The sequence below is a fragment of the Mixophyes fleayi genome, chromosome 2 (genome assembly GCF_038048845.1).
Source record: "Mixophyes fleayi isolate aMixFle1 chromosome 2, aMixFle1.hap1, whole genome shotgun sequence".
Taxonomy (NCBI): domain Eukaryota; kingdom Metazoa; phylum Chordata; class Amphibia; order Anura; family Limnodynastidae; genus Mixophyes; species Mixophyes fleayi.
In genome coordinates, this window is record NC_134403.1 from 283,066,665 (window position 1) to 283,327,293 (window position 260,629).

Genomic DNA, 260,629 nt, shown 5'->3' on the forward strand with positions numbered 1-260,629 from the left:
GCTGGGGGGGTACCTTCCCTGCAATCTTCACCAGCTGTCCTCTGTGTTGTGGGACCAGAAGGGGGCCGGAAGGACAACCTACAAACAGTCACTGTGGGTGACAAGGTAACTGTGGGGTTAAGAGACACTGGTGCGGATGTTACGTTAGTTCATTCAGAACTGTTAGGGTTAGAGGACTTCATTCCAGGAAAATGTATTTCTGTGAAAGGGGTGGGTGGAATTCACCTAACTGTACCTGTAGCCAAAGTTTACCTTGATTGGGGTGCTGGAAGAGGTATAAGGGATGTCGGGGTCTCAGATAATATGCCTATAGATGTGTTACTGGGGACAGATTTAGGAAGAATGTTGTCTCAGTATGTCTGTAATGACGATGTCAATGCCACCCCTGTTACTGTGTCAGAATCAACTGAAAGTACCAAAGTTTGTTCCCAGGTAGCAGGAGGTGACAAGGAAAAGGTCTGTTCAATTGCACCTGAAATGTGTAAACCAGGATGTGACAGGGACAGGGAGTGTCTTATTATATCTGATGTAGGTAATGATGCTAATGTCACTGTGTTAGAATCAGCTGAGAATACCAACGTTTGATCCCAGGCACCAGGAGGTGACAAGGAAAGAGAATGTATTATTGTACCTAATGCGAATAATGAGGATAATGCCAATAACAGTATTGTGTTAGAATCTAAACCTGTTTTTACACTGACATCTTGTCATGGGATGGGGAAAGCGGATACTGTGATAGCAGATATGGGCATTAATACTGGTATAGATAATGTGCTTTCTAGAAAAGGGACAGATGACCATGTGATTAATTCTGTTGTGCTAGAGAAAGACAATGTTTCTACCCAGGTAATATGCTCAGAAGATGTTGTACCAGGTAACTGGCAGGGAGGGCAGAGGGAAGATGTATATTCTGTGCCTGAACCAGCTGCACACAGAGCGGGTGAGCATGTGGGGGAGACACATAGTCCTGACCAACGGGAAGTAGCGAGGGACAGCAATCCTTACATTGCTGCTGGGACCTGTAGTTCGAATGTTCACCACTTAGATCTACATCTGAGTTCTGACCATTCCTCTGAGTTGCCTATAGAGACAGGGGAGTCAGTTGCTAGCCCACACTTACTTAGCCAGCCGTCTAACGGCTTAGAGGAGATAGATGAGGGGCCCAAACTCCCTGTTACACTACACCCCCAGATAGATGAGTCTAAGGGGGAGCGGAGTGTCCTGTTCCTTAGACCCTCAGATCAGAATCACATAGTGTATCCCACAGACGGGGAATTGTGTAACTGGGAAGCAGGGCAGAGTGGACGTAGGTATTCCGCTGTGCCAGGATTGAGGGGTTGCCATTTACAGGAGTTCTTGTGGGAGGGAGACGTTCTCTCAAGCAGCACCCACAAAGACACACAGTCAGTGAAAGGTGCAGAGAGCGTAGGTAAGAATACAGAGGTTAGCCCACAGCTATTGCAGGACCAGAAGTTCCAGCTGTCTGAGATAGTTAAGCCCTTCTTAACCCCTCCCCCCAGAGAACCTATTTAGGCCCAGCTATCAGCTATTCCATTTGAACCTGGTGGGATCTGTGGGAGATGGCTTGGGCAATGACCTGTCAGTCAATTCCCATGCCATCTCTTAAAAAGGAAAGGTAACGTGAACATAGAGAACTTGCAGTTATTTATAAGGGATAATTCATAACTGCAGTGTAACTAGGTTGTATCAAATGAATCCATTGATAAGTTAGTGTGACATGGTTCTCTTAGAAGCTGTTAGATCAAGGGGTTTTGTGTATGTTAAACCACCCAGGGGGGCTGGTAGATAAGGGTAGCACCTTATGTCATTTATGGCAGGACGCAAATGGGAAAGCCTTTGAAGAAATCTCTTGCAAGACAATGAAATCTCACACATGTTTGGGAGGCCCCAGACATGCCGACTGCAGAGACTGGGTTGTATGTAAATGACAGATTCAAGCTAAATAAGGTCACAGGAAGGGAAGGGGGCTGTGGGCCCTGTAGCTGGGTTTTAAAACTGTACTGAAAATGTAACTCCTGGTTCTTCTTCTGAGGGATATTAATTGAAGAGGTTCCATTTTTTCCTGCTCCTCCCGGCACCACAAACTTGATTCTAAGTGAGGTATCAATTCTGTGTTTTATCCTTTTTATTTTATAAGAAACAATTGCACTATATTTGTATGTCATTTTATTATCTTTTTATCTTAAGCATTGTGGATGTGTCTTCCATATTAAATTACACTTAATAAGTTCTAGTCTCTGTGTTCTTATGAATTCACGTGACAGTTTGGTCCAGACACTACCTAATTGAAACTGTGCAGACCTTGTGGTTTAAGTGAACTCTGATTAAAGTAAATTGTGTTGGATTAATGCTAGGAAGAACCGAAGGCTTCCTAAATAAGAGTGTCAGCTCTTATCCGAAAAAACCTTGGTGGTGGTAATAAGTATCGCAAAGCTAGTGGGTGGCATAGATAGGGAAGGATTTAATCATTTTAGACAGACCAGGTGGTTGTCTTTGTGGTTGACCCTGTGTCACATAAGCGTCACGCAGACTCAGGTGAGTGCTGTTCATGACAAACACAGAGGAAAAAAAACAAAGAAAAAGAAAGAGAAAATTAAAGAAATATATAGAAGAAAGTCAGAGGGACAAAAATAATTGCAAAAAAATAGAAATAGGGCACAGCAAAACACTATCCAGTATACTTACCAACAGGCCCAGTCAGGCTATACTCACAAGAACTTTATAGAAGTCAAGAGAAAGTCAACAGACAGTTACAGCCCTTATAAGCCTTCCAAAGCATAGTCCCTCCCTTACCCCCTATACACATCGGATAATAACTCATAACCCATAATGCTAAGTTAACTCTTGCTACGCTTAATTCCTTTTCTTCAATATTTAGTAACCTTGAAGTTCATGTTACTTTGGGGCAATTCCTGCACTATGTTATCTTATCTGTGGAAGACTTTAAGGCTTCCTGTCTACATTGCGCATTTCAAGGTGCAAGTCCACTTCACAGTAGCTGATAAAACAACTTGCACCTAGTTTTGCAGATCTAAATTTAAGGCCACTCTTTATTAACGTTTTCTGTTTTTCTTCTAAAATAATGCTCAGTTTATACTCAAACAGTTATATGCAAAAGTTTGGGCTTTCCTGGTCAAATTGCATGACTCACTAAATCTCTAAGTGAAAATAAGTTGGTATTCAGCAGTTCAATTACCGATCAGGGCCATTTCGGTATGGAGTTTGCATATTCTCCCTGTGCTTGTGTGGGTTTCCTCTGGTTGGTCCGGTTTCCTCCCACTCTCCAAAAATATACAGTCATGGCCAAAGGTTTTGAGAATTACACAAATATTGTTTTTCACAAAGTTTGCTGCCTCCGTTTTTATGATGGCAATTTGCATATACTCCAGAATGTCATGAAGAGTGATCAGATGAATTGCAATTAAATTCAAAGCCCCTCTTTGCCATGACAATGAACCTTATCCCAAAAACAACATTGCCACAGGATTTCAGCCCTGCCACAAAAGGACCAGCTGACCAGGGCTGTGCGTTAGGGGCGACCGCCCAAGGCACAAAGCTGCAGGGGGGCGCAGTTTAGGAATATTTTAGGTTCATTTGGTTAAAATTTAGGGCTAGGGGGGCAGCATTTGTCTTTCTCGCACTGGGCACTAGAATTCTAAGTTACAGCTTTGCAGCTGACATCAGGTCAGTGATTCTCTCGTTAACATGAGTGTTGATGAGGACAGGGCTGGAGATCACTCTGTTATGCTGATTGAGTTAGAATAACAGACTGGAAGCTTTAAAAGGAGGGTGGTGCTTGAAATCATTGTTCTTCCTCTGTTATCTGCAAGGAAACACATGCAGTCATCATTGCTTTGCACAAAAAGGGCTTCACAGGCAAGTATATTGCCTTTAGTAAGATTGCACCTAAATCAACCATTTATCAGATCATCAGGAACTTCGAGCCAGCAAACAAGCCACTTTTCTCCAGGAAAAACATCAGGGACAGACTGATATTCTGCAAAAGTACATAGATTGGACTGCTAAGGACTGGGGTGAAGTCATTTTCTCTGATGAATCCCCTTTCAGATTGTTTGGGGCATCTGGAAAAAATGCTTGTCCGGAGAAGGAAAAGTGAACGCTACCATCAGTCCTGTGTTATGCCAACAGTAAAGCATCCTGAGATCATTCATGTGTGGGGTTGCTTCTCAGCCAAGGAAGTGGGCTCACTCACAATTTTGTCTAAGAACACAGCCTTGAATAAAGAATGGTACCAAAACATCCTCCAAGAGAAACTTCTCCCGACTATCCAACCAGTTTGGTGACGAACAATGTCTTTACCAGCATGATGGAGCACGTTGCCATAAGGAAAAAAAGTGATAACTAAGTGGCTTGGGGATCAAAACATCGACATTTTGGGTCCATGGTCAGGAAACGCCCTAGACCTTAATCCCATTGAGAACTTGTGGTCAATCCTCAAGAGGCGGGTGGTCAAACAAAAACCCACAAATTCTGACAAACTCCAAGCATTGATTAGGCAAGAATGGGCGGCCAGCAGTCAGTATGTAGTCCACAAGTTCATTGACAGCATGCCAGGGCGATTGCAGAGGTCTTCAAAAAAGAAGGATAACACTGCAAATATTGACTCTTTGCATAAACTTAATGTAATTGTCAATAAAAGCCTTTTACACTTATGAAATGCTTGTAATTTTACTTTAGTATAATATAGCAACATCTGACAAAAAGGTCTAAGCAGCAAACTTCGTGAAAATCAATATTTGTGTCATTCTCAAAACTTTTGGCCATGACTGTACTGGTAAGTTAATTGGCTGCTGACAAAAGTAACCTTAGTGTGTGTTTGTGTGTGTATTTGGTAATTTCGACTGTGAGCCCCAATGCTCAGGGACTGATGTAAATGACAAATATTCTATGTAGAATGCTGCATATTAAGTGTCGTTATATGAATAAAACCCTAATAATAATAATAATAAACACAATCACTTGTGCAGAAATGTAAATAATTGTACACATTTTCTGAATTTAGAGAAAAAAAATTACAATTGTTTATGTAATATGCAAAACTGACATAGGCACCCTGTCAGTCAGTACTTTGTGACACCTCATTTGGCAGAAATCTCCAAATTCCAAACATTGTTTGTAGTCAACTTGGAGTCTATGTATTTTAGCTTTAGCATATATTTAAGATCTTCCCCTCCGGCTATGTTGCTATGAGGGCTGGCTCCATCTTAGATTTCTTGGGCATACCCATTCGATATATAATATTTGGTTCTGTTCTGTTGGACTCTGGCTTCCCGTCCCCTATTGCCTCCATAGTAATTAAGGTACCATTTTTAGCAAAATGGTGCCCTAAGATTAAGTCTTGTTATGATGTTTGACTCCTTGCTACCTCCAATGCCTCCCTGGATACTCCATCACCATGCCTTTCTGTGTTTCTGGTTATATCATTCATGCTAGCGTGTTCCTGGTCCTTCCATCCATGCCAGTGGATTGTTAGGGATATGCTTTAATTTTGTGTTGTGTTATACCTGAATGATTTCCTAATTTACGCTAAAGAGGAGGTACTCCTTCAGAAACACTAGCTATTGTGAAAGCAAAGAAGTGCCTTTTTGAATGTGATCAGATGTCCTTCCTGGGGTACATTGTTTCTGGATCAGGTCTTCCAATGGACCCAGAAAAGTGCAAGCAGTATTAGACTGGTCACAATCATCTGAATTTAAAGCCATTCGGGTTTGACGTTTATTATTTGCAATTTGTTTAAAGAAATGTTTCCCTCACTCGAAAGGGTGCTAAAGTCAGTGATTGGCCATCTTCTCTATCCAAGGCATTCCATGTCCTCCAACAAGCCTATTCCTCTGCTCCAGTGCTCAAGCAACCCAACATTTCTCAACCGTTTTTTCTAGAGACAGATCTGCTATTAGAGTCAAAGCAATTGTTTCTCAAATGGCTTTTACTGAGAAGTTGCATCCTTGCCCCTTCTCTCTCAGTTTTCTTCCATCACAAAAAATGCAATCAGAGATAAGGAGCTTATAACTATGCAAATCTCTCTGGAAGAATGGACTGATAAAGGATTCCTTTTTCCATTAATAGTCTTCATGGATGATATATTTATTATATATTCAATCAACTCAATCCTTGACAAGATTGGTGGTCTTTATTTTTTGTGAAATTAAGAACTGAAGGTTGAATTAAACAAGAAGGATAATAAAAGCTGTAGGGTGTGTTTCTAGGCTTTAGTTAGTACTCTTGGGTCAAAAGTTTAACTTGGGGGAGTAAGCCCATCTGATGTCACAAGGGAGGGGAGATAGTTATAAATAGGATGGGCGGAGAGAGAGTCACTCTCTGGAGTTCCTGGTGTTGGAGTATCATTGCTCTCCCTGCCTATCTCTATTGTATTGTGTCATTGTTTTTTCTGCAAACTGGGAATTTTCTTCTTTCTATCCCTTTGCTTTGTGGCCTTTCTGTCACTGTTCCTCCGTGTTTTGTTTTCCTTCTCTATGGCAGGGTTTTACTTTGTCCTGTAGTTTAGCTGTACCCCTTTGCTTTAGTTGTTGCTTGTCACCAGCCCCCCACTTCCGCTGGCTGTCATAGTTATATAGCACTTGTATTCCAGGACTGTATTTCCTGCAGCTAATGTTTATAACACCTTTTCTAGTCTTCACTTATTTCCTCTGTGCTTTTTCACTTCCCTCTGCCAGCAATTTGATGGTATGTGGGTCTGTGGTTAAAGAATACATGTGTAGTATTTTCAGGCTAATTAAGAATTTTATGTGATATCAATCTTTTCACTCATCATGTAGCAAGGTATCTCCAACTCCTGACTCTTCTTTAACCACTTATGATTCTGTTCAAAAACAATTTCCTTAAAATTACAGCCACGGAGCCAGAAATTTGATACAAACATTGAATTGTTTATCGCAGCAAAAACACAGTACAGGTGAAGCAAAATAAAGAGACGTTCAAGTTTGATAAATTAACGGACTTCCAGGTATAGCAAAATAGCAGGTAAATGATCATGGAAATACAGCAGGTAAATTAGCTGAAGCCAGATCACAGCTATTGTCAGGAGTTTTCAGGAAATATAAAAGTTAGTAGTGTGTCTAGGTATGAGATAGTCATCAGGTAGGTTTCCAGGAGATAAGGTACAGATGAGTAGCAGGAGCTGGCTAAAACAAGGATATTCACAGGAACAGCAATTAACAAAGCAGGTAGTCCAGGATTAATGACCAGCACAGGAACCTGGGAGAAGCTGGTATAAGTAATGAGTGATACAGGTGTGCAATAACGAGGAGCAGAGATTAACTCCTGCCAGTGAGTAAAAAATGTCCATAGGAGGAGAGCAGCACCTCTGGCAGCATGGAGGTACTGCATCCAGGAACTGGACAATGGCAGAGACCAACACAGAGTCCTAACATTAACCCCCCCCCCCTTAAATAAGCCGATTCCAGGCGCTTCCACAAGGGTTCCATTCAGGCTCTTTTCTTCTGTTTTTTCTTCTTCTGGGATCTTCTAGACAAAAATCATTGAGCCCTTCTCCACAGGGGTGCAGACAAGACCAAATTCTTCAAAGTCACAAGAAGAATGGGCAAGCTCATCAAAGTCTCTACGAACATCAAATTCGGTTCCAGAGTCTAAGTTCCAACCTAAAGTCGGAACTGGATATTTTATTTTATTACCAGATGATGATACGCACATGAAGCCGGCAAGCAAAATTGGTGTATGTTGTGGCTGATGCAGACTAGGAAGGACTTTCCCCTTCTGGTTAATTTTACTCTTTGTAGACATAAACAGACGGATTGAGGCCATGTGCACCGATGATTTATGAATTAACTCGCTGATTTGATGGAAGATAGAGAATATTTTTGACAAACTGCATTAACAAAATATGTAGTGTTATGGATAATGGGATAATCGAAACTAAGAATGGAGAAGGCCCAAGTTTGTGATTATTGAACCCATTTGGTTAAACTGGGCGGCCAAGTAACCTGAAGATTCTTGAAACTGTTGAAGTACTGTAAGAAACGGTTTGATGTCAAAGAAGAGAGGAGGATCTGATGACTCAGAAGAGGCTTCTGGCTCAATAACAGATTCTGGGCGCTCTGGCTTAGTAGCAGTCTCTGGAGAGTCCTTGACTTGTGCAGCAGTATCTGGAGAGTCCCGGACTGGGACGGCAGAGCAGGAGTCCCCGACTGGGACAACAAGCTGGACACACCTGACGGAAAGTTTGGACTGAGCACACAACTGGACAGCACCATGAGAAGCCTCAGAGCAGACAGCATTGTGAGAAGCCTCAAAGCAGACAGCACCTAGTGGCAACTGCAGCTTAACTGCATAGTGTGGCAACTCAGTCTGAACCGCATAGAATGGCAATGTCAATGGAGCAGGCTGGAGGGACAGGGCCCCCCTCTCGAGCGGGCTGGAGGGACAGGGCCCCCCTCTCGAGCGGGCTGGAGGGACAGGGCCCCCCTCTCGAGCGGGCTGGAGGGACAGGGCCCCCCTCTTGAGCGGGCTGGAGGGACAGGGCCCCCCTCTCGAGCGGGCTGGAGGGACAGGGCTCCCTCGGAGACAAACAATGTCTCTGGAACAGAGACAGAAGCTTGCAACTCAGAACAAGAGACATAGGCTGAATACTTGGGAGCAGAACAGGTTGAAAGGTGGAAACGGGAAGTGAAGTGCAAACAAATCTGGAATGATGAGGAGAGTTAATAGAAGATGGTTCTGTATGTTGTCTTGGTCTGCAGAGTGGACAGTCTTCTAAAAAGTGTACATCACTGGCACAGTAAAGACATAATTTGTTAGTCCTCCTGCGCCACCGCTCCTCTTCAGTCAGATGGAGGCGCAGACCACCTGCTACCTTGGCGTTTGTTACATAGTATGTCTTAGTTAACTGCAAATTTGTAATTCAGAGGTGCTGTTTGCACTGATTCAGCAGCAGACAAAGTTGGGTTGCAACAAATTAACAGCATTTGAATTGTGAGAAACAAAGTCTGTCAGTTTCCTGAGTGGGTACGAAAGTAAAGTAGAAAACTGAGCCAGCGGTCAGCGTAACAAAATTATATCTTTTGTAGAATATGTAGCAGAGACAATTCAGCAATTGTAAGGCAACATTGTTGCAAGAGAAAACAAATGGAAACATTTGTAGTAAGAGTCCCAGAAATAAAAAATAAAAACTGATGCAGAATCTTTCACATAGCTCCAAAGCGGTTTTTAGGCTGGTCATTCTGTTAGGATTCTGTTTAAAAACTAATTCCTTATAATTATAGCCCCAGAGCCAGAAATGTGATACAAACATTAAACTGTTTATTGTAGCAAAAACATATTCCAGGGGAAGCAAAATAAAGAAAGACCAGTTCAGGCTTGATAAATCAACAAACTTCCAGGTATAGCAAAATAGCAGGTAAATGATAATGAAAACAGCAGGTAAATTAGCTGAAGCCAGATCACAATTGCCAGGAGTTCTCAGGAACTATAAGTTAGTAGTGTGTCCAGGCACACTAGACAGACATCAGGTAGTTTTCCAGGAGATAAGGTACAGATGAGTAGCAGGAGCTGGCTAAAACAAGGATATCCACAGAAACAGCAAATAACAAAGCCATTAGTCCAGGGACAAACTAACATTAATGACCAGCAGAGGAACCTGGGAGAAGCTGGTATAAGTAATGAGTGACACAGGTGTGCAATAACGAGGAGCAGAGATTAATTGTTACCAGTGAGTAGAAAATGTCCATAGGAGGAGAGCAGCACCTCTGGCATCATGGAGGTACTGCATCTAGGATGATCATGCATGTCCCAGGCATATGTAGCATACAAAGCAGTTTCTTTTGCACATGTACTTAATTTTTATTACTTGCTACATCTTTTTTGTCCATCTATGCAGACACATAGCTCATAGCAATAAAGAGACTTGTGGACTGTCTTATGTGGTTACTTCAAGTGTCAATTTATAAAAAAATAAAATAAAATGGGTGTTTATTTACACTGACCTGTGCTTTTAATGTGCTGCCTTATAGCTTGCATACATAGGGATGCTCCTTAATTGCTGTCCCCACCTATTGTATTTCAATGGGGATACTGATTTAAAACTACTTAATAAAGTTGTGCCCCCCCCCTCCCTTGCAGCAGCGCCCACAGTTATAAGTGTGCCCACTACCCACACATGGGTAAATTGCTGTTTTTCTGCCAGCAGCCCCCCATGCAACAGGTGTAAATTTCTTATGATGCTATACCCCTGCTTTGGTGTCAGTGACCCTGATGTGTAGCCTCTACTATTACTATAGCTTCCACATGCAGGGCCCGTCACAGTTTATCTGCCAGCAGCCCCCCATGCAACAGGTGTAAATTTCTTGTGAGGCAATACCCCTGCTTTGGTGTCAGGGCCCTTGATGTGAAGACTATACTATTCTCATTACCATATATCAATTTACACGAGCCAATTGCTTATTTAACATTAGGGATTGTACCAATAGACTGCTCATTACTGTCTTGGGGACAGGATTTGCGAGTTGTGTAGTAGAATCCCTGCTGAACTTATATGGAAGTGTAAGTGATGGTTAACGGTTTGACTGTCCATAATATAATTGTAATGTATATATTTTTATCTGGCACATCCCCATATAATATAAGTATATCAGTATGTGTGTGCATGTTTTCTTTATTTTGTTCCGGTAACAGGCGAAGTTCATACAGATGGGGTCTGCTAGAGGGATGGGCTGCGAGTACAATTGATGTTATGGAGGAGCTGCTATCTATGCGACATAGCTTACAGGTTTCGAGTGGGGTGTGTCCTCAGTAAATTTCCTCTATTCTCGCAGTTGACAAGGTGCGTGCAGACTTATTAGGTACACAGGATTTAGAGGCATACTTCTTCCTGGGTATAGCAGTTATTTCATTATGTTTTTACATATAGCATTCGTGTCACTCACCAGACTCTCAGGTTCTGTCACTAATCTCTTCACTCCCCTTCCAAGTTGTCCCTATGGTCCTCAGGCTCTGCTGGCTTCAGACCTCTCTGTAAGATGCTGTCCATTCTGCTTCCACTCCAGAGATCCCTCCAGAATCAGATTATGGACGTGGCCATCTTGGATTCAGTCACATGATTCCTCTCAGCTAATCAGGTGATAACAGCCTCCATTTCATATTCCCTCCAAAACCAGTTCATGGGAGCTGCCATCTTGGATATAGTCATCTGATCCATCTCAGCAACTCAGAGTGCTGTTCTGCTCCGCTGATTGCAGTCTTCAATCAGGACTGAACAACATCTATAAAAAGACTTCCTGGAGCATTTACCTGTTGCCAGTGCAACGTTGTATTCCAGACGCCAACCTGGTTCCCAGCAGTTTGCAGTCTCACTATTTTGCTACAGTCTTGCTAGTATCCCAACTCTGACAGTGAAGTGCGCATTCTAGGTCCAGTTTGATTCCAGCACTCTGGTTTCTTCCAGCATTCCGGTTGCAGCATTCCAGTTCCATTCTGGTTACAGCAATCCTTTTCCATCATTCCAGTCACAGCATTCCAGTTGCATTCTGGTTACAGCAATCCTCTTCCAGCATTCCGGTTACAACATTTCGTTTTCAGTCTGGTCTAGCATTACGGTTCCAGTCCGGTCCAGCAATTCAGTTCCTGTTTGCTCCCCCTGTTAGTGTAACCACCATCTGCACCAGTCCATTCACTACATGCAGAGGGACATTATCAGGCCACCCAGCTTTGTCTATGTAGTCACCAGTCCAGCTCCAGAGACACAACCCAGTCTGGGTAACAGACAGATCTTCAGGCGTGACAATTCAGTTGATTGTGGGTGATGCCATCCCGGCTTCTCCTTGTTCACTTATTAAGATATGTGTGATTGTTCTTGCATGTGCATAGGTATTACACTATTCTGTATTACTGTACCTGCAGGGGCCATAGTGGTTTACTGTACCAATGAGGGACATTTTTATTTGAGGGACTTTTTGTGGACGATCAGGTCTCCATCTGTTGTAGATACAGATCTGCAATTTACCTATGTTACTCCCATGAAGCTCTGTTTGAGGGAGTGGATAATGAAACGATTTTGCACACTGATGACCAATTAATAACGTGATACGCCAATGAACGGGAGTAAGACGGGACCAATTTGTGTCATCTGTGTTGATGAAAGAGGCAGATAATCTTTGTAAGACATTCCCAGTACTTCTCTGGGGATTTACTATATTTACTAGTTGTCCTCTGATACACGGGGAAACAGGTTATCCTTTTCTTAAATGTAGTACCCTCCAACAAATAGCCTAATGTTCTCTGGATCAAGGTTTTTCTTCAACTACACTGGACAAGGATTCTCAGGACATGTGAAGGACACTATAGCATATTAACTTTATTTGCCAGCCGGCTTGTGCAGGCTGATTACACTACAAAGTCGGTGGAACAAACCTGTGTTAGTTACGATGTGAAGGGGCAACATCACTCTGCTTTCTATTACAGAAAAGTCTGTATCTGCTGATCTATCTGCCTGTGTCTGGGACAGGTTTTTTTCTATTGTATTCTAAGTGAATATTTTGTATATTGGTGTTGATACAGATACATGTAGGGTATGCATGTATGTTCCAGTGCTGGTTTCAAGCAATGCTCCTAGTAAGTGGCTAATGGATTTGTAGAATTTCTTGGACAGAATTTGTTAAATTTTAGACTTATTATACAAAGGTAAAGGGCATGTAGATATGGTAATATACAGAGAACTATTCACTAGCAATAACGTAGGTGTACAAGTTATAAAAACAAGGAGGCTGTACTTTAATAGTATTACCTTTCGTGTGGTAATATGCGTTCCTGGGACAGGCAGTGGAGATGGACAGTCTTTCAATTGGATTGGGTCCTCTTGAGCTGACAATATCTGGGAAGTGATAGCAAAGAGAGTATAACCGCACTAGGTGGTATAACCGCATATCTGGGAAGTGGTCTCCTCTGTTAAAGACTCTGGTGCCTTTCCCCTCCTACAGGGGAGATCTTTAAAGGGGCCTATGACTCGGTGTCCCAAACCTAAATCTTCCCTGGTTTACTTCCCAATGCTAAACAGTAACATATTTTCAGGGGAGAGTCATGCAGACCCATTTTATCATTAATATCCCCAGTATGAATTTACCTGTCTACAGTTATTGAGCAGGGATAGCGCAAGTGGATGAATTGGGCTGATACGCAGTTCCTCTCATGCTTTGTGGGACAGACAGTATGCCTCACAGAATGGTAGGCCCTTCCTTCTCCTAGTTATGAATATGGGTTGGATCACTAGTTATATTGATGGGAAGTGGTATTTTGGAGCTGAAATATTATTGTCTATATAAATTTAGCAAGCCACCCTGTGATCGGTTGTAGTCTCGTCAGGTGCTAATGATCACTCCAGTACCAGGATGTAGCCCACCCTCAGGGGACCTTTGATTCTGCTCATTTCACCCTATGGGTGACAATATTATGTTGTAGTCATTCGGTCTGCAGAGACACGGTATAAACGCAGTCCGGTATTTCTGGCCTCACATTTTCACCTTGGGTAAAGACATTAACCCTGTGAGAGCGGGCTTTGCTTGAATAATTGGAACTGCACCCTAGCCTGCGCATTTAATTCATTTGATATACATTATTTGCAATGCCACTGCAGTTGCTTATCTTTATTCTTTGTTCATTACATTATAATTTGGTGCGCAGTACTTACACTGAGGTCCCTTATGGTTATGTTTTATTCACTGCAGTCAAGTTAGGGGTTACTAATGTTTACAAGTGTTATGTCCGGTTTTCTTTTATTACTTGACTTCTCTCCTTGCCTTACTCTCTCTGCTGTGGTGACACAGGTTTATGGCTGCTTGTTGCCTTTGGAGGCAGGGCGCAAAGAGATTTGCCCATTTTTTCCTCTAAAAAGTGGGTTTCAGGCGCCGTCCCCGCACTGTCAGGTAGTGTCGTGGATGAGCACCTTCATGTTCTGCCCCTTCGCATCCTGTTGCTAAGCAACGGGACGCGTCTATACCTGGAATGCGCAGAGTCACTGCATCATCGTTGCTAGGTAACGTGATGCTTGGCTCTGCTTCCTGTCGGCGGTCAGCTGATTCTGACCGCCGATCCCGCTGCCACCAATGAGAAACCATCATTCACTATATAAAGGAGGCTCTGGCACCAGAAAGGTGCCAGAGTATCAAGGTTCTCCCTGATTCTGCCCTTGGAATCTCCTCCTGTACTGCTCCATTGGCTCTCCTCTTTCTGCACGGTTCTGACTCGGATTGTTCGACCACTCATTACTCTCTCTCTCTACGATTCCAGGAACACTCCCTCGAAAGAGCTTCTGCCAGATGTTTTTCTCATCTTGCTCTACACTTCTCAAATCCAGCTCCCCCAGGTGAACCTATAAAGATAGGTCACTCCCGTCTCTCTCCTGAGGAAAGAGAGAGACGTTTCAAGCAAAACTTGTGTCTCTACTGTGGAGAATCCGGACATTTGCTAGCCATCTGTACTAAGAGGCCGGGAAAAGCCCCCTCCTAATCGGTGATAGGGAGGCCGGTTTATGAGTGAATTTTACTACTCTTTACATCTCCGTTAATCCAGACTTCTTGATGACCATCTCGTTGGATACTCCTGCCGGCCCTCATGTAACATCCGCCTCTGTGGACTTCAGCCCCTGCTGGTAATTTCATCTCCGTCACGGTTCACCACTCCATGGGGTAAATGTATCAAGCTGAGAGTTTTCTGGCGGGTTTGAAAAGTAGAGATATTGCCTATAGCAACCAATCAGATTCTAGCTATCATTTTGCAGAATGTACTAAATAAATGATAGTTAGAATCTGATTAGTTTCTCAAACCCGCCGGAAAACTCTCAGCTTGATACATTTACCCCCATATCTCCACCCGAGATTTGCCTCAGCTGCTTTTCCTCACCACCGTGGATAGGAATCATGTTTCTAATGGTTCTGTTTCCCGGATTACTTCCCCGGTTTGGCTGAATTTAGGTGTGCTTCATACGGAGAATATTAAATTTATGGTTCTTCCTCAGTCCATTAATTCTATCATTCTGGGTCTTTCGTGGTTAATTCGACTGGAGATTGGCTCAAGTTACCTCATGGGGGTCCCGGTGTTTCAAGAAGTGTCTCACTATGGTCAAGCCTGTTGACTCTGTTCCCTGTTGTATTCTTTCATCCCAGCCTGAGCTCCCTGCTTCTTATGCCCCATTCCAGGATTTCTTTTGTAAAGTCGCTTTGGAGATACTCCCTCCTCATCACCCTTGGGATTGCCCAATAGATTTAGTACCTGTTAAGCCCATTCCAAAAGGAAAAATCTACCCTCTCTCTACATCACTGAGAACCTAAAACGTGGCTTTATTAGAAAATCTTCGTCCCCGGCAAGAGCTGGTTTCTTTTTTGTCAAAAATAAAGATGGGACTTCCCTGCATCAATTATCGGCAGTTGAACGACATAACCATTAAGAACCGGTACCTCCACTTATCACAGAACTGTTCGTTCTGATCAGTGGCTCCAAAATCTTCTCCAAACTGGATCTCAGGGGAGCTTATAATCTAATCCGCATTTGCGAAGATGATGATCGGAAGAGTACCTTTAATACTCAGGAAGGACATTTTGAGTATCTTGTTATGCCCTACTTGTAATTCCCCTGCAGTCTTTCAGTCCTTCATCAACAATTTCTTCCAGCATCTTCTTTACAGCTCTGTGGTGGTTTACATGGATGATATTCTGATTTTTTTTCTCCGGATCGCATTTCTCACTGCACTCATGTTAAGGAAGTCCTTACTGCCTCCGAGCTAACCGATTGTTCTGCAAAATTGAAAAGTGTGTGTTTGAGGTTTCTTGGATTCCATTCGTGGGATACATTGTCTCTGGCTCTGGCTTGCATATGGATCCTGAGAAGTTGTCTGTGATTGTTAACTGAAAGCGGTGTAACAACTTTTTGGTCAGATTTTGCATTAGTGTGTACTCTTCCATGATCATGTTTTATCATACCAAAGGCCATTGTGTCATTGGAATTGGTTTTATAAACTTCCTAAAACTAACGATCGATGGTGGAAGGATGTCTGGCAAATGTGGAAGTGTGTATGCACTCACGAACAGTAGTATAGGCAGATCTTTATAGTGTGCAGAAGTCACAATATTTTCAGCAGATGGTCATAAGAGACCATTGCTCAATCTATCTTATCTAATCTTCAGCAAGGCTCACGATCAGTTTTAGGCTGGGTACTCACTCAGGGCCGCCGAGAGGGGGGGGGGAGTGGGTACTAATTACCCGGGCATGTCAGGGGGCCCGGTCCGGGCCCTAGCGCCGACAAAAACTGTCGTTCAACGATGGAACGATGTCGCTCCAGTTCAGCAGTGTGCATGCTCTTACCAGGGGCGGGATGGACTGGGGGGTAGGAGGGCAGCGGGCAATTTTTTATATTACAGGCAGCGATGTCACGCGATGTGGCCGCGTCAGCGCACAGGCTGCCGCATCACATGACAAACGATGCGGCCGCTTCATTAGACGCGCCCGCATAGCGTGTCATGTGATGCGGCCGTCTGTGCACCCCTCGGGCTGATACCTCCAAGACCGCGCCTGGCTCTTACTACCAGCAGTGTCCATAGATCTCTATGAAGTGTATAGAGTCATGATTTTTTCAGCAGATGGTTATGACAGATGAAGAGCACAGGTCTGAAGGTAAATCATGTAGGTGTGTACACATAAATCTGCATTTTCATCTTTCAGTCGTTGATAAAATCATTAAAGAAATCACATCTGCAGTAGTTTTCTGTAGTGTGTACCCAGTTTTAGTTTGTTATTATGGACAAACATTGTTGGTTCCATTATTTCTATTTGCTTTACTGTTTATAATATGTTTATAACTTATTTTTCTTTCTTCAATAAAAATGTCAACATGAGCAGTGTACTTGATATGATATGCTGATCTGAGGTTACACATACTCTGTAGTGCCAGTCCTTTCATCTGAGCAGTCTTAACACAGACTGTAGTCAAGTATATTGATCATGCAGATTACAGCTAGTTTCATTTTCTATTACTGGAAAGAGAAACTAATTTTCAAAACCTGTAACAGCCAATTTAAGATTTGCCAAAACAAAACTGAAACAGTGATTTATCAGTGATTTGCAGTGATATATCATAGAAACCAACACTTGGTAATAAAGCACAGACATTTTCTAAGCTTCCAACCAGACCATGTATTTCCTACCACACACTAAGGTTAATTTGCTTCTGACAGTATGAACCAATCAGTATGTCTTTGGATCAGGTCCCAATCTGTGTGGTGTTTGTACGTTCTACCCATTTGTGTGGGCTTTCTCCAACAGTCCGAAGTCACCTGACTGTTGGTCTTAGAAATGGTTATATGCACTAAGCAGTCAGTAGCTGTATTTAACACACTGCACACTGCACGGCAGACTAAAACAAAACAAACACCAGCGCGGCGGCTCTCAGCAGTCTTCTCTCCTCGTATCCTCCTCTCCAACTGAATGCTCACTGAAAATGATGATGTCAAGCCCGACGTCATTTTCAGTGAGGATTCGGCGAGGAGCAGAGGCAGCGCGACGTAGAAGAAAGCAGAAAACAAGACAAGAAGGAGAAAAAAGAAGGGAAGAAAAGAAAAAAACGCAATAGAAAGGTAAGTAAAAAAAATATGTTATATTATGTATACTGTATATTGTGTGTGTGTGTGGGACCAGTGTATATATAATATATGTGTGTGAGGGGCCAGTGTATATATATTATGTCTGTGTGAGGGGCCAGTGTATATATATATATATATATATATATATATATATATATATATATATTACGTGTGTGTGTGAGAGGCCAGGGTATATATATTACGCGTGTGTGTGTGTGAGGGGCCAGTGTATATATATTACGCATATGTGAGGGGCCAGTGTATATATATTATGTGTGTGTGAGAGGCCAGTGTATATATATTATGTGTGTGTGAGGGGCCAGTGTATATATATATATTACGTATGTGTGTGAGGGGCCAGTGTATATATTACGTGTGTGTGTCATAGTTGCCTACTCTCCCAGAATGTCCGGGAGACTCCCGAATTTCTGGGAGTTCTCCCAGACTCCCGGGAGAGCAAGCAATTCTCCCTGATCCTGGCCTGCTGTGTAAACTAAACAGAGGGGGTGGGGCCTAGTGACGTCATGAACCCAGCATCATGGCACCACCCCCTGTTTTTATTGGTTCAGAGTAGTGATGTCCGTTTTGGGGGCTGGGCTAATGACGTGATTTTTCAAGCCCCGTCCCCACACTGCACCCCAGACCTCCCGAATCATCGGCAAGTATGGTGTGTGTGTGTGTGTGCGTGTGTGTGGGTGAGGGGCCAGTGTATATATACTGCATGTGTGTGAGGGGCCAGTGTATATATATTACGTGTGTGTGTGTGTGAGGGGACAGTGTATATATATTACATGTGTGTTTGTGAGGGGCCAGTGTATATAAATTATGTGTGTGTGTGTGAGGGGCCAGTGTATATATATTACATGTGTGTGTGAGGAGCCAGTGTATATATACTGCGTGTGTGTGTGTGTGTGTGAGGGGCCAGTATATATATATTACGTGTGTGTGTGTGTGAGGGGCCTGTGCATATATATATATTACGTGTGTGTGTGAGGGGCCGGTGTATATAAATTGCGTGTGTGTGTGGGGGTGTCTCCGTTGAAGACCCCCGCCAGCGCTGTGTCCCTGGAGGGACAGAAGATGCTGGAGCCGGTGCCCATGAAGAGGGCGAAGATGGCCGCCAGCGCTGTGCCCCTGGAGGGGCTGAAGAGGTCCCCGATGGTGCCCAGCAGGAAGAAAGAAGAGAAGAAGTACTCACCCGTCCAGCGATCCAGCAGTGAGTATCGTGGCTTCTTTCTTGCAGGTCCTGTGCGCGGGGGAAGGATGAGCCAATCAGGGCTCATCTTTCCCCGCTGGCCAATCAGCGGCCGGATGCGCGAGCCAATCGCGGCTCGCGCCCGGCCATTCAAAAGATTGGCGCCGACGCGAGCCAATCAGCGCTCGCGCCGGCTAATGACGTCACGCCGGCGACTATATAAGTCGCCGGGTGGCGCCATTTTGTCAGAAGTCCGTTGGCGGAGAAGAAGGAGGACGTCTCTGCAAGACGTCCAGCAACAAGACCAGCGGCAGCGGCGGCAGGGGGCCCTTGTAAGGGCCGTGAGCTACCCTGCCGCCCGAAGACTCCAATCAAGTAGTGATCGCCGGCGGGGAGCCCTTGTCAGGGCTGAGAGCGCCCCCGCCAAGCAGCCCTCAACAGCGCCGAAGAGGAGAAGAGGCGCCGCCGGCTGGAGGGTCTGGAAGACCCGGAGAAAGAAGCAGAAGACAGCGTGGCAAGTTGAGTATCCTGCGCAGAGCAGGTAAGTATACTCAGCGTTAAATTCGGGTACTAGGCCCGGGGCCACGGTCGGGCACAAGGCCCGTGGGCACGCTAAATTAGGGGCACAAGGCCCAGGGACCTGGGCACTAGGCCCCAACGAAGTTAGTGGGCCAGTAGGCCATTAGTAAATATGATAAAGGGGACAAGCCCCTATTAGTTAGACAGGGGCGTGAGAGCCCAGGTACAAGGGCACAAGGCCCTTAGGTAGTTAGTGGCCTAGAGGCCATAGGAAGGCCAGAGGGCCTGGTTAGGGGCTAGTAGCCTGTAGGCTATCAAGGGCACAAGGCCCTAGTAGATAGCTAGGGAGGCCACAGGCCTCGGTAGGCAGGGGCTAGGACCCCTAGGTAGTAGGGCACAAGGCCCTAGTTAGTGGGCTCAGAGCCCTGAGTTAGAGAGGGGGCTGAGGCCCATGAAACAGAGCAGAAGGCTCTGTGTGTAGCTGGGCAGAGACCCATGGTGTGTAGGGCATAAGGCCCTGGTGGTGTGTGGTAGAGGCGTGGGAGCCTCGTGAGTGTAGGCGCGGTCCTGTGTGAGGTGAGCACACGTGGTTAGGAGGTACAGTAGAGCGTAGGCTCCTGTGGTGCTGTAGCAACCTGCTGGTTGGCTAGCAGCGGTGTGCTCGGGTAAGTAGCGTGCAAAGTACTGTATACTGTATTTATTCTGTCTGTGCGGCGAGTATAGTTTACATTACGGTATTTTGGGTGTGCTACATAACTGTGTCCAGGGGCAAGACGTCAGGCCCCCATTAAAGGTAGGCTCTTGTTCCTGTGGTTTTCCTGTGCTAACCCGTGTTGTGGGGACAAGTGTAGTTACCAGCATACACATAGTCAGGGGAGAACACACGTAGTTTCCCTGTCCCTTAGGTCCCCGGGGTCACACTGGTACCCAGAGGGGGTGGCTGAGTGAGTCGGTGGCAGTGCAGCACACCTTGAGGCAGTTCCAGGGGCGGCCGTGGTTCTGATCAAGGGTCCTCAAGGCCGGTTCCGTGCAGGTGGACCTGTGGTTCCGGACGTAGGGACACGTGTGAGATACCCGAGTACAGGCAGTCGGGCGGTTCAGTTCGATCGGCTGTTCCGTGCGGCAGTCGGCCCGCGGGTTAGTGTGCTGTTCTACGGAGCCTCAGCCGGGCTTAAAGAACCGGTCCTTAGGGTCCGTGGGTGACCCCATAGCAAGAAGGCAGCTTCTTGGTACGACCTGGGTGAGGGGGTTAGGAACCGCCCTCCGGTTTAGGCTGTGAACACCGGCTGGTGTTCCCCGTAGCGTGTAAGTGAGCAGTTCTGTTAGTGCACCACACCTAGTTAGTCCTAGTGTTTTGACTTAGTTGCGTTGCCGACCATTAGAACGTTGTTAGGGTCGGGTCGCTGTTGCAGTCAGTCCAGTTTGGTGGGTGCCATCTTAGTCTCACGGAGAGCGTAGAGGGAGGCTGTGTGTTCTTGTCATCCGCAGGAGTCGGGAAGGTGCAGGAGAACCGGATCGGAAGTGGGAGTGTCCCGGTGAGTATCACGCTCGATTCCTCCTTTCGATTAGGCCCTCACCGGCAGGTGTGTGAGGTACTTGAGGCGGGATTAGTCCTCGGACTAGTCTTGGCCTTCAGTGCCTGTAGTCCCCCGCGTCTTGGCAAGAACAAAGTGAGGAGGCGGCAAGTGAGCTTGGACTGACCGTGTCCTTGTTCTTTGCCGTAGTCTCGGACAGCCCTTACCTGGTAGGCACGGCCGTAATCCCTGTCTCTATCTTAGAGGGACGTGATTGGAGGTGACTGTGGCTGCGGATCTGCTGGGGTTGGATCGCAGCTGGGAAATCGGAAGCGGACTGGAGGTGACCATCGTTTTCAAGGTGAGTTCTTTTGTGTTGCGTCTGTCCCTGTCTTTCCCCGCAGGGGGCGTTACATGTGTGTGTGAGGGGCCAGTGTATATATATTGCGTGTGTGTGTGTGCGTGTGAGGGGCCAGTGTATATACATTATGTATGTGTGTGAGGGGCCAGTGTATAGTGCTATGGATTGCTTCAGGGAGGGGGCCCAAACCAGTATCTTTTCTAGGGCCCCATGAGGTCTAAATCCGGCTCTGCATCCAGGCACATAAATGTCAATATGAGCAATGTACTGACCTGAACTTACACATACTCTGTAGTTGTTTCACCATAGGGTTGGGGTCTGAGCAGTCTTAACACAGACTGTGGATACTTAGCAGTACAGAGTCACGTTTTTGAGGAGCGTATGTGCACATTTTAAGCAAAACAGGCGTACCTTTCAGAAAATGCTCCAAATTGTAGTCACGTATGTTGATTATGCAGATTACATCTAGTTTCATTTTCTATTACTGGAAAAAGAAGCTCAATTTCAAAACCTGTAACAGGAAATTTAAGATTTGCCAAAACAGAAACTGAAACTGCAGTGATATATTATAAACATCAACACTTGGTAATAAAACACTTAAATTTTCTGAGCTTCCAGCCAGCTGTTTGATAAGAGAAGTCATACACATTAAAAGGTAAGAAGGTAATTACTTTTACTTTAAAAAAGCATATTGTTGTTATTATTATTATTATTATTAATAATAATAATAATAATAATAATAATAATAATATTGATAATAATAAACAAACTGTAGCTCAAGCATTGGAGCTGTAAAAATATTACATTATTCCAATTAAAAAAGGACTGGAAATCAGAAAGTTATTTTAAAAAAGTATTCTTGTCAAGGACAACTGCAAACACTTAGAAAGGTAAGAAATGTATAGTTATTGTCAAAGCCGATGTGCTTCTTTCCAAAGTTTGGCAGCTATTTAGTTTTTAGTAGTAGTTTAATAGTAGTTATTAAGTATTTCCTTTAATTAGGAGTTGTAAGGAAATGTAACTAAAGTTATTAATCGATAGAGCACATGGATCAAGTTGGTTGGATGACCAATACTGAGACTCTCTTTTCCTGAAGACACTTACAGAGATTAGGCTATATCCATAATTTAAGTCTTGGCACAGTAAAAATATATCCTAATATTGCATTACTCAGCAGCTGATGTGTGAAAACAAAGACTTTTTAAAACAAATATTTTTTTAACTTATCTACCACATTATGTTAAAGTTGCACTTGTTCATTTATTCAGGAATGACTGAATAATGTCCTAAAGAATAATGTGATAAGATTAATTGCATTGCCTGATTTTTGTCTCAGTTCATACCTGCCTACTCTACTTGCACACAATGAAAGCAGACATTTTGTCGTCTCAATCAATATTCATGAGAATGCAGCCTATCCATTCACTACAAACCAGTGATATCACTGAGGCTCTTCATGTCCTGTATTACTGAGGAATAACAATTATTCCTGGAAACATAGGCTGCCCATTTTTTACCATATGAAAACCTCAAACCGTGTTATTTGTAAGGATATCCTTATGTCTATCCCAAGCATGTTTAAATTGCTCTACTGTATTAGCCTCTACCACCTTTGATGTGAGGCTATATTCATAAAGTACAGGTTCCTTGAAAATCAATATGTTGCATTTTGTTGAATATTGGTTTAGCTCACTGAATGGTTCTCTTACTTTGTGTGTAGGTGACTGGTTCACTTAGAAAAGGGGTCAGGGAACTTTTTTACCTTTTACCCCAAAATATTTTTAGATACAGCGACGTTACCCCCTTGATTTGAAAGGAAAGAAATCATATATGTGCCTCCATAGTTTTGTTCTCCCCTAACTTACTTCCCTCACCCTATGTGCCTCTGTTATTTTACTTACTTTTCTATTGACTTTTTCTCTTCTTTTTTCTTCTTCTCTGATCTTCTTCTCTTGTTTTCTTCTGCCGCTGCTCCTCTCTGCTCCTCACTGAAAATGTCGTCGGGTGTGATGATGTCACGCCCAACATTCAGTGGGAGAGAGGAGGAGAGGAGACTGCTGGGAGTCGCTAGGTGGTCATGTGATTGAAAAAAAATCACATGACCGCCGGCGGTGTGTCTCGGCAGCATTAACCCCAGGAAATTCATTTTACCCCATTTGGGGTAATTTACCCCGGTTCTCCAGCCATTGACTTAGAAAAAGTTATATGCACTAAGCAGTCAGTTGCTGTATTTAACACACTGCACAGCAGACTAAAACAAGACAAAGCAAAAAAACACCAGCAAACTGTTCTTGTTCTATGCTAATTAGAAAAGCAGCATATTGGATCGACTTGAGCAAGCATAAACATTATGCAACTAAGTTTACTAAGATATTTACAAAGATATTTTCATACCCAAAAGTTGGTTTGTTCTCTCTTGAAGAAATATTAGGACCATAACTCCCAACTGTCCCAGTATAGGGGGGACAATCCTGATTTGAAGGCTCTGTTCCTCTCTCCTGGGCAGGGACATCTTTGTCCTGTTATGGGAAAGTATGTCCTGTTCATTGCAACTCTACATAGAACGGGTGCCTGAGTATCCACCACTGCTGTGGGTGGCATTGAAGGAGTGTTTTGAACAGGCCTGTAAATGACCTAGCACTTAGAAATGCTAGATATGCCCCCAGTTGTGACATGGCCATGCCCACTTCTTGTGCCAACAGAGTGAAAAAAGTGTACTATTACAAATATGTAAAAAAAATAACACATATACAACAAGAACAGCACAAAAAGGAAAATGTAGGTGTTGAATTACCAGATTTTTAAAGATATTGTGGAATCTTTCTCTGGACTAGTCAATTGGTGCCATAATTTCTCCCATAAAATTTAGATGGGAACGAAACTACATGTTTAGGCCCTTTCCATAAATATACTTCCTTTGACACCAAATAATAGCATTCCAAACCTTATGCACCACCCAAGAATTGACCCTATACTTATTTGCAGAAATATGTTTAAAAAGTTTCCTTCTCTACCTGTCTCTCTCACTTATATCCCATCCAGTGTAATCCTGTTTGTACCCTAAGACTTTGAAACACTACTTTTAAAAGATTGGAAATGTGCTGTATTTTGTCATATAAGACAGGATGGCTACGTTTCTTCTGTGAAAGATGTAGATATCAGCACAATAAAAAAACAAAGATGCTTGAAGGTACCAAGAAATCAAACATTCTCTAAATAAACTGACAAATAGGTGCTACAAAGAGACTTAACCTCCTTTGTAGTTTTATGCACCGAAATTGGTTCCAACCCACAAGGTCTATCTTAAGCTTTCATCAGTCTCAATTACTCAAACACAAAAAAAATTGAGAAAACAGATACAGGGGGTATATGTATTAATATAATGTGGTGCCAGTAAATATGCACCGTTGCAAATACATTTTGCGATTGTCATTTTACAGAGAAAACTGCTATTTTCTTCGTTTTAATGGCTGATCCCAGTTTAATACATAGATCCCTTAAACTGTACCTTTACAGATAAACAAATGAGTTAAATAACTCACAAATTTTCTGTTAGCAATAACTAAAGAGGCATATAAATGCTTCTTTTGAGATGGCCCAGAACATTAAAATGTTTCCCACAGCATACCTCCCAAATGCCCTGATTTTGGCATAACATCCTGATTCGCTGGCTGCAAAAAGGATGTGGGCTTAACCAAAAGTGGGTGGAGTTTTACCTAAATTTGTACATTTGTTGGCAGAGTTTGGGTGGAACATGGGTAAGGCTGATTTTGTCATGATTTTGTGATTCTAAATGTTGGCAAGTATGCTAAAGCATCATATCAATTCTGGGGGTGCCATGTGAGGACAGGAGAAATCGTCCATATCTTTAGGTATTGTTGTCGTGAATATAGGGAACTTACAGTTATTTATAAGGGATGAATAATAACTACAGTGTAAATATGTTATATCAAATGAATCCATTGATAAGTTCAGCTACGAAAGTGTAAAATGTGAAGGCAGAAAGTCTGTTGTAAATGTATTTGATGGCTTTGCACATCCCAGTGTGAGAAGATAGGAGTGTCACCTGTGGCAGCTTCAAAGAGCTCTTGCTGTGAGATATATCCTGACACAAGATAGTTTTTGGACTCCTGAATAGACTTTGTGGGGCCGGTCACAGCTTGAAATCCTTGCAGCCCAAGGCAGCATTTTGAAGGCCTATACAGGTATATAGAAATATGTGCTTCAAAGGAAAATGTCTTCATAGTTCATATTTTGGGGAATCCGGGTGTCACTCTATACTGAGGAGCAGAAATCACACCAGGATTGTCAATGACAGGTACGGGGGGTATCCGGAAACAGCTAAAATCACATATCTTTGGAGTGTCTTTAAAAGGCTGAGACCAGGTATAGCAAATTGTCAGACTTTTTGGGAAATCAGTTCACATTGATAAGTTGTCCATCTTCCAAGTCAATTTCCCTTGGCCAGAATGCTATTCATGTAAGTGCTGATTTGAATGTAACCCCTTTTATTTTAAACTGTTTGCTTGTGTATGTTGTTGTTCATTAAATATTTTTCTTTATATCTGAATGCCCTGTACTTTTATATATTAAATCTATAATTTAATATGTTGCTTCCTTGATACTCTAACGAATTCATTAGTCTGTTAAGAAGAAATAGCTCGACCAAGATAACTCAGTGTGTGATTTGTGGATACATTTGATTAACAAGCTGTGTGTGCTTGCATTTACATTTGTGTAACAGTCTGGAAGTATGAAGAGTTAACCCTGTGCATGCTGGTGTGGGTCTTGTTAGTCTGTGGATAGCTAGAAACCTTGTGTGCCAACTTGGGACAGTGTCAGACGTCGTCCACGTTCCTCCCTGCTAGCCAGGGACGGACGTCTTCCGCTGACAGAGCTGTCATACGCCGGTCCCGTGCTAGGTGCTGGCGTTGTGACTTGCCCTTTAAGAACTATGTTGGTGCTTGCTTTCGCTTCAGAGTCTCTACCTGTCCGTAAGTGTTTCTCGTTATGTTGATTGGGACCTCCTTCTGAAGCCTATTGGTCCTAGAGGACTATTTCAAGCTCCCGTAATCATGGACTTATTGCCTGATCTTCGTGTTACTCACACTGCCGTGGGTTCTGGCTGCATATCTGATCTTTTGACTATTTTCTGGATACTATCGGCTGCCGAAGTTACCTGTCATCATTGCTCTCCATCGGCTCCGCTGTATGCCAGTTCGTGGTTCATCTACAAGCTGAAGTTACGTGTTGTTGTTCATCTGCACACAGAACTATTCGTGAGTTGTCTGCTACACATGCGCTCATGTTGATTGGCTTAAGTACTATTCTACTCGGCTGTCTATGTTGCGGTATTCTATGTTGAACTACAATCAAGTTCTCTTGTCATCTGTGGTTCTATGTCTGGCACGGATATTATTATTCTGCTGATTATTATTGCTGGACTGTTAATATGAATATACTGCTAAGCCGGGAGCCTCTACTTCAATTTAAGTTGTGTGCATTACCAGCTGTTGTCTAATTGTGATGAACTCTCGCTTACCTGTTAACCGGATCTTCTGGGACCTGTAGTTCTACGCTCAGTTTGGATTTCGCTATCACGCTGTTACTTCTAGGCAACACCTTCCTGCATGTTACTAGTTATACCCAAGTTCCTGGATAGCATATAACGTTCTTTGTTCCGCTATATGAACTATTGTGATACCTATAACCACCTGCTAAAGTGAATCATATTGTACGTTTGGATCAACCAAGTCTACATACTATTCTCATCGAACTTCTAGCTGTGTCAGTGGTTCACCTTCATCTGCTGTGTGTTTCGTGTGGGATCCAAGTGTTCTAATTACCATCTAGCGTTCAACTGTTATATTGTCTATTTCACATGCTGTTGCCATTGGTTACCAACTGAAGTACATCTGTGATTACGATTGTATTTTATTATTAACTGCTGTTGTATCTTCTATCAATATATCAACTTGCAACACTACTACCATCATTTGTGTTATTGTTCCCTGTGATGCTCTCAAGTTAAGAACTTTAATTACACTGTGTCCTGTCTCCACCACCCTCTACTATCACCATCTAAGTAGAGGCTGGGGATCCATAATTATTCATAGCCGTGACAAGAGCGCTCCGTTGCTAGGCAACGGAGACACTCCTTCCGGGGTTCTCCAGGCAAAGGGACACGCTGCGGGACTCCCTGTTCATTGGTGGACAGTGAGCGGCGGTCAGACGCGCTGACCGCCGCTCACTGTCCACCAATGAACGCTGTCTCCTCCCTATTTAAAGATGGCTCTGACACCCTTAGGGTGCCAGAGCAACTAGTTTACCTAGCCTACAGCATTCCATGTCCCAGTGTATCCTGTTTGATTTCCTGTGTACCGACCCGGCTCCCATTGATCTCGTTTTGGATTACTCTTCTGTCTTATACCACACTCTTATACCACACTCTCTGGATTGACCCTTGGCTTGCTGACTACTCTTTGGCTGATTCTGTACCTTGTTTGCCCGCACGTTGCCAGACCACAGCCTGTACGACCACAGGCCTCGCGGATAGCTTCCTGGGAGGGTCGCGACCTGCACGTCACTTGCCGTGAAATCCAAACTTCCTTACGGGGGTACCTTGTGAAGACCGGCGGCATGTTAGACTCCGCGCCTCCTAGTGTTGCAGTGCTAATATCCGCAGGTAGCTGTATTCTCATCGTGACAGACAGTATATTGGTGTCCTATTGCCTGTATTCAATAGGTGGTGGCAAACCTGAAGTGTCTGGGGGTGTGAGCGCTGTTTGGGGGCGATTCAGTAGGTCTATAACCTGTGTGATAGGTAGAGAGAGACTGCGGGCTTGAATCATGTGCAACCTCATATAGCAAACACCCCAAAGTCACGGCAGCTGGGAGCGTGTTCCTGACAATTGTGATAACAACTTTTTGCAAGAGGTTGCTAATCTAATATACAGGTTTATGGAGGTCTCCCCAAATCAGGACCCAGCTTTTTTTTTTCTTCATTACAACCAAAGTAGACACCTAAAACTAGTGTTCACTGTTAATACAGTTGTTATATTTCAACCAAATCTGTAATCCTGATACTATTAGATCAACCAAACCAGCTCTACCCACTATCAAACTTTGACTTGTGAATCATTTCACACTACTAAAGTAGCATTCTAGGGACAGGACATGGTCATGGAGAGAGATCTGGATGTTGACAGATATGCTTGTCCTTTCTGGACACCATTTCCTGCTGGCTTGCTGGAAGCACTAAGGGACCTATTTATTAACCCTGGAAGAAGTATTAAACACGGTAAATCCCCTTAAAACTACAGTTTTGGGGGGATTACAGGATTTTAAAATAACAAGGCTATTTATTATTAGAGGATTGCAACAGATATTGGAAAATGCCCTATTTATCAAACAGTGAAATTTGGAGCTTCACCTCTACAGCCGTTGTATCCTATGGGGAGAGCATCACAAGAAAGGCTTCTTAAAAGCCATAGGAACCTTTAGATAAAGTGATTGCTTTGTCGGAAAGTGTATGAAAATAATAATGTGACCTGTGAGGTGATTAAAATTGACTGAAAACGTCATTGAGTGTTATTGAGGTTAATAATAATGTAGGATCAGAATAAGAGCAAAATTATGTGATTTTAGCATATTTTAGCAATTTTTCTAAAAAAAATACAAAACCAAAACCAAATCACACAAGGGTGGTTTTGCCAAAACCAAAACACAAAGCTAATCCAGATCCAAAACCAAATCCACTTCATGGGGGTCAGTGAGCATCTCTAGTTTATAGTGATTTTATTCAACAAATATTGCAGAAAAATTTATGAGGGTGTAAAGTCAGGTCTTTTTTTACAATTGTTTGGCAGTCTGTTTTTTTGTAAGTTAACAAATTAGGAATGCCATGTAATTGCAGGAAAAGTGTGTGGGTTGAAATTCAGATCTTGTACACAAACATACATATACAGGCTAAACAGACCTTGGGGCACTGAGCGAGAAATAGGTCTAAATAGCTTGAGTTTACCTGTCTCTAGACAACTTCAAAAACACATCCCCTCCACGAATATGCTAACTTAGGACTTCTATAGAAAAGTTGCAAAACACCAAACAAGACATTATCATACAAAACACATCCCAATGTAACACAATAAGTTAATTTGTAATTATATACATTAGTGCCTGCACCACTAATGGAAATATATTTCTACAATAAATTATTTCTACATGATCCGGCCAGAAATAAGTTATTTATAAGTGTCCAGCCACACCATCCCTCCGGCATTTCTCCTTTCTCAAAAACTTGACTTTGAGTGATAACTGGTGCAGAAAACACGAGTCCTGACATGAACCAGGATATCCAGCTACAACACTCATTATATGCCTGGTTGCATCACAGACCATCACATTCATATAGTGATAGTGGGGTCAGTTGGTGTACATCTCTAAGTTATCTTGAGAAAATGGTCTTGAAAATGTCAGCTCTGTAATGCCTACAACTTGTAAACAAATTGGAATGAACCTGTAGCCATAAAGTGTATAGCACATAATAGTTTATTCAGCCTAGACACCGCAATGGGGCGTAATGTTAATGACTCCAAGAGGTATATTTACTAAACTGCGGGTTTGAAAAAGTGGAGATGTAGTCACAACCAATCAGATTCTAGCTGTCATTTTGTAGAATATACTAAATAACTGATAACTAGCATCTGATTTGTTGCTATAGGCAGCATCTCCACTTTTTCAAACCCACAGTTTAGTAAATAAACCCCCAAGTCATCACCAGCATACCAAGGCGCAGGTTTGTTCAGTTGAGTTGAAACATTTGCACAACATCCTGATCTGAGAGTCAGTCCAGGGCCAAGTACACTCTAAAAACTATGAATCTGCCGGCCCTGATGCTAATGCGCCTGCTCTCCTCCAAACACACAAAACAAACTAGTAGTCCATCCACCAAGTTTACTATGAAAGCCATTTTGCCACACCCACAATTGCAAAGAGATTTGGGGCCCTTTTTTTCTAGGCATCATAGGCCACTATTAAGAGTTATCTGACTTCAGCTTAGAATATGTAAAAAAAACCTCCTTTTAAACTTCCAGTGGAAAGCAGATTCAATAAAGTATTTTTATATTAACATAACTAAATCATACAACCATTTATATAAAGCTTAATAATATATATTTTGGATAGGTAAAATTAATGTAAAAAAAATGTACATTCTCCAAAGAATCCTCTACTTTACCAATTAGTGTACTGAATCAGATAATCAATTACAAACAACATGCATAAGAAAGTTGTTGACTCCCTCTATTCCATAGGTGTTGGGAGAAGTCCTAGTACTTTCAGCATGGGACTGTTTTCTTTTAAGGGTTTTTATGTCATGATTCTCCGAGAGAATACAGCCCTGTGTTGAACAAGCTAGGTCAGAGTTACATTATGACCCCACGCTGCAAGTTTCCCTTTTATAGTGTCACCAACCCAGGCTGTCTAAGCCTAGTGCTGGTTGCAGCTTTTTCGGTGGGGATCTAATGTGTCCAACTTTAAATGAGGTCCAACTGTACATGATTACCCATCCCTGTCTTAGAGTCACCACTGGCAGGAGGGTGGCAATGAGCCTTATCAAACTTTATCCAGCATCAATGGGCTTGAAACACTTACTATTTAAATTTCTACATTTTGTAGAATGTACTAAATAAATTGACAGCTAGAACCTGATTGGTTGTTATAGGCAACATCTCCACATTTTCAAACCCGCAATTTAATAAATATACCCCCAGGGGTATGGGAAGAACCCTAGTGCTATCTACATGGGGGATAATTTGTCCTAGGGCACTTTGGAATTATAGCAGGGGAGGGGCATGCTATGAGTTTCCTTGCTATTGTGCTACAAACCAGGGCCGCCGAGAAGGGGGGGCAGTTACCAATTACTTTGCTGGTGGGGGGAGCAGGGTACTCAGAAAAAAATCTACAAATACTCACATGATCGCAGCGTCGGCATCGCTCTTCCCTCCTCCCTGCTCCGCTCGCACTGAATGTCGGGCAAGACGTGATGACATTCAGTGAGGAGCAGCGTAGAGAGGACCCAGCAAGAAGACAGAAGACAAAAGAGTAGAAAAGAAAAGAGATGAAAGAAGCTAATACAAAGGTAAGTAATGAAACGGAGGCAAGGGGAGGATAGCAGATAGGCACTGAGTGATGAAGAAGGGGAGGGTAGAGAATGGCACCAAGTGATGATGAAGAAGGGGGGCTGGAGAAAGGCACTGAGTGATGAAGAAGGGATGGGAAAGGCACAGTGTGATGAAGAAGGGGGGAGAGAAAAAGGCACAGGGTGATGAAGAAGAGGGGTGGGACACAGGGTTATGAAGGAGAGGGGGGAAGCAGCATGGCACAGTGTGATGAAGAGGGGGGAGCAGCATGGCACAGTGTGATGAAGAAGAGGAGGTGGGAGCAGCATGGCACAGTGTGATGAAGAAGAGGAGGTGGGAGCAGCATGGCACAGTGTGATGAAGGAGAGGAGGGGGAAGCAGCATGGCACAGTGTGATGAAGGAGAGGAGGGGGAAGCAGCATGGCACAGTGTGATGAAGGAGAGGGGGGGAGCAGCATGGCACAGTGTGATGAAGGGGGGGAGATGCATGGCACAGTGATGAAGGGGAGTGGGGGGAAGCATGGCATAGAGTGATGAAGGAGAGGGGGGAGCAGCATGGCACAGAGTGATGAAGGGGGACCAGGTGAAGGGGGGAAAAGCATCATTGAGGGCGTAATGTGCTCATAAGGGGGCACAGCGTGGTTGTAATGAAGGGGGACAGTGTGATCATATGGAGACACAGCGTGGTGATGATAAAGGGGCAAAGTAATGTGTGTGATGGCACAGAGGGCTTGTGGCAATGTGTGTGTGATGGAACAGGGGGCTTGTGGCAATGTATTGTGTGTGAGGTAGGTAGTGGCTAATTAATGGGTGCTTTTTTGTTTGTGAGGTGATGGTAGGGCAATTTAATAGTGGGGACTATTAATTTAAGATGAGGTGGTTTGGGGGCTATTGAATGTGGGGTTGAGTTTGGGGAGAATAAGGTCTCTTTATTAAATGTGACTGTGAATTATTTAATGGCAGTGATGGTTGTGGGAAATAGGTATATTTATGAAATGTAAATACTATTAATTTATTGTTGGGGCTGTTTGGAGGGAAGGGAATAGGTTTATTTATTAAATGAGAATACTATTATTTTATTGTTGGGGCTGGAGGAAGGCCTAATCGTGGGTGCTATTGATTTAACACTGGGGCTGGTTGGAATTTTCTAAATGTACCCATTTTTTTCCCAAATAAGGCCCCCAAAATTCCAGGACCCAAACTGCAGCCACATATGTCATTCTCCGGCGAGCGGCCAATGCACACTTCTGCCAATGGTGTACACAACAATGCAGGGTTTTTTCTGTAGGAGGGTGGCCTAGAGCTTTTCAGCTGCTAGACATGCCCCAATGATGCATAGCCACGCCCCCAACTGTATGACCAGTCTCATGCTCAACTATAAGGGGGGCCCCATGAAGCTGCTGTACCGGGCCCAGAATTACTTTTGGCAGCCCTGAGCAGCGTAGCCTAGTGTTGGTTTTGGCAAGCACAAGAACTTACTTGGCATTTTTAGGGGGGTCCGCTTGCTCTTTTTCTTTTATTTATTTATTTATTTATTTATTTCTCGAGCTTATGGCCCATTATATATGATGCACACTAAGTACATCTTACTGAAATTCATGCATTTTTCGTACTATGCAAGAGACACACTGGGTAAATTATGTCTTTTAACATGTGCTTACATTTTCAATGTAAATTGCATCCAACTTTACATAAAGGCCCAAACAACAATTATTATAGCTCTTAGCAGGCTAACTGAAAATCTTAAAGCAACTGGAGTCTTAGTGAAGTCTTGTTCCACAGTTTGTAGGGCATAATGCTCAATATAAACTTGCATACATTTTACCTTGTATGAAAATGCAGTTCATTTAGGCTATTTGCCATCTATTACTCTGTAAAGCAATAAACAAATCATGTCTTTTTTTTTCCCTTCTTAGATCTTTGTTTGCTAACTCAAGGTTGAGAATGAGTCTTCTTCCAAACACCCCTATTGCTGTGGATTATTGGAGTATTCGGCGATGCAGCCACACCCGGCTCTTCTTTCTGTCTCATATGCACAGTGACCATACTAAGGGTCTATCTTCTACATGGAAACATCCATTGTATTGTTCACCAATCACAGCCAAGATCCTTAAACACAAGTTGCAGGTACGATATGAAATAGTGTAAAAGTAGTTGGAGTTGACAAAAGAAGAAAAAAATTAGTTAAGGCATGTACTGTCACGGGCACTAGGAGTCTTTACCCAGGGATCACCAGGTGGTAGGCTTACCAGAGCAATGTAGATGGTAATAGGGTACTCTGGTAGCTGGGTGATCACGGAACAGGAAACAGCAGATGATGAGATGCTCAGGAAAGTCTATGACTAGCAGCACTGGTAATATGGAGGTAATAGTACACGAGGAACTGTAGGACAAGGACACGTGAAGGTAGTCAGTGGTCTGCGATAGCAAGTTGTACCACTGCTATAGTGAGGAGGAATGTCCAACAGAAACGAGGAGGTGATGAGAGTCAGCGGTCTGCGGATAGCAAGTGGTACCGCTGTCTGAGTGAAGGAATGGAATCCAAGTGGAGGTATCCGGGGAGTCAGTGGTCTGCGATAGCAAGTTGTACCACTGCTATGTGAGAGGATACTGGAACAGGTGATACTGGAAACAGGGATCAGTGGTCTGCTACTAGCAAGTTGTACCACTGAATAAATATGTGAGGAGGTGCACGGGGAGAGACTGCAACACAGGATATACACAGGCACCTTATACACGATCCACAGTAACATGCACAATATATATAAATGACTGAACAGGTCTGCAAATATAGAAAGTCTCTTGAAGTAGTCCAGCACAAGTTAACACAGTCAATGATGGCAATAGACTCAGCTGATAGCAGACTCCAGAGGAGAACCAACACAGTCCAGCAAGATATGCAATACACCAGCACAGTCAATGAGAAGTATGCATACCGTGGTTCAGAAGCAGGCAGTCAGATAGGAGTGCAGCGATACCTGAGCGGCAGGAGGCCGGCTGGATGAGAAGTCCCAGGATAGATGAGGCAGCGGTCTAGTAGGTGCAGCGCACAGATAAGTAGACCAACAGGAACACGAATCCACAGGAATCAGTAACACGTGGAACTGGACTCAAGGAGGACCCAGGAGAGTGGAGATGATCCAGCAGAGGAGTAGTTGATGAGATATAAATCCAATGCTGACAGGAGGGTAGACCAGCGGAACACGTGAAGGTGTGGAGAGCGGGTCAGCAGTAGATGGATGATAGCGCGGTCAGCAGCAGCAGGACTCTGCGGTACACGGAGGTAACCAGTAGCAACCAATAGGTGTCAGTAGCGATGGAACACGGGAGAGCAGAGTAGACCAGGAGCTGTTGATCACGGAGAGTAGCGAATGGCAATGAGAGCAGCAGTCTCGAGGAAACACAGGAGAGCTGAGAAGAGACTGCAGTGCACAGGGGCAGCGGATAGGAATCAGCTAACTTGTCACGATGATGAACACAGGCGAGTTGTAGGCTGGAGGCTGTAGTGCACGGAGGCAGCGGATAGGAATCAGCTAACAGTCACGATGATGAACACAGGCGAGTTGTAGGCTGGAGGCTGTAGTGCACGGAGGCAGCGGATAGGAATCAGCTCACAGACTTGATGAGGAACAGGTGAGTGGATGTAAGGTAAAGGTTGGAGTGCACGGAGGCAGCGGGTAGGAACCAGCAAACAGTCACAGTGAAATATAATAGCGTGATGTGGATTAGAGGACTGTAGTGCACGGAGGCAGCGGATAGGAATCAGCAAACAGTCACAATGATATGTAATAGCGTTGAAGTGGTTTGGGAGACTGTAGTGCACGGAGGCAGCGGATAGGAATCAGCAAACAGTCACGATGATACAGTTGATGGTAGAAGTGGTATGGGAACCACAGTAGTAGAAGTGGTTTGGAAACCACAGAGGTAGAAGTGGTTTGGAAACCACAGGAATCAGCAGCGCTGAAAACACGAGGAATACAGGAACACCTTCAGAGACTCATAGGGAATGAGACTCCAAGATCAGGCAACGTGGTGTTGACCACAGGTGCTTAATATAGGGAGTGTTGCCTGATCTGCCAATTGAGTTAAAGGGACATACACTGAAGTATAGAAAAGGGCTGCGCATGCGCAGACCCTCAGGATGGAGGACGGCCACGGTTCCTAAATGTCCGGGAAGAGGCACTCACGGTCCGGTGAGTGACATGTACTCTCATTATTAAATCACATTAAAGCTTAATATAAAATTCTAAGGAAAACCCGATCCCAACAGGATACTTACCTGGGTATTAGCTTTCAGGCTATACAGCAGATTGCCCAACATCATTCCTGTTGGCAGTGTGCTGTCTAAAAAAGACAATGTTGGCAGATGTAAATTGGATGGGCTTCATCTAAAACCTCATCTCAAAATACTCGCCCTCTTGAATCTACCTCTAAACTGTGCTTCGCCTTCCCTCTTATAATTAACTCTCCTGCTTGCAAGACTTCACCCGTTCCTTTGTGCAGCTATGGAATTTCTTACCACACTTGATCAAACTCTCCCCAGCTTCCAAGTTTTAATTTCTTCTATTAAAACCCACCACTTTATTAGAGAATACCTTCTCCTACCTCAGGGGCTGGCTGGCAGACTTTAGCCTGGGGGGCAAGCTCACAGCACTGGCCCATAAGTAGCAGCCCATCCTTAAAAGGTGGTTTTCGGTACAATATATATTTATCAATATAAAAAGAGCCTATTTTAATGTTTCTTAAGTCTGCGATACTTTATTATTATAAATGTTAAATCTTAAATAATAAAAATAAATAATGCAACAAAAAAACAAACCTCACTTTATATTGCATTTTATATGTTCCTTTTCCCTACAGCACTTTTTTATTTTATTTACATACCTGGCTGATTATAATGGGATTTATCAAAATGCTAAAAGCCTGTTTGACAGGTATGCAATGACTCCTGCTCACCACAGTTGAAGACGTAATGACAATATGCTCTCCAGAGCTATTTGGCTATGGTCTGCTAATTCTGGTCTCACAGTGTGTTATTTCCTCTTGTTTTAAGACCCTGGCATGACCCCAACTGATAAAACAATCTCTGGTTCTGTTTGTTTTGAAAATATAAATGTAATTGCTGATTAACTTAGTGTTCTGACCAGAACTGATGTTTGCACTATTTTTGTATATCTTTTGTTTTAATACATGTGTGGTGGTCGAGTACTGATGGGAAATCCTTCCCTTACCTTGTTTCCCAGATACGAGTCAGGTTCTTTTCTCTTTTGGATATCCGGTGGTCAGGAGATAAATACTTCAATGAAAGGGACAAAGATTGGTCAAACAACTTGATTTTATTGAGAATGCGGTAAGGATAGTTTTGGTAAGCCACCGCACCACTGACCCCTTCAGCTCAATAGTAATGACAAAATAATGCGTCTGATCAGCATAGAGCACAATAGCATTTAACATATAACATACACCTGGTTAGTATAAGGCAGAATAATGATAACATCTTCAATACACATTGTCTAATAAGGCACACTGGTAATCACAGTTACTACTTTCACGTTAACAATATCTGACTGGTGATGATGCAATAACCATCAATAATAACCCATCAAGACCTACCGCGCCCACTAGAGGGCTACTTCTTATTCAGGTGTTTGGGGTACCGTGCTATTCCCTATGGGTCAGGCACCCCACTTTTAGCATCTACTGCTGAGTTAACTTGAATTGCAGCGGTACCACTAACACTGAATGTCACACCTTCAATATTAATAAATCAATTCTTAGGTAAATCACATAACATTAACATCATCTAAAACATTTGGTGCACCAATATTATCCCCGGTAACGTTACCATATTTTCCACTCAGTCCTGGGCTGACCTGTGCACAGGAATTTGGGTAGTGTTCCAATGTCCTGCAGAGGTTTCCATCAAGGGTTAAGTATTATAGTGGAAAGGAGAGCTGTTGCTCATTTCAGCCACAAGATGGCACTGTTCTCTGAACAGTCAATAAATCTCTATCAGCACATGTACTCTGCAGCAGGGTATAATGTCCAGATATCAGCACACACACACACACACAGGATATAGCTGGAACGACCGTCTTAATTATTCCCTGCAGCCTGTGTATAGGTATGATCTGGTTGAAAAGCTCTCACAATCCTTCCTTGTACAAGAATGCAATGTCAGTTTTGGATATATTCTCTCATCACTCTTCCCTCTGACACTGGGGTGTGTGCAATACACTGCAGGCTAGGGTTTTACCTGGAGACGGTTCTGCAGTTAGTGGAGATTGTCTTTGGCGCCCCGCTGCGTGTCCCCAGCTGTTCTCCGTCCGCTTTGCTGGTAATGTCACAGTTCTGGCAGCAGCTTATCTTCTCTCTGCTCGGCTGCACATCCTCCCCCTTGTTCCTTCTACCATGCTGCTCTCTCTCACCTCCTTCCTGCACAACCTCTTCCTGTTACTCCCCCAGCCAATCAGGGCCTTCATCCTCCTCCTGTCAATCACTCCTGGGCACAAGTTTTCAGGAGCACAATTAACCTCCTGTAGCCCTGCATTTTAAAAGCATTTATGCACTCCTCTGTGCTGTTCAACAGGGCTTTGGGGTACCACACATGTGTCATATAAAGTTTTGGCTGGCAAGTCTTTCCTTTTGAATACCATATGTTTTTTTTAAAAAATTATGATTGAAGTCTCTCATCTTGTACATTTACACTCCAGACATTGCACCCTGGGTCATATAGATTATAAGTTAATACTCAGAAGACTACTTATTAGTGCAGACTTCAGCACGTGCACTTTGGTAAAGTAAATAGACCGATTTTATTATTATTATTATTATTATTATTAACCAAGCAGCTACAGCCCCTTTAGGATGTGGTGGAAGATTTGCAGCATGAATGTGCAGTCGACAAGTCTGCAGTTATTGCGTGATGCTAGCATGTCAACATGAACCAGAATCTCTAAGGAATGTTCCCAGCAACTTGTTGAATCAAAGTTACAAATAATTCAGGATGTTCTGGTGGAAAAGGGGGTCCTACAGAGTATTATAAAGATGTACCTAATAAAGTGACCACGGAGTGTATATATAAACAACTAAAATTAGTAGTCAGTATTTGTAGCGCACTGTAAAAAAAAAAAATATCCCCTAGGGATCAGACTTAGCTGTATGAATTTATCAGAGCTGGAGTACCTGCTGAAATAGGAAAATATTAAACTTGCAAATATTTGTAACAATAACAGTATCATTCTCTATAACACTAACAGTATAGAAAAGCGTTTGTTCGGGTAATAACTAAATTTCTTTAGATATGCATCTACGCAGTACTGTATTCATGAATTTAAGAATGTAAAGTCATTAAGGAGTAAGCTCTTTAATTTAAATAGGACATACAGTAGTACCATATGTCTGCCACAAACCTCTAGATCAGGGATCGGCAACCCCCAGCATGAGTGCCAGACGTGGCATGCTAACTACTTTTGTCTGGCACGCCGACACTGAAGCTGCTTCAGTAAAGCAGCTGATGATGGCCGAAGCCAGAAGCTCCGTTTCAGCCATCACCGGCTGTTTTATTGAAGCAGCTCCCGGGTTTCTGGATTAAGACGAGTCTCCAAAGGTAAGTAATTTCTGAATTTCTTGGGGCAACTGTGGCATACTATGAATTTCTGGGGGAAATTGTGGCATACTATGAATTTCTGGGGGAAATTTTGGCATACTATGAATTTCTGGGGGAAATTGTGGCATACTATGGATTTTTGGGGGCAATTGTGGCATACTATGAATTTCTGGGGACAACAGTGGCATACTATGAATTTCTGGGGGAAATTGTGGCATACTATGAATTTCTGGGGGAAATTGTGGCATACTATGAATTTCTGGGGACAACAGTGGCATACTATGAATTTCTGGGGACAACAGTGGCATACTATGAATTTCTGGGTGCAACAGTGGCATACTATGAATTTCTGGGTGCAACAGTGGCATACTATGTATTTCTCGAGGCAACAGTGGCATACTATGAATTTCTCGGGGCAACAGTGGCATACTATGAATTTCTGGGTGCAACAGTGACATACTATGAATTTCTGGGTGCAACTGTGGCATGCTATGAATTGGGGGCACAACTATAAGGCATGATATGAATTGAGGGCACAACTATGTGGCACGATATGAATTATGGGCACAACTATGTGGCATAAGATGAATTGGGGGCACAATTATGAGGCATGATGTGAACTGGGGCACTTCTGTGCGGCATGTTTTTTTCTGGTCCTGTTACTGTTACTATGATATTAGCCTCATAAAATGAGACGTAATTTTATATATAAATATATGGCCACCAAGAGGGAGGCGGCTACAAATGGCCTGCTTGGGGGGCCCAGGGCCTAACTGGAGACCTATCTTTTTTAAAAAAAAACAATGCATTTTAAAAGTACTTTTTTTTTTTTTTGTTCGTGGGTGTTGCTCATTCGCGCACCCACGAGTGCAAGGTCGCCAGGTCATGTGACTGCAGCGGTCACATGGTACTCAGTGCAGGCGGACTGCTGGATATCTTCCCGTCCTGTGTGCTGTGCAGTGGAGAATAAGGTAAGAAGAAGGTGTGCTGGAGAGGTGGCATTTGTGACTTAAGGTGCTAGAGAGAGGGCATGTGTGCCTAAAGGTGCTGGAGAGGGGGCATGTGTGACTAAAGGTGCTGGAGAGAGGGCATGTGTGCCTAAAGGTACTGGGCAGAGAGGGGGCAAGTGTGATTAAAGCATGTGGGCAGAGGGAGGCACGTGTGATTAAAGCATGTGGGCAGAGGGGACATATGTGAGCAAAGCTGCTGGGCAGAGGGGGCATGTGTGAGTAATGCATTTTTCTGCAAGGAAGTGGCCTAGTGCTTTTCACCTGCTAGACACGCCCCCAATGATATATATATATATGCATATATATATATATATATATATATATATATATGCATATATATATATATATATATATATATACACCCAACTTGCACACCTGGGCTTGACAAGATTTCGGGGCTAAGAATCAAACTACCATTATTATGTTCAGCTGGCTGTGGGTCTTGTGATTGGTCAGGCACAAATTCAGTGGTGCCACTTTGCTCCTGCTGAATATTTTTTCTAGTGTATCGCTTCTTATGTGCATCTTTATGGATACATCATATTGTGGCCCTTCTTGATAGATGTTTCGCATGTCAAATAAGTACAGGCTAGGCTGGTATAATCAGCAGGTTCAGTGGACAGGATGCTGTGCATGTAGATCTTACAGAAACATGTCTCCAAGTTATCTCCAATAGTCCTTTCATAATATAAAATAGGACTAACTGACACTTCCCAAGAAGTAGAAATATATAAATATATATACAGTGGTTGAAGTGGGCCGGTATACAGCAGTATGCCACACCGTCACTTCTACCACTGCTTTGTTGAACCAAAGCAAAAATGATTTTGGCCCTTGATAGTAACATAGTAACATAGTTGATGAGGTTGAAAAAAGATACCAGTCCATCAAGTTCAACCTATTTTGGATCTCCTGCGATCCTGCACTTATATTTGAAATTGATCCAGAGTAAGCAACCGCCAATCTGTTTCAATTGTGAAAATCCCCCCAGACTCAATATTGCAGTCCTATTTTTACCCTATATCCACTACCATCCTTCATTTTAATTAACGGTCGTATCCCTGGATACACTTTTCCGCTAAAAATGTGTCTAACCCTTTCTTAAACATATCTATTGAATCTGCCATCACAAGCTTCCCTGGCAATGAATTCCATATATTGACTGCCCTTACTGTAAATAACCCCTTCCTTTGCTGGTTGTGAAATTTCCTCTCCTCTAACCTTAGGGGGTGACCACGTGTCCTGTGTATAGTCCTTGGGGTAAAAAGTTCCCATGAAAGTTCTCTGTAATGACCCTTGATGTATTTGTACATTATAATCATATCTCCTCTTAGATGCCTCTTTTCTAAAGTAAACATGCCTAAACTGGCTAACCTTTCCTCATAACTTAATGACTCCATATCCTTTTTCAATTTTGTCGCCCTTCTCTGAACCCTTTCTAATTCCAGAATATCTTTTTTATAGAGTGGTGCCCAGAACTGTACTGCATATTCAAGATGAGGTCTTACCAACGATTTATACAGTGGCAAAATTATACTATCTTCCCTTGCATCTAAGCCCCTTTTTATGCATGCCAATACTTTGTTTGCTCTTGCAGCTGCTGCTTGACATTGAGCACTATTGCTAAGTCTACTGTCTACAAGCACTCCCAAATCTTTTTCCATTATAGATTCTCCTAAAATTCCATTTAATTTATAGATTGCATTCTTGTTATTGATCCCTAAATGCATAACCTTACATTTATCTATGTTAAACCTCATATTCCATTTGGCCACCCAATCCTCCAGTTTATTTAAGTCCCTCTGTAGAGAGCTACATCTTGCTCTGATTTTATTACCTTACAGAGTTTAGTGTCAATACCAAAAATAGAAACTTTACTCTCTAAACCATCACCAAGGTCATTAATAAATATATTAAAAAGGAGTGGACCCAGCACAGAACCTTGAGGTACTCCACTTGAAACTTTTGACCAATTAGAAAATGTTCCATTTATCACAACTCTCTGTTCCCTATTCTCTAACCAGTTTTCGATCCAAGTACAAATGTTTATTCCTAGACCCAGTTCCCTTATTTTGTAAACCAACCTCTTATGTGGCACTGTTTCAAAGGCCTTTGCAAAATCTAAGTAGACCACATCTACTGTGTTGCCCTGGTCTAAGTTCCCACTGACTTTCTCATAGAAACTAATTAGATTAGTTTGACATGACCTATCCCTCACAAATCCATGTTGATTCCCACTAATAATTTTATTGCGCACCAAGTAATCCTGAATACTATCCCTTAAAATACCTTCCAGTAGTTTCCCCACTATTGATGTCAGGCTTACAGGTCTATAATTCCCTGGTTGTGATCTCGTCCCCTTTTTAAACAATGGCACCACATCTGCTATTTGCCAATCCCTTGGTACTTACTGAGCCTGATGAGATTGAATCTCTGAAAATTAAGGCTAGCGGTCTAGCTATTTCCGAGTTTAACTCCATAAGAACCCTTGGGTGTATGCCATCCGGACCTGGAGCTATTTTTATCTTAATATTCTTCAGTCGCCTTTGGACTTCTTCCTCTGACAACCAAGTATTAATTAATGGTATGGTTTCATTTCCATTTTTATGTATTACTCCTACCATTTGTTCCTCTCTAGTAAATACTGAAGAAAAGAAAGTGTTTAATACCTCTGCTTTTTCCTTAGTATCCTTTATCAATTCACCCATCTCACTTCTTAGGGGTCCTATATTATCTTTTTTAATCCTTTTGCCATTTATATACTTAAAAAACTTTTTGAGGTTTGTCTTACTTTCTTTTGCAACGTGCCTTTCATTTTCTAATTTAGCCAATCTAATTTCCTTTTTGCATGTTTTATTACATTCCTTGTACCCACGGAAGGACTCCTCTGACCCTTCAGATTTAAACAATTTAAATGCACGCTTCTTCCTTTGCATTTCTTCCCTTACCTTTTTATTTAGCCACATTGGTTTACTTAATTCTTAGAACTAGGCATTAGATATATTTTAGTTCGTTTTTCTTTGAACAAAGAGGATTCCAACCAATCCATCCTGAATATGTAAAACAACTTTGTTCTAAATATTGCCAAGGATGGTGGAGACTCCTGAATCCACATCTGTAATATACTTTTTCTTGCAACCGCAGAGATGATCATTAGCATTTTCCCATTTCACTTTGTCATCCTAAATAAATTAGGGGTATATCCCAAGATTGCCAGCTCTGGGGACAAAGGGGGTATATTGCTCTACAGAATATCCATGGTGTAATGATATACCTGTCTCCAAAACATTTAATAAAAGGACAGCCCCATATACAATGGTAAAAAGTAGCCAGATGATCATGACATTTAGGGCAGCTACTTGAGTCAAATAGGCCCATGTTATATCTGCGGTGAGGATATAAATACCCTCAATGGAAAATATTATAATACATTTCTCTATAAGTAATAGCAGAAAGAGTGTAAAGTGAGTAAAGTAATGTCTTACGAATTTGATCCTCTGAAATATGAGGAAAAACATTTGCCCAATGGGATAAACCCGATGATGTTTTAACCATATCAAATGAACTTCTCAATAATTTATAATTTAATGAAATAGCTTTCCTACCACTAAATGGTCTATCCAGCAACTGATCTAATTAGTTGCTCCAATCCACAGAATGCAGGATCTTTAATACAGTATTTACATAGTGTCTGGCCTGAAATATCGCAAAAACCTGTAAATGCGGAATCTGAAACCTGTCCATAATTTGAGTTATAGTCAGAGAATCCTGTATGGAAACATTAACCAATGATTTCACACACTTAATACCCCTCATATACCATTGATTAAAAGGATGCGAAGCATGACCAGATTGAAAATCCGGGTTTTGAAAAAAGGTAAATACAATGTATAATTGCTATTCATATGGAACTTGCTTCTTTTAAAATGCCAGGCCTTCCAGACTGTCATCGATAATGGATTAGCCGAGATGTCCCTTGGGATCTTTTGTTTATTATAATATAGAAAAACAGGCAAACCTGCTCCAGACAGGAATGATTGTTCCAAATCATTATTTGCAAAGAAATTATCAGCATGCAGCCAATCTCTGATAAACCTTAAGATTCCTGCGTAACTATATAATTTTAAATTGGGAAAATTTATATCGCCCTCTGTCATGCTTTGCTGAAGCTTGAATAAACTTATTCTTGACCGCTTGGATTTCCATATTCAATTTCTAAATTTTCTATTCAGCCTCTTTTCCTCATATGGTGAGATTAATATAGGCAACATTTGTAAGGGGTACAAGATCTTTGGAAATTTTAATTAAATTAGCTCGGCCCAAATAAGAGAGCATGAAATGTTTCCAACTAGCCGTTACATCCACTACAGATTTAACCACCCTACCCATGTTAAGACTATACAGATCATGAATATACTTAGGCAATTGATTGCCTATATATTTAATTGCTCTATTAGCCCAGGTCAAAGAATAGTCCTTGCTCCATATTGGCCTATTCTCTAATCCCTGTGACATCGCAACTGACTTGGACTGATTATTCTGAAAACCTGAGACCTTTCCATACTCATTAATTATTTCAATAATGCAGGAACGGTTAAATGAGGGTTGGATAGAAATAACAATAAATCGTCAGCGAATGCAACCAATCTAATTTCCTGAATTCCCACCCTTATCCCAGAAATTTTGGGATGGGTTTCTATAATGCGGAAGAGAGGGTCAAGTGCCAGATTAAACAAAAGTGGCGAAAGCAGGCAACCTTGTCTAGTACACCGTGTTATCATTGTAGGAGAACTAAATTGCCCATTAATAGAAACGTTTTTTGGTTGGTATAAAGAAATCTAATAATTTGGAAAAATTCATGTCCAAAAGCCCTTGTTTCCATTACTAGAAGAAGATGTTGCCAAGAGACCGTATCAAAGGCCTTTTTGGCATCAAGGTTTAAGATGATATCTGAATTTTTCTTTGCCTTGCGGACCCCGCTATTATGGCTGCTATTGCAATCCTAACCCCTTTTACTGAGTGTCTATTTTGGGTAAAATCCATTTGATGTGGAGTAAGCAAATCCGACATTATAGATTGTAATCTGTTTGCTAAGACTTTTGTCAAGATTTTAAAATCTAGGTTTAACAAAGTAATGGGCCTATACGAGGAAACTAAATCTGGTCTCTTGCCAGGCTTAGAAATAAAAATAGTATGAGCCTCATTAAATCTTGAGTAAGGTAAAGGATCCTTAAATATTTTTTATATAAAGTGTTTAAAACGGGAACCAGTCTATGTCAAAGCAATTTGTAATAGTCTCCATTACAGACATCTGGTCCCGGGGATTTATTAGATGCTAAATTCTTGATTACCACTTCAACCTCCTAATATCTGAATTCAGTTTTTCCCGCTGGATACTATTAAGTTTAGGGAGCTTAGCCTCATCAATTAATTTTTGTGGTATTTTTGGATCAGCTGGACAAGCTTTATAAAGCTCTTCATAATATGATTGAAACTGAGATTATTTTTGATGTATCAGAAACACGATACCCCATGTTTGAGTCTTTAATAACAAGAACTCGATTTCGACCCTTTGGTGGCTTGGTCATATTAGCCAATAATTTACCTGCTTTATTCCCCCATCTGTAATATTTATTTCTGATAAAATCAACACTGGATTGAGCATTAGATAATAAAAAACTGACTCATATATTTCTAAGTTAACTGTAGTAGGGTGTAAGGTGTAAATATCAAATGCCTGTTTCATAGACATATATAAAGAATTATATTTCATTTTGGTTGCTTTTTTTATTAGCCAGATATGCAATAATATATCCTCTCATAACTACTTTCGAGATTTCACAAAAAAGAATTGAATCTTCCCAATATTCTAAATTGTCATCTACAAATTCCGTCCATTCATTATTTAAATATTCCATAAATTGTTCTGATTAACTAAGATAAGAGGGGAACCTACATATTCTATGTGAGACATAAGGAGCCCTAGAATTAACTTGAATTGAAATTGGAGCATGATCTGAAACTACAATACCATGAAGATGTGGTTTGATTACACGTCAAAAAATCTGATATAAAATATATGACTAAAATATAACCAATCCTTGACATGGTATTATGAACTGAGAATGAAAAGTAAAAGATTTTTCCAATGGGTTATGTAGTCTCCAAGGGTCCGATAGCACATGATGGGTTTTCAGTAAATGTATATTATTCCAAAGGGAACCAGAGAGGGCAGATGGACGATCTGATTTATTTATCGATTTTGGGTTATCCATTGTATTAAAATCTCCCCCGATTATCAATTTAGAAATATTATTATCTGTCAATTAATTGAGAGATATGAGAGAACAAATAATGGTTAGGAGCAGATAGAGCATAAATATTTAACAGAGTGAATTTTTCACCCTCTATAATAACCTGTAATAATAAGTATCTACCCTCTGAATCCTGAACCATACTTTCAATAGTGTAAGTTAACCATTTATGAAACACTATTGCTACTCCCCTCTTCTTCGAGATAAAAGAAGCTGTATAACAATCCCTTATCCATGACGCCCTTAGTGACAAACTCTGTGCAAGATTCCAGTGGCTTTCCTGGAGAAAGGCTATATCTGGAGACAAAGATTTTATATGTTTTGCAACCTTTTTATGTTTTATTGGCGAATTCCAACCAGCTACATTTCAAGGGTATATTTATTAAAACTGCGGGTTTGAAAAAGTGGAGATGTTGCCTATAGCAACCAATCGGATTCTAGCCGTCATTTTGTAGAATGTATTAAATAAATGATAACTAGAATTTGATTGGTTGCTGTATGCAACATCTCCACTTTTTGTAACCCGCAGTTTAGGAAATCTAGCAATAAGTTCTGAAATTTTGGTAATCCCTTGCAGTAACATCCAAATCACGGACACTGGGAGTGCATGACAAAGGTCCACAGTTTAATGTGATACGTTTTATAGATTATAGTTTTGTATTAAAAATTTTGTCGTAAAAGTCACATTGCACCAAACTTTGTAAATGTGTAGCTCATCTTTGGCCAAGGGTGTACCAATAGCCAAAAAGATGATTTAAAATTGTATTTCAGATTTTCTGCCAATTTTCAAGAATAGCAAATTCTTATCTAAAATAATTGCCTTTTCCATGTTTCAAAGTAGCATCAATTTATTCCTAGAACAGCATCAATAATGACGTTTCTCTCTTAGGTTAAGAGTAAATTGATCAATCCTTTGGAGGTTGGAGTATGCCACCAGCTACAGTTGGATGACTGTGGAATCGAGACAATGTCAGTCACTCTGATAGATGCCAACCATTGCCCTGGTTCTGTTATGTTCTTGTTTGAAGGATACTTTGGTACTGTCCTACACACAGGTAAATATGATGTGATTACTTTTTATAGCCAGATTTTCAAGATTGTATACATGTTTTACCAATTTGTTCCAACCACTTTTCTGCAACTTTTTTCAAATTTGAAATGGTCACATCAGCAAATATAAATGTATTGTTGCAGCGTTTGAAATATGACATTTTAAAACTAAGGTTTCGTCCTCATTTAGACTTGAATGCAAAAATAAGCCTTGAACATGCAACAATGCATCTGCCCATTTGTATCTTTAAATCTTCAGCTGCACATACTGTATGTTAAGATACATCCAATTTAAAATCACGGGTTTATATGCACCCGACACAAAGATACAATAGTCATCAGCATCGACTTCTGTTGACAATGATGATTGTTGTAGCGTTAAAATTATATATATATATATACACATGTATATATATATATGCCTGTGTGTGTATATATGTGTGTGTGTGTATATATATATATATATATATATATATATATATATTAGAGATGTGCGGTTCAAAAAACTTAATATCTGACTTTGGGAATCTGAGGGACACAGTGTCTTGAGACTCGATCTTTCCCACCAAAATCGGATTTCAAAACAAGGCAAAACGTCACTTCATTTGTAAAACTAATTTTGGATCGCCATCTTTTGTGTATATAATCTTCCCTTGTTCTCTCAAGTGCCATTTTGGAACAGACATCATGTAGGGAGGAGGTTAGCCGCTGTGCTCTACTCATTAAATAGCGTTAAGGGTGAACCAGGGACATAGCAAAGCTATAGAATCTTGTCATTGTAAAGTTCTGTAAAGAATAGTCAGCTACAATAGTTTGCTGATCAATTGCTTTCAATTTCAAGGACAATTCCATCTTGCACTATTTTACATTTTGGCTTTGGTCTATCAACTTGTGTAACAGTCGACAATTCAGGTGTCAACAGTATTATTAGGTCACCAATTCACATAGTGGACAGTATCATTAGGTAGACAATTCAAATGTCAACAGTATTATTATAGGAGTAGAGGGACAGTGATAGGGACAGGTTTAAGGGTAGGAATAGGGACAGGGTTAGGGATAGGGATAGAGTTATGCATAATACTGTCTATATTTGAATTGTCATCCTAATAAATACTGTCTACATATTACGACTTACCTATCCCAGCTCCAGCGCTGTCTCCTGTCTCGCTTGAGCGGCTGCCCGGCACTTCCGGATATCAGCTCAGGTGATGGCTGGCCAGGGCAGGTTTTTCAAATCTGCTCTTGTATTTAAACAGTGCTCTGACACTCGTTCAGTGTCAGAGCAACTTTGTTGCCAGCCCCTCTGTCACGGGCACTAGGAGTCTTTGCCCAGGATATCACCAGATGTAGTCTTACCAGAGTAGTGTATGCACACAGTGGTCTTCTGGTAGCAGGGTGACTAGCGGAACAGGAGAATCAGCAGATGGTGAGAGGATGCTAGAGGAAAGTCTATGACTAGCAGCAACAGGTTATGAGTTAAACAATATGAAAACGAGGATCTTGATGGACGTGAAGACGTGAGGAAAGTCAGTGGTCTTCGTACAGCAAGTTGTACCACTGCTATAGTGAGAGGAATGTCCAGGGATAGATAGGAGGTAGTGAAGTCAGTGGTCTGCGTACAGCAAGTTTTACCACTGCTTGTAATGATGGGACAGGTTTCAGGTGCAAGTAGGTAACGGGGAAGTCAGTGGTCTGCGTATAGCAAGTTGTACCACTGCTTATAGTGAGGAAACTTGTAACTGGTGCCAATAGGAAACAGGGAGTCAGTGGTCTGCGTTCAGCAAGTTGTACCACTGCATATATAGGTGAGGATAGGCACTAGGGTAGATGAATGGAGCATCAAAGGTAACACGGAGAGCACAAGGAACTTGATTCCAATGGTATATATAATACAATAGCAAATGACTAGCGCTGCTTGGAGATACAAAGTCACTACAGAGATCCAGGACATATGAGACAAAGTCAATAGCATCTATAACTTCGTGAGATAGAGGACTCCGTAGATGAGCAGAACACAGTCCAAGCGGATATGCAATAAACTGGTAAAGTCAATAAAAGATAATCATACCGCGGTTCAGTTGAGCAGGCTGTCACGAGAGAAACACAGGGATAGCTGAGCGGCTGAACGCCGACACGAGTAGAGACCACAGGAGAGTGGTAGCGGTAATCCGTGTCTGTGAAGCACACAGACAGAGAACATAACACGAAAGGAGCAATGATGATTCTTGCGGAAGTCAGCAGGAATAGTAGACACGATGAAACACAGCAGAGTTGAAGCGGTCAGGCAACCGGCAATGCAGTAGTCAGGAATCAGCTAGGACTGAAGACACGATGAACACAGGAGAGTTGAAGCGGTCTGGAAACCGGTAGTGCAGTAGCGAGGAATCAGCTGGGACTGAAGACACAATGAAACACAGGAGAGTTGAAGAGGTCTGGAAACCGGTAATGCCGTAGCGAGGAATCAGCTGGAACTGAAGACACGATGAAACACAGGAGAGTTGAAGCGGTCTGGAAACCGGTAATGCCGTAGCGAGGAATCAGCTGTAACTGAAGACACGATGAAACACAGGAGAGTTGAAGCGGTCTGGAAACCGGTAATGCCGTAGCGAGGAATCAGCTGGAACTGAAGACACGATGAAACACAGGAGAGTTGAAGCAGTCTGGAAACCGGTAATGCCGTAGCGAGGAATCAGCTGGAACTGAAGACACGATGAAACACAGGAGAGTTGAAGCGGTCTGGAAACCGGCAATGCAGTAGCGAGGAATCAGCTGGAGTTGAAGACACGATGAAACACAAGAGAGTTGAAGCGGTCTGGAAACCGGCAATGCAGTAGCGAGGAATCAGCTGGAGCTGAAGACACGAGGAAACACAGGAACACCTTCAGAGACTCACAGGGAATGAGACTCCAAGATCAGGCAATGAGGTATTGACCACAGGTGCTTTAAATAGGGAGTGTTGCCTGATCAGCCAATTAACTAAAAGCAACAGGTCTGAAGAGTTCATAGAGGCTGGGCATGCGCAGACCATCAGGATGGCGGGCGGCCACGGTTCCTGACAACGGGAGAAGAGGCACTCACATTCCGGTGAGTGACAGTACCCAGCCTTTTAAAGGTGGGCACAGAACACATGGAACCGGGTTTGCCCGGAAATTTGGAATAGAACTTTTTTAGAAGAGCTGGGGCGTTGAGATCCTCAGCCCTAATCCATGAACGCTCTTCAGGGCCAAAGCCCTTCCAATGAACGAGGAAACGAAGAACACCTCGCGAAATTTTTGCATCCAATATATGTGTGATTTCAAAGTCCTCCTCTTGAAGAGCTTGAACTGGCCGAGGTGCTGAAGGAGGAGCAGAGAAACGGTTGATAATGAGAGGTTTGAGCAATGACACATGGAAGGCATTGGAAATACGAAGGTTCTTGGGAAGTAAAAGTTTGAAACAAACTGGGTTTAACACTTGAATGATCCTATATGGACCAATAAAACGAGGAGCGAACTTCATAGATGGGACCTTCAAACGAATATTTTTGGTTGATAACCATACACGATCTCCAATTTTAAGTGGTGGAATAGCCCGCCTCTTTTTATCTGCAAAGGACTTATATCTGGCAGATGTCTTCTTTAAACAGGTTTTGACCTGAGACCAAATATTTTTGAAGGTCTGACAAACAGTCTCTACAGCAGGAACTTGGGTGGGCAGGAGGGCAGGAAATTCCGGAAAAGACGGATGGTGACCGTAAACCACAAAAAACTGAGTTTTAGAAGATGACTCATGATACATGTTGTTATGGGCGAATTCAGCCCATGGAAGCAAATCGACCCAGTTATCTTGGTTGGCTGAAGAGAACATCCTTATGAAAGTCTCAAGATCTTGATTGACCCTCTCGGTCTGTCCGTTTGATTGAGGATGGTAGGAGGATGAGAGTGATAATCGAATACCCAAGGTCTTACAAAGGGCTCGCCAGAATCTGGAAACGAACAGCACCCCTCTATCTGAAACGATCTCTGAAGGACATCCATGAATATGGAAAATCTCTTTAATGAAATGATCAGCCAGGGTAGATGAAGAAGGTAAACCGGTCAAAGGAAAAAAATGTGCCATCTTCGAAAATCTATCTACCACTACCCAAATTGTATTACACTTTTTACTAGGAGGAAGATCAGTAACAAAGTCCATACTAATATGGGTCCAAGGCTTGAAAGGAATGGGTAGTGGTTGAAGTAGACCCGCCGGTGTTCTGCGGGAGGTCTTGAACTGGGAACACAATTCGCAGGCAGCCACAAAATCTTTGACATCTTTCCTCATGGAAGGCCACCAGTAACTACGAGAAAGAATTTCGAAAGTCTTGCGTTCACCAGCATGTCCAGAAAAACGTGAAGAATGAAACCACGACAGGATTCTTTTCCTAAGGGATGGAGGCACGAGAGTTCTCCCAAACGGTAGCACCTTAGTGGATGAAGCAGCCAGAGAAACACATTTGGGATCTAATATTGAGTGGTTAGGACCATCTTCAACGTCTGAGGACGTCACAAATGCCCGAGATAGGGCGTCTGCTTTTTTATTTTTAGCAGCTGGTTTGAAGGTTATAATAAGTTCAAAACGAGAAAAGAAAAGAGACCATCTTGCTTGACGAGGATTCAAACATTGAGCAGACTGTAAATATGATAAATTTTTATGATCTGTAAAAATTGTCACAGGATGGCAAGCTCCCTCCAGTTAATATCTCCACTCCTCTAATGCTGCTTTTATAGCCAGCAACTCCTTGTCCCCAATGGTATAATTTTTCTCTGCAGGTAGAAGACCCCGAGAATAAAAGGCACAAGGATGGAATTTTTGTTGCTCCGATCTTTGGGATAGAATGGCTCCTATGCCAACATTAGAGGCGTCTACCTCTAGGAAGAAGGGAAGCGTCACATCAGGCTGTCGAAGAACAGGAGCGGAGGAGAAGGACTCTTTGAGAAACTGGAAAGCTTGAAGGGCCTCCGAGGACCATTGTTTCGTATTAGCCCCTTTACTGGTTAGGGCCACAATAGGAGATACAATCGAGGAAAAATCTTGGACGAAGCGTCTGTAATAATTAGCAAAACCTAAAAAACGCTGAATTGCACGAAGAGTAGTTGGCTGAGGCCAATGTAATACAGCATTCACCTTGTCTGGATCCATCTGAAGACCGACTCCGGGGACAATATATCCCAGAAATGGAATCTGGGGCAACTCAAATGAACATTTTTCTAACTTGCAGAATAACAAATTTTTTCGGAGTCTGGAAAGGACTTCTGCCACGTGTTGATTATGAGAAGGCAGGTCCTGGGAAAAGATTAATATGTCGTCCAGATAGACGACGACACAAACATATAACAAGTCCCGGAAGATCTCATTAACGAAACCCTGGAAAACAGCGGGGGCGTTACACAACCCGAAGGGCATAACTAAATATTCATAGTGCCCATCTCTGGTGTTGAAAGCTGTCTTCCATTCGTCACCGGACCTGATTCGAATTAAATTATAAGCACCACGGAGATCCAACTTGGTAAAGATCCGGGCTCCTTTGATGCGATCAAAAAGCTCAGTAATTAATGGAATGGGATACCAATTTTTGATGGTAATGGCGTTGAGTCCACGATAATCTATACAAGGACGTAATGACCCATCCTTCTTTTTCACAAAGAAGAATCCTGCTCCAGCGGGAGAGGAAGAAGGTCGAATAAATCCTCGCTGGAGATTCTCTTTGATATACTCCGATGTAGCTTGAGTCTCCGGTAAAGAAAGTGGATACACACGACCCCTAGGAGGAGTCTTGCCAGGTTGAAGATCAATCGGACAGTCCCAAGAACGGTGAGGAAGAAGACGTTCAGACTGAAGCTTATCAAATACATCGGCAAAGGAAGCATACTGAGGAGGAAGACCCGGTGAACACGGTGAAATAGAGGATTGCTGTATCTTGAGTGGAACAACTTGAGTAAGGCAATGATGATGACATTCAGGGCCACAAGACGTAACTTGAGGAGTGTTCCAGTCAATCTGAGGAGAATGCAGTTGAAGCCATGGAAGGCCTAGAACAATAGGACTGATAGTAACAGGAAGAATTAGAAAATAAATTTTTTCTTGGTGTAAGGCTCCAATTTGAAGAGTTACTGGAGACGTACTCTGAGTAATGAGACCATTAATAATACGTGATCCATCGATTGCAGTAACGGTAATAGGTACCTTTAAAGAAACCACTGGTAGGAACCATTGATTCACAAGGGATTTAGAAATAAAGTTTCCTGCAGCTCAAGAATCAATAAATGCTTGGGACACAAAGGATTTGGTAGCTAAGGAAATGGTAACATCAAAAGCACAAACTTTTAATTTCGTGGAACTTGGAGAGGACTCCAAAGACCCTAACTTCACCTCTCCAGAATTAGTTAGGGTCTGGCATTTCCCGACTTTTTAGTACATGAGTTGAGCATGTGAGTAGAATCAGCACAATAGATACAGAGTCTATTTTTTACTCTTCGGTCTCTTTCCTCTGAAGTTAATTTGGAGCGACCTATCTCCATAGGTATTACCGGAGATGGAGCTTGACGAACTTGAGGTCCTGAGCGAAGAGGTGCCTTATGGGAAGTTGTTTTTTCTGAATCTCTCTCACGAAATCTCATGTCCACACGATGGCAAAGAGAAATCAAATCCTCCAAGGAAGAGGGTAATTCTTGTGAGGTCAGTGCATCTTTAATTTTATCAGAAAGCCCCTGCCAGAAGGCGGCAATCAAAGCCTCAGTGTTCCACTGAAGTTCAGAGGCTAGTATCCGAAATTGGATGACGTACTGAGCTACAGTGCGAGATCCTTGGCGTAGTCTGGAAACCGGTAATGCCGTAGCGAGGAATCAGCTGGAACTGAAGACACGATGAAACACAGGAGAGTTGAAGCAGTCTGGAAACCAGTAATGCCGTAGCGAGGAATCAGCTGGAACTGAAGACACGATGAAACACAGGAGAGTTGAAGCGGTCTGGAAACCGGCAATGCAGTAGCTTGGAATCAGCTGGAGCTGAAGACATGAGGAAACACAGGAACACCTTCAGAGACTCACAGGGAATGAGACTCCAAGATCAGGCAACGAGGTATTGACCACAGGTGCTTTAAATAGGGAGTGTTGCCTGATCAGCCAATTAACTAAAAGCAACAGGTCTGAAGAGTTCATAGAGGCTGGGCATGCGCAGACCATCAGGATGGCGGGCGGCCACGGTTCCTAACAACGGGACAAGAGGCACTCACAGTCCGGTGAGTGACACCCCCACTCCTTGACCTAATCCCTGTGTTTGCTCCGGACTCCCCCCTTCTGGGTGTTTTCCTGATTGATTCCTGTGTACCGAACCTCTGCCTGCTGACTAGTCTCCTGATTGATCCCTGTGTACCGAACCTCTGCCTGCTGACAACTCTCCTGATTGATTCCTGTGTACCGATCTTGGCTTCCATTATGACTCTGCTTCTGCCTTCTGCTTGTGCCCTGCCTTACCTGCATGTGTAACATTTAGGCTTGTGTGACCATTCTTCTATCTCACCGTACCACTGTGTACATCAGTGCTTGTCCGGTTACCTTATCTTCGCAGTACTATGCCCTGGGGCAACCCAGAGGACCGTGACCTACGAGTTCTCTGTAGCAAAGTCCATCCTGCCCTGCAGCGGCTCTTGGTGAATACCGGGGAACTTATTAGACTCCGCACCACTGGGCCAGCCAGCGTCAACCAGGGTTAGTACCGGATTTCCAAATTTTCCGTGACAGTTTGCTCTGACCAAGAATGGACCCTGCTGAGAACCCCTCACATAAGGATTTACTTGAACATTTGGTTGGAAGAGTGTAAAAACAGAAATCCAACCAGGAACAGCAGCTGAAGTTTCTCCAAGGTATGTCTGCTCGCATTGATACCCTTCAGAATTTCCTGCTGGCATCTGGTTCCTCAGCATCACCTTCAGTATCTGCCTCTATTCCAACTCCAGCACCCAGTTCTCAATTCTGCAAACCCAATCCTCCTAAGTTTGATGGGGATCCTAAGCTCAGCAGGGGATTTTTAAATCAATGTGCGATACAATTCGACCTTCTTCCTGGGAATTTCCGTTCAGAGAAAGCCAAAGTCGCCTACATTATCTCCCTTCTTTCAGGGCAAGCTCTCGCCTGGGCATCCCCTTTGTGGGAGAGGAATGATCAGTTGCTTCATAATTGCTCTTAATTTCTGTCCACCTTTAAGAAGATTATCGATGAGCCCGGAAAAGTCTCCAATGCAGTCACTGGTATTCTTCATTTGCATCAGGGTTCTCAGTCGGTGGGCCAATACGCTGAAGGTCATCCAATGCTTTCTGGGTTTCTCTAACTATTAAAGGCAGTTTATTAAAGGTAATTCTTCGATCAATGCCCCCATTACAGCTTTAACTAAGAACAAATAAAAACAATACCTTATGGCGCTTGACAGGCTGTGATGGGTCTGCAGTTCCCCTAAAAAAATGTGTAACAAGAAATAAAGTTTGCAGCAATGAACCTTGAATCACACAAAAGATAAATAAGGTTTCATAGGAGTACCAGTAGAAGGGGTAAACACATGATTGTCACAATCTGCCTCCTGCAGCTCCTGTTTACCAGGAGCTATGCAGTACCACCATGCCACCAAAGGGGCCACTGTGGCGCTTGAACTGTTTCCCTTCCTGTTGAGCTAATGTTGTTTTCTCAGCATGATTTACACCTGCCGCTACTCCTTTATAGATAGCCTCGCCTAGCAGTCTAGGCCAGATCATCAGGTCACTCTACATGATAGGAAGCATCCTTTGACTCCTGTTGCTGGTTATACTTACCTGTGTACTTGACCTTGTGGTTTTGCTGTTCATTCCACTGCTGCAGACACAGCTCATCATCTATTCGGTTCCTGAGTTATACACCAGTGTGGATTTCTGTGCTTCTGCTCTCTACAGCTCATTGATTCTCAGTGTAACCTGTTCAGCTTACTTCCTCTGTTACCTGCTGTCTGTTCTCAAGTGTTTCAGCATTACCTGGCTTCTGAGTCTCAGCACCTTTCTAGAGGTATCTGACCCTGCAACCCGAACTGACTGTGTGGAATTTTATGTTCTCCAAGTGGTTTTTTTGGTTATTTTTTGGTTTCCTCCGAATGCTCCAATTTCGTCACACTCCAAAAAATATACTGGTTGGTTAATTTGGTTTAAATAAACAAGTAGCGTTATTTTGTATTTTAAAATATTATGGTACTGGCTTAACCATGAATTACTGCATAAAATGCAACAGATTGTATATTGGGGGGAAGTATATTTCTTAATATTCACTTCCCTTACATGGTGCACGAACCAGTTAGTGGTACGCACATCATATACACTTTTAGGCAAGGGTCACACACTCATTAGCAATGTGGCACTGCTTGCAAAAGGTCCTTCATCATTTTCAGCTCCAGGCCCATGTGGTCCTTAAAATGGCACTAGCTCCTATAAGACTAATGTGGGAAGATTGTGGTGCCAAACGTCCAACTTGTTAAATGCCTCTTTTGCTTTCATGCACTACACTGCTAAATATAGATTGTTTTATATAAGGAAGCTAATTTTCCACTCTTTTTACCTGCCCACCTCCACCTTGTTAGCTAAGAGAGGTCCTGGTACCGTAACATTACAATTTCATGTGCAAAATTTTCGGGAACATTTTAGATTCTTGGAAACAATGGGTTGTATGCTCCTCAATATTTAGTTTTTTTGACTTTAAGAAAAATATATCAAACAAAGTGTAATGATTATAAGAGAATAAAGGTCACACTACATACAATTTCAAGATTTTTTTTAAGATAATAGAGGCTCTATCAAAACGTATAAGAGGGCGCAAAATAGGTGTGCTACATATAAAAAGAGAGGAGGGTGTATTGAATCAATAATCTGAAAATCATGCCAAGGGTAAACTAACTATAGCCCCTTTGGAAAATAAGGCAGCATTGCTCCCAGCATGAGAGGTATATTGAATCAGTAGTCTCAGACTTATACCACGGGTTAAATGTTTATAGCTCTTTCAAGTTAAAACTTAACCTGTGGTATAAGTCTGGTTAAATGCTATGCCATAGTAAGTAAATATGCATTTCCAAAAAATTCTTACTTGTACAACAAAAATGTATTTGCCTAATCAACAAGCATACACATTTGATGCTGTCATGAATTACTGATCACACATCTTCAGCAATTTTGTATTATTCATCTTAGGTGATTTTCGCTACAGCCCATGTATGCTAGACAACCCACCGCTAAGGAACAAGAAGGTTGATGTTCTTTACTTGGATAATACAAACTGCGACCCTGAACACAAAATACCCTCTCGCCAAGAAGCAACAAAACAAATAAAGGAAATAATTGCTACCCACCCATGCCATGACATCGTAATTGGTAAGTGAGTGGATAAACAAATTAAGGAAGATTTGAGTTGTTTTTTTTCTTCTTTCACTTTACAGGACACACCCAATATTTTGCTAGGAAACCCGCTTCTTCCTCAAATGTTAAAATGGCAGGGAATCAATGCCTAAGACCCCTGTCATTTGGAAGACAGCGTTCTTGCTGTCCCACAGCTGATACTCCTGCGACCGATGGCAGAATTTTGAAACTCCGCTTTAAAGAGATGAACCAATTGATTCTCTAGCCACATTACATGCCAAAATGTGTTTAAAAAGTAGAGTTTCAAAACTCTGTTGCCATCAGTGACAGGAGAATCATACAATGGACATCAAAGGACATGAACGTCCCCCTGCCAATTTTGACGTCTTGAGGAGATATCCTTCTAGTTTTTTTAACAACATATACATTGCATTACAAATGTTTTCTTTGAAGTGAAGACAATAAGGTTTCATGTGTACATCTGTTTGTGAATTACCTGACAATTTCCTCATTGATGACAGTGAATCACACAACTTGTAAGGATGTGTGCTTATGTATACTGGTGTGTGTCTGTCTATCTATCTTTATATGTGTATATCTATATATATATATATATATATATATATATATATATATATATATATATATATATATTATACTGTGTATATATAATCACAAATATATTTCCGAAAGCTTTCAAACTTCCCTTTTAACTTGCAGGCCTCTACAGTATTGGAAAGGAATTACTTCTGGTTGACTTGGCAAAGACTTTTAAGTCTTGGGTTGTTGTAAATCCACAGAGACTGAAATTACTCACCATGTCAGAAATTGAAGATGTTTTTGATACACAGGATGGAGCAGGAAGAATCCGTGTGGTGGAGCAGTCTGAAGTTAATTATGCTAACATGGTTAAGTGGAATTATATGCATCCAACCATAGCTATTCTTCCCACCAGTCGTAAAGTGAAGGTCTGGCACAAAGATACCTATGTGGTTCCATATTCAGACCATTCTTCATTTGATGAACTAATTCAGTTTGTTTCACAATTAAAGCCTTGTTCCATTATTCCTGTGGTGAAAACACAAGCATGCATGTCTCATTTAAATCAATACTTAAGTTCTGAGGCAGCAATAAATTGCATAAAGGTTCCTAATTCAGTTAAAATGTTTATGAAGAGACAAGATATATCAAGTAAAGTGTGCAACAGAAAACTTAAGGTTGTGAGAAAGAGACCACCTCAAGGGCTTGAGTTCCTGTCTGATGAAAGGTGTTTAAGCCCATCAAAGTCAACATGGCATTGTAGACTTATGTGTAATTCTATTAGGAAAAAAAAGAAAAAAAGAAAGAAAAAAATGCTTTTAGGTTAAGGAACTTCTTGTAGAAGCAATGACATATGAGACTGTTATCAAAAACAAACTAAAAATCTAATTTTAGCTAGCTATCCGTCTACTTCTAAGAAAAGAGGGAAGTGAATATATTATTATATCAGTTATATTTTTTGTGTAATTTGTACTTACATTATTGGCAGAACTACCTGTTTATTAAATGTGATTGGTCACTAATCATGTTGTATTTTATCTATATAAGATAGAGCCTGAGCTTTTTTGATGCTCTAACATTCAGGTTTGTATTTTGTACTCTATAATAAAATCAGGATTTTAATCACTATATATCGTTTCTTTGGAACTCTTTTTGCAATAAACATATTCAGCATAAACTTGGTGACATAAGTGGAAATTACTGGAGCAAAGCACATTAAGGGACAATTAGCAAGCTGCTACACATCTGGACAACAGTACCAAAATGGCACAAGGCAAGACCATTTAACTTACATATTTGGGTTATTTGTCCAGATGTTGTAGATCCCGTGTTGTGTCTTATCATGGTATCAGAACGAGAGGGAAGATAATTATGTTGGTGGTCTTGGCTTGGTAATTGTCATTGGAGTTGTCCATTACAGTATTTGGTTTCTTTGCCATGGTTGTCAACAAATTCTGTTATTGTAATGTAATTATGCTGAAGTATGCTGCATAGTGTGAAAATACAGCAGGTGTGCAGCTACAAGTACTTGTGATTTACCAGTGGTTCTTCTCTTTGCTTTTTCCCATAGAATAAATTTCAAGCTACAAAGCTGTGTAACTGCTCGATACACAATTCTCATTACTAACCCTTCTCACTTTTCCTGTATGTCCAACTTCATTAGTAGTATATGGCTGTACACTGTTGATAATTATTGTTGTGTGTGTGTATATGTATATATGTATATATGTATATGTGTGTATATATATATATATATATATATATATATATATATATATATATGTATATATATATATATATATATATATATATATATATATAGTAAAATAGAGCAATTGGTTGGGGGGCAAAGTAATTCTACTTCGACCACAATATTTTGAACGCAACTCCTCAGAGAAGGGTTAGAGATAGACATGGCAATAAAACGTGCAGATTTGCTGATGAGTTGCACTTCTACACCAATGACAATCCTTCTATTTTCCTAAAGATGATTAATTTGCTTTAGAAAAGTCAGACTATTTGAAAGGTAACTGAGAGAAAAACTAAACCCGCAGAACTGTTTTTTTTACATGGTCGAAAGAAGGTACTTAGTGGGTAACAGAACGACAATTAAGACACACAGATACCTGGGAAAAACAGTTAAAGCAATTAAAAATCTCTAATGAAGGTCAAATTGTGGACATAAAAGAGAAATTAAAAGTTTTGAAACACAGGACTTTTAAAACACCATTCACTCGGCACCTCCTGCTTCTATTTCCGCATTGTGGACCTTATACATTAAGGAACGTAAATGCCGATACGTGCTGTATTTTGCACAAAATGGTTCTGTGTATGCCCAGAACACGACCATACACCAATGAATGCAGCAATGTCCAATTCATCTTCTAGCGTAAATGACATTTACTACAGACTACAATTTGAGGGGCGGAACACTAAGCAGAGCTGGATTCAAGCGTCAGGCATCTCAAAGGTACGTGTTTATATCGTATCATTTGTACCAGCTACAAGTCAAGGTGTAAGTGCTGATTACTAGTGATGACAGTCGTGTATGCATGCTAGAACATGTGTTTGCAATCCTGCGCACATGTAAAAATGCACTTTATATACAATAGACATTTATAACATTCTAATAAATATATTTTATGGAAAAAAAAGGAAGAAATAACTTTGTTTTTTTAAAAATATTATGTCATTAAAGACTATATTATTATTTTTTTCTGTGCGTTCTTTTGGGACTTTATATTCCACATATGTATTGGACGTATCCTGCAGTGTATCGTCTGGTAGAGCAGAGCACACCTAGACCCGTAATCAACAACAGACGTATCTTCAGATCCACTCCTAGCTGAATACGGACATGTATATGCCCAATTTCTGTGCATGTTTGAAAAAACGCAATTCAGGTTTGTTTTGCGTGCCTTAATAAATTGGGCTATGTGTCTACAAATTATTAAACCTAATAGAAAGGCAGCAATAAGGGGTGCTGAGGACAGGGAAGATATATTGGATATTATAGACCTGATGTCTAGACCGGTGGTTCCCAAACTGTGCGCCGCGGCTCCCAGGGGTGCCGCGGCGCTGTCACTGGGGTGCCGCGGGCCAGCCATAAAAAAAAAAAGAACACAAACTTACCAATCCGTCGGGCGCCGGGACCCAGCAGCCTCCTCTCTCCCGCAGCTTGTTACTGACCTTCGATATTCAGTGACAGCTGCGGGAGAGAGGAGGCTGCTGGGTCCCGGCGCCCGACGGATTGGTAAGTTTCTGTGTTCTTTTTTTTTATGGCTGGCGCCTGGCACGGGGCAGAGTGAGAGGGATCGTGACAGCGGGGCAGAGGAGGGGGACAGAGAGCAGAGGATGGTGACAGCGGGGCCGAGGAGGGGGACAGAGAGCAGAGGATGGTGACAGAGAGCAGAGGATGGTGACAGCGGGGCAGAGGAGGGAGACAGAGAGCAGAGGATGGTGACAGCGGGGCAGAGGAGGGAGACAGAGAGCAGAGGAGGGGGACAGAGTGCAGAGGAGGGGGACAGAGAGCAGAGGATGGGGACAGAGAGCAGAGGAGGGGGACAGAGAGCAGAGGATGGTGACAGCGGGCCGAGGAGGGGGACAGAGAGCAGAGGATGGTGACAGAGAGCAGAGGATGGTGACAACGGGGCAGAGGATGGGGACAGAGAGCAGAGGAGGACAGAGAGCAGAGGAGGACAGAGAGCAGAGGATGGTGACAGCGGGGCAGAGGAGGGGGACAGAGAGCAGAGGATGGGGACAGAGAGCAGAGGATGGGACAGAGAACAGAGGATGGTGACAGCGGGGCAGAGGAGGGGGACAGAGAGCAGAGGATGGTGACAGCGGGGCAGAGGAGGGGGACAGAGAGCAGAGGATGGGGACAGAGAGCAGAGGATGGGGACAGAGAGCAGAGGATGGTGACAGCGGGGCAGAGGAGGGGGACAGAGAGCAGAGGAGGGTCACAGCAGGGCAGAGGAGGGGCACAGCGGGGCAGAGGAGGGGGACACAGCGTGAGAGGGGCAGTGGAGGGGGACACAGCGTGAGAGGGGCAGTGGAGGGGGACACAGTGTGAGAGAAGGCAGTGGAGGGCGACACAGCGTGAGAGAGGGCAGTGGAGGGGGACACAGCGTGAGAGGTACAGTGGAGGGGGATACAGCGTGAGAGGGGTAGTGGAGGGGGACAGCGTGAGAGAGGGCAGTGAAGGGGGACACAGCGTGAGAGGGGGCAGTGGAGGGGGACACAGCGTGAGAGGGGGCAGTGGAGGGGGACACATGCCGCGAACTGCAAAAGTTTGGGAACCACTGGTCTAGACACAGACCATATACCGATACAGAATCTATTATTACCTCTATTTTCTCCTCCCCATGTTCCACTTCTAATGATACTTCTACTCTTGTCAGCCTTGCTTCTGCTCCTATCTCTATCTGCTCTCTCCAGTTATATGCACCCTGACAGAGAGCTGTAGGGTAACACAGAGAACACAGAGGGTTTTCAAGTGGAATTAGACCCAAATAACGCCAAAGAAGCCTTGCGTAGGAAATTGCAGAGCCTTAAAGTTGAACTGTGGAGGGCAGTTAGAAGAGCAGAATGTGTGGAGGTTTATGTACAAAAATGTGAAGTATCACAAGATTACCCACACGTCAACAAAAGGAAGCAGGCAAATCGATCCATGTCTGTCAAGTGCACTCTTTCAGAACTACAGTATAACAGTGGCAGAATAACTGCAGATTGTCAATGTTTCATAGTCTGCAAATGATTTTTTAGCTATAGCTAAAAGGCTCCCAAATTGGAGCAGGACCCTAAACACAGGGCTGGAGGACCTTGTAATGAGAATAAGCTGTGACAACCTTACTTATGCAGATTTTTATCAATTGTTCAGATCTGACCTGCCTAGAGAAGAATGCAGAAAATATTTGTGTGTATGGTAGGGTGCAAATGTTACACAGTGCACCTCCTTCTCAAGCCCTGGCTAGCTGATGAGCATGGGTGTAAATGATTAGGGGGTATCTGCACATGCAGGTGTTTCTTTGTAAGTAGTGGGACACATGATGTCACTTTGTGGTGCAGTGCAATAAAAGTCACAATAATTTAGGTGCCAGACCATCTCTATGACAAACTGAACTCTTTATTTACATTCCTCTTCCTCCAGCACGATAATCTTAATGGTTGCATCAATAAATATATATACAGCTCCTTACTCTCTCCAGCACAGTTCTTAATGAGTAATATGGTTACAAATATATCTCCTTACTCTTCTTGCACAGATCTTATTGTTATCTAGTTGCAATATAACATAGTTCGCATGTCTTACACTCCAGTACTCCATGCTTCACTGCAGTTCATCCCTTCTCTGCAGGGGCATTCACATGGATGCTAACAGGCAGGGAGCTTCTCAATGCAGTTCTGACACATGCTGTGTAACTCTCAACTGCAGCTCACCCATCCTCTGCAGGGATGATTTTTCCTTTGGGCTCTGACACTTCTCTCTGTGTACTCTCAGCCCCTGGCTCTGACACTTCAGCTACCATGTCTCTTATAGCAACCCTCACTCCAGGGTCTCTCCCATGCAAAATGTCCCCCTCTCTCTTGGGGTTCTTTTTAGTGACATGGAGTTCTTCCCCACACTGGGATTAGGGACTCCTCCCCTCTTTTCTGCAGTCACACTGCTGGTTTTATCACAGTACATAACCAGGGTTCTCCTGGTCACAGCAGTTCCACAGCTACTCACAGTTCAGCCAGAATCACAGTGTAGCTTATCTCCAACACATATGCAGCTCCTACATGCAGGCACTTGCAGCAATTCCTCCCTTCTCTCCAGGGATCTCTGCTCTGGGGACTCTCCCCCTTTTCAGGCACACAGTACTTGCACTAGCGCAGTCACCGCGCTCACACTCCCAGGGAATACCGGGGGAGCCTGAGAGCTTCCACCCCACTCTCCCAGCTACATCTCTTCTCTGTCTCTAGTGATGGGTAGTTCACGAATGATTAGTTCAAAATGAAGTAATCTTCAAAGTGAACTAACTCATTTAGTTCACAGCTGTGGCAAAGATTAGTTCACCAGGAACTAAAACAAGTGGAATGAGTTAGAGATATAGCAGAGCAGCTCCAGCAGCCTCACTCACTGCCTCATTCACAATGGCTCTTTAGTTTCTAACTGTAAAAGTAAAGTAGAAAGCACAACAGAGTCCATGAAATACAAATCAAATTAAAAAAAAAAATATCTGAAATTGCACTGACTAGCTAAAGCCTATGTGTGAGTGTCTGTATGTTCATGCTACTCACCTTTTTAGTGATAAAATCACTGTGCTATTAGTCTGAATTCTGGCGTTGATACTGGGTCCTGAAATCCCCTCTCCCTACACTTATCTTTGCTAAATATGCTACTGGGTTTGTAGGTGCTAATACAGCAGCACTGCTATTCAGTTCTCTCATATAATACTCATGAGTTAGTACCTCTAAACTACCAAATGTGACACTGCTGTGCTCAGACATTGTGTGAGACTGTGGAGCTGATCACTGAACTATGATTCATGAGTCATTCTCCTGGCTCAGGAGTTTAATAGTTCTAGTTCTTTTCACTCTTCTGACTCATGAGTCTTTTCACTCCTTTGAATCATTTACATAATTTAGCTCATAAGTAACAGGATACATTCCCTTCCCTGTCAGCTCAAGACACACTGCTCTGCTGAGTGCTGCATGCTATATACTGTAGTTCTGCTAGATAAATGACAGAAGCTGAATAGTCATAATTGGCAGCATAATAGTCAGAATTGCAAACATTATGTTGGTTAAGTCTGGGAGTTCCTGAAGCGGGGTATGGGCATAGGGGGCGTGGCTTCATGAATTGCACCATTTTGGCCCCGTCCCCAGTTATGTGATGCCTGTTTTGGGTCTTTTTACAGCTGTAAAAAATTTGTATAAGTGATTGCCTTTTAAAATATTAAAAATGGTCTGACATATTAAACTTATCTGATCATTTTGACAGGACTATAACTCATCTAATGAGTAGTAGATATGCCTACAGTATGTGTAATAGACTAGATCTATGTCTCCAATAACTTCTCTCAGCAGTGTTCCAGAGCTAGCGATCTAACTGAACTGAGCTAAATGAGCCAAATGAACTACTGAGTCAAATGAGTGAAATGAACCAAATGGAACTAAATGAGCCAAATGAACTACTGAGTCAAATGAGCCAAATGAACCACTGAGTCAAATGAACTACTGAGTCAAATGAGCCAAATGAACTACTGAGTCAAATGAGCCAAATGAACTAGTCTTTTGTGTGAACTAGATCAGAATGAAATAATCTTCAAAATGAACTAGATTTCCCATCACTATAATATATGTTTTACAATTAGAATCATAAATCTTGTGTGCAGTTTTTCGTGAAAATATAAGCTTAAATTTATTACATATAAATTAATCCTGTGGATTTAAGAGAAATAAAAATTATATTTCTTAGGTTAAATCAGAACTAACTTTGCAAGGGGTTGGTTGATGGTATTAATCATAAATAATGGTATTAAATGGTCTCAACTCATATGCCAGACTATTAGGACCCATATCACCAAAATACCTACCTTTTTACACGGTCACATTCACATATGCACTGAAGGTTTTATGGATAACACTGATTTTGCTAGCTCAGTTTTTGTTATACGCATGTACACTACATTACAGTATCTAGCACATGGTCAATTGTTTTGAAGTTGTTCAGTAAAGTTTTGTCTTTTACACTTGGGAGCAAATGTAGCAATGGGGGGTTAATCAATCTGCACTTCTGCTTCTGTAACTGGAAAGGTTAAAAGCACAATTTACAGTATATGTTGAGCAATAATTTATCAGATGACTGGACCTTCTCCTGGCAGTTTCCCTTTTCTCCTCTTTAGCCACATTTACTGCTATTCTGCATAACATAATATATATTTTATCCTACATTTGTATTGTGCAAACATATGAAAATAAATATGTATAATACAATTATATGTTGACTTGTTTTTTAATGTTTGTTTTCAAAAACAATTACACATGTTTGCTGACAAAACTTTATTGCATAAATGGGGATCCATTATCATCAACACAGTTTATATTGGAGTATGGCTTGGATGCCTCTTGCAATTTTACATCTAAGCTTGAGAATGGCATGTGTCTTCAGCCCTTTCTATCCCTCCATTTCATCTGCAGCACTCAATATGGAGGTGTTTGAATATCATTATCCACACAAATCTGCAGACTATTGTTTTAAGTTCATTGCCCAGATTTTCATCTCCAGACTCAATTATCCAATCTTAACACTTGACCAGGAGGTACAGCTCTTTTTGTTTGAAGTTTCTGAACCTGTTTGCTGTTAAACAGTACTTCCTGTCTTCAATAATGCGATTGGATAGCATGCATTACAAAGGTCTGCATTATTGCACAGCAAATGCACCCATTTGGCGCAAAATTAGAAAAAAAAGAGAAGGGCAACATTTAATCTTGAGTCAAATAATGTTTGGGTGTGTACCAGTGCTATTCAGGAAATATCAAAAATGCATCACAGACCATAACAGTGTACTTGGGTAAAGGGATAAATACTGTAATGTTGTACAACACTATTATAAATGCTGGCATATGGCTGTCTCAGGGCAAAGATGTGTAATACATGAAACATAACACTACTTTTAGGTATTATTCATTCAATTATGCACCCGTAAAGAACAGTGTATATCTTTTGTGGTTTTTTTTTAATTTTGCATCATGGATGAAGATTTTCTATGGACTACTCTTCAGGAAGATTCTCTTCGAATTTAGCTGTTTAATAAAAGGGCTCTGGGTTGTTTTTGTTTTTTTTTAATAAAACTGCTTTGAAAGTCGGTGTATGTTTTCTGTTCTATTACTTTTGTGGAACTACATGTTACAGCAGGCCCTGGCTACCGAGGCATTTTAGTTCTGCAAGTACCAGTATGCTCTGGCAGGCCCAGGCATGCTGGCACATGTAGTTCTACAAGCACCAACATGCTCAATGAGCTATTGGCTGCCAGTTCTTGATGTGTCGTTCAAACTAAATGTTTAAATATGTTTTACCCATTACCCTGGTCACCGAAAATATCCCGGTGGGGTTGGGAAGAGTGTTTTTTGCAGACAAGATTCCTGTAGGTAATTCTGGACTGGTACACATTATCACAAAGGGACCAAACACTGAGGCTCCCCCTGTTATAGTGTGACCAGTCCAGTCTGGCATTAGCTTGGTACTGGTGGTCACTTATGCAGGGGGAACCCTAACTTTTTGCCCCTCTGCATTAGACTATCGGCACTGGTGGTGATTAATTATTTAGGGGGGAGAAGGGGTAGGGAGGTACATGTCAGTTTCACTCATTTATATAAGTGGGGAATTGGATTTGATGAATTAATGACTTTAGTGTTCTGTCAACCAGCCACTCCAGGACTACCAATAAGAAACCCAGGAATTGCATGACTCGTTACCATCATTACATGACAGGTGTCATGTTAACGCTTGCTTTATTTGTATATGTGTACACACATATTTGCGAGTGTTATTATACCTGTTTTACACAAGTTTGTACTTCAGGTATAATTTTTCAAACTTAAAGGAATCTATGAAGCGAGAAAAATCTGTATCAGCAGATATGGGAAGAATAGAAGGTGGAACAGCTTTTTTTATTTTTAATTTTTCATAGTGGCCAAAATTATATTATAGATAGATATATATATATATATATATATATATATATATATGTATATATATATATATATATATATATATATATATATATATAAATGTGTTATCAGAAGCCCTGCACTCAAGCTACATAACTATACTTGCCCCGTTGCCTTCCAACCTATGACCATGCACTCAGTGTCATGCTGGCCCCCCTGGAAGCATGCAAGCAATTCACTTCCACCCAAGCTGTCAGTATTTTTCAAATGGCTCTGATATATGTGAGACTCTTGCATGTTGCTGAGGTTAGTGTAGAGTTTTCAGAAAATAATGCACATCCCCTTGGAGCAGGGATTATACTATCATTCAGGTCTGAAGGATCTGTGGATATACTATCGTTGGAGTAAGGATTATATTACAAAGTTCATGATAATGAACAGATAAATAAAATATATACAAATCCTGTGTAGATAAAATGTATGTTTTAGTGTATGTATGTTTCACAGTGTGTATTTCAGTGTATACCTCTATTCTATACATCTGTGAGCAGTGACCAGCTTAATATTTCTGTGTGTCTTTTTTTACATTTATTTTTTAAATGTGTGTATTGTAAAATAATACCCCCTGCAGTAAAATATTACGAATAAGAGAAGCCATCACATGGTTCCCTGACTTATAAAAGCATGAAACTCCTTAGTGACTTATATTATTCTTAGAATTTACAATAAGTACATTATCCCAAATGTATTATACATACTCATCCAACTTTGGAATGCTGCAAATAATCAGCTACAACAGATAACTCAATTACACTAATGAATAATGTTTAAAGGAGAACTCAATAGGTATATTTTTAAAACAAATCCCTGGACCAGTTGGTTAAAATGAAGATTAAAACCTTGGAGACCCACCAATCTATGGGTACTCATCCTCATTTTCACTGCTGTAATTAATGCCTGGAGACCAATGATTCTAGATGTGTTTGCAGTGAATGTGTTGTCCAATCCGTTTTACAGGAACACTGACCACAGATCCATTTAGTTAAGCAACATTTTCTAGATTCTGCTGCCAGTAGAACAAGGGTGGATTAGGTAGGTAACCCAGGGCACATCTTTGTTCAATTACTTTACAGACTAAAAAATGCTATACAATATTAATGACAAAACAGGGTAAACTGCAGCTTCTGATTGGTCCCCATGGTCACACTGTCCTAGGCCATATGCACAGCACTGATGTAGAGCCCATGGGGGGTGGTCCCAATTTATATTACTTTGGTGCAGTGTAGAACAGTGGTAGCAGTATTATTACTCAGTCATTTTGCCAGCTTATTAGGATGCATGACTAACAAAAAACACAATTATCCTGAAGCTATCCTTATTTTTCGTTATAAAACTTCATCAAAATGTTAATCATGGGGGTAAAAGTAATAAACTACAGTTTTCTCAAGTCGCCAATTTTCAGCGATTTAATGGCCATATTTACATCTCACCGGGATTTGCTTTGAATAAAATTGACATTTTAAATATGGACGTCAAAATAGCCGTTTAATATATTTATCTCATGAGGTTCACTTATGTTATTTAAAGGATAAGAATACCGAGATAAATCAATAGTTTCTGCAATGTTTACTCAAACTGAAGTGTCTTAACAACTAGTGCATGTACTGAAGTGTTGCCATTTGGTTTTCTTTTACATCATACTTTTGGTAATAGCAGGGAGTGTCTATATAATATAGCAATTTCGTACAGTACCAAAAAGCTTATCCATCTATAAAACAATTAGACCACACAGCATAAATATAATACTGCATTGTGCATATTCCCCAAGATTCTGTTACCCGCACCTTCTCTCGGGAGGAAAGTAGTGATCACTGGAGATTCTGAGGGATGGAAATACTCAAGCTTTAGCTCTATGTTCACCTGGACAGTTCCAACACTGTTGATATTGTACTTTTCAAAAGTGATACAAAGTTGTTCAGTCTATCTTTACTGTCTCTGCCCTGTTTCACTGTAGTCTTTAGGGAAGAAGAATCTACACATAACATTAACTCTACAAGAAACATATTTTCTTCACTGTCCTGTGCATAAAGATAAGATTTCCATGGCTGTGTACCAGCTTTGCTCTTAGCAATAGTGTAAATGTTCAGCACATGAAGGGAACTTTGTAGGAGATCTGGGTCTACAGCTTTCTTCCATTCGATATCCAAGCAATGCTCTGTAGCTGAATTGATCCATTTTTTCTCAAACAGCTCTGGGGTTATTGCAATGTCACTAATTAGACTGATAGGCGCAGGAGGTTCTTGTGATACTTCTGAATCCACTGGTGAATTAAGTTCTATTGTGAGACAGAGCACATGAAAATAAGTGACATACTTTTGCTCCACAACATACTGTAGCAAAGATATCTGCGATACAATGACACAGATAAATCTGTCATCTTAGGAATAGCTCTCATTTCATGTTCCATATAGTATATAAAGGACTAGAAAAGAAAATGTAGTGGATTTCGCATACAAAATTATCTATTTTAAACATATTGCAAGGATTACCAAAAACCTCTTTAGAGGTCTGTTTTAATGACTGCTAGGCTAGATTGTATGCTGGCGAGCAGGGCCCTCTTACGTCTTTGCCTGCCTGTTAATGCTCAGCCTTGTTTTATTAATGTGTTTTCTCAAATTGTAAAGCGCTGTAGAATATGCTGGCGCTATATAAATGGTAATAAATAAATAATTTTGTGCCTAGCTTAGGTACCATAAGTAAATAAATAAAATGGCTTTAGTAACATATATTCTTTTTTGTTTTAAGTGTTTTGGTGATTTCCTCATGCACAGGGCAATTCATCTATTTGTTCCCTCAGAAGGAAATCTTTAAATCATGACTTGTTGGGGAATTAGACAATTCAGACCTATAGAAGCTGAAAAATCTTCCATCTTATAGAGCATACATTGGGGAGTTCTAATTTACAAAGTCCAAAGAGGTTACAAAGAAAATATAAGATATATATCTAAGCCGTAATGAAAAAGATTTTGATAAAATTAAACCTACCTGCAACAAGCTGTTTAGTAACAAAGGTTAGTTCACATTTGACCGAGTTGGCAGTGATGGATTTGCAAAGCTTGTTTTCATATAAAGGAGCCAATGTGTTAAAATCCATTACCCAGCCATTAATTGGCTGTTCTGTTTGGTCTACCAAGACTCCCAATGATGGGTCAGACTTTGGACCATTGAGCACTTTCTGCACATCCTTAATTCCAGTGGATAAGAGTCTGTAGTATAAGAGACCCCGATCTCGTACAGCCATGTTCATTTCTTCTTCTATGAAAGATAGTACATAAGTAATATTGATAAAAAAAAATACAATGTAATTTATAAAGTGAAAGAAACATGCTTTAAAAAGTTAACTACAGATGTATCTGTGTATCATTTTATGATAGCATAGAAAATAGTAGAAGACAGGGCTCAACATCAATAAAACATAAAAATCAGTTGTCATGTGTCATTTTCTTGATTGAACTAGATATAGACTATTGGAAGAGAAAATGTACTTTATTCTAAACTAGAGTAATAAAATATTGCGAATATAAAACAAAATTCTTTACTACTTTAATAAAGAATTTTGTTTTAGATTTGCAATAATCAGTAATCATAGAGCGCCCCTGATTTTCATCTTTCTCTTTTCCTTTGTCTTAATTATACAATTACCATACATGGTTAGGAAGCGCAGCCTGTGACTTGATATGGCTGTATATTGAATAATCAGCCACATAGATTATCAGGATTTTGATTGACCTGGGAATTAATGATTCCTAGGCCAATCCACATCAATCATTCACACGCTATGTATCTCCTCTCCTGGAATAATTTTTGGAGTGCTTCTAGTGGCCATGTCTTTAATGTCAACATGGGAGGTACAGAGAAGACAAGAATCAAAGATCATTAGGCCACCAAGCACTTTACAGCTTCAGAGAAGCCTTCTGGGCATCATGACCACACTGCTTTTGAGCTCAAAATCTGAATGGTTCAAAGCGAGTTAAAGCATTTCTTTTTTTAAATCATGCCATAAAAATGTTGGGCAAAACTTCTACATGGATGACAAGTAAAAAAAAAATAATGGAGGACCACACCTATACATGCAAGAAAACTAGACACGCATTATAAAGATGCAGTGTCTCTGCATTTTTCCCCACTTTATAAATGAGCCTTATTGTAAGATTTAAAAGGTAACAAGAGGAAAACACAAGTTAGTGCTGAAATGTACATAATCTCTACAATAAACTGAAGCTTGAAGGGCCTTGTGATATAATGGACAACCCTGTCATCTATTAGCATGACAGTACTTACCTATACAATAATGAATAAGACGCCCCAGCATGTCCTGACATTCTGCTGGCCGAGAGAGGAACAGTCGTACAAGAGCAGTGAGCAGCTCCATCTTTACTATTGGGGAAGTCTCTGTCTTAACATTATCGACATAATCCTCCAAGACATAAGGGGCATTGGGAATAAGCTCTCCGTGCATCCCCAGAAGCCATATAAAGGCCTGCTTTCCCTAGGGATAAAATAAAGCTGTTAACATTATATAATTGAGTCATCATCAATATGACCAGAAAAAAAAAATTAAGAACCTGCTTATGAATGGCATTGTTGTTACCTGTTAAGATGAGGGAATGATTACAGCTATTGAAATATAAATAATTATGATTTATTTATTGTCTTTTTCTGGGTTCTTGAACAGACAATAACATTATACATTACCTCATTATCCTGAATTTTCTCTTCACAACCAGGAAGGCACTGGCATACTGACGTAGTGCACTGAGGACATAGCCAAACAAGGTCCCGAAAAGTCTGTATGACAGCTGTAAAGCACATACAAGAACTTGACTTATTCACAAGCAACTCAGGTTTCAGTTTTTCTCTTAAATCAATGTACAAGATTAAAGTAATTTTAAATTAACCTGTTTGCTTCAAATCTATTGCAAAAGCTTAAAGGCCAAGTCAAATTTTGCTAGTTTTGTACTATATAATTTCCCATAGCCAAACTAGTATATATTTTAATATAACCCTCACCTACATTAATTTGTTTTTCCGTTACATGCACCCTGCCTGACAAGGCTTCAAGTCCCATACACCTGTGCTAGGCCCACCATGCTACGTCATCATTTGCATTAGTGGCTTAAAGTTGCCCAATCCACTGCATCGTTCACCTGGTGTCAGGGATTTCATCCTGCCAGTGCAAACAGTGATTCAAGCGAACAGTTACAAGAAAATCAATGCACAGTAATGTAAGTAGTATTAAAAGGACAGCTAAAACACTACAACTGCATAAACAGATCTAAGTTTGCACCAATTTTTTTTAACTATGTTTAGAGGTATGGTTAAATATTAAAAGTGAGGTAGATAATACCTCACAGAAAGAATCCACAAAGTCGCTATTTTAACACTGTCACCAAAGTTAAGAACATACCTGATGTAATATGTTCTTGTTTAAACTCAAGTAACCCAGCTAATATTTTCACACACTTCTCACTGTATGTTCTCGCAATGCGGCCTAAAAAAAAGAAATGGAAACATGCATTGCAGAAACAAGTACAGCAATTAACCACATTCATGATCAGACTGACGTTCTTCTATTTGCCAAGTATCTTTTGCAACTTAAATTTCTCAGTCTATCCTATTGAATTTAAACATTTTATCTGTGAGGGTGTGTGGGGGAAAGGGTTTACGGTTTTCTTTTGGTAGCACAATGAGATGGTTCTTTTTTAATTTGAAAATTATATATACACATACATGCATACACCAATCAGCCTCAACATTAAAACCACTTGCCTAATATTGTGTAAGCACTTTTCGTGCTGCTTAAACAGCTCAGACTCGTCGAGGCATGAACTCTACAAGACCTCTGATGGTGTCCTGTGATACCTGGCACCAAGAAGTTAGCAGCAGATCCTTTAAGTCCTGTAAGTTGCGAAGTGGGGCCTCCATGGCTCGGACTTGTTTTTCCAGCACATCCCATAGATGCTAGATCAATTGAGATCTGGGAAATTTGGAGGCCAAGTTAACACCTTGAACTCATTGTTATGTTCCTCAAACCATTTCTGCACAATTTTTGCAGTGTGGCAGGGCGCATTATTCTACTAAAAGAGGCCACTGCCATCAGGGAATACCATGGGGTGTACTTGGTTTGCAACAATGTTTAGGTAGGTGGTACATGTCAAAGTAACGTCCACATGACTGCCAGGACTCAAGATGTCCAAGCAGAACATTGCCCAGAGCATCACACTGCCTCCGCTGGCTTAGCTTCTTCCCATAGTGCATCCTGGTGCCATCTCTTTCCCAGGTAAATTACACACACCCAACCGTCCACATGATGTAAAAGAAAATGTGATTCATCAGACCAGGCCTTCTTCCATAGCTCCATGGTCCACTTCTGGCGCTCATGTGCCCATTGTAGTAGGCGTTTTTGGAGGTAGACTGGGATTAGCATGATGGCTGCTATAGACGGTTAAGACCCTTCTCGGGTCTACATTTCATGTTGGTGGGTGAAGAAACATACGAAGTGTGGAAAGACACAACCGTGTTGTATTTGGAGAAGTGGCAAAAAGACAGAGAGTCATGGAGAGCTTGAGAGGCCCAGTCAAGGAAATTGTACAAGCCGCCAGGCGGAGTTTGCCCCAAGCCACCGCGCCCAAGACTATGTATCGGCTTTGGAAAGAGAGTTTGTGACATCTGATGATACTACTGACCTGTTATATAAGCTGAGAAACACTTGCCAGGAGTCAGTGGAGAGATTGTCTAAATATCTATATCGATTAGACAAACTGATATATCGCATTGTAGACAAAAAGGGAATGACCCTTGCTGAAGTGGATGAGAGTCGCATAAGACGGTTATTAAAGAGGAGCATTATCCTTAGATCCAGTTGCTTCAAAACTAAGAAATAGCTGTGTCGGGAGAACTGCGCCTACGTTCAATAAGTTGATACACGAAGTGAAGCAGAAAGAAGCTTTAGTTGATTTCAGAGATCGGGTGATCAAGAAAGCCAAAGCTGTAAGTATAAAATCTGAACCCAATGAAAAAGAGGAGATGTTACTACAGATTCTCCATGCCCAAATAGAACAAATAGATTGGCTGATGGCTATTTAACTGGCTAGGGACGACACAGGATTCTTGCCTTCACTATTTTACAGTCGATCAGGAAAGGAGGGGGATCCCAGGAAGAGCTTTGAATGTGGCCTGATGTGACATATAGCCAGGAGGTGCCGCAGCAGGTGGGATCCAAGAGCGCCACCGTGAAAGACACGTCACCCTGAACCACAGTTGGGAAACGAGGGTTGGGGAGGGACCCTCGCAGGTGCTATGAATGTGATAGAGTGGGGAACATTGCTCAACAGTGTCCAAGAAGGTGGAACAACGCTCCCCTCGCCAAGATGAGCAGTCGAGAAATACAGAGTGAGAACAAAGTTTTTGAGGAACTCTTGTGCCAAGAGATCATTACCACCTGGTCTAGTGGGTACAACACCACATGTGCTTGCTTTTATTAATGGAAAGAAATGTACTGCTCTAGTGGATAGTGGTTCACAAGTAAACATTATATTTGAGAAGTGGTAATGTGAGAATCTGTCTAATGAGAAGTTGCACCTGCTGACCGGATTGATTATCTGCGGTTTTACTGAACGAAGTTATTCATATTTGGGATATGTAACAGTTGGCCTCAAACTTTTAAGAGAAGTGGCTGGCATCAAAAGGGACGTGCAAGTAGTAGTACTAGTGTGTCCAGACCCAGAAGAAGAAGAAGACAGAGATGAGCAGGTCATTGTAGGGACAAATGTCTATGGGTTTGATGCACTAAAATTCTCACCTGGAGAAGGAAAATATGAACGTGCAAATTGCTGGAGGAGAGAGCCACATGAAGTGGTGTCCGATATACAGGTGACCTGTATATCGAGTGAAGCCCGAAGGGCAGAAAAGACCTGTGAAAACCTACCATAGACAACACCTATTGCCCATCGGTAGGGATGGAAGGTTCCAGAGTGAGGAGATTGAAGATGTTTCACATAATCAGCCGAGACGATCCAGTAGGAAAGGAGTTCAACAGCGTGATGAAACCTATCAAAGGAATAACCCTGAATCTAAAGAAGAAAGTGGGGATACGACCCTCTTTTTAGAGAGACAGAGAAAGTTGTTACTACATGGAGACATGCTGGGTTACTAAAGTCTACTGAGAGGGCTTTGGAGAAGCCAAGAAGAGAGACAGTGTGAAGACTGAAAAAATTCAGACCAGACATCGTCTGTACAACCTCGGCCAATCAGACGAACACCAAACCTTCAAAGTTAAACACATTTATAAAAGTTTTACAATTTTCTAAATACCATGGTATTTTATCCCTTAGTCAAATACATAATACCATTCTCTATCTCATTAACCTGTCCTCAAGTATTGTAATCTTTAGGTGTGGGTTTCCTTGGCACCAAACTCACATCTAATGAGAACCCACAAGTCCTCCACCAATATCTACTTCTCAATGCAGTATTTTTATGCAGAAAAACTAGCTGGGTACCTAGTTCATACAGTATGATTTAGCACTTGACAAAGTTTGTGATATATACATTGTTTAGACCAAGGACTTCTAGCTTGTTTCAATTTTCTGCGCAATGTAAGTCCTAGCAAGCAGGGCTCTCATCTTTAGTTTTTAATAGTGCTGCAGAATATTATAGCACTATATAGAAAACTGATTATTTCAAGTATTATATTCTGTATTTGACACAGTATTTATTACAAACATGCACCAAACAATTTAAAAATTATTGTTAAACACATAATAATGTCAATACAATTACCAATTGCAAAAATTGCAGTGTGGGCAGGTTGTGTTGATACATCTGTGCAGCACACTCGGAGTTCCTCTAGTACATTATAGACATTTTCATCATTGACCAGTTCACACAGGATGTCAATCTTCTGGTTCTTAATATAGTGAGGATCGTTGTAGGAACAGAAAAACTTTTTGTAATAGCTGCTAAAATGCCCTTGCAAGCTGCGGAGGATCTCTCGAACATGGCACAATGCCGCAAAGCACATCTCTCTACTTTCAGAAGTGCAACCTGCAAGCAGTGGACTTTTCAGTCGAACAAGGACATCTGTCTGCACGTGAGGAAACTCTTTTGCTAGAACTAAGAACAGTTTGGTGGCTGCCATGACTACGCTGATGTGAGTGCTCTTCAGATAGCTATCCAGTATATTAAGAATGTCAAATATTTCCTCTTCACTTTGTGGCTTGTAACGTAGAAGAAATGTTAGGACTTCAGTTTGCCCCCACTGATCCAAATCAGCCAACCTAAAAATACAGTTTAATTAATTTCGCAAGGAATGGAAAGCTACAGGGGGTTGTCCTGTAATATTTTTTTTTAAAACAAACTATTTTTGTCCTGTAGTATTTCTTAAAACCACATTCACATAGCTTAAACATAACTTTCACCAAGCTAACATATTCAATGGAAAAAGAACCGGTATAATAAAGATGCAGTTAACAACACATACCATGGTACACCATAACCTCCACCAAATGGTTAACTGTGGTGTGAAATATGCAAAGTCCAGCAACATCAAATTCTGTGAACACATTTTCCATCACTGAAAGAGACCCTGAGAACCTCTGATTGGCTGATTTACTTACCAAATCAATGATGCCCTTCACTGATCAGCCCCTATATTAACTTTTACCTACATTTTAAATATTTGGAATTATTATTGTGTACAATTATTGTTATGGCTGAAATCTACATTAAATCCAACTATTGAGATATGGAAACAAATGTGTCCCCGGCTTAAAGATGGAAAAAACTCTTGAAGCAAAAGCAGTTCAGAGCTAGAGAGTTTAGAACTGGGTGTAATATGAGTTTTCAGAAAACATCAGTTTAATTAAGAAATAATATTATGCTGCTATTTGCAGGCAATGTCCAAAAGAACATTTTCACATCCTAGAAACAAATTAGGAAATCCAAAACCTAAAAGGACTATTAAACAAAAAAGACAGCTTTATACAGAGGAGAATATATTCATAAATACATATGTATTAACTTTAGAGCTTATCAGAACAATAATATTTAAGAAAAGTGTGTAATAATAGCAGAGTCACTTTATCAAAATCCACACCATGCTTCCTGTCAGCCGACCAACTGTGTTACACCTTCCAGGTTTGGTGTTCTCCCCAGCACCTATTTCCTGGGTGCTTCACCCGGGTGTTTTCACTTGACACCTGGCTCTTGGAGCCTAACAAAAGTCCTATTATAATATAATAAACCATTGTTTCTCCTATTATAACAGGCACTATGTGAGCACTACAGCCAGCAGTGTGTTGGACCACTGACCACCAGTCCTATCAGGTGTGGGCAATAACCTCCAACATTTTTCATTATTATTGCAAAGTATTACAACTGCTCCCACCTGGCTGCTTCTTAATGCCACCCAGCTAGCAACATTTTCTGGGGAGAAGACAGAGACCTGTCATTTCATGACAACATCGGAGGGTAATTTCATGACATATGTACAAAGAATGTCAAACGTTCAGTTGCTGCCAGGTTTTTGAAATTAAGGTGTATTTGTGAAAATATGTGTCTCTTTACGTTTTCTATTTTCAGTTTGTTGGCTCTTTTAATTGCTATTAGAGTTCTTGGCAATATACCCACCCTTCAACCAAAAAATAAAATGATTTGAAACAAATAAAATTTTAGCAAAATAAGAATCGTTATATTTAGGACATATTTATGAAAAATTAGAATGTAGCTCTGCAAATTTATTAGAATATATTTTAGAAAAAAGGAGTGAATAGCCATTCAGACTTGACAGCAATAACTGATTACCATATTCCAATGGGTCTTTCTAGAGACCTAATTACACTGTATTTCTAGCAATGTGATTAGTATTATAGGAAAGTGAACCTGTTGAGCAGATGATGAGCGATGGGCTTGTTGATCACAACTCCACCTTCTCCTTTCAGTATTTCTTCTAAAGCCCGTAAACAGTTCACTAAAACAATAGGGTCGGGGTCTCGCAGTAGACTGTACAACTCATTAACAATGACTCCATCTGAATAGAAAAAGACAAACATATGAATACATTTAAGATGCAGAAGTTTAAAATCTCATTTCATTTGACCATTTCTTTGTGATCTCTGCAATCCCATCTACGGGAATGTATTATTTTCATTGGTATACATAAAAACTTAATAAATAAATCCATGTTACAGGGAAAGAATTATAACAGGAATGGGTTCAGCTAAGAAAAGAATTTGATTAACCCCACACACCAAAAAATAATGGAAGACACACTTTGGTTGCCTTTCTTAATTCTGTTCTTCACAACACAGGTTTGTGAAGCTCAATATGATTTGATCAAGAGATTTCTAAAAAGGCCTCAGAGTTGTACATAATGGGACTAGAAAGGGGTTAAAAACAATTTGGCAAAGGCTTTGGCAGATACTGTTCAAATTAAGAAAATTCAACGCTAGTGTTAGGGGAAGTATCATGGGCAGTTGTGCCACTAAGCATGGTGAATTTGATTTGTGTTCACTGGAAGGGGTAATCAGCATGAACAGACCTTAATAGATCACTATGAGGACAGCACAGTATCTGCTCTTAGTACTGACTTGAAATGCCTCAAGACACCACATTTAGGATGTAACTGTCATTCAAAGTCAGTATCGTGAGTGAGCAATTCTCATAGTGATCTATTAATCACATAGTTATATTTCAACAAGAATTACCAAGGGAAACGAATGCAAGCTATTTACTTTGCCATTAGCCATTATAGGCTAACTGTATTGCCCTTTAACAGATATAAAGTCCCTTGTGTGTATGTTACAAATACCTATTTTAGAGAGTTAACCAACGTCACCACCAAGCCACACAATACTTTGAGACGTGTGCAAACATTGAAGCTCTCTGTACATCATCCAATCCTGGCCACCACCATATGTCAGCAACAAGCATTTCACCACCCACTGTATCATTTAACAGAGATAATCAGATTCATTAGAAATCAAATGACAACAGCTAAAGTGCCTTTACCTGTTCATTTGTGTCCTAATCACTAGCCTTCTTATTTATCCAAGAGGGATACATATTTATGAAGGAACAGCGCTGTTTTCCTTGATGATAGCAAGAATGGGAGAACAACATATCACAATCTCCATATTTCAGTTCTAAACATGCAAAAATAATGCAGAAATGTTGTTATTGCCATATCTGGTAGAATGCTTGGAGCACATCCCAGTGGTTTGTGATAACTTAAATTTGAGTCACATTATTCTGTCAATTTACTACATGTATTATTATTTTTGTGGCAGATAACCACATTCTGAAGCATTGTGTTTACAGTAATTCTCTCGAATTGCATTTTGGAATGAGTGCCAAGGTTGTTTTTTTAATAACTGAAGTTCTCCACAGCCCCTCCAACATAAGTCAGAAGTGGACCCATAGATTTTATTCAGCCGGGTAGGAACCAGATACCAGCATTTTGTAGACATTTTCCTTAACAAGAGATGAAATGAAAGTCTTGGAGACCCTCTCTCTAATTGTTTCCCATGTGTCCTCATCTGGCGGTCTACCCAGGTCAGCCTCCCATTGAAGTTCGTGGATAGGGGTATGGGGTTGTTTGGAGGAGATTAGAAGGTTATATAAAGTGGAAATTATTCCCCTTTGCAATGGTGATTGATACATAAGGATTACAGGGGAGTAAGGGGTCTCGCTATATCAGATCTAGAAAGAGAGTCGACATAGCCCATTTGCTTACCTTCAACTAAGACACTAACAGCAGGGAAATCAAATCTCTCTTGTAGCAGCGGTAATGAGATGCATTGGTCTGCTGTCAGAACATCTCTCACCAACCTGATATCACTCTCCTGCCATGACTTAAATCGAGAATGACATTGCCCTGGGGGAAACGCTGGGTTGTCCCAGAGAGGCCCTATATTGGAGTGGGTTTAGGTGGTTTCAAAATGAAGCTTACAGTAGTCCCATATCTGACAGGTGAATAAAGTAACTGGATGAGATCGCAGTGAGAGACTTCTATCGCCCATTGTGATTTCAAATGCTGAGTCCGGGGATGTCACCCGGCAGCAGGAAGACTCCAAATCAATCCACCTAGGACCTTGACTTTTGGTAAACCACATCACCCGCTTGACTCAAGTGAGTAGCAGTGTAGTATAAGCAGATGTCCGGGAAGCTCCTGCCCCTGATAGCCGCCACCCTACGTAGAGTGGAAAAACTAGTATGCTGCCACACGAACTGAGAGAACTAGCAATGTAGTTGAATTAGGGTGGACCTGGGCACCTGCACGGTCTGGAAAAGATAAAGCAAGCAGGGCAGGATATTCATTTTAAGGGCGACTATTCTGCTCATCTAGGAGATGAGTTTTTGCCACCTGAGCAGATCCACCTTAATTGTTTTGATTATGGCAGGGAAATTTTCTGCATACCGGGAATCGTAATGGGAGGTGATAAAGACACCTAGGTATTTTAACTTAGACTGACGCCAGGAGAAGCTAAAGTTGCTTTTAAGGAGACCCAGGGTTGAGGGAGGTATGTGGAGAGCTAGGGATTCAGTTTTGGAAGGGTTTATTTTATATCCTGAAATGGAACCATAAGCCGAGAGTGTGGCAAACAGATTTGACAGTGAAGTATGGGGGGAGGTTAATGTGAGGAGGATGTCATCTGCGAATAGGCTGAGTTTATATTCATTGGAACCCACAGTGACATCTTTGATATGCGGGGAGGAGCGAATTTTGGCTGACAGGGGCTCAATTACAAGGGAAAAATTCAGGGGGAGAGAGGACACCCTGTCGGGTACCGTTAGCGATCAGGAAGGAAAGCACCACATTTACAGAAACCCTAGCAGAGGGATTAGAATATAAGGCCTGACTACCTTGGATACCTAAATTTCTGAAGGGTTTTCGGCATAAAGGGCGATCATAAAATTTTTGAACAGTTAGTAGTAGTAGTAATTGGAAAACCTAAATCTCCCCACCATACAAATCCAATAAACCCACAAAAGACAAAACATATTGATCCTGGTGCTGGACAAGATCCCTTAATACCTAAAGAAATATCCAGTATTTCAAAAGATACCTGAAGAACATAGTGGTGGCCATTTTTAAAGCACAAAATATCTGCGGCTCATGAAAAATAATCATTCTATTACAAGATATACTTATCTTAATGCAATACTATTGTCAGGAAGTGAAGCTTATTATGGTTGTATGAACATAACATAAAAGTCTAAGAAGAAGCATGTATAATGCATTTATATTGTTGAAGTCATTTTCATATGCTGAGATTGTTTGGATCCATACTGAGCCAAGTAACAGCCAGAACCAGAAATCAGATCATATGTTGTATTTTTAACTATACAAAGTTAATAATAATTTGAGAAATTTAAACCAATATGTTTTATGCTATTAATTATCTACACCAATAAGTAGTCACTAAGGACCCAGTCAATTTCCCTTGAGGTATCCCTGCAATGAGGATTACATGATTTCTAAAAGTATTAATTACATTTAAATTTATCCCTATCAGGAAGACTGTTTATTCGCCCAAGGTTATAGAAAAACAGAAACCATCTGGTTTCATAATTCTTGGTACTGTATGAAAATATACACTCATGTGATATACTAATGCACACGCCTCATGCAGACTTAAAAAGATTTAAAAATTGGAAAGTGTTACTCCAAGCTTCTATTTAAAGTGGTACAGGAGCTCCTTTATAATGACAAAAACTGTAGCAGTTTAGCGAAAAATTGAGTTCCTATATTGTAATGGAATGCACATTTTATTTGACTGAACTGTACACAAAGATTAGGGTATGTAAATATTTGCTCAGGAAAATGGACAGACCTGGAAGGAATTTGGCAGTTCTTATGGAATGTGGATATCCACAATAAAACAATCTGCCAAAATTAGATTTCATCGTGTGGAATGGGATAGATTTTAAAAAGGTGCCAATGTCCTCATTATTGTCATGTGTTATATAATACATAAATAGGGTGAAAAGAGAAGTACAATGGTATAAAAAAGGAAATTAAAACTACTAAAGGGAAGTAAAAACATGTGCATTGCTGCAAAGTGTTTGTCCAATTTGACCATAGTCTTATATATGTGCAGTGCATTAGTTTGTACAATTCCCATAAATAAAACGTAAAGTCCAAATTAATTATTCTAGCTGTTATAACATCCCAAACCAAAACATTATTTATTTTAAGAGCCATATTTACTTACTGTGATAAAGATGTTTTGTTGCTTATGTAAATTAAGCATTCAGTCATGGTTTTATGTTAATTTGCTAAATATGGTATAATTTCACTTTCACAGCTTTTTATTTAGTCCATTTAGTAACATTAAATGTGCCGTAAACCACACAGAGGAATTCATCATTATGGAAAATGCAAGCTAATAGTAAATACAGTTTATACTGAATCTAATTGTGCTCTGGTCCATCAAGTGTTTTAGGGCAAAAAAATATTATATAAGTTATGGAAGTGTGTATTTTACATATTACCCTATACTATGCATACAAAGCTATTTCCTCCAATACAATATTGCATGAAAATAAAAGAAACCCTATCTTCCCCACTTAAAAATATGTTACTTTGGTAAAATAGGTACGAATACAAATTTTGATGAATCTAAAAAATATGAAAATTGGAAAACTAAACATCTCCACAAATAAAGGGGTTAATAGCAAACAATAGTACAATATATAGTAACATAACATTTAACACAATTAAAGTAATAATTTAGTATGTTCAGAACAAATTTGTACTGTTTTACTGTGCACTGTTCATAAAGAACTCACCAACTTCTCCTTCCCCCTGTTGCCTGTGCATTTTGGCACATCCCAGCACTGCTACTCTCCTCACGTAGGAAGCTTTGTCTCGTAATCCATTTTGGACAGGCTGTTGTATGTATTCCTGGATGCCTGGCATTCTGTGAAAGAATACATGATCACTGAAGCAAAATGAGCAGGAATTACATTTACTTGCACTACTAAGGTACTACATATCAATACAGTAACTCCATTAGAAGAGAAAGTTGTCTAGCATGACATGAATTATAAACTAATTTTTCTGATTATCGACCCAATCCTCAAATTTAAACTCTGGTTTTGTATGATCCCTGACTAACTCTAGGGTTGTCTGGTCTGTGTGTTTATTAAACAAGGATTTATTTTTTATTTTTCATGTTTACAGGGAAGCTCTTTTCCTGAACAAAGTGGAGATGTCATCTGGGCCATACTGGAGGATGTATTTAAGCCAACAATAAAGAAGTTTCATAAGAGGTGCAATAGGCACTTCAGTGATCATAAATTGAACTTCAATGAGAATTATAATATCACACTTAATAGTGAACTCTTTAATGCTAATTTGAAAACAGTGCATTTATGTGCAAACTTTACACTAAACAGTTTTTATTGTTTGCACTAGAAAGATGTATGCTTAATGCAGATGGGGCGATTTAGTAAAGTGTAAATTTTGCATCTAAATGTAAGGTTAGTGATTAAGCCCTGTTGCCTTTGTTTAGTGTCCAAATTGTCGCCTGTGTGGAAAACGGAGGGGCTGCCTTCATAACGGAAAATATGCTTATTCATGGACGTTCTAGAGTGTCACTAGTTGTAACAACTACAGTGGTTAAGGATTAGAGCTTTATTTTATCCTAAAATACTGCTTAGTTTACCTTTAATTTAATTATCAGTAAGGAAAGATCATAACAGTCTTATGGCTAACTTTGTGGGTTTGAAGGGTTTTATTAATTTGGTTGTAGTGTGTCTAGAAATGAACTTTTCCCAAAAGGGTCAAATTTGTCCCAATATAAATATAGGACAGGACTCATTCTTCTCCACTTCCAAGGAAATTAAAACATTTTAAAAAAAATAAAAAATCATATTGTGGGGAGAAAAAGCCTGTGTGCCCTTATGAAAAACAGGTATATTCCACGTAAATGTATGTTCTATGCTCTGTTATCTGAATTAATAATTGTGTGTTGCATGTCTGTGGAAAATAGCTGCATTGACGTAACCCTCTGTAAGGAAAGCACCTTATCGGCCCAAATCCTCCCAGCAGAAGCTGCAACCCCAGCTTGTTTTTATCTGTAAAAACAGGTGCAATTGCACAAAAGTGACCTCACAAAAAGACTTTTGCACTCTAGTAAATGGACATTTCTGAATTGTTTAACCAATTCAACTTGTAACTAAGAAATGTTATGGAACTTTGCTCTGGCTTGCCAAGACACTGCCCAAAACATAACATAAACATGTGAACATGTAAATACACTTTCAGTGTTATTGGAAGATGTAGCTTAGCCGTTAAAAGCACTCACTGTCTATATTAAAGACACAAATGTGCCGGAGACTGTGGTTCGACACAGTGTCAGCTCTTTGCAATCTTAGACAAGTCACTTTGTCTCACTGTGTTCAAGACACAGAAAAGTAGAGAGAAAGCTTGAATGGGCACTCTTCCTGAAAATTAGGTGTATGGCTCTACTTAAAAATTGTATGCGCTACATAAAAAAGAAAAAACAATAAGGTGAAATCCCATTATTTTGCCAATGATTTCCTGTTGTGTGTTAAGTGAGCATGAGCAGTTTTTGACCTCTATAGTGTATACTGACCTGAGGTTACACATACTCCGAAGTGCCAGTCCTCTCACCATGGGGTTGGGGTCTGAACAATCTTTACACAGAGTGTTGATAGTTAGCAGTGCCAAGTCTGGTTTTTGAGGAGCGTAAGTGCACATGTACAAATAAACCAGCTTCTTCTGCACAATATCTACAGTAGCACTGGCCTTAACCATCTCCATGAAGACACTGGATACATCCACTCCTTGAGTCATGTGTCTTCAATAGAAAGAAAATGCATTATGGTTTAATGATAAAACAGTGACTGATGTCAATCTGCACTCAAGTATGTAAGATGTGCAGATTACAAATTAATTTAATTTAATTTTATTGAAAATAAAACCAAATATACAAAACCTGAAACCTCACAATGAACTTAAAGTTTCATAAAGCTGTACACACATTTTTTTTATTAACAGTTGAAATTTTTATTGAAATTTTGGGGATAGAAGCAAACAGCAATAGAGGAAGTAAGGGGAGGAAAAACAGGGGGGTACATTAAGTCACATTAAACAAGTACTTCAGACAATAGCAAAAATTATCCATCAAAAACTGGTAGTGCTGCTTTGCTTTTACAAAGAGCAGGATACCTGTGGTGGGGCTAGATGCTCTGAATAATAAGTACTCCAATTGAGCCATTTAGTCAAGGGGGAAGAAGCTGACGAGGAATATGGGAGGGCCAGAGTCTCCATAACATAGCTCCTCTGGATTTTGGCCATAACAATTGAAAGGGGTGGGCCGAGGGAGACTTCCAGGATTGTGCAATATCTGCTCTAATAGAAATTGATTATTATTTTAAGTTATTGCAAGTAAAAAGGTTTCTCAAAAATGGCTGAAATAATGTCATATTTCTTTAAGTATTATTGGTTGTTTTTAATGACAATTATACATGATGTACTGATTCCTTGTAAATTGATATGTTGCATTCTGTTGAATATTGATTTAGCTCACAGAATGGTTGCCTGAACTGAATGTAAGCGACTGGTGCTTTTTAAAAGGGTTCTACCACTCCTCACGATCCAAGCAATCAATCACTTTATTTAATATGATCAGCTCTAACACACTGAACAGACTTAAGAAAGCATAAACAGAGCTGTTATATCTGAAGCAATATGTACTACAACATATGCAAAGATATATTTACATTTCCAAAAGCTGATTTGCTTTCTCTTTAAAAAAAATATTATGACTCTTGTCAAGGAGGGTAAAACAATTTTGCACATGAGCAACTCTGGTGCAGGTGTCTAGTTTACTGCGGAGAATCATAGGTATAGAAATGGTTTGTGGCAGTGCATTTGTAAAGTAAATAAAAGTAGCACCTATCCTCACATGTCTTGATATGCCCATATTTTGGCTTATTTCAATATTGGCATAATTATAGCCTAATCAGAATAGCTAGAAAAATATATTCATGTGAACACGATCTATCCTAAAATTCGAAATTACTTCAGATAACATGTTTCCAGCAAATCACTGTGTGTAAGCAAACAAGGGGAAAAAATATATTGATGAAGGACAGCAAAATACTTCAGGGTCTGTTGCCTGTGATCTCACTTTAATGATTTATGCCAATCATCCCTTTTTTATTGCACAGTTTAAAGTACTAAGGACCATGAAAACGTGGGTACAATTCCTTTGGCTACAAAAGACCACACTCTAAGTTCAGTGTATAGTCCTTATGGGAAATCTATGCAGTGTGGAATTAATGCCATATTTTTGCTATGCTGCAGAAAAGTTATAATATATCTGTAGAAACCAATTAGAACTCTTCTTGGCCAAAAAGGCAACTAAAGGGTTGTAAAACAAATTAGCATATCAGCACACCTCTTCCTGAGATGTCACAGAGGAGAGAGGTTTGTGCAAGGAATAAAGTTTAAAAAAACAGTGAAATGATTTTATAAATTGACAGTTTTTGGGGATCAATCTTCTGCTGCTGAATTGTCCACAGCTTCTAGCCTTACCAAAAAGGCAGATTGCGCAAGATTATGCAAGTGTAATTATTTTGTTTCTGTGTTTAGTTCTGTTTTACTCTAAAGAAACCATTTTGTATTTATAATTTTTCATGTCAAATTGTTATCACCATTTATATTCAGTAAGCATTGTCACTTTTTGTTATATTAAACTCTACATAATAATGTTTAGTCATATTGTTTGCTTGGTTTCAATTACACTATATTTATACAGGGAACTGTTTGAATTACAGTAACTCTTGATTTAATTTCGGCTGTGAATATATTTTGGAATAAGTGCGGGAGTAACTGAAGACTTCCTAAGAGTGTCAGCTCATCTTAGTGGTGGTAACATGTTGTATTTGTTGTGAGTGTGAGATATAGGTTTGAGGGTATTTTAGTCATTTTTTAGACAGAGCAGGTGGTTTTGCCTTTATTAGCGTATCACACCCACATGTCCTGCATGTCAAGGTGGGTCTGGGCATGATAAATATGTACTCAGAACTTATCTGCCACAATGTATCCAGCCTGTCTTTTAAATGTAATTAGATAAAATCGACAACTGGGCTAAAAAAACCAGTACTGTGCAACAACTGAGAAAGGCTAGTGTAAGTCCATGAATGTTTTCTTACCTGATCACCTTGTGGATGACATTCCTGTATCTCAGCCTGTCTGCCTGGATGTGAGGATTTGACAGTGCTCTTTTAAGCTCTTTAACAGCATCTTCTGATCCCAGGTACGGCATTGTGAACACTGTTGACTCACAGCATGGAGTAAACCTTGACCAGAATCTAGAAGTCAACAGAGTATTTGCAGTTTCTTAAGACTAAAAAGTTAAACAAAAAGTGTTTGAAATAAAAGGCAATATTACAAATATATAAAGAGCATAACACATACATAACTTTACAATACAGCACAAAAATGGAGGTGGATTACTAGATGCTAAGAGTTATTATGAAAACTCATCTAGAAAAGGTAATTTCTGTCATCATTTGGGCCATAAACTTTTGATAGAAGTCAAACAAATTTTTTTTAGCATTTACTCTAAATACACAATCTTGGACATTAGATTACATCTTTCCAAACTTCAGACACCAAACACTAATTGGCACTACAGTTAAAATAATGGAAAAGGGCTGCAGGTCCATCACAGCATAAGGAAGGGTGGTTGGGTTCCTTTTGGAGAAAGCTGTAGATGTCAGCACTAGAATAAAAGATGCCTGGAGAAACTCAAATCAAGCATTTCCCAAACAGGCGAGCGTGACAAAGGGTGCCTCTAACATTTTTATGTCCCTGTAAATCTCTACACCAAAATAAATATCAAGGTGTCTAATATATGGCCCTTGGTTCTTCAGAATAAAACACATCACCACCCAATCAAGGATTCCCATGGCTTAAGGATCACTAAATAAAGAGAGTGCGAAGAAATAATGAGGATGGCAACCGTTGAACCTCATGATAATCATGCATGGTCAGTCTGTTGTCTCACATTGAAAACATTGCCAAGAGGAAACGTCCAACCACTAATCAGGCAGCTATAGACAAGAAAATGCATTTATACTTTAATATATACATCATGATCACTTTCACCCATCTGTAGCAGGCTACCATACTAGGTGGGAGTTGCTTCTTTGAAGAAATGTCCAATGCAGATTATTCAGTCATTCACAGAGGCAGTCTCAGACCTACATCAGATCCCATTAGGACACCATCCTAGATGTGGAAAGTGGCTGTAGTTGTATATATTGGAGTAGAACGTTAATACTTTATAACAGAGCTACAAATAAATGTCAGGTTAATACCTAACAATGCACCTTTCTACTGTATATCATATTTGGAAATGTAAAGATTGGAGCTTAGCAGACCTATACTACACTGTTTGCGGCCAACTCACACACTCATCCTTCTTTAGCGAGTACTTGATATCAAGTACCACGACAATACTGAAGTGGATCCCAGAGGAGGAACTTCCATTATTCAGTTAAGGAAGGGCTAAGTTGGTTTCTTTTTCAAATGTTCACAGTGAAACATGGCATGGCAATTGTCCTTAACTACAAATTCTCAAGTAACTGGTCATTATTATTGGAGAAGTCATGCTAACTTGTCCATCAAAGATATTTTTGACCAAAAACTCCTACCTCTCCTTTAGTAGCTGAAAAATGGGATTCTCTCAAAATTATATTCAGATAGTCCATAGTGGATAGGAACTTTTTTTTTTTTTTACTTCAATAAATTTTTATTGGGTTTTTCAAAGTTAAATGGGGTACAGAAAAAAGAAGGGTAACAAGCACAGTTGAAGGAACAAACAAAGGGAAACTAAAGGGGGGGGGAAACCCCCACGCAGGGGGGGGGGAGTCACTCAATTGAAACAGCGATCTTATAACATGCACGTTACTTTAAGAAGCAGAAATAAAATATACACATTGGTCTTTCTCATAATACAGCACATGGGGACATATTAGTACTTAGGTAGCTCAAATGACACACAGGCAGAACCTATTCATTAGGCTGGGGTTCTTCTATGAGGGCTGTTGGGGAGGGAGGGGGTGAAATATTTGAAGCTACTCGTGCTCTACCGGAGCCCTCTGTAACATATTCGTGCCAGCTAAACCATTTGAAAATTGGATTGGAGGCGGATGACGTATAGGGCACATCCGTTGTTTCCATTTCGAAACTATACTGGATCTTAGACACGATAGGAACTTTTTTGTACCCATTCCCATTCAAACTATCCCTCATTTGATTCTCCAGCATAGAAAAAATCCTTAACTCGTATGGATCCCAAATTTATCAGAGTATTTACAAAATAGTAAGCAACATACAGGACTGCACTGGTATTGCTTGGTCCCACAAGGTGGTCCCGCATTAAATGTAACGCAAAACATCACCAGTGAGTACAGATCAGTAGCATAGACAGTTAAAGCTGCACTAATACCTATTGTAAAATATTACTAACATCACTCTCCATACAGCTATTTTTCCTGCAACTATAATGGCGCTGTAACACAAAACCAGCAAATCTCAGCTGTTAGCCAACTTAAAATGGCAGCGAAGGAGGTGGTGGTAGTAGTGGGGGGTGAGCAGGAGAACAATCACAAGCCACAGTCTCTTGATTTCATTTTCAGCTGGCCTGTGAGGGCGTCAGGAAAGAAGGTAAGTAAAGGAGAGTGAAGGGGGGCACAGAGAAACACGCTGAAGGGGGACAGAGAGACACGCTGAAGGGGGACAGAGAGACACACTGAAGGGGGACAGAGAGACACGCTGAAGGGGGACAGAGAGACACGCTAAAGGGGGACAGAGAGACAAGCTGAAAGGGGCAGAGAAACACGCTGAAGGGGGACAGAGAGACGCTGAAGGGGGACAGAGAGACGCTGAAGGGGGCAGAGAGACACACTGAAGGGGGACAGAGAGACACGCTGAAGGGGGAAGAGAGACACGCTGAAGGGGGACAGAGAGACACGCTGAAGGGGGGCAGAGAGAGACGCTGAAGGGGGACAGAGAGAGACACGCTGAAGGGGGACAGAGAGACACGCTGAAGGGGGACAGAGAGACGCTGAAGGGGGCAGAGAGACACACTGAAGGGGGACAGAGAGACACGCTGAAGGGGGAAGAGAGACACGCTGAAGGGGGACAGAGAGACACACTGAAGTGGGGCAGAGAGAGACGCTGAAGGGGGGCAGAGAGAGACGCTGAAGGGGGACAGAGAGAGACACGCTGAAGGGGGGCAGAGAGAAACGCTGAAGGGGGACAGAGAGACACGCTGAAGGGGGACAGAGAGAGACACGCTGAAGGGGACAGAGAGAGACACGCTGAAGGGGACAGAGAGACACGCTGAAGGGGGCAGAGAGACACGCTGATGGGGGACAGAGAGACACGCTGAAGGGGGACAGAGAGACACGCTGAAGGGGACAGAGAGACACGCTGAAGGGGCAGAGAGACACGCTAAAGGGGGGCAGAGAGACATGCTGAAGTGGGACAGAGACATACACGCTGAAGGGGGACAGAGACAGACATGCTGAAGGGGGACAGAGACAGACACACTAAAGGGGGCAGAGAGAGACGCTGAAGGAGGGGGACAGAGAGAGACGCTGAAGGAGGGGGACAGAGAGACGCTGAAGGAGGGGGACAGAGAGACGCTGAAGGAGGAGGACAGAGAGAGACGCTGAAGGAGGGGGACAGAGAGAGACGCTGAAGGAGGGGGACAGAGAGAGACTCTGAAGGAGGGGGACAGAGAGAGACGCTGAAGGAGGTGGACAGAGAGAGACGCTGAAGGAGGGGGACAGAGAGAGACTCTGAAGGAGGGGGACAGAGAGAGACGCTGAAGGAGGGGGACAGAGAGAGACGCTGAAGGAGGGGGACAGAGAGAGACTCTGAAGGAGGGGGACAGAGAGAGAGACACGCTGAAGTAGGGGGACAGAGAGAGACGCTGAAGGAGGGGGACAGAGAGAGACTCTAAAGGAGGGGGACAGAGAGAGACACTGAAGGAGGGGGACAGAGAGAGACTCTGAAGGAGGGGGACAGAGAGAGACACGCTGAAGGAGGGGGACAGAGAGAGACGCTGAAGGAGGGGGACAGAGAGAGACGCTGAAGGAGGGGGACAGAGAGGGACGCTGAAGGAGGGGGACAGAGAGAGGTGGTGAAGAAGGGGACAGAGTAATATGGTGAAGGGGCGCAGTGATATGATGAAGGGGCACAATGTGATGGTGAAGGGGCCTTAATACATCTTACGTCATTTTGACCCAACTACTTAAAAAACAGGACTACCCGGTAATTATTTTGGCTTAGGGGTGCCTTGGAAAGATTACAGTGACCCTAAGGGTGCCTCGAACTGAGATTAGACCCATGTGTACCCTATGTATACATGGGTCTAATTATTAGACCCATGTGTACATAGCATTGGTCTGACTGGATGGTGATGTCTTCTCAGATCAGTATGCAAAGGACCAAAAGAGAAAAAATTACTCCTAGTCAAGAGGACCCAGTTGCCTCCCTGTGCTGTAGATTATTAGGTATTTAACGTACTTGTAGTGTTTATACCTATGCCTTAATACACATTCTTATACTACTTATTATAGTAATTGGTAAGATAAAGTTAACTATGTACTTTATTACAATCATTTGAACTGTCTTAAGATATGTCCATATTTAAAGTTGGTTAAAAGAAGTGAAGCACACTACAGAATTACCAATGTCATCATCATCTATTTATTTATTTATATAGCGCCACTAATTCCGCAGCGCTGTACAGAGGACTCGCTCACAATATATCAAGGTAGGGTGTGCTGGCATTTACAGCAGCTTGGAATACCCAGGGCGGCTCCTGCTCCGTTCTAAAGTGATCATCACCTCCTTGTCAGGAAACATTATAATACAGACCACCCTTTCCTCTCCACATCTCTGACACCGAACATACACTACGCCTCTGCAACACATGCGCCGCCAGTGAGAGGGTTAACCATTTTGGCGGGAACGACAAACAGGCTCCACCCTGTTCCGGCCCAACTATTCGTCCACACACACACAGCACGGAACCGGTTACTCGGTGGAGCAATAGTATCTTACCGAGACCGCTGATATACCTGCAGTTTCCGTGCTTCCGGGATGGTAAGACAAAAGCAGCCGAGTGCTGCGCTCACTGATCTCCCGGCGTACAGCGCATGCGTGAGATGTGTTGCGAGTGTCGGCGCCCACTGTTTATAACTTGTTATTATAAAGAGTTCACTATGTCAGGGTTAAACTCAGGGGGTTCTCATTCGTCTATATTTCTTTTTACAGGATATAAACCTGCAATGATCCAGCTCAGCTATGTTCTTTACTACTTCTAGGCAAGTAGTGTTTATGTGATTTCCCTGTTCACCTGTAAGCTGCTGAGATCCAGTACACAGAGCAGCGGCCCATTGAGGGCTTCTGGGGGAATAGAGTGACAGGACAATAAGTAAAACTCCTGATCTGTACCCAACCATAGTTCATTCTACACAATACTAACTTTTAAGGTTGAGTTGAGTTTCTCTTTTACCTCCTTCCCATTTATTAATATCAATACTTGAGATACTGTAATTCAAAATGAGAGGTTATAAACGTGCAACACAAGGGCCCAGCTTTTTGATGGAGGACTGTGGGTTCTGTCTTGGGCCAGAAACTATGCTGGCGTACGTCTATACAGTGCCTGGAAAATGTTATATCTCAAAGTCTAACTAATAAAGTTCAGTTTATAACAATAATTGTATTATGTTTTGAGATGGGTAAAGCAAACAACCAGTTGGTCAGAATGTAGCACCCATTATCAAAAGTTTTCCTAATGTAAGCTTTTTGCAATAAGGGTTTATTATTTATTTGGGCTTCCATAAATGTACAGTATTTATGTAGAATAATTAATTAAAAAAATATTCACAGATAACCCAGCATATTGTTTTTAATAATATTATGGTTTATTTTGTATGGCACCACCTTATTATGCAGTGGTTTACAGAGATATTGAATCATTCTCATCAGATGGTACAAGTCCTCGTCCAATTAACCTACCAGTATGGCCTGTGGGAGAAAGCTGGAGGAAATCCGCACAACACAGAGAGAACTTACAAACGCCACACATTTTCACGTATGCGAAAAGTTGTTGGGTGATTTAAAAAGTAAAATGTTTCTGGTCCAAAGTGAACTGACATAGAATGAACTAGACACTTCAAAAGTAGGGATGTTCACTGACTACTGTGTTTTGGTTTTGGATGTATGAACTTTGGGTTTTTATTTTGGCAATATCGCCCTCGTGTGTTTTGGATCTGTATTTTTTTTTTTTTTTAAATTGCTAAAATCACATATTTTGGCTCTTCTTTTTTTCTTTTTTTTTGTACCTGCATTATTAACTTCAATAACATTAATTTCCAGTTAGTTTTTGTCAAGTGACAAGAACACTGCAACCCCTGTTTCTGTGTGAACAATGGTGCTGGATCTCCTGGGGAGGGAGGTACTTATGGAATCCAAAACCTGCGAGATCAGACGATGTAACAATGAAGTTTTGCCTCGCTTCAGATCCGAGGAAGCGGGAAAGTACTGAGCCGGCTCTGCTCGCTACTCGGTTTGGCGATGTTAGGGGGGTTTTTGGTTTACGGAATACCGAGCCTGATCATTTCTATTCAAAAGCAATTGCCTACAAAACCAGCAGGGGCAGTGCCATGGGGCCCATGGAGATAATAGGGCCCTGGTTTCCTCATCCCCACCTACCTGCATCAGGGACCACAGCTCGCTAGTTCTGTCTCTGGAAGAATGAGATAATTTAGATGTAGATGGAACATTTAAATTGCTTCACTGCAGTTCTGCTAACCAGGGTGTGTCAAAATTCCACTGGAAAAAATATCCTGTTTGATAGTTTATCAGTAAATGTATTGTTTACAGCAGGTGTTTTCAATCCTTTACATATTTATCTTGTAACAGTGTAGCAGGGATTTGTGTGACAAGCACATGGCGTTTTCTGGGTGAAAAAAAATCTGTTTTCCCATATTTAAACCACCACAATTCGGTTGACTGATTGACATTCTGAAATGGTTCCTTAAGAATAGTAGCCTGAGAAGCGTCAACTCTTACACAATATATTGAGGTATCGCATGCACTGTATGAGGGCTTTAGTGACATCATCAATATTTATTTATAAGGTTCCACAGCACCATGCATCAATCCAAAACACATAGATGCAGTAATAATACGTACATACAATAGCATTAGCAATAAAACATATACCGTAATACACATTGCTTACCTAGTAATTAGCATAATACATCATACCATATACAGCACACAATTTAACAGGGACATACAAACAGGACCAAGAGACAAAGGGTAGAGAGGATGACAGATGTGAGAGATGAGGAGCAGATAACCAAGAATAGATGGATTTTGAAGGAGCGATTCAAGATTCTGTAGAGCGAGGTTGGTGGCAGCTTGGGAGAAGGCTTGAAGCCTGAAGTGGGAGGAGGAGTTGATAAACAGGGAAGAGAGGCGAGGAGCAAAGGGGTCGAGCAGCTTTATATTTTACAATAAGATCATTGATTTAGGGAGGGGAAGCATTATGGAGGGCATTATAGGTGATGGAAAGGAGCTTCAACTGGATTTGCAATGTATTGGGGATCCAGTGAATTGATTTGCATAGAGGCTCAGAGCATAAGGTGCTGGAAAGGAAGATTAGTCTGGCTGCAACGTACGTGATGGACTGAAGGGGGGTAAGGCGAGGTCAGTAGAACAAGGTTTTACATTAATTCCACAACTAAGTAATAGGATTTGAAAAAAACACAGGCCCTATTTTGTTTTAATTTTGATCCAGAGCAAAACATCCAGTGCAACAGCTGCGAAATTTGGCTTAATTGGTTCAAAATATTGTTTATTGTCCCCAAAAATAGCAAATGGATAATTCCCTCCTCAATTACCCCATAAGGTGCTCGAATAAATGTAGTTGCGTATATATCATCTCCTGTAACATAATAAGTTTGCTTGCTTTTTACCAAAGGCAAGCAAACTTAGTTTTTCTAACCTCTATAATTTAATTATTTCCCTTTTCTAACAAGTTTTTTTTCTCCTATGTGTCACGAACGCCCAGCCTGTCCCAGATATAGCAATCTGAACAGCTGTATCATGAGCCTCCCAAGGCTTCATAATTTCACAAAGAATCACGGAGAATACACTAGATTAAATTTATTTAATCTGAAAAATGTTTCTAGGGCTTAGTTACAAAAAAGTTAATGACAAGACGTACAATAAATTGCACAAGTAAGTTTCAAAAAATAAAACTGGAAATAAAACCAGAGTCACTACTTACTAGTTAAGACATGGCGTGTGTGAGGGAACACAATTGAGAAAGTTGGGACATTTCTGTCTTGATAGACCCCCTCATGAAAATGCACACGATATTGCCTAAGGCAGAAGATTTTAAACCTTTTTTCCACATAGCTCTCACCCCCCACCTTTTGGAGTTTAGTGGTCAATAAGGATAGATTGATCTCCCAAATCTTTCTTAGTGAGCTAGGGATGTCCTGAGATCTGGAAAGTTCACAGGACCTGAGTTCTCACCTCTGCTCGTTCGGTTTGGCTGGTCAGGTCCACGTCCTCTGCATACCAAAAAACTACTCAGCGATGCTTATATATCTCTTTCTGACAAATTTCAAAAGATTATTGACACTTGCATAGGTTCAGACTCATGTCATCTAGCAAAGCACACGTTGAGATTACATTTCAAGGTTACATACAATATACATTGTCATACCTGATTATTAAGGGAAAATAACAATAATACATAATTGTCACACTATGTCCTTACAGTTTACAGTGCCCATAACTATCCCACATACAAGATGTGGTCTAACCAGGGATTTATACAATTGTAATACTATGTTTGCTTTACATGCATTTATACCACTTTTTATGCCTCCCGGGATTTTATTTGTATTTGCAGCTGCTGCATCACTCTGCTACTTGGCTTTCTGTCTACTAGAATTTGAATCTTTTTCCAGCTCCTTTTGCCAAATTGTATTCCATTAAATGTGTAAATAGCATGGTAATTACCTTGGCTTAGATGCCTAACCTACATTTTATCTACCTTTCTGCAGAAAGTTACTATCCTGTTTAGTTAATAACCCTACATAGTTTTTCATCAGGAAACATGGACACTTTACTTTATAGTGTCCATATTTGTGTTACCTTTGTTGGGCTGAAATGTCTTACAGTATGAGAATTTTTTTTTTTATTTGCACTGGAATTGGTCATTTCTAAGCAATATATTGTAATATGGATGTGGTGCATATTTTCTGAAAATCTGTGGTAATTACACAATAAATTGTTAACTTACATGAAGAATTTGTACAGTAGCCTAACTGGAATCTTAGTGAAGAAATCTTGTTACAGCTTCTGTGTGCATAAAGCACAATACGCAAGATTTTATCTTGTATAAATATTTAGTTAATTTCTGTTTTGTCATCTATTGCTCTCCTAAGCATAACAAACAATTCACAAAATCATAATTTTTTCTTCTTCCCCTTCTTAGATCTTTGTTTGCTAACTGGAGGTTGAGAATGAATGGGGCTTTTATTCCAAACACCCCTATTGCTGTGGATTTTTGGCAGATCCGTCGATGTAGCCACATCCGACTCTTCTTTCTGTCCCATATGCACAGTGACCATACTGTGGGTTTATCTTCTACATGGAAACATCCATTGTATTGTTCACCGGTCACAGCCAAGATCCTTAAACACAAGTTGCAGGTACAGTATGAAATAATGTAGAGATAATTGTTGTTGACTGGTCATTCCGTCATACCTGTCACACTTTCAGCAAATTTGTTTGTGCAGTTACCATCTGCCATTTCATAAAATAAGGTTGGAATTACTACATTACCTCCGAATTTGGGCTTCAGGGAAGATACGTTCCAACGATAACTTGTGAACTGTCCCAGATACTAAAAGTGGAGAACATTCTCAATAAACAAGCACTGGGTTCTATGTTAACTAGAATTCCCATATTTTATAATTTTCAAAACTAAACATACAAACAAAATAGCTTCATAATAGAAAAAAAAACACAGAATCATGATGCATGTTAACTGTATGTGCTGCTCTCATCTGCTGCATCAGCCCAAACATAGAGGACGCTGAAAGGCTAATCAGGCTGGGACTCCAATGTGAGAGCAAGAAGGGCATTAAGAACTGGATCACATAAAGAGAGTGCACCGTTTCTTTGAAAGGGGCAGAGCCAGTGCCAGCATCCTTGGCAACACAGCAGATCCTGCCAGTAGCAGCAGATGTGTCGTGGGCTTCTCCAGAGCATAAAAAAGATGGGAAAAGCTGAACCTCTGCATAGAAATATCCCTGTAGCTTATAGGGGTGAGTGGTTGATGTGAATATAACTGCTCATGTTACATATCATACATTTGTTTCAATGATAATGGAGCAGAGAGTGCGTCCCCAAAAGAAAGTAGATAAGTTGCATTTGTTTAAGAAAAAAAGATTCTCTTAATTAGGGGGCACACTAAAATTCACCCAAATTCTTTACGATCAGTTATTAAAATCACATTCCTTTATTTTTATCTTTTAAAAGTGTAGTATACATAAATCTATCATTGGCAAAAATATTATTAAATATAAATAAGTGAAAAGAGGAATAGGGGATTAAAATGTTGTGAGAAATCACAACAATAAGGAGCTGTTACTCAAGAGAGGTTCTGTGCATGCCCTAAGGCTAGTGTAGCCTATATGTTTTTCAAACATAATCAGTACCACACATTAGAGTATGCAATTCTGTCTGAGGAGGTAATTGTTTACTATTTAAGTACTAGTAGGTTGCAATAAATAATGCAAATTGTGAATACTACTGCAGTGAACCAAGAGGAACTACAGCTATAAAGATTAACCAATAACCTAACTGGGGGGATAAGGCCTAATCATAACTGCAGTGTAAATATGGTATATCAAATGAAGCCATTGATAAATTGAGCTACTAAGGTGTAAAATGTGAAGTCAGAGGGTCTGATGTGTGCTTACTTGGTGGCTCTGCCCACCTCAGTGTTAACAACACCACTTTCAGGTGAAGCTGAGCTGCTTTAAATTCCCCATGGGTGAGCTACGTCCTGACATAGGAGAGACACTTTTAGAGACTTTGAACAGATGGGAGAGAGCCATAATCTTACACAAGGAGACCACGTAAGGAATTGCTATATTTTGTGTAGGCAAATATATTTTAGTCCATAATACCACTTAAAATCCATAAAAGTAGTGATCAACCACATATTCATCAATAGCATGATGAAGGGCAGCCCATACATCAAATAAAGCATTCTGTCACACAGAGAAGTTGAAGAAATGTGTATAAGCTCAACTGAAACACTGGACCTACCTGTTTGGTATCAATAAATTGATAAATTCATAGTGAATCTATTCATAATAAAATTGGATATGCATGGCACTCCACAGGAATGTTGGGTCATAGAGTATAATTGGGTATTAAATCAGGGAACATGCAAATTATGGTTGTAAACAGTGTCACTGATAGCAACCACCTGGAGGTGGGTAAAGGTCAAAGTGTCTTTAAAAAACTGAGACCAGCTACAAGAAATTGTCAGCTCTTGGGGTTCAATCTAATTGAAGGACTGTCCTTCTCTTCTGCCTGCCCAAGGTATACAGATTATTATTTATTTATAAGTTATGCTCTGTACTTTTATACCATTTGTTTTTTATAACTGTTGAGCAATTTTGTTATTGTTTTTTGTTTTCTTAAAAACATATTTTATTAGGGAGTTTTTTCAAATTTTTACCAGTATACAGACTAGGTTTCAAAGAACAATTAGTCAATTAAAAATGATTTACAGCATGGGTATGAAAAAAAACAACAATGAAGGTAGAGGTAAAGAGAAGAAAAAGAAAGAAAAAAAAAAAGGGTATAAGTAAGATAAGACAGGTAAGGGAAAGGTGCTGGGGGAAGAAGAAAAAGAAAAGGGTGTTGGCAAAGGAAAAAGAGGAAGGGGAAGGGAGCCCGGTCTGGCATCTTGGTGGATAATTACTCCAATTTTGTCAGTTGTTAATTGTTTTCATAACCTGTAAGCATTGTACTTTTTCTATATTTAATATAAAACTTAATAAGTGCTGTCCTTATTGCTTTAAACAAATTTACACCCTTTTATGAAGTAGATTGCTTGACCATGCTAACCCTTAAAATGATGAGATGTGTATTGTGAATACATTTGTATACCAAGTCTAGTGTGTGTCTGCATGTACATTTGTGTCATAGAGCCTTGAGGAGTTAAGTGTTAACCCCTTTGATTGCTGGTGTGTGCCTATTGCCCTTATTCAACAGGTGATTGCAAAACTGAAGTGGGTGTAGTTGTGGGAGCCCATTCTGGGGGCGATTCGGCAAATCTGTAACCTGTGCTATAGGTGAGAGGAAGATTGAGTGCTGTAATCTTGTGTAGCCCCATACAGTAAACACTTCCAAGACACGAGTGCAGATTGCGGTTTGTGACTGGTAAGGGCAGGTATGAGAGGTCTCCTGACAAAATAGAGGCGATATATATGGTTTTATTTTATACTATATTATGAGATATTAAATCAGGGAGTGGCTGGTGATGGATATTTATATATATATATAATATATTATGTGCGTCTAGTCACTATCCAATAACGATTGTCCACTTCTAGTGATGTGGTTCCAAAGCACACTGATTTAATAGCAAAAAGTAGCAGAGTAACAATCCAAATAAAATAAGTACAGCTGTTACTTAGTAGGCACCCTGGATCCAGTGTACAGTCATTCAGTCCTAAAGTCTGCGGTCAATGTGACTGAACACTGGTCCCAGAGCCCCTGTTTATATACAGTCAGTGATACAGTGAAAACAATACAGATGATTTGGCATGGTTTCCATAGGTTCAGGCTTTAGGAAAGGACCAGTGTAATGCATGTCATTGGCCAGTTTAAACGATGCCATCCAAGGGTGGGGGTCAGCTCTCCAGAAGATGCATACTTATCTTCCCACCAAGAACTAGTTCAAGCTGGTCTATTTACATTACACAGACAATACCATTTCAGATCATTTATTCCCTAGCATCCATAACTAGCATACGCAAGGTGCAATCCTTTTTGTGAATGAATCGGACATCTGCGAATAAATAAGGGAATTGGAATGATGCCAGACATGACATGTGTCCTGTGACCTGAACCTTGGATCTCACTAACGTGTACATAAACTTATAATATGTAACCATAACCTCTGCTACATTTCATTACAGATAGCTATGTGTTGCAACTAATTTTAATATGAGCTAATTACAAAAGTATGTGTTCGTGCAAATGTGTGTATAAGTGTTTGCACGTGTTGCGGTTGATTACACTCCTCCACGCCGTAGCGTGCTATTCGCATAATTTCGGACATAGACAATCGGATTGATAGATATTAATTTGAAATGACTATATCCAATTATCTGACATATATATATTTATTTTGTGTTGCCCAGTAAAAGTCACGTTGTGGCAAACTTTGTAAATGTGTGGCCTAGGGTGTACCACTATCCGAAAAGATGCCTTGATATATGTATATTAGATCAGCTTTATTTAAGATTTAGTGTCTCTTCACAAAGTATTTATTATTTGTGTTGGTGAGAATGTTGAAAATTTATATGTAAGAGCCTTGGGTTTTTTTCATGCGTCAAAAATCTGTTTATTTTGAGACCAGCACCAATAATGACTTTCCTCTCCTAGGTTAATAGTAAATGGATCAACCCATTGGAAGTTGGAGAATGCCACATGCTGCCATTGGATGACTGTGGAATCGAGACCGTGTCGGTCACTCTGATAGATGCCAACCATTGCCCTGGTTCTGTTATGTTTCTGTTTGAGGGGTACTTTGGTACTATCCTATATACAGGTAAATATGATGTGGTGATTCCTTGTATACATATCTTGTCATTTCAATCCAACCACTTTTTGTGCCCATTTTCAAACTTGTAATGGTTACAAAAGCAAATAGTGATGGATGTTTGCCATATTGACATTTGAGATTATAACATTAAAAATATTTGGCATCATTTACAGTTGAACACAAAAATATCACTTAACTGTATGAATTTGATTTGCATGTATATTAACATACATCAAACTTAAAATCTTCTGTATAGATGTGTCCAGAGCAAAGATACTCCAGTCAACATTATCAGCTTATAGATGCGTCCCTTCTCCGCTTCAAAAATCCTTAACTAGTACCAGTGCTATTCAGCGCGGCCTGATTTCCACTGAGACAGGGACAACAAGCATTTGGTTCCCCTGATAGAGTTGACACCAGCACCAAGCTTCACAAGCTGGGCTAGTTCAGTGACTTTGTCCTCAATTTATTGGGAGGGTCAATAGTCTCTCAGCCAACCACAAGCGGTTTTCCACACTGACAGCTTATAATTGGCTGCACAGATACTTTTTACTCTAAATAGGGTGCATATCTAAGGAGTGTGTTTAACTTGTTTTTTCATACCTTTCCTGTATTGCACTTGCATGACGTTATTCGCCCGCTTCCGCATGCAACTCTACAGGTTCCGTGGCTGCAAGTGTAAGATACGGTTAACTCTAAATACGAACGGCACAGCTTGGTAGTTTTGTGCATTGTAAATGAGGCCCGCTGTATCTGTTGTTCTAATAAATGCATTATTCCAACTCCATGCCAGCTATATGCCTAGATGCATTTTTACAATGTGAAATGAGCCCATTTATCATATATAGGTGTACATATGCAGGACTAGATTGCAATGCGTTTTTTTGCTTTTTCTATGCAGACTTTTAAGTCCTTTCTATCGTAACCATGGAACTACCCTTTCTATTCACTTCTGTTTTTACATTTTTGTAGAGCCCCGCGCAACTTACACTCCAATGAGCGAATTTAAATATTTCATGATGCAACACAGTATTTCTTGGGGTTTGTTTTCCTTGGTTTTTTGTTTTTTTTTTGCATGTGGGCCCAATATGAGGCACATGAGTACACCTAGCCTGCATTTAACTGAGCTTCTCCCATCAGAAATAGACAACCTTGGACTAGCCAATATCTTGATGCTCAAATCCAGATGGTCCCTGTAGAGAAATATTCAGTAACATAAGTCTCATGACATCACAGAATGGCAATGGAAATGCTGCAGGGTTGCACTTTTGAAAACATTTGTTTGTTTTAATGTGTGGGCAAAGGAGAGGGAGGAGTCAAGGATGACACCAGGCAACAGACTTGAGAAAGAGAGGTAATGCTGGTATTCTCAACTGTGTTGGAGAAGTGCAGAGAAAACTCTCGAGGAAAGACAAGAAGTTCAGTTTTGGCCATGTTGAGTTTATGAAATTGCTGGGACATCCAGGCGGATATAGTAGAAAGGCAGCAAGACACCCAATAGAGGAGACAAGGGGAATGGTGAAGAGATGATGGGTAGATTTGGGTGTTGAGGTGATACTGGAGGTTGAAGGAGCTGATAAGCTCGCTCAGAGAGGTGGTGTACAAAGAAAAGCATAGATGGCCGAGCCCCGAGGGACTATCCAGAAGACCCAGAGGAGGAAACAGAGCGATTAGAGTAGTAGGAGGTGAAACCAGAGAGGACTGTGTCTGAAAGGCCAATTAGGTGAAGGGTTTGCAGCCGGAGAGGGTGTTCTACTGTGTCAAAGGCCGCAAAGAGGTCCAGGAGTATAAGTAGGGAGAAGTGTCATTTGGACTCTGCAAATGGAGATCTTTCATGAATTTGGTCAGGGCAGTTTTTGTGGAGGGGAGCCAGATTGGAGAGGATAGAGTAGGGAGTTGTCCAAGAGGTAGCTGGTGAGGTGGTCTTAAACGAGCTGTTCAGGTATACTGGAGGCAAGCGAGATGGGACAGTAATTACAGGGCAGTGGAGTCAATATTTTTTTACTTTACTTTTTATGGGTTTTTTTTTAAGAATGGGTGAGACGAGCATGTTTTGAAGTATGAGTTGAAGATACTAGTGAGAGATGAAATGAAGAGGTGGGCAAGGTGGGGGAGGATGACATCCAGGGGTCAGATTAAGGTGGATAGGACAATAGAAGAGAATGGTATTGGTAACCGTATTTTCCAAATCATGTCCAAGAAGCTTCTATATCTCAGTACAATTATTGCTAAAATGCAGTTTTGTTGCCATATGGAAACCCACTCTTTCTGTTCTCCCCATCACAAGCCTAAAAGGAAAAAAAAATGGGACCTCTGGACTAGAAAATACAGTTCTTTTTGTTTTCTATGTTATAATATACTGTACATTGAAGGGGTGTTGTGGCCTGACTGCCGACTAGCACAGACACACATCTCCGGAGCACCTCTGGATGAGGGCAGGAACACTGTTTATTTGAGGTTTTATGGGCTCCCCGTGGACATATAAAGTATATATACCTGCTACAAGGCATCGCAGGCTCTTCAGCTGGCTCTGAAAGCCTCCGAGAGCGGTGACAGTGATCCGACGGCGCCTGGGCATATCGGCAAGCTACCGCTGCCTCCCTCCCAGCCTCCGTGACCAGCTCCTGTTGCAACGGCTATAGTGTGTTACCTGGCGGAGGTCTGACCTTCGGGGGGGGGGGGGGAGACTGCATCACTGTGGGCGGCGGTGGAGTGATGAGGTCGGGACTCTGTGGACTTGCCTGAGGGAGTGGAGACCTGCTGAGTGAGTCCTCTCTCTAAATTTTCTGGCGGTCGGTCTCCGGCTGGGGGCCTCCTCTATCCCCCTCTGCCCATAGGGCTTTGGCTGTTCCTGGCCGGAAGTAGTAATCTCCATTACCACCTTCTTTTCCGGTGGAGGGCTCGGGGTAGTGTCTGCTGGGAGTTAAGTATGGTCACCAGGGTAACCTGCCTGCCGTCCTGTAAGCTAGGACTGGAATTGCTTACTGCAGCTATCCGATATACTTGGGCAACACTGCCACCTAGTGGTCATTCAAATATAACACACCTTGTACCTTTTGTGATATATAGGTCATTTAAGGGAGCTATCTGGAGGCATATGTGCCAACTTAAGTGTTCCTGAGCGCTACATATTTCCGCACTTTGTATACTTCAGAACACTCTCATCTCCTTCAATTGAAGCCAAGCAGATTTGGGGTGGTTTAGGATTGTATCCCCTATCGTTTCTACTACTCTGCAGCAGGAATTATCCTACAGATGGTGTATTGAATCTTCGATAGGCTCATGGAGTTTTCTAACCTAAAGATGTCTGATATCTGATGTCCTTGGCTTGCACCCCATTCATGTCTATTTATGCTAACATGCCTAATAATTGAATTTTTACTTTTACTCCATCCATGGCTACCAAACAGCATACTACCTCGGCAACCAGACACAGTCGTGCCACACCTGTATTTCAACTGACCGTGCCTTACTTTCCATTTTTGGATTCTTCAACATGACTCTGAAAAAATCAAAGCCTAATAAGCCTATTCCTACTGTCAACTACTTTAAGCCTCTGGCATAAAGCAAAGGCAAAAAGGCCTCCATTCCACCACTTTCTCCAGGCGCTGGAACCGACTCCCTATCTGGTCTAGCAACACCTCATACTCCCTCAGCAGTACTGTATGATTGTGATCCCAATGCTCTTATCACGGTTGGCATGATGCAGCAAATGCTTTCCACTTTCAGTACACAACTAACCTCAACTATACAAACATCCATCTTCAAGCTTAAAGGTGGAATAGAGGAGGTTGGAGATTGTACTATAAACACCTGGATCAGAAAATGGGAGAGGTGGTGGCCTCACACAATGCCTTGATGGACGCCCACAAAGCTATGTGTCATGAGTTTGAATCCTTTAAAGATTAAATGGCAGATATTGAAGACCGCTCTCTGCACAATAATATAAAACTTAGAGGCATTCTGGAATCTATAACGAACGCAGACCTACAAGCTTATGTTATCGCAAGATCTCCTCATCGACATGGTTCATCGCCTACCCAAACCAAGAGCGTTCACTGGATCATCGCCCAGAGACACACTTCTCCAGATGCATTTCTTTCATGTTAAAGAACAGCTGTTGAGATAGCTAGAGTTACCGATCACGCAGATACTGACACATCTGCAACTGTTTCCAGACTTCTCTCCCACAATTATACTTAAGAGACGCTCCTTTCATGTGGTCACAACAGCACTCCGTGATAATCGTATTCTCTACCGCTGGGGATTCCTGGTAAAGCTCATGGTTCAGAGGAATAACGCTATGCACATCATCGGCAATCCTGAAGAGGGAGTCCAATTGCTGAAAACCTGGGGCATCACTTGTTCCTCTAACCCAATGTTTCCCAACTCCAGTCCTCAGGGATCCCCAACCGTGCAGATTTTCCAGGTCACAAGTGAAATAATTAGTACCACCTGTGGATCTTTCAAAATGTGTCAGTTAATAATGAATACACCTGTGCTCCAGAAAAGAGATATGGAAAACATGTACTGTTAGGGGTCCCTGAGGACTGGAGTTGGGAACTAGTGCTCTAACCCCACTGAAGGACCTCTAGAGAGGTGTGAGCGGTTATTAAAAACCTGCCAAAAGGAAAAGCCCTTGGTCCGGACGGTTACATTAATGACTTTTACATCACTTTTCAGAAAGACCTTGTTCCCGTATTAGTCACTCTATTCAATGAGGGCATGGGCTGTGGTGGGTTTCCTGAAGAAATGTTTGAGGCTTGAATTATAACTATATCGAAGCCAGGGAAGGATGCGACCCTGGGTGTATGAGAGTCCTCGCTTGACTCGTTACACCTCATACTTAATAGACCTACTCGGGCTTCATAATACAAACGTAGTGCTACAAAGACTGAAGCATTGCCATTCCATGTATCCCCAGATTCTTTAAGCCATTTGAAGTCGAGATTTAAATATATATGGAAGGAAAAAGCGATCTCGTACTCATACTTTGATGCTTCCATACATTTGGAGAGGTCGTCCATCTAGGCTATCTTTTGCCCGTATGACTTTGTCAGACAAAGGGGGATTAGCTTTACCTGATCTCACCAGGTATCAGGGCTCTATTTAATATGTGCCCAATTGCAAATTTGATCTGGCTCCCCAAACATTTGAGGCCCCATCCATCTGACCCATTAGCGTCTTTAGAGGATGCTTTGAGAGTTTGGGACAGAACCGTGGGGTCATCTACAAAATTTATACTTCCGACTAGTAATGTTTCTCTAATCGCGGTGTCTACGTTTCTTCCTGATTTTGATATATCTGGCTGGATCCGAGCGGGACTCTCATCCCTAGCCCATCGGTTTGGCTCTGGGGGCCTCTTTTCTTTTCCCAGCTGCAAGACACATTTGACCTTCCATCTAAGGACTTTTATAAATACTTGCGGCTGAGGCATTGGATAGGACACCTTCACCGGCAGAACGGTCCACTTCACCCACCCCCTTCTCTTCTGTGCACCAAATTGACCAAGGGTAACAATAAGGGTGGAATCACCTTTTGGTATAGGCACTTGTCCTCCTTATCTACCATTCCCAAACACATCTCCCAAATTAAATGGGAGTTGGATCTCAACACCTCACTTTCCTCGGCTCGGTGGGACATTATATATAGTAATTTGTCTACTATATCTAAATGCACCAACCATGTGGAAATGTTATATAAATTTTTATATCGTACTTGCCTTACCCCAGCCCGTCTCCAGAAGATATGGCCTAACCATTCTAAATAATGTTGGCGCAATTGTGGAGCTGTAGGGGACCTTATGCATGTGTTTTGGTCGTGCCCGGTTATACAGCCCTTGTGGCAGAAGGTGTTTGACCTTGCGTGGATAGTTACCTCTATATCTTTAGCTCCGACACCACTTGCTGCCCTCCTTCATCTATATCCTGAACAATTGCCCGAACATTAGATATATTTGGGGGCATATCTTAGCCACTAGAGTGGCACTTTGGAAACAAAAAAAATAAAAAAAAATAAGCTGGAACATCAGGTTTATTTACTTGGAGATAAGATTGAAGACGTTTGTGCCCCCCATTTCACCAGCTACTATCCTGTTCCACCTGGCTCGACTTGTTCACTAGTAATAATGTGCTACCTCTCTCATGAACCCCTCTCCCTAAGTGCGGACTGTCTTATATATAAAACTAAGTTTATACGTCCACCTTGTTAAATGACCCTTAGGATAGGTACACACTGGCCTGATGATTGTACGAAAACCTCCAATCAGCCGACATCCGACCGTGTGGTTGGCTATCGTGAGAGTCTGTATACCTACACAATAATCTAAAGTTGTCCCAAACTGCTGATCATCGTTTCATTTGGTTGGTCGTACTGTCTAATATTTTCTGACCAATCACCTTCCAATTATGCCGTATGTATGCACTTACACAACTGTGGCTAATGTGGATCTCTGTGTGACAGGTCTCATTTCAATATGTGTCCGTTGTCCTTTTCCTGCAGCTGTTACTTCCCTGTCTGCACTGTTTGTACCCAGAAGAGACTCTCATTATTACAGGCTGATTTCCTGAGGGACCGGAATTAGGACTTAACCCCTTCCAGAGCCTCCTTTAGTAGCATTTCATTGTCCTTACTGTACAGAAATACTGATGACGGCACTTAAACCACCTAACAGATCAGCGTAGTTCTTCTGATTGCAGCGTCTTGTATCATCAAATACTCTAAGACAGCCGTCATCTGGACACTGACATCACAGACCCCCTGACGGCACAGTCACAGCAGCACTCAGATACACATATCTCTAACAGTTCCGCTCACTTGCCGACAAGTGTCAAATCACATGACGGATGAAGAGCACATATCGTTATAAAATCATTATAGTGTGTACATGGGAAGCTGCATGCTGATTGGGACTTTTTTGTTTTTGTCGTTGCTAAAATTGGTGAAACTATTGCATTGGGAGAATTTTCTTTACCGTGTGTACCTGATGTACTTATCTTGGCATTATATTTGTATGTGCAAAGGTTTCTGAATTACCCTTTTTAAACATAAAGGGTTTGTACGCTCAACTGTAACCTGTGTTAATGAGTGTTTATTTTTGTTACGTGTTACTGAAACTATTTATATAATGTTAACACTAATATAGAAAAGCAGTGTTGAGATTAGAAATTGGTGTGCATAAGAAATGTGTTGCGATAAAGAGCAGGAAGCAGTATGATTAGAAACAAGACAAGATAAGGGTCAGGTGACTGGGAGCACAAGAACGTCAGACAGTCCAGTGGAGGAAGTAGAGAAGGGGTAGGACATTTTGTGAGGCGAGGAAGCGGAACAGTGAGGATAATTTAGCAATATAGTAAAGTATATGAAATGAGTATTGTGACAGACTGAGATTAATGTATCTAATTTGTCAACAATATTGGAAGTGGAAACCCTCTATTTACTGTGTTTTTTTCCAATATTTCAAGACCTATTGGTCAGTGATTAAAATATAAAAATTGCACAAGGATATTCATTATTGATTATAGTGGACGCCTCAGCACTGCAACAGTTAAATATCTCAACTGTCAATACATGCAATACAGCCATTCAAGGGAGTGTGTGTGTGTGTGTGTGTGTGTGTGTGTGTGTGTGTGTGTGTGTGTGTGTGTGTGTGTGTGTGTATGTATTTGTGGAATGTGCTGTATAACCACGTGCACCATTTGTAGAAGTGATGCACGTGGTTGAGGCCCATAAATTAATTTTTTTATTCCGTTGGACTTTATAGTCATTTTATTAAGTGGTTATTTTGCTTTTAAAGTACAGACAAATATATTGCTTTCCCTTCTTTCAGCTTTCTAGCCACTAAGAGCTGCGGAATAAGTCATTTACTGTTTTTGATGGCAGGGAAAAAAAATTCACACATCTTTAGTGATTTGTATTCTTCACGTTAGGTGATTTCCGCTACAGCCCCTTTATGCTAAAACATCCACCACTAAAGAACAAGATGATTGATGTCCTTTACTTGGATAATACAAACTGCGACCCTGAACAGAAGCTACCGTCTCGCCAAGAGGCGACTAAACAAATTAAGGAAATAATTGATGACCACCCATACCATGACATAGTGATTGGTGAGTCGACCAATAAACCAAGGAAAACTTGGGTTTTATTTTCTTCTCTCTCTTTAAAGGAGGTGTCTATATTTTGCTAGTGAAACCCCTTACTCTGCAGATGTTAGAACATCAGCGGTCCAATTCCTCAAAACCATGCCATTTGGGAGATACCCTTCTTGCTATCCTGCCACCGTTAGCAGGAGAGGTTTGGAATTGTTTTTGATGTAATGTGTACTGTCTAATTGTGCTCTGGACACATTAGAAGCAGTAGGTGTCAGAAGAGTGGAATTGCTAAAACTACTGTGCCATCTGTGGCAGGACAATTAGACTTTGGACAACCAAGAACATGAGTCTCCCAAATGCCTGGAACCCTGTCATTCTGATGTCTGGAGGGTTTACATCAGTGAAAAGACAGCCGCCTCTTTTTTTTTTTCTTTTTTTTTATTAATCGCTTGTTTGTTGCATTACAAGTGTCTACAGCGAGGTTTCATGTAAAGTTTATTTGCAAATTATTTTACAATCTCCTCACTGATTGAACTGATTCCAAGAATGTGTGTGCATTTATATGCATAATATTTGTCACTTGATGGAGAGATTAAAGGAGTAGCATGATTAATTCCCTTTCTTAAAAGCATATTCATGTGAATACTTCTTATATATTTTTTTTCTTTATCTATGCACATTACATTACTTACCATGTTTACCAATTATTAATGGCTATTGCATTAAGCTGTAAATATTTGAAAAAAATTACCAAACTTCCCTTTTAACTTGCAGGTCTCTATAGTCTTGGAAAAGAATCTCTTCTGGTTGACTTGGCGAAGACTTTTAAGTCTTGGGTTGTTGTAAGCCCACAGAGACTGGAATTACTCACCATGTTAGAAATGGAAGATGTTTTTGCAACACAGGATGGAGCAGGAAGAATCCGTGTGGTGGAGCAGTCCGAAATTAATTATGCTAACATGGTTAAATGGAATTATATGCATCCAACCATAGCTATTCTTCCCACCAGTCGTAAAGTGAAGGTCTGGCACAAAGATGTCTATGTGGTTCCATATTCAGACCATTCTTCATACGATGAACTTATTGAGTTTGTTTCACAATTAAAGCCTTGTTCCATTATTCCTGTAGTAAAAACACAAAAATGCATGTCTCTTTTAAATCAATACTTAAGTTCTGAGGCATCAAAAAATTGTGCACTTCCCATTTCAGTTAAAGCGTTTATGAAAAGACAAGATTTATCAAGTGAAGTGTGTACTAAAAATCCCAAGGTTTTGAGAAAGAGTTTGGCTCGAGGGGTTGAATTTGAGTCTCCTGATAAGGGTTTAAGCCTATCCCAGACAATAGTGCATTGTAGAGGTAAACAGGAGAGAACACCAAAGTATGCAGACAATGAGCTTCACTGGGGGAAAGAGCACAACATGGACAATTCTTACTTGGGTTCAGAATATGGACAATTGCCAATACCTTTGACTGAGTCAACTGTGCTTGTATCAAGCAAAGACAGGACTCCATTTGAATCTTCTCCTTCTGACAAAATTCTACAATCATCTGAGATTAAGTTTGAGATGCCTTCTGCAATACGGTCCCCCAAAGACATGGATTTGAGTGTTCTCTCAGACTCTTCTTTGTTATATAAAGAGAATGCAACGCTTATTAGCCCCAATTTCACTTTTTCTCCTTTAAAGTCTCCACAAACACTTTTTTGCTTTACCCGGGCAGATGGGCTTTCAATATTGCCCTACATGAAACGGAAGAAATTTGATGCAAGGCATTTTCATCATCAAGTTGAGAGATATTTGGAGAACTGTATTCACAGAAGGAGCCAAGGTAATACTTAACACTTAAAAAATACAGTTTTTTAAAGTTTTCGTGTGAAACAAACTGACAAAAAATATATTAAGGGCCTAAGAACTAAGGTGATTTTATAATGTAACCCTAAAATAAAAGCATGGCAACATGATAAGCTCTTATTTACTTGGGAGAACTGTAGCAAGAATTTTTTTTTTTTAAATTATCCTATGTAGAAACAGAATTTGACAGCATAACAGAACAGACTGGTCTACCTTAGCTGCCCATTTAAAGGCCATGTTCACTATTTTATGTACTTATTCAAAACCTAAAGTGTATTTTTTGACAAAAGAAGAATTTGGGTAGTCCTTGTTCCACCTGTTCCTGGACAGTTTTTTTTTTTGCAGTGGCTTTCATAGGAGATTGGCATGGGCCGTGTGCCCTTAGCTTTTTGTGTAATGCAGTGCTAAGACTGAGAGACAGCCAGAGATGTTGTTTGGGGCATAGCAGTGGTTACTCAGTGCACCTCCAGGACACTCATCAGTGACAGCAGTTGGGCAAGTAGGTGGACTTAAAATGGTTGCAGCACCTGCAACTTCCTAGTTCCCCTGGCACTGTGGGTACCAGTGACCTAGAAACTCATTTGAGAGAAACCCATGTTTGCAAGCCGGGAAGCGGATAACCGACCATAATGAACCACAGTGCATTCCAATAGGGATTTCAGTATCCCACATTAACAACATGGCAGATTCTGTTGTAGCTTATGAAAGCAGTAGAGCATTCTCAAGGTGTGCATTTCGCTGGTGACCTATGCTAAGTTTCTATAAGACCAATTTGTTCCAAACGATGTGACTGCTTTTACTACTTCTCCAAGAAGCATTTTGTCACAGCCTGCTGCCAGGGGTCTAAGTTCTTCAAGAGCTGGTGTCCACTAGCCCCTGCTCCTCCATAGAAGTACCTTTTTTTTTTTTTCTCTTTTTCATCCCTTTCACTACTCTTTCTAGTCAGATAAGTGATAGTTTCATGGAGTCCAGTCTCCAGTTATTTGGATTCTTACCACACTACAGGGCAACACAAGTACCCCAGTTTATTTTTCTTTTATATGTAAAAGTCTTGGCTGTTTCCAAAGAAGCCTTGCCTCTGGCAAATGGGCCAAAACCCCACTTTGATGGTGTAGAGCTATGTTTGTGTGTAAGGGTCGGGCAAAATTATTTACAGACTATCCTGGTCCACTCTGTACACTTTATCTGTCATCTGCAAGTCCCTATCATTGCTGTCAGAGCCTGTTTGGTCCTGATCCCTTGCATTCTTTCCTGATTTACAATCCTTGATGGAGACCAGCTAATCAGTTTGTTCTTGTGCCCTCCTAAGCCAGAGCCTTGGTTTAGTCTTTTCCAATTGTGTCTAAGGTGAGAGAGGGCTTACTTACACTTCAAAGATTATTTATTTCCTTCTCTACACATTAGTCCTTTAGAAATGTATTAAACATACCATTGGTGGACACATTCTTGAGCAAAACAGGTGAAGATAGTTTAGCCATCCTAAAAGGTATTTGACCCATGAGTTCTCAAATTTGGAAACTTGGAACATTTTTTTTTTCTGTTCTGGACCACAGAACAGAGCTCACATTTTGGATTAGTTTCCAGACACTCCTAGATTAAAATCATCTGTCTGGACTTTGGCTGTCAGAGAGTCAGTGGTTCTACAGTTTTTGTTTGTTCCCAAGAGGGACTGATCCTTTCTTTGCCATTTTGGATATCAAGCTCTTAAGACATTTCTCTCACTTGAGAGATTGAAAATGGATTCGCACTGGTTATCTATCATTTGCCAAGAGGGTAATTTTGGTTTTCCTGGACATTGGGGACGCATACCTACATATCCCCTTTTGGGATGACACCTGGGGGTAAATGTATGAATGTGCGGGTTCTTCAACACCCGCGTGTTCAGCGATTAAATTTCAAGCGGTGCTGCATTGTAATGGGAAGTTTCCCTTCACAGTCTGTCCTATCCCTTTTAGCCACCATCAACATGCTGCATTAGTGTTCCTTCTCCAAGACCAGATTAACCTTTTAAAGCAAGTGAATTCCCTCTCTCTTTACCAAGCTGCATGCTACTATCCAGTTACTACTTACTGCATGGGAGTGGTGGAGACTATGATCTTTATTCTGGAGACACGCAATTGTTTGTGTCCCTTGCAGAATGCTATCCTACATTCCTGGAACAAGTCTCTCGGACAGCTCTCTTGCACCATCCATCTTTCTCCCTGTGTTGATGGATGAAGTTGTCTCTCCCAATCGTAAGGTGACCATTTTCTATTTTGTTTTGGGCATTGGTCACAACAATGTCAGCCTGGAGAATGAAACCTCACCATTACATTCAGCTGGGTTTCACCGCTCAGGGCCATTTATCTGACCAGGCGCTTCTGGACTGCTGCTGTCCTTGGCCAAGCAATTAGGGTTCAGACAGACAATACCATTACCATAAGGTGGTACGCTCACCCTCCCAAGACATGGGACAGTTTATTTGGATTTGGTTGTTTGTTTGCCTCAATCACAAACTGTGAAATATCTGATGCGCTTATGGTTTCTTAATCCTTCTATTTAATTTACCTGTCCCCTGCACCTCTCCCCTCCCTGCCAATTTAATTGAACCTCCTCGTTCTTTAGAAAATCAAGTTAGAGGAGATGAAGTCCTAATACACCAATCTCATATGGTTTGCCTTTGAGAAGTGGTCTCTAGTTTTAATATTAATTGGAAGCTGATTGTGCCATCCTTATGCTCCTGGTCTAAAACTGAGGGGGCGCATCATACACTGGATATGGTTCGCTACTTTATGGATGTACATCTGGGATCCAGGAAATCTGTCAGGCAGATTATTTTCTATTGCTCTTTGATGCACATTATTAAAAGCTGGGCAACTCCATAATGAAGATCCAATAGTCCTACTTGTCTGTGGAGGAACCAAGGCTTTTGATTCCATTGAAATTAAAACTTGACACTTTTTTAGCAGTGCATCATGGGGCTTCAGCAGACCAGGCTTGTAGAGTGGCCAGTTGGTCGTCCTGCACTCTGCCTTTTTTACCTTAGACATTCCTCTCCTTGTTTAAGGGTGGGTTTGGCACATCCCAGCATTTATGTCACTTTACCACAGAAGAAGAGAAAAAGTTTTCTTTATTTTGCACAGACCAGCCCACCCAAAAATTCTTTGTGCTGCACTCTGTAACTGTTCTTTTTTGTATTATTCCAGGCTTGGCTACTGGTAAACTGGTGAACACGAAGAACGGGGGTGAGGCTTATAGAGAGAACTTGTTCTTAGACTACAAAATAGTGGAAACTACTCATTGCCTGTGACCACTTATAAGTGCTGGTCAAAGGGATTTAACAATAAGTGACAACTTTACGCAATTCTAAATTGTTACAAATTAATTGAATTTGGATTTCAATCATCTCACTACTCCCAACAAGCAGAATGATGGGGTATCCATGCAGTTCAAGGGAAATCTTCTCTGCCAGCGCTGTATCATTTTTATTTTTATTTTTCAAAGCTTTGACATCCCAAGATAAGTTAAAAGTGGTGTGCTATTTTCTAACGGGAGTGCTGAGTGGACCGAGGCATAGCTTGAAACCAACAGCAATAGTTGCACTGTCCATTATGACAGCTGTCAGGGTACTAGAACCATTTACAGCTTGTAGAGGAGTGCGTAAACTGTAGAGGTCACCACTGTGGGACCCCCATAGAGCTGCTAGTTGGGTGAATGTAAGTTTAAAAATAAATTTTACAGCGGAATTAGCCTTTAAATTACAATTGGAGATCTCAGTTGTTTGGATGGATCGCTACATTGCAGATAATATTTTGTATTTGTGTGTTTTACTTATCGAATTCCACCCAGCAGTGAATTTTCTGTTTGGGTAATATTAGATTTTTTAGCGTGCTCCTAAAAGGTAAAATAAATTGATCTGTATCTAAGTAGCTGCAGCACTCTGTTTGGCTGGCACATGTGATAAATAACAGTTGGTAAGAAGAGCTTTTGATTATTCAACGTAATAATGCAAAATGTAATTCCCTAGCTTCAGCAGGTTTGTAATATGAGTTATCTTAAAACAAAAAGTAGTAAAACCTCCAACCCTGACTCCCCCCTTTCTCCATATGTTGTATGCCGAAGACCGGAAGGACTGAACACAAGCAAAACAATTGGTTAATTACATATAGTGTGTGCAATAATTTTGTTGTACACCGAAGATATCTATTTTTTTGTGGAAGACATTACAAAACATTTTTGGGAGAAAAGGGGACATTGTACAAAGCCTTGTACCTAACAGATACAAAATACGTTCAAGTGGCAGTTTTAGCTTAAGCATACTTAACCTTGACCTTATGCCTCTGACAAAGCCGGAAACTATAGCATTGATGTGCCATTAGTGAGATCACTTTGGTGCTAGAAGCAGACTGCTTGCTATTTTCATGTGCCGTTGTTGTTAACCTGTCTAAGTTGCCTATGTGTATGTTTTAGTTTAATAAACAATGTTGAGCCCAATTGGTGTTTTTAGCTATCCCGGACTGCTGAAACAAGGGTTTGACTGCTTTTCCTATTGGATTCTGTACTTATGGACCATTTCTATTTGAGCTTCACCCAACGGGTGGGTCTGGTGAGTTACCTGTTATGTTTTTATCAAGGGAATTACTTTTTGGTCCATTACATATTCCATTGGGAGCTCTTCTTTTATTTCAAAAGCCGACTCTTATTTGTTACAATGTATCAAATGCTACTGTATACCCTTATCTAGCATTAGATCACCCTTATAAATTACATTGCTAAGTAGCAGAGAAAACATAGATAAAGTCCATGCTACACCTCTGTGCCCGCCCTCCCCTAAGCAAAGTTTAAAAAAAAAAAAAAAGTTGATGGGTTGTAGGGCCATTTTTTAGCTTTGAATCTAAATTGTTTCTCAGCCCATTTAAACTGCATCAATGCATTCTTGATGAATTTTCCATGGGTGTCAAACACAGATACTATTCATTTACGCATTACTACATATTATTCCAAACCCCACAAAAAAGAATCTCCATTTTCAGCCAATTTTTGAGAGTCCAGCCTTGGCTCAGATTGCATTGGTTTGTTTCAAACTAAAATAGGTACTTTTGTTCTTGAGTCCTGTAACCACACTTTGGAAAAAGTACCCAGATTTGGTATGTACTCAACAGATTTAGCAATTAAATTGATGGGTACATTAGAATAATTTAAGGATACAGCATGCAAACGTCTGTTTTTTTCGTTGGTGTCTACTTTTCCCTAATCCTTATAAAATATTTGTTCCATATTGCTGCCAAAAGAATTTATATCTGTCCCCTAAGAATATTCACTCATTTGGGTAGACTTTTTCCCTAACATCATTAGTGTTTGAAAAGGTAAATTTCAAACTGGATCTTGGTATGATGTATTTTTATTATGCAGAGGAGCTTGATACTGCTCCACATAAGTTTAGTACATTAGATGAGAGTGAGCACTAGATTGAAGGACAGAAGGCAATAGTAGTTTTAAGTGGAATAATTCAAACCACTCTAAAGTTAATAATGGTACCACAAGGGACAGGGCTCTGCCATTTTCAGTAATTTTATTGATGACCTACAAAGTAAGGTGCCTATATTTGTTGATGACTAAGTTAATTCATCATCATCATCACCATTTATTTATATAGCGCTACTAATTCCGCAGCGCTGTACAGAGAACTTGCTCACATCAGTCCCTGCCGCATTGAGGCTTACAGTCTAAATTCCCTAACACACACTGACTAGGGTCAATTTGTTAGCAGCCAGTTAACCTACCAGTATGTTTTTGGAGTGTGGGAGGAAATCAGAGCATCCAGAGGAAACCCACACAAACACAGGGAGAACATACAAACTACACACGGATAAGGCAATGATCGGGAATTGAACTCATGACACCAGTGTGCTGTAAGGCAGAAGTGCTAACCACTAAGTCAGGATATTAAGTTGCTACAGAAAGATTTAGACAAAATGGTAAACTTTTTAATGTGAAATGGCAGATGAAATTTAGATACATATAGGATTATGCACCTAGGACATTGTAGTTATGTTACTTACACGTTATAAAGGATACAATTGGGGAAAAATTAGAAAAGCACTTAAGCAATCTAGTTAAATCAAGGTGGGGATAGAGATGAGCAATCCCAAGTAGATAAAGTGTTGTTAAAGTGGTATTATGTAAAACTCAAAATTGCACTCTTATCGAAAGCCATAAGCATATAAATGGGATCATTTTGATTAGATGGACCTATAAGCATAGAAGCTCCTCACTACAGCAGTGCAGACCTGATCATTCAGGCAATAGTCTCCTCAGTTACACCTTTCAATGTGATCTTCTACGTCAGACATGTGACATTTCCTAAAAGGGAAACTTGGTCTGCCCATGAAAGGATTAAAAACCTCCAAGTGGATATGTATTTTGAGATCATATTTCTCAGATTTTTCCACTAGGGCAAACCACATAATGTGAGAATAAGCCCTTAAGACGATTGTCCCAGAACTTTGTTTGTTTGTTTTCATTTTTCTTAGCAAATTGAGGATAAGCCCCATCATTCCTGAAATTCAGCTACCTGAAAATTATATTCTATTATTGGGGGGGGGGGGGGGGGGGGAGTTGATTATCTCTCTTAGACCAGCTAAAATTGAGTTGTGTTAACCACTGAATGGCTTTAACCCTTTAGTGCAATCGACTCCACTTAATTAACATTATGGAGGAGATTTAAAGTTGACAGTGCATTTGTGCTCAGTAAATATGCATCTTGCGTAAAATTTGTCACACAGTGCAAGTGTACAACTTGTGGCAGTATTCTGAGCTGCAAGTATCTGACAATTGCAGATCCTTGCAGTTCGATAGGCGGAAAGGTGTGCAAGTGGATTACCTTAAGCGTGTGCAGATGCAAGTTAAGCTGTCCATTTGAGATGCCTCTTATTTTGGGTTACACACACAAACACACACGCCCAGCTTATTTTTACATTTAACGCTAACTTACCTTGTCTATAATAGCTGGAGTTCTAACATCAAAAAAAAAAAAAAAGACTTAAGGCGGTCACACACAGGCTGATCCTGCATTTGTATTGACATGTGTTCTTAAAAGACAAATTTCTTTAAATGTTTACAATTAACAATAGCGCCCAACAGGAATTAAGATATGTAACCAGTAGTTTAAATGCTTTTTCTTTTAAAGGTGCTGCAATTAAGAAACTCAAGTGTCCATCTCGAGGTTCTGCGGAGGAAATGGAGGTGTTCCCTATATTTAAAATGCAAAGAAATCGTTTATGGTTTTAGTCACATTTAATTTTAGATCATTGTACAGTGGTATTTTAATTTTATGTATTTTTTTTAATAATTGCACATTTTAATTAAAATGTAAATGTTAAATTTTTCATCTGTCTTTATGGATTTGCACATTTTCTATCTAATTGTTTTTGTATTGTGTAATTTGTAAATATATAGTATTTTTTTGTTTTGAATACTAAACTAGTCTTCATCAAGAGACTTGTGACTGTCATTTTGTCTGTAGTGTGTGGTGATATTATTTTTTTTAATATAGTGTATTCATATTCACCATATACATACACATCCTATAACATACTAACAGATCAAAGGAAGCACACAGCACAAATAGGGAAATCCAGTAATAAAAACCTACTAGGAAGAGTAACAAAATATTAGTTACAAAAACATAGCTTATGATGTTGATGAAAATCTAGCTCCCATCTTGTTAGTTTTTCAGCAAAAAGAAGAAAATGGGATTTTTGCACTTACCGTAAAATCTTTCTCTGAACATGAGTTGGGGACACTACTCACCTTGGTATATAGAGGGCGCTGTGGGAGTAAAGGCACTAAAAACTTGTCTAGCATGCTCCCCTCTATGCCCCCTACACCAAAATAACTTGAGAGGGAGAAACGCAACCAACAGATCACACAACAGAAGTGTCAGAACAAAGGGTGGGAACGCAGTGTCCCCCAACTTGTGTTCGGAGAGAGATTTTACGGTAAGTACAAAAATCCCATTTTCTCTTTCACACTACTTGGAGAACACTGCTCACCTTGGGGACGTTCCAAAGCTGCCCTTATGGGTGGGAATGTTCAGAATGAGTGGCGTAAAACTTCTGGAAGCAAAAACGTGTGAATGGTAGAACCTGGTGAATGTGTGAACAGAGAAGACCAAGTAGCTGCCCTACACAACTGCTCAGCCGAGGCCCCATGCCGAACCGCCCAGGAAACACTAACCGACATTGTGGAATGAGAGATCCCTCCATAATGTACGCCTGAATAGTAGCAGTGATGCATCTGGCCACCGTCTGTTTCGTGGCTGGCCAGCCACCTTATGATAGTCTTTCAAAACTAAGATAGTCAGTCTTCTGAACAGAAGATCTACGGTCCAAATAAATTTTCAAAGCTCTGACCACATCTAAGAGTGAGGTTTGACCAGGAGCCAGTGAATCCTGAGGTAGTACCGGCAGAAATATATCCCGATTTATGTGAGACCTCGAGACCACCTTCGGTTGAAATGAAGACTTGGCTCTAAACACTGCACGATTGTCATTTAAAATCTGAAGGGAGGCCGACAGGACAGAGCTGCCAACTCCGAAAACCCGTCTAACCGAAACAATGGCAAGCAAGAAAGTCACATTTCAAGAAAAATGATTTTAGGGAGACAGACTCCAAAGGTTCAAAGAGTGACTTTTGAAGGACCAATTTTAGGTCAACAGAGCCACTTGTAGAACTGCGGTTGTACATGAAGTAACCCCTGTAGAAACGTCTGCACTCCTGGCAACAGAGCTATACATTTCTGGAAATACACCCACAAAGCCGCTACCTGGACTTTAAGGGACGACAGCTGCTATCCCTTGTCCAGTGTCAAGACCATTCTGAAGAAATGCCAACACTCTGGCTAAGCAAAAGGAACTAGGATATCATCTCAAACCGACCTATGTATGCTTTCCAAATGCGTTGATAGATGCTGGACGATGACTGTTTTCTCGCCTGGATCATGACATTAACCACTGGAGGAAAACCCCTTTTTCTTGAGACTCAAGGATTCAACCTCCAAGCCGTCAAAGCCAATCGATGTAGATCCTGATAAATGAATGAGCCTTGACCAAGAAGGTCTTTTCTGAGAAACCAAGGACGATTCACCGAAATGTCGAAGGTCTGTGTACTACGCACTTCTCGGCCAGTTTGGAGCCAGTAGAATCACTGGAACTCTTTTGCATCTCACCTTCTGTAATATCTGAGGTAGCATTGGAAGTGGAGGAAAAATGTACACCAACCTGAAGTTCGAGTGGACCGTCATAGCCTCCACTAAGAATGCCTGACGGTCCCTTGACCTGGCATGATACTTTTCCACCTTGCCGTTGTGCCAGGAGGCCATCATGTCTATTTCTGGCTGACCCCACTGAAGGAGTATTTGAGTAAACACTTCCCCCATTTGCCTGAGGGAAGGGCATGCCAACTTAAGTAGTCCGCTTCCCCGTTGTCCACCCCCAGAATAAACATCGCTGAAATGGCAGGTACCTGTTGTTCTGCCCATTTCATGATCTTTGACACTTCTTTCAAGGCAAGAGGACTCCTTGTTCCTCCTTGATGATTTATGTAAGCTACCACCGTACCATTGATCGTGCTTCCCCCAGCGTCCAAGTCCCTTTAAACCTGAGATGAAGGGTGACTGTACCCCACCCCAACAGGCTGTCACCACGGTCCAGTCCCAAACAAAGATGAAGCACCTGATTTAGGGTGTCTTTCCTCAGCCAGCAGAGAAGAGACAGGCGTGTTGTCTGTGACAACCAAAAGACCTGATCATCTAAGTGGGGATCCGACCTCGACCACTTAGCCAGAATTTCCTGCTGGAACTTGCATGAATGGAAGCAAGCAAATTGCAGTGCCTCGAACGAGAAAAATTTATCCCAGTAACTTCATACACTGAAGTACTGAGATGTGATTAAGATAGAAAACCTGAATCGCTCGAATCCTGTCTGGAGGGAGAAAAACCCTCTGCCAATTTTTGTCAAAAACAAACCCCATGAACACCATACGTTGAGTTGGTGCCCACCTGCATTTTTTTTAAGTTGATCCGTGTGCATTCAGAATGGCCCTGGTCAGCTGCAAGTGTGACTGGAGACAAGATACCAACTCACCTTTTGTAAACACTCGCGGTGCGGTGGCCAAACCGAATGGTAGGGCCCTGAACTGAAAATGATCCTGACCCACCGCAAATCGCAAGAGATTCTAGTGACCTGTCCATATCGGAATTTGTAGGTAAGCATCCTTGATATCCAAGGATGCCAAGTACTCGCCTTTCATCATGCAGTTTATCATAAATATGATGTACTCCATCTGAAAACTGGGTACCCATAAGCAGGTGTTGAGGTCCTTAAGGTTTAGAATTGGTCTGAAGGACCAATCTGTTTTTTGCACCAGAAAAAGATGAGTAAAAGCCTGGACTTCTCTGCCTCGGAACTGGATCAATCACTCCGTAATCACGAAGTGACTGTAATGCTCCCTGCAGAGCTTGTCTTTTTACTGATTCCCTGGGAAAAGGTATAGCCATGAAGCGCCGTGGAGACGTCCCCACTAGGTTCAGGATGTATCCCCTGGACACTATACTTTTCAGCCAGGCGGCTGTGGTGGAACTGTGACACTGCTCCTGAAAGCAGTAGGTGTGGTCCCACCTCCAGAGCCACAATGTGGAGGATGCAAGTCATGCTACTTGTTTGTTGGTTTAGGTGCAGGATGATGTCCTGTCCGAGGCTGTGCCTCCCCCAACTCGTATCCCGGCCCCACTGCCTGCATTACATTATACAGGCGGTATTTGCACTCAGTCTATTAAAAATTACGTCATTTCTTTAGATCTTTCTCACAGTCGCATTTTAGAGTTGTAGATCATTACAGCTGCCAGACAGAATGACTGCCTGCTATATGGTAAGTCTAAAATCTCATATTATCGATGTTATTGCTTTTGGGGTTAATTTGTAGTGCTTAAGTGTGTCGGCTTTGTCAGAGCCGATAATTCGTACAACACCCTCACAGCCAAGGATATTACTGCGAGTAAGATTGCACCTAAATCAACCATTTATTGGATAATCAAGAACTTCAAGGTTCAATAGTTGTGAAGAAAGCTTCAGGCCGCCCAAGAACGTCCAGCAAGCGCCAGGACCATCTCCTAAAGTTGATTCAGCTGCGGGATTGGGGCTCCAACAGTGCAGAGCTTGCTCAGGAATGGCAGCAGACAGGTGTGAGTGCATCTGCACACAGTGAGGCAAAGCCTTTTGGAGGTTGGCCTGGTATCAAAAAGGTCAGCAAAGAAGCCACTTCTCTCCAGGAAAAACATCAGGGACAGACTGATATTCTGCAAAAGATACAGGGATTGGACTGCTGAGGACTGGGGTAAAGTCATTTTCTCTGATGAATCCCCTTTCAAATTGTTTGGAGCATTTGGAAAAATGCTTGTCCGGAGATGGAAAGGTGAGCACTACCATCTGTCCTGTGTCATGCCAACAGTAAAGCATCCTGAGAGCATTCATGTGTGGGGGTTGCTTCTCAGTCTAGGGAGTGGGCTCACTCACAATTTTGCCTAAGAACACAGCCATGAATAAAGAATGGTACCAAAACATCCTGTAAGAGCAACTCCTCCTAACAATACCAAGAACAGTTTGGTGACTAAAAATGCCTTTTCCAGAATGATAGTTATCACCTTATGGCATGGTGCTCCAAATTGTTCGGGGATCAAAACATCGAAATTTTGGGTCCTTGGCCGGGAAACTCCCCAGATCTTAATCCCATTGAGAACTTGTGGTCAATCCTCAAGAGGTGGGTGGACAAACACAAACCCACAAATTCTGACAAACTCCATGCCTTGATTAGGCAAGAATGGGCGGCCATTAGTCAGTATGTAGCTGATTGACGGCATGCAAGGGCGATTGCAGAGGTCTTCAAAAAAGAAGGGTCAACACTGCAAATATTGACTCTTTGCATAAACTTAATGCAATTGTCAATAAAAGCTTTTGAAACTTTGGAATGCTTGTAATTTTACTTCAGATGCATATATACAACACCGAAAATACACATCGGACCCTGGTGGGGACTGCACTGTAGCGACACCCCCTCCCCCACCACCACCACTATAATATGTCCCACTACATGCCAGGTGACGCTTTTCCTTACAGCCCAACATTTTTCAGGGAGCGCTACATGAAAGAGCCATGGTCGCTTGTCCCCGAAGGAGCCGTGGCAGTCACGGGGTGACCGCCACGGCTACTTAAGGAAATTGCAAAAAACTGTTAAGACTAAACTACCAGTGACCTATGCCGTAGGCACTATGAAAAAAAACTGAGGTCTTCTGGTGGAGGGGGCATAGAGGGGAGGGGCGAGGCTAGACAAGTTCTTAGTGCCTATACTCCCACAGTGCCCTTTATACCTCAAGGTGAGCACTGTTGCCCAACTAGTGAGAAAGACAAATATACTTAAAGAAGAATCACATAGCTTGACTAAAACTGAAAAAATAAATCTGTTGCCTATAAAAGACCATTCTTAGTTACATATGTATGTATGCAATTATAGGCATCAAGGAACTTTCTCCAGGGGGTGGGTTATAAAACCATGAAAACCAGTGGCACGGGAAATATTGTTCAAAGTAATGGAAGAATAGGTTTAAGTAATTATCAACAAATCCTAGAAGTTAAAGGAAGACCGTGAAGAAATTGAGGCTGAAAATGGATTTGGACATTATAATAATATATAATTATATCTATATCCCTCTCTTCCTCTTCTCTAAAAGAGTAGTTAGGTCGTCAGCTGACAGTCTGCAGAGCGAACCGTAGAGTATAGAGTGTGATTTAACTTGCTTCTTTTGAAGTGGTTTAGAGGCATCTTTCCACAGCTAACAGCAGGGGGTGTCTGCAGTGGGATTAATCAAGCAGAGCACCTGCAGAGAACTCCCCTATAAAGACTAGGTGGGTGTGTCATCGGTCCATCAGGTTTGGGCTGTGGGAGGACTGTAAAGTATTTAAGCATGAGTTGTTAATAATGCAGTGTGACTGATGCCGAATACGTTGGCTGGTGAAATGGTTTCAGTTAACTTGCCATTATGGCCACAGGAAAGTGTGGAACTTTGTTATGAGCTACTTTGACACCCTGACAATAAAAGCAAAGTACAAGCAACAAGCTGTCATGTGTGCATCACCAGAAGGGTGCTTGTGTCACCGTATACATATTTTTATTATTATGTACGTAACCACATTGTTTTTAACCCTTTGTGGTATGTTCAGACTTGGCTGCCATCAGCCATTTGTTGAATGTAGTTTACATTAGATTTAATATAAGGATCATTGATTGGTGTGGAGAAATGCAAATTGCATTCATTTGTTCGTTTGTGGTTTCCAGACCACTTCAACTCCCCTGTGTTTCATCGTGACTGTGCCAGCTGATTCCTATCCGCTGCCTCTGTGCTACTACAGTTTCCAGTCCACTTTAACTCTCCTGTGTTTCATCGTGACTGTACCAGCTGATTCCTATCCGCTGCCTCTGTGCTACTACAGTTTCCAGTCCACTTTAACTCTCCTGTGTTTCATCGTGACTGTACCAGCTGATTCCTATCCGCTGCCTCTGTGCTACTACAGTTTCCAGTCCACTTCAACTCTCCTGTGTTTCATCGTGACTGCACCAGCTGATTCCTATCCGCTGCCTCCGTGTATCTACAGTATCCTGCTCACCTCAACTCTCCCGTGTTTCATCGTGACTGCACCAGCGGATTCCTATCTGCTGCCTCCGTGTTCTGCAGTATCCTGCTCACCTCAACTCTCCCGTGTTTCATCGTGACTGCTCCAGCTGATTCCTATCCGCTGCCTCCGTGTATCTGCAGTACCCTGCTCATCGCAACCCTCCAGTACTCCTCGTGTCTGCAGCCAGCTGATCCGCTCTCCGTGCTTCTACAGTGTCTCCGCTTGTGTCAACTCGCCTGTCTGCATTGGATCAACGCTCCGCTGCTTCCATCTCGTCTAGACCATCTCTACTCTTCAGCGTTCTCCAGGTGTCCAGTTCGATATACTACTGCTTCCTGAGTATTGTTTCCATCCCTGCTGGTCTACCTACCTGTGCGCTGCACCTACTTGATTACCGCTTCTACTCTCCTGGGACTTCGTATCCTGCCGGCCTCCAGCCGTTCAGGTATCCCTGCACTTCTGTCTGACAGCCTGCTCTCCTGAACCTCGGTATGCATACTTCTCATTGACTGTGCTGGTGTATTGCATACCTTGCTGGACTGAGTTGTTCTCCTCTGGAGTTTCCTATCCGCTGAGACTATTGCCATCATTTGACTGTGTTACCTTTTTGCCTGGATAGTTCTTGTGACTTTGTATTATTGTGCAGTGCTGTTCAGTTATTACTATTTGTGCATATCATCATGGGATCAAGTTCAGTGTGCCCGTGTATACTCTGCATTGCATTTATCTCCCCGTGCTCTTCCTCACATATATATATTCAGTGGTACAACTTGCTAGAGGCAGACCACTGTTCCCTGTTTCCTGAGTCACCTGTTTCCAGCATCCTTTCACATAGCATTGGTACAACTTGCTAACGCAGACCACTGACTTCCCGGATACCTTCACCTGGATTCCATTCCCTCACCTAGACAGCGGTATCACTTGCTGTACGCAGACCGCTGACTACCCTCACGTCTCCTTGTCCATCCAGTTCCTCGTGTCAATTATCTATATATTACCAGTGCTGCTAGTCATAGACTTTCACGAGCATTCTCTTACCATCTGCTGTCTCCTGTTCCGTGATCACCCCACTACCAGAGTATCATATTACCACCTATACTGCTCTGGTAAGTCCATCATCTGGTGATACCTGGGTAAAGACTCCTAGTGCCCGTGACAGTAAGATCAGGCCATGACAAACCCAGAATCGGAACCAACAGCTATAGAGATGCTGCGGTATCTGGTTACCCGTATGGAACAACAAGATGTTCGTCAACAACAGTTGCTGCAATGTTATCAGACTTTAGTCGCCCAAGTAACTTCTGTGCAAAATGTAGCAGCCACTGTTGATCCTCCCGTGTCGTCATCTTCTTCCCCTGTGCCATCCCAGGTGTCTACTGCTTCCGCGCTACAGCTGCCTACTCCGTCAAAATATGATAGAGACCCCAAAACCTGTAGGGGCTTTCTTACTCAATGCTCAGTTCATTTTGAGCTCCAACCTCAAAATTTCTCTACTTATCTTTCCAGAGTGGCCTATCTCATTTCCTTGTTTTCCGGACAAGCTCTCGCATGGGCATCCCCTCTGTGGGAAAGAAATGACCCATTATTACAGGATAGTGCCAAATTTATTTCCACGTTCCGAAGTGTATTCGATGAACCAGGTCGTGTTATTTCCGCTGCATCCAGCATTCTCCGTCTTCGCCAAGGATCTCGCACTGTAGCTCAGTACGTCATTCAATTTCGGATACTAGCCTCTGAACTTCAGTGGAACGCTGAGGCACTGATCGCCGCCTTCTGGCAGGGGCTTTCCGATAAAATTAAAAACGCACTGACCTCACAAGAAGTACCCTCCTCTTTGGATGATTTGATTTCCCTTTGCCTTCGTGTAGACATGAGGTTTCGTGAGAATGCTTCCGAAAAAGTAACTTCCTTCAAAGCGCCTCTTCGCTCGGTACCTCAATTTCGCCCAGCTCCATCTCCGGTGATACCCATGGAGATAGGTCGCTCCAAATTAACTTCAGAGGAGAGGGACCGAAGAGTAAAAAAAAGACTTTGTATCTATTGTGCTGATTCCACGCATATGCTCAATTCTTGTCCCAGGAAATGCCGGGCTCTAACCAATACTGGGGAGATAAGGTTAGGGTTCCTGGAGTCCTCTCTTTGTTCTACGAAATTAAAAGTCTGTGCTTTTGATGTTTCAATTTCCTTCGCTACCAAATCCTTTGAGTCCCAAGCACTTATTGATTCTGGAGCTGCGGGAAATTTTATTTCTAAATCCCTCGTGAATCAATGGTCCCTACCAGTGATTACCCTGAAGACACCTATTACTGTGACTGCTATTGATGGATCACGTCTTATCAATGGTCTCATCACCCAGAGTACATCTCCAGTAACTCTTCAGATTGGTGTGCTACACCAAGAAGAAATTTTGTTTTTAATTCTTCCTGTTACTACAAGTCCGATTGTTTTAGGCCTTCCATGGCTTCAATGTCACTCTCCCCAGATTGACTGGCGCACTCCTCAAGTTACGTCTTGGGGAGCTGAATGTCATCATCGTTGTCTCTCTCAAGTTGTTCCATTCAAAATACAGCAGTCGTCTATTTCACCGGGTCCACCAGGTCTCCCTCCACAGGATCCTTCATCTACGGATCTGTGCGATAAGGTTCAGTCTGAACGCCTTCCTCCTCATCGGGCGTTCGTGACATCCTCGGACGTTGAAGATGGACCTCAGGAGTCATCTTCAAAAAGTCAAGTGCTTGTGGTTTACGGTCACCATCCGTCTTTTACGGAATCTCCTGCCCTCCCTCCCACCCAAGTTCCTGCTGTAGAGATTGTTTGTCAAACTTTCAAAAATATTTGGTCTCAGGTCAAAACCTGTTTAAAGAAGACATCTGCCAGATATAAGTCTTTTGCAGATAAGAAGAGGCGGGCTATTCCACCACTGAAAATTGGAGATCGTGTCTGGTTATCTACCAAAAATATTCGTTTGAAGGTCCCATCTATGAAATTCGCTCCTCGTTTTATTGGTCCGTATACAATTATTCAAGTGATCAATCCAGTTTGTTTCAAACTTCTACTTCCTAAGAATCTTCGTATTTCCAACGCCTTCCATGTGTCCTTGCTCAAACCTCTCATCATCAACCGTTTCTCGGTCCCTCCTTCAGCACCTCGGTCAGTTCAAATTCATCAGGAGGAAGACTTTGAGATTACTCATATATTGGATGCAAAAATTTTGCGAGGAGTTCTTCGTTTCCTCGTTCATTGGAAGGGCTTTGGTCCTGAGGAGCGTTCATGGATCAAAGCTGAAGATCTCAACGCTCCAGCTCTTCTTAAGAAGTTTTATTCCAAATTTCCGGACAAACCCGGTTCCAGGTGTTCTGTGCCCACCTTTAAAGGGGGAGGGTACTGTCACTCACCGGATTGTGAGTGCTACTTCTCGTGTGTTTAGGAACCGTGGCCGTCCACCATCCTGAGGGTCTGCGCATGTGCAGCCCTTTCAAACCTTCAGTACATGTTCCTTTTAGTTAATTGGCTGATCAGGCAACACTCCCTATTTAAAGCACCTGAGGTCAATACCTCGTTGCCTGATCTTGGAGTCTCATTCCCCATGAGCCTCTGAAGGTGTTCCTGTGTTTCCTCGTGTGTTCAGCTCCTGCTGATTCCTGTTGTTCGTTTGTGGTTTCCAGACCACTTCAACTCCCCTGTGTTTCATCGTGACTGTGCCAGCTGATTCCTATCCGCTGCCTCTGTGCTACTACAGTTTCCAGTCCACTTTAACTCTCCTGTGTTTCATCGTGACTGTACCAGCTGATTCCTATTCGCTGCCTCTGTGCTACTACAGTTTCCAGTCCACTAACTCTCCTGTGTTTCATCGTGACTGTACCAGCTGATTCCTATCCGCTGCCTCTGTGCTTCTACAGTGTCCAGTCCACTTCAACTCTCCTGTGTTTCATTGTGACTGCACCAGCTGATTCCTATCCGCTGCCTTCGTGTATCTACAGTTTCCAGTCCACTTCAACTCTCCTGTGTTTCATCGTGACTGCACCAGCTGATTCCTATCCGCTGCCTTCGTGTATCTACAGTATCCTGCTCACCTCAACTCTCCCGTGTTTCATCGTGACTGCACCAGCGGATTCCTATCCGCTGCCTCCGTGTTCTGCAGTATCCTGCTCACCTCAACTCTCCCGTGTTTCATTGTGACTGCTCCAGCTGATTCCTATCCGCTGCCTCCGTGTATCTGCAGTACCCTGCTCATCGCAACCCTCCAGTACTCCTCGTGTCTGCAGCCAGCTGATCCGCTCTCCGTGCTTCTACAGTGTCTCCGCTTGTGTCAACTCGCCTGTCTGCATTGGATCAACGCTCCGCTGCTTCCATCTCGTCTAGACCATCTCTACTCTTCAGCGTTCTCCAGGTGTCCAGTTCGATATACTACTGCCTCCTGAGTATTGTTTCCATCCCTGCTGGTCTACCTACCTGTGCGCTGCACCTACTTGATTACCGCTTCTACTCTCCTGGGACTTCGTATCCTGCCGGCCTCCAGCCGTTCAGGTATCCCTGCACTTCTGTCTGACAGCCTGCTCTCCTGAACCACGGTATGCATACTTCTCATTGACTGTGCTGGTGTATTGCATACCTTGCTGGACTGAGTTGTTCTCCTCTGGAGTTTCCTATCCGCTGAGACTATTGCCATCATTTGACTGTGTTACCTTTTGCCTGGATAGTTCTTGTGACTTTGTATTATTGTGCAGTGCTGTTCAGTTATTACTATTTGTGCATATCATCGTGGGATCAAGTTCAGTGTGCCCGTGTATATTCTGCATTGCATTTATCTCCCCGTGCTCTTCCTCACATATATATATTCAGTGGTACAACTTGCTAGAGGCAGACCACTGTTCCCTGTTTCCTGAGTCACCTGTTTCCAGTATCCTTTCACATAGCAGTGGTACAACTTGCTAACGCAGACCACTGACTTCCCGGATACCTTCACCTGGATTCCATTCCCTCACCTAGACAGCGGTACCACTTGCTATACGCAGACCGCTGACTCTCATCACCTCCTCGTTATTTCTGGACATTCCTCCTCACTATAGCAGTGGTACAACTTGCTATCCGCAGACCACTGACTACCCTCACGTTTCCTTGTCCATCCAGTTCCTCGTGTCAATTATCTATATATTACCAGTGCTGCTAGTCATAGACTTTCACGAGCATTCTCTTACCATCTGCTGTCTCCTGTTCCGTGATCACTCCACTACCAGAGTATCATATTACCACCTATACTGCTCTGGTAAGTCCATCATGTGGTGATAGGTAGGTAAAGACTCCTAGTGCCCGTGACACATACCTTCAGAAATTTGATGTCCCGTAAGGTTTTTGAGATAATTAGAAAAATTGAAATTCGGAAACTATTTAATCATAATAAGTGCTTGGCAAGACTCCCTTCAGCAATATGTACGTGCGCTGATGTTTAATGATTGAGTTTTGTGTTCAGCACACAATACAAGTGAGTGGCGACTGTTTATTGATTCCTCAAAGAGTAATTTTAAAGCAATGCTACTCCATAATGGGAACAAACTCCCTTCAGTGCCTCTGGCCTACGCATTGGACATAAAAGAAATGTTGGAGGGAATAAAGTATGAGGATCATGGATGGAATCTTTATTGTGACTTAAAGGTAGTTGCACTGCTGTTATGTATGCAAGGTGGATTCACAAAGTACTGCTGTTTTCTGTGCTTATAAGACAGCAGCGACACTAAATATCACAAAGAAGTGGCCAGAGAGAGAAACCTATGTTGTTGCAGAGAAAAACACATCAAATACACTCCATTAGTTGAGCCGTATAAAATCATTTTACCTCCGCTTCACATTAAGTTGTACCTAATGTAGAATTTTGTGAAAGCTCTGGATAAAGAATGCCAGGCTTTCAGTTATCTGTAGGAACAGTTTCCGAAGTTAAGTGAAGCTAAAAGAAGGCATATTTGTAGGCTTCCAAATAGGAAAACTGCTTACGGATGGAATACTTAATGCTAAATTTATGGAAATTGAGTCTGCTAATTGGTCCTCCTTCAAGGCTGCTGTGCATGGATACTTAAGGAACAGAAAAGACGCCAACTACGTGTCCATCGTGAATGAACTATTGAACAACTACAAGAATATAAGTTGTAGAATGTCACTTAAAATTCACTTTTTACACTCCTATCTAGAATATTTCCCTGATATCCTGGGTAGTGTAGTGATCAGGTGGAACATTTCACCAAGACATTCTGACAATGCAGCATCACTACCAAGGACGCTGGGACTCTGCAATGATGGGGACTACTGGTTCGTTTTTAGAGAAACCAATGACACTGTCACGGGCACTAGGAGTCTTTGCCCAGGATATCACCAGATGATGGACTTACCAGAGTAATATAGCTGGTACTATGGTTCTCTGGTAGCAGGGTAACAACGGAACAGGAGAATCAGCAGATGGTGAGAGAATGCTCAAGGAAAGTATGACTAGCAGCAACTGGTAATGAGTAGATATATATACACGAGGAACCAGATGGACAAGTAAACGTGAGGAAAGTCAGTGGTCTGCGTATAGCAAGTTGTACCACTGCTATAGTGAGGAGGTAGTGAGAGTCAGCGGTCTGCGTATAGCAAGTTGTACCGCTGTCTATAGTGAAGGAATGGAATCCAGGTGAAAGTAGGTAACTGGGAAGTCAGTGGTCTGCGTATAGCAAGTTGTACCACTGCTTATGTGAGAGGATACTTGAAAGCTGGTGTCACAGGGAACAGGAGTCAGTGGTCTGCGTCAGCAAGTTGTACCACTGCTATATATATGTGAGGAGGGGCACGAGGAGATGAATGTAAAGCAGAGTATACACGGGGCACACAGAACTTGATCCCACGATGATATCCACAATACAACAATAACGGAGCAGCGCTGCTTGAAGTATACAAAATCACAATAGCTATCCAGGCAATAGGGAACAAAGTCAATGGTAACAATAGCTTCAGTGAATAGGAGGCTCCGGAGAAGAACACAACTCAGTCCAGATGGATATGCAATACAAAAGCAAAGTCAATGGAAAGTATGCATACCGCGGTTCAGGAGAGCAGGCTGTCAGAGAGACGTGCAGGGATACCTGAACGGCTGAAGGCCGGCAGGCGGTGAGACCACTGGAGGGAGGAAGCGGTAATCAGGTTGGTGCAGCGCACGGCAGGTAATCCAGAATCAACGAAGCAATACTCAGGAAGCAGTAGTAAGTGAAACTGGAAACATGATGAACACAGGAGAGTTGAGACGATCTGGAACTCGGTAGTAGTAACGGAGGCAGCGGAGAGCAGACACGCTGAACACAGGAGAGTTGAGACGAACTGGAGTCCGGTCGTAGTAGCAGATAGGAATCAGCTGAGTGCAGGCACGATGAACACAGGAGAGTTGAAACGAACTGGAGTCCGGTAGTAGTAGCAGATAGGAATCAGCTGAGTGCAGGCACGATGAACACAGGAGAGTTGAAGTGAACAGGAATCAGCAGGAGCTGAATACACGAGGAACACAGGAACACCTTCAGAGGCTCATGGGGAATGAGACTCCAAGATCAGGCAACCAGGTAATGATCACAGGTGGTTTAAATAGGGAGGGTTGCCTGATCATCCAATCAATTAAAAGCAACAGGCACGAAGGCTTGATAAGGGCTGCACATGCGCAGACCCTCAGGATGGCGGACGGCCACGGTTCCTGAACACACGGGAAATGGCACTCACAGTCCGGTGAGTGACCGACACACTGTACAAACGGAAAGTGACTCTACATTTTATCTTTTATTAACAATTACATTACAGCTCATTTGGATTGTTATGAGCTTCTGAAGTTTAGTTTCTGCAGTTTTTAAGTGTTTCTGTAGTTTAATTAGTATTTTAGAAATTAATGCAATAACAATATTTCAATTCTATAGAAATTAATTAAAAATTTCACTTATCTTACTTTTTCCACACATAGCTATTACTGCTTTTGTTAATTGTGTGTTTCTAATAAATGTGACATAGAGAATTGATTTTTCCACTGAATTCAACATCCCTAAATTGGGTGAAAATACATATTCACATGCCTAATGCAGAGAAGATTTAAAAATTTGTTGAGTAGTGTAATTTGAAAACTGAACTATCAGGCCAGAAGCAAAATAAAATAGGGAATTTTGTGTCTTTAGTAATTAGGAAAACAAGCAAGTAGGTGTATTAATTCATTTATGTTTCTGAAGAATCGGCATTTAAGTAACAAACTAGGTAGCGGCTGCCTAGAGATGAGGAAATTTGTGGTGACCATTCATGTCAATAAAGTTTTACAGTGGAATAGGCCATTTCATAGAAGTGTGAAGTTCCAGATTGTGGCAGGTCTAACAAAATGACTGCTGAAATACCATTTTGTTTTGTACTTTTCATGTGCATATTACTTTAAAGGCTAATATAATCAAGGTATTTTGCAATGCTTATATAACCAAGGACATGTCTACGTATTTTGCTAGGGTGATATCCCTGTACCTACTGCACATGTGCAAACTTCTTATTAGTAAAGTACCAATATTAAGTCCGGAAAATCATGGTTATACCTTATATGTATGTGATTTTCGGGACCCTTGTTTTCTGGTTAATAAAAGTTAAGTAACCGATATAACCTCACTTCAGCTCAGGCCACTGCAGGGGTGCTGAGAACCTCTTTGTTGTTTCCAGTTTGTTACTTCTATGTCTCAAACTTAGAAAGACAGGGCCCTGGAAGGAACAGTGATTGAATATATATTTACTGTGGCATCTTAATCGCAGCTAAATAACATTTTTATTTCACTTTTTATATTTAATCTTTATCATACTCTCCACAAAATAAACCATACACTTGTTTGACAGCCTTAGTGTCATTAATCCACTGTAACCCGAACCTGCAAATTCCACTGGGTACACAGATATACAATCATTGAGTTTTACTTTACTGTGCTGCCATTCTGCACTATATTTGTAAATTAGCATTTTGACAAACTTATACTCTACGTATAGAACTGGAATGATGACGGTCATTTCATTCTGATGTGTGCTGTAGTTATGGTTGGACTGTGAACATTTAAGGCCCTATTTCACAGTCAAAATGGTTAAAGTTGCACTATCAAATGTGGAATATGTTGAAAGTATTGCTCATCTCTATTTCTGTCAAGATCTGTGTGCTAGTATTCATCCAATTATCTTACAAATTAAATTCCAATAGTCTACACTCCCAATCAAAGGTCCTTGAGTAAGAAATAGATGTTGGATGCCAAGATACAGATCATAAGTTATAAATTTACCTTCCCCGCGCTGATGACAGCTGCACTGTTTTGTTTTCTTTTCTGGGGCTCTCCAGCAATCATTGTTCCTAAAAGGAACCCTAGAGGTAAATTTATCAAGCTGTAGGTTTGAAAAAGTGAAGATGTTGCCTATAGCAACCAATCAGATTTTAGTTATCATTTATTTAGTACATTATACACAATGACAGCTAGAATCCGGTTGCTATAGGCAACATCTCCACTTTTTCAGACTCGCAGCTTGATAAATATACCCCCTAGAGTTGAATGGCCAGGCTCTCTTCACTTTTTCAGAAGCTAAAAATTAAATCTTTCCTACGTACCCTGCCATGCAACTTCTTTTTGCTGCTGGTATAAAAATCCTAATTGTATGTACCCCCTCTTTTACTCCTAGCTACCACAATAGATAACAAACTCCCTCCTTTCACCACATACTTTTCTTAGCCCTAGTTTTTGGATCCTGCTATTGCTGTTGCATGTTTTGTTTACTTTCTGTGTACTTTACAATAATATAGTTTTCCACAAGATGGCAGCATTGATTAAAAACAAAATTGCTTACTGCTTTTTAGGAATATTTTGTATTGCAGACTGTAATCGACAATGTACAATCTACAGAGTGCATACAGGACAATGCAGCTTGTTTATACAGTAAATGGGAATATTTATATATTTGCAAATAATTTATAGTGTTCTTTATTTTAGTCTAAAATATAATGCTTGCCTGCTCCAAGATTTGTTCCTTTTGTAAAATTTACCCCCTAGACTTTTATCCTAGTTTTGTTCTAGGAAGTAAGGTGTGTTTCCCAGTGTTAAAAGAGCCTATATTGTAGTAACATGTTCACCTATGACAGATAATGACTCAGAAAGGATTATGATGGATATCTGCATTTAAAGCTATATATTAATCTGTAAAACATATGTCAACTGTGACATATACTTCAGTCTTCTTATTGTAATGTGAGTAGCTTGGTGAGTTTAAAATCTGTATTAACATGAGTTGTCTTAAATGTACGGAATATACAAGATACACAATAATTACAAAAGTACACAACTGGTATGACAATGTTGTTTGAAACTGATGTTAATTTGTCCTAATAAATAGTGTTAAAGACAATTGGTCATATAAAATAAAGTTAATTAATGTATGTTTATATGTTGCATAGAGGATATGTTCTATAATAACATATCCCTACTATTAACTTTTTAATGTTTGTTATATACTCCTCGTTTATGGGATAAAAATGGTTGTTGTTGTTTTTTGTTTTTTTTTTTTACTTCATGAGACTGACTACATTATTTAACACATTCCTTTCTGAAAAAGCTGAAAATTGCACATCAGGCGATGTGATGCTCTCTTGTGATTAAATTAGTTTTTCCAGTCTAGCAATGTTAAATTTTAAGATTCTGACCCCAAAATACTCCACATTACCTGCAATCATAAAAGAAGACTTGTTTAAATGACCACTATATAAATCAATTATGTCACATGCTTTTCACTTTCTATAACAATACCAGTTGATTTCAATTTCATTCTTTAGTATATGTACAGGGATGGACAGCTTTAGACAAACAAAGAGTAGTAAATACAGTATGTGTTTAATTACCTCCCTGAAAATCAATACTAGTGTCTGGCTAAGCAAACACAGGCATTTATAAGAAATAGATATTAATACATTGGGGCAGGGAGGAACCGGCAACATTGAAGTAGAATGCCATTGTGAATGGTTTTAATTGTAGCAACTATTCTTAATGCTTTTCCACTATTCTTAACATATAACAAGATTTTTAAATACTGCAAAGACAAGAATGATTACATTGAGGCTGTTGGAAAAAATGACTATGCACTTGACAATATGGAATGGGAGAGATGGGGAAGCTGCAGTTTTCACATTCCGACTTGTAGGGAGCGCTGAATCACCATCCGTTCTATGACATATGAAGTTTGGAAACTTGGATGTTAAAAGAAAAAGAAAGAACACTAAACAAACTATAGTGTGTGTAATGGAATAACAACAATTGGAAAGATGATGTTATACAATTAAAGAAGATAGCGATTAAAGATTTTAATGAACATAGCAGACAAAGCTGCTATCACTACACTTTTTTAATGGGATTAATTATTCAGTTCATTCTTCTCTGCTTACATGCAGATGTGTTTCTCTACAGTAGATAAAATGTTATACTCAGTGGACGTCTGGCTACACCCCGGAGGTAAGCAACAGTTGGCCCATTTTACAACTGCATCGCAAATTAATTTTATTAACAGGCTGGTTTGGGTAAGAATGCAGGGATGTCACTTGTGACTTTTGTCCTCTTACTGAGTAATCATGGTTAGAACTTCTCTGCCTTTTGGCTAAGATCAGGTGTAGATGGGCAGCGGTGCTTGAAGGCACTGTAGGCAATGGGCTGTCACCTGGTCTTCTGGCCGAGAGGATGATAGCTAGCAGACTGAGGTGCAGTGTGCCCCCTGAGAGAGAAGTGCTCAAACATGCATTGGTGGATGGGAACACCTTTGCAGTAGTAAGGCTCTTTGCACAACACCTTTTTTTTTTCTAGCAAGACATTTACTTATTGACCTCATGACTGGGTAGGACGTTTTTTACGCGCACAGGCCATAAGGCTGGGGCATTTGGGCACTTTTATTTTGTATATATTTAACATTGACATTGGCACTTTTTTATGTGAGTGTGTCACGTTGTTTTTAAGTGTTTGGGCGAGCCCCTATGGGTAGCCCTCTCTCCAAGTTATTGGACGCTTCCTGGGGGAGCAGCTGAAAACCCCGTTTCCCAAGGGAAGCTTCAGCCCAATAATTCAAGCTTCGGGCCGAAGCATCCCTTGTGGAGAAAGAGGCCCATGTAAGCTTCACAGCGGAGGTGGTGTGAGCCTGAAGAGTCTTGCCCACTAAGTGGTCGTACAGCTCCGGGTTACGGGAAAGTCAAGGGACCCACTTAGCTTTGACAGGAGGGGGTCTGAAGACCAGTATCTGTCTAAGGAGGCTTTTTGGATCCAGATGATGGAGAAAACAGGGCCCTTTTAATTTAGGGACGGTTCCAAAGACCCAAACCCCTAGCACAATCACTGCACTGGGTGACTGGAGCAAACACCTCGGGCTCCAATTTAAAAAATAATAATCATGGTTAGAACTATTTCTGCATCTAAAATCTTTTTTTTAACCTATTACGTGACTGGTGATATAGGCAAGTGCTATCAAGTAAAAGCCACATGAGTTCTATTTACAATTATTATTATTATTATTTATTTGTTGGGCGCCACAGGGTTTTCGCAGTGCCTTACATAATACCAACAGTAGACCATACAGGGTAAAACATCACAGAACAATAAACACTAAGTACCAATGCTTTGGAAACTCCGGGCAGACATATGGAGTGAGGGCGGAGCAGAAGAGTCGGTATGAAGACAGGGGGGGAGAGGGGCCCTGCTCATACAAGCTTACATCCTAAGGGAGGGTGGACAAAACAGGCACGAAGGGAGGCAGTGATGCAATGGAGAAAAAGGGACATGGGGAGAGGAGGGAGAACAAGCTGAGTGGATGAGGGGTTAAGTGGATGGTTGGTAGCCTTTCAGGAACAGGTGAGTTTTGAGTGCCCGTTTGAAGGAGCACAGATTGGGAGCGAGACGGATGGAGCGAGGGAGGTCATTCCAGTGCAGGGGGGCAGCTCGGGAAAAGTCTTGGACTCGGGAGTGGGAAGAGGTAATGAGAGTGGAGGAGAGGCGACGGTCGTTTGCCGAGCGCAGGGAGCGAGCGGGAGTATGAATGGTAAGGAGGTTAGAGATGTAGGGAGCAGTAGACTGGGAGAGAGCTTTGTAAGTGGTAGTAAGGAGTTTAAAAAGGATTCTGTAAGGGAAAGGCAGCCAGTGTAAGGCCTGATAGAGAGGGGAGGCAGAGGAGGAGTGACGTGAGAGAAAGATAAGTCTGGCAGCTGCATTGAGTACAGATCGGAGCGGGGAGAGAGGGAGGCCAGTGAGGAGGAGGTTGCAGTAGTCCAGGCGGGACTATACAATGACTATACTGTTGATTGCACTTACTATAGAATATGTCAATAACCTGTCAAAAAATACTACAATATGGAAACAGCCTTTGATGCAGATTGAGTCTGTTGTACAAAACAAATGTTGCACTAAACATTCTGGTCAAGAGAGATGTCCACCACTCATGTAGGCTGATTTATCAAAGGGCAAAAGCTGTACTGAAGGCTAAAACATGTGTTTTTGACAGTGATATGGTTTTGTCTCCCTTTGCCCTATGCATGCAAGGGTTAAGATCAGTTACAACACTTCTACAGCCTGCAGTAACCCCATTGGCAATATGATTTCACAGCCTTCAAAAATGTTATAATATTGGTGGTACTGAAAGTCCAAATATGGGATTTCAGTTTCACTGCGCATGTGTAAGCTGCCTAGCTTGCCTAAATTTTACACCTCTTAAGTAAAGAGAAACAAGACAGGTGAACCATTTGTAAAGAGCAGGAGGCAACGTGTCTTTTTTTTTTTTTAGTACGCTCACTCATCCTGCCGTTATAACCGCAGTCAGATGTTTACTTAATACCTACGTACTCTATTGCTATTAGTAGTGTTAGGGAGTGTGGTCACCCAAACCGTCTGCCACTGGGATGCTATGATTTTTAATATTCAGATTTATTTGCTTAGTACCAGTATACTGTACAATGCTTTATGATTGAGAAAAAGACAGTAATAAAACAAGATTGGGTATTAACAGACAGCCAAAAAAACGTATAGAATTGTATGGCACTAGTACAATCGGCACTTATATATTACGTGCCCCGATACAAGTCTCTGGGCACTATTAAATAGTGAGCTATATTTCCACAGGGATGCAGAGGTGAATTCACTCCCTCTTTCCATAGGGTGGCTGCTATGTAAACCTGTTAGCCAGTTATTAAACAGTAGAGAAACAAATAAAGAATGCAATATCGACTTAGTGCTCAACACTTAAATAGCTGTATGGTCTTGTGGAATAAACATATAGAAAAGATTTATCTGGAAAATCTAGATTATTATTACTTGATCCTTTTTGTCTCAGACTTATTCCCAAACTAACATAGGAAGTATGACAGTGAGAAGTCTACACCATCATTAATCCAGGCATGGCACATAGAAAGACACGTGGGAGAGGTGTATGGAATAGTTGTATGCCATAGGCCATTTGTGAAAGACTATTCCCATGGATGTGAACAAACCTGAGACTATTGGATGAAAAGAACCTTCCAGAATGTCCATATAAGCCTTTTCTATAAATTTATAATATTTTCATGTGAACTGTGCACACTGGCAGCAATAGGGTATAATATTTTAAGAAGTTTAAAAAGGAGGCACGACGCGTGTTTTCAACGAATGGTTGAAAGTTTGGACGAAAAGAAAAATTACAGTGCTTTGCCATATATAGGATCAGGGCCAACATTACGGGTTTTGCCCCTGGTGACCTGACTGACCCTTTGTGAACTTGCCATCCACTTCACAATTACCTTCACCATCCATGTCACCCTTAACAGTCTGACAATTTTCAGGCTTACTATTATTCCCTGAAAAGGGAAATTTCTTAGATCTTGTTTTTAAAGTTATAGGTGATGGAGAGCTAGCAACCATGGCACTGTCATCAGTTTCACTTAGCCTATGACAAAATACACTTTTTTTAATAGTATAATTTTATTGGTGAAATGGGAGAGTTGTGCTTCTCAAATGCAGTTTTTGACTAAGCCAATCTATCCAATAACCATGGCCGTTTTCTCTTCATCATCACCACTTGATACAACTTCTTCATTTAGTGATTGTGTGAGGGTATGTCACCAGAATCGGCATTGCATTGCCCACAACTGACATTTTGCTTTATTTTTAAAAAAGTTGAATGAGCAACATGATTTGTCAGCACTTTTCTTTGCTCCCTTACCACTGGCTGCTTTATTTCTCTTTCAATGTACTTAGTTGAGGTTGTCTGATCACATTTAGGGTATTGTGAGGTTGTCCGAGCACATTTGGGGTAATGTGAGGCTGTCCGAGCACATATGTTGTAATGTGAGGCTGTGCGAGCACATATGTTGTATTGTGAGGCTGTGCGAGCACATTTGGGGTATTGTGAGGCTGTTCGAGCACATTTGGGGTAATGTGAGGCTGTGCAAGCACATTTGGGATAGTGTGAGGCTGTGTCGAGCACATTTGGGGTAATGTGAGACTGTTCGAGCACATTTGGGGTAATGTGAGACTGTTCGAGCATATTTGCCCTTTTGTGCCTGCGCTATATTTAGGCTTATTACTTGGTTGTAAATTTTCATCCTCATTCGCTCACCTTTCGAGCATGTGACCATAGTAAATGTCCATCCTCATCATCGGCCTGGGAATGATTATTAAAGTGCTACTGTCTGATCATGGTCATCCACAAACTGCTGTGAATAGTCATTGTGTCTTAACTGTAATTACAGATGTACTTTGCTTTCACTACTGTGAGGACATATTGCGGCTGATGCAGAGTGACTACTATGCCAGTTTGCGTTGCTTATCTTACGGGAAATCGCTGTACACATGCCAAGAAGGTGAGCACACGCATATGCGTCCGTGCATATTTGTGCGACTGGAGAGACGAGGTGGGATTGGGGATGTTCTAGCGTAGACTGAATACAGTAAGGGTGTGTTAGCGCAATTGTGAGCAGATGCAAACCATGAAAGACCACGAAAAAATATGCATGTATACGCCTGAGAAATCAGTATTATTTATGGATGGTCAGATGCATGTGCAAATAGCAGATTATTATGAAGATGGTTTCCACCACTTGTGATTAGCTGCTTGCAATTGCACCTCTGTAGCTGATTTGTGGTTTCTTAGTTACTGTGGCATATATTATGCTTTCATGTGAGTGTTTAAGCAAAAAAAAAAAATTGTATATGAGATGGGGAGTTTCAGCGTTAATAGTGAGGTGTTTTTTTAAGTTTTATTGATTCCTAGTAGGTGAATTAGTTTGTTGCACATGAAACAAATGGATAAAGACTTGATGTAAGTCTGTGACGTGTGGCTGGAGTATATTGGTTGCATATACTACTGATGCTGACCTGCCCGTGCGTAAATATGGTAGTTTTACACATGACTTTATTTTTCGCATAAATGACGTCCATTTTGGGGTTCATCACTCTATCTGGCTCATTGTCCTCAAATTATGCAAAGATGTGACTAAATTAACAACAATTGATAAAGAAGATGAAAAAGATTCATGTTTTAAGATCATCTCAACCGCCAACATGGCTAGCCTTTAACTTCATGTGTTTAACTCCTAGCTACAAAACCATTGCTTTCACTTAAGTGAAGTTTGTCACTTTTTGGGGGAATAGTCCTCTTCATACAAGTCATCATTCTTTATAAGCTAATTGACAGTCAATAAAATAAACCTAATATTGGGTCTTCCGAAAACAAATATGGCACCAGTCGGTGCATTGAAAGAAATATGCCAGTTCAGCTTGCAAGAATTGCCTAGGTATCTGGACACCTCACATCACAAGTTCCGACCACAAATAATGACATTCACAGGCGTTTTCCCCTAGAACAATCCATTATTATTATTTTAATTCCAAAGTGCCAACATATTATGTAGCACAGTACATTGAGGGGATCATGATGCATATAAATAACATACAATGATATGGAACAGAAGGTAAAGATGGCCCTGCTCAAATGAGCTTCCAATCTAGGAGGAATTGGGGATAAATAAATACATAGGGTAGAGAAATGACTATAAGTGCCAGAAGGGTAAGGCTGGGTGCACACTACAGAAAGTTTCTCTGGATGCCATAGCAGTAACAATTTTACATATTGCTAAAAAAAAAAGTCCCGACCAGCATGCCAATATATGGTGTGAGAGGAATGTGGGCTATGGAAGCGGAATGAATATATCTGAGGCTAAAGTAATGGTTAGAAACAATATTTTATATTGTACTCTTATTCAAATGTACTGCAGATACGATGAACTTATGAACAATGAACCACTGATCTACCTCAAAGATGCTCTATGTATAAGCCATATTCATTTGAATAAGTTAGCATTATAGGAAGTTCATGGTAATATTTACATAATCTATAGATATGATGTTTAGAATAGTTAACAGTTGTTCTGTGTCGGGGGATATGAATTTATGAATAGGCAATAAAAGTCAAACAATTTGTTATCATAGGATTAATGTGTCACGGGCACAAGTTCACAATATTGTACTAATGTATGTTTTGTTCACTGTAGAAATTGATTATAACTAGTAAAGCTTGGATAAGTGCAGCCAATGGGCTATATAAACCGAAGGCACACTCCTAGTTGTATGTCTATTCCTGTATGAACTAGACATCCATGTATATACGCAATAAAAGAAGCATATGCTTTTCATCTGACTGCATCTAGAGATATTATTTTTTTATATCATTGTGTACACTTTACACATGTTTTAAAATATTTACTCTCAGATCTGTGTTCTTCATCTGTCATAACCATCTGCTGAAAAGATCACGAATCTGTAAACTCTGGATATCCTGATTGTGAGTGCATACACACTGCAGCATTCAAAGGACATTGTTCCATCATTGAACAATATTTTTAGCCTGGTTTAAAAATCAAATGAAACGATACAATGAGCTTTGGATCAACTGTTGTTCATTGTTTCAGTGTACACACTCATACACTATCAGCCTGAACAGTCGTTTATCCTGTGATTGGCATGATAATCAGCTGAAATGCCTGTAGTGTGTACCCAGCCTTAGACCATAGTTACATTAGTTGATACTTGCTGACTGGCTTTTCAATGTTCCAATCACTGGGACTTTTGGATGAATTTGGACTCATTCATGAATTGATTTTTGAATAGCTGAAATTTGTTTGAAGTTCAGAATTGGACAAACTGATTCACCCAAAATCTGTAGTTATAGTTGTCCAAGCAAATGTGCACATACCTGGATCAATCATAATTTTAAACATTAGTCAAGTAAACCTGACTATATTTAATATTTGTTGGCCAAGATTTCAGACATGTTACCTACTATTTTCTTACATAACATTTCAAAGATCTATGGGATCTGTTATCCAAAATGCTAGGGATTTTAGGGAGCACTATGCCTATACTAAATTAAATTTAAAAATCCCCTGTCTTTTCCCAAACTACCACTGACATTTCCGGGTTCATTAAATTATACAGCACAGCTCCTCACAGTACCTGAAAGATGAAACATTCAGTGATCATGTCTGTTTTGTGTGAGATTATCATTGACAAGCAGCAATTTTCTGTTTTGCTTTTTTCCTTTCAAACTTTTGGAAACCTTCTGGATAAGAGGTCGCATAACTATACACAAATGTGCACGCTTAATTCAATGGATCTGGAATATACATAACACTAAGTTATGCTTTATTTCAGCAACATTAATGAATTGAGTGGTTATAGGTGTTGTATTCCCCCACAGGAATACTTTTATGTGTTACTTGGGAATAACAACCACATTTGTTGATAGGAATGCTCTTTTGGAAATCTCATCCTACACTCCCCTTTCTATGAAGAAGTTGTCTAATATTCCCAGTTACTGAAGCAAAACGCAAACAGTGAATCACCTGGAGCCACAAGAGATCACTTATCAATCCTCCACATTGTGTTACAGATAAAAGGGGCTTTTCTATTGTTAATGGCTGATGAGCTACAGCAGACAGAAACTAAATTCCACTTGGAGATTTTCTACAAGAGTGTTAATTAAAGGAACACTTAACTTTCAAATATAATGTTAAGCACAATGGCTACATCCAAGGGTGTAACCATGGCCAACGCAGTCTATTTGACAGCTATGAGGCCCTGCAGCACAGATGGCAGTCCCACAGGAACAAATGTTCCTCACAGTACAAATTTAATGTTGCTTCAGAACAAATGTGTACAGGCACTTATACGATTTTGATAATAATGTGGATAAAATTACTGTATATAAGTCAGACTCGTATGTCAAACAATTAGCACTCTGCCCTATTAGATACTGTTTGTGATACAGTATATGGTGGTGGGTATGACTTGTTAATGGTGTGTAGAGAGAACCCCATCACAATTTTGCTATGGAGACCAGGAAGAAGCACTGCAACCAGGCACCCTCTCCTTCTAATATCCATAATTCCACAATCTATCCTATTCCCCACCTCCAGTAACTATGTTCTGTTGCATATTGCAGTATACATGGCACCAAACAAATGTCATGTCTGATAATAATCTGCTAAAAATCAATATTAAAATCAATAGGATCATTATTGGGTGTGTTGGAAAGTGTGGTCTGAAAATGACCATTATTGTAGTGTGCAATTACCTTCCAACTTCTCTAACAAGCCCCAGTGTAGGCCGAACAGCTGGATCTTGTACAATTTGCCTATCCAACTGCCTGTAATAATCAACTGCCCAGAGCCAGGAACTAGTGTTTACCTGTGGTCATCAACTGCCTGGGGGCATGGACTAGTGCTTACCTGTGGTCATCATCTGCCCAGAGCCAGGAACTAGTGCTTACCTGTGGTCATCAACTGCCCAGAGCCAGGAACTAGTGCTTACCTGTGGTCATCAACTGCCTGGGGGCATGGACTAGTGCTTACCTGTGGTCATCATCTGCCCAGAGCCAGGAACTAGTGCTTACCTGTGGTCATCAACTGCCCAGAGCCAGGAACTAGTGCTTACCTGTGGTCATCAACTGCCTGGGGGCAGGAACTAGCACAATACCTGTATCCATGAACATGTAACTCCAACAACAAACACAATTGTCATTCTGCTACTTGTATATCAAGTGTACCCCACACCTCTTAGATTGTAAACGTTTTTGGACAGGGCTATATTTACCTTCTGTTTCATGTCATTATATGTCATATGTTTGTATTACAATTCCTCAATATGTAACCCTATGAAATATGTTGGTGCTTTATATGTAAAAGATAATGATATCCATGTGTGACAGTGTACTTGGCACAGTATCTGTTTGCATCTTTCTAGCTTAATATGACTTTGAATATGCTTTAAAGATGGTGGCTTTCACCAGCCTTCTTCTCAGCTGTAGCTGGAACTAGACCAGCTTCTGGTTCAGTTCTTGGTCAACAACTAACCAAGAATATAACATGTTATATGAACAATGCTCACAATACAGAAAAGGGAAGGTCACCATACTCCTAACATTGGTCCCGGTCCCAAGGTGCTGACCGGCGAGATAGTAGGACAATGTCCTCACATCAAGACTATCCCACCTAGATTGGGACAGTTGGGAGGTAGACATCATTGTAAGGGGAACTGCCTCCAGAGTATGATGGACATATAAAAAGCAATTCAAGTCTTCCAGCATTAGATCATTTTATAACAGAAAAGTGTAACTCACAGCGCTAGAAGGATCACATGCAATGGAATGCCAGCATACATGGATAGCTGTAACACATAAAATAATACACACATAGAGCAGTACAGTCCCAACAGATAGATAAATGTCAGAAATATCTTCCAGTGAAAAAACCCCTCTTCCAATGGTGATCTATGTGGCCAACTAATATAAATAACCACGTGGAGGGGTCCCCCGCAGGGTGTAAGCTTACAAGATACCTGCTGATTGAGAGCTGATGGACATCGGGTAAACCCACTCCTATTCTCACTCTAAGACGCTATTTGAATCCTATATTGGGGTACGCTCCTAGAAGCACATTAGAACTTGTTGGTTGTTTTATAATATTTTTAATAAAAATGGCATTATACTATGATCTTTTCTTTGTACATATATCTCACATCATTGGAGTTCTGTATGGAAGATAATGTTGGAGTCACCGTCAGATGGTTGTTTGATGTGCTGTACCCAAAGAAAGTATCTTGTAAGCTTACACCCTGTGGGGGACCCCTCCACGTGGTTATTTATATTAGTTGGCCACATAGATCACCATTGGAAGAGGGGTTTTTTCACTGGAAGATATTTCTGACATTTATCCATCTGTTGGGACTGTACTGCTCTATGTGTGTATTATTTTATGTGTTACAGCTATCCATGTATGCTGGCATTCCATTGCATGTGATCCTTCTAGCGCTGTGAGTTACACTTTTCTGTTATAAATTGTCTATTTTTGGGAGTCGGTGGCTCCCTTTGTGTACCTCGGGCTGCTGTTGGGAGATACATCAGCGCTCATTCTTGATTTTGTATCTATAAGCATTAGATCATTGTTAACAGTGGTTGTTCAATGCTGAGGTGCAGAAAAGAGTTGGATTATCTGACTTCTGTCCTCAGGGCCGTAACTAGGGGTGCGCATTTTACAAATATTTTAGGTTCATTTGGTTAAAATTAAGGGCTAGGGGGCCGGCATTTGTCTTTCTCGCCCCAGGCTCTAGAATTCTAAGTTACGGCTCTGTCTGTCCTATATGGTTACCTGACCCCAGAGGCACAGAGGCAATTATCTGGTCTCCTGCTACAAATAGATAATAAACTAATACATTAAATAAATATATGTTTGAAGGCAGTATGTGAAGATGCATAGTTTTCCAATTTTCCAATTTACCCTATATAATATGTATAAGTATAAAATATGTTTATTGCAATATTGTACTAAAAGAAAGCTCTATCTGCATTGGAAAAGAGGAATAATAAATATTGACTTGGTAGATTAAAAGTTACCCCTCTATCAATGAAAGAGTTATAAGAAAAACAAATAGGTTGCTCTTGCCACGTGCCACTTCCTCTCTAGCACTTGACTGAAGTGAGACGGATGATAAGTATATGTCATTTCCATCACAAATTCCATCCTATGAGCATCACCTTTTAAAGCAGCATTTCTGTCCCACTGATGTTATTGCTCCTTTAAGAGTAATATTTAATGTGACATAGCACACTCCCATACAAGTGAATGAGAAAATGGCACTTTGGATTGCTAAATGGAAAAAGTATATCTGCTGAATTTTCTTTGGCAGAAATGAAGAGGTGCAGAAAGACTGACTGGTACATTGGCTTCACATTGTGGTAACAGGTGATAATGTTTTACTTTGTGGAAAATTAGAAAAGCAATATGGGACCTCTACTAATATCTACTTTTTTGAATAATGTTTCTGCTACTTAGTTTGTAGGTAAAGCTGGTTTAAATTGTAAGCTCTTCAAGACATAAGCATCTTTGTCAGGTTTGTGTATTTCTTGGCAGTGTTCTTGTTTTTTTTTATTATTGACTGTAATGTAACTTATTCCCTGTATTTTATACAAATATGCTTTATAAATAAACGATCATATACTAGATGATAGTAATAGTAATGTTTGTGAATCTCGCTTATTTTCCCATAATTCAGAATAATGCACCCAAATTAAAAGGATAAGTGTGTTGAGTTAAACTAAGACTCATGGGAGCCCCATGAAGTACTCAACTATGTGAATGATAATTTAACCAATAGGATTTTTTTTTTGAATAGACATTTTATTAGGTTTTTCAAATAAATAACAGAGAGAGGGGACCACCAGGATTTTAATGTTGACATCTTTGTCTATTAATTAATTTTGCCTTTGGAGAGTAATCAATGTGATCTCTCCCACTAAAATAAATATAAAGTTAGAGTCTTTCCATTTAGAATAATTTATTTTGGGCATTTACAAAGATTTCAAATTAACAAAAAACAGATACATAAAGTATACTTTCCCCTAAAACATATACAGATTTACAGTAACTTTATATTTTCAGAACTCTATAGTTTGTTACCTTAATATTATATTACTGTTTGTTATTGTGTAGTGATATCTATTTTACTTTTTTCCTATATCTTTTTTTATTGGCCACTACTGCCCAAAGTCTGTAGTATTACATGAGTACATTATAAAGACATTTCATACCCTAAATAGTTGATCCTATATGAAAAGACTTCTTGGGGTAAATTTATTAGTAGGCATTTATTTAAAACTGCAATTTGCTGTCTGTATTTAAAATGGCAACATCTACCAATAACTGCAGATTGATACATTTAACGCCTTGTAACATTCACAAATATACTTGGGCAGCACGGTTGGCTAAGTGGTTAGCACTTCTGCCTCACAGCACTGGGGTCATGAGTTCATTTCCCGACCATGGCTTTATCTGTGTGGAGTTTGTATGTTCTCCCCATGTTTGCATGGGTTTCCTCCGGGTGCTCCGGTTTCCTCCCACACTCCAAAAACATACTAGTAGGTTAATTGGCTGCTCTCAAATTGACCCTAGTGTCTCTGTCTCTGTCTGAGTGTGTGTTTGGAAATTTAGACTGTAAGCTCCAATGGGGCAGGGACAGATGTGAACGAGTTCTCTGTACAGCGCTGCGGAATTAGTGGCGCTATATAAATAAATGATGATGATGATGATGATAATATGACAGAAATTATCTGTACATTTGTCTGCAGAAGTATAGGCACCCTTTACCAAGTCCTATGTGCCATCTAACTGAACAGCCGCTCACACAAGCTGTAAATACATAACTCAACATACAGTATTACTGCAAATGTTAATGTAATATTATTGTTGCTAATTATTAGATTGAAAATAATAAAATGGAAATATGGCATTTTCAAAAGGCACTATCTTATACATTCCAATGTGATCCATGTGACCTGGGATTCTGCTCTATTTTTCACACTAATCTCCCAACTGAATTAACATTGACTGAAGAGAATAATTGATGCTAAATGCGTTTTAGCATTGATTACTCATAGAGGACCTGTCACCTTTGAGACAGATCCTCTTTTGTTTACTAGAGGATATTCAAACTAATGTTCCTTCCACTTCTTAGTTCATTCTGGAGATACTCTGAAAAATTGGGCCATTAGCATTTTATTCAGCATGCTAATTGAAAATGCGGTTCTTCACTGTCGTCTACCTGCTCTACGTCACAAAAGGTGAAGCATTTGAAATGAATAATTCCTTGCCAACCATTAAGTATAAAAATTTGCAGTTTAATGTCACATATAATCTATTTTTGCAGAATATTTTTTTTTCCCACAACAATGTAATGTATAATAGTACAGTACATGTTTACATAACTTCCTTATTGTTTCAGTGAATCTTGTATGCAGATAGGGTAAATTTAGGGAATATCTATTTTTGATTGATTAGCATAACTGGTTTACAGCTGCATTGAACACATGTTCAGATAATACACTACAAAATGGTTAAGAAAGCATTACACTGTAGATGCTCCCTTTCTGTCTTACTAAAATAGATGTACACAGGTGTACTACTTTCTTATGGCGAGGTAAACGACCAAGGATTCATAACACTAAACTTATACAAAATAGACAAAGGGGTGGAGTTGGTTTTCCAGATGTGACAGCATTTATGCTCTCTGCTCTTTTTCACTATGCTGTGGGTTGGCTGTTAAGACAAGAATATTTTGTTAATCTATCTTTAGAAACCGAATTAGTGTACCCATGCTCATTGGCGGCACTTCTTCATCTTACGAAAAAAACTGATTCCAGAAGTAATAATGCAAAACATTTTGCTTTCAGACACTTAGAAGGCCTGGAATATTATAATGAAACGCTTGAAACACCCCCGAGCTACTACACATTATATCACTATATGGGGTAACCCTGCATTTTCCCCAGGTCTAGAAAATATTTGCTTCTCCACCTGGAGAACTAAAGGTATTGCTTCGATAAAAGATGTATTTTATCCTGGAGGCACCCTGCTCACTTTCCAACAACTTAAAGAAACGTTTAACCTGCATAACGTCCACTTCTTTATGTATTTACAGTTGCATCATTACATCATGGCGTACACGGATAACAAATTGTCTCTCCCTACAGCTAGTACTGTGGATGACCTATTGCACTTTTCCAAGAATCAAAAGTTTCAAATTAGATTCCTTTACCAGGATTTACTTCCATCAGACATGCCTAAATTTTGGGCTACTACATGTGGATCCTGGTCAAGAGACTCTCTTGGTCTTAATTCTGCAGTAGATTTGTTTAAATATAATGACACAATTTTAAAATGGCTTCATTCTACCAGACTACAAGAGACCCATATAAGATTTCTTAACCGTGCCTGTGTATCGTAATATCAAAGGAGGTGTTATGTCCCGGAGGATCCGGGGTTTTGCCCCAAATGTAAGCACACATATGCATCTTTCTATCATAACATGGCAATGTAGAAAAATTCAGAAATTCTGGAATAAAGTCCTAAACTTCTTATCTTTAGTCTTGGGTGCTCCTCTTTAAAGTGATAAACTTGCCATTTTATCTGTGTCATTTTGATTACTGGTCCTCCCTTATCCCAACTAGAGAATCTCAAGATGTCAAACCGTTCATTACAGTCACTATCACAATCGCTAAATTAGTTATTTTTTAATATTGGATTAAAGCATCTCCTCCCTTTTTATCAGAATTTAAATACAAACTCTTCAATACATAATATTTAGAAGAGCCACTTTACCAGATATTGAGAAAGGGGTTGAAAGATTTTATAAGAAGTGGGGCCCTTTTATTGATTCCCTCTGATCCAACACACAAGAAGAAATACTGAAGATGTTTGAAAATACGATGTGGTCTCTCCACCGCGTTCTAGAAATAAGCTGATAGTTTTCTGTTTAGGTTGTCTATTGAGGTGAGGTGGTATGAGAAATGTGATGAACATTGATGATGTGGGGGTGCTGTCTCCTGGACACCCCCCCCCCTCCTCCCTCTCGTGACCCCCACCCCCCACCCCCACTCACTTATGCCTGATTTCTGAAATCGCGTTGTGTAGGAGGGGTGGAGGGGTGTGATCACTTTTGACCGCCTCACTATAATCTCAGATGATGCCCACAGTCACTTTCCTGCATTTATTTTATTTGGTTTACTTTGTCTTAATTAAATTTCATTTAATTCTCTTTTGTTAATTGTTAATTTTCTTTTATTGCTCTCATTCTCACTTTTACCTGTTGATTGGGTAATTTGCACAATTTAAAACTTGCTATGCTAATATTCACTGATCTTATCCCCACTCTACCAAGCCCTTCACTGGCTCCCCTTCCCCTACAGAATCCTTTTCAAGCTCCTCACTCTGACTTAAAAGGCCCTCGCCAACTCCACTGCTCCCTACATCTCTAACCTTATCTCTATTCACACTCCCTCCCGCTCACTGCAATCGTCCAACGATCGTCGCCTCTCTTCCCCTCTGATTACCTTTTCTCGCGCACGTATCCAAGACTTCTCCCGCGCCGCTCCCCTCCATTGGAATAAGCTCCCCCGCTCCATCAGAACTTCCCCTAATCTGTCCTCTTTCAAACGATCATTAAAAACCCACCTTTTCCTTAAAGCCTTCCAGTCTCATGCCTAAACTCCCACCGGTCGGCTACCTCTCTTTCTCATCCCTTCTTCCCTTCTCCGCTTTCCTCCCGTCTCTCCGTCTCATCCATGTGTCTGTCTGTCTTCCCCTCCCTTTAGATTGTTCACTCCTTTGAGCAGGGCTCTCCTACCTTCTGTTTCCATCACTTTTAACTGCGCTCTCCAGCTACTCAGCTCACCTCCTCTCAGTCCCTCTGCCCTCTGTCTCCTCTCGCTTCTCTCCGCTCCCCTCAGTGACTCTCAACCTGTCATCCGTGCCCACCCTCTTGGGCCATAGTTACCTGCCTGTACTCACTTTTCCCCTCCCTCCCTCTCTTTCATGCTGTGCCTGAGCCCCCAGAGTTTTAGTGCTTACTGTTACTTGTACTGTGCTGTTTCACCTTGTACTGTGCCATTGTTTGTCCTTGTACGGCGCTACGGATACTTTGTGGCGCCCTATAAATAAAAATTAATAATAATAATAATAATAATAATAATCAAGATTTAAAAGATACAAAGTGAGTAAATGTTTTATATTACTGTGAGCAAGATATTGATCAGCTATATGCGATGCATTTTGATCATGTGTAATTTCTTTATGGTATGATGTTTATCCGATGTTATTGTAATTTAAAAATTTCTAATAAAAATGTTTTAAAAAAAATAGAAAGCATCACAATGGCACAATTTGATCATTCTGGCCACAGATCAAGTCACTTCTGTTGATTTTCCAAGGATCACAATCAAGAGGAAGTATATTTAGCTATACTTCCACTATTTTCTGTCTTGCCATTTTTCCTCTTGTAGGATTTTAATAAATCGACTGGTTGATAGCATACTGAATTGCCTGTGTATTCCTATACCTAATTAGGTAATGGTGCAGAACAAAAGTGCTTTGTGCTAGTCTAAATAAATACACTGATTGATATCACAGTGAATTGCCAGGGTATTTGTACACCTACATAGCTAATATTGCTAATCACAAGTGCCAAAAACTAGTGGGTATATAACAGTTAAAGTAAATCTTCCCAACGGTGAATTACCTTGTACCACACATAAGCAGTAAAATGCAGCTGGGTACTGTCATTATATAAATCACATCCAATAGGCAGAGCTTCACATATTACTAACACAATAAGGTGAAACCATTTGTAACACATAGTTAACACTTACACCAATATCCATTAATTATGATAATGCTAGGCTAGCTGTACATGACAACCAGTATCTCACCATTTTGAATAGGCCCTTTGTGATGAGTACTTCTCTAATCCTTGGCTTGCAGCTGCGAATCTCTCTGTCCTGTGTCTGATTTGTGCTAAAGATGCTGGTATTTTCATGCAAATTATATATGGAGATTAGGTGCCTGTTTGCTGCGAATGTTAATATTATATCCTAGGCGGGTTATATCCAGATATTCTGCAAGTAGACATCCATGTATGAAATTCTGAGTAGAGTAGAATATATATATCTATGTAAAAAAATAACAGGTATACTTTATAAGTGCACAAAAATAAGGAAGAAACATACATTAATATGTAATATTGTTCATTTCTGGGGAGCAAATATAGATTGAAAATATAGGTGATAATAAATTGCTTTATAACATTACCATATTAAATTATATGCATATTTACTGTTACCACTCACTTAACTGATATATCATTTATTTTACAATTATTAAAACACTTCTGTTCAGATGAGTTATGGAACTTAAAATTATGTTATCAATTACAATTTTGTGGGAATGTGCTGAACAAATTTGTACATTTTGTGTTATATAAATGACCATACTCCCAACCCAGCATGAGCCTCATTGTGTTGAAGTATGAATTTGATGTGCCCGTAGATATGTAGCAAAACAGGAAGTTATCCTGTTCAAGCTAAATGCACATGTAAATATATGCGTGAATGGTTTTTAACCGCATATCATTGTGTTTACAATGCACTTCCATTAAGATTAATGTAAGCTTTTAAGCGTGTTGATGCACGTCAGATGCAGTGAAATGTAATAAGAAGCATTCCAAAAAATATGCACTGCAACGCAACACAAGTTAAATGCACTTCAAAATGCAAGATGTTCTGTCTTGTTTGGTACAATGCTGTTTATTTGCACAGTTTACTATCACTTAACTTGAATTACAAACGCACCTTAAAGGTGGAATTTTAATGCCAGTGTAAATGAAACTTAAATCCTAGTTTCATATATATATAAATTGCAGACTAAAAACTGTCCATCTCTTTCGTTACCTGTCATTTATCATTATGTGCCTATGAATCATGCCTTACAGAGAGATGAGATTAGAAAGCGAATTATGTTAGGGAATGCATTGATTCAAAATACTATGCAACTCCTAAGTGGCAACATGCATTGGCATTTAGCCTGTTGTCCAGTGGCGGTAGAGAAAACAGAGCATGAGCTGGGAACCAGCTGCCTGGTGCTGGGTGTTGCATCAGCCATCAGCGCCAGCATGTTTTATAACTCAGCTGTAACCTTGATAACGTGCCTTACAGTCAAATTTCTTCTGGATAATATAGTTAGCAGAGATGTCAGGGAGTTTGTACCGCATAAACAGTGGAGATCCTATTAATGGGTCCCCTACATATTTAGATGCTACAGGTTTGGGTTTTAGAAAAAACTATCATGGTTAGAGTTCTTTAACCAAGAGATTCAATGGAGATAGTTGAGTCCCAAAATCTGTCTTAGGAGAATGGTTGGTTTTATGAAATTTAGACACATTGTATCGTTGAGGGTTTTGATGTGTTTGGATAAAAATGTTCATAAGTATACCTATCACTGATATCTTCTTTTGATGTACATCTTCCATAGTCCTTGATATTCTTCCAGATTGTCACTGTTTTGGTATCTATTCAGTGATGGACCTACAGGAGGTATGGGGAGTACAACTGGGTACAGGAGTGAGGGGAGCCTGGCAATGTAGGGCAGAGCCGTAACTTAGAATTCTAGCGCCTGGGGCGAGAAAGACAAATGCCGCTCCCCTAGCCCTCAATTTTAACCAAATGAACCTAAAATATTCCTAAATTGCGCCCCCCTTCAGCGCTGCACCCTGGGCGGTCCCCCCGGTCGCACAGCCCTAGTTACGGCCCTAATGTAGGGTCGCCCACACTCCTCCAAGGTCCCTTGTTCCTTCCTGAAGCCCCTGTTTTGCTATCAAAACATATTCTCAATGAGCAGCTCTTAGGGCTTTGGGGAGTGAAAGGAATAGGAGGTAATGCAGCATTCAAATGTATACTTCATGACAATTTACTTTTAGTTGAGAATTAATCATTCCATTATTCATGTGTATGAGAATAATGGTCACCCACCTCCCCCATTTTAAAATCTCCAGATATTTCTGGGGCATCACGGTGTCTTAGTGGTTAGCACTTCTGCCTCACAGCAGTGGGGTCATGGATTTGATTCCTGACCATGGCCTTATCTGTGTGGAGTTTGTATGTTCTACCCGTGTTTGCGTGGATTTCCTCCGGGTGCTCCGATTTCCTCCCACACTCCAAAAACAAACTGGTAGGGTAACTGGCTGCTATTAGTCTCTCTTGGTATGTGTATGTGTATGTTTGGGGATTTAGAGTAGTGATAATAAGAAACTATTGCTGTTTACAGCATTTGGGTGCCAAGAAAAGATAAAGAAGTAGCTTTAATTAACTATGCAAATTCCACGTATCATTGATGTCCCAGTTTTCTGTCTCAAAAACATGGGAGCCGAGGGCTAGGGCGTAATAACCGGATTAGGCTACTGCACTTGTTCTCTTGTTGTAGCCATCTAGTTGACTGCCAGTTCTCTTGTAGAGATGCAAACCTCATAAAATTAAGTTTGGGAAATGATTTTTCATGTTTGTTCAGGACAATTATTTCTCCATCTAGGCTCATTACCTTTGTAGAGAAATATCAGAGGACATAAAATCAAAGAACAGCATGATGTTCATACAGTCAAAATATTGTGTTTAGATTTTAACATCTCACGAGACCACACTAAGCAGACAGACCATGTCCGCACTTCAAGAAAGAAAAATCACTGGAGCATCGCGACAGAAGAAGATCAGTCCGAAAGCCAACAAGGTAAGTTACAGTGAAATAAGGGGGGATGGGGGCATCGTTATCATTCTCTGTGAGAGGGCCAGGGAGAGATCATGACTGGGTGGGGGGGGGAGGGTATAAATTGCAAGGGCATAATTATTATTCCCTATATGGGGACCAGAGGAGATTATGACTCAGGGGGGAGGGGGAATAAGCTGCAGGGGGCATCAAAATTATTTATTGGCTAAGGGCTGGGGGGTTAATTAACTGACTGTCAGGAGTTGGTAGATGTTAGTATATGATTATAAATAATTTTCTTATATTTTATTGTCTATATAAGCCTGTACCAGGGGTTGTTTTATTTGGTCATAATGAAGTGTTGTGTTTGAATCATACAGGGTTTGTTAACATTTTGCATTCTTGCACATTTTTAATACAGGACTCCAAGCTTTCAGAAGCCAACTGACAACAACGCTTCAAGAACAAGCAAGAGAGAGCATCAGGTAGTCTACGCTGCAAGATCAGGTAAGAGAGAACAGGGCAATCTGTCTAACTTTGAATGTGGAATTTTACTTTAGTGACAACTGTTTTTTTCAATACAGCTTCGGGCCTGTGACCCCCCCTCCTTTACCCCCTCCAACCCATTCCCCATCACTAGCTGAGGTTTAGTTGATATGTCTTGCCTTAATTTATTCACCCTCCCCTTATATGTGCCTGTCCTTCAATGAAGCTTCGGGCCTGTGATCTCCCCCTTCCTTTCCCCCGTTCACCTACCCCCCCCCCCCCCTTCCCCCTACAGCCATTGCTTATTTGGAACTCTTGTGTTGTTTAAGTGGTGCATGGTTAGTGCAGTATTTGATGTATAGTGTAGAATGTCGTATCTTGTACCTTATGTCTTGTATTGTACTAAAAAGTATGTCTGATAATGTTTGACAGTGTATTGTTCTTACAGCTGCACATCAACGCAGTACACTTAAATGTAATGTTTTGTATGTTTTTTGTACCTTTATACAAAATAAAGATACTTTTTCAATAAAATAACAGCACAATATCACCGTGTCACTATAGGACATCAAATATCTGCTTTCTTTTTTTATGTATATGAAATCTATTGAGATTTTGTATACAGATAAAGTTTTATAGAAAAAAAACATGTTTGTTATTCTTTGAGAATACAGGAATCTCTGCATTCATATTTTTTTAGCTCTATTTGCAGAAATATTTGGTGTTGTATTGTTCTCTATTTTCCAGTGAGGCCCTACATAATTCCAAAACTTGAGGGTCAAAATTTGGAATGGCGGGCTCCGCAAAATGGACCTTCATTGTATTGTTGGGTGATAGCTTTAAAATACACATAAATGGGGATGCAATATCAGCAGTAACAGTAGCACAAAAAAAATTAAAAAAAATAAAAATATTCCAATGTGTGCTGCAAATGAGATTTTACCATAGTCCCTTAATGTAATAACCATGTACGTAGGATATGAGGCCTATATAGTAAAATTACAACTATAGAGGAGATAAGTGTAATTTTGTATAGCAACTTATAGCAGCATAAAAAAAATACTTAAAAAAAAACTTAGCTTACTTAAACTTACTTAAAAAATAAAATAAAATAATATAAAACATTATTAAAGCACCATGATTTATTAATGTTTTATATTCAAGGCAGCAGAAAGACACTCAACTGCCATGGCAAAGGCAGTAAGAGTTACTTATTACACTGTTCTTCTCTACTAGTGCATGTATGAGATTGGAAGCCCACTTTAATCAATTCATTAATTTTTTCAGTAGTCACTATTTAACACCACCCTAAGATACGCTGAACAGGCATCTCTGCGGTGCAAGAACCTACTTGGTAATTAGGCTTCCACATGTAAAAAGGGGAATCTTCAGGGGAAAGAACTAACAATACTTACCCCCGGCTGGGTAATCGCTCAATCTACCCCCTTCATATATAGTGCAAAGCAAAAACAAGCTCTATTGCAGGCGATAATGGGCTTTCATCCTTCTATAAAAGAGCCCATAAGTTATTACATTTTAATACTTCAAAAATATATCTCATTCTGTTATTACTTTGGTAATCATAACAAGCATCCTGGTCTGCAAGATTTTAGCTTTGCATCAGATATATTGAATACTTCTGAAGATGAACACTGTGTCCTACATTTAAAATCAACCACCCACAAACTACTTTATCACCGAGAATGAGAAGAACAGTCCCTATCTTGTGTAACTCAGGAACCACACACATACAAACAGTGACACAGCATTTTGTAAACTTTGACAACAATCTATACAAGTAGTCATCCATGTTCAGCAATGCACTTTACTTGTCACGTGGAATTTAAACTTTTTTTTCCCCTACAATAGTAAATTTAAAACAATTGCTACAAGTGTTGTATGTTTTAATTTATGTTTTTAGGTTACAATTTTTTTTATCATTATTGTGACCACATATAGGTCAGAATAAACAAATAGTAATTTTAATAATATTCCAATTGTGTATTTTATTCTAATTGATGTATCAGTTCTGAATGTAGTGTCCTAGTCTACAGGAGTGATATGGACAGCATATCACAAATTATCATGATTTTTACTGCCATTGTTTCTGGTTTTCCACTCTGCATATAAAAAAGGGGTCACTACAAATTGCAAATGTTAGCTGTGCTGTGCAAATATGGGTGGACAGAGAGCATAATTGGGTGCATTCCTGGAGGAGGTCATGCAGCAATTTCTGCTGCACAATAGTTCTGCAACAGCTCTGAGTTGTCAGTCTCCTTTTATACTTTTAATGGGGTCCATTCTGTGCCGTCACCGTGCACTTTGGCGGAGTAGCACATTTGTGTGCTCACTCACAGCAATGTAATAAAAAGCTACACACACAGAAAAAGGGCACATAATAAGGACAGACCTGATGTCTTCACTGCCTTCTCACTGCCACGATTAATTTAAGCCATAAATGAGGTCAAAATAGGAAACATTTTAGGAGAACATTGAAAGTTGTTTATGTCAAAGGGTTCTTTATAAAGTGGTATGAGGTTGAACGTTTATAACTTTGCACAGTGCATCTCTTAAAATGTTTCTGTAATCTTAATTAACAATCTTAATTAAGACGGTAGGTGTGATCACAACATTCCTAACTGCAACCATTGGCCACAGGTAAGAAAGCCGTGTGCAACATGATATTTAAAATACCCCACCATGGTCAGAGAATGAACCGGTTATGATGTGTTCACTAGGGCTTACTGTAGGAGAGAGGGGTCTTGTAACACCCAGATAACACCTATTAAAATTATATTTTCACTATGGAAACAAAAAAATGCACTAACAATAAATAAACAAACACAATAAAAAACAACTGTAGATATCTGCTTGGGTAGAAAAAACATTCCTATCTATTATATATATATATATATATATATATATATAAGAAAGTATTCAAAGTCTGGGGGAATGTACCCTTGAGAGGCTAATCATTGTATTATCTTCTAAATTGGCTATCTCTACCACGCACGCACTATACTTATTTTACCAATGTATTTGGAGTTTAAAAGTTAACCTCCTGTTAAAGAGGTGAAGCTCATCTAAATCAGGTGTTGAAATACTGAGGGAATTAACCTCTGACAAAAGAATCACCCTATTTTATCAACCTTAGAGTGTCTGGATGTGACTCTTATTTTGATGGTATCACACTATGTCTGGCGCTTCTCTTTTTGTGTCGTTTCTATCTAGGTGTTACATCTGCAATTTGATGTTGTAGAGGAGCAGCCTACTGTATGTGATATATTAATTATTAATCACGTTGTCACGTGGTATCTGATTGTTCACTAAGCGCCTGTTTGTCTTTTTCACTTTTATATATATATATATATATATATATATATATATATATATACATATATATATATGTATACACATACATATAATATACTTTATGCAGTGCAGAAATGTGAAAAACTGTGGGGACACTTATTTCTTTATATGACAATCTGCAAGAAAAAGTTTGGCAACAATTAAATGGCCTCAAAAGACTCAATTCTATATCCTTAAATGTGTGACAACAGAGATCTGTTTTGTGACACAAAGTATTTAGATAAACAAGTACAATATCCAAGTCAATGGGCATAATTTATGATAATAATTTACTTGCTCACTGGTTCTCTGCTCAGTAATCTCACCAGACTTAGTTCTTTTTGGGTTTCTGCCTTTAAAGTTAATGTCACTTGAGACATAGAGGGTATCTTTCGGTCCTTGATAGTTGTCAGATAACATGGCAGATCTACTCTGAGACATTGCCAATATTTGATTTAGACAGAGGACAGAAAGGACTTTTATCAGATTAACTGTCTGTCAAACTAGTTTATGTTTCATCACTGTTGACAAGATCAATTATGGGGGCCATTGTGTGGTAATCAGATACAGTGTATTGTTTACATGACTGGAGGCATCCACAACAAGATTAAGATTCAAAAAATGTCCATAAAACTGCACCTAGTACCAGGTTTCAGTAGTTGTTTAAAAGCTATGCATTAGATAAAAGAAATCTCCTTGAAAAATGGCCATTATTACTGCTATTTAGACTTGTTCATTTAGTTTGATATGTTAATACAGAGTTTAGCCAGAGTACAAAGTTACCAGAGAAACTTTCCAATCACTAATACTCACCATATGGAATAAATGTCTCTTTTAATAGACAAAAATTTCAGCAAACAGCTTAGATTTAATATACAGGTGCCCCGAATCCCCCATCTAGATCAGGGGGTAAATGTAACAAGCTGCGAGTTTCCCGCAGGTTTAAAACGCGAAGATGTTACCCATAGCAACCAAACATATTCTAGTTATCATGTATTTAGCACATTCTACAAAATGATAGCTAAAATCTGATTGGTTGCCATAGGCAACATCTCCACTTTTCAAACCCGTCGGAAACTCGCAGCTTGATACATTTAGCCCCCAGATGTGATAATTAATTAAAATATGAAGGATAAGCCACTACACAAGCTTTGCCACTGGCTTGTCTGCAGTGTGATTTGCAGGCTCTTCAAGAGAAGTACATACTATATACATATTGTTTGCTTATGTAGTACCCATAGAGCATGCATATACAACACCAGATTCATATTTTGGTGAATAACAAAGTTATATGAAAGCTTTTGCTTGTCCCAGGGTGTAGAAATATTCTATCTCAGGATATAAAAAAGCCATACAGTACATATCTGGTACCTGTTTAGGCTGGTACTGCTCGCCTGTTGTAACTAGAGATGCTCAGGCTCGGTTCACCGAGAACCGAACACACCCAAACTTAGCAGATCCGAGTACCGACCCGAGCCGGCTCGGTACTTACGCACGCCCTTGGAATTGAAAACAAGGCAAAACGTCATTGTTACGTCGTCGGATCTCCCGAGTTTTGGATTCTATAAGTACCGCCCTCCACGGCAATCCAGTATTTCGTACTGTGTTATATAGGTAACACACAAAGAGGAGAGTTTCATTGCTAATTATCATTGTTGAAACAGAAATAATAAGGCTTGCAGGCTTGGTCTTCTAAATCTGCAGTCACATTGTACTGTGTTATATAGGTAACACACAAAGAGGAGAGCTCCACTGCTATTTCTCATTGCTGAAATAGAAATAATATGGCTGGCAGGCTTGATCTTCTAAATCTACAGTCACATTGTATTGTGTTATATAGGTAACACACAAAGAGGAGACTTTCATTGCTCCATTGCTAATTGTCATTGCTGAAATAGAAATAATAGGGCTTTCAGGCTTGGTCTTCTAAACATGAATTCACATTGTACTGTGTTATATAGGTAACAAACAAAGATGAGAGCTCCATTGCTCTATTGCTAATTCTCATCACTGAAATACAAATAATTGGGGTGGCAGTGTTTTTCTTAATCTGCAGTTACATTGTACTGTGTTATCAAAATGGATTCACAGCAGTACACAGAAGTCCAGGAGCACCAAGCAGCTGCTGGCACCAGTCATGATGATGGTAATCCCTCTACGTCAGTGTTGGCTAACCTGTGACACTCCAGGTGTTGTGAAACTTCAAGTCCCAGGATACCCTTCCAGCAATAAGCTGCTATATATTGACAAAGCATGCTGGGACCTGTAGTTTCACAAACACCTGGAGTGTCACAGGTTAGCCAACACTGCTCTACGTCATCTGCTAAAGCCTATGTTAAAGTGCATAGTGTTTTTAACTATGGGAAACAAAAATGTAAAAAAACACCTTTTACCTTGGTCAAGATAAAAAGACCTGTGATCCAGGAAAAGTTATCTGCAGAAAAAAATAAAATTGCCAACATGCCATTCTACACACGCAGTGGCAAGGAAAGAATGAGGCCTTCGCCTTTCTCTATGAGTGCTAGTTCTGCAACTGTCACTGAGGCATCTTCTTGTAAGGTCAGTCATGACAGAACGAATAATGAACAGAGGTTCATGTTAGAAGGACAAATTAGCACTCCTTATGTTAATTAAAATATAACTTTTAATGATTATTGTTTAATAATGACATCCTCCCGGAAAACAAGGTGAAATATATTAAAATAACTTACAAATACACACATACACACACGTGTGTATGTGTGTATTTGTAAGTTATTTTAATATATTTCACCTTGTTTTCCGGGAGGATGTCATTATTAAACAATAATCATTAAAAGTTATATTTTAATTAACATAAGGAGTGCTAATTTGTCCTTCTAACATGAACCTCTGTTCATTATTCGTTCTGTCCAAATATAACAGGACCAGCACCCCCACAAGCTATACGCTATAGATTTATATCTTGACATACATTGCATGTGGATGTTTTCTTCTAATCCCTGTGCAGAGCATCTCCCCCTTTAGTTACTTTAAAGGTCAGTCATGACCAAGCAAGACCTTGTCATTCGGATTTCAAAAGTGGTGTCCAAATACTTTTATGTGTAAAAGCCGAGCTGGAAGAAAATAGTAAGGCATTAGAGGAAAATGTATGTTCAGATTTAGAAATTACACAAATCCGTGAGGAGAGTCTATCCACGAATGCTATGTGTAATCCTGACATTTCTGATAGTGTAGCCGGTGATACACAAATTGAGGATGCCACTTTGGAATTGCAACAGGATGAGTGAGATATTTCTGTAGCTGACGAGGGCGCTAATGAGGAGATTTATGAGGATGATGTTGTTTGTGTAAGTCCTGCACCAGTGAAAGCAGTTCTTGCACATGATAAAAAGAAGGCAATTGTCATGCCTGGGCATAAGACCAAAAATCCACCTCTTATGTGGGAAATTATTTTTATCCAAATCCTGACAACAGTTGTCTATCCATTTGAAGCGTTTGTAAAGCCACAGTCAGTAGAGGTAGGGACCTTAACCATCTAGGAACCACATCCATGTTACGTCATTTGAAGCGAGTTCATGGCAAGCTGTTGGGAAAATCGGAAACTTATACAAAAAAAATAACAAGCAGTCCATCATTAGCTAGGTCCCTTCTCTCAGCTAGAACCCGACACCTTCAATCTACACCCACAACACCTTCCTCATCAATATCCTCAGTAGCAATCAGAGTTAGTCCTGCATCCAAGTTGGTAAGGCTAGATGAATTCTCCCCCATTCTGTATTCCTCAGAAGAATTCTTGAGCATTAGTCTCACTGCTGCTGCTGGGGGGTGGATCTTCATCCCAGAAGCAGACCAAGAAGATGACTACTAGTTGTTTACAACAATTGACAGTTAAACAATCATTTGTAAGAGGAAGCAAGTATGAAAGCTGACACCCAGTCGCAAAAGCGGATCACAGACGCCATGGCGACTATGCAAGTATTAGATCTGCGTCCAATATCCACTATTAATGCAGCTGGTTTTAGACAATTACTTGAAGTCTTGTTTCCCCATTACCAAATTCCATCACGACACCATTTTACTAGTAAAGCTATTCCTCACCTCTACCAGAAGGTTCGTAAAAATGTAATTATTGGGCTACAAAATGCCATTCTACCCATTGTACACTTAACCACAGATATGTGGACAAGCGGAACTGGGCAAACTAAAGATTATATGACTGTGACAGCCCACTGGGTTGGTGATTCGCCTTCACCAGCAGGAACAGCAGCAGCATGTACCCAAGTACGTCACATTTTTCAGAGGCAGGCTACTCTGTGTATCACCGGCTTCACTAAGAGGCATACAGCTGACAATCTGTTACAAAAACTAATGGATGTCATTGCAACATGGGTTATCCCGCTTGGACTCTCCTCATTTAATTCTATGTCATTTCTGATAGCGCCACCCAATATTGTGAGAGCATTACAGCTGGGTGAATTTCATCACATTCCCTGTTTTGCTCACACAATAACTTGGTGGTGCAGAGCTTTTTAAAAAAGACAGGGACGTGCAGGAGATGCTGTCTGTGGTCCGTAAAATATCTAGAGATTTTCAGCATTCAGCAACAGCATGTAGGAGATTGCAGCAGCTCCAAGAGCAATTTAATTTGCACTGCAAGAGGTGGTGACAAGGTGGATTTCCACCCTATATATGCTTCTGCGGATGGAGGAACAGCAAAAAACAATCCACGCTTACTCCACAAGCCATGACATTGGGAAGATGTATTTTAGTCAAGCGCAGTGGAAAATACTTTCCGTGTTGTGCAAGGTGCAGAAACCATTCGAAATAGTCACCTGTGAAGCAAGTTCAAACACTGCAAGCTTGAGTCAAGTGATTCCCTTAATTAGACTTTTGGAAATGCAGCTTGAGAGACTGAAGGAGGAGATTAAACAAAGCAATTACGCTAAGTATGTTGGACTTGTAGATCAAGTACTTTATTCGCTTTGCCAGGATCCAAGAGTCTTGCAATCGGATCACTACAATTTGGCGACTGTGCTTGATCCTAGGTTTAAGAGCTATGTCTCTTTGTTTCCAACTGACCCAGATCTGATGAGATGCAAAGAGCTCCTGGTGAGTAAGATGACAGCTCAAGTGTTATGTGACAGGACAACTTCTCCTCCTTCAGTTTCTCAGTCAATTGCTGCTAGGAAAAAACTTAGCTTTTCCAAGAGACCCAGGGATGATGCAGATGACTCAGCACAACATTTTGACATCTGGTCTGGTCTAAAAGAATTGTCCAAAAAAAGTGACACCTCTGCCATAACTCTACCTGATCTTACTATCAAAATCCAAAGGATTATAGAGGATTATTTTAATGACAGCATAAAAATAGACACATCAGACAGTCCCTTTACATACTGAGAGGATAAAAGGTAATTTGGAGACCCATGTATCAACTCACTTTGCAGTGCCTAAGATGGCCACCCTCCAGTGTGTACTCGGAAAGATGTTTCCTACATGTGCTATCTACTATTGTGTGGTATGCAAAAATCTTAGACACCCATTGATGATGCAGATGACTCAGCACAACATTTTGACATCTGGTCTTGTCTACTGTAAAATAATTGACCAGAATTAGTGACACCTCTGCTGTAACTCCACCTGATCCTACTATCAACTATCAACATCCAAAGAATGGTGGAGGATTATTTAAAAAAAATTTGAACGTTATAAAGACAATAGTTTTATTAACAAAGAACAACATTGCTTGCAGAAGTAATGTAAGCATGGATGTCTAAATAGACGTGTATATGTATTATCTTCTACTTTGCTGCTGTTTCATCAGTATTGCACAAAGTGTTTGTAATCTGCACTTTGCGTCAAAGGTACCTAACTATATTATAATTTTTGGGGAATTGGGGCTGATTCGAAGCTCAGTGATGAACTTGCTTTTTGCTGTGAATTACAATGGCACTTTTTAGTGCATTGTCTGGCACCCTGGATTGGTCTGGGTCTGATAAAAGCACGAATCCTAGGGGTGTCAGTGCTCGTCGCCATATATTAGCTGTAGAATTACCACAGTTATCCAAGGAATGGGTGGAGCGATCAAATGAACCATAACTGATTTCATGATCCAAGGACAATTCCGTCTTGCACCACTTTTCTTTACTGCCACTGCTGTGTGGCAATGTTTCCTAGATGTGCTATGAACTGCTGTATGTTTGTGTCATTGTTCTGTAGCTTAGCATCCAGCCAGGTCGCTGCAGTCTTTGTTTGAAAGTGTATGAAAATAATATTGTAACCTGTGAGGTGGTCAAAATTGACTGCAAACGACTTGAAATTCGTGTTATTGAGATTAATAATAATGTAGGGGGAAAAATATGCAAAAATATGTAATTTTAGCAAAACAAATTGGGATCCAAAACCAAAACACGCAAGGGTGGTTTTGCCAAAACCAAAACACGAAGTTAAATCAGATCCAAAACCAGAACATAGGGGTCAGTGAACATCTCTAGTTGTAACTTGATGTTGCACATTAGTTCCAGGCAGGTAGTAGGATAGACTGTTATTGGCAGCCATCAATGCTCAACTCATTTTTTCCATGTGAGTGTGCCTTTAATCCTCAGAAAACAACAAACCACATGCACAAAAAATAATATGAATCTACAGCTATTCATGAATAAACCATTTCATTTGGACGTTTTGCATACCGGGTCAGAATAAAGTAAATTTATATTGTCAGCAAGTTAGTTTTCAGCTCAGATATCCTGCTGTTCCGGCAGGATATGGTGTTAATTAAACTCTATTGTTAGAAGACCAGATATGTTGCCTGTTGCAAAGTGACAGGATAAACAGAAAATAATTAAATCTTCCACCATTTCCTACAAAAAAAAAACAATTGCAAGAACTGCTTGTTCAGTAAATCAAAGAAAAAAGTCATATGTAAGTTTATTATGTCTAAGCCCAGATTTAATAGGACTTAGATGTGACATCAGGGTTACAATGGTAGGTTTACTTGATGTGCTTATAATATATAGGATATTAACATGCAAAGGCGCATTTATCAAAAGGCTGTTACTAGAATCATTGTTCAAAACTGCAGCTAAAGACTTCCTCATTTATGAAAGAATAAAAAGTGCTTGTTCTTATCTATGCCATTTGGATCAAAGGTTATTTCTACCATTGCCCTTCCTAACCACCTTTAAGAGAAATATACCTTACTAATAAACTGTAATTAGCAATTAACACTGATGGGCAGAGTCAAAAGGCTATTTAGTAAACCAGGATTTTTTTCCAGAAAAATATGACCCTCAAAATTGTTTATTAATAGTTTCACCTTTGCTATTATACAGTACATCAATATTTCTTTCAGAAATCACATTTTATTTTTATGTTGTAATCATTTTTTTAATTTACTTGTATAGCGATCATTTACCACTTTGTAAGAATTAATACATTGTGTGTATCACAAACAATAAGGATCACTAATCATGCTAATGGCTCACAGCTGCTCCTATTTCTATGGAATTATGTATGTATGTGTGTGATAAAAATATACAATGAGCAGCAAGTACATGGAACACTGGGTATACCTGAGTAGATCATAGGACATTATTTTTTGATTGAAAAAGTAACTTTATTTGTATAAAGTACAAAAAACACAGGTCATGCATTTCATTCAAGTGTACACAGTACACCGTAAGACATAATCATGCATACATTTTAGTACAATACAGGGCATAAAGTACAAGACATAACATCCTACACTATATACATCAATTACTGCACTAACCATTCAGACTTTAAACCATATTACATTACAACAAAAACATTGGATGTGAGGGGGAGGTAGGTGAGACGGGTAGGGTGGGGGAGTCACAAGCAAAAAGCTTTTATTGAGGACAGACACAAAGGGAAGGGTGCATAAATAGACATTACATTCAATAATACTTTAAGCTGAGGACATTATTTATTACTTGAGGCAGGTCTGATGTTACCATTAGGCAAATCTAGTTTGTTGCTTAGGGTGCCACTGATTAAGGGGCACCTAAAACACTGAGTGAGACATAATGTCACTCATTCATTGTTTTTAATGCCCCCACATTTACCCTACAGGAAGCACCGGTCGCTGACATGAAAGCTGGGAGCTGCTGTTCCTCCATGTCTGTGATAGGCTGTGGCGATTGGCTATGCTATGATGTCTCTGGGTGGCCCCAGAGCAAGGACTGGCACTGTTTATAGGATATATTGTTTTGTGGAAGGAGCTGGAATGATGAGATTGCCCATAAATGAAGCAGATCTTATTATTTGTGTTGCCACAAAGCATTCATACTATGCAGCATGATCAGAAAGTCACACACCCTTGACAATGGCATAAGAATGGTAAATACTCTTCATTAAATTATGTCTAAGTACCTTCCGACATGGAGGTGCACATAAGCGCCAGCCTGTCTACCCCCTCTGCATCATTCCATCCAGTGCAGTGATTGGCAATGGACGGCTATAGGGCCGCATGAGACCCTCTGAGCTCCCAGCTCGTTCCTGCTTTATTGTTAGATTTGTTTGTTATAGATAGTAACACTTGTTTAAAAGGCCTGCTGATATGTTATTATAGATCGGTATGTATTTGAATAAATGTATTGTTTAACTTATTACTGATATTACGGTTAATGTGTGGCCCTTTTGAAGACTAGATGGACATACCATGCTCTCCCTGAAGTGTATCAGTTTGCCCATCACTGGTCCAGCGCTTCCTACTCATGATGAGAGCGGACAAATATCAAGTGGACACAACAGAGGGAAGATAAAACTGCCCACTTATACTATTGAGCATATTAATAAATGACTGAACCCCCATGCTTTCTCTGTCACAGGTGCTAAAAGTTGAATGAAAGCGGCAGAAAAATAATCACAGATGCAGAGACTGTTTTTACCAGGTTCATACATGAGCCCAAGAATGTATTTTTTATATGTCAAAAATATATTAAACATCTCATATACCACAAATACATTTGACTTGACCATGACTTTAACATATTTACTACTTCATCTGGGAGACACTGGGTTAATTTAATTTAGAAAACTGTGTTTTCTACAGATGTAATGTGATACACTTGGCAAGAATAATCTTCAAAAGCCTCCGTCCAATAACACATCACTGTGACACATGATTTACCAAGAGAAATAGTTGTCTAGTTAAAAGTATAAAATCCCTCATTTGTTTGGCAACCAGGCTTTCAAAATTTCAGATTATCTTGAAAGGTCACTAATTCCCAGAACCTTGTTCCACGACCTACTCAACAACACAACCTTTCAGTGATGACGTCGCTGAGGGCCTTTTGAAGTGAAATGCAATTTTACAATAAAGCTTTCTTTTGTCTGTTGCTACACACAAGTATGTCCTTTTTGATGGTAATCATCTCTTAATAAATTATTGCCTATATTACACAAAGAGATTTTTTTTTTAACTTCACTTATGATCTGCCCAGTCATCCCACTGTTGCAAGGACAATTATGTACTAATGAAACAACTGACATTTAGGGGTTATATCAAGTGTTTGATGCCAACTTCCCTTCATTTGACATCTTACAGTAAATTATTATTTAAACCATAATGATAAAGCTTAAAGGTCAGTTATTCATATAATTAACAAAACCAGCTTCCTGTTCAGTCAGTTTTCAAACATTGTGGAATGTGTCTAGGGATTAATAATTACAATGTGAATTTTTTTACTTAATTTAATGAGCCTTGCTTCGTCATGGAATTTCCATAATTCTTCCACTGGGTGGAGATGACTTATAACTTGCTATATAGCTGGAAGAGAATTGTAACCAGCTGCTCATTTATAGCTCATTTATAGTTGCTGAAAGGAAACAATATGTCTCACTAATACATGGATTTGTTGCTTGGGTTGTAGTTAGAGTCAGGGGAGGAACAGTAGCCTCTGCTGTCGCATCCCTTGCACCCATGGTTGTTCCGCCTACCTAGTTACACCTAACTGTAAAAGTAGCTTTGAAAGATTGATTCATGCCAGAAATCTATACAAATTGCATTAGCAATTTTTCATATTTGTTTAGATTATTATTATTTTATTATCATCATCTTCCGTTTATGCATTTTTACATTATTTCTTTATTAATAAATATTTTAAATTTTTTATTCATTTTAATACCGGTTAAGTGAGCGTTCTTTTTATTCTTATTCATTGTTGTAAAGTTTGCATAACCCCGGAATTTCCTCTTCTCCTCCTGGCTTCGATTTGATTGAATCTCCACGACCCTCTACTTCTGTTGTTGTGTGATTTTATTACATGTTCATTTTTGATCAAGGGCGAAGTTCTATGTTCTCACTTGTGTACTAAATAATCTTCTATGGCATTCTATTTGTCATTTACAAGTTATTATCATTGTTTACATTGTTTATGCTCCCTTGATGGAGCCCATTTCCTTCTTATTGTACTTATTTCCCCCTTTTTTTTTCTGTACCCCTTTATTTACCTTTGAGAAAATTCTAATAAAAATTTATTGATGATAAAAGTTTGCATCTTTGTTACAGAATTAAAAAAACAAGTTGAAATGAATGTAGAGTAATGTAATAGCGTATAGAATGATTTTAAAGTATCCACTCACAGGGCAGTTTTGCATCCACCTGTGGATCATTGTGCAGCATTACTTGAACTAACCTAAAAATTGGGTTCATGAACACTATCTAGGGTCATGTTATATTTATTTATGATAGTGTTACTAAATACCCAATAAACCAAAAATAGAGTGAGTAGTGTTGAAGATACAGCAGGTGTTTGATTAAAGTTCCACAAGTAGATTCAACGGATTCTGCCATAGATATCCTAAATGGACCATTAAACACTAACTTAGTACAGTTTTCCCCCAACCCTTCACTATTTTATACCCACAGCTGCCTCCTTTCCTATTGTGCAGAGGTTAGGTAACACTGTAATCCCACAGTAAAAGGCTACCATCTCTAGCTGGTCACAATCAGAGGTTATCGTGGGGCTGGACAATGGGACTTTTGAAAGTGTTACCCCAGAAGGATTTATTATTGAAACCCTGCACAACAGGGGGAGAGGGGCAGAGATGGATATAATATAATCAGAGTTTGGAAAAACATTAAGTTAGTACTACATTTAGGTCACTTATAAATGGTGTTCACCATCAAGTGAACTAAGCTCTAGGCAATACCTCAAAGGTGGATATCAAATTGCCTCTGAGAACAATCCCAAATTGATTACTTATAATAAATGTGGCAAGAAAATATTTTTTATTAAAAATTATTTATTCATTCATCCCCTCCATATGCTTAATGATGATGAGTAAAGACTCATCTGTTGAGGAACTGAATCGGTATGGGGACACTTACATATGTGTTGCACTAATAAATTCCAGTTGAAATCAATGTAGTGCATACAGTAATGTCACATCCCTCTATTAAAGATTAATCTACACAGTTAGGTTTGAAAGGTATCCTCTTAGTGGTTCCTCCTCTTATACAGCAGTGGCCACAATAAAGCTAGTTTGTTCTATGGAAGAGAAGCTTTGGAATTCCCTGGAACAACCTTTTATGAAAACAAGCCATGAAGACATCAATATTGCTCAATATATCTCATTCGTATATACTTAATCATAATGAACATGGAGAAATCTATTTAATAACTACTCTAAATATTAAGAACTAACCTATGTCTGGGATATTACTTTTAATGAATCGAAATGTAAAAAAATACATGTAGGATGCACAAATCCAGATGCAGAATACACCATGAATGGAAATGCACAGCCAATAGCAAAAGAGGAAAGAGATCTAGGAATTTTAAATTATATAAAAGTAAAAAAAAAGGAAATAAATTAAAATGAAACAAAAGAATATTAAACCAATATGAGTAGACTGGTCCCACTTCAGAATAGTTATGTACCAGAAGCAGTTTCAGTAAAAATGTATTTTTATTTTTCATGCTAAATACAGTATAGAGAATAGCCGGCTCTGAAAAATAACCTTTAAGAAAATGAATCAGGTTTGGCGTATACCAACAGTTAAATGAATGTGTCTATTAAAATGTTTAAGGATATTAAACATGTTAATTAAGAAAGAAAATAGATGATGTAATCAAGCAGGAAGCTTGTGTTTTCTTTATAGCTAGCTTTTGTTGCACGCTAAAAAAAAGTACTGTACAGAGATGGGCTGATCTGCTCACTGCCCAGGCTCACATGCTAGTTTGCAAGATATTCAGAAATCAGGTTGTGTGCAGTAAAGGTGTAATTAATACTGCCTGATCAGCCGGTAACACCTCATGCAGGCTGACAGGAATCATCAGTCCACTAGATTATTGTTCAAATCAGATAGAATATATATTGATAATTAGGAAATATCAATTACCTGGCCATGTATGTTGCAATTTCTGACAAATTTGTTAGAAAGCAACTAAATTTGATGACCAAATCTACAAGTGTGGTCAACTTTATACTAAAGAAAAAGAAATAAAAGAAAGCATCACATGGGCAGCACGGTGGCTAAGTAGTTAGCACTTCTGCCTTACAGCACTGGGGTCGTGAGTTTGATTCCCGACCATGGCCTTATCTGTGAGAAATTTGTATGTTCTCCCAGTGTTTGCGTGGGTTTCCTCCGGGTCCTCCGGTTTCCTCCTACACTCCAAAAACATACTGGTAGGTTAATTGGCTGCTAACAAATTGACCCTAGTCTGTGTATCTGTCTGTGTGTGTGTGTGTGTGTTAGGGAGTCTAGACTGTAAGCCCCAATGGGGCAGGCACTGATGTGAGTGTGTTCTCTGCACAGCGCTGCAGAATTAGTGGCGCTATATAAATGATGATGATGATGATGATGATGATAACATCAGAGCTCAATAATCTGATTTAATATGAAGGTAATTTAATAGTTATTGAGTACAATAGATTGCTGCATTACTATGTAGTATGAAAGGGAACCTGTGGACAGTTTTAGGTGGTCCCAACCTATTGTACCTGTAAGCCTTTAGTATATGTGTCACTGGAGAGCACTTCCTAGTTCAATGTAGTTCCTTCAGTGAGGGAGCTCTTGATGTTGGAAGCTACTGGAGATAGCCTATACTGAAAGAATTGATAGTACAGTGCACTACAACAGCCCGGAGTACACATTAACTTTGATTGAGCTCCACCTGCATGTCATGTTAAACCAGAATATTTCCCCAACCGAGTACGAGTGCAGTTGGTGTGGGACTTTGTGGTCTGGTGGTGAGGGCAACCTAGCAATGCTGGGTCACCCACTCTCCAAGGACCCTGGCCTTTCTTGGGTGCATATGCCAGACCACACATGCTCAGAAGAACCCCTCTGAGAATAACATCACTTGGCCCCTACCCAAATGTTGCAAAGGGGCCCGGCAATGAACTGTTCTGCCCCTCTCACCAACATGTGTTTCCTTTTCTAGTTAAAACAGTCATCTAAGTATGTATAGCAACAAACCCTTCATTAAGCTAGTACTAATATCCAAGCAGTTTTACTTTTTTATTATGTTCCCGGAAGTGTCATTGTGGGCTTTTTCTTTTGCAACAGCTCCCATTGCTGTTCAAGGAGTACACCAAAGAAAATATATCTGTTAAACATAGCCGGACAGTCATTGTTGTCATCCACATTGCTGTTTAGTAAACTGCTGTGGTGACTAAGTGTGGAGAGTGACTTTGCATGGTCATGAGGGGTGATGTGCAATGCCACAATGCCAGTTTTGTTGGTGACTTTTGAAATACTTGGATATCTTTAATTTGACTGTTGTTGGTAACAAATAGCAGTAGGGAGGTATTTTTATTTACGCACCTATTGAGAAATCGCATCTCTTGCTACTGAAAGAAACAAATGTACAATGGACAGAAAAGTCCTCTAAGCACAAGTGCATTTATCTGAGGATCGTGATTCAGCTGGTAAATCCTTTGCAAACAGTTTCTAGGTCAGCTAGAAGGGACTGAACATTTAATGTGACTTGTCTGTTTGATCTATTGATATCTGCTTCCTCTTACTGGAGCTTTCTGTTTGCAGGTGTCTTAAGGGAGTCTTAAGTTCCTATACACTAACTTGTTTTTCTCTTTCTTACTTTCTGTACTATTTAGAGACGGTGAAGTGACTGTAATTGCTCAGCTAACTTTCCATATGCATATTTTTCATTTGTAGTCATTATTTAGTGACCCAACTGCATTACACGCGAGACTTCAGCCAGCAAACATCTAAGTAGCCTTACTGTTGTAATCCTTTTTGTACAGTAACCTATAGCTCTAGGATGAGGTTCACTGACTGTGCGGTTTTAATTAGGTTTTTTTGCAGTTCTTTTATTATATATAAAGGCAGAATTCTTTGCAGTTTCATCTGCATGCCTGTGTATTACAGCACTGTTTGTCTATGGATATTATAACATTGTCACTGTTCCCTTTTTGGGAATTTTTTTTTATGATTTAGGGCTAGATTTACTAAGCTGCGGGTTTGAAAATGTGGGGATGTTGCCTATAGCAACCAATCAGATTCTAGCTGTCATTTTGTAGAAAGTACTAAATAAATGAAAGCTAGAAGCTGATTGGTTGCTATAGGCAACATCCCCACTTTTTCAAACCCGCAGCTTAGTAAGTCTAACCCTTAATGTTTTTTATTTTTTTCTCAACAATCAGAAAGCAATCATACTCTAACATGGTTTAGGATAAATAGAAAGTGTCAGTGTCGGACTGGGGCATGAAGGGCCCACCAGGGACTTCAACGCTAGGGGCCCACCAGAGGGGGTGTGGCCAGCCATCATAGAGGCGAGAACAGACACTAGAGGGGGAGTGGTCAGCCCAAGAAGGACAGCTAGCACCATAGTGTAGTATATAAAGAATGCAGTGTGTATATAAAGAGTACACAGTCTTGACCTGCCCCTTAGATTGGGCAGAACAGTCACCAAAAATCGGGATTGTCCCAGTAGACCAGGCTTGGCTAACCTCTGGCACTCCAGGTGTTGTGAAACTACAAGCCCCAGCATGCTTTGCCAATATATAGCAGCTTATTGCTGGAAGGGTATTCTGGGACCTGTAGTTTCACAACACTTGGAGTGCCACAGGTTAGCTAAGCCTACACTAGACTCAGAACATTTGACAGACTGTCCTACCTGCTCTTGTCACTTTTACCACCTGTGGCTGCTGGTTTCTTTAGTTGTGGCTTGTCTGGATCCTGGAATGTTGGTGGCCCTATTTAGAAAAAATAATGGGTACATTTAGAAAATTCCGTAAAATCAATAGGACCCACAATTAATACTTAGGCCTTCCTCCAGCCCCAACTTTAAAGTAAGAGTATTCCCATTTAATAAACCTATTTCCCTCCCTCCAGACAGCCCCTGCAATAAATTAATTGCATTTACGTATAATAAATATACCTATTTCCCGCAACCATCACTGCCATTAAATAATTCCTATTCCCATTTAATAAATAGACCTCATGCTCCTCAAACTCAGCCCCACATTCAATTAATAGCCCCCAAACCACCCCATCTTAAATTAATAGTCCCCACTATAAAATTAAATTGCCCTACCTTCACCCTGCAAACAAAATAGCACCCATTAGTTAGCCACCACCTACCACACACACATTGCTTTGCCACAAGCCCGCTGTGCCATCACACACACATTACTGTGCCCCTTCATCACCATGCTGTGCCTCCTTATGATCACACTGCGCCCTCCATGCTGCTTTTGCCCCTCCCCTTCTCCTGGCCCTCCTTCTTCACCTTGTGCCATGCTGCTTTTGGTCCCCATCACACTCTGCCATGCTGCTTTGGTCCCCCTTCACACTCTGCCATGCTGTCTTTGCCCCTTTTCACTCCCTGCCATGCTGTCTTTGCCCCTTTTCACTCTCTGGCATGCTGTCTTTGCCCTTTTTCACTCTCTGCCTGTCACTCACCGGACTGTAAGTGCCATTTCTCCTGTGTTCAGGAATCGTGGCCGTCCGCCATCCTGAGGGTCTGCGCATGTGCAGCCCTTATGTAACCTTCAGTACCTGTTGCTTTTAATTAATTGGATGATCAGGCAACCCTCCCTATTTAAACCACCTGTGATCATTACCTAGTTGTCTGATCTTGGAGTCTCATTCCCAATGAGCCTCTGAAGGTGTTCCTGTGTTTCCTTGTATATTCAGCTCCAGCTGATTCCTGTCTACTACGATTGTGGTTTCCAGACCACTTCAACTCTCCTGTGTTCATCGTGTCTGCACTCAGCTGATTCCTATCTGCTACTGCTGCCGGATTCCAGACCACCTCAACTCTCCTGTGTTCAGCGTGTCTGGTCTCCGCTGCCTCCGTTACTACTGCCGGGTTCCAGACCGTCTCAACTCTCCTGTGTTCATCGTGTCAGCTCTCCACTGATTCCTATCTGCTACTGCTGCCGGATTCCAGACCGTCTCTACTCTCCTGAGTTCAGCGTGTCTCCCCTCCGCTGCCTTCGCTACTACTGCCGGATTCCAGACCGCCTCTACTCTCCTGTGTTCAGCGTGTCTCCCCTCCGCTGCCTCCGCTACTACTGCCGGATACCAGACAGCCTCAACTCTCCCGTGTTCATCATGTTTCCAGTTCTACTTACTACTGCTTCCTGAGTATTGCTCCTTTAATTACCGGTTACCTTTCGTGCGCTGCACCAACCTGATTACCGCTTCCATCCTCCAGTGGTCTCTCCTCCTGCCGGCGTTCAGCCGTTCAGGTATCCCTGCACTGCTCCTTGACAGCCTGCTCTCCTGAACCGCGGTATGCATACTTTCCATTGACTTTGCTATTGTATTGCATATCCGTCTGGACTGTGTTGTGTTCATCTCCGGAGTCTTCCATCTACTGAAGCTATTGTTACTATTGACTTTGTTTCCCATTACCTGGATCTCTATAGTGACTTTGTATACTTCAAGCAGCGCTTGTCAGTTATTATTGTATTGTGGTTATCATCGTGGGATCAAGTTCCGTGTGCCGCCCGTGTATCCTCTGTATTCCATTCATCTCCTCATGCCCCTCCTCACATATATATAGCAGTGGTACAACTTGCTGAACGCAGACCACTGACTCCTGTTTCCCATTGGCACCAGTTTCAAGTATCCTCTCACATAAGCAGTGGTACAACTTGCTGTACGCAGACCACTAACTCCCCCGTTACCTACTTGCACCTGGAACCCATTCCTTCACTATAGACAGTGGTACAACTTGCTATACGCAGACCACTGACTTTCACTACCTCCTCTCTACTCATGGACATTCCTCCTCACTATAGCAGTGGTACAACTTGCTGTACGCAGACCACTGACTCTCCTCACGTTTACTTGTCCATCTGGTTCCTCGTGTTCATACATCTAAGTCATTACCAGTTGCTGCTAGTCATAGACTTTCCTTGAGCATTCTCTCACCATCTGCTGTTTCTCCTGTTCCGTTGTCACCCTGCTACCAGAGGACCATAGTACCAGCTATATTACTCTGGTAAGAACATCATCTGGTGATATCCTGGGCAAAGACTCCTAGTGCCCGTGACACTGCCATGCTGTCTTTGCCCCTTTTCACTCTCTGCCATGTTGTCTTTGCCCCTTTTCACTCTCTGCCATGCTTTCTTTGCCCCTTTTCACTCTCTGCCATGCTGTCTGTGCTCCCCCTTCACTCTCTGCCATGCTGTCTGTGCTCCCCCTTCACTCTCTGCCGTGCTCCCCCTTCACTCTGCCGTGCTCCCCCTTCACTCCGCTCCCCCCTTGCTTCCGTTCCTTCACTTACCTTTTCTATTGGCCTCTTTCTTCTCTTCTGTCTTCTTCCCGACTCCCCTCTGCGGCACTCCTCACTAAACGTCGAGTGTGACATTCAGTGTGAGCGTAACAGAGAGGAGTCGGGGAGCGCCGTAGTTACGTGAGTATTTTTTTTTTACGTTTCCAGCTCCCGCCACCAATGAAGAGGGAGCAATCAGGGTCGGGGCCTACCGGGTTACAGCCCGTTCCCCCGGCGGGCCAATCCGACCCTGGAAAGAACAATAATTCTAATAAGAACAAGACAAAACATAGATTCTCCAAATCCCATTGAGACAAGCACAGCAACTATAACCTTGCAGCAGAAGCAAACACAACCACTTCCCCAAAGCCAAACAGGCCAGAAAATTTCAATATTATATTAGGATGGCTTTATGGATTCTTTTTGTCAGGGCCATGGGGCCCTAATTTGACAATTTTCCCCATGTCAATATGCAGAAGCTTTAAAAGTTTGTTTCCAGATCAAGGTGTATCTTGTGGCCGCGCACAAATGACACATCCGTTTTTTTATATTGTTTGCCTAAATTGTAAATTTGTCTACCAAATTACACAATATGGGTATTGTTAGTAACTGTAATAGGAGGCAAGTCATTTAATAAAAATGTAAAAATGTAAACCAATATCTCAGACCTCCTGCACTAGTAAACAGCTCTAACAGCAATGGTATAAATCTGCATCTTAGCTGCAGCGCTGGTAACATAATCTTGGCACAGAGTGGTTATAAAGCATTCAGTTTCATAAGACCAGTACCAACCAGAATTTTAAAACTGTAAACTGTATTCTTTAATGCCCTATTATATAAAGCAGTTAGACATGTTTTCCAACACCATTATCCATTGCTCTTCTTCAAGGGAACAGCCCAACCATCCATCCTATTTACTCATAAACCAACATCATAAAGGTGTTTGCCATGTCAGAGAATAAATAAATATTGGATATTAACCCAATCAACAGATTTTTACATAACATTTCAAATATAGTGACGTGCTCAGTTCCTCTAGTCTGCAACACTTCATGGAGAAAGAGAGAAATTTGATGTAATCAAAACTAGTCACCTAATGTAAGTGTATATTTTTCAGCTGCCTCATCCTGATTCCTAAGTAATTAACTGCCTCTGTTGTGGGAAATTTCTCACTCTCGCTGCACCAGAGACTGGTGAGCAGGATTTTTACTTACATGGAAGCCAGAATTGTTCAAAATGGGAATTAAAATTGTGGGAGGGCTGAGGAGACCATATTTTCTCCTAACTGCATTCCACAATTTAAAGGTCTAAACAATAAAGGGTTTAAAATTCTGTCAACATACCATAGAATCTTCTATGCCTTTTTCAGCAAATTTTGTGTTTGAATAGGTGCCAGTGGATGATATGTGTCACTCAAGGTACCATATTGTAATATTGATGTAGTTAGTGTGATCCTGCTAATACTAGAGGGTATATTTACTAAGCCAATTCTAACCAGTTTGCCATCATTTCCTTAAAACAGCAATTTTATTAAATACAAAACCCGATGGGCAATTGAAATGAATGGAATTTATTGCTTTAAATGTCAATTTAAAGCTTGCTACATCTTTAAGTGTGTTATTAAACTATTTGAATTTAAAAATGTAATTGTAACAGTTGGTACAATGGTCAGGGAGGGCTACTGGGCAGGCCAATGATTATGTATTGGTTGACTCTAAAATTCAAATAGGGACAGGAGTAAAAACAAACTATGAAAATATTAGACAATAAAATAAATGGACTGAAAAAGCCAAGGGTTTGTAATTTACCTTGAATTTATTAGAGCTGAATCTAATTCCATGAATATTATGGCATGGCCTAGCTCATGGAGCCAGAGGCTCAGTACAAAATGAAACAAGAGGGGTGACAGGAGTCCCCTTGACAGTTCCCATTGCATATTGGAAAATCTACCAAAGATATCTTCATACTAGGATTAGTATATAAATTTCTCACCCCATTCATAAAACACCAAAAGAAGTGAACTGTATAAGAGTCAGTCTTATGTAGCCCCAGTCAACATTATAAAAGACCTTTTTGGCTTCCAAAGACAAGGTGACAAGGCAACCCCAAAAAGAAGTGAACTGTATAAGGGTCAGACTTATGTACCCCCAGTCATCCTTGTAAAACACTTTTTTGGCATCTAAGGCAAGGTGAGTAATGAGATGGTGTCGAAGTCTTATAATTGGATGAACGAAAGTATATTGGTTAATATTATTTTAATGTGCGATTGCACTCAGTAAGCCATGCTACACGGTAAAATACGCATGCACACACTCGCATTAGAACATTTGGTTATTTATATATTTCATATTTATTAAAGGTTCCATTCAACATTAATTTATTAGTAAAATGTATTAGAATATATATATATATATATATAATACTGTAGTAAAGGTTTTTATAGTTCAGGTGTTTTAAAAGATAAAGAGTTTGGTTTAAAGCTTATTTCACCAGCATTAACCCGATGTGGACGGAATAGCGATCGCATCTAGCGATCGCAAGATATAAGCAATATGAGATTAATGCTCTTAAATGCTTTTGTGTGGGTCAGTTTGAACTGGTCATTCAGAGTCAAATCATGGGAACAATAGGGTGGGGGATGTTCCCCTCATCCTTTGTAAGGATCAAATGAACTGACCTATAACTTGCAAGGAACTGGAATGTCATCAAGCCTGGACCAATGAAGACCTCACTAAGAGTTGTAATCTGTACAGTATATACAAGCATGTTGGCTTTTGTTAGCTCTCTTGGAAGCTGGAAAGGTGACCGCATGGCTGCATTCATTGAACCTGAGTGAAACCTATAAAGAAGATGTAATGTATTCTGTGTTTTATACTTTCCTGTTTTAATGTAACATCTTTAATAGGTATCATGTATGAGCTATATTGTACTGTATTGTACTTATTTATTGAACTGCTAAACAAATTGCTTTTGCTAAATAAATTGCTTGTGCTTTGGAAACACAATACAATCGCTTGGGCAATGCTTATTTGAAACAATAGAATTACTTTAATAATGGTTAGGTACATTTCTGATATTATAGGTAGTCTTCCATAACCTGCTTGTTCCTGATGAATAAGCAACAGTAATACAAATTTAAACCTAAAAGCTAAAAGCATGGCAAATAACGTATCAGCAACAAAAAAGAAATTTAATCCATACATTTAGTATTTAGTAATGCTGCATTCTGAGTTGGGAATGAGCATGTCCTTTGGGAACTCCTCTTCCAGTTCACAATTCTATTAAAAAGAGTGGCCAACTTGGATTTAATAAATGCAAAAATGTCTTGTAGTATAATGCCATATATCTATCTAGACATTAAACTTTTGCAAATTCAGGTAGTTTCATAACCCTGTTATCTCCTCTTCAGTTAAAGGGTCATGAGGAATTTCAAGTTCAGGCTGAGAGAGGGTACGTAATGTACAGCATGCATTGGATACACACTATAAATCATATTGGTTTTGCACTGATGATGCTCCTAGATATTCTGCCCAGCACTCTTCAAGGAGCAAGTCTACCCTTGGTGGACATCCCCACTATTCCTTCGAGTTCTCCGGTTTCCTCCAACAGTCAAAAAACATATTGTTAGTTTAATGATAATATGTGTGTTTGTCATACACAATTTAGACTGTATGCTCCATTTGGACAGGGGACTGTTGTTAATTATTAAACATTCTCTGAAAAAAGCTGCATGATATGTTGCTGCTATATAAATATATAGCGAAACAAAGCAGGGTCACCCGGCGATGTGCGGGTCTGATTTGTAATGTGCAGCAGTTTTTATAAATTAGCAAATTATATGGTAAATAGGCCAAATATACAATTTCGAAAATTTCCAATTGCTCTGATTTTTAACTTTTAATTTAATTTTAATTTTATTTTGATTTTTAATTTTAACTAAACAAAATTTTATTTCAGTAAACTTAAATTAATTTTATTGCGACTATAATTTATTTTATTTTAACATTGTACTTTCATTAAAAAAATGTATGGAAGATATTTGCCAACAAACAAACAAATTTCTTCTTTTATATATATTGAATAAAAATAAAATAAATAGGTGCGTGAGCATGAGAAAAACAGATAGAAAGACACACTGCAAAACTATAAATTTCACACCTCCTACCACTATGGAGCCATGACTTTCATTAAGAGATACTCCTAGATTTAGAATCATTTATGAGTTGAATTAATCATGAGAGTAAGGGGACATAGGAACTGCATTTAATAAATGTAGCACATTTGTGTGCTTCAATGCCCAACATGTGGCAGATTTTAACTGATGCAAAATTCAAGTCCTTTACTGGCACAACTGTACGCCTGTAAAGATATGCCCTATCTACCCCTTTATCTCAACAATCTCGTTCCACAAAATTAAATCTAATTTTTGTACTGCTCTGCAAGACTATGCACACTAATGCAGCTACTATGTCTTGGCTCCTCTCATTAGTCTGTGCAAATTTTTGCTCCTCCACAAACACTCCCATCTTGCTCTGTAAAACCATCCACTTTGGTGGTACCAGCGCAAATCAAGGCACATGATGTCACCAAGGAGTATTTGACACCACTTCTCGGCAGTTAATGAGGTCCAGGATAACTATAAAGCTGATAGAAAAGTGTTTATTTGGTCTCCTTTTGCATATGTGACTCATCATACAATTAATTTTATATTTTTCAAATTCAGCTAAAATTTGACCTAGGTAATGGATCAAAGAGCCTTTTTTATTTCTAATAGTGAGTAGTCTGGTTAATTTTGCTGTCGGCTTTATCGCCCTGTAAAGTGAATTAATTTTACTGCATTACCAGTAAGGAGTAAAATAAGTTTCTAGCTAAGAGACATTAATTCAGCTAGGTCAGCGACTAAGGAGGTACTGTGGGATCTGTCTAATATTGTTATTTATTTAAAGCGTTATGTAATTAATTTAGATGATCTCTAAATGAAATTATCTCTTTCTTTCTCTTTGGGTGCCTCCCAGATTGTGGATATAGACATATTAAGATTTTAATTTCCTTTAAAAAACAGGTCAATAATGTTGTACAATGCTGTTGCTACTGGTGTGCCTGCTAAACAAGCTTCATTAAACCACCAAGATTATGATGGGCGGGTTCCTCAATCAGGGTCAATGACACATGGGTGTGATCAGACCAAGTTTTGCTTGAAATCTCAGCAGAGCAGAAAGAAGCCAGGAAATGTACAACAATGAACACATAATCAGTTCTGGTGTATTTATCGGTTAGTGAGAAAAAACTGTCTTTTGGGTGCTTAAGTTGCCACGAGTACCACAAGTTAAACTTGTGTAAATCTTTGAATACATTTGCTGGAGTTAGTTCTGGTGTATGAGGGAGATAAAGAGCCTGATTCATTGCAACATTCATATATCCAATTATAAAACTCCCCAATGACAATGTCTAGGACTAGGTGTGTATACATTAACTACTAGAGTAATTACAACCCCTGTACTGAGTATTAAGTATCAGTTCCAAGGGTTTCTTATTCAATATTCCTTAACAAAAGCTAAGTGTCGGTCTACGTATAAGAACGCCACACCGTTCTGATTTATTGTATCAGAAGTAAAACATATATGTAAAAGTAAAAAAAACAAAGTGTGTGTTTTGTAGAAAGATGATATCACCATTCTCCCTACCAAATTGTTTGCCAGTCTGCGCTTGGAGCTGAATCAAGTTAATATGAATATTTTTATGAAAGGTGAGATAATGGAGCGTCAATTTCCTTCTGTCACAAACATCATGAAATGTTCTGGGGGTAAATGTATGAAGCTGAAGCTGAAAAGTGGAGATGTTGCCTATAGCAACCAATCAGATTCTAGCTATAATTTTGTAGAATGTACTAAATAAATGATAGCTAGAATCTGATTGGTTTTTCAAACCCGCCAGAAAACTCTCAGCTTGATACATTTACCCCCTGGTATTTAATTAGGCCTATCAAAATTAAATGAATATATTTTTCATATGTATGTACCTTTAAGAAAGTATGGCATCATCAAAAACTTAAAGAAACTAAACTCCAATTAGCCATTTGCAACAATTAACATCATTGGCTATGGAGACTGAATCATTGGGAGTTTCTGTCCAAAGGTTTTCTAGGATTGGAAGTGAGCATCATTTAACTCCCATATATTCAATAATGTGATGCCCCTTCTGTCAGGGACGCTGCCACTTCAATCTCATCCAGCTGATAGAGTTAAATGATATAGTTTGCTGGGAGGAATCAAACCCCTTTGAAGAGCAAGTAAAAACTCTATTTAACATTAATATATAACAAATGCTATATATTACGGAGCTGAATAATATACACAAAAGAACTGAAGCTGTCATCATCCTCTCTTTCCCACTTCTGCAGAAGGTTACCATGCTAGGAGAGAGGTGCTTCTCTAACGAAACAATCAGAGTCTAAGGGCTAAGCAGGGTGTATTTTACAGAAATACATGCTGTGGATTGGTTCATTCTTACAGAGGTGCAGGGCCAGTTATGTCACAACTGTTCACATACCTGCAGTGTTATCAGCTTTTTGACCAGTATCAGAACCCATTAGTACACTGTCGTAAAGGTGTGGGAGGGGCTTCAGCTATATGTAGTGGAGTGCAGAGGTAAGACTTTTTAACAGGGCTGCAGTGGAATATCAGCTTAACACTGAACAATGCATTTTGCCTGTATGGTTCACATCTGAAATTGTAAACTTTGGGGTTTTGTGGTCATTAACATGTTGGTTAAATGACCAAAAACCATTGTAGCTGATTTTAACTAGGTTATAATAATGGGATCGTTATATATCTGTGTATATGTGTGTCCTGCTTTAAATATTTCTAAAGCAAGAAAACTAAAAGAGAACTTCATACACCTTATTTCTCAAGAGTGCTGGAGGCTGATTTGCTATAAGTTGAATATCTTTCAAATTGTGGGGCCCCAGCCATGGAACCCCAGGTGTTCTCACACTGGAGGGAGGAAGCCTATTTATTAAGGACAGGGACAGTACCATTACACAGCTGTCCTATGATAGCTAATGCCATTTTAGGATTGAATTAGCTGGGGGACAGAACAAAAAAATGTTTTATTATTAAAATAAATATTTTTACCTTTTTTTTTTTTTTTTAAAAAAAAAGTTATTTATTTTATTTTTTCTCTATTTTTTTTACAATTTGTTTTGCTTAACTTTACTTTTATTTTTTTACCGAATCTGCCGGGCTATTTTTGAGAGGGTCTTCTAATAGTGTAAGGACCTTAAGCAATAAACATCACTGCTTCAAGGTTCTGCCTGATGCCTATTGCCTGCTGTATCCTGTGACCAACAGATAAGAGCTTACATTCTACATTCCGTTCCCCAGCTTTCCTGTGTTGAACCCAGCATCTCTGTGTCAACGCTTTGCCCGCTACCCAGCAGTCCTGATCCACAGTTAGCGGTCAGGAGGTGCCAGCCAACCCATAGAAAAGAGGCACTGCAGCAGCTATACCAGCTACCCAGAAGTGAGCGGTTGCCAGTGATGGAGCCTGGTGGTGGCAGCCATATGCTCTTACAACTATTGCAAAGTTGTCATTCATAGTTGGCGAATGTCTGGTGGCAGATGACACCAGTAGGAGTGATCAGTAACAGTCGGTTACTGACAGTGAGAAAGCAACCAGATAAACTGTGTAAGATACCCCCCAAACCGAGTGGCAAAGAAAGTCCATCCGATCACACGCACAATGGAGTCACAAATTAAGTCCCATTAAAAGTATAAGACTATACTCAAAGACTGCAAGGTCTGAGCTGTTGCAAATTTCAGTTCATTTTGCAGAGTGGACAAGGCCATGTGCCTATCCACATTGCAAAAAATGTCATTACAGAGGTGCTATCTTCACCCCTTTATTTTATCACAATAATCTTGTTACAAAAGGGACAATCCTGTTTCTGCCAAGCAAAACAAGGCATACCTGTGCCCCTACTCCATACTAGGAATGTCTTAACTCCCCCCAACTCCTCCCTTCTGCCTGTGCATATTTCTGCTACTCAGCAAACACGTCCATCTTGCTTTGTAAAACTATGTGCAATTGACATAAATTATTTGTGCTCCACAAACGAGCAGATTTAGTCAAATGAAATGGCGGAAAAAAAAATATTTTGGGTGATTTGCAATGATTGAACTAGCTGACAATCTGACACATTAGTCTTTTTCTTTAAGAAAGTAGAAACAAATTGTCATTTGAGCAAGCATGCAGATAAAAATGCTGCCTTTCTTGCAACACCAGTGCTCTCTGAATTTGTTCATGGATCAGCATTCTTTGCCTCTTCACTTAAGGGAGAACATCGTCTTCACAGGAGTCTGTTGTCCAGGCAGATATGTTTATCTTCATTGCCATTGGATACAACAACAGGTAAGCTATGTGCATTGAAAGTAGCTGTATCCAAATAGATGATCTGTTGTATCTAAGCACAATGAAATCCGCCTGGACAATCAAATTCTCTGAAACTGGAGTTCACTGTTAATGATACAAACCTGTTCCTCCAGCATCTGCCTTTATCAGGGCTCCTCAATTTCCAAATGGATTCTACATGGGACAAGCTCTAACGGAGCCTCTTTATCAGAGCCAAAGTGTTCCAGGGAGACAAAAGATTCTTTGTTTCATGAGGGGTTCAAAAAAAAAGCAAAAAAAACCCCAAGAATACTTACCTTAAGTTAACAGTCTAATTCCTAACCTGTCTATTTCATCAAATCCTTAGCTTACAGTGATACTATCTTCCTACTGTTCATGTATCAAGAATAACAATAGCAGATATATTAAATTCTGCACAGATGGAACTGAATGGTGCATGGTATTATTAATTATTATTATTATTATTACTACCATTTAAAATGTTCAGGACCATCAGTCCTTGCCCCAGTTCCTAATTTAGTCCATGGGGTATCTTTACTAAACCAGTGTTGGCTAACCTGTGACACTCCAGGTGTTGTGAAACTACAAGTCCCAGCATGCTTTGCCAATATATAGCAGCTTATTGCTGGAAGAGTATGCTATGACTTGTAGTTTCACAACACCTGGAGTGTCACAAGTTAGCCAACACTGTACTAAACTGTGGGTTTGAAAAAGTGGAGATGTTGCGTATAGCAACCAATCAGATTCTAGCTTTCATTTATTTAATGCATTCTACAAAATGACAACTAGAATCTGATTGGTTGCTATAGGCAACATCTCCACTCTTTCAAACCCGCAGTTTAATAAATACCCCCATGTCCTAACTGGGACTGAACTACATAGTTTAACCATAGACTTAGTTTTAGAGCTTGAACTGGGTGAACCATTTGCATTCATGTATGGATTAGAGCTTAGGCTAATGTTATCTGAGTTAAAACAAAGTTTGCATCATCCCTTCCCAAAATCTAGTAATGTAAGGAACATTTTCACAGTATTATTTGATCCAATGGAAACATTTTTGGTTATTTGTCCTGATCTTTTCAGAGTTACCCAAAAAATAATCACCTATGTATATGTCCAGTGAAATATAATTAATAATTATTATAATGTAATTATATACAAACTCTGTGCTAGATTTGCCATGACATACCCTATTGTGTCTTCCCTACCCTGGACTAATAATACTATTCTCCACTGGAAAAACTAAAAACACATTCGTGCCATGAGTGCAGGAGGGAACAAAGGAAGCTCATGCAATGTTTGAATGAGCTATTTATGCAGTATGCCTAGCAGACACATCAGCTATCACTCTTATGCTGTGAATCCCAGTGGTTTGTGCACGCAGCCTCATTTGCTTAAGTTTGTGTTGTCAGTGATTTTCATTAAATATACATTTATATATTTGCTTCATTCTGCGCCAGCAGGCTGGAAACATAAATAGAGCCATGTAAATTATGCACAATGAGGTGTGGGTTGTAAAATGTAAGCAGAGGATGCATATAGCAGAGCATCATGATCTTGACCCGTCTTCTTGCTCAGTATGAAACAGCATAGGCAGATGAGTGTCTCTCATCAAACTCTACTCCACATTAAATATATTCTGCCATTATCTTTCTACCATTGTAATTCTTGAGAGAGGGGAGAGATGAATGGGATCAGCACTCAGAACAAAGGGCTTTCTAGAGAATAGATTAATAGGCATTCTGATGCCGTTTGCTTATGCTGCCATTTGACATTAATTATAATTATTTCATCTGGGCTGCATATCACTGAAGAAAGCAGAGACAGCCACCAAACAATGATAGAAACACACATTAAGGTAACATCCTGTCCTTGGTTTATAAACTATTTCAAAGGCTTAAAATATCAGACCACAAATATTCAAATTTGACCGTTCAGCTGAATTTGAAATACATTTCTTATAATCCACAACAACATTTAAGTACAGCCTAATTAATAGCATTAAGTTAAAGCCGTACATAGTCCATCAGACAGATATTGTCACACACACATCTACAGGATTATATAGGGACAGTATGTCAGAGTCTGTGTACAGAGATCATCAGTTGCCATAAGAACGCACTCCAAGGTTCACCAGTGTTGGTGTGGCGGTGCTGTTTTGTTTATAGTTGTAAAGCTGGTGCAGGCGTCATACAACACAAAGGGTTTGCAGCTATCACACAGCTTTTAAATCCTTCTATAAAGAACTTGTCAATAGACAATGACCTTACTGGTCGTTCACTACTTGAACAGAAGAGAAAATCCTTGTGATATATTTAGATTTCTACATCTATATTGCATGGTGTTTCAGAGCTATTTTTCTTCCTCAATGTTGTGCTAATCAGCTGCTTCCAGCAATTTCCTCTTTAGACTTGATGTAGAGTTGGATGAATTTTGTAACGCAAACGAACATGTACATTTTTTGTAGCGCAAATTGTGGTCCTAGGTGTGGGACAAGCATTACAGTTAAATATGTCTGGTCTATAGGTGGCCAGCTAAACTATTTATATTAAATTAGATAAAGAAAGGTTATTAATCGCCTATATGAGGGGCAGCACGGTGGCACAATGGTACTGGCTTCCTCATACACTCCGAAAACAAGCTGGTAGGTTTATTTGCCAAAATGGACTTGGTGCTGATCTCTATCTCTATACTCATATACATCCCTCCTCCCTACAGTTTAAAATCCTAGGGGTATATTTACTATGAGGTGCTTCCGTAGAAAATGGTACTCCTTTTAAAGACAAAGCCCATGGGTTTTAGGCAGCACGGTGGCTTAGTAGGCAGCACGGTGGCTCGGTGGGTATAACTTATGCCGCACAGCACTGGGTTAATTTTCGACCACAGCCTCGGGTGCTTTGGTTTCCTCCCACACTCCAAAAACATACTAATAGGTTGATTGGCTGCTATCAAATTGACCCTAGTCTCTCTCTCTGTCTGGCTGTTTGTCTGTGTGTGTGTGTATGTATGTTAGGAAATTTAAACTGTAAGCTCCAATGGGGCAGGAACTGATGTGAGTTCTCTGTACAGCGCTGCGAAATTAGTGGCGCTATATTAATAGCTGATGATCATAGTAAATATAACCCTAGTCTTCAAAGGAAGACTGGGGTTATTAGTGTGGCTCATATCTTTTTCTCATTGAGATCACAGTCACTTGGGGCAAAAGTCTAAATCGATGATTTCTACCTTGTTGGTTGGTAGTTTAGATAATAATTAAAGTAGTAATATTTAATCAATATTTAAGTAATTATGTCACATAAGACAGCACAATGTACTAAATCCATCCTTAACTAAAGCAGGTGTGCAAGGTTTTCAAATAAGTTTTTTTTTTAACATTGTGCATGTTCTAATTAATCAAATTATACTACCACCCAATGCTGATTGGCCAAAGGTAGCAGCTGGCAGGGCAACTGCTTCCTATAGGGCAGTACATAAAGTAGCTGACCAGACACATCTTTAGATGGGGATCATTGGAGACCACTTGAATTATCTAAAACAACAAACAGGTCGCCCAAATCACTGCATGTATGGAAAGCCTAAAACATATTTATTAATTATAGACTATAAATGCAGGAATGTGTTTTGTACTGAACTCACAGAATAAGAGGTATCCAATAGGATGTACTATTTATCTGTATTATTTATCCGTGACGTCATTTGCTAATCTTCCAAATAAACCTGAATATGCTTTGAAAATTATTCCACTTGTAGATTTAGTGGAAAATCATTTAATTATGGCTATTGAACATAAAGCTGGCTCATTCTCCCTTATAGGTGTCACAGTGTTTAAAGCAGCACCATGTAAATTTGCAAAGCCGACCTGAAGCACAATGTCAGCTGGGTTTATTTAAAACAGGATGTGGTGTAAAAGATAAAGATATATATGGGCCAAGCACTTATGTAGTCTGCTCTGACAGCAGACATCTGTTTTAACAGCAAATGGTAAGCTACAAGGATGAAGTTAAGCAGATTATATACTTTCATTACATGCTGAATACAACTGAAACTTCATTTATTTTTTTTATTTATTTTTTTTGTATTTTTTTAATTTTTTGACTAAAACAAGGGTAAGACCATTTCAAAGACTTATGTACTGACCTGCATAATACCTTGGTATAACTTGGTCTCCTTCTTATGTACCCAGCCATACTGCATTTATATAAAGTCACACTCAGACTGTTATACACTACACTTACCAAAACAACAGTCACAGTATTTAGGGGTGATTGTAGCACAATCACCAGTGTGAAATACTGCTTGTTATGGTGACAGGGAGAACAGATGTATAAATATTTATTCAGAAGCAGCTGCAAACTGATAGTGATGTAGTTACTATTAAAAGTAATTTGGGGACAAATAATTTGCAGTTTTTCATCATTTCACAGACAAAAAGATGTAACAATAACTCAGTCTTGACAAAAATATGATAAAATGTATGTTGGACGTGCAATCCTACCAGACTTCAGAGAAACAGGCAATGTTTGTTAAGCTTAATGTTTATTTCTGCAAGAATAAATTTAGATCAAATTATGAGGACTGATTGAGCTTGATATTAACCATATATATAGCTCTATTCATAGAGTGCCAGAGAACTGTACTTTCTTCTAAGTAAGCACACATTAACAACAATGCTATTTTCGGTCACTTCAACTATACTAATAAAGTTTTAGTTATAGTCTTTTTCTAATAATTAAGGACTAATAATTTTATTCCAATTTGGAGCTAGATACCAGCTGTTATTGCACTAAATTAATCAAAGCTAATTGGTTGCTATAGGTTACACTACAGTATGGATCTATGTTAGTTAATAACTGTGTAACATAATACAAGCTTTCAGGATATATATGTTTTTGCAGAGCTCGATTGATTAGTGATGAGGTGATGCTATTAATGAACCCATCTGTGTGATACACACAGCACACAACGCACATTCTGATTCATAAGAGAGGAATAAAAACTTCTCTTCTGAATCGCAATCTCAGAGCCAATTGGAGATATATATGAGATTATGATCACACAACCCCTGGGAGTATAATAAATAGTCATGTAATTGGCACCGGAAACATCAAGAAGGCTGCAGACTTACCAGCATAACCCAGGGAGAGATTTGTCTTGTTCCCACTTTTTCACTACATTTATGTAATGATCTTCGTTTTACATCAGCCAAGTTAATGAGCCCACATGGTTTCAGTCAAAAATATACCTGTAAATGACCAAACTATACAAGTGTCACCTTAATCCCATCCTGCACACCTCTACTGAATATATATGGTGGGCGTGACTCGGCTTTAGGAGGCATAAGTGACAAATGACCGGGAATCAACTGACTAATCTCATAATTTATGTGATAATGAGTTATAGAGGTCTATAAAAAAAACAAATATTTACTAGTATTCCATGTTATCTAGCCTCTCAGCCCTTGTAGCTGTAGGTGACAGACAAAAATGCATGCGTGGTATCAAAGGGGAGAATTATTTTTTTTTTTTCAGTTCTTTCAATAAAATAAGTATTTTCCAAAATGTCCTCCTTGCATCACCTTTAGTATTTGGATGACTTTAGTTGCTAGCATTACTTTAGGATCGTTGGACGTTATGGGTTGTGTTTAGTTTGCTATAGAAAAACGGAGGCAGTTGTGGAACAAATTAATTTAAAAGAGTTACAATTTATGTACCCAAACCTTTATATATCATGTCCAATGTCTGGATGCTGACAATTCTCAATGAAAAAATACTTGTGCCTACCATTTAATGTGGGCGTAAGAAAACATCATTGCACTCCTACTACTCACTAAGTCCCACCCATTTACCCCTACATTAACTGCAGCATTGTCCTGGAACTGATAACATGTGCTGATTATGTTTTTCACAAGAACAATGCTTACCCGGGTCGATTGAAATACCACAAGGCTTGCCGCTAAGCCCCCCCTTCTCTTGGAAACCTAATACTTTTTCAGTGTCACCTCTATATGGATGATACTCAAATGTATCTATGCCCCCCGTTTCTTTAGCGATACCTGTTACCTTGGAAACCTAATAGTATTTAAGTATCACCTCTATATGGATGATACTCAAATGTATCTATGCCCCCCGTTTCTTTAGCGATACCTGTTACCTTGGAAACCTAATAGTATTTAAGTATCACCTCTATATGGATGATACTCAAATGTATCTCTGCCCCCCGTTTCTTTAGCGATACCTGTTACCTTGGAAACCTAATAGTATTTAAGTATCACCTCTATATGGATGATACTCAAATGTATCTATGCCCCCCGTTTCTTTAGCGATACCTGTTACCTTGGAAACCTAATAGTATTTCAGTATCACCTCTATATGGGTGATACTCAAATGTATCTATACCCCCCGTTTCTTTAGCGATACCTGTTATCTTGGAAACCTAATAGTATTTCAGTATCACCTCTATATGGATTATACTCAAATGTATCTATCCCCTCCGCTTCTTTCCTCATCTATGCCAGCCCAAAATTACTGATCATGGATGTCCTCTAACAACTGCATCATTCAAAATCTGATCAAATAATATTCCTACCAGTCAGCACAAGCTATCTACCTGATATGTCTATATGAGATGGCAACACGAAAATAAACTCTATACCTCATGCTCACTACCCCCGACTCCCCAAGTTGTATATAAATCCTGTTACATACATATTTCACACAAGATACTACAAAATCTTTAATGTATGCACTTAAATAACAATTGCAAATCCATTTGTAATGGTTTTACACTAAAACAGACTATAAACCCTACCATCTATTTTAAAGGTAGGTGCTAGACTACGGTTCTTTACAAAATGTTCTTCTACTGCTGCTCTGCTTTATCTGTCCCTACATTACCAAATTAAATATAAAATGCACCTACAAACAATCAAAGATCCATTTACAAAACTGCACCAATATACATCTTTTCCCTGGTTTCAATATATCTCCAGCGTGACCCCTCCGCTTTGTCCAAAATATGCACCACTTATTCACTGTTAAAGTAAGATATGATGTTCATTAGCCACATACTTTTTACACTTTTCCTTAGACCACACACCTTCCAGTCCTTTTCACCACATTAAATAATATACAATCCTCACAGAGCTCTCTGTTCAATAGTTACTACTTCAAGGCAGCATAAAATCCACAATTACAATGCACGTACTGTATGTATGAATTTTTTTTCTTATACAATAATTTTACAAACATCGCGAGTGTGTGTGTGGGAAGGGGGGGGGTGAGGATCTAATCATTGGTGTTCAGTGGCAGCAACAGGCAGCCAATCGTCAGACAGGCTGATTGGCCTCAGACAGGAAGTGCTCACTTCACTTCCTGTCTGAGTAGTGAGAAGCGATGCAGCAGAAGTGCACTTAAAGGTAAGTGAGAGGTGCTGAGGTCAGTGGTGTGTGTGCGTGTTGTCAATGTAGTGTGTCTGTGTGTTGACAAGGGGGCTTGTGGCAGTGTAATGTGTGTGTGATGGCACGGGGCTTGTGGCAATGTAATGTGTGAGGTAGGTGGTGTCTAATTAATGGGTGTTATTTTGTTTGTGGGGTTATGGTGGGGCAAGTTAATTTAATAGTGGGGTTGGTGCAGACTTATTAATGTAGGGTAGGATGATTCATTTAATGTTGGGGTGGTTTGCTAATAATTAAATGTGTGGCACAGTTTTGGAAAAAGGATTGCTATTTCTTAAAAGTGAATGCAAGTTATTTAATGTATGGTAGGAAATAGATTTATTTAATAAATGTGATTACAATTAATGTTGGGATTGTTTGGGGGAAATAGGTATTTTTATTAAAGGTGAATAAAACTATTATACAGTCAGGCTGGTTACAAGAAAGGGGCTAATAATAGAGCTTGAGTTGTTTTGATTTAATGTCGGACTGCATAGAGGCAGGGAGGCCTACTGTGTTCACTCATTGCTGGTATTTCTATATCTCATATACCTATTATATTTCCCAACAGGGATCCAAACAAGCACAACTGAGCTTAGGACACGAGCAGCAGCAACAAGTATTGAAAGCAGGAAGAAGGACAGTCTGCCAACTGTCCTGATTCTGGTGGGGCAGTCCTGAGTTTGGGGACTGACCCACTCAGCCAGGACTTTGTCCGGACTACAGGCACAGTTGGGAGGTATGGCCCACTTCACACTGCTCAGCTCATGCACCTAACAGCATTGCTTATGTATTTAAAGGGGATTGGAAGAGTTGGAGAGCCACCTAGCACTGTCTAAAATTATAGCAATGCCCCCATGCATGATGGTCACACCCACTGGTGGAGTGCTGTGGAAACCCCCCTCCTCAAATCCTGTGTTTGCCCCTGATATAGAATGTTTAACAATTACTGTTCTCATATAACATTACTGAACATCAATGTTCCCAGTAATCACATCACATTTCTCAATAATCAATACATCACATCAACATCAAAAGTTTCTACCACATTTATCAATGTTAATTATTCTCTCAGCATTAAAATCTACAAAATGAATTCATCCATTACAATCCTTCCCAAATTCCCATGTCCCATACAAAGCCTTTCATGTGCTTCTTTCTTTATTCATTGTATTGAGCCATGGGTTGGGTTGTAGGTGTTTTCTCTTCAAAAGTCCATGTAAAAAAAGGGAAGAGACCCTGAGCTTTTATGATTTTGTTAGATGTCTATGGGAAAAGACCTGTGCTGGATATTGAGATGTAGATAATATATATGTAGATTATATATATATTGTGACTGGGTAGGGGGGGGGGCGGTATCATCTCCTGGGGTAGATAGTGTTTATAGCTGACGAGAGATATCACACAAGTCCAAAGGTTTTGTGTAACTGGCCTTAGCCAGTTTTATTCAGTAAGAAAACAAAAAATAAATCAAAATTCCAAAATAAACACCTTGTCATAGGATCACAATGGGGTTACGTCTTCTGGAGTATTTGGCTGCACTTCAGACAGATCAGCCAAGAATATCACACCAGTCAATTGGTTTTAACTAGCCATCTACTTTTATTCACTCTATTCAAAGCAGACATAACAAACAAAAAGTTCCTAGCCTGTCTGGCTTCTTACTAATGCACAGGAACACCATCTCTCAAGTAAGGGATCTTGTGTCCCTCACACACAAAACATCAACACTTACTAGCCACCAAATCCAGAGTCTATTCGTAGGCATCTGGCCTGCTCCCCAGGTAGTGAGATACTAAGACTGATCACACTGAAATCCTTTTAAACACACCTTACAGGTGCAACCATTAATCAATCTGCTGTCAGACTGGACAATCAGAAGACCCGGAGTGGGCCTTATGAATGGAGCCCGCCCTCTCTCTCCATTCATATCCAGGGACTCTTATACCAGTTTTTCCTGTAGCTAAACACACTCTTTGGGAAGCTCCTTCCCACACAAAAACAATCTCCCTTGGGTTTTAAAGCATACAAAACAGAGACCCTAGGACATATACCTCTGCCATTACTGGTTACAGAACATTTTTCAGCTGTACCCCCTCTATGGAATTCCCTTACTCATAAGACTTTCCCTAGCCTCTAAGCCTTCAAGCATTCCCTGAAAATTTAGGCAAGTTTATCATATTCCTAAAACACCTTCTTAACCTCCCTACTGTATTTTACCCAATTACCTCCACTCTAAACAGTTCACCCCAAAATACCCACTAAACCCCAAACAAACATTTCCATGTCAGAATGGATCACATAGCCCCATAAGCACTTTTTCCCATTGCTATCTGGCTGGACCAATGTGCAATATATTATCATCATCATCATGATTAACATTTATTTAAATAGCGATAGCAAATTCCGTAGAGAGGTAAGAAAGTCCTGCTTGCATGCTTTCAATCCATGGGATCTAGGAATCCTTATCCCTGATGAAACCAAGTGGTGAAACGCGTAAGAGAAAGAGGAGACCCCATACACGCAGTGCCAGACTATAAATCAGCATTTTATCACAATTTACACTCTGCAGCATGACTTATAAAGGTTGGAATGCAGAAATCAGTGTGTGTTTCAATGCTATAGCTGAAAGCTCCTTATATCTCCAATCTTCTCTCCATTCATACTCCCAACCGGTCCCTGCAATCGACCAATTACCATTGCTTCTCCTCTACTATGATCACCTTATCCCATTCCAGAATCCAAGACTTCTCCAGAGCTGCCCCCCTGCACTGTAATGAACTCCCACGCTCCATCCGATTGTCCCGTAATTTGTGCTCCTTCAAACGGGCACTTAAAACTCACCTCTTTCTCAAGGCCTACCAACCATCCGCTTAGCCATCTCTCCATGCTCGCTCTCATCACCTCTTTCTTCCCGGGCCCTTTACTCTCTCCTCCTGTGCTTGTTCCCCTCTTCTCACTCTTTTTCTGCCAGCTGTCTGTTTGCCCTCCCTTTATGATGTAAGCTCATACGAGCAGGGCCCTCTTCCCTCCTGTCTTTATACCTATTCTTCTGCGCCAACTTCACTATAATTGCTATGCCTAGAGCCTCTGGAGTCATGTTATTACTCATTTATTGTTCTGTACAGTTTTCCCTATATCGTTGTCACACTCCGTCCTCCGGGTATTTCCACCCAAGCCTCTAAACACTGACTATCACTTTCTTAGTACAGGCAGTCAGCTATGCCTTGTATCCGTGATTAGTTCACCTGTGTGATAGTTAGTTCTGCTATTGGTCAGCCTCTCTTTATAAGGTCCCTCCTTTCACCTTTGCATTGCTGGTTCTTCAAGTCATACCTGACCTGATTCTGATGCCAAGATAAAAGAAAAGGATATCCGCACAAGGAAAATCTCATACTATTGTCTAGCAATAAGCTATTCGTATTGTAGCCTATTAATCAGGATGTTTGAAATATAGAGAAACAGCCTGAGCGGTGCACCCATACACCAGAGATGCAATCAGTATAAAGAGAAAAAAAGGGGGAAAGCAGGTGACTCAGGGGCACTCAGAAAATGGATGAGTATGGATATTAAAATATAATTTTTATTGATATGCTTTAAAAATGATATTGTAATTTCATCCTATACCAAAAGCTAGCGAAATATTAAAATCAAAAACCAAAACAAAAATATATAAAATTGCAGATCAACTGCAAATATAGCTCTGAGGTCAATTATTGATTAATAAGCTCAAAATTGAGTATATCTTTAGTGTAGGATTAAATTACTAGTTAGTATAGATTCCAATATTGGACGAATATATATCCCTTCCCTTAGAGTCCCGAGATTATAAACGTGTCTCATCAATTGCACCAAGTGATCTGTTGTACTATCAATATATAGAACAGTTGGAATTCTGTTAAATTCACCTAATGGTGGTTATCAAAAAAGCATGAACCTGCCCTGCCATCACCTCAAACAAGAGATTATGACGCGCTGGAACTCCACCCTCTATATGCTGCAGAGGATGGAGGAGCAGCAAAAGGCCATTCAGGCCTACACCGCCACCTACGACATAGGCAAAGGAGTGGGGATGCGCCTGAGTCAAGCGCAGTGGAGACTGATTTCCGTGTTGTGCAAAGTTCTCCAGCCGTTTGAACTTGCTACACGAGAAGTCAGTTCCGACACTGCCAGCTTGAGTCAGGTGATTCCCCTGATCAGACTGTTGCAGAAGCAGCTGGAGAAAGTGAGGGAGGAGCTGGTAAACCATTGCGATTCCACAAAGCATGTAGCTCTTGTGGATGAAGCCCTTCGTACGCTTTGCCAGGATCCGCGGGTGGTCACTATTTTAAAGGCAGAGGAATATATTCTGGCCACCGTTCTCGATCCTCGGTTTAAAGCGTATGTTTTGTCTCTGTTACCAGCGGACACAAGTCTGCAGCGGTGCAAAGACCTGCTGGTCAGGAGATTGTCCTCTGAAGAGGACCGTAACATGCCAACAGCTCCACCCTCATTTTCTTCCACATCTGTGGCTGCGAGGAAAAAGCTCAGTTTTCCTAAAAGAGCCGCTGGCGGGGATGCTGATAACATCTGGGCCGGACTGAAGGACCTGCCAACCATTGTAGACATGTCTACTGTTGCTGCATTGGATGCTGTCACAATAGAAAAAATGGTGGAGGATTATTTTGCTGACACCATCCAAATAGACATGTCAGACAGTCCATATTGTTACTGGCAGGAAAAAAAAAGCCAGTTTGGAAGCCCCTGTACAAACTGGCTCTATTTTACCTGAGTTGTCCCCCCTCCAGTGTGTACTCGGAAAGAGTTTTTAGTGCAGCGGGGAACCTGGTCAGTGAGCGGCGAAGGAGGTTGCTTCCTCAGAACGTTGAAAAAATGATGTTCATAAAAATGAATTATCAATTCCTCAATCAAGTACAGCACTGCCCTCCAGATAGTACAGAGGGACCTGTGGTTGTGGAGTCCAGCGGGGACGAATTGATAATGTGTGAGGAGGAGGAAGTACACACTGTAGGGGGAGAGGAATCAGAGGTTGAGGATGAGGACGACATCTTGCCTCAGTAGAGCCTGTTTATTTTGTACAGGGAGAGATGAATAGCTTTTTTGGTGTGGGGGCCCAAACAAACCAATCATTTCAGGCACAGTTTGGTAGGCCCTGTCGCTGAAATGATTGGTTTGTTAAAGTGTGCATGTCCTATTTCAACAACATAAGGGTGGGTGGGAGGGCCCAAGGACAATTCCATCTTGCAACTCTTTTTTTTCTTTGCCAGCTCTTTTTGTGGGGGTGGAAACAAACCAATCATTTCAGCCACAGTTGTTTGGTAGGCCCTGTCGCTGAAATGATTGGTTTGTTAAAGTGTGCATGTCCTATTTCAACAACATAAGGGTGGGAGGGAGGGCCCAAGGACAATTCCATCTTGCAACTCTTTTTTTTCTTTGCCAGCTCTTTTTGTGGGGGTCCAAACAAACCAATCATTTCAGTCACAGTTGTTTGGTAGGCCCTGTCGCTGAAATGATTGGTTTGTTAAAGTGTGCATGTCCTATTTCAACAACATAAGGGTGGGTGGGAGGGCCCAAGGACAATTCCTTCTTGCAACTCTTTTTTTTCTTTGCCAGCTCTTTTTGTGGGGGTCCAAACAAACCAATCATTTCAGCCACAGTTGTTTGGTAGGCCCTGTCGCTGAAATGATTGGTTTGTTAAAGTGTGCATGTCCTATTTCAACAACATAAGGGTGGGTGGGAGGGCCCAAGGACAATTCCATCTTGCAACTCTTTTATTGCCATTATGTGACCATTCAACAGTCGTTTGCCATGAGCACAAAGTAAAACAAAATTAAAACAAATTCAACAAATTAAACCAAAAGTAAAATGCCCTGTTATAATCAAAAACAAGAGGTATTGACGTGCTTGAACTACTGTAGTGTTTATAAGTTAGAAACACTACACTTGAAAGCTTGAGCCTTTAATAGAAAAAGTCACTCTTCATTGCACGAATATTTGCAACAGCGACAATTTTTTGGTTAACAAAGTTAACAAATAACACTTCGACCCTGTCTGTCTTTCACATACTTGATGGGATCTCAATGATGAATGCTCTGTACCATGGTCGTCTAAAACAAGAGTTATTGACGTGCTATAACTACTGTAGTTTTTATAAATTATAAAAACTACACTTGAAAGTTGGAGGAAGTATTGTGGCCCCGGTACCAAATTGGGTACCGGGGCCACTCCACTATGCAGTCCAGATAGAGGCGTATCAGATATTAAATAACGTTGACTGTTGCTGCCAAATCATAAATTAATGAAAATGACCTGTCATAGTCAAACACAAGAGGTATTGACACGCTCAAACTACACCCTGTATATGCTGCAGAGGATGTAGGAGCAGGCAGCTGTGCAGTGGAATTCAGACCATTTGAAGGCGGAGGTATTGTGGCCCCGGTACCAAATTGTGTACCGGGACCACTGCACTATGCAGTCCAGAAAGCTACCTCGGTGAAACGTTTTGGACTAAAAACAATATTGTGAGGTGTTAGGTGTTCAGAATAGACTGGGAATTAGTGGAAATGATTGTTATTGAATGTTATTGAGGTTAATAATAGCGTAGGAGTGAAAATAAACCAAAAAAACTTGTTTTTAACACTTTTTATGTTTTTTTCCAAAAAAAATCCGAATCCAAAACCTTAAATCCGAACCAAAACCTTTTGTCAAGTGTTTTGCGAAACAAATCCGAACCCAAAACCTCAAGCAAATCCGAATCCAAAACACAAAACACGAGACACCAAAAGTGGCCAGTGCACATCCCTAGTACAAAGTACAATATGCTTGGCAAAAAAAATCTGTCATGTCCACGTGAGTCACTTTTTTCAGACCAAAAGTGTGTGTGTGTCCAATGAGGAGGGCAGAGTGTGTGTGCACGTCACCACTAGAGGTCTGTCGATTATCCATATGTTTGTCCCACTATGAGCAGGAAGAAGAGGAGACTGAAGCTTTCCTTTGCTTTTACATCGAACTTGGATAAGACACAGTTGCATCTGTCTACTGCTGAAAGTAAAGTGGGGACAGTGGAACATGACAGAGCCCATCAGTGGCTTTGACTATAGCATTGAAGATGAATATGTCCCTTTGGAGGATAGCGGTTCAGGCAGCAGTGGTGATGCCCCATTGGAGCAAAGTACAAGTACACAGAGATGTGTTCTATGCACAACCATTCTTGACCTGCTGGCAGCTGTGTTTTAAACACAGAAGGTTGGAAAGATGGCGTGGTGTCCATCTAAATGCTATCCAGAAACATTGATGGCTACAGGGTATATAACAAAATCCAGTACTGCCTGTATTGTGAGAAGCCCCTCTCAAAAAGAGCCTGGCATATGGAGCATGATCACCACAATTAGATTGAAGCCTGGGGCCTGAAATGCTCCAAGCACTCGAAAGAAAGGTGCATGGAATTGGCACATCTTCGCAAAAGAGGCAACTTTGCATCTTGTTCAATCAAAGAAGGGAAGTGTAAGTTTTTAAGATGTTGCTGACTACCTTCTCCTCAAGAGATACTTCAGATCTCCATGAAGATATGCCCAAGCACTTTTCAAGTTTGAGATGAAGCCCTGCTGGCATTTCACTCGTATTGAAATCCAGGGAAAATGAGAGAGAAAAGATCTAATTTTGCTGACACCAGCCATGCAAGGTGTAATGGAACTTATCACAGAGAAGCGTAAAGAATGTGAACTGGCTACCCAAAATGTCTACATTTTTACTAAACCAGCTGCCATGTCACACAGAGGCTTGGACTGCATTTAACTGGTTGCCCGAGAGTGTGGGGCCAAACATCGCCACACGCTGTCTTCCACAAAGCTTCGAAAGCATGTTACCACTCTTTCAAAGGTCCTTAACCTACTTGATACTGAACTGGATCATTTGGGGTACTTCCTTGGGCATGACATCAGGGTGCACCAGGGTGGGTTGAGTACCTCAAAAAATTGCATGTGAAACCATGCAGTGCGATTTTTGGACCAGTGCAAATAAAGCAGAGACACACTTGTGATCCATTAACCTATCAGCATACTATGAACTTTCACATCTCACTGCCGCACAGTTTATTTGCATTTATTGTTCTTGTGTGTTTGTTTAACATATGTTCTTGTATGCTATGCATATTTATGTTAATTGGAACATGGTTACAAGTCAGACAGGTTATTCTTTAGTGATGCCAGCTGGAATGTAAATCAAGGATAAGTGAGGACCATTTGTTTGGTTTAAACAATAATGTATGCATGTATAATACTATAAAATCTCTTATGTTTAGTCAACCAGGTCATTGTTATACTAGTATCTCTGGATTGGACTCCTAGGCACCTTCTCCACAGGGAGCCCCAGTACTAGAAAGGAAGGTGTACCTAATAAAGTGACCATTGAGTGTAGATAAAGAGCTGTTAATAAATAATAATAATAATAATAATAATAATAATAATAATAATAATAATAATGTAGAATGTGCAATTGTATATTAGTAAGTAGGATTTCTGTGATACAAAGATACCTCCACTTGTTCAGGGGCTAGATCCAGTTCTGATATAGGGCTATGTTGTTAGTTGAACTATCATTAACGCTGGTCTCACAGGCTTAATGATTTTGCAGCCAACCAAGTTAACCTGATGAAGTCTAAGCATTTACCCATGAGACTAGGAATTGGCTATGTATGATGATCATTGGCATGAGAGGCAAAATGTGAGAGCATGTGAAACAGGAGGGGACATTGACACAGGAACCAGAAGAAGGTATCCAAGTAACACGTAGAAGGCTTTTTACATATATGTTGTGCCAATATCCAAATACTGGTGCACAATAATATTATGCTTCTAAAAATATAATTTGCTGATATAGTATTGTCAGAACATAATCCTGTTCGGTTATAATCTCTATTACAATAAAGTCTGTACTAACAATACTTGGATGCATGTGAAAGGATTTCTTTGGCGCGGCTTATAGGGAAGGATGCTTGTGATAAAAATGATGTATATTTGTTGACAAGACTGCATACAGAGAACACCAAACCAGTGTCTGAGAGAGCGACAGATTGCGAAATGCAAAACTTCAAATGCTTCTTCCACATCTATCATACGCAAATATTATTATAAAGACAATTTTCATTTTTATTTTATGCACACATTGTTGATTTTCAGCATGGTTTTGAAAGCCATGGTTATATAATTATTTGGACTGTACAAAAAAAATAATTTCATAACAAATTTAAAATGAATCAATTTGAAAAGGGTCACCAAATCATGGTATTGATCCTGTAATGCTTGGTTAAAATACTATATTCTATTTTGGTTCTTTATCATAAATATTACTTGTTTGTAAAATCAAGTCACAGACAAAAAAAATAAAAGACAGCGACATGTACACTTCAAGAGGTATGTTAACATCAGGGTTAGGGTTACTCTGCGTCAAACATCGCGGTCATCAGTGACGTCACAATCAAGCGCCGGCATTTAGCATTTCTGCCTCACAGGACTGGGGTCATGAGTTCAATACCAGACCATGGCCTTATCTGTGTAGAGTTTGTATGTTCTCCCCATGTTTGCGTGGGTTTCCTCTGGGTGCTCCGGTTTCCTCCCACACTCCGAAAACATAATTGTAGCTTAATTGGCTGCTATCAAAATTGACCCTAGTCTCTCTGTCTGTGTGTGTGTGTATGTTAGGGAATTTAGACTGTAAGCTCCAATGGGGCAGGGACTGATGTGAGCGCTGCTGAATCAGTGGCGCTATATAGATAAATGGTGATGAGATAGATATATATATATATATATATATATATTTATTTATATATATATATATATATATATATATATATATAAATTGTGACACACTTCAGGTGATGCACACACGGCCACATTCTTGCTGTTTTAATTTGCTTTTATTGTCTGGATAGTACAGTAAATTGTCAGCACGAGTTCCACACTCCTCCTTGTAACTCTAATGCTAAATAGACAGAGAATATTTGCTTAGCCACCGGCCACTATCTAACATCGGTCACAACTGAACAATGAAACAGTCAGGTTTAAATAGTCTACACTCCTCCCACAGCTTTAACTTGATGGATAGATTGCGCTTCCACCTTGCCTTTAAAAGGAAGTTCATTGCAGGTGCTGTTTTGAATGCAGACACACCTTGTTAGGCTGCTGATTGATGTGGAAAAGATGTTTTTTTAAACCACTTCAAAACATGTAAGATATATTAGACATTTTACTATTATTTTGTCACACATATGTACTCCACCTGTATCTCTTTAACTTAGGTGAACTACTGTACAAAGGTGTAACTCTATTTGCAGCCTTTCTCTGCAGATTGACAGGTAAATACCCGTCTCCTCTTTTAGAAGCCTGTGGCAAACACCTCTCTCTGTCACAATATCAACTGGATAATTTTCACACATGTTGGCTTATTGTTGCTAAATTATAATGGCCAAATATGGGGACCGTATTCGGCAATACCAATTTATGTTTGTTGTTTCAGCTTCTGAGAAATTACCAATTATTGTACAAACTCTTCAGAATGTGGTGTTTGAATACATTGACTAGAGGGTTTGTTTCAAAGTGTATATTGGTTTTGTGAGCATTAGAATTTCTTACAAAGGCACATTGTGGTCTGGGGCCCAGACAGCAAGCCAAGCATATATATATATATATATATATATATATATATATATATATATGGGGGCTCCTTATACACAGGGAAAGTAGGTGAATACATTTCTGGGGCATTTCTCTAGCTGCACAGGTCATGTTTGGAAAATATAAACCTATAGGTAGACATTTATCCAACCGGCCCATAAAAATGCATACATGTGGAATAGTAGAATAAGGAGATGGAGATAAAGAGAGCGATAAATAGAGAAAGAGAAAGAAACAGACAGAAGGAAGAGATAAATAGAGAGAGAGAGAAAGGGAAAAATAAATAGTGAAAAAAATATATATTTTCTTCACACATATAAATGTAACAAAAAACAGTTCAATTATAAATTTTTCCAATTATCCATAGATGAATACACTGGAATTCTATTATAGCAAATGGAGTACTTAGTGTATGTATGGCATTCTAACAAGCTAGGGCCCTGCACCAGTTATGGTGGGACAAAAATAGTTATATTTAAAAATATACACATTTGTTTATAAAAAATATAATGGAAAGGGCATGAATACAACATGTGTAGTTGGAGTCTCTGTAATCTGTATAAAAAGGTACAGATTAGCAATGGCAAGTTATTTTTATAATAAAGGAAAAATATTTGTTTTACTTTTATGTTGGATAACCCTGAATAATAATAATGATAATAATAATAATATTGTTAATTTTATTATTATTATTAAAGAAGAAACTATGATCTAAAACTAATCTGCCTCGAAAGTGTATAATTTACTTTGGTAAATAAAGTAGTTAACACACAGAAAAACTGTGAACAGAGTTGTCAAAACAGCACAGAGTTGTAAAAACTCTGGTCATGAAGCGGTTACTTAAATAGGTTAAGTGTGTTATGCACGTCTAGTAGCTATCCAATAACGATTGTCGATTGCCGAAATGTGTTTCCAAAGCACAATGTGATTTAATAGCCAAAAGTAGCAGAATAACAATCAGAATAAAATAAGTACAGCCGTTACTTATCGCAGGCGCCCTGGATCCAGTGTACAGTCATTCAGGTCTGAAGGCTGTGGTCAAGTAGACTGTCCACTAGGTCCAGAGCCCCTGTTTATATACAGTCAGTGAATACAGTAAAACAATGCAGATGATGTGGCTTGCTTCTATGGGTCCAGGCTTCAGGAGGGTCCAGTGCAATCAGGTCATAGGCCAGTTCAAATGAAAATATCCAAAGGTGGGGTCAGCTAGTTTAAACTAGTCTATTTACATTACACAGACAATATCATTTATTCCCTATCGTCGCTAACTAGAGTATGCAATGTGCGATCTCTTCGGCGAATGAACCGGACAACTGAGGATAATTAGGGGATTAAAATTATACTAAACATGACATATTTCCTATAACCCGAACCTTTGATTTCACTAACATGTATATAACTTATAATATTAACCTTAAACATTGCTACATTTGGACATAAATAAATATGTGTTGCAACTACAATTAGTGTGTACTATTTACAGATGTGTATGTTAGTGTGAATGCGTCTAAATGTGTAAACCCTGTTGCCACATGTTGCGGCTGTATACGCTTCTCCATGCCGTAGCGTGCTCTACGCATAATTTTCAGACAAAGACGATCAAGTTTGCTAGATATTAATTGAAATGACTTTATCCATATATTATCTGACTTCGACAAGTGGATTCACTTGTGGTGACTGCACTGCTGTATGACAGGAGCCTATGGATATATTTAGTAAACTGCAGGATTGAAAAAGGGGAGATGTTGCCTATGGCAACCATTTAGATTCTAGCTATCATTTTGTAGAATGCACTAAATAAATGACAGCTAGAAACTGATTGGTCACTATAGGCAACATCTTCACTTTTCATACCCGTCGTTTAGAAAATATACCCCCTAGTGTTGCTCTATTTTAAAACATGGGGGTTAATAACAGAATAAGGCCATGCATGCCATCTCTCCCAGAATGTACGGGAGACTCCCGGATTCGGGGTGGGTCTCCCACAATCCCAGAATTAGGTCCAAAATGCTGCAATTCTACAGGAAGCACAGCATTTTCGGGTCCCCACCCCCCGCCGCACACCAACCTCCCCCCGGCAGCTCCTGGACGCCAACTACAAGAAGTTGGCAAGTATGAATAAGGCCTAATTTGACCCCTTAAATATGCATGCCATTTATTTTCTAGATATTGAGATCATTATAATTTAGTGTTACTGAAGATGATTTGGTCACATTTTATTGTGATTAATTCTGTAAAGTTACAACTTGAAATTTTTAAATGAATTCCTAGTGCAACAATATATGACATTGGAAAAAAACATGCTGTAACTTGTTCCCTTGCCGTACAAAAGCACTATACAGTACTGTGCAAGGCAGTGCAGCATACCAGAGACTAGCTCTGACCCTTTTATTTCAGAGTAGCTCTCCTCCTCCCTGGTACTACATCACACAGCATGCAACCATTTATCCTCTTTTTATCAGTCTATAATAAGAAGTCTACAAAATAACAAATCACTTGTTTATGAAGCTGTCTTATTATACCAGTAGTGCATTAAAAACCATACTATTTTCACAGGAATTCAGGATCAATAAATGAGATTTCATAAAATGTTGAAAGGTTTTGGGGATGATTGGAACTAATTTCTACTAAATATTAGCTGTGCTATAGCTGCAACAGCTTGTGAGTTATAAATCTCCTGCATGCTAAAAATGCTAGTGACAGGGAAAAGGTTTCTAGGTTATGAGAGACTTTGTATAAGCTAAATATTCAAGCATGAAATTATTGTTACTCTTTCCATGTCCTGTTCTATATAGTGCCTCTGTTATAACCAGATTATGTTATTATATTTATCCTACTTCTTTGAATACAATGGCATTTCAAAGCAGTCTTGTTCACAGAGCACTGTTCCAACAATTTTTAATTTTGTTTGGATTTGCTTTGATTTTTTTCATGACTATTTAATATATTATTTAAGTAAAGTATGACATGCACAGCAAATATGATGTTAGGTGTCTAAAACAGGTTTGTGAACACTGACCTATGGCCAGGGGAGGAACAGTTCACTGCCGTCCCCCACAGAACAATGTGGGTAAGTGTCTAGTCGTAGTGTTCTAACCTTTTGGATCACTTCTCTGCTCTCATAACAGCATACCTACCAACTTTAGAAAGTTGGTTTCCGGAAGCCTGCCGGGGAAGGTGGGCGTGATGGGGGGCGGGGCTCCAAAATGTGCGTCATTTTGGACCCGTGATGTAATGACGCAAACATCCTACCTATCTAATCGCTCTTTCAGTGTTCATTTCTCTGGCTCCACCTCTGCTCCGCTTCCTTTATCAATTGGAGTACTAAAAGGCTCAGTTCTAGGTCCTCTGCTATTCTCTATTTACACCACTTCTCTTGGAAAACTAATAAGCTCCTTTGGATTTCAGTATTATCTCTATCTAAAGAACATTTTCAGGATACGCACACATATCTTACACAAGAAAAAAAACCACATAATTCATGCACTCCTCTTCCGCATCGACTATTGCAATTCCCTCCTTTCTGATCTTCCCAAAATCAGACTTGAACCCCTACAATCTATTTTGCACACAGCTGCTAGATTTATTTTTCTTGCAAACCGTTCTTTCTCTGCTGAGCCACTCTGTCAGTCTCTACATTGGTTGCCTGTTTTTCAACTAATCCAATATAAACTTCTTCTATTAACATACAAGGCTGTCAACAAAATTGCACCGACATACATCTCCTCACTTATCTCAAAATATCTCCCAACTCAACATCTCCGTTCTGCACAAGATCTGCGTCTCTCTTCCAATCTCAGAACATTCTCCCATTCCCGGTTACAGGACTTTTTTCAGGCTGTACCCAATTTGTGGAATTCCCTCCCTCGCACAGTAAGACTTTCCTCTAGTCTTCACCTTCAAGCATTCTCTGAAAACCCATTTCTTCAGTCAAGCTTCTAATATTCCTCTATCACCCTCTTAATCTCCCTAGGTTACCCTATTACCACCATCTACACAGCTAACACAAGACAACAATCCTCTGACCAACATTGCTGTGTGACTGATCACACAGCCCACTCAATACTTTTTACCTTTGCAGTCTAGCTGGTCCAGTGTGCAATATGAAGTAGCACGTGTCCTTGTGTTTTAAACTCCCATTGTCCCATAGATTGTAAACTTGCGAGCAGGGCCCTCTTACCTCCCTGTCTGTATGTATTACCCAGTATTGTTGTATTAATGTTTGTTCCCAATTGTAAAGCGCTACGGAATTTGGCACTCCTGCCTCACAGCGCTGGGGTCATGAGTTCAATTCCCAACCATGGCCTTATCTGTGTGGAGTTTGTATGTTCTTCCCGTGTTTGCATGGATTTCCTCCGGGTGCTCCGGTTTCCTCCCACACTCCAAAAACATACTAGTAGGTTAACTGGCTGCTATCAAAATTGACCCTAGTTTCTCTCTCTCTCTCTGTCTGTCTGTGTGTGGGTTAGGGAATTTGACTGTAAGCTTCAATGGGGCAGGGACTGATGTGAATGAGTTCTCTGTACAGTGCTGCGGAATCAGTGGCGCTATATAAATGATGATGATGATGATTTGCTGGCGCTAAATAAATAAATGATGATGATGAAATCTAAACACTACCCAAATGTAGCAAACCTCAAACATGTAATCTGTCTCCCGTGTCTTTCAAAGTCCTTTAAATGTGCCCTTTGGAATGCATGCTCTTTTTTTAACAAACTTAACGCTAAACACGACCTCTTCCTCTTAAACAGTCAACAGGCAATAACAGAAACATGGCACAATTAAACACTGCAGCCCTTTCACATGATAGCCTCCACTTCACCCATTCCTCCAGACCTGGGCGTAAATTTATCAAGATATGAGTTTGAAAAAATGGAGATGTTGCCTATAGCAACCAATCAGATTTTAGCTGTGATTTTGTAGAATGTACTAAATAAGTGATAACTAGAATCTGATTGTTTGCTATTGGCAACATCTCCACTTTTTCAAATCAGTAGCTCGATCAATTTACCCCTGGAGTCAGACAATGAAGTGGGGTTGGACTACTTCTCACATTGCACATTCACAGTTCTTCTAAACACTTTATTTGTAAAATTATGTCCCACATGTTATAGAAATCTGATATGGTCCAAAAAATACTTAAACAAATAACATCTTGAAATCTAAGCAATAATGCATTAGGACAATCCCAAATTGGGTACTGACATAATATAAATAGATAGACAGAACACAATAATTGGAAGCTAGTGAGAAACAAAAAAGGGAATGTGACTGTAAATAAGGTATATATAAATATATCTATCTATCTATCTATCTCTATCTAATAAATGTAAATATAAATAAATATATAAATATGTAAATAAGGAGGTAATAGGGAAGAGGGGGGAGGGGGTGAGACCTAATCCAGGACTCCTGGCTTTTGATGGATAGGAATTTTGGAGTATGATGCAGTATTCAGCTTATTTGATATTGTTCATAGGATAAGGGACAACCTATTCTGAATTTGGTCAGGTGGTGGAGAGGGACTAGAGGAGTTATTGTAGAAGAACCAAGCACTCAAAATTTGGGAGAATTAAAGGGTTTTCTTATTTAAATACGCTGACGTTTTTTCACAGTTGCCAAATACCATTTTTTTTAGTAGTTGCTGTCTAGATATTACTTATGTCTGCTAGAGGGGAGTTAAATCTTTTACTTTCTACTAGGGCAGAAAATTCCCTCAAATTCCTGAACCAGACCTTTTATGAAAAGGGTGAAAAAGCGGACAGACTATTAGCGTCTAGGCTACGATCTAAGCTCCCCAAAAGAAATGTACTCCATGTTAAATCTCATTCAGGTAATTTGACACAGCACCCAAAGAAGATACCGGAGGAATTTAGAACATTCTATAGTAAACTATATATTATCTCCCAATCCAATGATCCCTCCCTAACATCGATGGAGCTTCCAAAAACCTCCTTTTCAAATGTGGCTTACCCAGACTCCAGCTAGCCATGGTCGAACAACTAGGAGTGGAATTTGTGTTCAGGAAATCTCTGATATCCTCAAAAACCTGAAAACAAATAAGGCACCTGGCCCAAACGTTTTCACAGCCATATATTATAAGACATACAATGAGCTTCTTTTACCTTATCTTGTTTGCTTGTTTAACAGTGTATTGAAAGGCAGCTCCTTCTCTAATGAAGCTTTTGATGCACATATTATTGTCATCCCAAAGTTGGACTCATCAAACTGTGCCTATTATTGACTCATCTCACTTTGAACACAGATGTAAAAATATACGCAAAGGCTCTTGCTAACTGCCTTAATGTTGTACTACTCCGCCTGATCCATAGGGACCAGATGGGTTTCATACCAGGCCATCAGGCGCGTGATAATACCAGAAGAACCATTAGCCTTATTCGATACTGTCACGGAATTGCAGAGATGGCCGCTAACTGGTATTAGCGCAACTGAACAGGAAGGCGCGGAGTCTAACGTAACCCCGATATTCACCAGCGACCCCCGCAAGGGAGTTTGGGCTTAGTTGCAGAGGGTACGGAGGTCGTGGTTCTCCGAGACAGTCACCGGTGTAGCGACCGTAGTAGACAGACGTAGTCAGGTAGTCCAGGTCAAAGTCAAACGAGTGATGCGGTACACGGGGAGGATCCAGAGAGAAGTCAGGTCAAGCCAAATAGTCAAACCAGTCAAGCAGCGAAGTACAAAAACGTAACACAGAAGAATGGTAACAGGAAGCCAAGTCAGAACCGAAGAACATAGGATCAAGAAGTTCAGGAAGCGCTGGAGTAGGAGTGAACCAATAATCTGGCACCTTTTCAGGTTGCAGAGAGCGTTATATAAACCATAAGGTGCACCCTGATTGGGTGATGGAGATTCGGTGGTCAGACACGCTGACCACCGTCAGGTGAGCGGAGAAAGCGTTCCGTTGCCTAGCAACGGGACATGACTGAAGGGAGCATGCAGAGAAGCAAGGAAGCGTCCCAAGAGGGTGCAGGCTTCCGTCTCCTGCACCAAATGTCATTGCGGAGACGGCGCCTGACAATTGCATCAATTCCACTAACATTCCGACCATAGTGCTATCTCTGGATGCAGAGAAGGCCTTTTACCGAATTAGCTGGTCCTTTATGCTGGAAACTCTCAGAAAATTTGGCTTTATTGGCACTTTTCTTCAAGGAATCTAGGCTTTATATTCTAACCCCACCGCAAGGGTCTTGGTAAATTGAATACTTTCGTCCCCAATCTCGATCACTAATGGCACTCGCCAGGGGTGTCCTCTTCCCCCCCTATTTTTGCCTTTGTCATCGAATCGCTGGCAGCTAAAATTTGATCTTCCCCAAATGTTACAGGTGTCACAATTGGAAACGAAAACTATAAAATTAGCTTATTTGCAGATGACATCCTCCTCACATTAACTTCTCAACACACATCCCTCCCGAACCTGTCTGCCATCCCCACAGATTAAAGATCCGTTTCAGGTTATAAAGTAAACCTCTCTAAAACTGAATCCCTCGCTCTCCATGTACCACTGACAATTGTCAACTCTAGATCTCCTTAAAAGGTAATTTTCACCTCTTCTGGCGACAGTCTAAATGAAAATATTTGGTAATCTTTATTACCTTTCATTATAACTCTCTATATAAGGAAAATTTCCTCACCATAATTAAAACAATTAGTTTGGATCTACACCTGGCTGGGTAGGATAGTTTTCCTCAAGATGAGTATCATACACTACCTGCTTTATCTCTTTCAGACTCTCCTGGTACAGGTACCCAGACCCACTCTAATCCAAATTCATTGAAGGCTTTCTCAATTTGTGTGGCTGAATAAACCCCTATGCACTAGTGTTTCCACTCTATGCAGAACGGCGGTTAGCAGTGACAGAGGCTTTCCGGACATTGGTTCCTACCTGGCTGAAAAAAAAATGGATCCGCTTCCGACTTGTGTTGGAGGGGTTGTGGAGAACAGGAGTCCTTCCTCCACATCTGGTGTTCTTGCCCGAGGATAACTTCTTTCTAGAATGATGTTGCCATATTATTCTGTGACATTATTACCGTCCATATCTCTAAATATCTATGGTCCTTTCTCCTTGTCTCCCCTATCAAGATTTCTAGACACTCTGAGAAACTGTCTGTTCAGATCCTCAATGCAGCTAGATTCCTGGTCATCAAAAACTGGAAAAAAACAGATCCCCTTCTTGACAGCACATTCACAGTTCTACCAAATGTCCCATTACCCACGTTCACATCTTGTGTGTACATGCTATTTGAATTACTAATCCATTTTCTATCTACGTTTCTGTGATCTATCGCCACTGAACCACACAACTGTTTCTTGCACATTTCTCTGCATGGCTCCCTCGCTTTTTATCCTCCTAAATACTCACTGACATCATGGGTGAGTTAAATAATCCACATTCCAATTCAGTTTCCAAACCAATCTGTCTACCTCTGTCTCTCACTGAATTGAATCCTCTACTCTTTGGGATGGCCACTGCCTTGATCTGGTTTTCTCTAGACTATGCTTAGTTTCTGCTTATCTTAACACTTTTTTCCCAGAGGCAAAACGACTAAATTCTAAATGGGAGGCTCCTGGAATGGTCCAGCCATTCGGTCCAACATCAGCTCCTTGACAATCTTCTCCCTGACTATTGCAGATTGCATGTTAATTGACTTCAAATTCCTGTGAAACTTACCCCCCCCCCCCCCCCCCCACCCACCTCCTTGGGGGGATGCTTGTTGTAACAGAAATCCTAAAACCTTCCATAAAAAACCTGCCTGCAACAAATGCAACAACTCGGCTTCTTCCCTTTTTGGATACCTAGCCAGCCACTCTAGCATCCTGCTCACCGTTACTGGCCTCCCTGCTCCAAACCTTATTGCTGCACCATTCCTTTCCACTGATGCACCACTGTGATCTTAGCCAAATATGTATCCCGTACTCTGAAACTTATGGGCCTTTACCCTTGTGATTTCAATCTAAAAGTCTCATATCTCCACCAAACTGAATGAATAAAGTTTGTGTACTTTAGCATACACATTGCACTGCCTGGGAATGCCCCCATATAACAACCAGAGCACACAAACATCCTGCTCAGCCAATTATCTATAGTTTTGTACGCATCTGCTTGCGCTGCTTCCTCTCTTTTTCCTTAAGTCCCACCTCGGTTAATGTAAATAGATCAACAAAATTACCCTTCTCAGTTTTCTTCCTGTTGTGTTTTGGCAAATGTCCCGCCACTGCTCTCAACTCACAACCGACAGCTACGCTTCCCTGTACGAACCAACTTTCTTTCTGCGACTCCACCTGCACAAGTCTATTCCTTACCGCATCCACCCCGGAGCCCACTAGCTTCTCCTTCCTCCTATTATCCCTTACTACACGCCGCTGCTCCTTCAATGACATCTGCTCGCTCTCTGACTCGGATGAACTATCGTCACCTGAACTGTAACCTGCGCCCTCTCTTTTCGGTGGACATTCCCCTGTGAGATGATACACAGGCTGCTGCGCTGGGCATGGCGTCAGCTGTCCGGTGTGCTGGTGTTGGAATCCCGCTGGACCGGACATGAACTCTGTTTTGTTAAGCGATAGCAGCAGAAGCTGTTGATTAACACCTTGAAGGCCAGATCTTGGTATGAGTGTGTTGTGTGGCTCAGGGATGAGGTTTTAGCTGTATGGTGCAGACTTTTGTACTTATTGCCACGAGTTATGCTAAACTCTCCAATCAGCAGGATTTCTGAAAAAGATGCTGTAATATTTTTCAGTTATCAGACAACTTTAATGGCACTTAGGCAAATTTACCGACTACAAGGTCCTTGTGTAATATTAACTTATTAGTGCTATGCAATCTTTTAGCAGAGAATTTGTATATTCAGGAATAATAGCACTTGCAATTAGATGTAATAAGACACCTCCCACTATGTCCCTGTCCCCAAGTGCTTGTATGGCCATAAAACTCCCAGGAGAATAAACAAACATAGCAAGAAGCAGTTTAACTTGTATATTGTGCTTATAGGTGTGATGTGACAACCTCCTATTAAGTCTGTGCTAGCCAACATATTCAAACCCATGCTATTCAATATTTGATATCTTATAGACTCTTGACCACACAGGATGAATTTGGCTGAATCAATAATAAAAATTGCAATAAAAGCAATAAGGCATGTTAACTGCGTTATAACACTACTATGGTATTTAACCACATTAAATAATCTACAGTCTTCACTGACATACCTATTATTTAGTTACTGTTCTACATCAGTATTTTACAAATTACACATATATATGCCTGCTATACTTCATCATCATCATCATTTATTTATTTATATATATAGCGCCACTAATTCCGCAGCGCTGTACAGAGAACTCACTCACATCAGTCCCTGCCCCATTGGGGCTTACAGTCTATATTCCCTAACACACACACACACACACACAAACAGACAGACACAGACTAGGGTCAATTTTTTTTTTTTAATGTTAGCAGCCAATTAACCTACCATTATAATTTTGGAGTGTGGGGGGAAACCGGAGCACCTGGAAGAAACCCACGCAAACACGGGGAGAACATACAAACTCCTCACAGATAAGGCCATGGTCGGAAATTGAACTCATGACTCCAGTGCTGTAAGGCAGAAGTGCTAACCACTACGCCACCATACTTAGCACACCACCATAACATATATGTATATGCATTATTATTAATGCTGATAATGAGTCCAGCTTATAAGCTATGACATCAGTGCTGCTAATGATATATTTTAAAGGAGTCTAACCGCGTAATAAATTAACCTGTGCAGCATAAATATATTTTGCATTCACCTTGTAATGAAAATGTATTTGGTTGAGGAACGTTGAATATATTTAATAGCCTTACAGTATAATAATAAATAATATATGTATGCAGACCTGTACCTAATGTCTGCAATATAATAAGTATCATTAAGGTAGTATCCTATATCTATATATATATATATCACCGTAGTGATAGTAATTTAAAGTAGAGTATCTACAACATACTTGCCAACTCTTCCGGAATGTCCGGGAGACTCCTGCATTTCGGGTGGGTCTCACGGACTCCCGGGAGAGTGTGGCAATCTCCCGCATCTGCCCAGAATTAGGGCCAAAATGCAGCGATTCTCCGGGAATTGCAGCATTTGCCCCCCCCTCCCTCCCCCGCTGTAAAATGCCGTGACTTCGTCATTACCTCACGCCCACCTCCCCCAGGGAGGCTCCCGGACGCCAACTCCAAAAGGTTGGCAAGTATGATCTATAAGACTACATCAGCACAGAACAGACATGTGACCAGGAAGTGGAAGAAATAGATAAAGGAAAAGAAACCACAGCATGCATATATTCTGAGTGACTACAAATCTTACTATAAATGTATATAATAACAAATATGATGATTCCTTATTGTAATTGTGACCACAGCCTGGATATAACCTTGTCCCCTCCTGGTAATCAGCCCGATCAACATACAATTTCACTCCATCTCCTAAACTAATCGTGTCAAACAAAAGAATGTCTGGGAAAGGGGGTGACTAATTGTTAGTGCCATCAGCATGCTGGTCTATGCATGAAGTAGATCAATATAAATAAACATTGTCTCATAAAAAAACAAAATAAAAAAACAAAGTCCAAATGATGTCCTTGAACTAAGCAATTGTGCCTCTGCCTTGTCCCACCTTACATAGTATTATTTTGATACATACATTGACTTGCAAGTATCATAACCCAGAAATCTCTGCTTAACAATTGCTGAGTGCAATACAATTCCTCTAACATTTATACTTTAGTTCACACTACATAGCTTCCTTATTTTACTTATTTTAATGTATTTACTTTGTAGCATTAGAAAGATGCACAATGTTAAATTAATCAAAATAAAATTAATGATTTTAGAGTTTTTTGGTTTTTTTTAAAGTTCAGAATTTAAAATGTCTTTATCTTTCTTTTGAATTTATGAATTCATATTTACCAGTCCCAGCGCTGATGCCCTCGAGCTTCCATGTCTTCCTCTGTTAATTTAAAATTTATAATAAACTTCCTTATCCCTCATCCCTCTCCTTTAACTACTCTCACCCTGTCCTGGCTAGTGTCTAGCCCCCTCCTTTCCCTGAGTGGCTACCTCCACTTCTCAGGTGTAACAAAATAGGATGGACTTCGTTGTCTGCGCCCCCCCCTTCTACATGTCACTTGCTTCGAGCCGCCTAGCGACCATCCTCCCATATCCTTCTTCACCGTCATTGCTGCGCCTGTGATTCCTTTAAGATTGTCAATGATCTGATCACTGCTAAATCTAAAGGACATTACTCTTTTTAAATGCTCTCTACTGCATTTGACACTGTTGACTACTCTCTTCTCATGCAAAGACTCTGACCTATACTGACCTATACTGGTTCTCATCCTCCTGATCTAGAGGTTCTTTCAGTGTTAATGTCTCTGGATATGCCTCTGCTCTGCTGCCTTTATTAGTTCGAGTACCACAAGGCTCAGTGCTAGGTCCTCTGCTGTTCTCTATCTATATCACTTCTTTTGGAAAACTAATAAGCTTTGGATTTCAGTATTACCTCTATGTGGATGATACCCACTTCTATCTATCATCTCCTGACCTCTTACAGTCTGTGTTGCCATTTCATCTTGGATTTCGATTCGCCAACTCGAACTCAATCTTTCAAAAACAGAGGCAATAAAATTCACACCTGCCAGCAGAAGTTACCCATCTGATATGTTGACAACGGGGCCATGAATCCCCCCCTTCCCCCCGCAGGCTCGCTGCCTCGGTGTGCTCCTTGCTCAGAACTATTCTTTGTTTCCCACATCGCCTCTATATCTAAATCGGGTTACATACATCTATAAATCATTTGCAGAATAAGTACATTTCTCATACAAGACACTGCAAAAACTTTAATTCACTCAGCCTTCATCTCCCGTATTGGCTATTGCAATTCCCTCCTTACTGGTCTTCCCTGAATCAGACTTTCACCCCAACAATTTATTTTGCACAAAGCAGCTAGATTGGAAGGAAAATCAATCTAGCTTCCTATACTGAGCCACTCTGACAGTCTCTACATTGGTTGCTTGTTTTTCATTGAATCCAATATAAAATACTTCTAATAACATAAAAGGCCATCAACAAAACTGCACCGACATGTCTCAAAATTCCAACTAGAAACCTCTTTTCTGCACAAGATCTGCTTCTCTCCTCTACTCTCATTACATCCTCCCATTCCCACTTACAGGACATTTTTGGGCTGCACCCACTTTGTGGAATTATGTCTCCAACACAATAAGACTTTGTTTTAGTTTTCTAGCCTACAAGTGTTATCTGAACACTCACCTCTTCAGGCCAGCTTATAAAACTCCTCAACCATCCTCTTAACTTCCCTAGGTTACCCTATTACCACCACCCTTTTTACACATTTAGCACAAGACAACAACCCGTTGACCAACATTGCTATGTTACTGGAATATATAGCCCTCTAAGCACTTTTTACCTTTGCATTCTGGCTGGACCAATGTGCAATATGTAGCACTTAACCTCATGCATCAAACTCCCATTGTCCCATAGATTGTAAGCTTGTGAGCAGGGCCTTCTTCCCTCTGTCTGTATTACCCAGTATTCTTTTATTACTGTGTTTGTTCCAAATTGTAAAGCGTTACGAAATTTGCTGGCACTATATAAATAAATGTTAATGATTATGATGATTGATCATTTCTCAAATATAAATTATACACACTTTCATAATAGTCTCCCTTTAAATATAGACATTGTAAAGTATAACTGTCCAACTGAAAAGCTAGGTGTGGCTCTGTAGGGCTATTTGAGGATTCCAGTTTTCCGAATAACCTCATAAACTCTGTTCTAGGACAGATTTTACATCGCATTAAAACCTGAATATATGGTATTCTTGCTTTGGAAAACCTGGGCAGGACTGTCGGATAGTTATTTTTGTCTCCTTTGGTCAAACCTTCCCTTCTGTCCTGTCTCAACACATTTCTGCTGTCAGATCAGGTCACAGTGCTGTTTGGGTTTTCTACATCAGAGGTACGTGATAAATTAGCCACATTCTTCTGTTGGGAAACTTAGCACAGATCCTTGCAGGGATAAAATCAAATCCTCACACTTTGTATGAATGACATTATGAGGTGAGGAGAATGGGTGGTCTCTACAAAACATTGCTGAATGTTTTGTAGACTGAATGAAAGATCAGAGCTCACAACCTGATGGCATCATATTATTGCACTAGTTAGTTGAATCGTTTTTGTAATTATTACAAAACCAGGTCACTTTTCTTTAAATTTCCAGTTTTGCTTTAAATATGTTGCATTGTTTTTACTATTATCAGCATTTATTTATATAACTCCATGAATTCAGCAGAACTGTACAGAGAATATCTGTCATCCACATCAGTCCTTGACCCATTGGAGCTTACAGACTAAATTCCCTAACATACACAGACTAGCGTTCATTTTTGTTCATACCTATCAGTATGTTTTTGGATTGTGGAAAGAAAATGGAGTACCCGGAGGAAACCCACACCAACATGGGGAGAACATACAAACTACATGCAGATAAGGCCCTGATCGGGAATCAAACTCATGACCCCAGTGCTGTGAGCCAGAAGTGCTAACCACTTAGCTACTGTGCTGCTATGTAGATGTTTAAAGTTCTGTAGTGATCCATGTTTTTTTGGATGTCTGTTTTTAAACCATTAGGTGAGTTGTTTAAAAACACCTCCACCCCCCACCCTCTCCTCATGACGACACCATTGTTAAAGCTTGGGGGAGTCTGTTTCATTGGAAATAAACCTTTTATTCTTGTTTTTACCATTTTACATTTTATATTGTTCTCCTTTGTAATGACGTGTCTTTCTTTTGTAGCATACTGGAATAAATATCTTGGGCCTAATTCAAGTCTGAACACAACTTGCATACAAGTTGGGATTGAAAAGAGTACGGCAGATCTCAAGATGCTTTTGAATCTGGATGCCTAAATGTTACTTGCCGTATGTTAACAGACAGAACAGAGTGTATAATGCACATGCATATGTACAATAGAAAGTCACATCAGAACATATGCAGAAAAAAATATTTTCGCAAAAAAATGAACTAATAATACTATAATGATTTATAAAAAAAATATTTTTTTTTTTACATTATATGCATTAATCGGGATATTCTTAATGCATACTGTATATACAATCTGTTTTTATAGTATCATACTTACATTCACATGTTGTTTGCTATTTAGTGGCACATGTAGTTTTTAATACAAAGACTATGCCTTGTCAGTCATCACTATCAGCCAGCACTTACACCTGCCCTGTACCTGGTGCAAATGATAAAACAAGCATACTTCCGAGAAACCCAGGACTTGAATCAGCCGCATCTGTGTTGGAACAGCCTCGGCCTGCCTTTACTGCACAGTTCTTATGTTGGTCGTTGGACTTTCGTGAATCAAGCCCCCTTAAGTTATATAGATAAAACTAGCTAAATTAGCGAGATGGGATAAACATTTTCAAGATTCTGCTATTTATGACTTTCACATATTTAGTCCTAGACTATTCATTTACTTACAATCAACTGACCAGCTCCTGAGTACAATGACACTAAATATGCAGTTTAGCTTACATTTTAAGGAATGTATAGGGCTGCAAGTAAAAGTTGCATATTTTTTTGTTCTTACTCTTTCGCTTTCTTAAACAAAAATATTCATTTTGTACATATTTTCACCAGTACAATCTATTATGTACCCAGCGGCTAGATTGATTTTCCTTGCTAACCGTTCTTCCTCTGCTGAGTCACTCTGTCAGTCTCTACACTGGTTGCCTGTATTTCAACGAATCCAATATAAAATTCTTCTACTAACATACAAGGCCGTCAACAAAATTGCACCGACATATATCTCCTCACTTATCTCAAAATATCTCCCTACTCGACACCTCCATTCTGCACAAGATCTACGTCTCTCCTCCACTCTCATCACATCCTCCCATTCTCAGTTACAGGACTTTTTTCGGGCTGCACCCACTTTGTGGAATTCCCTCCCTCGCACAGTAAGACTTTCCTCTAGTCTTCAAACCCTCAAGCGTTCTCTGAAAAACCACCTCTTCAGACAAGGTTATGATATTCCTCAACCACCATCTTAATCTCCCCTATTACCACCCTCTACACAGCTAACACAAGACAACAACCCTCTGACCAACATTGCCACACACAGTCCACTCAGTACTTTTACCTTTGCATTCTAGATGGTCCAGTGTACAATATAATGTAGCACATGCCCTTGTGATTCAAACTCCCATTGTCCCATAGATTGTAAGCTTGTGAGCAGGGTTCTCTTACCTCTCTGTCTGTATGTATTACCCAGTATTGTTTTATTAATGTTTGTTCCCAATTGTAAAGCGCTATGGAATTTGCTGGCGCTATATAAATAAATGTTGATGGTGATGGTGATGGTCATGAGTTCCACTGTATATAGTTTTCCTGACACGTCTCGTTATAATTAACTTCATCAGAAAAATAATGGACATTTTACCCTAGATGTTTATATAGTAAAATGTTCTGGGTTGCTAGTATGGAAAGGTCTAACATTTATCTTTGATATTAGTTGATCTCACCACGAATAAAATCATGGGCATAAAGTACAACCTTAGATATTTTTCAAATGAAGATATGTCTAGCGTGACTATGGAATTCAAATTAGTATATTATACACAACCGTACTCTTTAGCATTGTTACTTTTATTTATGCAGTACAGGCAGGCCCGTCTTTCCCATAGGGCATGTCGGGCGTGACGTCATCACGCCCGCCCGACATCCATTGCGGAGAGCGACGGAGGAGGAGACCAGGGAGGGAGCCGCATCGCCAGCTGACAGCACGGTAAGTATTTTCTTCTTTTCTTTTCCAGGTTTTTTTTTTTGGGCTTCCTCCGACGGGCCCATATATAAAATCATTTTTATTTATTTTTTGTATCTATAGGGGCCCCAGTGCACTGCTGTGCCCGGGGGCCCAAGATGGTCTTGGGCCCCCGGGCTGAGCTATTTAGTAGAATTGTGCTGCCCTATCTCATGACATCTCTAACAACACACAAACAAACCCTTTAGACTTCTTACGAATGAAGTCACGTGAGAGCTCCTTTGGAGTTGAAACAAGTATCTCCGGTATACTAACTAAATGTATTACAAATAAGACAACTACTAGTGAATCCTACAGGTGCTTAACGGATTAGTTAGTAAGTATGTATGATTTAATTATATATCATGGTATTCATAAGTGAGTTTTTAGTTATATCAATAAAAAATTTAAGAATGTGTTTAAAGTTTTGCCTGTTTTGTGTTTCGTTTGTTCCTAGGAGCCGATCAGGTGATCACTTTAATACAGCTCCTGCATGGGTCAAGACAATCGCTTAATAACATAATTAGTACATCCAATTCTAGGTGTGCTTCTATGCTTGTTATTCTTTATACTGCCTTCTGCTTTTTGTGTTTATTAATATTACATTTAAACTGTTAGTGGTAACCGTATAACATCTTTGCTCTGCAGCCAAGTCAATTAAGGCAATGGACACCAATTCTTGTCACATTTAATTTCAAATTATCACCTAAGAAATTGAAGTATAGAGACTTTGGAGATAGTTGCGAGAAATCTTGCTAAGGAGCTCCATTGTCTTGGCTGTTAGTGTGATCATAGACATACAAGTTCGGTGGTGACAGATGCCTTTGAAGAGCTATTGAACTATATAGTCTTTCGATGTGACTGGATTGAGATTATTTTACTGCTGTATTATTAATATTCATTTTAGACCTTTTATTGTGTTTGTGTCGTTTATATTATTAAAGTGGTTTTTTTTATGATTACCACTAACACTTCCCTTATCAAAATTTAAATTTCATAATATACTTTACCGTGGGATTTAAGCATCATTTTATCCAGAATTGTGAGCATGGTTCTGTGTATTGTATTAGTTGATGTGTCTTCAATTATTATTATTATTATTATTATTATTATTGTAGATATGTAAAGTGCCATAGTGCTCAGCAGTGCCGTACAGTATAGTAAACAGGACATGCATAAAGCTGGGACATTCAAGGCAGACGAAATAAATGCAGACTTGAGAACAAAAGGTAAGGAGGGCCCTGCTCATAAGAGAGCTTACATTTTAATTGCAAGAGGGCACAGCTGAAACAAGAGGAGATGATGTAGCTCAGAGTGCAGATTGAGACAGTTGTGAGGGTGCTTAACGTGGATAGGTTAAAATAGGCTAAGCCCCTAATAAAAGGGAGAGCTGTTATAAAGGGAAGTGTGACAGCCCACTAGTTTTCAGTTATTTCAATATTAATAAGCGCCCTGTAGAGGAACCTATTTGATTTTGAGCGCATAGCACTTACTTTGACCACAATGTGCTGCAACAGGAACCAACTGCAATCGTTCTTTGCAGCTTCTTTGCCAATGACATTCAGGGCTGGCATTGCCTGAGCTCTTCTAGGGAATATGGGCACTGTTTTTCTGAATGGCAATGCAGGGTTAACCAGATGCTGCTGGTTAAAATTGTTTAAATGGAAGGAGAAGGAACATTTAAACCAGGGGTGTCCAACCTTTTAGCTTCCCTGGGCCACATTGGAAGACGACGAGTTGGTTTGGGCCGCACATAAGATACACTAACAATAACGATAGCTGATCATCCAAAAAACCATAGAAAACATAGTTAACATATATATATATATATATATATATATATGAGAAAAAAAGTGATATATATATATATATATATATTTATATATATATTTAGATATCACTTTTTTTTTTTTCAAATCCCCTATATTTACCTTTCAATCGCCCTGTTCAAAAAATCCTCTCTAGTTATTATACTATAATCACTTTTTGTATTGTTTCGATGCAATATCAATAAAGTGCATTTAAGCCAGGCATTGTATATCAGGATGCCCTGACCAGGCCTGCGGTACCTGACATATATACCACTGTGACCCCAAATTGTGACCTGTTTTGATAATTACACCACTATGTTAGTTAAGGGATAACAACTTATAATGGGCCAAAGAGAATAATATATAATGCCCCATTATTAATACAAGTAGAAGTATGTAGCAGGGAGATAAGGTCCATGATGCTCCAGGACCAGGTGACTTTTATTCACTTGTCAGCGTCCCTTGAAATAATAAAAAAAATCCCCCTTAAGTTACCTTTTAATCGGCTTGTTCTCCTGTCCTCTTCTCTTCTTTTCTCCAATTCTGTGCTGCTTCTTCTCGCGCGGGTGTCTCCTCTGTGCTGCGCTCCGCAATGGATGTAGGGCGTGATAATATCATGTCCGACATTCACTGTGAGTGCCGCACGGAGGAGGAGACAAGGGAGGGAGCCAGAGTACCAGCTGACGTGACCGCGTGACCGCAAGGTAAGTATTTTCTTTTCTTTCTTTTTGTAGGATTTTTTTTTTCCATTAAGAGTGCTGCCCCCTTGCCCCAACCAAAACTCCTTCTGGGCCACATTTACAGGCGTGCTGATTTAAACCATGTCATATAAAACTTTGTAGTAACTGTACACTCTTTTTGTATTGTACTTGTTCTGAAATAGCAAGTGTTAAAAGTTAAAAATAAATGTTCATAAATATTTATGTTATTTCTAGGAGGGAAAATACTGTGTATTATGACATTATAATACCTAACATCACTTCAAATTGACAAAGACACTATGCATTCTTATAAAAAGGATGAACTTATTTATGTTTGACTTTGATAAAACACACTTATTATACACTGTTATAAAACATTTATTAACATCCATTTAAAAAGCTTTATCTGTCTTTATTAATGTAGATGTATCTGTGTTTAGTAACAGATTTATCTGTGTTTATTAACGTATAATTTACATCATACCTAAAAGAGGGACAGTTTCAAAGGAAATAGGAGGTTTGGATACAAAATACCAACTTTATTTTGTAGAAATGTTTAGTTGCCAATGATTCTTAATTTCTATGAACCATGTCAAGGTTTGACCCTGGAAGCCTTTGCCTAGGGGAGTAATGACAACTTAGAACTTTCTGGAAAGCACTATTTGTGGTAGGGTTACAGCAGCATCACCCAATGTTCAGATTAGTAGGCTATTATGTGAAGGAATGCAGAGGTAGAAACACAATGATGGGCCAGCAGCCATGTAGTCCTGCAGAATAAACACTGCTGATCCTACTCCTGAAGACTTTTGAAAAATCCTGATCTATGACTGTATATACTAGTGAAAGGCAATCTGATATCCTTCCGGAGCCGCTTGGGTGGCCCCTCTAACCTTCAAAAAGGCCGCACATCACCCTTACTATTAGTAATAAGTTAAAACAATACATTTAATCAAAGATATAGACACCTATATGTAATAATAATAGGCATTTTAAACAAGTGTTACAAGCTCTAAAAAAAAAATCTGACAATAAAACAAAACGGCAGGTGAAGGCTCTGAGGGCCTCATGCAGCACTGGGGGAAGATTACCCCTTTGCCAGCTCTCCTCTGTGACAGAGCTGTTATTTTTCAGTACTGACTAAATGCAGATTACCATGTCCTCTTTATGTTGGATGAAACTGTCATTCTCTTATTCCCAGTGCTGGGATATTGCCACAGTTATAACAGTCAATAGATCTGATAGTTAAAGCATTTTGGAGAACTAAAGACTCGCTAGAGCTTTTCAAGAGTGAACTAACAACATGACGTGTTTAGATTCACTTGCCCAGTAGAAAAGTATAACACTAAGGTGTTTATTGAAATAATAAATTAAATAATAATTCCTTAAAATAAAAGTAATTGGCGGTAAAATGGGTCCCAATCGCACTGTGACCTATGACTCTCTGACTGCCCAGTTGTTATGTGGGTTTAGGACTACTTGTGTCTCATCTTTCCACTCCCTCCTTTGCAAGCATAAATATACCAGAAGTTATAGCAGAAACTGGAGAACTGTGATATGACAATATCGCACAGCACTCCTGTGAGCACCTCTTTGAGATTTCAGAAGTAAAATGTCTCTTAACTCTACTAAACAATATGCACTGCTACTTCAGCAGGTGCAATAAAGGAGGAAGTTTAACTGGAAACTGGGTCATCACAGTGGCACCCCTCTCCGTAATGGGGCCATGTGCTTGATTCAAACCTACTTGTGTGGAGTTTGTACATCTCCCCATGTTCGCATGTCTAGCAGGTGCTTCAGCTTCTTCCCACAGCTTAAAAACATACTGCCAAGTTAACTGGCTCTAACAAAATGCACCTTAATATGTGTGTGTGTGGGTGTTTGTCTGGTTCAAACTTTAGACTGTAAGCTCCAATTGTGCAAGGAGAGGTTAGTTCATTTGCTTCTCTGGAAATCACTGCATAATATGATTGCTTTATACAAATAAACAATAAGAAATTATAGCGGGCTTAGTTAGAGTTGGATGCATATTTTTGAAAGAGCACCAAATTTGTGTACACATCCGTCTGTATATAGTCTTTTGCATACTGTCGACTTGTGTCTCATTGTATCCGGAGAAATTGAACAGGAGCATCAGGCATATTTACATCATTGTGACAGTCATTATTATGACGTGCAGAGTTGGCCGTATTTACGCCCCAAATTGCATGCATAATGTGCGTTCATTAAACAAGCTACAATTGTAATCAAATGCTAAGCAGCCAGCAACTATCTTATGATGCATGTCATTCGGCAACATTATCATATACACCTGGTTTATGCAAGGCATATGGCACATAAATTTATATCCCATGTTTCTGGTGTTTTTTTATTTTATGTACAACAGATGTATTCATGACTAGGCATCAATAAAACTTCTGAAACCTCTCTAATACAGCAGAAGCAATCCGCCATCTGGTGTACAACAAAAATAGTTTAAATATACACACAAGCATATTATATACTGGTGCAACAAAAAAACACCAATCAATGTAAGGGGATGTTTCGCAAACAGTCAATCACAAGTGGATTGCTAGTGTTGGGGACCGTCGTTATAATCATCCACTATTAGCACCTGCCCCTGATTATCCACAAATAATACGGCTTTCTCAGGTGCAAGCAATTTCGTTAATTTGCCCTTATTATACGCATTAGAATGCCTCCATCATGTCTCTTCTCACCTATCCAGCCACAAACAGGCATAAGTGGCAGGATCATACAAATCTGCATTATCACCACAGGTTTTGAGAATGACTTCATTTTAGTTCAACAAAAATTAGTCATATCCGCAGAGAAAGGGCAGGAGCGAACAGATGATAGGCATGCTGACCGAGCAGATGCAGACAATATTCTGGGCATGTGAAGCTCTTGTCCAATTGCAAAAGTGCAAAGTCTTAGTTTCACTTTTGCTTTGCCATTCTGAACTTTATTAATACATATGTATTTCACTGAATTTGTAGTCTATACATAGAGTTGGAAAAATTACTTCATACTGCTTTGTTGTGTGCAGGAGCAAACACAGTTTTTATAGAGGAGGCTTTACAAGTGCTTGCTGTGCTGTTCTGTCCTAGAAAAATGTAAATGTAGAAATGTTGTGTAATGCACGGAGCGTTACCATAATTAGGCATCAAACACCCCCCGGTGTCGATGAGCGATGTCACTGGAATGGTTGATGTTTTTGCTAAGAAGGCTAGTGTCTAATCCAAGATGGTGCTGGTGAAACGTGTGGTTGCATCACCGGGGGGGCTGCCCATGTGATGACATGAATGTATTCATCATCAGTGGGCGTGTGGTTGATGTGGCATACGCACCTGTGCCAGGAGAAGCAGGGGGTCAGGTGGGAGTCAGAGTCTAGAAAGACTCTGGTTTACCCCCGGAGGAGAGCCATTTTCTAGCCAGGACGTGGGAGGGAGAAGGTGTTCCCGAGCCCCAGCAAGTTAAAGGGTGGGGGCACAGCAGATGCCGCAAGGCACAAGAGTTAAGCGCCACTGTATTGGGGGGGACATTGCCCCAAAACTTGTGAGGGCTGCTAAGAACAACTGTAAGGAAATAGAGCTCATCAAGGGCAGCAAGAGGGCCCTATAGTGAGGAATAGGGCTGCGGAGGGGGATCCCCACCTTCAGTGGTACCCCAGAAGAGGAGAGATAGCATGGAAAGGTGCAGCACTGGTATGACAGTGGACAAGAAGGAGAGAGTTTCTTCTACTATGGTTTTAAAGATGGTAGAACCTTTGACTGGAAAGCTGCTGGAAAAGTGTGCCTGTAAGAGAGATGCGGGGATGGTTTGCAGGGAGAAACCCTGGATAGGAGTGAGTGGCAGTAGCCATGCAGAAAACATTTGCATGACAACCGGGCAGAAACAGAGCACCTGATATAGTGCCGAGGCGTGACAGCACCCGGGGAGAGAGTACATGGACAGATGCCCTGTGAGACTAATTTACATGCCATAAGCAGGAGGGAGAGTGGGACTGTACAGTCAGGGGAGTACTATGAATCCGATGACAGTGTGTGACTACAAGTAGCAGATGCAGAAATCTCTGACAAATGGGATGAGTAATAACTGTAATATATCTGAAAGTGTTCCGTTAACAGTCATTCCCAGCCACCGTGAGAGAGATGATGGGAGGTCCCCGGATATTACGGAAGTACCCAGTACAGCAGCAGTAGGTGCCCCTTTGGAAAGTACCCCCATACCTTGAGTGGGGGTCGCTGTGTGGTGGCAGCATCGCTGAAAGTTGGAAAAGAGGGTCCCAAAGGTAGGGGATGGTGTGCACTAGTGAGGGGCAAGAACTTCTGGGTCATGCCTACTGTCTGCATGTATAAATGATTAGCTCTGATGGATGCTGTGAAATTCCTGCCCTTACAACATCGGGTGTGTGAATTGCCAGAAGGATTTTATTGCTGCAAGTGTAAACTGGAGGAGTTAAAGTGGTCATACAACTTTTACCTCTAACCATTATGCCTTTTTGTGCTGGAGGAGAGGAGGAAATAAATAAAGTTGCTTCTGTTTGAACTGAGATGGTGCCCAATATTTCATTTGCACTGCATCACACCACTACACTAGAGCCTGCCCATATGTGATACACACTGTGTATTCAGGGGTGTTCCTCTGGTATTATTTGCCCGCACACACCAGATAGCCGGGGAAGAAAGTACTAACCGTTATTGCAGCTATGACCTTTCACAGTTGCAACAATTAACATCAGGGGGTACATGTATGAAAAGTGGATATGTTGCCTATAGCAACCAATCATATTTTAGCTATCATTTTGCACCATCTACACTTTTCAAACCCGCCAGAAACTCAGCTTCATACATTTACCCCCACATACTATACACATTGCTATATAATTAATACTTTCTCTAACTAGGACTGTAACATTATTAACTAATGAATTATTTTTGGTCAGTACAGTAATATATACACAGTGTGCCACAACATGGGCTCATCTATTACCTTTACATACCATTGTTGTACTATGAATCAGGGCTGTGAAGTCGGAGGCAATTTTTGGAGGAGTCGGAAAAAATTAACGGAATGTAGTTACAAAATAAAAATTCAGGAGTAGAACGCCAAAGAAACAAAACAAAGACAAGTACAGCAGGGCTATCTTCTGTTGATTGAACACAAGGGTGGGGGGGGGGGGGATTGTAGCTGCACCTGCATGGTTAAGTGATGTTGAAGTTTTCATTGTCCAGTTAGAGATCTGTGACAGCAAGTACTGCAACACACAATATGATACTAATTATGTTGATACTAGCACAGGGGCCATGTGAGGAGCACTAATAATATTGTTAACTTGGTACAGCAGGGGTGTGGGATAGTAGCATTGTGCATTAGTTACTGGAGAATATATTACAGGGAAATCATGTTTTAGGCTCCACAGCAGGGGGAGAGAGCCAATACCAAAAGAGCAGGGAAGGGTTGTTATCTCTTGGTTGATAACAAGAAGTAAAAACCTTTAGCTGAATGCTGAAGTGAAGTTGAACTGTTGAAGTGTCCATTGTCCAGGGAAAGTCTGAGACAGAGTTACTGTAACAATGACAGCAGATACATTAAAAAAACAAACATATCATAGAACTTGCAAAGAGTGGTGTATCTTTATCCTTATTGTCACAACCGGTTTTTTTAGGCCTGAACGGAGAAGTAGCCTGCAAACTTGGTGTTCTAATCAGTGGTAAAAGTGGAAATTTAGAAGTGGCGGTAAATGGGATGGAAATGGAAATGGAAAATATAAGTGAATGGAATTTGATAGTTTGAATTTTTTTTTTTTGTTTAAACACTAAACACTTGTTTCTCCTTTGTCTCTTATGAGACAAAGGAGAGAATACAGTGAGAGGTTGGGTAATCTCTGCAGGGACAATTGGCACGAGATTTCAAGGATAACTGATACACCCCCACCTGGAGCTATTTTGTTGGTATCTCAGTGGTTGCACTATGGTCAGATCAGATCATTGTTTTCCCTTGCAGGCGTTACAGTGTGGTCATCATAAAACCACAAAAAGGTTTTTTTTCATCATTTGTAACACCCTCCTTGTGAAATTGTTTAGCAACAATGCTCAGAGTGAAGAAGCAGGAAAACAACACATACCAACACAAAGTAGTTATGCATACAATGTGCCATACTGTACAGTACTGCAATGCACTGCCTGTGATAAATTACTGGGTCACATAACTTCCCTTTGTGCTTGAGATTTGCACTTTCAATAAATTTCCAGTTATCTTCCCCAAGATCTCAGAACATGGGAAGCTGCTAGTTCAGGCAAAACAGAGCTAAGAAAGGTAAACACACCCCATGACAAAATTAATTGCATACCAATGAGCCCTGAAGTGATAGCTCTGCAACTGCTACAAAAAGGACCCTCCCCGGGGGCCTGCTATATTTTATCCTGATGTTTACATTCACTCCCCCAGCTAAAGGACTGGGAAGCTCGTCAAGGAATTCAACTATTCTTATCCTTATCAGTTTCCCAGTATATTTCTACTCAAGAACAAAATAGAAGATTCAATGATAATTCCCTCCTATGAAGATCTTCATTTAATTAGTAATGGTACTTTCCAGTTGTCTGTAACTGTTATATGGATTGTATCCTTTGATGTGTCAGTTTAGTGTTGTATCTATTATATTAGAGGAAATGAATACACCACACAAAAAATATACTCAGCAAAAGTGAACTGCTTTAGTTTATACCTTCCAATATGACCCCTTCCACCTAATACAAAATGCTCTGCTCCTGAATTTATTTTATCTGCTCCATTTACTTCCCCATAACAATTACATGGGCAGAATGATAAGGAGGGTATTTTTTTAATCATCAAGTAATTATAGGTAACCACAATAACAAAATAAATAGGAAGTTTGAGAGTGGGGTAATCTGTGCCGGGTGTAAGGGGTCATGTTTGAAGATTTGTAAATCATATAAACAACAACAACAAATGTGCAGTATAGATTATACAAAACACCTAAAAGAATTGTGAAAACAGGCATCTGGCAAAAGAGTGCTAAATGTCATAAAGTAAACAGTTGTAACAAGCAGACAGAATGGATGTATTTCTTTAAATATAACACCAAGTTTTGCAGATGTGTAAAGATTAATGATTAGAACATGACACAGATGTTAACAGATTAAAGATACCAGATTGAAACAGGAGTTACTAACGACCAGTTCAGCAGAGACCACTTAACGATAATGGGGTACAAAAATAAATGTAAAATTTGATAGTAAAAATTAATTTTATCCACTTATTTGGAAGTTGGTCTGGGCCTCCTCTTTGAAAATAAGCATTGTGCAGACTATAATGCCTGTTTCATTTGTGGCTGGTTACAGGAATACTTTAACTAATCATCATCACCATTTATTTATATAGCGCCACTAATTCCGCAGCGCTGTACAGAGAACTCATTCACATCAGTCCCTGCCCCATTGGAGCGTACAGACTAAATTCTCTAACACTCACAAACAGACAGACAGAGATGGAGTCTAGGGACAATTAGATAGCAGCTAATTAACCTACTAGTATATTTTTGGAGTGCTATTCAAATGTTTTTGGGAATCTTTTGTCTGTGATAAGAAGCACTTTAATGCTTTATCAGTAAATAGCTATGTGGCTAATTTGAGCTCACTAGGAAAAAACAAACTGGAAATGATAGAAGTAGTACATCTGTTTTATTTGCATAAAATATGCATTTCTCTATGAATGTGCACCAAAAAATATGTATCCATGTGCAGGTTTGGTTTCATACAACACTTGTGACTTCTTACATATTAAGAGGCAAAACTGAGAAAACTGAGAAATGACAGGGCAGAGAAGCATAAACTGAGTACAGGAAGAGCGACTGAGGTAGACCTGTACATAAACGTATATACACTTGTCAGGAGGCATATGTATTTTAGGTGCTGGATGATGATTTAGATGATCTTGATGGTTCCAATTAGATGTTTGTGGATTCGCTTCTCCAGCTGATAGTACTTAATTCATTAGTGTGGTTACTATATTAAAGTCACTACCATCTATTTGCATTACTTAATTGACATTTACATTTGGACTGGGACGGGAAAGGATTTTTAAAGGGGAAAATGGACGATGTTTGTACATTTAATTTGAATTTATGCAATTATATTTGTATTGTGTTTGTATTTGCATTTATGTTTTATATAGTAAAGGCAACATTCACACTTATTAATAACACTGTCAAGAACTATTTTCTCTTGTGCATAAAACACTTCACTACATAATTATATTGTATACAAATAGAGTAATGCAATTTTAGCATTTACTACTAACATTGTCAAGTCACAGCTCTATAAAGCTTTAAATTTAGGTCTGCAGTCCCAAAGTATCTCAGCAGTTTGCAAATAAGAACAAAGGATCGTGGTGATTAAAGTTCTTGGACTTCCCAGAACAGTTCATGAAGAATTCTGTGATCCATCTGTAATCTTTGAGGTTGTACAACTTCCCAAGGTCTTAATCTTGGCAAAGCAATTCAAAAACCTCTATATGGTGTTGCTGGTAGGCTTCCATATTTAGAAAAAAGCTACAAATGATGTATTGCAAACTATATGCCTTTTAACAAGCAAATACTTATTAACAAGCAATGCATTCTGTCTCTGGATTGTGAAAATTTTATAACCTCTTTAGTGCTAAACTTCTCCAAACAGCACTAAGGGCTAGATTTACTAAGCTGCGGGTTTGAAAAAGTGGGGATGTTGCCTATAGCAACCAATCAGATTCTAGCTGTCATTTTGTAGAAGGTACTAAATCAATGAAAGCTAGAATCTGATTGGTTGCTATAGGCAACATCCCCACTTTTTCAAACTCTCAACTTAGTAAATCTAGCCCTAAATCTCTAAAGATTTGCTAGATTGCTGTCACCCATCTATCACGATTTCCTACAACCAGACTGCCCATAATGTGTGAGGTAATGCCATGTCTCTTACCCACAGGGCACAAAATGACTCCATGTACCCTTTAAATCTGTACACCGCACTGCTAACTCACTATCACAACCACTTTGCTTTATGATCATACATTTAATGTGGAATCAATCTGATACTGAATTACCTATTTAAACCACATGTCGAGCACAATGGACCAAACAGGTGTCAACAATACAATACTTAGTAGTAATACTTGTGAACAAAGGTATTCATTAGCTAAAATGCAGTCATTAAACCTTGTATTGAATCTGCGATAACAGTCACAGTGATTATACAAATAATCTACAGTAAGTATATGTTTACAACACAAATAAAATAAAATGGGATTAAAACCGAAAAATACTAGGAAACATACTAATATGTCTCCTGAAATTTGGTGAAGGAATTTTAGTAACTCACAAAAAGGAATGTTGTCTTTTTAAGTCCAAATTGAAATTACATTTTACAAAGCTCTTTGTACAAGTTAAAAACCTCTCTATCTCTATCAGACAAGGGTAGAGACCAAAGTTAGGCCTGCATATGGGGAATAGTTTTGTTTTAGATTTATGTTCTGGGTAAACAGATAAATTTAGCCATGCACAATTTCTCTATAAACTTTCTTAAACATTATAATAAAATACACACTGATGATCTCTGTGGTCAGTGTTTTACGCACATTACTTCAAAGATACCTATCATCATAATCATCAACGTTTATTTATACCGCACCACAGAATCCTTAGCACGGGACAGTCATCATGCAGATATAACATATATAAATAGAATAAACATAATAAAAGATACATTAACACAAACATGTATAGTCATGAGCTAACAATTACAGCTGGCATAGACAGAGATTTGAATTCCATGCATGCCAGTAAGACAAACTGCAAAAAATTCTGCATAAGACATGGCATCAGGGAGGCACAGGGTAAATGAACATGAAACATAGGGTAGAGAGGACTCTGCGCATGAGAGCCTAAAATTCTAGAGGGAGGGGGTAGTGAAAGAGAGTAGGAGCAAAAGGATACAATTGGATGTGGTGGATGGAGGAAGTACAGGGAGTGGACATGAGGATCTAGGAGGAGGTTGGATAGGTAAGCAGGAGCATTTGAAGGAGTGTAAGTTAGGGGGAGTCTGGTAGGGCTTGGGCCCTGATCAGTAAGCCGATTCCTGTGTACACATTATAATGATTTACCTTCAGATCTGTGCTCTTCATCTGTCGTATACATCGGCTGAAAATACCTGTCATTGTTTCACATACACATATAACAGGACCAGCCTGTCAGTGTCACACACATACTAGACCCCGTAATGTAATACAGGGGAACATGTGCATATTGTTTGAGCAATTAAAGTACATTTTACAACAAGTAGCTTTCCGTGTTATCTGTCACAAGTAGAATCTACAGGTTACAGGTCCACGAGCTCCAACTTGCATCAGCCCCAGAGAGCTGGCTGCGCTGCTTGGAGAGACAACTATTCTCTATCTCCACTAACAGCACAGCTTCACTGCAAACTCTCTGTATCTCTCATACATGTGGCAGGATCCCTGGCTGAAACAACATGAATACAACAGCACCAAGAGCAGATCCCTGGCTGAAACAACATGAATACAACAGCACCAAGAGCAGATCCTTGGCTTAAACAACATGAATACAACAGCACCAAATGTGCATACACCATACTTGCCAACTTTTCCTTGTTGGCTTCAGGGAGATTCTGGGGGAGGTGGGTGTGTGGGGGCGGGGCTTGATGAATTGCATCATTTTGGCCCCACTCCTAAACGATTGTCACAATTTTGGACAATTACAGCAGTGGGCGGAGCTAAGATGATGCAATATTTGCATCATTAAGACTCTCCCCCTCCCCACGCCACTTATCTATTGTGGGGGCGAGAACCAGGAGGTTGCCCTGCTCTCCCGGGAGGTCTCCCAGAAATGCGGGAGTCTCCCGCACATTCTGGGAGAGTAATCAACTATGCGTTAAAGAAAAGCAGCTAATGAATCTCTAGAGACTGAAGTGTCTTTTACATTTCTGTCTCCTTTACTGAAGTCATGTTGTCTTACCTGTCAGTCTCTGATTAAATCTTGGTCTCCATGAAAATGGCCACCTCCATAGGCATCAATACATGGACATAGGACACAATTTCTGAACTGTGTCATCATGCCACAGATAAAGAAGCCAACCACGTCTTGTACTGGCTCAGCATCAGGGAGAATGCCAGACTCTTCAGGGAGTGAGGGGGATCACCCCTATTTCAGGGAGTCTCCCTGACATTCAGGGAGAGTTGGCAAGTATGGCATACACTTGAGACATGCACTCACACTTTCTGCTGTTCTGCACTGTCCCCAGTGTCTCTCTGTGAATTTCCTTCTGTCAAGCACTTTGATGTCATGTGTGATGTCATGTGCTCTCAGGGGGCAGGCTCTGCTCTGGTTCTGGGGTACACAGACCTTACCAACCATTAAGGAATGGTGGAATAAGCTTAGATGGGGGTCTCAAACTATCCCTGAGGAACCCAGCATTTACACAGAGCCTCCTGCAACCGGTAAAGGCTTTCCTGAAGTCTTTGCTTTGGGGGTGTCTCTGCAATCTTCTATGCTGCAGGCTGGTCCTGTCATACCCATCCTACCAACTCAGAGTGGGCATAATGTCTGCAAAAAACACTGTTTACATGCCCCTCCAGTGTACATGTGAAAATGAGCGCTTATTTTAACCTTGGGCTTATGTGACACCCCCTGTATAGTGGACATGCAGCTCTGTCGAGAGAAGTTGGGTGGCTCTGAAAAGAGCCTTTGTGGTGTAGAACACGGGGGAAGTGTGGCTCCTGGTTACTTCTTGGAAGTAACTTTCTTCAGCTTAGCTGCAGCAGAGAAGGACAAGGAGACACATCCCGCCTACAGGGAAGAGAGAGGGGCAGCTCGAGGAACTGCATTCAGAGTAATCCTCTGAACAGAGTGACAGGGAGCTGTGAAAGCTGAGCCACTGTGAGGACAGGACAGACAGTCGTGAGATCAGTGCATACACAGTGATCGGAAGGTGACTGGAACGTGATAGGAACAAGATTATTAAACAGTACGACTAACCAAATGAAATGAAAATCAGTACTTTGGGATGACTGTCGTTCATCATGTAAGTATACACACTAAAGCGATATCTGGCCGAACAGTGTGTACCAAGACTTAGGCAGAGGGAATCATAGGGTTAGAAGATAGGGTAAGAGTAGGGGAGAGGAAGTATAAGCGAGGGGGAAGTGTTGAGGAGAGGCAAGGAGGAGCATGGAAGAGAGGCTATTGAGCAAAGAGATAAAGATCTATAAGCTGTAGAAGAAAGCAAATATATGAGTGAAAAGCCAAGATTGAACAAATTAGGAGTTAATGAGACTATTTTGTGGCTATATAATGACTGTACATACATTAAGACTAAGGGTCTGATTTATCCTTGGATGTAACCTGAACAGAACCTACCTTTAAATAAAATGCACAATGTAACTTGTATCACATAAGCCTGTATTCAAATCCATGCGGATCACAAGATACATATGTACATTTCCTATGCAGATGCATGCATGTTGAAAGCAATGGTTCTATGTTATCAAACAGTTTTGATTAAAATAACTGACTGTAGTGTCCTTCAATTACTAATTGTCTGTTGCACATGGAAATAATCATAGCTGAAATATGTTCATCCTAACAAGCTCTACAAATTGTAGCATATATATTTCTGAACAGAACTAGTAGCTGTTTTATATAAGTCAATCATACTTGCCTACTATCCCGGAAGAGTTGGCATCCTCCCCAGTCTTGCTGGAGACGGGGCTTAATCACGCGATTTGTGTAATCAAGCCCTGGCTCACGATATGCATTCCTGAATATATGGATATCACAATGGTGTCACCATGCCCCCTCCAGAGGTTTGAAGTTTCACAAATCGGCAAGTATGAAGTCAATGTGTATTTTTCATTTTTATATATTTTTTGTCTACTGGCCCTTTAAGTGTCCCATTTAAGTGAAAACAGTAGGAAAGTGTGAAACAAATTACCTTCCATTTGTAGCTATTGAATCAGACAATGTATAGTCATAGTCCTTCAAGGAAAATCTATATAAAGAGAATTTAAAGCTAAAACAAAACTTATAATAGCCCCAAGATACAAGCTTTTCATGAACCTGTCCAACTTTTCTTGAACTTGTCAAATTGTCAAAGTCATCTGATTATATTCAGTAGAAAAGCATTCTTCAATGCACATCACAATTCTTGTGTGTCACATATTTCACATCTGTAACAGAATACCAAGAGAATGACAACAGAAGCAGAACATATAACAATGGTGTTGGACCGTTAATAGCCACAAATCCCCTGGGACTGAAGCCAGACAAGGCGACAGACAGACAGTGCTAACCTAGAAAATGCATCTGGAATTGTAGTTTGAACCAGATATCCAAAAAACAAATTAAGGGTCACAAGCTAAATGTCAAATCTGGTACTGGCAGAGAAAATACCAAACTATCAGACAGGAATTGAAGTTGGGGTCACAAAGCAAATAGCCAGGGCAAGCAAAATTCAAATGTAGTCAGAGAAGAGCAAAGTACAACTCAAGAATTGACAAAGCAATACACATGGGCACCCAATCATCATCATCATTTATTTATATAGCGCCAACATATTCCGTAGCGCTTTACAATTGGGGACAAACATAATAAACTAATAAACTGGGTAAAACAGACAAAGAGGTGAGAAGGCCCTGCTCACAAGCTTACAATCTATGGGACAATGGGAGATTGACACATGAGGTTAAGTATACATTTTGCATCTTGGCACAGCCAGACTGCAAAGGTAAAAGTGACTCATAAGCTAAACGATCCTGTCACACAACAATGTTGGTCAGGGGGTAGTTGTCTTGTGTGAAATTGTGTAACAGGCAGTAACAGGCTAAAGGTAGTGAGGTTAAGAGGGTGGTTGAGGAATATTATAAGCTTGTCTAAATAGATAGGCTTTCAGAGAACGCTTGAAAGTTTGTAGACCAGAGGAGAGTCTTATTGTGCGAGGGAGAGAGTTTCATAGAGTGGGTGCAGCCCGAAAAAAGTCCTGTAACCGGGAATGGGAGGATGTAATGAGGGTGGATGAGAGACGCAGATCTTTTGCAGAACGGAGTTGCCGAGTTGGGAGATATTTTGAGACAAGAGAGGAGATGTATGTTGGTACAGCTTTGTTGATGGCCTTGTAGGTTAGTAAAAGTATTTTATATTGGATTCGTTAGACAGGCAGCCAGTGTAGAGACATACAGAGTGATTCAACAGATTTGCAAGGAAAATCAGTCTTGCCGCAGCATGCAAAATAGATATAGGTAATTACTATTACCTATAATTAGGCAATTTAACAAAGCTATTAATGGACTAATATTCCAAATGAAGGAACACATACACCAAGGTGTGAACATGCACATAGGATGTGAGGACTATTAAAAGCTATTTGGTGCCTTTATAGGAAGGAATAAGTAAAACAATTATGTGGACATGATTAGCAAAGTAGACTGCACATGCTTACAAGAGTTATAATAGAAAGAATGTATAGAATGTACATTTCAACAAAGGAAAAAGACAATATATGACGAGGGTTCAAGTATTGCCAGTTGTTTCACCCAATGTAATCCTATAAAACTAACAGCTACAGCAATTAGTGAAAGTGCTCAGACATCTGTAAATCCTGTTTCAACAGGCTATGATTTGTACCGTGTGAAATAGTTATCTGGCACAAATAAGGCTGCTTTTGCACATTTGAAGAAGGGGTAGAAGTATTGCTTTAATAATGAAGAACAGTTACACAGGGACATTTCTCAATAGGTATTTGCAGCATATGTTTGTTGTGGTGACAGTGTCTCTGGTATTTTAGCAGGTCAGCACACAAAAGACATTTTAAATTTGCCCATTTGTCTACCAGTTGTTTCTAAGCTCTAAAATACATCAAGAAATTTAAGCTCTTGTACACTTTCCTGCCCTGAACATTTTGGAAAAAGCAGTTTAAAAAAAAAAAAAACATTTCAGCAGATATATTACATGGGGGAAGATTCTAGCTGATGTTTTGAAATGCAAAGCAATGCTATATGACTAGGTATTGAAGTTCCCATTGCAATATTACGTGCCTGAAATTATAACATTATCTGTGTTTAGATCTGTTTTAAATGATTAACGAAAGACAGCAAATTTTCGCAGCCATATTGTCGTGTTCAAGGATTTGGATTTCATACACACTGAAACAACATATGTGGTCCCTGTAGTGATGTCCCCAAGAAATTTAAATAATGGGCCAGGCACGTTCATTAAGAACCACCCAAAAGCTCTTAAAAGCAGAAGGAAACACGTCTTCTTCATTCATTCTTCAACACATAGTTATATACAGTGTACGTTCGTTCACAACCGCACAGCAACAAATTCTTTACTATCATGGATACTGTTGAAGAACAGCAAGCAACTGCTTTTTGCTAGTCGCTATGGCAAGAAGACTGCAAGTACAGACCCAAAGACAAAGAAGGAGAAAGAATTGATCTTGTTGGACCAAAGAGTGGTTCCAGAGGAGAGACTCATTCTCTAATATGCCCCTGCTGCAGGAGATACGTGACTTCAGGAATTTTCTAAGAATGAATGAATGAGCCCACATTCCAGGAACTGCTCCAACTAGTCACCGCCCTGATCCAGAAGGAGGACACCCATTCAAGAAGACCCATAGCAGCCGAGCAGAGACTGATGCTACCCTGAGATTTTTGGCCACAGAAAGGACACTCGCAGATCTGAAATACAGCACAGCAATTTCACCACAAGCTCTGGGTTTGATAATATCTGAGAACTGTGATGCTATCATTGAAGTTCTGCGTGAACAGTATATAAAGGTTGGTAAAAAGAAATAGTATTAACATACACAAAGTATAAATTATATTGAAAAAGTGCATGCAATAAATACAACCAAATGAGGGGTTCACAGTTGTTCATAATGCAACACTTAGCTGTAATCCATATGGGATGCAATCCCGCTGTAGTGTTGCATGCTTGAGCTGGGTATAGGTGTAGAACAGTGGCAGATCCAGAGGAAGGGGGGGGGGGGCGATCGGGGCGATCAGTCTGAAGTCTGAAAAGCCCGTGTGTGTTCAGTAACCATACCAATGTGGACAGCAATATCGAAGAAGCTGAAGTTGTCGGGTTGACTACACTAGAGTCGGGGCAGCTTAGAAATGCAAGTCACATCGCCAAATTAAACAGGGAGGCATACCTTCAATATTTTAATGGCGAGGGTGCAGTGGCATGGCAGAAAAACACTGTATAATATGTGATAGAAGTAAAATGCTAAAAATATTTTATTCTTTTCTCATAGATACCAGCGTATTATCAGATGAGAGCTCTGAAGGAGACAAAAATATTGGTAGTCCTTTGAAGGGTGTGGTGGAGAAAATGGAGAAGCCAAATTAATATTTTCAAGAATTAAGGGCAAACATCAGTGATATGAAAAAAAAAATCAAAATACTAGAAAATAATTTCATGGAGATGTTTCATGTGTTTGAGAAGGTTATGTCACAAAGCGGTAGCCAGTTTAAAAATATTTAAACAGTAGTATATTATAGTATGAGTATATTTATATTTTTCCATGACTCTATATTTTTCGCAGGATAATTTTTGAAAACAGTTCAACAATAAATCTGCTGGATTAATAATGTGTGATTTATTTCACAGAACTGTATAATTAAACTGGCAGACATTGTATACACATTAAATACAGTATACAGCTAATTACCAATTGAGTGAAGTGTGAACACTGCGCACCACGTGGGAGAGGTACAGGCATCTGATATTTAGATACACACGCCCCCAAAGGACTCGCAGCTGGAGGAACTATCGGCAGTTGATTGTGGATTGATCAGAATTTTATACACATTACAAGATTGTAGGGTGACTGGAATCAGATTATTAAACAGTACGACCAACCAAATGAACCGACAGTTGGCACTTCGGGGTGTATACACACTAAGCCGACATCCAAACAAATGGTCACATGTCAGCTGTTTTGCACGATGATTTGATGAAAAAGCTCCAATGTGCACCTAGCCTAACTCTGCAACTAGATATCTTACCATGTCTGAGATGGTTATATAAAACAAAAAAGATTCACCTTGATTCTCGTTTCAGAGTCAGTATATGTGTAATTTCTCAAGATAAAAAGCATAAGTGCCTGAAGAGTAGGATGTATAGTATGTGGGGTATATTAAAACTTACTATTGAAGCTTGTTCATATTTATTGTGATTGAGTTCATCTTCAAGGATAGAAACTTCAATGGTGCAGAATCTAAAGGAGATCATTTATTTAACAGAGGTCTCCACATGGGGACCTTGGGCTTGGCTGTGGGGCACCAGTAGATAACGGCCCATCAAGAGGAACACAAGGTCAAGGGAGTGTTAGAGCTTACGGCTACCAAGATAAACTTTTGGATAGATTGGATAGAGGTCTTTACCTATAGCAGTCGCCTTTCCCTAGAACTAGTTGTGTTCAATGGTACTCAGATGCCCCCAGGACTTCACTCTACCATAGTAAAAATTTATCAATGGCAACCATAGTGCAGAGGTGGAGGGTAACCAGAATATAGGAGACAGATACCAGAGACAGTCCAAAGGCCGTGGGTCAGTAGCGGCAGGATAAACAGGGACAGGCCAGAAGTCAGGGCAGGTAGCAAGCATGGACAGGCAGAGGTCAGGGGTAATCAGCGTTCAGGCAGGGTCCAAAAACAAGCCAAGGAATCAGATCAAAGATAGCAGAGTATCCACAGGACCGAGCTGCTTAGCAAACTGTGTACACAGGACGCTAAAACCAGCAGGGAGGCTAAGCCCTCCCTGCCTAATATACACATAACGGCCAATGTACAGAGAGTAACCACAGTGGCAACAATCAGCCCCAGGAGGCTGTTAATCAATACTTATTGTGCACATGCCCGACTGACATAGTGCTGATTAACTGAGCATCCTGGCCGTTGCCCTGGTGATGGCCGGGACTAAGAGGGCAGAAGTTATGTCCCGGCCATTGGCAAGACCAAGTTGACAGCTGTCAATGACAATAATCTAGGTGACCAAGCACAACCCAAAATGCGAAAAAAAAATTGCTCTCATGTTGACTGCCTCAAAAACAAATCACATACTAAGAATGTTGTGGCTTGAAGTGGAGGACAAAAAGCTGCATAATACTGATTTAATCTGACTACAATTTGCTTCACCAATTTGGCATTAAACATGCTCTACCTATGTGTACTGACAGGCAACTCTCTCTGTTGCAGTTGCTTTTTCCCTGCAGCATTGAGATCCGCTGAGTTCTAATTGAAGGAGCTCAACACATTGTAACACATTAAATTAATAGCATTCACATTTAATAAACAGATCTGCCCCCAAACCAGCCCCAATATAGAATCATGACATTAAATAACTCCACATATATCACCATTATTATTATTATTATTTATATTTATAAGGCACCACAGATTCCGCAGTGTGAGTGTGAGTAAGGTTATGGGGACTAACACAGAGTGCAGCAAAAGACACGACAGGACGTATGAAGGAATCAGACAGTAGACAGACATGAGACAACAGGTAGAGAGGACCCTGCCTGCGAGAGCTTACATTCTAGAGGGAGGGGTGGTGAGAGGCATTAGGACCAACTGAGAGAAAATGGTGATGGCAGGTGAGGAAGATGATGGATAGAATGGTTAGGAGGTGGTAGGATAGGCAAGCTTAAAAAGGTGAGTTTTGAGTGAGCATTTGAAGGACTGAATGTTGGTGGAGAGTCGAGTGAGATGGGGTAGGGGGTTCCAAAAAATGGGGGCAGCATGACAGAAGTCTTGGAGGCAAGCATGGGAGGAGGTTATGGGAAGTGAATTGAGGCGGAGGTCAGAGGCAGAGCGGAGTGGCCAGGTGGGTATGTACCTCAAGACAAGGTCAAATATCTAAGGTGGAGAAATGTTGGTAAGGGCTTGTAAGTGAGGGAAAGGAGCTTGAACTGAATTTTGAAATGGATAGAGAGCCAATGAAGGGATTTACACAGAGGAGTAGCGGAAGAGGTGCGGCAGGAGAAGATGAGCTTAGCCTCAGCATTCTGTATGGATTGGATGTCAGAAAAGTGAATTAATAGCTGATACAATTAATAAAGAGCTACCACATAACCTCATGTGAGGATTCCAGGGTAATATTAGCTTTTTTGCCATTTAGGCTAGCTGATCTGCCCACAAACAGCATTATGGCTGACTGAGGACAAAGAGTTGGAAGGTACAACTGCACTTTATTGCCAGATTGCAAAACCACAGGTTAAATAGTACTCTCAAAGATAAATGCCAGGAGGTTCACTGCACAAAGAGCCTACTAAACACCTGTATCCAAAAAGGGCTTTATTTAGTCCTCTTGGAGTGATGATACAACCGCTGAGTTCCACTTTCTGCTCCTTCACCACCGAGGTAGGGACGAAAGTCCGCTATCTTCCTGCTTTTGGTGGGTGCACAGTGTGACAAATTCCATGGAGGCCTTGAAGCTCTGATCACTGGTACTATCCAAGATCAGCCCAACAGGAGCTGTGACCCCTAGTCAGTGCTATCCTGAAGTAGAGCAAGAGCTGGCAGGGTGGGGTCCCCTTTTAACCCTGGTCTGATTCCCACAGAGGTGGGGTTTCTGCAGCGCAGGTCTTAGATAATGATTCTGGTTCCTTCTTATCAGAGGGTTGTCACTTGGCTTCCCTCTGTATGGCACGCTACAGCAGGCCCCCTGTGGTGGCATGCTCCAATCAGTCTAAGGGAGCTCAATGAATATCAAAGACTCCCCACTAGAAATCCCTAATTACATTAGGAGCTATACATCCTGGAAAGTGTTTCAAGTTAAACCTTAGCAGTCTTTTCCAGGGTGGATAGTCTATGGACTGCCCGGCATTTCTGCCACAACATAGTCGACTGCTAGCAGAAAAGTCTATAAAGTCTGATTCTAGCAGTTGACACAACTCTTCAGGATGCCTCTAGTCATTTGGGTGCTTCTATGTCCTCCAGCAATAATAGCTTCTTTAAGGGACATGTTAGGGAAGCTGGCATTGCCTAAAGAGCCCACTTGGTGACATTTAAGAATACCATAACATTAGAAAACATGTCTAACATCATACAAATACATCAATTGCATGGCAAGTACTGGCAAGTGGGTATGTCAAACGGGCTTAACCTTTATGTTCAGTAGCAGTTCACCATGCTCTAACTTAAACCCTACCCTCCAAATAATCCCCACCAGCCCTCACATAACATTAATACTTCCCTCCCAAACACACTGGCTCCCAAATAACATTAATACTTTTCTCAGCCTTCACATAACATTAATATACCTAACACACCAGACCCATATTGCATTAATTTACCACTTCCATATGCCAGTTGTGAATTCACCCATCAGGTCCGATCAGATCTGGTGGTTTGTCAAAGGAAACAATAGTCCAGATGCTCTAAACTGTGTGACCTAAGGGCATTTAGGGGCACCTTACTTAACTAAGTATCTATGCTCTATGCAAATGACCTACCCTAAGTAACATATTATGTGTTAAGTAAGCCACTGCCATTATATAATAAGTTCTATACATATGCAGAAATTATTATTTATACAGTGCTTTGTTTAGAAGTGCTGAAATAATCAGCTCTGATTCACATATAGAACACATTAGATAATAGTAGTGCATTATTTAAGGAGAACTGATTTCTTCTCCCTTCTCCCTGATGACTATGAAAGATAAGGGCTTTGATGTCCCGGGCAGCAGACAACTAAACAGTTCACTTTTGGGACTGCTGACATTACATGTCATCTTAATCATTATTTATTTATATAACGTCACTAATGCCGCAGCGCTGTACAGAGACCTCACTCAAATCAGTCCCTGCCCCAATAGTGCTTACACTCTAAATTCCCTAACACACACAGACAGACAGACTAGGGTCAATTTGATAGCAGCTAATTAACCTACTACTATGTTTTTGGATTGTGGGAGGAAACCAGAGCACCCGGAGGAAACCCATGCAAATACGGGGAGAGCATACAAACTCCGCACAGATAAGGCCATGGTCGGGAATCAAACTCATGACGCCAGTGTTGTTAGGCAGAAGTGATAACCCCTAAGCCACCATGCCGCCCATGATGTCTTTTGTATGCTTTGTGCTGCACTGCATTTGTGGGGGGGCGCATGATTTCACGAGGGATCAATGACTACAACGGAGTTAATCCAATTGGGGGAGGGCATTAAGGGCTGGTTGGGATAACTGGTGGCAGGGGGAAATTAAATGGCTAAAAAGGTGAATAATGATACAGGTGGGGAGTAATGGTTAAATGGGGCTAATGCTGTAAGGGGATAAAAGGGTATGGGGGGATTAATGGCTACAAGAGGATAATATGCAATTGAAAGGGGCATATATAATCAGATGTGCACCTGGGTAAGTTTTTAGTTGCTGGGAAGGGTAGTTTCAAGGGATATGTGTATGCTATTAAATTAACTTTTGGGCTCACTAGGCGGAAATAGGGCCATTTATTAAATGTGAATGTGTCACGGTTTGATACTCTGGACTCTTGGACCTGCCCATCTTGGTGCTACTCCCAGCAGGGTGCAGACTCTAACGGGCGGAAGGTTGCGGTCCCTACTAGGAGTGTCAGGCGAGATCCCAGGGGAGTAGGTGTAAGTGGTATGTAGACACACTGGAGATAATGAGATGTAAGCTCTATAACCAAGCAGCGGAGTGAAGACAGATGCAAGATGAACAATACAAGTAGCGGTTTTAATGATGACTAAAGGTTTGAACAGAACAGTCTGTAGCATATTGACACAAGGAGAGTAATTGCAAGGTGTACAGTTCCACTAGCAGCGTAACAGGAGTAATATACAGCTTAGCAGTATAACTTCATAATTAGAAGTAGTAGTAGTATGAACAGTCCAGCAGCAGAATAGTAGCGACAAGTGCAGCTTAGGTATTTGGGACCACAATATGGCAGCACGATAAGAGAGGTACAGATAACAGTCCAGCCAGCAGGGTAACAACAATAAGTGCAGCCTAAGTGGAGTAACACGTAACACTGCTATGCAAATAGAGACAAATGCAGCAGGAACAGTCCAGTAACATAATGCAGATGAAATCAAGCAGCTTGAGGGATACAACATGTAGTGCGGCCCGGCCACAGGGATGGATGCAGAGTAGATGATCCAGACAGCACGGTACTGGAAATTGTGGAACTTGAGCAGAGAAACACATGGAGCAGCGACCCAGCGAAGACAGGTGTAGCTTGAGTAATGCAGCCCGTGGAGCGGTAACACAACAGGGTCAGGTGTAGCTTGAGCGGTACAGCCCGTGGGGCAGCAACACAGCTGTTACGGACTTACCTTATCCCCGCCGCTCCGTCCAGCCGCACTTCCGCATTCAGGACCATGTGACCGCACCCGGAGGCGGTCACATGACCACAACCTAGAGGCGGGGATTTTGAATCCCCTTCTGTATAAAAACCTCACTCTGACACTCGCTGAGTGTCAGAGCAACACTTACCTGTTCCTGGCTCCTGCTCTTCGTGGATTGCAGTGTCTTCCTGTTTCCTGTGTCTCCTGTGTGCTGATCTCTGCCTGTTTGACTTCCCTGGCTCTCTATTCCCTGTGTACTGACCCGGCTTGCTGACCATTCTCCTATTCTTGTGACCCGTGTACCGAACCTGGCTTGTTGACTCCGAGTTGCCTTCTGATTCTGCCTGACTCCATTCCTGTGTACCGAACCGGCTTGTTGACTCCGCTACCACCGCTTCACTCCGCTGTACTACATCTTGAGGCGAACCTGGGGACCGCGACCTGCGACTCCTGGCAGCGAAGCCCACCCCGCCTTGCGGCGGTTCTTCGTGAACACCGGGGAGATCGTTAGACTCCGCACCTCAGGTAAGCCAGCGCTAATCAAGATTAGTAATATAGTATCCAGAATCTGTTACAGTTTGCTCTGACCATGGATACCACAGCTAAAGATCTGTTGGAGCATTTAGTAGGAAGGATGGATAAACAAGAAGCTAACCAAGAGCAACTTTTAAAATTCCTAAATAGTCTATCCACTCGCTTGGATGTTGTCCAGAACACCCTAGTGGCTGGTGGATCACCTGGGCCGGCAGTGGCCCCTGTACCTCAGGCCGCAGCAGCAGCTTCTTCCTCGCAGCTACGGTTACCTAACCCACCTAAGTTCGATGGAGACCCTAAAAATTGCAGAGGATTTTTAAATCAATGCTCCATACAATTCGAGCTTCTACCTGGGAACTTCCCCTCCGGAAAAACGAAAGTGGCCTATGTGATTTCGTTATTGTCCGGTCAAGCTTTAGCATGGGCTTCCCCCTTGTGGGAGAGGGACGACCCCATTCTACATAACTTCAACCTCTTCTTGTCCACCTTCAAGAAAATATTTGATGAGCCAGGAAGGGTGTCCAATGCCGCTTCCGGCTTACTACGTCTCCGCCAGGGAAACCAGTCTGTGGGGCAGTATGCGGTCCTCTTCAGAACCATGGCCTCTGAACTTCGCTGGAACGATGAGGCTCTAGTAGCTACATTCTGGCAGGGCCTTTCAGACCGAATCAAAGACGAGTTGGTATCCCAGGAACTCCCTACGTCTTTGGACGACATTATCTCCCTCTGTGTCAAAGTTGATTTGCGTTTCAAGGAACGTAATTCTGAGAAGGAACAGTCGCGGCGTAGCATGATTCGCTTGGCCCCCAACTTCCAAACCCCTGTTCTTCCCCCTGAAGAGCCCATGCAACTTGGGAGGACCCGCTTATCAGCCGAAGAGAGGGAGAGGAGATTTCGGAACAAGCTGTGTTTATATTGTGGAGAGAGTGGCCATCTTCTGAGTTCTTGTCCCAAACGCTCGGGAAACGACAGGGCCTAACGAGTTCTGGAGCTGTGTCGTTGGGCCTCTTTTCTCAGTGTCAGTCAGTTCCCAATAGTAATGATTGCCTGTCTATTCCCATTTCCCTTCAGTTAGGACAAAAGACCTTCCCGCAGTCGGCTCTTCTAGATTCCGGAGCCGCAGGAAATTTCATTTCTGCCACAGTAGTTAAACAATTCGCTATTCCCACACAAGCCTTGGAACAACCCATCTCTCTGATGGCCATTGATGGGGGAAGAATCCCTGAGGGGTCCATCCTGGTACGCACTATTCCTCTTCTGCTTCAGATAGGAGCCCTTCATCGGGAGAAGATTTCTTTTCTAGTAATACAAAGATCTACCAACCCAGTCATCCTAGGACTTCCTTGGTTTCGTGCCCACTCTCCCACCTTGGATTGGAAATCTGGTCACATATTGTCCTGGGGACAGTCCTGCTTCTCTCGCTGCCTACAGAGAGTGGTTCCCCCGAATAGTCCCAGACGTACCCAAGAATTTCCTGTGACTCTCCTGCCTGAGCCATACCAAACCTTCTCTGATGTTTTCTGTCAACAAGAGGCCACTAGACTTCCCCCTCACAGAATCTGGGACTGTGGCATTGATCTGATACCTGGTAAACCCATTCCCAGGGGCCGTGTTTACCCCCTTTCCCTCCCGGAATCTAAGGCTATGGAGGAGTACATCCAAGAAAATCTAAACAGGGGCTTCATCCGCAAGTCTGCCTCCCCAGCTGGGGCTGGCTTCTTCTTCGTAAAAAAGAAAGATGGGGGCCTCCGCCCTTGCATTGATTACAGAGGCCTGAATGCCATTACCGTTAAAAATCGGTATCCACTGCCACTGATTTCTGAACTATTTGACCGGATCAAGGGTGCCACCATCTTTTCTAAACTTGACCTCAGAGGAGCGTATAACCTTATACGCATTAAGGAGGGGGATGAATGGAAGACGGCGTTTAACACCCGAGACGGCCACTTTGAATATCTGGTCATGCCTTTCGGGCTATGCAATGCCCCAGCCATATTTCAGAGCTTTATGAATGAGCTGTTTCAAGACCTCTTGTACCAATCTGTAGTCATCTACTTGGACGACATTCTCATCTTTTCTCAAGATCTAGCATCTCATCGTACTCATGTATTGGAGGTCCTCTCTCGTATCCGAAGAAATCAGTTATTTTGCAAATTAGAGAAATGCACCTTCGAGCAGAGACAAATTCCCTTCCTGGGATATATTATTTCGGGCACCGGTCTACAGATGGATCCCACAAAATTGAAAGCCATACTTGACTGGCCCCAACCTTCAGGCCTTAAAGCCACTCAACGCTTCCTAGGATTCTCCAACTATTATCGTCAATTTATCAAGGGGTACTCCTCTCTCGTGGCTCCCATCACAGCATTGACCCGCAAATCTGCTGATGCTGGTATTTGGTCCTCTGAGGCTATCCAAGCCTTTATATTATTAAAGTCTCTCTTTTCATCCGCACCCATTCTTCAACAGCCAGATTGTTCTCGTCCCTTTGTCCTGGAGGTAGATGCCTCTTCTGTTGGCACAGGAGCCGTACTATCACAGCGAGGTCCTTCTGGAAAACTTCATCCCTGCGGATTCTTTTCCCGTCGCTTTTTACCTGCTGAGAGGAATTATGGGATTGGCGACAAAGAGCTCCTGGCCATCAAATTGGCTCTCTCCGAATGGAGACATTTACTAGAAGGAGCGCAATTCCCTATCACCATATATACCGACCATAAGAATTTGCTTTACTTACGCACTGCCCGATGTCTAAATCCTCGTCAAGCAAGGTGGTCCTTATTCTTCTCACGCTTTGATTTCAACATCACTTTTCACTCAGGATCTAAGAACACGAAGGCAGACGCCTTATCTCGCTCTTTTGATCCAGCTGACATGGAATCCTCGGAAGATAAGAAATTCATTGTAAATCCATGTCAAGTATTGGCAGCTACACACCTGAAAAAGGGTTGTCCTCCAGGCAAAACATTCATCTTGCCACATCTACGCACCCGGCTCCTTCACTGGGCTCATCACTCACTCTTCTCTGGGCATGCCGGCATTCGCAAGACCTGGGACTTATTGTCCCGAAGCTACTGGTGGCCTTCCTTGCTGGAGGATGTGAAGAGATTTGTTGCTGCTTGTTCCAAATGTGCTCAACACAAGACCTCTAGGAAGAAGCCTTATGGATGCTTGCTCCCATTACCCATTCCTGATTACCCTTGGTCACAGATCTCCATGGATTTTATCACGGACCTTTCCCCTTCCAAATCCTGTACTGTAGTGCTTGTGGTCACGGATCGCTTCTCTAAAACAGCCCACTTTATTGCTCTCAAAGGCCTTCCTTCTTCCTCCTCCTTAGCCGATATTTTTATTAAAGAAATATTTCGCCTCCATGGCTGTCCTCAACATATTGTCTCCGATAGGGGATCACAATTCATATCAAAATTTTGGCGGTCTTTTTGTAATAAATCCGGGATCAAGCTTGACTTCTCTTCCGCATATCATCCCCAGTCCAATGGGGCTACTGAGAGAACCAACCAAGAATTAGAGAAGTTTCTCAGAATATTTATCTCTAGTAACCAAGACAACTGGGTGGACCTTCTCCCTTGGGCCGAGTTCGCCCATAACAACCATTTTCATGAGGCCATCTCTAACTCCCCCTTTTTTGTTCTGTATGGCTGCCATCCTAGACTACCCACCTTCTCTCAAGTCTCATCTTCTGAAGTTCCAGCAGTGGACTCTCTGGTTCGTAACTTCTCTGATATTTGGGAACAAACCAAGACAAACTTAAAACAAGCAACTACTCGTTCCAAAAAATTCTACGATAAAAGGAGAAGAATGACTCCAAGTTTTGCAGTTGGTGACAGGGTATGGCTATCCACCCAGAACATTCGTTTAAAGGTTCCCAGTAAAAAATTTGCTCCCAAGTTTATTGGCCCATTTGCTATATCTGAGATTATTAATCCCGTAGCCTTTAGATTGAGTCTGCCTCCCTCCTTACGCATACCCAATGTCTTCCATGTCTCCTTGTTAAAACCGATGGTAACCAACAGATTCTCCACCTCATCCAGAACTCCTCCTCCTGCTGTGGATCGGGATCAAGTGGAATACGAGATTAAAACTATCCTAGATTCTCGTAAAGTTCAAGGTGCCATACAGTTCTTGGTGGATTGGAAGGGTTACGGCCCTGAGGAGCGCTCATGGGTAAGAGCCATTGACCTACATGCTCCCCGTCTACTTAAATCCTTCCATAAAAAATTTCCTTTGAAACCCTATTAGGTGTTCGGAGTCCACCTTTATGGCAGGGGGTACTGTTACGGACTTACCTTATCCCCGCCGCTCCGTCCAGCCGTACTTCCGCATTCAGGACCATGTGACCGCACCCGGAGGCGGTCACATGACCACAACCTAGAGGCGGGGATTTTGAATCCCCTTCTGTATAAAAACCTCACTCTGACACTCGCTGAGTGTCAGAGCAACACTTACCTGTTCCTGGCTCCTGCTCTTCGTGGATTGCAGTGTCTTCCTGTTTCCTGTGTCTCCTGTGTGCTGATCTCTGCCTGTTTGACTTCCCTGGCTCTCTATTCCCTGTGTACCGACCCGGCTTGCTGACCATTCTCCTATTCTTGTGACCCGTGTACCGAACCTGGCTTGTTGACTCCGAGTTGCCTTCTGATTCTGCCTGACTCCATTCCTGTGTACCGAACCGGCTTGTTGACTCCGCTACCACCGCTTCACTCCGCTGTACTACATCTTGAGGCGAACCTGGGGACCGCGACCTGCGACTCCTGGCAGCGAAGCCCACCCCGCCTTGCGGCGGTTCTTGGTGAACACCGGGGAGATCGTTAGACTCCGCACCTCAGGTAAGCCAGCGCTAATCAAGATTAGTAATATAGTATCCAGAATCTGTTACAATAGCTGAGACAAGAGCACCTTGAGTGGTATAGCCCGTGGAACAGCAACACAGCGGAGACAGGTGCAGCTTGAGCGGTCAAGCCCGTGGAACAGCGACACAGCGGAGACAATTGCAACTTGAGCGATGTAGCCTGTGGAAGAGCAACACAGCGGATACAGGTGCAGCTTAAGCAGTATAGCCCGTGGAACAGCAACACACAGCAGAGGCACTGACGATCAAAGTAGACACACAGGGAATAGGCAAGATCCTAATCAGACAGGTAACTTGATCAACAGGCCCAGAGGAAAGGGAGGAAGTGCCTGTTCAAGTTTAGAGCCAGAACCAGTAGGAAACTTGCAAAGGACAGACAGGTACTAAGTCTGCGCATGTGCAGATCATCGCCAGGAGCTAAGGTATGTTTAATGAGGAACAGGTGAGTGTCTTAGTCTTCGGTTATGGAAGCCGAATGAGCGCCGTGTGACAGAATGCTATACAATTAATGTCGGGGCTGGTTGCAGGGGGGAGGCCTAGTTATTCAACGATGGTGCAATTTATTTAATGTTGGGGTTGATTGGGGGAGGAAGGCATAGAGTTTTCTCTCATTTAAAGGCTTTCCCTATTTCGTGTACTTATCCTTTTTCCAAAGACAGCCCCAACATTCCAGGATCCAGACAAGCAGCAACTGAGCTTAATACACGAACAGCAGCAGGTAGTGAAAGCTGCAAGAAAAGGTAGGGGAGCAGGACACTCTGTCCATTGTTCTCATTCTGGAGAGGACAGTTCCCACTTTGGATGACTGAGCTGATCAGGTATATCCCGCTTTACACTGCTCTGTTCATGTAGGAGGAACGGCGTGGGCTTAACCGTAGTGCCCACAGCATTGCCCATTTATTTCAAGGGGATAGAAATGGGTTGGAGAGAGGCCTGCCACTATCTAAAATAATAGCCACATCCCTAGCATGTTGGTTATGCCTACTCTAGTGGCATGGCATGGATAACATCCTCTAGAATCCTTTGGCTACTCCTGAAAATTAATGGGGGATTATATGACTATAGGGGGCATGAATCATTACAGAGAGACATAAACGATTAAAGGAGTGGATAAATGATTACATGGGGCATAATGAACAATGAAGGGGCTGCGAAACGGCATTTCCGAATAAATAAATATATATATATATATATATATATATATATATATATATATATATATATATATATACAAGTTAACCCTTGCATGATACTTATGCATTCTAGTCAAATCAAGCTACTTAAGGTCTTAAAAAGGTTCTTGTCATGCATTTGGGCCTAGCCCAGGCCTCCTCAGGGGAAGAGCGTTACTTCCCGATGCAAGCGCCCTTTTTAATGTGTGTTCATGAGGTAAAATTACCTCACGAAAATGAGTTTGACCCCTCAACTCGTAAATTTAGCCTTTACTACCCCTCCCACGGGGGGAAGGGGAGGATGATGGAAGTAAACTGACTTCACTATTCTAAATTTTTTGTCAAATACTGTCAGTATACCAAATTTCAGGTCAATTGGATGAGCCCTTTCTGAGAAAATAGTTTATTCCACACACACACACACACACACACACACACACTAACACACGCCGCTACACATGTGTGTTCATGAGGTAAAATTACCTCACGAAAATGAGTTTGAACCCTCAACTCGTAAATTTAGCTTTTACTACCCCTCCCACGGGGGGAAGGAGGGATGATGGAAGTTAACTGACTTCACTATTCTAATTTTTTTGTCAAATAATGTCAGTATACCAAATTTCAGGTCAATTGGATGAGCCCTTTCTGAGAAAATAGTTTTTTCCACACACACACACACTAACACACGCCGCTAGGCTTTTACTTTTATATATTAGATAATGCTAAGAATTTAGTAGGTCAGTGTATAACTCCGCCCAGCAGGTGGCGCTGCAGCTTGTTTGTTTTTTTCCCCACACAGACTTACACACGCCGCTAGGCTTTTATATTATATATATATATATATGTATATATATATATATATATATATATATATATATATATATATATACATACAAGTTAACCTGTGCATGATACTCATGCATTCTAGTCAAATCAAGCTACTTAAGGTGTTAAAAAGGTTCTTGTCATGCATTTGGGCCATAGCCCAGGCCTCAACCACCAACCACTCCCCACTGTCACCCCCGGCAACCACTAACCACTCCCAACTGGTACTTCTCCTTCAAGAAATATATATATATTTTTTAAAATCTTTATAAACACTTTTAACAATTAACAAATTAAATTAACAAATTAAAAACATCTTAGGTATGGATGTTATTTAACTGTATGTTGCCTCTTATGAGCTATAACAACAGATTTAGGTGTTAATTTAACTTTTTGACCTTGCATTAAGCATAATAAACTAATGTGTTAGCACTTATATTTGCATATCATTTGCATCAGCTTATCCTTAAGGTCCCGAGTTTTAAGTAACTACAAAGCACTACCTAAACTGGAGGAAGAACCTTACTTATTTAGAACTAGAGCATAACCAATAAGTATTAAGAAGATCTGAAAGGTGTTAACAATCTATTAAGTTCTACTTATATTCAGTAAGTGAGTATGGAGAATCTGGGAGAATGCTCTTTATCATTACTGTATTTTGATTATGGCTTGTGTGGTTTGCCTGCCACGATTGCACAGCAGGCAAAGGAACCTTTGTAAATAAACATGTGCTGCTGTTCATAAAACAGTATTAAACTAGTCTCACATGTGCAGCTCTGCATTTGTCTGGATCAGCTAATGATCCCATTGATGCACGGAGTTAGTGACTGACCTGGAAGGAGGAAGAGCACAATTTATATTCAGGAAAAGTAAACACTTTATGTGTATGGCAAAATGGCCACAGAGATTTTGGTTATTTGGTGATCAGGCAGAATGATTGGTTTGAGTCATTTGCTACTAAAAAATCTTCACTAATAGCAACAAGAGGAGCATTTTAATAAAATTATTAAACAAATCAAGTTGCACAATATTTAAATACAAATATCTTATTATGGTTTTCATTTAAATGGGTTGTCATGTGGCCTTAGTACACCTGCACTCCCCCCTCCCCCACTAGGTATTCCACACCATCATTAAACCCACCTGGAAAGTAGTTGGGTGTGAGGGATTGGTTGTTCTTTTTAAATTGTTGCCCAGTGCTTACTGAATGATGGAGGAATTAAGATCTTGGGTATGAAGAGCTGCAGCCACCATCTAGAGATGGGATATATGTGAGTGAAAGACCTACCTGAGTTAGATATTGTTTAGCTGAACAATTAATGGGTGTACTTCTAAAACTATTTTAACACTTGCTAATACTAAACCTTTGTTTCATATATAGTGGTTATGCAATATAAGTAGGGGCAGATTAATTTAAGCTCACAGAGGTGCAAGCAAAAATAAGGAATGTTTTATGTACTGTAATACCTAGCAAATGCATGCAGGTATCTGACCCATAGACTGAACAATTAAGGGTATTAAAACTGTATTTTGTCATTGTTTGTAGCTTTGTCTATAGATCTGTAATTCTATAATCACTTCTATTTCTAAGGGGTAGATTCAGTTAAGCAGAAGTTTCCATTGGAGCCTTGCATACTATGGTCCTGCTTGTATTATGGTACAAAAAGCATAGCTTGGCGTGGTACAAGCAAATATAAGAAATGTTTCAGTACCATAACATCTTGTGAGGTTCCTATGGAAACTTGTGATTAATTGAATCTGACCCTAAGTGTTTGGACTTCTATTCCATTATCGGATGTTTTTGTGTAGAGGCATTCAAGTGGAAATAAACATAGAAACCGTATATAGGCCGGTAATGTTTATTCTATGATGCAAACAAAACTGGATCCATGACGTCTTATTTTTTGTCTTCTTGCTAATTTATACATTGTCATCTTATAACATGTAAAACAATATTTACCTTTTCTTTGCCTATTAATATATTATCACATATGTGAAAAGAATGCTATTGTAGTTATAATTCAGTAACACTAAATTATTCATGAGCTTGGTAAATAATGTAAGGAATAAATGTAGAATTTATTATATATGTGGGACACAGATGGTGATGAAGCATGAAACCAGAAAATTAATATTTTGATCATTTTCTTTCATGCCATGCTCCATCATTTCACCAGTGTTTAGTGAAACCACTGAGCAAATGTGAATTGATCAACAGAAGAGCCAGTAATTGGGTGTCTGTTTTCTTAGCCCAGACAATTCTTGAAAGTTGGGATGTGTGCCAAATTGTTTTAAAAGGCAAAATGTGGTGAGTTTGCTGCTATTTCTGCAAACTATTCTTTAGCTGCACAATGCACCACCTACATTGGATCAGTGTCTGAGAGGTAGTGCCAGTAGCAGCTAAGTTATTTGTATAGTTTTATGTTCCATTGTTTTTGTTTGCAGTATACACATAAAATACAAAGACTGCACAAGAACCTCAAAAGACTAACTTGTGACTCTTGCACTTAATACAGAGTGCACATCACTTTTCATCTGTAAATAAAACATTATAATACCTGATTACTTTGGCATAGGCAGCACAAATAAGTTTAAGCCAAACATCTGCTGTGTCTTCCATGTATGCTATGCAAAACAATGTTGGTAATTATGACTGATGTGTGCAATTATGGTTTTCATTACAAGACCATACATACTATTTTATCAAGCTGAATCCACAAAATATTTCTGCAATGATGTAAGATTATAATATAGACTACAAATGTTTTGTATGCAATAAATTGGATATACTGAATGCTTACATTGAGGCTAGTTGTGTTTGCAGCAGTGACATTTCTATGTATCCTGCAAATCTTAAAGTTGTCACTGGCCCTTTAATAAGTTAAATTAGATGTATCTCTGGCTCCCATTCATTTTTATTTATTTTTATGACCCACCACCTAACTATAATATTATTATAGTGTTGTCTATAGCCTAGGCTAGTCTCTCTAAATTCCAGGCCTCCTGTACCCCCATGTCATGTTTTGTGTGTTTTCACCTGTAGAAACACATAGGATAATTGCTGATCCTGTCAAGTTATTCTGAGCATGTTTATTGAAATTATCAAATAACTTCTTGATTTACCCTTAACTTTGGCAAACTCATTGTCCAAAGGTTCTAACTATTGAGACTTGACTGCTATGCAAAACTCTTGTAGAGACACAGAGGACCTGCACACAGTGATTTCAAATGAACAAAATTGTAAAAACATTAGCGTCCTTTTACAAAGCACAAAACATTCATTAGCTGTGAAAAAGCAACCTTGGACCGAGCACGATCCTCAACTTGAGCAAGATGCTGGTGTTCCTAGTAATGTATGAAGTAGATGCACATTGTGCCTCATTTTAGGGGGGGGGGGAACAAAAAGAGAAACTGGATTTATTTTTGCTAAGCTAAATTATTGAAAGATCATATAGGCATGGAGGCATTCTAAATGATGCTCATTGCTGGTTGAAGGGGACACATGGCCATTTTCACTCTGCAAAGGGACTTGAAGTTTGCAGAGATGAAAATGTTGGTGTCTTGTTCTATACTTTTAGTGGAACCCATTTTGAGTTTTGAAATAAAATAAAGCTTCACGCATACAAAGTTGCCACATGTAATAAAAGCAGTATTCCCTAACTACTAATTAATTTAAGCCATAAATGAAGCTAAACCTAGGAGTGGGCACAGTCTGCGTGGAGCTTGTGTATCCTCCCAATGCTTGTGTGCGTTTCCACTGGGTTTCACTTTCTTCCCAGAGACCTAATGGAAGGTTGTCACTTCTGACAAAATGTAATCTTGGGGAATTATTTATCAAGGATCAGATTTTCTGAGATTTTTCCTGAGTGATTGAAAACTACAACTTTATTAAAGGCAAAACTGCCTGATGTTTGTGTGGCAGATAATTTAGTCTAAGCTCCTATGGGGCAAGAACAGAGGTGAACAATTAAAACATTCTCTGTAAATTGCTGTGTAAAATGTAGGTGCTATATAAAAAGGGCAATGTTTTTGGAGAATTTTTATGATTTGGGGGGGGGGGGGGGGGGTCTGTGATAGGACATTTGCATTTCAATATGATGGTATAGCGCATCTCTTCAGATCTTGTCACCTAGGTACACTGTTGGCTCCTACTGGGCATACTATGCTTGCGCATGGTGCAACACCAAGGTGCATTGTGGTGCACTTACTAAATTATCTCTTTTAGTTTCATTTTGCTTTAAATAATTAAAAGTGCAAAACTTTAAAATCTTTATTACCCTTTTAAGAGAGGGATCATTTCTGTCTTTTAATCTGTAGTCTTGGGATCAGAATTTTATAGCATACTTCAATGAAATGTATAAAAGAGATCCTACAGAACAAAATAACTTGTTGCTATGAGCAGCTACTGGTTATTGTAAAAACTTATGCAGGAAAAGCATAAGATAATAAATTAAGGACCTGAAGTTAATGCGTTGAAAAACTAAAAGTTCCCAGATAGTACTGTTTCTATAGCAGCCAAAAAAATAGGTCCTGTGAGTAGGGCATAACAAGAGGAAGAGCTTACCAAATGGTAAGAGAGCGTATGTTCAGTAACTATCTTTACTTGGCACTAGATAAGGCTTTGCATAATAAACTTGACAACAAATGACTTTGCACTAGAAATAGTTCTCTAAATTCGGGTTATAATAAACTGAGCAAATCTGATGCCAAGCAATATCTATCACATCCCTGACATAATTTAGCGTTGTATAATTGGCAAAAGATATGGCTCAACCTCTTCGCAAGTAGTAGCACCTAAATGTAAGATCTATTTCTTTTTTTTTTTTGAGGCTTGCTCATACTCTAAGGGGTGAATTCAACCCCCCCCCCCCCAGAATAGCGCTGCAATAAATTTACTACCATTACTGTAAAGGTACCTTGGATTTCTCTGAGCCCTGAGCAGAAAGCCGGCGTTGAAATTACCGTAATAACGGCAATGGTGCGCAGGCTGCTTTACTTACAGTAACGCGTCCAATTAAATTCCCCCCTAAGTGTCTCTGGAGCTTGCCCTGCTAGATATTTACGGATTTGGTTCTGCAGAAGGCTGCTTTGCAGGTACATGCAGTCAGTCCTGGTTTGGTGAACACATAACAATTGCATAATTCCTGAGGCACTAAGGGAAAGCTTCAAAAATGATCTGAAGCAGTAGATGCTTTAATGTGTTAATGCGGTAACACTCCTCCTTCCTAACTTAATTAGGCGTAGTTTTAAATAAATAGAAAAGAGGTGATTTTTGTACAAAGGGGTCTGTATAATACAGCTGGGAATGTGGTAATCTACCAGTTGGCTGTTAATGAGGCAAGTAAAACTGGATTTTCACCATTGGTTTAACAATCAATAAGCCAGAACCCACTATTGATTTCTACCAATTTTATTTAATGCTGGTTATCAGCACTTTAAAATTTCTGTGAAATCCTTATATTTGAGTAGGTGAATTTAAGCAAATCGCACACAATGATCTCTTGGTTACCTTGGTGCATTACAAACCCCATTATGATACATTACTTAACTTTGTTATAAACATGTTTATAGATTTTCTTTAGTCCTAGTCAATAAATGACTGCTAGACCCAAAAATAAGAATATATATGGAGAATATTACATTCAGTATACAAAATATGAGAAGCTAAGTGAAATTTGCCAATATTAAAATAATGGAGACCTTTCTGGGGACAACACTCTAAAATCTGAGACTGTTATTGCAAACAAGATATTTTCCCAAACACTGGTATTTCATTCAACTGTCTGGCATAATTACTCGGGTCAGGTATCTGCCAGTGTGACACAAGCAACTTTGGCAGGTTTGCCACCGGGAGATGCAGAGAGCAGGTGGGTGCCAGGCTTGGTGAATCATGTCGTTTGACCCTACCCTCTAAACATACCATCAGCTCTAGCCTATTATGGTAGGCAATGGGGCCACGATGGCAAATATTTGCATCATAAACCCCGCCCTGACATTTAATTAAGTAGGTGTCCAGGACCCTGGAGGTTGCCCTGTTCTCCCGGGAGTCTGGAAAGACTCCCAGACATTCCAGGAGAGTAGGCAACTAAGCAGAAGCTGCAAGCTATGTGTTTATAATTGGTTGCTAGTGCTCTGCCTTAACAGCTGGAAACAAATGTAATGCTACCAGCTGCTCCTATATGCTTGCCCTTGGTGGATTCACCAAAGTGGAGTGAGCAATAATATACTGTCTGGGACATTGGAGCAGTACAATATACTGGAGACATTTGGCCACTCAGTGGAGGCAGATTTTGAAAATCGCCATGGAGTTGTCATTCACTTCTAAAACTGTTTAAATTTGTAGAGCATGCATATGTACACACATTCTACAAGCCCCTAATTTTTCTTATACAAAAATAAAATTAATGTGTGTAATTTTTTTTTATGCCCTGATTTGTTTTCAGACTTTAAACTGTTACTTGATTGTGGCGGTTCAGTTTAACAATATAAAACACATGGGGGGGGGGGTTGACCTTTATGTAAATGTTACACATTTACCATGTAACAGTCTCTGCGACTTCAGTAGTCTTCAACTTCTATTTTGTCAGGGTTACGCATTGTAATGAATTGCTCTTTTTCAAAAGGAAAAAATGTGACACACTGTGATTAGTGCTACACAATGGTGACAAATCATTATTTATTTATATAGCGGCAGGAAATACCGTAGCACATATGTAGGAAAGGTGAATTACTAGAAAATACTTCTATGGTTTGACATCTCCTTATGGAGAACAGCAGTGTTTGGAGCGGATCGCCACATTTGTAATCTCAAGGCTATTTATTATTGGAGAGATCTGCTGTTATCCTCCAATCTACTGTGGTCCCAGCTTCTTCAATTGCAAATCCAGTCCGCATAGGTGTCTATGGGGATTGTGATTTTGCCCAGTTCATCAAGTTCTGAAAGAAAACACTATAAGCAGATCTAACCTATGGGGAGAGCGACCTTTGGCTTCCTCCCTGGCAGGCTTTGTGCTTCTTCGCCTCGATCCAACCCCCATCCCCATCCCCATCATAAATGTAGCCATGCCATTAAGTACTTGTTAATAAACCGATTACAATAATTTTACTATAAATTATTTACCAGAACAGGCAACTATTGGGCACCTAAATGAATAGGCTGAACTGGCATATGTTTCATTTTAGCT

At 40.6% G+C, this 260,629-nt stretch overlaps 3 protein-coding genes across 10 annotated transcripts; 2 read left to right on the plus strand and 1 right to left on the minus strand.

Annotated features, from left to right (window-relative positions):
• Positions 1–21,809: 21,809 nt before the first annotated feature.
• Positions 21,810–59,402, plus strand: LOC142140403 (5' exonuclease Apollo-like). 2 transcript variants are annotated; one of them, XM_075198166.1, is made up of 5 exons: positions 21,810–21,891; positions 33,287–33,497; positions 47,193–47,358; positions 57,570–57,749; positions 58,455–59,402. In XM_075198166.1, the coding sequence occupies exons 2-5, from the start codon at positions 33,315–33,317 to the stop codon at positions 59,099–59,101; spliced, it is 1,176 nt and encodes a 391-aa protein (XP_075054267.1). In that variant the 5' UTR covers positions 21,810–21,891; positions 33,287–33,314; the 3' UTR covers positions 59,102–59,402. The 2 variants fall into 2 exon arrangements, with proteins under 2 accessions (XP_075054267.1, XP_075054266.1); XM_075198165.1 differs by having other exon boundaries at positions 21,816–21,883.
• An 8,607-nt stretch (positions 59,403–68,009) lies between these two features.
• On the minus strand, positions 68,010–93,183 carry AP4B1 (adaptor related protein complex 4 subunit beta 1). 5 transcript variants are annotated; one of them, XM_075196287.1, is made up of 11 exons: positions 93,129–93,183; positions 88,182–88,375; positions 85,595–85,819; positions 83,784–83,914; positions 78,873–79,020; positions 76,773–77,269; positions 73,399–73,482; positions 72,687–72,790; positions 72,273–72,480; positions 70,977–71,246; positions 68,010–70,266 (listed from the first exon to the last, which is right to left on the minus strand). In XM_075196287.1, exons 2-11 carry the CDS (start codon positions 88,292–88,294, stop codon positions 69,848–69,850), a joined length of 2,199 nt encoding a protein of 732 aa, XP_075052388.1. In that variant the 5' UTR covers positions 88,295–88,375; positions 93,129–93,183; the 3' UTR covers positions 68,010–69,847. The 5 variants fall into 5 exon arrangements, with proteins under 5 accessions (XP_075052388.1, XP_075052385.1, XP_075052389.1 ...); XM_075196284.1 differs by having other exon boundaries at positions 93,112–93,179; XM_075196288.1 differs by having other exon boundaries at positions 88,182–88,340; positions 93,112–93,151.
• LOC142139044 (5' exonuclease Apollo-like) lies at positions 92,996–119,259 on the plus strand. 3 transcript variants are annotated; one of them, XR_012688153.1, is made up of 7 exons: positions 92,999–93,153; positions 97,574–97,790; positions 101,773–101,938; positions 109,861–110,040; positions 110,800–111,852; positions 116,362–116,460; positions 119,044–119,132. XR_012688153.1 is itself a non-coding variant. In XM_075196290.1 (6 exons), exons 2-6 carry the CDS (start codon positions 97,602–97,604, stop codon positions 119,142–119,144), a joined length of 1,689 nt encoding a protein of 562 aa, XP_075052391.1. In that variant the 5' UTR covers positions 92,997–93,153; positions 97,574–97,601; the 3' UTR covers positions 119,145–119,259. The 3 variants fall into 3 exon arrangements, 2 of the variants coding, with proteins under 2 accessions (XP_075052392.1, XP_075052391.1); XM_075196290.1 differs by lacking the exon at positions 116,362–116,460 and having other exon boundaries at positions 92,997–93,153; positions 119,044–119,259; XM_075196291.1 differs by lacking the exons at positions 109,861–110,040; positions 116,362–116,460 and having other exon boundaries at positions 92,996–93,153; positions 119,044–119,259.
• Positions 119,260–260,629: the final 141,370 nt, after the last annotated feature.

Excerpts from the sequence above, each read along its gene's own strand:
- LOC142140403 (XM_075198166.1), top strand. The coding sequence starts at position 33,315 with ATGAGTCTTCTTCCAAACACCCCTATTGCTGTGGATTATTGGAGTATT. Across the intron at positions 33,498-47,192 it reads TCCTTAAACACAAGTTGCAG|GTTAAGAGTAAATTGATCAA; the intron begins GTACGATATGAA and ends TTTCTCTCTTAG. Across the intron at positions 57,750-58,454 it reads ATGCCATGACATCGTAATTG|GCCTCTACAGTATTGGAAAG; the intron begins GTAAGTGAGTGG and ends TTTAACTTGCAG.
- AP4B1 (XM_075196287.1), bottom strand. The coding sequence starts at position 88,294 with ATGCCGTACCTGGGATCAGAAGATGCTGTTAAAGAGCTTAAAAGAGCA. Across the intron at positions 73,483-76,772 it reads CACTGCAATTTTTGCAATTG|GCCGCATTGCGAGAACATAC; the intron begins GTAATTGTATTG and ends TCTTTTTTTTAG. Across the intron at positions 71,247-72,272 it reads TCTTATTCATTATTGTATAG|AAGAAGAAATGAACATGGCT; the intron begins GTAAGTACTGTC and ends TATCTTTCATAG.
- LOC142139044 (XM_075196290.1), top strand. The coding sequence starts at position 97,602 with ATGAATGGGGCTTTTATTCCAAACACCCCTATTGCTGTGGATTTTTGG. Across the intron at positions 101,939-109,860 it reads TGGTACTATCCTATATACAG|GTGATTTCCGCTACAGCCCC; the intron begins GTAAATATGATG and ends TCTTCACGTTAG. Across the intron at positions 110,041-110,799 it reads ATACCATGACATAGTGATTG|GTCTCTATAGTCTTGGAAAA; the intron begins GTGAGTCGACCA and ends TTTAACTTGCAG.